Source organism: Rhinichthys klamathensis, unplaced genomic scaffold (genome assembly GCF_029890125.1).
Source record: "Rhinichthys klamathensis goyatoka isolate OS25496 unplaced genomic scaffold, OSU_Roscu_1.1 h1tg000232l_1, whole genome shotgun sequence".
NCBI classification, from domain to species: Eukaryota; Metazoa; Chordata; class Actinopteri; order Cypriniformes; family Leuciscidae; genus Rhinichthys; species Rhinichthys klamathensis.
This window is the reverse complement of record NW_026606756.1, coordinates 3,007,777-3,296,134: the sequence shown is the minus strand read 5'-3', so window position 1 is coordinate 3,296,134 and position 288,358 is coordinate 3,007,777. Positions and strand designations below refer to the sequence as shown.

Sequence of the window (288,358 nt, the reverse complement as noted above, 5' to 3'; positions counted from 1 at the left end):
AGCGGAGAAGAGGGTCTTAGTCTGGTATTTGCCGTCTAGTCATATCCGATTCAGCCTGTGAGTGTGCATAGCACTTCATCTTTTATAACACAACATTTTGGCTTAGTGTATTAAACGACAGAAAAACCGAGTGCCCACATAGCTACAATAAACTTTGTAACCTGTACGTTGATAAATGTAATACGATCCACTTATTGCCTCAACAAAACAAATCTCCAACATTCACTGAAAAATATTAATAATATAACATGCAGGTTTCTGACCATACATATTTCCTGAATAGTAGCGGTTCTACACTAACCTGCCATTTTTGCTGGTTTAAAACACACACACACCACGCTGGATATTACCTTCCATTTATTTTCAAAACTCCTGAGATCCAAAAGCGAATGCTAGCACATTGCTATCAACTTAGATGACTTGACAGCTGAGCGTGGGCAATTTCACTCGCATTGGATGCATCAACGTTACATTTGCATAGGCCGTACTATTTGAATTCAAGATTGGTTGACTGCCAAATTAAAATATTAAATTGTTCAGGACAGTTAAACTTGACTTTGTTTTTGTTTGTTCCTGTAAAAATTGTGTTCGTTTCTTGTTTTTGTTTTCGTTCCTTGAACCGGTTCAGAGCCCAGGCCGCCAGTAATGTTCTGTCCCTAGACACACCCTGATGTCATCAGTTACAGAATTAAGATTGAAGTATTTCAACATTCCATTTGGCATTAAAACAATGAATAAAGACTACAGCAAGGTCTGACTTTACTATGGTTAGCTTAGGCAATTATTTCTAGATATATTTTTCTAGAAACAAAATTCTATAGAAAAGCTGTTTATTACCACTGTTTTTTGTTGTTTTTTTACAGACCTATACATGACAAACATAACATTGCAAATGTTGTAAATTGTAACCAGCTGATGGAAAATAAGCTAAGGTTAACAATTTGGATAAGGTAACTAGAATTATTCACAGAGCAGATGAAATGCCTAAAATCATTTATCATTAACTAATTGATCTTCTCTTTTCTTAAAAAATGGTTTAAAGTATGAAATGAGGTTTATCATTTTATGAAACTTTTTGTCAAAACTTTATTTAAACATGTATCATAACATGTTATCTACCAACATGTACTACAAGTCGTAAAATTCGTAAACTTAAAACCTGTCTGTCATTGGTAATGTTATTATTTTAATGTTTATCTAAAAAAATAAAATAAGTGCACAGCGCTACTAAATTTATTTGTTGTGTCAGTTTTGATATAAAACTTGGTGAAATGATTTTCACTGTGTATCAGTACTTTTTAAACATTTCCAGCACATAATATTGATAACGGTGATCATTTTGATCACCGTAACCATGATATGTAACTTTCATACCGTTTCATCTCTACATCACAACAAGTCATGGATTGAATGAACACAAGTAGCAGTGCCCTGGTCATGTTATGGCAAAAAATTCAGTGGAAAGATGTGTAAAGTGTATACTATACTTACAGGACAATCTCCATCTGGGTAGTTATCAGGAATGTAGACGGTGAACTTAAAAACACCATCTTGGTACAAGCCATGTCGAATGAAAATCACACCAAACCACACTGCAACAAAAAAATAGACATTGATGTATACTTGACAGAGCAAATCAGCAATACAACAATCAATTTAACTCTTCAGCACAGTTATTGGACATTAATAATTCCACAAATTATCAATTTGATACAAAAACTGCAATAAAAAAAAAAAAAAAAAAGACTAACGCTGCCTTCCATTCAAAAACAAATTTCCACCATTTGTTTTGCATGTGTGAGAACATTGAATTTTATTTCCTTGAATGTGTGCATTTATCATTAATCATGCTAGCATATTCACGTGAAAATGCATCCTCATCCTGACATAGTTGTAGAATTTAGGGGTGGGCGATATCTCGATATTTAAAATATATCGAGATATTTTTTAAACACGATATGGATTTTGACATATCGTATATATCGATATATTGTTTATATTTAATCCTGATTTCACCACTTTGCTTGTTTGCCTTCTCTGTGCTGTGCTCGCCCCCGCCTCCTTGCTTTTGTTCCCCCTCACCTCGCGTGTTGTCTCATTCAACAATTGTCCCATCCGCAACCAGCCCGGAGGCTACAGAACTCCGAGTGTGTCTGCGCGCAAGAGAGAGAGATCGAGTGTGTCTGCGCGCAAGAGAGAGATCGAGTGTGTCTGCGCGCAAGAGAGAGATCGAGTGTGTCTGCGCGCAAGAGAGAGATCGAGTGTGTCTGCGCGCAAGAGAGAGATCGAGTGTGTCTGCGCGCAAGAGAGAGATCGAGTGTGTCTGCGCGCAAGAGAGAGATCGAGTGTGTCTGCGCGCAAGAGAGAGATCGAGTGTGTCTGCGCGCAAGAGAGAGATCGAGTGTGTCTGCGCGCAAGAGAGAGATCGAGTGTGTCTGCGCGCAAGAGAGAGATCGAGTGTGTCTGCGCGCAAGAGAGAGATCGAGTGTGTCTGCGCGCAAGAGAGAGATCGAGTGTGTCTGCGCGCAAGAGAGAGATCGAGTGTGTCTGCGCGCAAGAGAGAGATCGAGTGTGTCTGCGCGCAAGAGAGAGATCGAGTGTGTCTGCGCGCAAGAGAGAGATCGAGTGTGTCTGCGCGCAAGAGAGAGATCGAGTGTGTCTGCGCGCAAGAGAGAGAGATCGAGTGTGTCTGCGCGCAAGAGAGAGAGATCGAGTGTGTCTGCGCGCAAGAGAGAGAGATCGAGTGTGTCTGCGCGCAAGAGAGAGAGATCGAGTGTGTCTGCGCGCAAGAGAGAGATCGAGTGTGTCTGCGCGCAAGAGAGAGATCGAGTGTGTCTGCGCGCAAGAGAGAGATCGAGTGTGTCTGCGCGCAAGAGAGAGATCGAGTGTGTCTGCGCGCAAGAGAGAGATCGAGTGTGTCTGCGCGCAAGAGAGAGATCGAGTGTGTCTGCGCGCAAGAGAGAGATCGAGTGTGTCTGCGCGCAAGAGAGAGATCGAGTGTGTCTGCGCGCAAGAGAGAGATCGAGTGTGTCTGCGCGCAAGAGAGAGATCGAGTGTGTCTGCGCGCAAGAGAGAGATCGAGTGTGTCTGCGCGCAAGAGAGAGATCGAGTGTGTCTGCGCGCAAGAGAGAGATCGAGTGTGTCTGCGCGCAAGAGAGAGACCGAGTGTGTCTGCGCGCAAGAGAGAGATCGAGTGTGTCTGCGCGCAAGAGAGAGATCGAGTGTGTCTGCACGCAAGAGAGAGATCGAGTGTGTCTGCGCACGAGCGACAGAGCACGAGAGAGACCGAGTGTGAGTATTAGTAAATTGCATTAGTAAATTGGTAGCCTACATACTACAATATATAATTACTATATAAGAGGCATGGAAGTTCAATTAATGGACTCCAGTAATCAGTAGGCTACTACAAACGTCTTGTTTTAAACTATTGTTTAATAGAAATAATTCGAGCACATAAACTTTCATATGGAGGATTAAATAAGATTCAATTTATGCAAGATTTCACAACTAATCACTGACACTGTACCACAACCAGGTTTTAAGTTTCTTAAGCTTCAAATAACAATGACTCTGAATTTTATCCATTAATCGAACTTCCATAGTGCATAGTTCTGCCTTGAATTTTCTCATTTGGTTACGTTCTGTTATGGAAAATTAATTTTCTATTGATTGTAGGCCTATATTTTGAGTTGTATTCACATCCATTTTCCTGTAAAGATCGAGATATATATTGAATATCGAGATATAGCTAAATATATTGAGATATATTTTTTGCTCCATATCGCCCAGCCCTAGTAGAATTCCACACAAGGTTCCAAGTAGAAGTTAATTGACTGCACATTCGGTTGCACTTTTCCAGGCAGGAAGTTGGAAATTCTTTTGGAGTTGAATGGAATGCAGCATAAGAACATTCTGCGTGAGAGTGGAGGAAGACATTCTTACTCAGTGCTGATCTGTATGAAGGCTGTACATAGATACCAGGGAGCTTCTGCTTGATCACCAATGTGCTGCAACAGAGACATGGTCACAATTGTCCATTTCAACAATACACCTAAAAATCTAAATACTGCATAACCTAAAGATGTTGCTACACAACTCCAGGGAAAATCAGAATAACAAATGTGAATAACAGGTGTGATGCATATTCTAAGATGGTTAGGTTACATATCATAAACATAAAATCCTATTCTATTTTGGGTATGTTTTAGTCACAGCTTCATAAATCAACACTACTAAGAAGTCACAACTATTACTGCCCAAAACCTAGTGGAAGCCTGTGGATCTGATCTCCTGTACAATTGGAATTAGACAAAAAGTGTGCACATCCAGCAGGCAAAAACCTCAACGAGGGTTTCATCAAAAATACAGTAAAAACAGTAATATTGCAAAATATTACTACAAATAAAAAAAACTTTTCTATTTGAATATATTTTCAAATTAAATGTATTCTTGTAATGGCAAAGCTGTATTTTCAGCATCATTACTCCAGTCTTCAGTGTCACATGATCCTTCAGAAATCAGTCTAATATGATGATTTGGTGCTCAAGTAACATTTCTTAGCATTATCAATGTTGAAAACCCTTGTGCAGTGCTGCTTGATTTTTTGAAGGATCACGTGACACTAAAGACTGGAGTAAATGAAGCTGGAAATTCAGCTTTGTCATCATAGGAACAAATTACATTTTTTAATTTATTAAAATTTAATTATTATTACAATTTAAAATAATTGTTTTCTCAGTATTACTGTTTTTACTGTATTTTTTATTAAATAAATGCAGCCTTGGTGAGCATAAGAGACTTATTTCCAAAACATTAAAAAAAAGATTAATGTTTCCAAACTTTTGACAGGTACTGTAAGTCTGTCCAATGAAGGTCACTTTTGGTGAGAACAAGCAATAAATTATTTTTCTATTCATGGAGCTGTGGTGTGCCAACTTCCTCATGTACAATTATCAACGAAAGCCAATGAATAAGAGCGGAGCATCACTCACAACTCAGCAAGCAGCGAGTACTCCAGGTAGAAAGGGCCGTACGAGGCGTGGGTGCCATTGGCAGACTGTGTTGAGGCCGGAGAGGCAGCTTTAGTGATGGGGATGGCATTCTTCGGGATGGAGGGAAGCTGTTTCTTACCAAACGAAGGACGAGCTGGACTGGCTCTCTGCTCCCCTGGACCACTCTGCTCTTCAGCGTCAGATCTCTGCACATACATGCACCAACAAATGAAGCTTATAGTTTTTTTTACTCTTTCCTTTTGTTTGCAAGTGTTAATGTTTTAAATATTTCGAATTCCCAGGGCCAAATTTCTCTAGTACTGAACCTGCCTAATAACGTTACTGTTCTAGACCATTTCTTTAAAGAAATACATTTTCATTGCAGTAAATGTTCCAGTTAATGAAACAAGCAGTCATATTTTTAAAACAAAAAAAATTATTTCTTTTGAATTTGAGTGAAATGTGATCTTGATAAGTCAAGTCATGCTATTCACCCATTATACACACTATAAATCCATATCACAGAACTCAGAATTGGAGAACCCTTTGAAAGTTTGTGTCTTTTTTCATAATTTTTCCTTTTTAATTTTTTTCTTAATGATTATGCGTTAATCTACCAATAAGCATGATCTAGCACTGTTAGACTCGCCTAATACATTTTACCTTATTTGAATCCATTATGCAGAATTTCTCTTAGCACAGAGAGAGAAAAAAAAAAACTGCAGACTCCATCTGGGCCTCACTATAATTCAAGAGACGAAAGTAAATATCAGACACCAGAAATTCACAAGCAGAAGGGGCTAAATGGAAACAATAACTAACAGCAAACGAATTCAGCACATATAGCCTCTAATAAAGCCAACGAAAACAAATTACAGCTGAATAATCATAGAATTCAGTCAAAGACACCTCTCAAAGAATTACAAACAGCTAGGCCTAGTCTAAGTGTGTACCATAAATCAATGAGACAAAGCAGTGGGGTCATGAGTCAGCATCTAGTAAGAAACAGCTGAATTTAACGTCTTTATGACACCTGCGACGCCACACCACTCCAAAGTCAGGACGACAACGTCTGTAGTTTGCAACGAACAAACTGTTAGCCTACTTCTTTTCTGAGTTAAAAGCATTAATTGACTGCAATTCTCAGACTTCAGCAAGAGTTTAAAACAACCATAACTTCAAAACTAATCAATGTTTTTCTAGGAGAATGAGCCACTAGCCTAAAAACGCCCTCCCCCACCACAAAAGCTTGTGACTTTAGAGAGGCTGAACTGTGCGAAATCACCTTTAAACCCTGAGCCTTCCACGTGAGTTCCTTATTGAAGTCACCTGTTGTAAACCAGTCCATTCCTTAGTCTGTGCATTTAGACTTCAGGTAAAGGACATTGGGATATGCTGCATAACAATGTCAGGCAGTACCTTAAGATTTATAAATAAATAAATAAATAAAAAATATATATATATAGCACTCTCTCGGTCACAACACGGCAGACAGGGTTCAGGCCTCAAATTTAATAGCACCATTCGGGTCAGGCAGGATCAAGTCAAATGTTGTCAGGTACGGGCCATGTTCTGGCTTAAATTTAAAGCCTGTTCAAACATTTAGGACTGCCATACTTTACCTTACGACCAGCGTTTGTCGACATGCTCCAGAATGGGTTCATTACTCATTGAGCTCTAGATGGGTGTATGCGTGTCCACTTTTTGGTGGCATCCGAAGAATTTGCTGTGAGAGAAAGAAAGAAAGAGAGAGAGAGAGAGAGAGAGAGAGAGAGAGAGAGAGAGAGAGAGAGAGAGAGAGAGAGAGAGAGAGCTGATGAGAGCCTGGATATTTGAAGAACACAATGGGCAACCTGATGCTGTATGGCAGCTGGTGGCAATCCAATCCCCAATAACCATGTTGTTGCCGGTGCTAGTGAGAACTTCGGTGAGCTACAGTATAATGCGGGGGTTTTCAATCTTTTATATGCCATGGACCCCCAAATATGATCATCCTCATGCAAGGGACCCGCATCCGCAAAACAGTCAGCGATATGTTTATATGTATAAAGACCCAATTTATACTGTGAACAATTAATATTAGAAATGTGTGTAAAACATTATTTAGAAAATTACATTTCTCTTTTTTTGTTACTCCCTATAGTACTTTAAGACTTAAATGTTTTATTTATTTATTCTTATTAATACATTTTTACTTATTTCACTTATCACTTAGAGCCAGATCTAGCAGGGTCTTAAGAGACAAACATTAACCTAAACTAAAAATTCATATAAAATTATAACCAAGGTGAGTGAAAATTCAGTAGTAACATGACAGATGTCAACGCCTGGCACACAGGAAGAACCGCCTCAACTAGAAACAAGAGCTCTGACTCCTAAGACAATTGCCTTCATGTTTACCTGACACCCACTGCAGACGGCTTTGTTTCATAACATGTACACTTTAGCGTTTAATAATGTGTTCTCTAGGTGAGAACACAGATTTAAAGCAGGGTTTAAGGTAACTTACTGACACGGTATTTTGTAACTGGACTAGACTAGCCTTCATTTAGCAAAATCTCCGTAACAAACGGGCTTCCACTTACCTGCGACAAATACTGTCACCTGGTTGAAGACATGTCACACAGTAACTTGTTTAGATGTGAAATAGTTTGAGACTGCTTTTTAATGCCGCACCGTTGACCAAATCACCGACGACACTGTTATCCGAATAATCTCAGACAAATACTGAACACACCTCTAACTAACTTGACAGGAAAAGGCGGGACATAAACACAACTGAGGGGCGGTGATTGGATTTCATTGTGATTGATAAGCTCTTCACCCTATCAAACATTAAATACAGCAATCCACAAGGTTAAATGTCTCCAGGTTAACGTTTAGACAGCAAATATTAGGTACATATCATTTTAGATCATTTAAAATCGTCTGGGAATGGCATCTGCCGCAAAGTGTAGGAAAGTTGTTGACAAAAAAAATCAGCTGACAAAATACCTCCTGTGTTGTTACCTCGAGCTGTGAGCTGAGCGCATGAACGGACGCGATTTGTAAATTTGATTTTACAGTATATAACGTTACATGGCGTATCTCCGTTAAACGTTCATAAACATTTCTACATTATAATGGACTTTGAGAAACTTACCGTGCTTAAACTCAGGACATTTCACACGTTTTTAAAACACGTAGTATCCACCCTCCCAGTTGACTGCACGGAATGGATTCGCGTTCACTCATTGGCTTATAGAGACGCACGGTAGATTCTATTGGTGCTTTTCCCTGTATATCATATCAGACCAAGGTAGTAAATTCGGATTGGTCCCTTTAATCGTGGTTTTATGTGAATTTATAAAACAGATTATTGGGTAGCTTTTTTAATACATAATAAAAGGTTAATTAATTACGAGCCTCAGTGCACCTTTTAAAGTTAACCATTACTTTAATTTAATATACTTTGGTATAATAATAGGATGTCTAATAGTTGTCTTTATATTAGTTTTATAAAACAATACTTCAAATATTCCTGCGCTTTTACACGTCTTTTGCAGGTGAAATACCGGTTATCTTACTAAAAAAAGAAGAAAGTTTCCACATCCAGGGTTTTAGAATAGAGCAAAGAAGGAAATCGGCTGCTGTTATAATGTTCAAGCATACATTGGCATTGGCAAGAGATTTTGCATCTGGTTTTGCAATGCCCCCTTTAGGACAACAGAGGGAGTCAAATACTCAGAATTAGAGTAAATCAACAATCTCCCCAAATAACTGCCTAATTTAATCCTCTCTAAATAGGCACACAGGCGTTTACTTTGAAAAGTAGTCGTGTCCTTTTGGCAAGACTGTCATTGATGCTGTCATTACATGGTCACAATTTTTTTATAGACAATGTCATGGTGGCCTACTGCAGTAACTTATGAGTTTTCCTGCTTACTTCTGGAGTAATTGCACTGTAAAATTTGGCACCTGCTTGATTGATTGATTGATTTCTTGAGGGACATGCCTAATAATAATTTATGAGGAACATAGAGGAAAAAAGAAAAAAGTCATTTACTGCATCACCGATTTACCTAATTGAGGGAAATGGCATTGTCCAGGACTGAAAGTGGAAGTTAATTATTGACTTAATTATTGTTTAATTATCTGATTTCATTTTGTTTTTCAACACAGTCTGTTAATATAAGTAATTGGCCTGTGGTTTCTTGATGCAGCCAGCCCAGTAAACAAAGCAAGGTCACTGACTCACTGACAGAATGATATTGACTGGATCCCAGTGGCATTTCTAAAATGTAAATGTTGGACATGAAAGAGGTGATTTCACTCAGCCTCAAATGCTAATACCCTCTGGCCTACCTGACCTGGAAGTGTTAATAATGTTAACAGCATAGAAAATGACATAATTTGGCACAATCTGATTTCAATCTGATCTTTTTAATGAGAGCCTGACACTGAGTAAAAACAAGTAAACACTGCATTTTTAATATTCTGCTATGAAATAGTTCAATATTTGTGTGTATTTTTCTGTAGTCAACATTGGTACTATCTCTCATGGGTTGTAATGTCTGAGCTCTACTATAATGAGGTCTGAAAGAGAGAGGTCAACAGAGCAAAAATTCAGCACATAGATGTCATTTTGTCTTTTGTCATTTGTGCTTCCATTTAAACCTTAACATGAGTAGGAATACCTGTTTAAAATGCTTTTTGAATGTTAATTCGAGAAGACTTTAAAATAATGGATTTCTAACAGGCTTTGCCTGAGCCTTGCACAAAGTTTTGCTTCCTGAGACGAAAAAAGCTAATCTAATGAGTGGTTGGGTTATTGTTTTGTCCCTTTTTTGTTATAGTATTGATTAATGTATCAAACTTCCTACAAAACAGACACTCGGTAGGCCATTGTGTTCAAGCTGCAGATGAAAAATATCCAGTGCTCATCCTCTCCATCACTCGGTGTCTCCTCTGAGACACCAAAGGCCTGCTTATTCTGATCTGCAATTTGGTTTAAATGACAGTTAAAAATTGCAATTGGCAGCCCCCCAGTGAAATATGCCACGACAGCAAAAGCCATAAAGCAGCCAGAACGAATGACTTCACGTCTAGATAATAAGTAATAACAATGTTAGTTTGAATAAAAAAGCCAGAGCTGGATTCAGATGCAATATTCATTGGAATATGCACAACTGGGGAAAGGAAAGAGGAGGGGAAAAAACATCAACCGAGTCCCACACACAGCAATAGTCTTGTCTTATCCCTTAGGCTATGGCCCGGCTAGCACCTCAATGCAGCAATTATTTGCTATAATGACTGCAGTTCAAATAAGCCTGGAGATTTTATTAAACCAAATGAGGAAATCTTCAGTGTATTATCACCTTGTGATTGACAGTGACAAGTGTTGGGCCAGCTCAGATGTGAGTGTGATGAAGAAGCTCTCGGCAAAGCTCTCAATAATGTTCTCCCTGATAAAGTTGCCTATTGAACTCCAGCGAGAATAGAGAGCAGCAGAACTGCACGCATATTAATTCTCATTGTCAAGAGGTGGTTAAGGGAGCAAGGGCAGACGGAGAAGCGAATAATCTGGCAGGGCTGGAAGTCCCTTACACTGCCTGGCTGGCATTTCACTGCACTAATGAAAAGGAGATCTATTGTGCCCGATCATGTGCATAGATTGTACTATATGATAGTAATAATGAAAGAGAAATATTCATATTAAAAGCAAAGGTCATTCACAGAGTAGACTAAGCTTTCCTAAGCTGCAACCTTTACAGGAACAGACAACCTGTGATGCAGATGAAGAGGAAAGAGGAGGGAGAGGAAAAGAAAGAGGAAAAGAAAGAGAAAGAGAAAGAGAAAGAGAAAGAGAAAGAGAAAGAGAAAGAGAAAGAGAAAGAGAAAGAGAAAGAGAAAGAGAAAGAGAGTGTTGTGTCTTAGTATGGACAAAGGGGGGAGACACTGTACTGTTCTTCAGCTGTGGTCAAACACAACCAAAACCTCCTGTATAAGGGATTTATTTTGAGATAATGACCATTATTCCACCTTACACGTTTGAGTTTAAATTATTTTATAATCTTACTCATTATACATGCATGGCATCAGTTGCGTTTGAATGACATGAGAGAGAGCGAATCTACAGTGCGATAATAGAAACAGGAAAGTAGCATGTGTCATTAAAGTCACCATGCAATCGAAATCGGTGATTCTTATTTTTTTGGGGGAATATTGCAGTATTTATTGCAAATGATTTGTCCGTGCACGTCATTATTTTCTTTTGTAACAATGTTCAAGGCTCAAGGAAGAAGGAGGCGGGAACCGGCGAACGTTCAATGATACAGTTTTAATCAAGAAATATACAAACAACAAAACAAAAGTAAAGATAAACAAATAAACATGACGAAACACAACATAAATGAGCATAACTGTCGTCACTCCTGTTTTATCCTTCCAGAGCTCCTTCATGGGACTTGAGACCAGTGTACCACTCGCGTCACCGGCCTTGCTCTGTTCCCACAGCTCTCGGCTCTGTCCTGCTTGCCACATACCCTCATCGTCTTTCGCAGGCCGGGGGGCATCCACGAGATTGCGCTCTATGGCTGCAGCACCTGTGGGTAAAGTCAGACAAGCCGAGAGAAAAAATAAAATAAAATCTGGGTCTGGGTCCGGTTCCCGAAACGCACTAGGTGAACTCCTCCGCGATGCCTGGCAGTGGCGCTGGATACCCCTCGGTGGATGGCCCTCTGACTCCTCTGCCCCCTGTTGGACGGTGACGGTTCCTCCGGCTTCGGGCACCCGGCTGGAGTCCCCCCTACCCCATCATGGCAGACTGCAGCTGGCTCTGGCCTCAGGAAAACTGTGGCGACTCCTCAGACCCCTCTCGGATGGCACACAACCCAGGGGGACAGCAGCTGGTTCGTCCATCCCCCGGAAAGTCACTCCAGCGCACCACCTTAGCATCCATGGCGGCAGACTCTGCTCGATGGCACTGCAGATTTCCTATAACGACGAGGGCTCTTTGGTTGTGTTTACACTTGGCATTAACATGCAACCTGTATACGGATATTGCGTTTCCACATACACATTTGAAAAGACAAGTGTAAACGCACTTCTGATCAAGATGTTATTCGATCAGCGTGTCCAGGTTCGGAGGTAGTCGAGGACGCATTGTGATCGGATCTCAGTGTAATGTAAACGCAATCCAGCCATCATGTCTGCATTCACAGGTGGAAGTCACACAAAACCCCGCCCACTGTCATTATTCCCCCTCCTCTCTCCAGGAATTGCTGCACGAAGCTGTGTGGTTTTGCGATACAGTCGAGTGCGGATTACATCGCAAATATACTGAAATGTTTGCCTTTGCACCCGAAAGTTGCAGATCCATTCATTTTCTTTAAAGAACGCGCATTTTTCCCACCACAGCTGGCAACGTTCTCGGACCCATACGTTTCTCTGTACCGTTTCCATTATGGCATCCATCCACATTATTAGTACTTGCAGCCTCTTCATCCTCCTCATTTTGCAAGATTTGTAAAATGTCCCCCGACTGAAAACTGTTTTTAAAAGAAAACCCACCACTTCAGGTCGACTTTGCACCGGAGCCATCCTTTTTTTTTCTTTTCTTTTTTTTTGGCGGGAATGCGAGATCCGATCTGTTATCCAGATACAGAAGCCGCTTGATGTGGACAGGTGTAAACGCACCGTGTCCTGATTGGCTTATGATCCAATCTGCTTGATCGGATCATGGTGATCGCATGTTAATGCCAAGTGTAAACGCAGCCTTTGACAACGCATTCTTCCTTCCTCCCGGGTTTTCGGCACAAATGTAACAAAGTTCGTTGATAAGGGACGGAGGAGGCGGCACATGTTAAACATAACTTTTAATTACAAAATAAACAAACAACAAAGCGAAAGTAAAGCGGCAGCCAGTCACGGACGACTTCTGCATAAACTAAAACAAAACAACAACATAAAGTCCAGGCCTGGTCCTCTCTCATCCTTCACTGTCATTACTTTATCCTTCTGGAGCTCCTCCGTGAGACTCGAGACCGGTGTGGCGCGAAGGTGATGCGCCATGGCTCTCTGCCTCGCCCTACTTGCCACATTTTTTATTTATTTATGTGTCCTCAAAATATTTAATCAAAATATCTTCTCCTCAATCTTGCAATGACATATCTTCTCTTCTCTGATGATGTGCCTCTCAACGTGAGGGCGGGACAACCTGTCACTCACATGAAATCACAGCAATAGCAAACCACAACCATCCTGATACATTCAAGTCTTGGTGGACAAAATCAAGTCCCGTCCTACATTTTTTCTTATTTGAGAAGTTGTTTCAGTGGGTCACAATAGCAAAGAAAAGACTATCACAACTTACATTTCATTCTGACCTTAAGAATTTGCAGGGCAGATGGGGGCCCAGACTCACAAAACAGTTAAAGAAAAAAATTCTTAAAAAATGTGACTGGGAGTGCTGAACTCTCGTCAAGCCAGTCGCAGTCAAAGTGTGCACATGCACTTATTATGCAGGCAGCGCAAAATACGGTCTTTGAGGTGTTTTCTATTGAGTTGATCTGCGAGTTTTCTAATAATATAATCCTGCCGTTCTGGAGGCTTCAGTTTGAGCATAACAGTCCAAGGAAAACATTTCTAGGACCAACGTTTTTTTTGTGACAGCGCCACAGAGTCAATACAACTCCATCAGCAGAGACCTGATTAAAATCTGTAGCAAACAGGTGCAAAGCCCAGGACCTACAAAAACTATTTGTATTATCTTTGTACCTTACTTTTAACTTGTGAAGCTTTATGAAATGGCTAATGAAACAGAAGTCTGGCACATACACAGAAAACAGTTTACTTCTGCATTGAAAAATAAGTTCTCTCCAAGAAAACCGAAAGAACTGAACTTCTTAGAATTTATTTTAATACATTTTTTAACGTCTTTCCAAAGAAGATTTTTGTGAATTGAAATCTAATCGATAATTGAATATAATGAAATGAAATATAATCAAATTGTGTGCAGTCAGCATGCATGATAGGTGTCATATTTCACTATTGTTAGTTAGGTATATCTCAACAGATCAACACAGAACAACATTATAACTACGAAACTAGTTTCTACACAACCAGGTTTAATCAAAAACATAGGCAAACACACTTTTAATAACCAATGGACAGACGATATGAAGAATTCTCTCTTTAGGCTGGATGCTCTTGTCGTTCTTTTTTTAGGGCAGAGTTGCTTTGAAAGACAGTGCACACATTATTGTCTGCAGTATGTGAATGAGCAAGTAAGTGATGTGGGCTCTATGTCCGCATACGCATCACACACGCCACCATTTATTAGAGCCGTGCACTAAGTACAGGCCATGTTATTGGATTTCAGTACCGACTCCCAGACACGTTCTCTGGCTCTGGATATATATTAAGATGAAGCAATCTCATTTAATAACACCCAAACTAATAAAAGGCAGAGAAGATTGGAAATTAAATTTATGAATATTGCTCAGCAGCAGGGGTTAGCCCAAAAAGGCAGGCTTGAGCTGTCATTCTTGAGGCAGATGAGTTCTTATGAGGTTCAGACAGGCTCCGAAACACTCTGGCACAACCTTCAAAAGCAGGAACAGAGAAAGCACTGTGACTATGAGGTCTCAGTGTCACTATATTAAACAGGAGTGAATTAGACATCTGAACATATGCTCCTTGTGTAAATTCACAAAAGTCTGTGTATGTTATGGATAGATCACTTCATATGTCATGTTAAGCTTTATTTATGCCATATGTATATGACATACTCTGTGGCATATTTCATATTCATATTCTATAACAAAGACAAAAAAGATACTCAAAGATAAATTTCAGATGATAATTAATGATACAAATCACCATTATTCTGAGCATTATTATTACTATACGCACTGATCCATCCTCTTTGTAATGGTTCATTTGTGCCTACTTCAACAAGACTACAACTGGCTTAATGCATGGGTAGACAAATTCTTTGTAAGTCTATGTAATTAAAAATGTCATTACTTTTGTACTTATTTATTATTTATTTAAATTAATATTTTTAATTGTATTTATTTTGACATGTACCTCACCGGGATTTTCGGTCATATGGGTTTTGCCTGTGACTCTGGCCATAATCTTAACACAGTTAAATTAGGCTGTTAACTATGGTAAATTTTCATAAGGGCAAAAGAGAAATCAACAATCTATCTATCTATCTATCTATCTATCTATCTATCTATCTATCTATCTATCTATCTATCTATCTATCTATCTATCATTATTATTATTATTTTACCCATGTTGTGGTGTGAGTTTTCTTCCAGATCCGGGTAGTGCTCGTGTCCCGCGGCAGCAGAGTGACTGTAGCTGCCGCTGATTGGCTGCAAGCACATCGATCAGCGCATTCATCTTCCGCAGCCGCTGCACTTCCCAAACCACCATCAACAGATGCAGCCGCGCGATTGATTAGCGAGCGAGTCTCTTCGGAAACATATTTATTTATGTGTGTATGTAGATAACTTAGACGTCCATTACTGTGATTACCTTTGAGAGTTGGTGGAACAACAGATGCTCAAGGACAGCACATTCAATATTACTTAGCGAGAGCACCTGTCCACATTGTGAGCGGAGCAAGAGATGAGATAGGCTACAACAAAGCACTTTAATTCATTCGTCGTTAATATTTGCCATTCTTAATCAATAACTAAATGTCGTAAGTAACCTACTCTGGTAGTTATAATTAATCCGGGGAAATATTGTTTATAAACTTAAATAATGAACGTAAATATGACTTGAAGGAAAAGCTTCTAGACACTAGAGGGCGCTCTAATACAACATTTATTATTTTCACAGATCGTGGGTAGATTATGTCTCAAGCTCTAAACAGTAAACACAGCATTCTACACAGCTACGACTTTACTTTTTTCGAATAGACTATATGAACTAAGCATCACTATAGTGAAAAACAGTTTAAAACCATGTCCACTCGTGATTATGATAATACTATAGCCTACCATAATCTATTGTTATCACAGTTTCTTTTCTTGTTGTCAAAATAGGTCCTTGACATGACTGGATTTCAAGCGATGCATATTTAAAGCATTTTTCACATACTCATTCTCGTGCAATTTTATTAAGGATTTGCCACAGCAATATCAACATTATTATTATTATTTTAGCTAATAATATGCAAGGTAGAGGGCTTGGTAGGATTGGGATTATGTGATTTGTAAAGATGGGGCAACAGAAGAATGAAGGCATGTAGAATATTATAGGCCTATTAGGCCTACTAAAAAAAAAAAAAAGCAAAATACGTAGCTACATTCGTATATACGAATAAAAATGTCAAATTATGTGATGTGAATACGTAGGCTGTCTCACAGTTGCATCTAAATTATATTTTATATTACATTAGGCCTATAGGCTACTATGTCTATACTTATACATGCTATTTTTTTTATTAAACACGTATTCTATTTAAAGTTAGATAAGCAACTGTGCCAAATATCTTACACTTTATACTATTAGGCTATAGCCTCATCTGCAGACTTCTGTTAAAACACAAGCAAAAGCATAAGTCATAACACAAAATTAAATGAAAAGTTTAAGTGAAACAATTTGCATTGGGATTGGATTAAATGTTAATTCGTTCCCAAACTAAGCCCCTAACAATCTACTCGTTTCCATTTTTTCCCTCTGATTATTTTTTTCCACACGGATGCGCCCATTCATTAAACTAAAATTATAAACATAAAGGATATCTCGGTATTAATATTTCCTCTTTTTGTTAAAGCTCAATCAACCATAATGTCCTAATTTTTCTCTCCGAACCTCATTTCGCATTATCTCGCTAACCAAAGATGGGTGTCCCAAAAGGGATTTATTTCATTTATCGGGATTATTGAATTAAATTAAACTAGACACTTAGGCTAACGCAGTAGAGGAACGGCGAACCAGTCTACTTAAAGCTGCATTTAAGTGTGATTTAGGCAAAGGCAGTCGACATCTATTTGAGAGGCATCTGCAACAGCTTTTGCCTAAATCAAACATAGGCCTAATTAGAACAGCAGTGAGCTGAAATGAAGGTGCGTTCGATTCACGCGATTATTTTTGTTACACCAATAGGCTACACAGTCTGTCACTACCGTAGGCCTATTTTGAAATATAGGCCTATATACGGTATATATATATATATATATATATATATATATATATATATATATATATATATATATATATATATATATATATATATATATATATATATATATTGACAGGCCTAGTTAGTAAAAGTATTCACGTTTTGCAGAAGCATTTACAAATAGCCTACATATTTGAGGCACTGAAGGCAATTGAGCTAATGAAATGATTTGTCTATTCATAAAAAAAGGGAATTAAAAATAGTAGCCTAGGCCTAATGACATTCAGCGTTTCTGGGACACTTCCTCTGAGCTGCCAAGCTGCTTAGCAAATTTGAAAACAAAATCAATGAATTAAAAGCCGTTTTTATATTCACGGACAGAAACACACGATCTTTTTCGCCTGCAGTAATTCAGTACGTTTTCAGCAGGTGGCAGCCTTTCTCCATCATTGCCTCCGTGTGTCTCTCCTGGGCTGAACTTCTAAACCCCATCTCTGTGATGTTGCTTTCCCAAGCCTCGGAGCTCATGCCTGTGAAACGCACTCCCTATTAAAATAATTTTAAAAGGCAGCACCACGGTTATAACCATCATCTCCCCAAAGCTGGTGCCACACACGACACCATGTGGCGGCTGCCGCAAACAAAGGCATGGCACTCTCCGATCGCCACGGTTACAGCCCCAATCCTGCCAGAGGCAATTACAGCCCTAACCAAGTGTGAGGTCTGAGAGAACCAATCACTGCTAATAAGATCAAGACCTAATGCCATACCACCCTCCAACACCTCTCTCTCTCTCTCTCTCTCTCTCTCTCTCTCTCTCTCTCTCTCTCTCTCTCTCTCTCTCTCTCTCTCTCTCTCTCTCTCTCTCTCTCTCTCTCTCTAGTGTGTTGGTCAAGACAAAGGCAGATTGGCATTTCACACACTGGAGAGAAATTGTTGTTTTTAACTTTTTACTCTATATTTGCACTAAATATCAAAGGGCTGTTTATGCTCATGCTGTCAGTTGACCATTATGATTTTACTTGTAATATACTAGCATGGGCTCTTCACACTCTGTGTCAAACATAGTTAAAATGTTCAAATGAGTAGGCCTATTTTTTTAAATTCTGATTCAGGTCATTAAATGGTCCATTTAGACATGTGACCAGTTGTTCCCTATATTTTCATACAAGTGCGGCCAGTGGAGTCTGATCCCGAGCTTGACTCTTCCTGTTCTTTAGTGAGTCAATCAAAAACACACAGGCTGGATCCGAAAACTTAGGCAGCTGACTAGCTGGCAGTGTTTGCGCATGACTCTGCAGGCAGTGTTTGCGCATGGAGGTAGGCTACTTCACGATTTCGGACAGACTTCTGAGGCAGCATGACAGTTTAATAATCTACCGCAAAATAGAGCGAGTTTTGGTGAGAACTAAACAAATATTTAATTACTACAGTAGTAATTTCTAGCTAGAAATGACATCAGAAGTGGAAAGCGGTGGTCAAAAACGTACATTTACACACAAATTGACCAGCAACAGCAACTTTCAGACGCCATCTTTATTTGTTAGCTCGACTGTCACATAATGGAAAGCACAGGATTGTGGGATATCAAAATCAGCGAACCATACATCTATGCTGCCTTCAAAAATCGACCAGATGAAGGTATCTCAGGAGACAGGAAGTGCATTGAATTCAGACATGCCTTGATGCCTAGGAATGTGTCCTCTGAAGGCAGCATTTTTAAGTTTTCGGATGCAGCCACAGCGTGACCAGTTTGGTCAGATTCCCAAGCAAATAATTTTTATGAGCTGGTTCTTTTTAGTGAATCAAAAACATATAACGCGAGTGAAGTCCGATTTCCAAGCTTGGCTCTTCCGGCCTTTTTATGGGGAATCAAAAACACAGCGTGACCAGTTTACTTAGACACCCAAGCAAATGACCTTTACGAGACATTTGTTTTAGTGAATCAAATTTCACTAGTCGCACTGTAGTGTTGATTCACTTTAAAAAAAAAGTATCGTAAGTCATTTGCTTGGCAATCTGACTCATGCTGTGTTTTTGATTCCCAATAAAAAGACAGAAAGAGCCTAGCTTGGGAATCGGACTTCACTGGTCGCGTTGCATGTTTTTGATTCACTAAAAAGAACCAGCTCAAAGCTATTCGCTCAGGAATCGACTAGCAGTAACTGGTCATGCTGTATGTTTTTGATTCACTATAAAAGGACCGGACCGGTACTGAAACACAAGTCAATAATTATGTTATTGTCCACTCCATGAACAAAGAACTGATATTGTATTATATAAAGATGTACATGAGTTTTATCAGTGGTGTTCACAAAAATGACGCAATGAATGAAATACCACATTTTTTATTCTTTGTTGTTATACTTTCATTAAGAAAATTATCCCAATATAAAATCATGTATGCTTTCTTCACAATTTTCCTTAGCATCTCGGTGAAATATCAATATTGAATTCAGACTTTGTTATATTCAAGGACAGAATTAGACTACGGTGTCAACTATAAGGCAGTCTGCAACCAAACTCAGCACGTGTCAGCTTTCAGGTGCTGGTGTTGAATACTGGGTACAGAACGGACACCTGAGACATCAGCGGTGTGCTAGTGTCCCTAAACAACCCTGAACAAGTTCAGGTCCTGCTGCTATCATCTCCCATCACCTGCTACAGGAATCTCTCCGTACATCTCTTCTTTCAAAAGACAGAGAGACAGTCGATGAAAGAAAAACAAAGAAAATATTCTTAGATCAGCGTGTTAATGAAGGCCTTACTCTAACCTGGTGCTTGGGGAGATAGGACATTAGTGACAATGGGAAATCGGAACATCTGTGAGCTGATGCAATGGATGAATATGTATAAGGTTCTCTCTCTCTCCATCTCCCTCTCTTCCCCCCGGTGGCCTCGCACACCCGTGGTTCTGCTCAGGGAGGCCGCGTTTCACGTGTGTAGCATCGCTGTCGCTCTGGCAGCTTGCTAAATAATTTGTGCTCTGTTAGTGGGGTCATTGGATAGAGAAGCTGAACTCTGAATAATTTATCCGCAGATACAATCTGAGCTGCCCTCTCTCATATCCTTCAGCTTTCAGACGGCCGGCTGCGCACGCGCTCGCACACAAACCTGTTACCGCTAACACATTCATTTAGATGGAAATAAGCACAGACTAAATGGGAAATACAGGGCTGGCGGACTTTGTCCTGATTGTGACCCAGAGGATCTGTAAGAATCTCATCGTCATCCATAAACACGGAAAAAATTGCCTGTGGATGGAAATGAGACAAAAGGCAGCGTATGCCAATGGGTTTTGTATACCTACCTAATTGCTTTTCATTATTGAGCAGACAATGGGAACCTGAGGAGAGGAATGAAAGGAGTACAGTTGTTCTTGTTAGGGTATAAATGTACTGCAGTGATGTGGCTGTGTCTCAGATGTGCTGAAACAAATAGCGAATCGCACCTGATGGCTTGTCGTGCCTCCCGCAGAATATTAATGAGAGCATCCTTCGTTACAGTGAGATCAGACACTTGGACAGAAAGAAATGCACACCTGGACACCACACACACACTTGAATACTGAACACTGAGCAGATGAACCTCCTGCAAAGCTTTTTGTCAAGGAATCAAGGCTTTTGGCTCCTGGAACAGAGCTCAGTGTTGGGTGGTGGCGCTCACATTCTCGATGACCTGGGTTTCTTGCAGAAGTGTTTTCCTATTCATTTTCTCCACAGGAACTTTATTCAACAAGCCAGATCTGAGATGAATCACAGCATTACAACAGTTGATTCAAAGCAAAAAGAGCTTATAAATGAGTGAACTAATAATACTATGAAGCTTTGAGAAAGATTTCCATGATAACAGTGGCTTCTTTGTGTGTGAGTGAGTTTCATTGATACAGTGTTATTAAAAAAAGGGGAAACACTTTTTTTTTTTTTTTTTTACAAAATAATATTTTGAAATTTTCATCTGAATTTTTAATTATAAAGGGAATATAAGATTAAAATCTGAAAATCTCAAACTGACATATAAACATTGAAGGCCTGTTCACACCAAGGGCTATAACTATGACTAACTATAACATTTACATTTAGTTCTACCAGAAAGACTCGGGAGATAAATTGATATAACAAGCGTATATTTATTAACAGCTCGGCAAGCATGAATTTATAAAGTTCTTTGGCGTAGGCCCCATCCTTAGCGAGCAATGCGAGGGTAGCGGAATCTGCATGTCCTGCCTGAAGATAAAGGCAGGGGCGCAGCCGACCACCCTGGAGGTAAAGGAAGGGACCATCTTGGTGGTGGTTGGGGAGGATGGAGGAGATTGGTAGCGTCAGAATCTGCGAACTCAGACAAATGTAAGTACCAATCTTTTACACTATGAGTGTTAGCACATGATTGGTTAGAAGTGAGGTAATACGTGGCGCACTGATTGAGTCTTACGCTAAAGCTTTCATTCATTTAGCAGACGCCGACTTACAAATGAGGAACACAGCTGTACAGAATATAACTATACAGTTTTAATTATTGTTCTAATTCTAAGAGAATTGAGATGTCCACATAACTATAACGATGACGACACAGAAATGATTGGAATCACTTTCAGAACGAATTTTTCTGCTGAAAAAAAAAAGACAGCCAATCAGAATTCATTCAATTTAAAGAGAGTGATATAACTACAGCAGCACACACACTTATAATAAACAGAATGTTATTGTCTGTTGATGTGGATGCTAATACAATTATCGTTATATTTGTCTATAACGTTAGTTATCATTCTTGGTCTGGATAGGCATTTATAGCTGTGTTTACAATGTCAAAACAGTCTAATGTGTTCATTTTAATGCACAGCCAACTGAAAACAAGACATACAGCTTACTGAAAACCCTAACACTACTCTTTTACTGCTTTTCAAGCACAAGTTTTTAGTTTTCCATACAAAGAGAAGGACCTCACAACAGTTCTGGTGAACCACTGGCAGAATGATCAGCCAAATACCATAGAAAATCCCCAACAGACAATCATGAGAAGGGAAGAGCGAAACAAAAAGCAGAAAAGAGGCTAGTCATCAGATAACCGCACTATGCTGGACGTGTCTCTCCCTATCAGAGCTCACCAGTGTGGCAGGCAGACTTGACTGGTTCTCACCACAAGAGAACTTTAAACTGGGGACATCCTGTTTGCTGCGAACAACAACTACAAATGACATAATTACACTGAGCCAATGCAAATCACTCAGTGTATTACTATCCCTTGTAGTGCTACAAATTTTGCCTAAACACTTCACAAGTACTACATTTCCGTGGCTAAGAGCTGCGGACTGTGTGCGTGTGAATGAGAGTTTCTTGTACAGAATGTCCCTGTGGCTTCCCAGCTGAAAAACAAAATTGCATTTCAATAAAGCCATAATGTGCTAATTTTACCCAGCCTACAAAGATGATTTTCTTCAATTAGTGTAAAAGGCCTGACCCTCCACCCCTCACACTGGCTATAATGAATTGTCAGCAAATCTATCCCATCCCCTGGACATTAGTTGACTTGAAGCATAAGCTAATATGAGCAGTATAGCCTCATTTTCCAGATCTGTGCTCACATCGCACACCTCTCACTTAATGCTCAATGTCAGATGTGCCACAGCTTTAATATATCATGCAAAATTAGGTCAGTTTTAATAAAGCACATATCCAAATGAATGCTCCACATGTGCTGCAAGGATGGACGTTTTTAATAGAGGAAAGGTGTGTGAAATAAAATGTGCGTCTTCTGAACTGGAAAACGAAGGCTGTTTTTAGCAATGGGTGGAGAGAGGAGGGGAAAAAAGTAAGGATAGATACAGAGTTGAAAATGCTCCATAAATCATGACGTCTTACCTCAAACCAGTCTGCACATGAAAAATGTAAGTTTACGGGAATAACTCTGACTGCGAACAATGCAGCAGTGTGTTTGAGTGGGAGAGTGTTTGTGTGGCAGATCTGGAAGCACTTTGCATCCAGCTTTTCTTTTGTCTCAGTCTGGACAACTGTCCTTTGAAAGCTGCTCGCATAATCATAAATTCAAAGTGCTTTTGAATGACGATCTTGTCAACACATTCTCATAAGGAAACATCAGACTTTTATCATACTTGTGCCGTATGACGCAGCATTCGTCTCATTTCAGAGGTCTCCATCACTAACCAAGCCTAAACCAATAGAGCTAAAATAGTTTAGAAGTTTTTCCAGAATGTCTGAGATGCACTTTTCCATATAATGAAAGTGGACTTTTTACTTTTTTTTTTTTAAGTGGATTGATTTTTTATATTTTCTTGCTTGAAGAATTACAAAAGCACCAAAGGAATTACAGTAGTCCATTCTACATGTTCAATACATTTACGTCTTCTGAAGACAAACAATAGTTTTGTGTATTTTTTTTCCAATAATATATGAAACTCAGACACTGCTGACTATTTCTCATATATTTATTTGTTTTGATTTATGTACAGATTTTTTTTTTTAATTTCTGTTTGTTTGCACAAAATATGTTTAACCTATAATCACATATGGTGCACAGCTGTTTTCATTGAATCTGTTGATCATTAAATTACCACTTATACTGTACATCTAGTTATGTGGATATACTGTATGTCCTGCAGTGTGATATGCTATTCCAAAACTATCAACAGTATAGTCTATTAAAACACGAAGAAAGAGCATGTTATTTCTGAGACGCTCTTTTCACAATATAAATAAATGAATTTAAGAAACTGTGAATAGGAATAAATTGAGGCTCTGAGCAAAACGGGCTAATCTCCCTCATGCCTATTTCAGACCACTACATTTAATTGATAGCTGTTGCATACATGAAAGAAAGCACATGAGATTTAATTGGCATAAAACATACATTAGCATTTTTAAAAGCTGGATTAAAATCTTAATCCGAGCAAATTTACAGACAGCTCTTCTTGCGAAGAGATGGTCTCTGGTTAAATGCCCCTAATGGAGAATTACCGACTGCCACAGTGAAAGACACACACAGCGATAAAAAGAAGTTTTTCCAAAAATGAAAGCCTGCACTTAAATTCCTTAATCTGCATTTTGAAAAAGCAGATTATGTGTAAAGGATGTCCAACCGACATGTCGAACATCTAGGACATGTTGGTTTTTACGTCGATATATCAGGCTTATAAAATACAGCAAGGTCCATTGAGACATAACTATATAAAGAGCACAAAGGCACACACATCATATTCCTTGCTAAACTTCATGTCACGTCACAGAGAACATGACATTAGCTATCAAAAACAAGTGACAGGTCAGAGCCATAACTTTGTGGTCTTACAAAACAAACAAAACAAAACAGTGACAGGTAATCCACCTAAAAATGGAAAATGACAATAATGAGTAAAAAAGAATAAACAACTACTCCATTTACAACCTGTTAAAACAAAGGAGATGCAGGAGCTGTTAGGTTGGTTCGAAATCACACGCATTTGAGAGTCACCTGTGTGTTAATATTAATATCCTCTCCTCTCATCTCTCTGTACATCACTCATCAGACAAGGGTTTGCACTCAAGTCAGTGTAGGAATATTTTATTACATGGATTGTTAAAATCAGAACACTGTTCAGAATTAATAAACAACAGACTATATTGCTCTAAGAGGGAGAAATCCTCTTATTTTTTTATTAGCTGGTGTTATTGGAGGATCATGATTATTTTAGTAAGATTGTTCTGGTGAGGTATTTTAAAGTAAAGATCCATTAGACAGAGAGGTTTCTCCTGTCCTTTCGCCATTATCAGAATCGCACAGCTCTAAAAAAAACAAAAAAAACAACTAAGTTTTAACTTGATGTTTTTGACTGGTACTGAAAACATCTGTGCACACACATCAAACCTATAATGACATGTGCTCACACACCCACCCACCCACACACACACACACACACACACAGACATACACACAGTTGAGCACAAAAAGGGTCTACTGAGACAAGTGCTCTTATCCACGAGTTAAGTTATCCACACATGCTTTCATTTTCAGTTTTCTTTATGGGCAGGCTATAGTGGCTATACGACCAAGAAGGGACAATGATCTTCACATTTAGCAAAAAAAAAAAAATCAGTATTGACATGATAAAAAAAAAGTTAGGACTACTTCCCACAAATATTTACAGAAAAAAGCACAAACATGTGACAAAAAAAAAAAAAAAAAAAGTAAAAATCCATAGAAGCAATAAGAGATACAAAACTATTTTTTTAGATGAAAATTCAAGAGGAGCTTGTTCATCTCATTTTGTCAATCATAAGATTGCAGGGTCTAAATGTTTGACACCACTAGTGAAAAGTCGTTTTTTAATTTAATAAACTTTTTTTCCCCCATTACAAATTATGGTAAATTACATGCCAAAAAAATCCAGCATAAACCAGCATGAATTCCATGTAGGTCCAGACTGGTTTATGTAGGTTAAAACTGTATAAACCAGTACAATCGAAAACGAAAACGACTTCACCGTTTTCACAAATTCATGTTCTTGTAGTTTAGATGGAGACATTAACGCTATCGTTTTCAAAAACTTGCACTTTGAAACCCATTTTTTGTGTGTGTTTTCAGGTCCCCAAAACGCATAAAAAGTTTCCCGTATTTAGTTGAAAACGATGTCGTGTAAACGACCCCTTTGCTGGTGTAGCTGGTACACCATCACTCTTGCTTCCCATGCTGGGGACCAACAAACCAGCAACCAGCATCCCATGCTGCCCATCATGCAAAACATACCTTTTGCTGGGACCAGCAATAGTGAATTTTTCATCAGGGTATGAACTCCACAGGTTTATGTAAAACCTGATGGTCATGTTCTCCAGCATGATTGGAAATGATCTAAAGAGCTTCAATGGAGGTAAAATGAAAATCTTATAAAATTGCACAAATGGTTGATCAGTGTGGTGACAGACTTTTGGACCCCACTTTTGTCATCATCATTTCCCATCATCCCCCCTGGCACCTAATCATGCACACTTGGAACTTAATTAGCCCTCATTACTATATAGAGCACACACACTCCTTCAGGCATTGTTTGACCTCATCTGATGCTAAAGACTACTTACCTGCTTTATGTTCCTGACTACCTTGCTAGCTACTGCTGTTACCTCATCCAAGTCGTCTTCCAGTCATCCCTCGTCTGTTTGAGTTTTATCTCAGTTCTGCTCATTGCATCCTAGCCCGAGCGTGGTAACTGTATATTGTCCTCTCTGTCATATAATAACAAACTATACCATTAATTAAGAAGTCAAGGCAGCAAGCCAAACCTGTTTACCTGTATCACCCTCAAGGATTAGCTTGCCATCCCTCCATTTAGTTAGCTGGTGAAGATTTATACATTAAACATGGATTTTATTGAACTGCGTGGTAGACTATAATATGCTTGCAATATTGGATTGGGGTTTTAAAATGAAGATCATGAGTGCTTTTCATTAATGGAATTGACACAAGCAATGGTATGCATCACCACAGTATGCAGCACCTTCACCCTTCATTCAAACATGCAAAGAACACAGTTAACCTTCTTCCAAAGTATCAGCAAAGATAACATCACTCCTCAGTCCATAAATCACTGATATCCAGCCTCTCCCAAATCTCTCTCTCACTTTCTGAACTTTTTCTGTGTCTAACAACTACTGGAATCAAAATCTGCTCTGAATTTGTGAAAACAAAAATACAGATAAAGGAACATTTTCACCCAGGGGCTGAACAATGGTTTCATATTTGAAACAATATCCAAAAGTTATTTTTCGTTCCAGATTTCTAGAGTTGTTGTGTATGTGTGTGTGCATAATTATGGTTATCTTCTCTGTCTGATGTGCATTAGTGGCTTGAGCGTTGGCCAATGCAGTTGGACAGACCAAAGGATAAAATTCATAGTGAGGCGATTGTATTTTGACATGGCTTGGCAGAGAGTACCGGCCTTTAGTGACGATAAAGCTCAATTGCTTTGAACAAACTGATAGGAATCATTTAAAGCTGCAAAGACATAAAGTTAAGTGGAATCTAAATTAAAATAATTCTCCTCAAATAATCCCGATGTCTCTCTGGAGGGGAGATGCTGTTTAAAGGAATAAAAGCAGTTTATAATGCCAACAGTAATATGGAAAACAGCGCAGAGGGCAAAATGAAAAACAGACCATCTAACAACAAAAAGAGACGAAATCTAAACAAGAATGGGGATAATGTACAGTCAGTCATTATCACAATATAATCTTTTATATTATCGTGCAGCTTCCGCTAAGAAACAATTATCAATGGCCTACTACAAAACAATCATATTAATACTGAAGTCTTTTCAGATCATTATCGCATACAGTTAATAAATGATATGCAAGATAGCAGCATTTGCGTTTGTAAAAAAAAAAGAGAGCACAAGTCCACAGGGATACTAGAGACATAAAAACAGTGCTGGTTTCAGTTTCAGAAATTTTGTTGGCAAAAAAGGTCATTTGTTTTACTGTCAATAGTGATGTATGAAGCACCACTCACACATAAATCACTTTCAAGCCATGTACATTTCTGTTGGTCAACGCGGTGAATTCACATGACCATCTTGAACCCGTTGCGAAATCTGAGTGGGGAAATCTTTCGCCCTCACGTGAAATTCCCAATTGCATGGATTCCTATAGATTCCTAGTTGTGCAAATAAAATAAAAGAATATATGCATAGTGCGGCCTCTCTCCTATTTTTCGTATTCTAATCATCCAGGCCAGCACTCTTAAAGTTTATAAGTATATACATTGAGTGAAGCCTGCTCCTATCCTCACTTACTTATGGATTCCTATAGAAAATGACTGGATTTCACCCGCAAAAATTAGCAGAACAGCGATAAATGTAACCACACCTTTATTCTGATGAGCGGAATTCATAATTTACTATTAGGTAACACTTTATTTTAAGGTGATGTAGGCCTAGTTACACGTTACTACATGTGCTTACTATGCAATAACAGTAAATTAGCCATAATTACAAGTAACTAACACTAAACCAAACCCTAACCCTATAACTTTAACTCGTATATTATGTAGCCTAGTTAATTAATATCACTCAGTACTTATTTGAGTATCAGTAAGTACAATGTAACTACGTCACCTTAAAATGAAGTGTAACCTTAAATTATGATAATTAAGTCATTTAGTCATGAGAAACCATTCAAGAGTGAATGGGAAATTATTCATAATTAATCATTCTTAATTCAGTTAAAAATAATGCTGATTATATTTACTCCATAAATATCAGATTTCCTATTTCGAGTTACAGAGAGTTAAACACTTTAGATTGACCTGGGGAGATACAGTTTTAAAATGAATCTCTTTTACAAGGGAAGTGAAATATGTTATATACATGTTTTGTCAGTTTCGTGTTCAAAGCGATCCTCCCAAGAACACTGCTGTAAGATTAAATCGGCATGCTAAAACGAGCGTACGCGTGTAATGTGGAGACAAAGTTTGAGAGGGAAATCCTCAATGAAAGAATGTTTGCTGCTGTTGAATTTTGATGTAAAATATTTAATTATTAGTGTATATGTATGATAATATGTGTAGACCTTAAAATATTATTCTATGCAAAGTATAAACAATTAACATGGGATTGGCAGATTTGGAGGCCACACTGATACTCATAGTCATAGTTATTCTAACAGAGGAAAAGCACACAGTTAATGTGACTTGCTGTACTGAATGTGTATATGAGTGTGTGTTTGTATTTTAATGCATGGCTAGGGCGATGTCGCGTATTCTTTCATCATTTCACATTACCCATGAGCCATCTCTTGCTCGTAGACAGACACAGGTAAATAAGGCCCAGCTCTTGTCACTGATCCGCATTCCAAATCAACGCTAATCATCATCATTGTCTTCATCATCATTACCATAATCATTATCCCTGTCATTTCTGCCACTATACAAACCAGATTTCTCTTCTCTCGCTACCCAGCCGCTAATCTCCATATTCATAATGGGAACGGATATTCTAATGATGTGTGTGAATATTCCTGAAGGCAGTGTGGATAACTGAGACTAGCAGTGCTGACAGCGTGGTCTGGTCGCATCCTGCTCGCATCTCAGGTGTGAGTCCTTCATTTAGCACCGATTACCGTGACGCCCAGCTTATGCATGTCACTTCCTTTACTCTTCACAATTTAACCAAGACTGAGGCTGTTGCCATGGCCGTGAGCCCCGGTGGCGAATCAGGCGGTACGCTTCCGACTACCCGGCCTCCCGTCACCTCGTCTGTGAGCCTGCACTTGTCAGGCGTGTGAAAATCACCCGACCGGGCCTTCAAGGATCCGGCGCGCGAGCATGCTGCTGCATGAACTGACGCCTGCTATGTCCAATTAAATTCTGGAGTGCTGTGACGAGCGCTGTAACTACACATATAGACTCCTGGGCACGTACACACTTTGTGTCACTATCTAAGTAGATTATTGGTCTGTTTCCTGATTCAGAGTGTGCGACATTCATTCCCTTTCCTTTAGCAGGAGCCGTCACTCCTGTCTGCTGAGTTAGTGGCAGTGGGAAGATGTACAGTAGCTGCTCTACCATTACACCCATGTGTTCCGTCCTGAAAGATGTGATGGCCAAGGCCTTTGTGTATCTATCAGTGTCATCCTCAGCAAAAGTGACAGATTAATGAATGATACTTGTCTGTGATTAAAACTCACCCAAGTATAAGGCAACAATGGCCCAAGCTAGACTGGAACCAGAGGAACTGTCTTGAAACCAAGTATTCTCTCTTAAAATCTGAGATAAAAATACAAGAGTTGGCATGAAATTTAATTTCACCATGGTTTTCTAAACAATTTAACAACCAATGAATAAAGTCCTACTTTTAAGGGTTTTCCTTTTTTCTTTTTCGATTATCCATTTCACTTGGATGCATATATGTCACAATACAGAAGATCTGACACTATTTCCATTGCATGTAGATTTTGAATCCATGTCATTATTCACTGGAAATCTTTACATCCACTCACTAGTGCATTCATGAGAGAAGTAGAAATGTTTATTCAGAATAAATGGTTATTTTGAGGTGGATCTTTTAAATTTAGATTTATGTATTCGGCAGATGTTTTTATCCAAAGTGACTTACAATAGAGGAGCATAAGAAATTAGTCAAGGAGACAACAGTATTTGCACTATACAATGTCACGTTTATTTGAAACCTAGTTTTTTTTAAGGTTGTTAAATAAATCAGTAGATCTAGTTCATAATACTAGTCTTAATTAAGTGAACGTACAAAATGAAGATACTGGAGTACTTCACTCAAGAAAAGAAAATAAGGCAATTTTTTACTACCTCTAAATTTGATATTTTAACCTCTTAAGGCCCAAGCTGATTTTTTACATGCATTTTTTAATTCTCTTTGCTATTTGGGCTTATTGGAACCTAATTAGAATAAAAACTAAGAATCATCTTTTGATATGATGTACTTTTAGAGAAAAATGATGTCCACATATGTGGACTCATGGTCCGAATTTCCATAAAACACAATAAAGTCACCTTTGTGTAATAGAATGAAAAACCCTTTATTTCTGCCTCGAACACAGCAGTTTTTTTCCTGACTGTTTTTTAATGTATTAATAACACATACACACATATTTTTTAACATGTTTTGACTATCAGAGAGTAAAAACAACATTGAAACATTGCAATATTTAAAAATGTATACGATGGTTAATAGGGAGCCAATGCAATGTTGACATAACCGGGCAATATGGTCATACTTCCTGGTTCTGGTAAGAACTCTAGTGGCTGCGTTTTGAACCAGCTGAGGTTTGTTTATTAAGCGTGCAGGGCCACCACCCAGTAGAGCATTACAATGATCTAGCCTTGATGTAATGAACTAACTGTTCCACATTTTTCATTGAAAGCACATGACGTAATTTAGATTTTTTAGTTTTAAAGTTGGTAATTGCTAGTCATCCAGTTTTTATATCAGCAATGCATTAGGTTTTTTTGTATTGGCAAGTTTCGTCGGGGCGTGAAGAAATATAGAGCTGAGTATCATCAGCATAACAGTGAAAACTAATGCCATGCTTCCTAATGATATCTCCCAAGGGGAGCATGTATAGAGTGAACAGCAACGGTCCTAGTACTGAGCCTTCTGCCTTGTGGTACACCATACTGAACTTGTGATCAATAAGACATCTCTAAGGGATCATCGTTATCAGACACATCCAAATCTGTGTTATCTCCATCAATTAACCCAAAGTAGCTCCAATGCTCTTTGCACAGAAAAACGCTCTGGAAATAAAAACATGATAAAATCAAATACAAATTAATTTAATTTATGTAGGTTTGCATTATTTATTTGTTATTTATTCCAATGGGATAATATACAAGCTAATTTACATGTGCACATTTTTACTAGCATATTACATTTTTACTAACATTTTCAACCCAACTAATTTAAGTATGTACGTATGTATTTAGTGATTTCATTGTTATTTATGTCATTGGGACCATGTGCACCTTTTTAGCTGCATCAGAGCTAGCTTTTTTCCCATTTTATGTGTGTGCATGTTTACTAGCATATTAGCTGTTTCGAGGAGCTTCAGTCCATAAGTACACATACGTGTACTTCATGTTTAGCGACCTACAAAGTTGATAGTTTTGCACTTTTTTTTTCAAATTTGCATGTCATGACAAATATACAAGGCTTTTATAAATATCTAAATCAGAATAAGCCATGAAATATGACAGAACTTCTTAACTGGTCGACGTTTGTGTATGGAGCTACCACTTGAATCTTTCCTTGTGTTTGCCGCCATTTTGAATTTTGACCATAGTGTGTTATAAATTTCTGACACTACCAGATGGCAGTATAAGTACCCCTATACGTGTCCATAACACCACCAATTCAGCAGTGAACACAATTGTGGACATAAGAGCAAAAATGTGCTGTCCACGTATGTGGCCACTAAGCCCTAGGAGGTACAGGTTTTTTTTAACAGGGACAGCCCCAGCCCTCATTCTCTTTCATTATATTGAAAACAGTGGTCAGAATATTATTTTAGATATTTACCTTTTGTGAAGTGAGAAAGTCATACAGGTTTGAAACAGTGAGTAAATACTGACATAATTCAATATTTTAATATATTAAGTTGGTAACCTTTAACATGTCTGACCTTGTTGCATGAGACGATCGTGTTTTGATTTTTGTTGTTTTGTTTTTAGCAGTTGCACAGCCACTGAAAATGTGGTCAGATCTTCATGGAACCGAAGGGTAAACCATTTAATTCTGATGCTGGGACTGCAGTATTTATTGTTCGAAAATTGTTTTCATTTGCAAACCCACATTCCTGCAGGCCCGTTTAGTGACCTGCTCTTTAAATGGGTTTTCTCTCATTCCCCTGCCACACACTGAGACGTTTCTCTGCCATCCCTGTACACATAAACCCCAAAACAAAGGGGAATGTTGGACGTTTTTCAGTGGTGTGTTGTGTGTGTAGTCACGGTGGCCTGTCTAGCTTTCGTCATGCAAGGATCTCCGTGACAATGATGTCATCACAGGGTCAGTCTAGCGCATGAAAGCGAGGCCTGCACTCACCAAGGATTTGTGGGCAAAATCATTTTACCAACCGTGGAATACATACTTAGACATACACTCTGCATTTCAGGCTTCACCTGGTTATAGTTTATTAAACAACGCAAGAGCAGATGAGTGTAACGTCAGCATACAATACAATGTAGATGCCGCATGTTTCAAAAGCAAATGATTTTTGTGATACTTCTGTGCATAAACAGCCTGAAAACAGCTTAGAATCAACCTCTCAGCTAAAGCCGCTCACTGATTCAGCATCACGGACCGAATGCGTGATATGTTTTACAGCACTGTGATGAAAAAAAGTCCCCATGTCAAATGTCAGTGGAGTTCACGGCAGAGCAGACTGCTGAATCTGGTTTGCCAGGAAGCTTGTGTTTCTAAAGCTACTTATGTTAATCAAACTTTTATATATCTTTGCGTTGTTTTCACTTTGAAACAGAACAGATTTCCCCGCCTTTAATTTTTCTGTCCCTCATATCAGAGGAAAGCAGAGGGTGTGGGATCATCCCGGCTGTACCCTTCTCAGACATGTGTTACGTGAGGATAACAAGTCGTGTTTCTAAAGAGCTCGCTTTTAAGCCGCAATCCACTCTCAGATGAACAGGAAGAAGGAAAAAAGAAAGAGAGAGGGGGAGAGACAAAGAAAGGCACTTTCAAGCTTTGCATTTTAGTACAGGAAACCGATTTAGCAGAGCTGTGATTCCTGTCTTTTCTGCATCTCCATTCTCTCCATTTTTTATTCTCAAACCAGAGCGTGAACCTAAATCTCATGTTTTAAAGATTCTTTGATGGGAAAGTGTAAATATTTCAATAAGAGGCTGTTTTATTATTCAGGATGTTCGCAGGTGTTTTAACATCCACCGACCGGTGCTTTCCAGATCCCCCCCCCACACACACACACACACACACACACTCTCACTCACACTCACAGACACACTCACGCACGCACGCACGCACGCACACACACACACACACACACAGGTAACCTGCTGCAGCCAGCAATATTACACGGATTAGCATAATATATGAAATATTTAGTGTATTCTTCTCTTCTTTCCAGTCCTAAAATCTAATAAATCAAATGACTGCCAAATGACATTAAAAAGACATGCATTGTGAGAGAGAAAGCTTTTCATATTCAAATATAGGTCAGGGGAAATACAGCAAAGGAAAAGGTTACTTGATTTAGCACACAACCCTGATTGACTGACCTATAGTGAAGAGAGCCACAGAGAGAAAAAAAATGACTATGAAAGAAAAAGAGATTGAGAGAAACATGCCTGATAAAATACACGAGGAAACAAAATAATGAAAAGGGATGGTGCACCCAAAACGGAAAATTCTAAATAATTTACTCACCGCACGTGTCGTTCCAAACCTGTGTGACTTTCTTTTTTTTGTGGAACACAAAACTTAAGTTTATTTATTTTAAATAATGTCCTGATTGTGATTATATGTGCAATTAAAATAAACTGGAACTGGAGTTCAACCCTAAAAACTGACACAAAATGATCATATAATTATATTACAAATGGCCCAAGCCACTCATGTGCAATAGTTCAAGTCCACTAAAGCTTTGTGTGATGAACAAACCTAAATTCAAATAGTTAAATCTTCCCCTGCAACTGGATCAGAGAGTCCAATTCATGAATGAATCATTTTATGTTTATCTGCTCAAATGAACAATTTGTTAAAAAAAATCAACTAATGATAACATTAGGGTGAATGGCAACATTTTCAGTGAATAACAACTTAAACTTCAGGTCTGTTTATCACACAAAGCCATCTTACTAAGATATGGAATATTGTGCATAAGACTATTTATTAATATGCTTTTTTTTAAAGCTTGAAAGCTCCGGATCCCAATCACTGTAACTATGTGGGCAAAACGTGGCAGTACATTCTAGAAGCACGTGTATTACTAGAAAGTATTTGCTTTCGAAAACACACACACACACACACACACACACACACACACACACACACACACACACACACACACACACACACACACACACACACACACACACACACACACACACACACACACACACACACACACACACACACACACACACACACACACACACACACACACACACACACACACACACACACACACACAACATTTACCAAATAATTTTCAGTAAAATAAGTTTAAATATCCCCCTTTTGATTCCCTGAAAAATAAGCAAGATTTTGAATCACTGTATAATACATTAAATTGATATTGAAAACTCTAATAAGTAAGGACCATGAAATTCTAATGGAGTCTCCAAAGTTGTTTTTTTCCCTGACTTTTTATTCTCACATTTATAAGACTTTTTGAGTGTTAATTAGTGAGCCACTGGGCTCTGGAGGGAGAAGAACAGACATCATCTTGAATCATCCTGACAGGACGGCATGGCCCAATTACAGCGACGCTCCGTTTCACTTTGATGTGGCGGAAAGAGAGATAGATTGGGGCGAATCACTTACAGACACATGCACACACACACACACACACGTTATGGTAATGATGTGATTTAGCCCCGATGCTAAACTCTATGTAGCACCTTTAAAAACTATGCTAATGCTAATTACGCCGCTCTAGCGGAGACGAAAAGGCGGGGGTGAGATACTATTTTTCCTAAATGAAGAGGCTCTTGTGTACATTGTCAACGAAAATGAGACAAAGTGACTTTTCGCTTATCAGGGTTTAATTATACACGGGGTGAAGTGGGAAAAAGGTTACGGGGCGGAGTTTCCCGCTTTTACATCGAACCTGTTGGGTGTCTTCCATTAATTAGAGCTTTGGAGAGAATAAAGACAGTGGAAGATGAGAGGTGAGGGAGAGAGGGAAGACGAGAAGGAGAGATACGGGTGGGTCTACAAGGAAAGCTTGATATTATCAGGCTGTAATTAAGTTGTCACTTCAATTAGGGCGGCTCAAATTAGAATTGTCTTGGGTTGCAGCACTGAGCGATGTCTGTTTGGTTAATTAGTCTGGTGAGTAGCCAGAACATTGCGCACACACACACACACACACTCACACATCATCAAGCGGGGTCGTTTACGGTCTCAGCTGACTGGTTTATTGTCAAGCATCAGGCAAACACGCTGGAGAACACATACAACCCTCTACAGAATAATGTCGATTGAAGGTCAAGCGCAATCCATCTGTTATTAGTGAATAAACCTGTACTGGAGGAGCGATACGTGGATGTCAGATTTACTGAGCTCATCCCGAGGGCTGGTGAGAACACACTGAATAAATAATCAAGTGATTGTAGAAAGCAAATAAGGGACTCTATTAGTCTTTTAATGTGTAGTTATGGGAATGCTTTAATCCGGTAAACTTTATGGAACCAGGACTGATTAAAGTAAAATTACACTAAGGCATTAACCGAGCACTCATTTCAGATAAACTGACAGATCAACTGTTTCAGCTCTTTCAAATCAAGAATAATGAATATTTGATTTTGTTTTATTTGATATGGATTACTTTCCTGCTTTTTTATGTAGATCATTGGTCAGCATATCTCATTAGAATGGCTGATAATTATGAGAGAAATAGGGGTGTGAGATTGGAACCTGGTGTTTTTTTTTATTTAATTTTTTTTATTGACCATTTACTCGCCCTTATATTTAAAACCAATTTAACATCTGTTCTTCAGTGGCACACAACAGGGGATTTTTCTTTGAAGAATATCTCATTTCAGGATACTGAAAGTGAATGGGGTCTAGGGCTATCGAGTCAAATATTACATAAAAGCACCATAAAATTTGAAGTAGAGAGATTGAAATTTAAATTATTATTCACTGAAAATCTTGACATTCACCATGCTACTTCATGAGTTCATGAGAGTTCATAGGAGAAGAATGAATCAATGAATACATTTTTCCATTTCATAAAAGTGGTCTGAATGATTTGTTCACAAATTGGTCTGATTCAGTTCTCGAGTTCAACTGAATAATCCAGTCACAGCCCACTGGAGAGGAAGGTTATCAGCAGTATTATCATTTGGCTTCAGAAGATTTGTAATATAGTGCACATATTCGAGTCATATGGACATTATTTAAATGTTTTCCGTTCGTGTTCCACAGTGGAAATAAAAGTCATACAGATTTGGAACAACTTCTTTTTATTTCACTTTTCATTTTATCTGTCCTTCTCTCTCTCACTAGCCGATAAACACTGATGTGGGCTACATCTCATCAGTCCGCTACCCTCTTCTTTTATGGTTTATCCATCACTTGGTGTCCGTGGCTTTGCTTCATACTCACAATGAGATGTATTACAACTACAGTTGAAGATGCTCTTGTAAAAGGCCGGCCCACAGCATTCCTGATGCTTACTGCTGTCTGTAGATAAAGATCACTTTATCGACAGCTATCGTAGCACATGCTGGATTGTCTTGAGCTGTTAAAAGAAAACAACTGAGTCAAGAGCACTACAGTACGTGTAGAAAACTAAGCAGAAACCCAACCATGCTGAAAAAACAATTAGCAATGTACTCATAGACTCAATCTGACAGTGTTTACAACACAAAACATAAAGTGCCAGCCAACAACAACTACAATGATGCAATATTTATCCATGGGTGGATCTTTGGACTCTGCTGACCATAGCCATCCGTTTAGCTAAGCACACATTATAAGGAATAAAAAGAGAGAGAGATTCATACCCTTGAGGTCAGTACAGATGGAGAGTTTGGCTGGAGGCAGCAAGCTTTGTGGTGAGAGAAAACATGTGAAAGTATGTTTAATACTGTATCTCTCACAGTTTGTTTCCTCTGTGTTATGGACCTAATCCTGTGGTTCCTGGTCCCTGAAAAAGTCCACACCACAAATCTAAGTTTAAAGTAAAGGCTTTCTATGGATGCATATGGCAAGGAGGGAAGATGTCTCTGTGTGTGTGTGTGTGTGTGTGTGTGTGTGTGTGTGTGTGTGTGTGTGTGTGTGTGTGTGTGTGTGTGTGTGTGTGTGTGTGTGTGTGTGTGTGTGTGTGTGTGAAACATTGTCATTTAGACAATCAGCCTAATGATATTGACAAATAGCTGAAAACAGCGATCAATTCAGTTTAGTGAAGGATTCGTCAGAGTGATTGAAACTGGTAGCTAATTTTTTTAAACTATTTATTAGAAAAAGGGATTCATAAGTCAAGGCAAGGCAAGGCAAGTTTATTTATATAGCACATGACATACACTATGGCAATTCAAAGTGCTTTATAGAAAGGAATTAAAATAATCAAAATAATATGGAGCTAATAATATGACAAAATGATTTGAATTTGAATTGTGTAAATTTGAATTATTTGCAAGTGTAATCTAACAAAATTGAATTTTAGGTGGTAGTTTAAATAGTTCTGAATTTGATTTTTTTTTTACGAATATTGAACATTTGAAATTTAACAAATTGAAATGTTTGTATGGCTGAATTTTAAAGACATGTATTTTCAAACAGCTAATTTTTTGTTCTGAATTCTTATACTGCAAATATTCAGTTTAAAAAAAATACAGATTCAAGTTTTCAAGATAAAGAAATTCGGAACTTCAAAATGAGTTTTCTAAAATTCAATCTCAAAAATTCAGATCTTACAGAAAGTAGGTCATAGGTCATCCACAGGGAAGAGTAGATGATCTCAGAAAAGATCCGGAGTGAATCCCCTTCAGGCGTGACTTATTCACGAGACAGCACTAGTCTTGAGTACCTTATTGCTTTTCTAAAGCGATTACCACTCAATAATCATATTAAAGGGTATTAGTGCAACTTTCATGAAGTAAAATCACCAAAAGCCTACCTTCCGCTGAAAAAAAATAGTCCCTGGCCGTGAGCAGCAGCATAAGTTAAAATATTTCGCCTGTAATCTTTATTACTGAGTCAGTCATCAATCAGTAAAGACTTTAATATTGAAAGGACAATTGCATTATGTAGGCTTATTGTAAGACATTTAATGGCTAATTCACACTCGTACCTTTACCTTATGCTTACATGTACGACGCAGTCTAGACCAGACGTGAGCGGTGTGACGCGACCCGTGAAGGAAATCCCCAACAGCACACGGATTCCCCATCCTATTTCTGACCTAGTCCCAGCTCTTTGCAACAGTCGCTTCAAGCACTGTGCTGCGTCGCGCCGCTCGCGTCCTGTCTGTGTTGTAGACACGGTGGCGTTCTAATCAATTTTACACAAAATATACTTTAAAACAAACACCAGAGACCGCTTAGACAAATGTCTCACGTGCTGAGAACGCTAACCTAACATATAAACACAAAATCATTCATGTTTAAGAATCACTCCGGGCGATTCATGAATCATGATCAGAGTCGGAGAGTGGCAACCTCTTGAACCACCACCATGTTCGCGCTGGAAAACTTCTGCAGTCCCTAATTGGCCAAAATGCTCTGTTCGACTTTTCTGAGATCATCTACTCTTCCCTGTGGATGACCTGTGACCTACTTTCTGTAAGATCTGAATTTTTGAGTTTGAATTTTGGAGATTGAATTTTAGAATTTGAAGTTCCGAATTTCTTCATCTTGAAAACTTGAATCTGAATATTTGCAGTATAAGAATTCAGAACAAAAAAAACTAGCTGTTTGAAAATACATGTCTATAAAATTCAGCCATAAAAACATTTCAATTTGTTAAATTTCAAATGTTCAATATTCGTTTAAAAAAATCAAATTCAGAACTATTTAAACTACCATCTAAAATTCAATTTTGTTAGATTACACTTGCAAATAATTCAAATTTACACAATTCAAATTCAAATCATTTTGTCATATTATTAGCTCCATAAAATAAAAGAAAGGAAAATTAAAACAGTTATACAAAAAATAAAATAGATATATGATACAGTTATAAAATGAATTAAAAGAGTAAAAAGATGATACAAACTTCTCATCTGGCAAAACACCGGTGTATCATATATTTTTCACAACTCCCCGTTTTACTCTGAGATTTTCCCATGGTGTCTGTGGTGTTATTTCGGCGCCTAAGAAATCTATTGGACCCGATTTCCCTAAAATCGGACTGGAGGAGCTCTAGGGCTGACTCACGGGGTAACCTCGGGTTCACTGCCCCATCAGTCCGCACCCCAAAAACCCATTTGTTCGGAAGCTCTAGGAATCAATCCAGTCCGCACCCCACAGAAGTGATTTTTGTAACCACAGAAACCGAAAATTCTCAGGCCAGCAGCAATTATCCAAATTTTAATCTTAACCGTTCTATTTCATCAGAAACAATCTTAAAACAGGGCTTTAAGTGTAAAATACCGAACTTGTCCTTTAACAGGACAAATTTGAACTGTAGAGTTAGACTGTTGGATGACAGTGGGGTAGGTCAGGAGGTGAACTAATAGTGCCTGACAAACACCAAATGATACAACTCAACAAAATGCCAAGCTATCATAGGACCAATGTGATTTTGGGGAGAGTGAGACATGCAGAAAATGCAGCCAAGAGATTTTACAGTTACTGAGCAAAATAAGTACGTCTCTCTCGCCTTTGCTACAGTTATTATGTGGCAGAGAGTAGGATCCAAACTTTCATAGAAACACATTGTTAAATGTTTGGCCAATAAATGTTAAAGACTGAAAACAACGAGGCAAACACAGAGGAGTTGGAAGGAGACAGAATGCAGGACGGATGCCGGCCAAGTTCGGTATAATGCTCTTTGTCTCCAACGTATGTAAACTCTAACCCATCCACACATGGTCGCGTTCTTTTCACAAACCTACACGTTCACGTGTGACGTGCCATTTGAACTCTTGGGTGGTCACGTCAAAGGATGATTTGTGTTGGCCATTTTAGATGACATCACAGTGAATTGCGTTAATCATCAGGAAAATACATGGTTTATCTCTTCATATCAGGGACGCCTGCCCGCTTTACCTCTCCTAATAAATCCCATATGGGACTGAAAGCTGCCTCATCTGAACTGAGCTCTGGCATTCAACGTCTACGGCCAGGAAATGGCATAGGCAGAGAGGCGTGTAAACACTCTCTTGAGAAATAACAGCAGTTGCAAAGACCTGATCAACTTCACCAGGGCCCATTTAACTCCAATGCTAGCTTTAAGTCATTTTTTACTTTCACAAGCCATTGAATAAAGATCTTAGCTCACAAATAATCTGGAGTCAGTTTATTAGTATGAAGTTGCAATCGGGGATCTGGGTATTATTAAGACAGACATTGTCGTTTTGAAATGACAAAGCATCTCTGCTACGGCGAGGCATTCGAAAAAGAACAGCAAAATTGCTGACACAAACATGCTGATAAATTACATTTATATGTCATCGAGCTTCAGCGTCTGCGGACACCCTAATGTTTTAACAGATCTGCCGACGCAATGTTTTCATTATGATACTTGCGCTAACAGAGCAGAAGGCTAATTAAAAGCACAGCGACCTTTAGTACAGTCGTACAGAAGAGTACGAGCAAAGAGAAGGAGAAAAAGATGCAGTAAGAAAAAGGTTTAAAGATCTTCCATGACCTCAGGGTCGAGGTCAAAACATTCAACACATTGTGACCAGCAATGAGTTTATTAAAACTGCATGTGATACTGTGAATGATAAGTGCATGCAGAGTTGAGAAAGCGGAGCTTTAGGGGCATTTCAGTTCTGTGGTCCACTTTGACAAACGAAAAGTTCATAAAAGGTTTTTGACTTTGTCACCTCACAGAGCTGAAATGCCCCTAAAGCGCAGCTCTGAGTGCTTGGCAGAAGTCTAAAGAACATTACAATTGTATCATGAAAGCGCAAGAGTTTCTAGAGAGGCTAATAGCTTAATTAGCCCATAAGAAATAATAGAAGGCAGAAAAAAATGGGGGCGCCAAATTATGACAAACCGGCAATAACTTTTTAACCCTGCAGATTCCTAAAAAATATGCAGCTCATTAACTGAAAGCGTAATAGGCTAATTTCCTATTTTGCAGACAAGGTTTATTCGTTTTTATTAAAGATGGGGTGTGGCCGACAGACAGCACATAAAATTATATTTTGTTTCCTTTTATGCACTCAGATGTGTAGACATCCCATTACTGTAAAGTCCCATTAAACTTTAATTAAAGAAATACAGTTATGTTTTACAATAAAGGAACACGTTAAATATAGTTTGACCTTTCTGTGCCCTGCAGCCACATTTCTCTTAAATATTATTTTGGATTAAAGGATAAGAGATTTTTTTAGTAAGGTCTGGGCATGGTTACTCTTGGCCTAGTATTTTAGAATGTGGTTTTGCAGAATAGCAATCCTTTGGGTATTAAGAGTGCAGTGTGATCATTAAACAAGGTCTATAAAACACATCTCAAATGGCCACGGCTGGACAAATGACCTCTTGCTGACTGCAGTGTAACGGCAGCAAGAAAAATCTCAAAACCAAACTAATTCAGTACCATTTTGTGGTGTTGTTTGTCAGACATGTAAATACCAAAAATGAATACAAATGCTTTTATGCCTTAATTTATCAAAAAACATAAGTGTATGTGTGGAACAGACCACAATTTAAGTTATTATTCACAAAAAAAAAAAAAGTTACTCCAGTAGGTGGCGACAAGCAAGTTAGTGATTTAATTGTTCATTCAACTGACTGGTTCAACACACCGATTCATTGTTTAATTTAGAAACAAAAAACGGCTGCATCCGAAGTCGCATAGGTGCTTCTTTTGTATACTTTGTGACTGTTAAAAAGGTATGTTCTATAGTATGATTGCGTTTACTATGAACGTAATACAGAAATACTACATTCATCATACATGTGACCTACCGGCAGTTGTATCGCATCATTACCATTCACAAATCCTCTCACGAGTTTTTCAGTCTATAAATACAGTTTTGGTTAGTCCGTCACGCAATGTTATTGTACGGCTTCAGATGATTCATTAATAGATTTTCTTTGTGTTTTTTGTCCTAGGTTGACAGGTCAAATCACCTTCCATTTTGGTTGTATGGAAAAGAGCATCATAACCATTGAGTAGAAAATATCCTTTTGTGCTCCATGGAAGAATTTGTTTAGGTTTGGAACAACATGAGGGTTAGTAAATAATGACAGCATTTTCATTTTTGGATGAACAAGCCCTTTAATGTGAAGGCCACAATTATTTTTACAACGATTTTACAGATTGTGGTTCCAGACTGCGGTGTGTTGTAGCTTACATTAGCTTCATCGTTGTTCTTTGATGGAAACCTCTGCCCTTTCTCACACTATGTATACGGTCATATGGCTTTAACTAGAGGCGGCCTCCATCCTGACCAGTGCTTCACACCACTAAAAAGTTGTCACACCTAAATAAGAGAGATCAAAGCTCTCCACTGCCTTAGACACAACCAGAGAGCTGCACCTGCCAGGCCGACCCGTCACAGATACAACCTGTCCAGCATTTAGCTCTGACTTACACACACACACACAAATCCAAACTTTGAGCCCATTATTCCTGTATTTATTATTCACGGGGGTCGTGTGTCAATTATGATGAGGGATCTAACAAGGTTTAACTGTCATATCGCTGCTTTTCTGGTTGTTTTGAGGTTGTAAAACCACAGTTTTATGTATTTGTTTGTTTGTTTGTTGTCATGTTTAGTCATGAAAAGCCACAGGCAAAAAAAAGTAATGCCAAAAAAGAGGAAAAACTGTGAGAGACAGGGAAAGGGTTCTGCCATCTCCACACTGCCAAGCCATAACCACCAAGGCTTAATTGTGATGAGGTTTCCACTTGTTAAACAACAGCTTTGGCTGGTGACAGAAACAGCTTTTCATAGGACAAACATGCTCGCAGCCCACAGTTCTCCGCTCTCCTCACTGAGCATGCCCAGAGAGCTGTTCTGGGGACTGTCATTAGCAAATTCCACAGAGGCAAGCAAGATGATTAAATGCTGACTGAAACGAGGCAGCAACTTCTGTGCCATGAAAACAGTCACAAAAAATGAGGGCTGTAAATTTCTTCAGGCAATGGCATGGCAAGCAAACAGGGGTAAAAAAATCCCTTTGAGGAAGAGAAAAGGGACAACACTATTCTCCGTTGTTGATTAATTAAGGGATATTTGGGATTATTGAGCTTTCAGGATGTAGAGGTTCAGTGACATCTGTTAGATCCCTGTTCCAGTCTTCCACTTTATCCTTGGAAAATAATTAACTTAAGTATGCACACCCAATTGAACTAAACCTTTTTAGTCCAGATTGATTTGGGGAAATGTCATGGCAGATCACGCTAATACTCCACTCTCGTTCTTTTCTCAAAAGGGCATTTGCTGCTTCTTTCCTCTCATTACTGCAAATAAAATACTAAAAGATTTTCCAGCAACAAAACATGACATTGGAGGGCCTTTTAACAAATTGTCTCAAAAGTCTCAAATACCAAATAAGGTCAGTCACACATACCATACCATATATATATATATATATATATATATATATATATATATATATATATACAATAATACAAGAAATATTGATATTGAGATCTTACCTATTATATTACCTAAAAGGGATAGTTCACCCAAAAATGAAAATGCTGTCATCATCTCACCTTCAAGTTGTTCCAAACTTGAATGGATTTCTTTCTTCTGCTGAACACATTAGAAAATATTTTGTAGAATGTGTGTAACCAAACAGTTGACTGTAGCCATTGACTTCCATAGTATTTTTTTTCCATGCAAGTCAATGACTACCATCAACTGTTTCATTGAGTAAATGATACAATTTTTGGGCGAACTATCTCTTTAAAGCTTCCGGTAAGAAAAAAACAAATAGTTCATTACAATGTACAAAAACAATGAATAGTAACAAAATGAATACTGCAACAATATAACAGTTATTTTAATGGGCCAACTTAAGTCCTCTGACGTCATTTTTTACTGGCCCTATTAAATAATTCACATACTTCATGGAAGTGGATGGAGCTATTTTGGAAAAATGTGCATGTCGTGATTCTCTAACTGGTGAATTGGTAATTAACAACCCCGTAGCTCATAGTAGGTCGGCCTTTAATGATTTATAAGTTGTAACAGCGTTTGTTGATAAGAGAAGAAGGACGCAGGAACCGGCGAACATTTCACAAAATTTTAATCATATAAAATAAACAACAACGAAAGTAAAAGCGACAGCCCCTCATGGTTGACTGCCGCACACACATAAACAAAACATAACGTAAAATAGTCCAGGCCTGGTCCTCTCTCGTCCTTCACTGTCGTCGCTTCCGAAGCTCCTCCGTGAGAGATACGAGACAGGTGCAGCGCGCCGGTGACGCTCATTATCAGTCACGCCACCGGCTTCGCCCTGTTCTCACTGCCCTCGGCCTCGTCCTGCTTGCCACATAAGGTATGGTTAAAAATCAGTTCCCCTATATGGAGAAAAGAAATGTTTTTTTTCTTTTTTCTGGAAACCGACTGTTCTACTCTACATCAGATGGCTGAATGGAGTGACTGACCAATCATAATTGAGAATTCTTGAAAGAGAAATAGCAACATGAAGACAATATGGCTTGTCTGCTGTAAATAATATCTTTACATTTGCATTTGTGTGTGTGTGTGTGGTTTAGCATGGTTTAAATAAATTACATTATATATTAAGTCATACTGTGGTGAATTTTAGATAACAGTTCTTTTTTTCCTTGATAGAAATAAATCAATGTATAAATACATCTAATAACTGATAAAAAATAAGCTTCAAATTTACAAAAGATGTGTAGCATACTTGGGGAAAATAAGATCGGTATCATAAAACAGACATTTTAATGGTTTGGTTTTTGGTAACAGCTTTGTGGCATTATGTTATTGATATTTTTCTGGCAATGAATAAAAGACACAGCAGAGAGGGAGATCGGGGGTGGAGGGCGTAGAGAAAGAGGTCACACTTGAAAAAACACAGATGTTTTTATCAGAAATGAGTCAGTGTATGAAGTAAGAGCTTATCAGTCAAAAAGCTGTGACTGCCAGATGCAACTGTTTCAAGACAAAACCATTTGTTTTATGAGCACACTAAAAAGGACGAGAGCAGACCTCAGTTAGTGTCAACCACTGGTCAGTTTAGCATTCAAAAGCTTTATCAGATCTAAGTGCCCTGAGACGCTTCATTACTCAGAGAGACATAAACATTTTTTCCCACATAACATATATCATCTATAATTAATTATATCAGTATAGTGTGTATTAAGTAATATGCAAAAAGTCTCCCTGCAGGATTTTTGTGTAAGTATTCTTGCAGACGACTGATAGAAACATTTGGTTTTAGCTCAGTAGTAAATTGTATGGTAATATAATATTAGATAAGATAATATTGGACTAATAGTTAGTCCATTTTACTTCAATCATAGATAAAAAAATAAAATAAAAAAAAAGTCACTGCCACCAGGTCTGTTTTTACATTCTTTGAAATGTGAAGAAAAAAACTAAATATAGCAAATAAAACAGGTTTTGTGGTGCATAATGCAAAGTTAATTATTTATCTAAGGCATTACATTTCATTTTCACAGTAAGTCAGGCCTCATGCAAGGCATAGTATGCAACCACAGTGAGTTTTGCAAGCATGGAAACATTTTCATCTGTGGTTGTTTATGATAATTCATAGTCATACAATCATAATTCCATCACACATGTTGCAAAAGTATTTTTCCTTAAATGGTTTCATAAGAGAGCCTGAACAACCGAAGGTCACTTCTAAACCTCATAGAGGGAAAATATTTATAAATGCATTAATATGTCTGTTATTTCCCAATTATGGAAAGCAAGTTACATATTCATGTCCATATTCAGAATACGTTTGCAGAAAAAGGGAGACATCTGGGAAGACTGAGAGCTTGAAGTATATATTCTAGTGTTTTTAATTGATTATTAAATATTCTTATGCCCCACTTAGCCCGAAAACATTGTATAAAAACAGGAAACTACTGCTTTACAGAGAAGACTATATATATACTTACTTTCTTTCCAGTATGGACAAACTATTGGACAAATTATTATTTGAAGTAGGAGAAAAAGAAGGATTTCTAAAACCTGAGAAATTTGCATAACATTTATTAATAGTTTATCACAAACATTTGAAGAATGTACCATATTTTTCAAATATATATTTGCAATCACAGATGTTTTTTATTTATAGGTTTATATTTAGAAATGTATATTTTATTCATGTTTTACTTTAAGAACAATCTAAGACAAAAACAGTTATTTTCACTGACATCAAACTGATTTTCTAATTGAAAAAAAAGTATCATTTATATTCATAATGATAAATATTTCAGTTTTCAGTTGCTGTGCATCAATTTCTAATTTTGGCTCTGCTGTAACTTTCAAGACCTCCTTATTGTTACATTTGAATCAATTCAGAGAATCCTATATTGAATGATTAGCTATTAAGTTGTCGGTCAGTGCTGTTTAGCAGACCAGCAACTATTATAAGATCAGTTTGATATTAGCATCTGTCAGAGAAGAAACATCTTCTACATCATTATCAGTTAGATTTGGCAACTGTACCATTACCATTTTATTAAACAGGCCATTCCCTAACATGGTTCACCATTATCTATTGGCTGGATGGGATTTATTGAGCACTTAATGGTGATGATTATTTGAGCTTAAAATTATAACAATAAATTTCATCAGTTCCACACAATCCCTCAACTGCAAACTCTCACATAATTCTGTAGAGTTATGGAGAATTGTGAAAAGGATGGATAGGAGGGATGTATTTTCTCTTGAAGTGAAAAAAAATGGGGAATGTTGCACTCCAGGTGAGCATGTTAATCTCCTAACTGATCTAGGACGTACGGTGGCCCAGTAGTGTAAAAACGAAATTTAAAAAGCAAACATAAGTGAAATGAGCCACAACACAACTGAAAATGTACAACACAACGGAAATAAGCCGCAACTCAGCGGAAAATGTACAACACAACAAAATAAAGCCGCAACACAATGGAAATGCTCCCGACCACTAGAGAGCTCTCGAAGCCCATGCCACTGTTCTATAGAGTCAGCAGTCTAAAAAATATATCAACACCCCGATTAGTTTTAACAGTATGTAGCTAACCATTGTATATCGACATTTATTAATTCAAAATCCCCTACGTGCATTATAGGTGCATTTATACTCTAGAATACTTTGACGCGCTACCACAGCGCATGCCAATTCCTCCAAGTTGTTAAAACGTACAATCATTTGTATTAATTAAAAAACTTTTAACATTCAAAAACAGACATGTTCAAAATCCAAAGCTTGATTGTTGGTAGTAGACTGACTTTTTTCCACTCCAATTTTCTAAATAATTGTTTACTGTAAATACATGAAGGGAGGTCCCTTTATGTATTTACAGTAAACAATTATTTTGTAAGAAATTTCTGTAATATAATAAAAGTTTTTTTTTCTTTTGTCATGTTTCAAAGTTTGTAGTTCCTATTAACCAGGGGTGCGTTTCCCGTACAACGACATAACTCGCTGCTTAACTACCATAGTACGATGCATCGTTGAAGAAATCAACTAGCTAGTCACGACTGTTTCCCGAAACCATATTGTCGCAAAGTGGTGTTCAACCACGTTGGTTTATAACGTCACGCACGTGGTGGAGTAATAACTTATTTTAATTAAACTGTTTGAAATCAAATTAATGCTAGATGTTTTTATATAAATTACAGACATGGCATCTGAGGAATATTTCTCATATTTCTCTGTTATTTCGGTTTATTTCCAGATTCAATCATAGGCTCCTTCTTAGAGCACGTTCGCACATGCGCAGTCTTCAAAAACGGTGCTTTAAAGGGGAACTTGGCAACTCTAGCCATTTCTTGTCACGGTTGATCAATTCACCGTCTCTCTCTCGTCCTGCGTGCTGTTGCGTGTGTGTGGGTGTGGCCGCTGATTATCTTTGATTAGCGGCGCCAGCTGGTTCCACTTGTTTGTCCCTTTATATGTCAGTAACTGCTGTCTCATGTTGTCAGATCGTTGTTTGGTATCCTTGGCGTGTTCCTGTTCCCGTGTCTGTCTTCCTGGATTGTGGATTTCCCTGTGTCTCTCGTCGTGTCGGTTCGTTGGATATCCTTCACCTTCACTGGACCACAGAGCACCGTCTTGGGATTACCACTGGACCACAGAGCACCACCGTTGGATCACAGAGCACCACCACCTGTTGTCCACCGAGGTCCCTGCGTCACCTCACTATCAGCGCTGGTGTCCGCTCGACCATTCCTTTGTGTTGTGCCATTTGTGTGTGTGTACTTTCCTGACCATTCTGAGATAATAAATAGCGTTCTTTGCAATTGCATCCTGCCTTTGTCGTTCCGTAACATTTCTTCGCTGATTTTCACTTTTGTTGTCGCATGTTTTCTCATCGAGCTCCCCCTACAGCTGTGCGGCGTATATTTTCACAACACTGTCATAAAAAAAATCACTTGCGGCACCTTCCTTCCGTTGCTCATGTGCATTTGTTATTATCGGAACCGGCCAACTTTATCGTGTGGAGCTATGTCTACCGAGGTGGGTAATACATCATGCACAGTATCATAGAATTATGTCGAATTGCCATAACGCAGTGTGTTTCTCGCTCGATCTCGCTTCTCACGAGACTTCTTATTTCCAACTTACGATGTTGCAAGGTTGGTTTTCCACCTGGGAACGCTGGGGGGAGCGGGGAAAGTCACCATTCTCTCCAGAACAGGTTATTGAACCATTTCTAAACGGTTTTATTAAGTTGAAATAGTTGCCAAGTGCCCCTTTAAATATCTTGACAAACTCAAAGATGTCAAACACATTTGTATGTATTCTAAATAAAAGACACAGGTTGTACTGAATGCCAGCTTGCTTATTTTGCTCAAGATAAGGATTTATTAAGTCCACATGTCATGCAATCTAGAAACTATGCTTCTAACCACAGGTCGAGAGCTGTCGTTCCAAACACACAACTTTGCGAGGCTGTTTGCGAATGTTCGTTGGAACGATGGTTTCGGGAAACACCGACTCGTTGAACTATGCTGATAACGACGGAACTTGCGACCATAGTTGAATAACGATGCTTTCGGGAAACGCACCCCAGACTGACTTACAACAGGTGAAATTGTGCCAATAGTTCCCTGTATGCAATTTGTTTTTTTATAAAAACATTAGGTAATTTACCTATTCACCTGTAATTCACCTAAAGGTGTGTTTTGTTCATGCCCCAAAGCTTGTGGTAGGTTCCTAGTGACCAGACTGACTTATTACAGGTGAAATTGTGCCAATACCTTCCTGTAATTCTGCAATTCACCAAATGTTTTTTTTATTTTTATTTATCAAATTATATTATATTAAATTATACGTTTTAACCACTTGGAATTGTCAGACGTTCCCTTAGGGATCCTGTGCTGTGGTACTAGTGCGTCAAAGTATTCTCGAGTATAAATACGCAGCTATAATTCATTTAGGTGATTTTGAAGTATACTTTATGTCGATATACAATGGTTACATACTGTTAAAACTAATCGTGGTATTGATATATTAAGACTGCCGACTCTATAGAACAATGGCAAGGAAAACTAACTTTACCGCGCTCCGAGAGCTCTCTAGTGGTCGGGAGCATTTCTGTTGTGTTGCGGCTTTATTTCGTTGTGTTGTACATTTTCCGTTGTGTTGTGGCTCATTTCCGTTATGTTGTGGATTCATTTTGTTGTGTTGTGGCTTAATTTCGTTGTGTTGTGAACTTATGTTTGCTTTTTAAATTTCATTGTGTTGTGCACTACTGGGCCACCGTAACGACCAGTTTCCTATGGCCTGATCTGAGACTTGAGACATTATGAGACTACACAGTTATTAGGTCAATGGCAGGGAGACACTTCTACCGAAACCAAATGTTAGGCACGGACATGTGTGTTCATGTTAGTGCAGGTTGAAAAGCAGCAGTCTAACGTCTCACATGCTCATGTTGAAGCACATAGAGGATGGCTGAATGGCCGCCAGATGTATCTAGGAAGGCAAAGACACAAAGGCAACCGAGTTGAAACTTTTCAAAACTCACGGCAGCGTGTGTGTGTGCACACACAAGCACGTCTTAATGAGTCTCAGTCACATCAAAGCCAAATTACACCCGATAAAACCTGTCTCGCACTTCGGTCTAATACAGTGAGCGAGAGAGATCTGATACCAGAACAAAAACCACACAGACAAAAGCTAGCCATGTGCTAACCATTACCGAGCCGCTCTTTTCTTCCCCGCTCTGATGGAAGCAACATGTATAAAACAAGAGAGACTAATCTCAACAGCGGCAGCGAGGAAAATAACTCAACATCAAAGACGCAGCGTGCATTACCAAAATGTACGCCTTCACCCTATACTTGTGTCTTTATTGCTTTTTCAGATTTTTACATTTGTTGGATCATTCCGGGAATGAAGTGTACAGGCTACACCGCACCGATACTGACAGCTGTTAGCAGACACGACTGGTCCTGTCGCGATGGCAGAGAGTGAGAGAGAGAGAGACAGAGTTGAGTTGCTCAAAATGAACGAGTGTGGTGCTTAGTGAGGATGTGACGACTTGCTGACAGAGCACATGGACGAGGAGGGAATGTTCCGGCATGTCAAAATCAAGTTCGCAAAGATGTGAACTAGGCCATAAAACAATGCCGGAGACGAATGGGAAAAACAGAGAGTGCGCGCGAGAGAAAGAGAGACCACAACTGCTTTCAGTCTGTGCTTGTGGCTAAGTGACACCATGTTTGCTAGTGTGCCTCTGTTGTGTTCTAGGGTTTCAACAAAGCCAAAACAAAAACAGACAACAGGCACACCAGTGCCCCATGCTTGTAAGTGTGGCATGAGGCCTTGTAAGAGGCTAAAAGAGATAATAAGCAGCAGTCTGCAAGACTGACAGCTCTGCGTTTGGTTTAGCTTCATTTTAGTCAATCATAGACTACTGCCCAAAAATATGAATAAAAAAAACCTTATGAATATGTTATTTTAAAATACCAAAATGGTTTAAATGAAGAAAACTGGGCTGAGTATCTACCGTTCAAAAGTTTGGGGTCAGTGACCACAGTTAAATGTGCACCAATAATGTGATTTTAAAAATAATAATAATAATCAGAGTAAGATTTTTTTTATTTATTTTTTTATTAATACTTTTATTCAGCAAGGATGCATCAAATTGATCAAAAGTGACAATAAAGACTTGTAATGCTACAAAAGTTTTCTATTTCAAATAAATGCTGTTCTTATACTTTTTCTATTCAGCAAAAAATCCTGAAAAAAATGTATCACAATTTATACAAAAATATTAAGCAGCATTATTTACATTTTAAAATATACTAAAATACAAACAAAATGGTAATCATATTTCACAATAAGGCTGTTTTTACTGTAATTTTGATCAAATAAATGAAGCCTTGGTGAGCATAATAAAAAATAAATAAAAAATAAAAAATCTTGCCAACCTCAAACTTTATTAAAGCTGCAGTCCGTAGCTTTTTTGGGTTAAAAATGATCCAAAATACATATTTGAGAAAATACATAACCAGCCAGTGTTCAATGCTGTCTGCTTGCCTTAGCTCGATTCAAAACGGTAAGCTTGTAATAATGTTTTTAATTCCAGTGGTACTGGTGGATTTCCGCGGAAGATTCGAGCATGTCTTTGCGTCATTACGTCACATCTGTACACATAAAGAAGGAGTCTCGGCTAGTAGGCTATATTGCGTGTGAGGATGTTGGAGGTGGAGATTTATAGCCTTTTCCCACAGCACTTGATATAATTAAACTTATCAATTTGATGGCAGATCCAGAAAGGTTCAAACGACAATCACCAGTGACAACTAGAGATTCACCCGCTGTAAAATGCAAAAGACTTCGTTCGGACTTCGGAGTGGCTACAGAAAAAAAGAGATTGCAACCGGCCCATGTGAAAACAATGATAAATATCGGAAGGACAATACATGATGTAGTCACACAATGCTGCTGACGTTCTTAACATTAACAATTTGAGAACAAAGTATAATTTGCACGGTTTTGCGTGATAAGCGATTTTTAGATTTAATCAGCGCGATTTACTGCAATGTCAGAACCAGAACAAAAGTGGATGTTACTTACTTGTTCAGATGACATTTTCTGCTGAAAATTATTATGTTGGTCATACTTCCAAAAAGAATAATCTGTGTTTCTGAATGCCAGTATCCACACCGGCACGGTGATTGACAGCTGCTCACTCTCCTCAAACATTGTGTTCATCCGCGCTGTGTCGTGTCGAGGGTGTCGAAGTACAACTCGCGTAAAGTTGATAATTCCGCGAATGACTGCAATTGCAGATTTCGAACAGAGATGGCGACAAAGAGGAAAAACTGCGGACTGCAGCTTTAATATATCTCCAGCGACCATTAAATTATTTAAGCCTGGGTCACATGTCTGAAGGCCCTGCAGATACACATATCAAAACATGAAACGCTCTCAAATGAATTTTTATTTTAACATTTGTGTTGCTAATTTATTAAATTCAAAATAAAATAAAATTCAAATTGGCAAAAAAAAAAAAAAAGTAGTATCACTAGGGACAATATGCAAAAACATTGCTAAGATAACTCAAAAGTCGTGAGTTATCTAACTCGTATAGTAATATGCCAGTAAAGATCAGGGCTTGTAGTTTTGAACAAGACACTAAACATCAGGTTGCTGTGGAAGGATTGTCTCTGTAATAAATGTACTGTACTTTAAATAAAAGTCACCCCTCCATCATCCCTGTCAAAAAGTTTTATGTACAAATAAAGTCCACATGAAAACAAATTGGGCTTTATTAATTTTGGATGAACTAAGCCTCACTTGCTTTCTGAGGGGAAATTTACGTGTATGTGTTTGATATACTGTAACTTCAGGTTCTTGCCTTACTCTCTCTCTCTCTGTCTCTCTCTCGGTCGGCCTGCAGCACAGCTGGTTTGGTCTCTCAGGTTTCTGCCTTTAAAGTTCTTGATCCCACAGGATGCGAATCACACCTGCGAACAGAAAAAGATGAATAAAGAAAAAAAGGAAGTAACGCCTGCCTTACCTCGATTTCATTTCTCTCTGTCCCTCCATTTCCAAAACTCTTCTTTATGAGGTGGGATGAGTTTCCGGCATAGACCAGTAGAAATATACTTTTGTAATCTCTCACTCACGATATTATCGTCTCTGTATCAGCCACCCACACCCAACCCCACTCACACACGCGCACACACACACACACACACGCGCAGATTAAGAGTCAATGTTCAGGGCCTTAAGTGTTTGTGGGTTTAAGGGATAATAACAGATGGATGTTGTGCTATAGGGCAGAAACAGGTGAGTAGGTGAAATGTGTTTAGAAAGGGAACGCAAGAGCAACAGTATGACTTTTTTTTTTTTTTGGTCACACTTAATGAAAGAAATAATCAGGACCGGACCAGCAGGCAATGCCAATGTGTAGGCAGGTGATGTCTGAAACATCCATAAGACATCAGATCATCTTGATAAGAAACAATGGTTTGTCTCTCCCTCTCTCCTACTGAGTTTAAAGTGGATCCATGTGATGCTGGACTGGACACATCTGGAGCTGAATGCCATGACATTGTGTGTGTGCTCTGTTGCTCAGCCCCTTATTAGAGAGCACATTTAGCTTCTTTGTTCATGAATATAATTATCCGTTTTTAACTTATGCAACAGAGCAGTAGCCAAGCCAAATGACAAACAGACCACAGCCATAAATTAAGATTTTTTAATGATTTTCACTCCCATAATGTTTGCCACTTACTTTGTGCTGCAAACTGCAGTGCTATTTATTTTCTTTCCATCATGTTTCTCTCTCTCTTTTTCTCTCACTGTCTTCACTCTCTCTCATTTAACAATAAGTTTCCAAGCAACAAAACAAATGTGCCATATGTGGAATGGTTTTGCTCTGTGCATTTTAGTTTCACTGCTAAACACATTGAGAGTAAGTGCACTAAATGATACTGAGAGTTTATGAGGATATAAAAAAGTTTAGAGTGTGTGTGTGTGTGTGTGTGTGTGTGTGTGTGTGTGTGTGTGTGTGTGTGTGTGTGTGTGTGTGTGTGTGTGTGTGTGTGTGTGTGTGTGTGTGTGTGTGTAAAGTGGTAGGACAATGCCATATGCTTTTCTTACAATGTTTTTTTATTTTTACACAATAACACACAAAAACAATCAGCAAAACTTCTCACCAATGTCCCTTCCCTGTGGACCATTATTAGATTGATAAAATAAACTTTTTATACATTTATACTTTTTTTTCCTTTTATGTGTAATTATAAAATATAGATTATAAAAATATACATATAAAACAAAAAATAAAATCAGAGATCAAATTGTTCAAAAATGAGTTAAACATTTCAAATGTGATATATATATATATATATATATATATATAATTATTTTGCACAAAAAAAACCCATTTCATTTGGTAATGCAAATGAATGCATGGAAGCATATTTGCAACTTTAGTCACTTGTTTGTTGAGCGAACGCATTTAGTCTAACAGGTATGAGACACACACACACAGTACATATCTTGTGGTGAATTCTGATTTACAACAGGCCAGATGTGGAATCAGGCGCAGCTTCTCTGACTTGTTCATGGTGTGCTTATTTTGACAGTCACCAGTAACGGCCAGAGATGCTGCTTGTTATTCAGAGTTGGTTGAGAGCAGATCCAATAACAAAACACATTCGGTTTATAAAAATAGAAATAGAATCCACATACTGCTTAAAACTTTGCGGTCTGAAGAAATGAAAGAAAAACAGCTCATATAAGCCCATTATAACCTCGATGTCTCTCTGTTTCTGGGAAATGCTCCGATTTAGTGCTTAACACACACAAATGTGTAAATTAGGCTTATATGTTCATACATCCGTCAAATATCATAAGGGTTCAAGCGTTTTCTTTTCTCCACATAGCATAAAAATGCTTCCTGCTCGCCGCACATCTGCGGTGGATAGCAATAAGATGGCTTTAAATGCATGCCAATGCTCACCACCATGAAAAAAAAAAACCCAGACTAAAAACAGCTTTAAAACCAAACTAAAACCAAAATCAAAAATCAAACCTAAACACAAACCTAAGAAAATCAGATCCCCTCCTACAGATACACCAGCCATATTCACTCACTTAGTGTGCAAAATACATTGGGGTTTGGCTTTTTTTCCATATGATAATCTCTATTCCCCAATGGTTCACTTCTAGCAGACAAATCTATGTGTCTTCTTCATTATGACCAAATCCTCTTCAGCTTTAACACACTTGTCAGTCCAGAAGCAGCTGGAGAGAGGATAAAACAGCTTGAACTAACCCGAGTTCCAGCTGCTGAGGTATTATTACTAAATTAACCACACTGTGTATCTGTTAATTGCTTTCTGCATAATGTGCTTTTCAAAAGCCCTGATGTTTTATTCTTTCTTTATGCAGTTTAAAAGGGAAAGGGATATCATGGGTCATTTTAAATAAAAGATTTAATCTTTCTCTCCTGGATGGATGACTATAAGACTCTCTAGGTGAAATATAACCGAAATGGCAACATTAAGCACCTGTTACTGTCTTTCAAATGAGCAGTTATTATATGCTTATGAAACTGTGCATTATAGTCAGTATTGCCAAGCTCTGAGGTTTCTATTCCATTTTTATGTCTCGCTCCCTCTTGCTTTATACTGAATAACAACTATTTTGAACATCCTAATGCCTGCATTTAATTCCCTGAAAAAATTCCACTATTATCTGTTTACACCTCAAACATATCCAGTTTGATCGTTGTGTCATTAATAAACTAGTGCTGTGTGTGTGTGTGTGTGTGTGTGTGTGTGTGTGTGTGTGTGTGTGTGTGTGTGTGTGTGTGTGTGTGTGTGTGTGTGTGTGTGTGTGTGTGTGTGTCTGTGTGCATGTGTGTTTTGTGTCCCCTGCTCCCAGGCTCCAGTAGACTGTAATTGTTTGCTGTAAAACATTAATTTGGACCAGATGAAGTGGGAGAGATTTCAAACATCTTTGTTTTATGGATAATTTGAGGTTATTTGCATAAAATAAATGAGATAATAACAAGTCACTAACCAAGACTGAGAAGAGAAAGAGACTCTGACATGAGACACAAAGTCACACAGGCATTTGACGAGCTTGCGCATCTCACCCTGTCATTCAAGACACAAAACTGCTGTTTACTCAACTCCATTCAAAATCTCTTTTTCAATTTTAGTCTCTTTATCATATAAAATTACTACCTTCCATTTACGAAATTTAACTGGAAATTTAGAGTTTGAATTCCTCTATTACAGATAGAAAATCACACCTATTTATTTGAACATCCTAATTCCTGCATTCATATTCCCTGAAAGGCATTCCACTATCTGTTTGCACCTCAGACATATGCAGTTTGATTGTTGTGTCATGAAATTGTAAATGAATGCAAAAAGTCTCTCTCATACATGGCTACAACTAGTTTAGGATATCAAATAATTTGGACTTCCTTTTTGTGACTGCAACTTGGCTTGATGCTTTGGACTTGAGTCCTTTATCTGAACTTTCTCCTTTTTATTTTTTTAAAACTCGCCTAGAACTTCTGGGCAAGGTGCAGGTGTTGCAACAGTGTACAAAAAATCAGTTTAAATGGTGTCAATTTGCATCTAGGACTTCTTCCAGCTTTAAAATGCAATATTTAGGGTTGGTTCTGTCTCTGCGTTGCTACAGTATGTATGTGCACTTATTTATAGGCCTCCAAGATATAAGGATTTTATTCATTAATTTTTTAAGGAGTTTTTGTCTGTCACAGTTCCTACCTGTGATAACACGTGTGCTGTCCTTCGAAGCCATTGGTTAGTACATTTTTTTGCCACTGATTGACTCTTTTAATTTTACTCAGTTTGTGTCAGGATCTACTCATAGGGGTGGCCAAACCCTTGATCTTGTATTGTCTTTGGGTCTACCTACTAATGCTGTGGTAGATTATGTTTGTCTTTCTGATAATCTTTTAGGTACCACTATTCAGTCTCTTTTCAATAGTAGCTTAATCAGTGGAAATGTTCCTGATTGTTAAAAATGCAGTAGTGCAGCCACTTCTTAATAAACCAATTAGATTTTTAGATTTAGGTTTTTAGATTTAGATTGTAATTATAGCTATAGTAAATATCGACCTATATCAAAATGACTTTTTTTTTATCGAAAACTTTAGAGTAGGTTGTTTTTATCACAACTTGTTTCTGTTATAGATATGTTCCAGTCAGTTTTGAGGTTTGCCTATTATACTGTTGATTATGGGATTTTATTGCAGTGTTTGGAAGATGCTGGTATTTGTCACGGCGTGGTGCAGGCAGAAGAAGACAAAAGGCAAGAGATCCAATGCAAATACTTTTACTAACAAATAAACTTCAGGCAGGTACAAACAGGCAGTATAACTCACGCAACATACGACTAAACAAAGACGACGACCGACAAAAACAAACTGAACTGAATCAAACTAAATACAGAGACTAATGAACCATAATGATGTGAAGACATGTGACACAGATGATGATAACGAGGGACAGGCTGGTAAGTGAGGGAGTGAATACAGGTGTGGAGACGAGGAGGATTCTGGGAAGTGTAGTGAAGAGACAAAGACAGACTGGTGCAGACGAAGACTGTGACATTACACCCCCCTCCCGGTAGGCGTGTCCTCACGCCGTAGAACAGGGGTGGGAGGGTGGGCATCCTGGAGTCCGTGACGGGAAGGCGGGCCGGGTGCAGCAGGACGGACTCCAGGATGGTCCAGGCGGCCATGGCAGAGCAGGACGTGGGCGTGGCCAGGGCAGAGTAGGACGCGGGCGTGGCCAGGGCGGAGCAGACAAACCCTCGGGCGTCCAGGGCGGAGCTGTTGGACCCTCTGGCGACCACGGCGGTGAGGACCCTTCGGGCGGCCACGGCGGTGAAGACCCTTCGGGCGGCCGTAGACCCTTGGACGGCCGGGATGAAGACATATGCCCCCCCCAGACGTGGGGCAGACGTGACATGGATAGTCTCTGGCTGGGCAGACGGGACGTGAACAGTCTCTGCGTGCCTGACGTACTCCAGCGGCGAAGAGGGCTTGGTGCTGGACGGAACCAGCGGCGAAGAGGGCTTGGTGCTGGACAGAACCAGCGGCGAAGAGGGCTTGGTGCTGGACAGAACCAGTGGCGAAGAGGGCTTGGTGCTGGACAGAACCAGCGGCGAAGAGGGCTTGGTGCTCGACGGAACCAGCGGCGAAGAGGGCTTGGTGCTCGACGGAACCAGCGGCGAAGAGGGCTTGGTGCTGGACAGAACCAGCGGCGAAGAGGGCTTGGTGCTGGACAGAACCAGCGGCGAAGAGGGCTTGGTGCTCGACGGAACCAGCGGCGAAGAGGGCTTGGTGCTGGACGGAACCAGCGGCGAAGAGGGCTTGGTGCTGGACGGAACCAGCGGCGAAGAGGGCTTGGTGCTGGACGGAACCAGCGGCGAAGAGGGCTTGGTGCTGGACAGAACCAGCGGCGAAGAGGGCTTGGTGCTCGACGGAACCAGCGGCGAAGAGGGCTTGGTGCTGGACGGAACCAGCGGCGAAGAGGGCTTGGTGCTGGACGGAACCAGCGGCGAAGAGGGCTTGGTGCTGGACGGAACCAGCGGCGAAGAGGGCTTGGTGCTGGACAGAACCAGCGGCGAAGAGGGCTTGGTGCTCGACGGAACCAGCGGCGAAGAGGGCTTGGTGCTCGACGGAACCAGCGGCGAAGAGGGCTTGGTGCTGGACAGAACCAGCGGCGAAGAGGGCTTGGTGCTGGACAGAACCAGCGGCGAAGAGGGCTTGGTGCTCGACGGAACCAGCGGCGAAGAGGGCTTGGTGCTGGACGGAACCAGCGGCGAAGAGGGCTTGGTGCTCGACGGAACCAGCGGCGAAGAGGGCTTGGTGCTGGACGGAACCAGCGGCGAAGAGGGATTAGAACACATAGTCACTAGTTGGACGGTCTCTGGCTGGACGGTCTCTGGCTGGACGGTCCCCAGCGGTGAGGACTCGGCTGGACTGTGGAAGAGGATGAATGGCGTGGCGAAGATGGCTGGAGACGGTGGCGTTCCGGAGGGGTGCACCGGACTCACCAGACACCGGAACCCAGTCTCTCTCCAAGATAGTCCGGTGGTGTCTGGGAGGTCGAGGCGCCGATGGAATGTGATCCCGATCCGGAACAGGGTGCTAAGAGTTTCATCCTCCAGGGAACTGCTGAGGGCGAGATGAAAAAAACTTTCTGGAGAATTCCAGAACATCGTGGTTCTCCTGAGCCAGGTTGATAAACCGGATGCGTTCCTCCATATATTTAGGTCGGTCGTTCTGTCACGGCGTGGTGCAGGCAGAAGAAGACAAATAGCAAGAGATCCAATGCAAATACTTTTACTAACAAATAAACTTCAGGCAGGTACAAACAGGCAGTATAACTCACGCAACATACAACTAAACAAAGACAACGACCGACAAAGACAAACTGAACTGAAGCAAACTAAATACAGAGACTAATGAACCATAATGATGTGAAGACAGGTGACACAGATGATGATAACGAGGGACAGGCTGGTAAGTGAGGGAGTGAATACAGGTGTGGAGACGATGAGGATTCTGGGAAGTGTAGTGAAGAGACAAAGACAGACTGGTGCAGACGAAGACTGTGACAGTATTAAGGGTACTGCCTTAGATTGGTTTAAATCCTATTTAAAGGCAACATGACATCATGACTTTGCGTAAACATACACGCCACTTTCAATTCAAGTGGCGTGTTATCTATACGCATTTTGAGCTATCCGCGTGTATGTCCACGCCGAAATCTTTTGCGTGTATGTCTACGCCATTAAACGTCCGAGTGATTCCGCGTGTATGTGTACGCCGTTAAATGTCCGAGCGAAACGAAGCAAAATCTATATTCTACATCTGTGGAGCGATATTTCTTTTCCTAGGATGGTAGGAGAACACTCATAAATGGTATTAACCCCAGTGACGGGTAGGTTTAGGGACGGGGTTGGGGTAGGTCATATATTTATATGTACATAATACAGTAATATAACGTTAAGTCAAAGGCGTTGATAAACACGCTGAAAAGCGATTATGCGTGTTGATAGCACGCCAAAAATGGAAATACGAATTGGCGTGTCATACATACGCCATTTCATGAGATCAGTCTGTTAAAGGATAGGTCATTCTCGGTTTGCATTGCAGATTTGTGTTCTACATCAGTTAAATTGCAGAGTGGTGTGCCACAGGGGTCGATACATGGACATATTTTATTTTCGTTGAATATGGGCCCTTTAGGCTCAATTTTTCGTAAATACAACATTATGTATCATCTATATGCAGACAATGCCCAGTTATATATTTCAATAGATCCAAAAGGCTCTCGAACTTTGGATGGACTTGTTCAATGGCGAGATTAAAGCCTGGCTGGCAAGCAATTTTCTTCATCTTAATACTAATAAGGCTGAGTGTGTTGTCTTCTGTTGGACCCTCTTCTGCTACTAATGAAATTATAGGTTGCCCTCTATGTCGATAAGTGTTTCCGATCATGCAAGAATTTGGGAGTTATCATGGATTCAGCTCTGGTTTAGATAAACAGGTCACAGTTGTTAATGCTGGGTTTTATCAACTCAGAATTATTTCTAAATTGAAACCAATTCTTTCTTTTAAGGACTAGGAGACTGTTATTCATGCATTTGTTTCATCACACATTAACTACTGTAATTCCTTATAGGTATCTCACAGGGTCAATTATCCCATCTTCAATTAGTGCAAAATGCTGCTGACAGGATTTTGACTGGTACAAAGAAGAAAGAGAGAATTACCCCAGTTTTGGTTTCTTTGCACTGGTTGCCTGTAAAATTTAGAATTGAGTTTAAGGTTCTGTTGATGGTTTTTAAAGGGTTGCATGGTATTGCCCCAAAATATATTGGTGACCTTTTGATGCCTTATCAAAATACAAGAAATATGAGATCCTCTAGTCAGATGATTCTTCATGTTCCTAAAACTAGATTAAAATCAAAAGGTGATATGGCCTTTTCTGTGGCTGCTCCACGTTTATGGGACCCTCTTCCAATGCACATTAAATCTTCCCAATCTGTGGATGCATTTAAGTCTAGATTGAAATCGTATATTTTTAATGTAGTATATTTTAGAACTGATTAGTGAACAGGATTTATTTTGTTTGTGTGACTGAATTTAATTGTCTCTAGTATTAATGATGCTGGAAAGCACTTTGGTCAACGGCAGTTGTTTTAAATGAGCTATATAAATAAAATTTGTATTGCACTGTATTGTATTGGGTAATTTTTTACCTCTGTGCCATCAGATCAGATTTGGACAGTCATCCTCTTGGCTATGACACTGTATGCGTTTAAACCAAACTGATCTTGTTCCGTTGTTGTCCATTAGGTGGCTGACTTGTACAGCATACAGTACACTCATCTCTCTCTCTCTCTCTCTCTCTCTCTCTCTCTCTCTCTCTCTCTCTCTCTCTCTCTCTCTCTCTCTCTCTCTCTCTCTCTCTCTCTCTCTCTCTCTCTCTCTCTCTCTCTCTCTCTCTCTCTCTCTCTCTCTCTCTCTCTCTCTCTCTCTCTCTCTCTCTCTCTGGACACAGAGCCACAATTTGAGTACAGCCTAATTACATTAGACTTACCAAAAGTTTGTCAAAATCAGAGATTTGACTCACAGGATGGGGAGTAAGAGTGAGGTCTGTCACCACAAATCAGACACACACACACAAACATCTGAAGCAAATAAATAGTCACAAGCTCAAAATGGCAAGTGCATACTAGGTTTTCTGTGGTAAGAGTAGGAAAGAGACAGATTACAGCAAGTCAACCTATTTATCGCTACCACCATCAAAGATTAGATAAACGTGAACTTGTAAATGCTAAAGTCTTTCTCATACACCAGCTAGCAGTAGTTTGGGATGGCATGGGACAATTTTGACCCCTAATGCCACCAGATCAGATTTGAACAGTCATCCTAGTATTTTAGTAAGGCATTTGTTTTTGTGTTGTCAGACATCATGCCTGGCACCATATTTGATTTAAGACCTACTTTTTTGTTTTGTTCTGTTCCTCATGCAAAGCTACCGTACTGCTTCAGAAGACTTTTATGGTGTTTCATGCTGTATTTCATGCACTATGAAGAGCTGGCAGAATATTCTTCTTTAGTTTTACATAAAAAATAACCATGCACTGTACAGAATTGGAAATGACATGTGTGTAAATATGTCATTTTCTGCTTAATTCAAGAATGTTTTATGTATCTGATGGGCAACCATAATTTTGTGATCAATTTGTGTTATATATCACTTCTTGAAGAAAGAAACTATGCACAGCAAATGGAGAACTTAAAATTGTCCTCTCACATGCAAATGCTTTATTGATTTGATGAGAGGTTGCTTTAGTCTATAAATCTAACTCTGAGCATGGGGCGGCATCACATTTTGAATCAAAGTTATCCACTTTCTGTTGTTGTTAACCCTCTGGGGTCTGAGGTGTTTTCTGGGTCCTGGAGGTGTTCTGACATGCTCTGACATTTGTGCTTTTTTCTGATACTTGTGACAGATCACGCCGGCGTGATTGCCGACCCCAGAGGGTTAAGGTGTAAAGGACACTGAATGGCCCTATAGTCCATGAAACAGAAGATGTTATGAATTAATAAATGGCCATTCCACACCCGTATAGCATCTGCTTAATTTACCACATATATAACACTCCCCGCCCCCCCACCTAGACAACATGAGTAAGAACCCCCAATACAAAAAAAAAGCCTTTATGTCATCTGTTACAAGTTGGAAGTGCCATTTTTCTCCTCTTTCTTTTTCTCTGTCATGTCATCATGGCGCGATTTATTGTCACACTCAATACTTGTTCACAAACTTGACATTTGTCTTTTTATTCATCCAACTTCCATGCCAATTGCCAACGAAACTTCTGGCTGACTGTGTCAAGTTTCTCTCTCTCCCGCTTTCTTTCCTGTCTCTTTCATTTGAGTGCTGAGAGGATTAAATCAATTATGTTGATTTTGTATTTATTGCCCTCAGTCATTTGTAATTAGCTTATAGCTTTTGATGTGAGGTAATGTGATGAGAGAGAGAGAGAGAGAGAGAGAGAGAGAGAGAGAGAGAGAGAGAGAGAGAGAGAGAGAGAGAGAGAGAGACAGAGATAGAGAGAGAGAGAAAGAGAGTGAGTCGGGCGCCAATGCTGGTGGGTTTTTGGCCATCCCTTTGTTCTGACCCAGTCACAGTTGAACAGGTGAGTTCCACCTGAGCGGAGCGGGACAGAGGGGGAAATGGGATCAGTGTTTCAGGGCTAAAGGGGCACATGACTCACGGTAGGACCACCCAACTGACTGGCGTCAATCCTCAATCAAACATTCATTACAAACTGGGGTACCCCCCAATCTGTTCCCCTACCCCACAAATACACAATTACCTTAAAGATGGTCTTACCAGCACTCTCCTCCCCAGCCCCCACCCCGTCTCTCATATTCCAAGGCAAAACTCACTCGAAAGCCTTAGCCATCCTGCTCTTGAGAGATGTGGGTGGCTGCTTCTAAACTGGTCAGTTCAGGGGGGGGATGTAGTTTTGTCCCCCTTTAAAGGGCAACCTTACTTGGTAGCTTTGAGGAGGGAGGAGAGAGAAGCAAACTTGTCAAAGGCTGGGACCTACTATAGGGGGTCATTCACACTAATGTTAACTCAAACGAAAACTAATTTCATTAATTAACAGTTTTCATTAATTGAAATATAAATGTTAAATTAGTTTAGAAAAATAGAAAAAAGAAAAGAAAAAGAACATTAGAAATGTTGCCTTGGAAAAAAACCTGAAATAAAATAAGTTTAAGTTGCACAAGATGCTTAAAAAGTGTCACTTGGGTCAAAGGTGTAATAATAATAATGATGATAATAAATGCATGATTACACATAGTAAAACAATTAAAAAGCTGCACAGGAAAAATCAAAATTAGTTTAACTTTTAAAAAAAGTGTCACAAGACCCTTCATTCTTTTCAATCCCTCAGAGCTGTGTCTTGAACATGCTAAATTTACAGTAGGGTATATTGAACGGACTGCATATACCTGACAATGACATAGCGGTTATTGTTATAGCTTATGTTGAACAAGAGATAAATGAACATTTCCGGATGTCGTGCCATGTCTCGCTGCTTTCTCAGCATATCATGCATGCGTGCCACATTTTTTAAGATGCCATGTTAAAAACACACTACTATTAAAAAGTTTGTTGTCTTATATGCTCACCAAGGCTGCCTTTATTTGATCAAAAATACTGTAAAAAGTAATATTGTGAAATATTACAATTTTAAATAACTGTTTTCTATTTTAATATATTTAAAAATGTAATTTATTGCTGTGATTGCAAAGCTGAATTTTCAGCATCATTACACCAGTCTTCTTCAGTGTCACATGATCCTCCAGAAACCATTCTAATATGCTGATTTGCTGCTCAAGAAACATTTCTTATTATTATCAATATTGAAAACAGTTGTGCTGCTTTATATTTTTGTGGAAACCATGATACAGAGCAGCATGATTCAGGATAAATTGAGAATCACAATTTATTTTTATTTTTTTCAAATAGAGATCCCGATTCTCCCACGATTCTGAACAGACAACTAAAGAAAATAACATGTAATTTACTGGAGGTTCTGACAAATAGTTCATTGCTGCAGACTATTTAAAAATGTTTAATTCATTTCAATGAATTATTAATAAAAATCGGTTTGAATGAATGATTGAATGACTCATATACTTCACTTGTTTCATTACTGGATGAATCAGCGTTTTTTGAATGAATGAATTTTTCAATTGATATCGAAATCGATAATTGATATGATATCGTTATTGATATCGTTATATGAAGTTCCAAGTTACTTTCAAAAGGTAATTTGCTCTATTTTTATCGCGTCCGTAGACATCATTTTTTATATCCGAACTATAAACTTTTATCTCAGTACTTCTGTAATAGTTTGAATAGTAACGCAGAAATCTGTGTGTTTAAAAAGACTGTTTGTGAAGCTGTTTCATACCTGTACATGATAAGCTTTTGCTGGCTCAGCGGCAGCGCCAACACAGATTTGAATGTTCCAGGGTGATTTTGTCAAAGGTTTAATAGACATAGACAAATCTTTGTCAAGTAGGAATGAGAATGCGTGGGTGTCTTTTAAAGATTAATCATGCAGCTCTATGATACAGCATTCTTTGATTACAGTTTTTCTCAATTGTTTACATACATTTTCTGAAAGCATGCCTCATACTCTCAGAACTCTACACACAAATCAAAAAACACACACACAATGGGCAAAACCCCTCAATTCTCCTGCAAAATGAAACTTTACTTTCAAAACAATGTTATTTCTTCTCAAAATGGTATTTTGTTTTCAAATGACATCATATGAATAGACATTTATAAGAACCAGTTGAACACTGATGTGCTCAATGTAAAACACTGTGATGAACGGAAAACACTTCTTCTCCATTCATCATAATGACTTAGGCCTTTGTTTTGTTCAGTGTTACACTTACTACATAAGTGTGTTGTAAAATATTAGAGAATATTGTTTTTATATTCAGAACACACAAATACACAGTAACAAATATATTTTACAGTATTTTCCCCACAAAAACAATGTACACAGTGTACATCCCAACCAACACAAAGTTGCACATATAGTGGTCTACATACAAAACAACAGAAAGATTTACTGTATACAGTTACAGTAAAAAAAAACCTATGCTGCATCCTCTCTTCTGTTTTGGTCTTTTATGCTAAAGCTCTGATTGCTAATTGTAAAGCTGTGTGACAGGAGTTTGCCCATGTGATGAGTCAGTGTGCATATTTGAATGGCAGTGTGTTCCTTGTGAAAACAAGAGATTTTCTGCATGAAAATTGTGCCAAATGCAGAGAATTGTGTGTAGTGTTTTGAAAAAAGTGTGTTTTAGAACTGCAATTTGAGTGTAAAGCAGGAATTGTGCTTGTAGTTTAGCAGAATTGGTTCAAGGTGTTGGTGCATGAGTTACATGTTGTGGTCATTGTGTCTCAAGTACCAGTATTTGTGTGTAAACAATTGAGAAAAACTGTAATAGTAAGTTCAAAATGACAGCATTTATTTGAAATAGAAATGCTTTGTAACAAAAAAATTCTTTATTGTAACTTTTGAATTTAATGTTTCCCTGCTGAGTAAAAACATTAATTTGTTTGTAATTGTAATTTGTTGTAAAAGAAACAAATCTTACTGACCCCAAACGTTTGAACTGTTTAACTTTTAAATGTTCTTTAAAAGTTTTCTGCACAAATGCCCATTTAGGGGTCAGCAAAAGGAGTGGAGATCCACCTGAAGAGAGATGGACAAAGTGAAAATAAGTTCAATTCATTCCCTTTTCCTCTAAGGATCTGAGCGAGAGGTTAAAGTCAAGGGTCAGACACTGTTACAGGCATAAGCATTTAGAGCCAGAGTCGGATGGCTCTGGTTGGATCATAGACAGAGAGGCTGTTTGAAGATAAATTTAGTCCCATTCTCTGGTGTCAGTGAGGAGGAGGCATTTTAATGGCCCAGCTCTGAAAATGACTGAGATGGACTTCAGACAATAGACGTCTTTCAAGTCTTGCCTGCTGTTTTTTCAAAGACGGACGACCAAATACACCTACTCATTCCAGCATATATATTCACACAAACACACACGATACAATAAACGCAACACACACAGACACACAGACACACACATATCTCTCTTTGTTTATCTTAGGGGTCACTGTGCCACATAAGGCCCCATGCTAAAACACACACGGCTGCTGCCACAGTTACTAAAATTGCTCTGCGGCTGTCTGAACATCCCATAATAAAATAAACTCTGCATGTTTCAAACTGCCTCGCTGAGGATTTAATGACTGAGGATTTCAAGCTCTGGTCATATTCGAACATGTTACAGAAAGGCAGAGCAAAAACACTCAAACATCTTAAAAAGCCTAAGGATATTGGATTGGACGTCAGCAGCTTTCAAGAGCTGTTTGCATTGGCAAATGGAGCGGAGGATATTCACAGGAGAAGTGTGTGCCCTGAGACACTGCTCCACGAATAACTGCATCACAGTAAGCCATAGGAAACTGGTGGTGAAACTCAACACATGTAATGGCAGCCACAGGCTAGTAATGCCAGCCAACGCTGCCTCTCCTCTGGAAGAGACAAATCCCACAAGTCTGCAGGGCATCTCTGATTTCTTGATTTTTAGTCTGCTATAATGTCAGCTGTTCTGAAGATATTCCTTTTATATACATTTATATTTTTATTTTCCTAATGTCTTCCTACTTGCAGATTTATGGAAAAATTGAGTAATTAAAGAACTGTAGATCCTCAGAAACCGTGAGGTCAATTGACTCTTTGCTAAGCCCTGCTTACTGATGTTATATGTGCATTTGGGAATGAGGATCGATGGACACATTGTTAAATCCACAGAATGAACTTAAATATCTGTATAAGGGAAAAAATACTGGGCAATAAAAAATTTGGGTACGGACACCAAACTATCTATCCAAACACGCATATCCTCCACAGACTTTCTTTAGAAAAAGAGTAAAAACTTGTCTGAGAAAATGGCAGATGGCAACAGTTGTTTAGGTACTGTAGGTTTGGGTATGCAATAAGATGGGGCTTAGATAAGAGTTAACTAGATCCCAAAATACCTTAGTCAGGGTATATGGTCATGTCTGATTAATAACAGATTTTTGTCTAAAAAGGATGCGCTTTTAATGTTTTGAAACAGCAGGACATTGAATGGACTGTGCTGTCAGAATGGACTCTCTGTCAACCAGGGGGGCAGGGTCCAATAAGGGGTGTCTGCATGAATTAACCATGGGGACTTAGAAGGACATAAAACAATTTAAACTTAAGACAAAACATGCTTTAAAACAACCATATAATCATTAGAAAAACACCAGTAATAAATTTCTCTGCCGTTACGATTATTCAGAATGATATCTGCCGATATTGATAGTTTGATTTTCTAAAGAAAAAAAAAAAAATCTCCCAACTAATGCTGTGTAAACTATATGGAACCCTCTCATTTGGTACAATATATTAGAGGTTAAAAATTAACAACAGAGCCCAAAATATTATATATTCAACTGCTATTTGTTTTAAGATAGAATTACTCAAATAATAACTGAAATGTTTGTATAAAACTCAGTTGCACATAAGGTAGATTTCATAAACACTAAACATTTATTTAAACACATATAACTAACAGTAAATAACTAATATTCAAACTGTGTTCACAAGCTGCTTTATTGACTTTTTTCATGGTTGAAACACTGATTGAGCGATAACATGATGATACATTTCGGTAAGTTGTAAGACTATCTACCTTTTGATGTTTGTGCACGTTTTTGCACTTGTGGTAGAAAAGTGGAAGTAAAGACTTTCGCACCATGCTGCCATTTGAATTGAGGCGCTGCAGCGATCTGTCACATCACATTTAAAAGAGCATCAAAACGCCATTTATTGTTTATTTTAAAAATGTGATATCTACTCAAGTAGGCTAGCCTAAATTAATACAATCTTAAAACTCAATATGCATTTTTTCATTATGAATATGAATTGTATAATTAACATTTTTCAAGTCAAGCTAAGTTTTAAAATATTTTATTAGGTAAAAATATTTTTAAAAATCCTAATCCAGTAAGTCATGCACAACTAGAAAAGTCATGTAATTTTACTGGTTAAAAAGAATGGGAACATTGAAAGAATATTAATCGCTTAAAATTTCTGGAAACCTTCAAATATTGTTGCGGACCTTGCAGTCAATAAAGGTTGAGAACCACTTGCCATATTTAATTTGATGAGAATAAAAAAGACATCTACCCTACCCTATGGCATCTAAAGTTGACGAAGCCAGGCCAACTGTAACATAAGGGTGATAATGTCATTTTTGTTTAAACTTTCTTTACTCACTCTTTGAGTTTACACACTTGTTTTAAGGTACATTTTAAAATAAAACATATAATTAAAAAGGAACTTCTCACATTAAAGAGCTCAAAATGAGAAAAGGTCATAATTGTTTGCAAAATTTTGATCTCAAAACTTTATCTGTAGATGAAGAAAGTGTGCTTCTTTTCTGAATAACCACCCAGCTGGAGAAATCAGAATTTAGTTTAAGGTCGTTTTGTATAAAAGAGTCTGCTAAATGAATGCATGTACACAGTGTTCAGTGCAGCTTTAGAATTTTGTGCCATCACATCTTTTGAACAAAGACAACACCACAACAGCCAGAGTCAGTGAAAGTGTTTACCACATTACTTGTTGCGTTTCTCTTGGAACTCTGGGATATCAAACTAGTTTACTGATGCTGCCAAAACATCCACACCCTAAGTCACATATAAGGCAGAAAAAGAAAGCGTGATAAACAATGGAGAAAGAAAGCGAAAAAAGAGAGACACATGTGGCATGAAAACCTGTGGTCTGTTACTTCTGGAAAACGTCAGTATCAGAAAGTAATAATTAAAGATACACAAACCAGAGGGACAGGGGAACGGAGAGAGAAAGACAAACATGACAGACAGAGAAAGTTTAGGATGGAAATCAATAAGAGACATAACACAGAGTGAAAGAGAGAGTGAGAAAGCTCTTTTTTCACTCGTGGCAGGGAGGCCACTGTCATCATGTCTCAGGAATTAGGCAGACACATGCGTTGGTGCTGCAGAAGGAGTGAGGCGCCGCTCTTGGCCTGCGGTTGGGGAACATGAAAGGGTTTGTGGGATGAGCAGGAGGGCTGGCCTGGCCCCTGGAGCGCCGCGCTGCTCCTAGCCAGAGAAATTTGGCAGCGTGTTCTCTCTGCAGCCCGCGGAAGGAATCCACTCCTATATTCCAGAAGGGAACCACAACTCCAAACAATCCCCTGAGAACAGGGCTTCTGACAAAACAACTCTGTCCACACACGTCCGTACATACACCAAATCATTAACCGACACAAGTATACACACACACAAATTAGCAGACGTGCCCTCAGAGGACAAATGCACATCTCGGACGGTTTCACCTGAGAAAGGCGACTCAATAAAAATCTAAAGGGCCTCGCAATGGAATCACTGTCTCTCCATTTCTCTTCCTCCCTCCTTTCTTTTCTTTTCTCCAGAGGGGAAAAAAACTCTCTAGTCTCTCTCTCTCTCTCTCACTCTCACACACACACACACACACACTGACTCTGGCATGCCTCGGTGCTTATTTGGCCATAATGTTCCCTTAACAAAGTTGTCTTTGTGTTTTGTTTTATTGAGGCCAATTAAATGGTTAAATTTGATATCTATCATTGACAGGTCAGCCGGCGTGGTGAGGGGGGCGAGAACAGAGACCAATGCAGTAAAAAGGTCAAAGGAAACCCTCTGTCACTCCTCTACTAATAGAAACACTGAGAAAATGGTGCATGTCTCAGCAAAACCTCTTCTGATAATAGGGCGGTTATAACAATGTCTCGATTTTCCAGGGGAACCTTCCAACTTGGTGATGTGTTATTGTTTGACACTTTGTATTACATTCATTTTAAGACGCAGAGTAATTACTTATGTGTATTGTGTGCAAATAAACAAGGATAAAAAGGAATTATAAATGAGTTTGGAAAAAAGAATGATGACAGTTATTTATTTGCCCTGATTTTCTATAATATTTGAAACAAAAATACAGTAGGAAAACCTTTTAAATAAGGGTTTTCAAACGTTTCCTGTCAAGAAGCCAAAAATATGACAATATTTTCAAAAAAAATACTATTATTTAATTGCTTGTATAAAAAAATGTTCATACTGTCTGAGAAAATTTTAAGCATCATATTATAAAGACAATGTGTTGTTTCCAAAAGTGACAGTAAAGACATTATGTTACAAAAGATTTCTATTTCAAAAAGAAAAATGCCATTCCTTTTGAACTTTCTATTAATCAAATAAATAGGCTAAACCTTTAAAACAAACAAAATTATTATTTATTATAGTTTAAAACTAGTGCTCTCTAAAATAATTGAGAAACAGTAATCAAATTCAGTAAATATGTTTTTTATAATTTATATTGTGTAAAGCATATTTAATGAATATCTTTAGTCAACATGTTAACTTTGACAACCCTAAAAATACACTCTATAAAATCTTTTTTTCTCTCTCTCTCATTTTCTGCAGACCCCGCGGCACTCCATTGCAGCACCATGGTCTCCAGTTTGAAAACCCATAAAATAGATTATTACATGTAAATTAAACATTTCATTGCAATTTAATGTACAGGAGTGTCATCTGCATAAGCTTTCCTTTAATATAATGATTGTGCAATTACAGGTTCCATCAGATCCATTTCCGTTTCGTCTGCCTGAATGAGATGGCTAAAATATTAGCTCAGACAGTAGGAGGCAGCACAGACCGACAGATAAGCCTCGTGCCATTAAACTCTCTCAATCTTCTGCTTGCTTGCCTGTCTCTCTCACACACACAAAAACAAAAAGAATCAACTGTCCATCCCTCAGGCCCGGTATCAATCGTACCAAGATGTGTCTCACGCACGCAGCACTGTGACATGTGGCAGACAGACAGACAGAGAGAGAAAGAAATGTGACCGAAATCAAACCATGCTTCCATCGCTCACATTCTCACTTGCTTTCTCTTTCTTTTCATCTCTATATTCACATCTGTCATTTCCTCTTCTGTGCTACAGGGCCAGATTGGATTTGGCTGCCGTTGTTGTTAGTGGCCGTCATTTTGTTGTTATCCTTCACAACAAGGGCTTACATGCAAACACACAGTTATACAGTTGCTACAGACACATCTTACCCACAGAATCGGCAGAAAACGCCAGTCTGACGCTGCCAAACCAGCAGTCGAGAGGGAAAATGACTTCTGGTGACACTCGATTCATCCGCATGACCGCAAAAGATATTGCGAATGGCCACCGACTGGAGTTTACATCTGCAAATGATTTTGAGGATGTCACACTATCAAACAGACAGAGGGAGGGCCGGTTTAGGACAATTTATAACCCTTCACAGGTATAATTTATAGGATTCAGAGGCACCGAGGTTTATGTAAGGCCAAAGTATATGGTCTGTAAAACAAGGCTTATTCAAGACTGTGTACAATGAAATCTGACAAGATGTTATCCTGAAAAAAAAAATGAAAAAAAAAAACCTCAGTCACCTCTTCAACTGTTAATACAGAAATTTGTCCGTTCTGGCATAGACTACGGTTTAATCAAAGCATGATAATGTCTCATAGAGCATGAGCAAGAGACACAGAGTATGCACTCAAGCAGTAAATTGGCCATTAGACATAAAGAGATGAGTTTAAAAAAAGAACCATGAAGACAGAGAAAGAGAGAGAGAGAGAGAGAGAGAGAGAGATATGCACATCATCAAACCCAAAAATACACTTCTGCACATCTGTCTCTCTTTAAACACATTCGCTCAGCTATTTCACTTTATAATTTCATGTTCGCAATTAAAATATCCTGGGCCGTCCCTGAAGCTGACTGTAATTTACTGAAATAATGCTCTAAATCAAGCGTTTCCCCTCTGACAGACTCTTGTCTCTCTCCGGAGGAATCTGGGATTCAAAAAACCACAGTCTGCCATCCGCATGTTGTTGTCTCTCGAAAACATGTTTAATCTGCCATCGCTGGCTAATTACCAGGAGCAAAGCATGCTGGGTAAAGCCTCAAAATGGCTGTCTTATGTTTTCTGCGGTACAACTGCGCAATAACGTCCTTTCTTAGCGTTTTTAATTACGGCTGATTTACGAGGCAGGGAGCTGAGGTCAGAAGCGTATAAAAAAGGGGTCGCGCTAGGTTTACAGCTTCACTGCTCCGCAAATCTGACGCAGCCAAAAAGTGTCAACAGTTTACTATGTAAATTTAGGGGGAGACAAAGGCAGTGCTATTGTATCCCAGCTTGCTTTGGGCCAAGTGCTGTTTACTGCTTAAACGCATGATTATATGCATCCCTTCACCCAATCATCAGGTCGGCGTAACCACATGTTAAGACATCTCTAATTGCTACATTCGTTGGCACAACCTTATTCTTTGCGCAAGTCAGACCGTTAGCACTGAAAAGCATGTAATTAGTCAACATTTCATAGCACTTGTACGTGATAAACGATGTCAAAAAGCATTCAGACTAAACATTCCTGTGGGTTATGGCTCAGGGAGATAATCTTCGTCCGGGTGAGTCAATAGATTTATGGGTTCGAAGGGTCAAAACTAAAGAACCGGCATTGTGCGATTTGCACATGTGCAGTTAATGTTGATCGAACAACTCATGGTCCTCTGGTGTGACACGTGGCAGTGTTTTTCTCTTCCTTTCTGCTAGGATGTTTCACCCCGCCTGTTGGGGTCATGCTGGGCTTTCGCAGTGGCCTGGAATAACGCCACCACTTCTGTCACCTCTACATTAAGGATAAACAAACACGCTTTATTCACTGGCTGAGAGAAGTGACTAATGAGAACGTCTGGAAGTAGTTTCTGCAAAGAAATAAATTGATAAGTCAGTAAATATTGTTTTGCCAGCATTTCGGTTGCAATTGCCATGTCAGTCGAAACAAAGGGAAAATGGATTATTAAAGCCTTGGACACATATTCCGCTGTTAGAAACCCCCCCAAAAATCCATTCAAAATTCAGCCTGCAACCACCATAAAAGTTAAAAGTCAGCTTTTTCTTTAATGATAAGAGGAGCATTATATGTGGTCGTCACATATTCGAATGCCACCTGCAAATTATTGGACCGTGGAGGGATTTTTTCCCTTTAACACATGCAAATGCATTGTGTGCTTTTTATTGGGGCAAGCAAAAAAAAAAGAGAAGTCACTAATCTGATCCTGGTTCAGTCAGAGGACGCCCACCACCAACACATCTGCAGACCAGCTGAACGAAGCGTTCTTACCCGGTCCAACTCCTCCCGCTTCAGCATATCAAAGAGCCTAAGGGTGCCTTGGCACTGCTCAGATAGTTGTCCTTTTTATAAAAGACAAATAAGCCCAAACCTCGGGCCGCCATCCAAAAGCCGTCTATGACACCATGTTGAAACGAGCACTTGGCCGGCAGACATGCGATCAACATGCATTTAAAAGCTGTGGCGGTTTCAGGACGGCAGCGCTTGTCTTCCACATTCTAATACAGTCACACATTCTTTCATTAATCTGGCCCAGCGCTGCGCCGCAAAACAACATAATTTGCAAAACCACTTGATGGCTTCAAAAGGTTTTACCCAGACAGCTTTGGTCTCCCTGACAGTGAGAGAGACAGAGAGGGGGAGGACGAGGGTTATGGAAAGTGTCAGCACTAGGTGTGTGGTAGGCCTCTGTCTATTTCGGCCTCTTGCGTGTGCTCTTTTTTCCCTGAAGGGTCTGTTTACATGTCGAGAGGGGTCAGATTGTTTGTTTGACATGGTGATATCATCATGAAAATCATGAATTACAGTGGTGTTCAATTAAGCAAACATCACAGAGTGCTTGTTTTTCTTCCCATTGGCCTCTCGCTGCTTTTGCAGTTGATGTGTGTGAGTTTGAAGGGTCCTGTGAAGGCTGAAATAATCAGGCGTCAGGACAAGGGCAAAAGGCCTCATGATGATGTGGCTGGTATGCTGATGATGCAGAAATTGAAAACAATGCTGCCAGTAATGATGGAAACAGCCGCTGATGACTGTCAGTCGCATTAGACACATGCACATATCCCCTAAACGGTCAACTAATAAACCGTCCTGTTTAACACACGCAGATGACACATTGCCTCCACTGAATCATAGAACAACTGCATCTAAATAGAAACAAGCAGCTTTTGGGTTTCAACATCAAAGCAATTAATAAACGATGGATAACCAGAAGCCACTCTTTAGTCCAGGCCAAACCAAACACACACATACACGCCAAACCAAATACACAATTAAACGCATGCTGTTTGAGCAGGGAGACTGCTTTCATACTGCTCAGATCTAAAGAATGGCTGCTGAAAACCTCCTCAAATTGAAGACAACATTCTTTTATCCACACACAAGCATGTCATTTTTACACCCTCATGGGGACAGAATAATTCTTTGGGAAAGTTCAACACAAATATATCATCTGCTGATGGTGCGTTCAAGTCCTCCTGGGAAGTTTGTACTTAGTACGAGGTGGGAAGTCGTGTTTACTACGGCAGGTGCGCCAAGTCACTTTTGTCAGAGTAAGATGGCGGTGTACCTCTTAATTAATTACAAAAAAATACAGCAAGGTTCTTAAACTCTAGTTCTAGAAAATGAAGAAATGTGAATCAGGTGTGCTTTGCTTTTTTTAATGTTTTTAATTAATTTATGGAGCCACTGCAAACTTTATTGTTACATTGTTATATTATAATGCCATCATATTCTGTGCAGGCAATTAGCTTACTTCGCTGTAAATAGAAAAGCCTGACACTTTTATGTATTGTTGTATTCCGCCATGTTTCTCATTGACACGCCCCCAACTCGTAAAGATCGGGGCTTAAAGAAAACCCAGAGCTTCCCACTCGTATTTACGACATTGTGCGTTCAACTCGTAAATACGATCTTTACAGCATGACTTGAATGCACTATCAAGTAGCTACAGTTAGAAGAGGTCTGTGGTTCACAATTGTATTTAATGGTTTTCATTATTATTTGTAGGTTACATTTAATAGATTAGCCTACACTTTAATGAAAACATTTTCAGTTGGCTTGGAAAACGTGTCATTATAATAATTGGCCTGAGTCTGAGATTTCGTTCTATTTACACACCATTTTGACCAGCAGGTGCCGCAAGACTTTGGTGTTTTTAATGCTTCGAAAAGCAGAGGTGGAAAGAGTAATAACATATTCTACTCAAGTAAAAGTAGGCTACTACTACTTCAATGAAATGTTACTTAAGTACAAGTAAAATTACCGGTCTAAAAATCTACTCAGGTAACAGTAAAAAGTAGCTAATTTAAAATGTACTCAGAGTAAAAGTTACGGAGTTACTTTTTTAACAGCGGGGGTGGGGTGGGGGACTCTCCCGTGTAGGGTTGTAATGGTAGGAGATTTCCACAGTATGGTAACGTCTCAGAAAATATCCCGGTTTACAGTATTAATTAATTATTAAATAAATAAACTGTATTATTAAATTATGGTTATTATTATCATCAGTTAAAATGACAGTTAAATGAATGAAAACAGGGTTTTGTTTTTTTGCTTTTATTATAGCAAACTTTTGTTTATTAAAATTTCAATAAAACATGTCTAATCAATTAAATTCGATAATTGATAATGAATTAGATTAACAACTTATTTTTAACATTAATAATTTAGTAAAATGTTTAAGAATAATTTTGTCCTATGACACGTATTTTATTCAGAAAATGAATGTTTCTTTTTACGATTGAATCCAAATATACGGTATTATCAAAAACGGTGGTAATCAAATGTAAATTTAAACTTGTGTCCTTTTATTTTTTGGGGAAGCGCTGCAAAAACGGATTTACTAAATTAAACCGTGGACAAAAAATATATTCCTTTAAATAATGTTTAAATAAAATGTATTATTATTGTTGTTATTATTATTATTTTGAGAAGTAGAATAGTAATATATTTCTGTCATAATTTCTCCTAGTAAAACCGAACTTTTATTTTGACGGGTTGTAGTGAAGACCAAAAATGTAAAAAAGTGTTTCAAGGTGTATTTGACAATGGTTTTGTTTTTCTCAAATAAACTTATGAAAATGCTCATTAGGCGTTCTCTCAGAGCAGCTCTGGAAATGTTCATGTATTCATATCCTCAAATTGTTTGTGAGATGCTGAAAACACCATGAATGTGGTCACGCATTGAGTATGTAACTTAGTAGACAAAGCGGCGCAGCTCAGCAGAACAAATAGGGTTATATATTTACATGCAGCATTTTTGTGCTTAAATAGACCATGTCGCGATTGGATTTATTAAACAGTTCTACTTTCCATTCATCCATCCATTATTTTGCGTGTTTTACGTGACATCTGCGTTATGTAAATTCCATTTTTATGACTGGATTCCGGATTCCCTCTGCATCACGTAAGTTCGGCCTTAGTTATAATCGGGACATAGCCTACCTTTATCTGCAGGAGGGATGGTGTGACCATTGGTGTCCTATGTATCCTCTTTTTGCAGCCACTTTGCGTCCACATTTTTTGCAAATTGGATATCTATCCTCGAGGACAACCACGCTTTTTTCCTACAAAGTATTTTCATACTGGCCATAATTCGCTTCATAAGAATTCGAGGGCGCTTCTCTTTCAGCTTCAGCTGGGTCTGCGTCACCTTTCTTGCGCGTTTGTTCTCCCGCCCTTCAACCCGGAGTAGTTTCCGGAGTGTGATTTTTTTTTCTCCCTTGAATTATTAATTTTTACTCAGTAACGGATATGATTTCAAATGTAGCGAAGTAAATACTTAAAACAAAACGTACTTAAGTAAAAGTACAGATTTTAAAAACTAGCCTATAGGCTACTTAAAAAAAGTAGAAGTAGGCTACACAACAAAAAATACTCACGCGAGTATGTAATTCGTTACTTTCCACCTCTGTCGAAAAGAATGATTCGTTTTGCAAAGCAATTGGTTTAATTTATTCAGAGTTTTGAAAGCTTCTTTATACCGCTTTATACCCATCACTAATGCACGCCAAATATGAAAGGCCCCAAATAGGCCTACTTTGAACGCAAATATGTGAAAGGCACGTGTAGGCTAGTGAAATTTCTCAGCCAGCAGTTCATAACGTAAACTAACGCAAGAATGCAGGTGGACAATTAACATTTATTGTCAGTGTTCATTTTAGTCATAATGGAGCAATACAGATGCTTGCTATGCAGGTAGTTAAAGGAAACCTTTATCAACTTACCTGAACGACGCACGAAGACATGTGATTGTGAAGGTAACTCTATCGCCAACTGCAGCACTGAGGTTTGATTTCCAGATCAACACAAAAGCACAGGGTAAAACGCTTTTGTAAAAAAAATTTCTGGCCTAAGGACCTCTGCCTGCCATTCATGTTTTCTTTTAATAAAGAGTTTCATCATACTCTTGACAGCAGAAGAAAAACTAGACATAAAAAAAACCCCGTTGTTTAAATTTTCTCACAAACGTTTACAATCACACTTCTTTTTCCCATGTAGGCAGGCGGAGAACTTCTACTACGGTGTCAGCTTTTTTGCTTTTTTTTTTTTTTTTTTTTTGCTTTTCTACAGTGGTAAACACTACAGTTTAATTCAAATAAAAGTTATATTGAGGAAAAAAAAGCTCCTCACATAAGCTTAAAGGGATAGTTCACCCAAAAATGAAAATTCTGTCAGTAATTACTCACCCTCATGTTGTTCCAACCCCGTATGACTTTCGTTCATCTTCGGAACACAAATTAAGATATTTTTGATGAAATCTGAGAGCTGTCTCACTCCTCCATAGGCTTCTAAGGGATCGAAACTTGCCGACCCAGAAAAGTTATTAAAGACATCGTTCAAATAGTCCAAGTGACTACAGTGGCTCAATCTTAAGTTTATCAAGCAACGAGAATACTTTTTGTGCGCAAAAAACAAACAAAAATAACAACTTTATTCAACAATTCATTTCCTTCTCTGTGAGCCTCGAGTTAGTTCATAGTGTAACTGCGCAACGCTTCTGTGTTGTACGTCACATGTAGGCTCACTATTGACCGACGCTGGTCATGTGTGTGATGCTTGTGACGTACAACACAGAAGCACTATGCAGTTTAGAGTTCTCAACGGGCCTGAAAATTACAACCTGACCCGACCCGGCCCGTGGCTTTTAAAGCCCGGACCCGATGTAACCCGACACATCAACATGAATTATCTGCCCGAACCCGGCCCGCGGCCCGACGCCACCGCGTTCTCTTTTTTTTTTTCTCATACACGTATTATCATGACCAGCAGACGGGAATTCAAATCAACCTTTAATTTTCACGTCTTTTAACAGTTTTGAAACAAAATAGGCCTAGCCTACAAACATAATCGTATGCTTATAAGGCATCGTGGAGGAACAGTAGTGCATGCACAGTGGATGGACTGAGGTGTGCTCTCCTCTCTTCAATGGTACGGCCAGCCACCCGCGATGCACGTTGCACGCAGCATCCAGACTTTCTTTACGGTGAACAGCAGCGATTTTTTTTTTCACTGAGCGGAAAAGATTAAGCCCGAGGTCCGACCCGACCCGAGTCATTTGCTTATATTTTCGACCCGAACCCGGCCCGAACCCGCGGGTCCCGTCGGGTTTGTCGGGCCGACCCGACCCGTTGAGAACTCTAATGCAGTTACACTAAGTGAACTGCGTAGTGGAACTGACGTGAACTGCACTCGACTTATCCCTTTTAACTTAAAGATAATATCCCTTTAAGATAATATGAAATGTGTTATGAAAATGTATATAAATTATTATATTCAGATATCTAGATTCATTATAGTCTGTGTACATTAATTTACCAAATCTGCTTCTTACCTTTCATTATTGATTTATACAGTAAAATATGTTCAGATAATAAACTCTTGGTTTTGTGTGCAAAGTTTAAAACATAGTGGAAGTAAAACATCTGTCAGAATGCAGAATAACTTATTTTTCTGTGCATTTCACGTCAGGTTCTCAGTGAACCTTTCTGATCACTGACAGATTTATTATTTTACATTTAAATAAGGTCTGCAGTTGAATAATCCTTGAGTTTATATTTGCTTAGAGTTCCATTGGCTTTTTTTTTTTCATTTATCTTTCTTAATACAAAAGCATTGACTGTTGAATAAGAAATCAAAAACCATGTCACCAGCTTGTACTATTTAATGACAACAATAATACATTTAAATTTGTAGTTTTTATTTAGTACCTCTCCACTTTTGCCCTCTGCTGCAGTTATGGTAATGGCTTGTGTACAGTGCATCATGGGGAAAATGCACAATGGAGTCCAGATAAGCCCTCATAAAAATAACCCAAAACATTTGTGTTCAAAGAGTTTGCTTTTTAATATTAATTTACCTCTTATAATTATTCCATTATTGTTCTTCAGCTTTCATTTTGAAGAGGCTTTGATCTGAGGAGGTTGTACAGAACTGAGATTTCAAATATTTTGTAGAAGCTGCCAGGACAAAGAGATCAAGCAGAAGGATGGCATTTGTTGATCTGCAGCGATGTGCCCTTACTTTCCCTTTGAAAACTCAGAACAATGTTTTGTGGGGAAGGCAGATGACTTCAACCTACTGCGGAAATGCATGAATAAAAGCAGTCATTCCAGAGCGACCGCTCCAGTGGCTTAACCTTCAGCATTAGGACTAGCATACAAGGCACAGACACATAGAAAAAAGATGTGTGCTTCTGTATATATAGCATTTTATAATGTCTTTCAGTCTGACATTGGGCATGAGTTTTAAAACAGGGCTCTTTTGTATGTCAAACCTCATGTTTTAATGGATTTCCTATAAAACTGTTCACCGATCATGGTATTCAAATCACAGCTCTAGCAAAACTGCCCCCTCTGATGGCGTCTGGAAGCGATCCTAGCCAAGGAGGTACGCCACATCTAACGGCGGGCTGCACGCTCTTCCTTCAGCAACCATCAGGCTTTTTCCTGTGGTGCGTGTGTGATCATTTATAGGGGGCTTAATCAACATGTATTTAGTGCATGTATTTTGTGAATCATTTTTATAGGCCCTGGTTGCCCGATTCTGTGTACATAAGCCAAAGGTTGTGCCAGATCTGAACACGGAGCCAACAAAAAGGGCCACCGTGACATTCAAAGAAGGGGCTGTTAACCCTTTTTTCACAAACTATTACAAGGTGCAGTAAATCAGAGACTAATAATGCTTGTAGAGCTTCATAGACTCTCAGTAAAAAAAAAAAGTACAAAAGCTCACTGGGGCGGTATCTTTTCTGAAGGGTGCATTGTAGTACCTTAAAGGTATAGCACCTGAAGTGTACATATTAGTATCTTTTGAAAGGGTAGTGCCCTAGTGACAGCTTTTGTCCCTTTTTAATGAGAGTGAATGGTCCTTGAAACTCTGCCTATAGAAATTTGGTGCTACCATCCACTAATTATGTTTTGTACCCATGACTTTCCAGTGCCACAGGCCCTCTGACATCCGAGAGCTTTAACAGTGGGTCATACAAACAAGAATATGAAAATAAAACTGAGAACATGGGGTTGGAGGAATGCATAAAGTCAGCAAGAAAAGAAAATCTCTTTGAAAAGGGAGCATAATCATTCTGAGAGCTCCAGTGTGGAACCTAAATAATACAGTTCAGGTTTTGATATAACTATTACTGCCTGGGAAGAGCGCTTTGAAGTTAATTGAAACCACTGGGCAGCAATCTTCTTTATAGCACTGACAAATAACAGTTTCCTCCAGCTTATCATTGAAGGTTAGGGCACAAGGAGGCACATGCCTGTTCCATATGCCCACTCAATACAAATAAAACTCAAAAGGCCTCCCTTTTCTCCCTGGCACACCATGGAGGACACTGAGCAAATAGTCACGGACAGGATGTGGGAAGGACAAAATTGGTCTTTCAGGTCGATCTTGAACAACAGCCTCAGTGTCTGACCCCCATTACTGTTTTACCCAGACTTTACCACCTCTTTAGAATAAACCACATCACAACTTGATAATGCTACATAAAAGCATAGGTGGCCCAATATACTGTATGACCTCAGAAGGAAACCTATTATTATTCAAAGGAGAGACTGCTTTTACTTACAAGCTGTTTTCCAAACCATGTAGCAGGTTCTGGTTCTAATATATGAGCCGAGCACAACAGTCACTAAATTTGTCTTTAATGTTCCTTATTGTTTTTCTGGCACAAGGCTCTTTTTCACCTTTGATTTCAGCCCAGTGCAGTCTCTCTCTCTCTTTTTTTTCTACATGCCTATATTTGTGGGGGTAAAACACAGGCCCATCGGAGGGTTATCCGCTGTCGATGTGCTGCACAATAACACATAACATCCCCCATGTTGAAAAGTGAGAACAGAGAATTGGCCAGACAAAAGACAAGGAGGATTTGATGAGCTGCAGGAGTTCAAAGTTTTCCGTCTCGCTCTATTTTTTTCAAACCCCAGCTTGTACCACATCTGAAAGCGCGCTGCCCCTCAACCTGCGTTTAAGTTGCTGATCACGTATTAAAAGTATTCTTGATGAGAGGGATGATTGGATGCAGAACAGGCTGACAGGCACCGGCTAAAAGACACAAGCCACCGCTGATGGGTCTGCGAAGTCCCAATGGTGAGCTTTTAAACAAGCCTTGATTGACAGGTGTAATATATGAAGAATGGTTTAACATGCACACACGAAAGAAACGTTAATTGAATGATTGGATGTGAAGCATAAACAGACATGAACTTTTGTTTCCTAATAAAGCTATGACAGAATAATCATTTCCTTTCCATTAGCTTACAAAAGAATCCCCCATAGACACATGTGCTTATACTCATATCCATATGGAGCCACTTTGCTCAAGGTATTTTTCAAACACATATTTCCCTCCAAAGCCAAAAGAGAAGGGCGGAAATGTAGGTTATAAATAGGAATCAAAAGAGCCCTCCTGTTTATTGCAACAAGATGACAGAGACACCGAAATCTTTGAAAGTATGAGTGCTTTGAGCTTTTTACAAGACAGGTGAAGAGAACATATGTGTTCAATCTGCGTACCAGGCTCGCCTGGGTCGGCCCTATCATAAAAGAAGAGAGATTACAAAGAAGTCTAATGAAGACACTGATCAAAGTCTGTAATGCTAATACATAGCAGGTGTTTTGAAACCTTTTAATACCCCCCTGGCCCTCCGCGGGGCTCGTGCCTGTATATCTTTCACAGAGCGGGTCCTTTTGTCGTCGGCTGAAACTGGGAACCAGCGGAGCGCTTTTCAACACCGCTTCACGTGCATTACGAGATATCTGTTGACCTCATATGCTCAGAGGGGGTTATGTCCATGTCATACACAAATGCTGCTACATATTCTATTACAGCTCAAAGTGGTGTTTTTGGAAAATGGAATATCCTGCTTTGGGGCCCTTCAGCTGTACAGCACCTGGGCAAAAGCTGGAGAAGAGGTTGTAAGAGACCTGGCAAAGACTGACTTTTTGGAATACACTCAAAGCACGATGACTATGCTTCTGATTTCCATTCAAGGCAAGGGCAAACCTCAGGAGAGTACAAACAGTGGCTAAGCTGCTGTTTTAACTTATGTGTTATTAAATCCAATTATGGTATAATCATTTATTATTAATTTACACCCTGATGTTAATTAGCCTTCTTATTGTCCAAAGAAACTGCACCACCTGTGATCCTTGAGAGTGAAATTTAAAAATCATAGTGATACAATCAGATTACAGTACAGGGAACCCTTAAAGAAAATGTATTTTAATTTGACCCTATATAGCCTACATATTTTGGTCAACTTTGATTTTCATATTTAAATTAATATGAAATTGCAAACGTTTTGTTTTATAATGGACTTGTAGTCCATTATAACATCTATAAAGACAGAATTCATGCTTTCAATATGGAACTAGGCAAAGCTAGACAGACTTTCTTTTCGAATATTTTAAACAGTATACTTAAACAACACACACACTCGTTTTGCTACTGTAGAGAGACTGGCAACATTACATTACCAGAGAAATGCTCTCAGACAGCAAGTGCAGTGAGTTTGCTTCCTTCTTCTCTGAGAAAATCAATAATATCAGAAAGGTGATCAGCTCATCCTTGAGTTGTCAGACAGATCAGACCACAACCTCAGAAAGTAGTTACTATGTCTGATTTCAAAGAAATTGATGGCAAAATTTTGGAAGAAACCATACAGCCCTTAAAACATCAACCTGCGCCCTTGACGCACTTCCCACATCTTTTTTCAAAAGCGTGTTTAACTGTTTAGTAGCAGATCTCCTAAAAGTGGTAAATTCCTCTCTTCTCTTTGGAAGTTTCCAAACTCCCTGAAAACTGCAGTTGTTAAACCCCTCTTGAAAAAGAGTAATCTGGATTAGACCACATTAAGCAACTATAGACCAATCTCAAATCTTCTTTTGGCAACATCATTGAAAAAGTTGTCTTTATCAGCTGAACAAATTCTTAAGCTCCAATGGATACTTTGACAATTTTCAATCTGGTTTCCGACCGCATCACAGCACAGAGACAGCACTCATAAAGATGATAAACGATATTCGCTTAAATACAGGTCGGGCTTTCTGGGATAGTCCTAAAAAGGTTCAGGTCATACTTAGGAGGGAGAGGTTATTATGTGAGTATAGGAGACCATAAGTCTGAGTGGACATCCATGACATGCAGAGTCCCTCAAGGCTCCATTCTTGCGCCACTCCTATTCAACCTGTACATGCTCCCAATGAGCCAAATAATGAGAAAGAACCGAATCTCTTACCACAGCTATGCAGACGACACACAGCTCTACTTAGCCCTATCGCCTAACGACTACAGCCCCATTGACTCCCTGTGCCAATGCATAGATGAAGTCAACATTTGGATGTGCCAAAAATTTCTTCAGTTAAACAAAGACAAAACTGACGTCAATGCGTTTGGAAACAAAGATGAAGTTCTCAAGGTGAATGCATACCTTGACGCTAGGGGTCAAACAACTAAAAATCAAGTCTGGAATCTCGGTGTGATTCTGGAGTCAGACCTCAGTTTCAGTAGTCATGTCAAAGCAATAACTAAATCAGCATACTATTACCTGAAACATATTTCAAGAATTAGATGCTTTGTTTCCAGTCAAGACTTAGAGAAACTTGTGCATGCTTTCATCACCAGCAGGGTGGATTATTGTAATGGACTCCTCACTGGCCTTCCTAAAAAGACCATAAGACAGTTGCAGCTCATACAGAACGCTGCTGCCAGGCTTCTGAGCAGAACCAGAAAATATGAACATATCACACCAGTCCTCAGGTCTTTACAGTGGCTCCCAGTTACATTTAGGATTGATTTTAAAGTATTATTACTGGTATATAAGTCATTCAATGGGCTAGGACCTCAATACATTGCAGATATGCTCACTGAATATAAACCTTACAGATCACTCCGATCATTAGGATCACATCAGCTAGAAATACCAAGGGTTCACTCTAAGCAAGGTGAGTCCGCTTTTAGCTATTATGCCAGCCGCAGCTGGAACCAGCTTCCAGAGGAGATCAGATGTGCTCCTAGTAGTCACATTCAAATCCAGACTCCAAACACATCTGTTTAGCTATGCATTTACTGAATGAGCACTGTGCCACTGTTCCTCTGACTGTTTGCACTGTATTTTTCCCGTTTATTCTAAACTGTTTTAATTATTATTATTTCTTTTGATTTTAATTACTTCTATGTAAAGCACTTTGAATTACCATTGTGTATGAAATGTGCTATATAAATAAACTGTATTTTTTTTTAACACACACACACGCTATTATTGCACTTTAATACTATTAGAAAATTAGAAATACAGTTTTTTTTCTCGTTATATTGCATTTATTTAAATACTCTTAGAAAGGTCACAAAACCTGGTCCCAATACTGTGATATTTATAACGTATTCTTTCCGAATGCATATAAAAAAGGTCAGATTCACTTGGTTATACCTGAACTCTATTCTAAGCTGAGTTTCCCATTACTCACTGCAGGACAAGTCACTTTATCAGATAGTTACATATTATTAATATGACACATTTAGTAAAGCAATCAACCTTTTAACATCACATCTAGCACTGCATGCGCATAATATCTATTACAAACCTCTCTCAACACAACTGCGAAGCTTTTTAACCCATATCCACTTCCGGTTCTACTCAAATTACAAGCGTGGTTTTCCTGGCGCGAGGATTCTGGGAAATGCAGTACTAGCCGGAATGCCAGGTACGACTTAAAAACAAAATACTTATATAAAATAACAACAACGTGTTCATTACCATTCATGTTTCCTATAAATCCATAAACATCGCTAAGTGTATATTTAAATAAACTCAAGAAAATTTCACACGCTAACGGCACAATCTGAAGACTACATAGCCCAGCACGGCGCGCTATGAAACCGAGGCAGCGTAAACAGTACTTCAGGAACATGAAAAGATCGGATGACAGTGAGAGGGAAAAGAGGAGAAAGGTATCGCTTGTAGTTTTCTCTCAGTTCGCCAAGCACCACATGTAGTTGTGGAGTTTGTTATACACCGTACAGCGTGTCCGTTGCGGTATTGCACGCGCTGGTTGGTGCTGTGTGTTCATTTGAAGTGCGCATGTGATGCTGCTGATTGCTTCTGTAATGTTTGCTTTCTTTTATCGCAAGAGTTCTCTGTACAGAGTCATCCGGCACACACGAGTGTGTGTTGAGGCACAGCGCGGAGGGAGTGTTTTCTGATAACTGCCACACTGACTTTGCCTGAATGGCTTGTGTAGCGGCATTACAGTGCTTTTTCAATCATGGTGTTAATGAATGAAGTCAAGAGAAGACGCGTGTCCATGTGTCTGTCACTCTGCAGGTGTATCTGCTAAACCAACTATTCCTAATTTATTTGACCAATTTATTGAAGCGCATGTGTCGTGTTTTAGGACTGGAAATGAAATGGGTCGTGTTTTTAATTTAGCATAGTCTGTGTAATATAAATAACGGTTGGGGTTGCAGCTGTATTTATGTGAACTTGTAACTTTTTCAGTCTGTCGTCATGGTGTGAAGCTTGTTGGTCCTGAATGTACAGTGATATTGGTCTTTATCACAACATAAACCCTGGTTATGAAGGGTTTTTTATCCCACTTATTACATGGCTCCTTAACAGACACAAAGACATAGAAAAATATTAATTTGAAGTTTTATTTTACAAACATCTCGCTTACATGAACACCATATAGCTTTTTGCATTCAAGCAGGTATACTTTTTTTATCAGTTCATGCATTCAAACCCATGACCAATAAGATTCAAGTATTCCAGAGGTTAATAGTGTTTTCTTTCAGGGTCATAAATTAATCAAGGCAGTGAATTTCTTATCTAATAATAATACTTTGGTATATTTTGTTATATCCCATACTAGGTCTGTCAAGTTTGAAGTCATAAAGGATTATACTGTGTTTTCATATGGATAGAAAACAAATGTCCTCCTAAAGGGTACAGAATGCATCAAAAATCAAATCCAGGACCAAATATTGCCTCTTTAATAAGAGATAAAGGTAAATTTCTAGCACCTGTCTCTAATCATTGATTAAATAGATGGAAGTAACGTTTAACAGGCTGGCATATTTTAAAATGTTAAATTTATTTATTATTGTACTTGACAAGTTGACATGTCACTTTCTGATATTGTCTGTGGTTGAAGGTGCATTGGTTGATCGTCAAAATGCAAATAATTAGGTGTTTTGTTTGCATTTCAACGGGTTTGATTTGTTTGTCGACACGACTTTAGTGAAGTTATTAGTAATCAGAAGTTTTGTCAGCAGCCCATTTCTCTTCAGTTCTCTCTTTCCTGAACCATACCATTATATCCCATTCCATTTTCTTTATTTTGTTCAGTTTTAGTCCGCTCTCTCTCTCTGATGCATGCTTTTGGATCATGTCTGACAGCAGGGAATCTATGGTGTGTGGTTCCTCCACTTTATTGCAGCTGCCATAGGGACCAGATGAATCTGTCTCTCTGAGAACTTGATCCAGCTAGTTTTGGGTCTGTACAGCAGACGGACAGACTGACAGCTCTGCTACCCTGCCCCAACTGATCTCTCTCCTTCACAAAAATAAAGGGAACAGGGCAGAAAACCGCAGATCAGCTAGACTGAGGGACTGGTGTGTGTATTCCTGCGGTGCCTTAATATAAAATGCATGTCCATTTAATCATGATAATAAATAAAGGAGAGTACATTGTTGTCTCCGCCATAAACGTGTGCATTTATGCCCCAAAAACTAGCCTATAGGATGTAGCCTGTGAACTATCCTTCTCTGAAAAAGGAATTATATTTATTCTTAGTTCAGCTTTGCCAGGCATTTCCTAACCATATGTGGCACATGTGTATGATAAAAAAGACCACTTCCATTATCATGCACTAAAAGAGGGAGACTATTGGCTAATAGCCTATTAAAAACTGACTTCATGCTTTTAGAAGTAGCCTTACATGGCCTTCAACCTGAAAATACTGTTTTAATAGTTGATCAAGAGACATTGGACTGAGTTTCTGGTTTTAACGTTGCCAGGGTGACCACAAATATCCCACTGAAGTATTATTCAATTATAAATGCCATTTTGGCCTCTTTATTGTATTTGCAGAGGGATGTGGGCTCTGTTGTTTTTCTTTCCTCACAGTTATGAAATAGAAAAGTGCTTGTTGTTTTCCTCCTTCCGTCTGCTGAGCATGTTTTGCATTTCTTCGCACTCACAACCTTGTTGGGATTCGTTGCTGCTTTTGACACCTTTGTTGATGACTGCCTGGTATTATTAGCTTTTACTGTGATGAATAGTGCATTTGATTAAAATAAAAAAATAGTAGCTAAATAAACAAAAAATTGTTAAATAAATAAATAATGATTTCATTGTTTCACAACAGCAGTGTGAGGAGCACAGAGGGTTGCCAGATGTTCAGAGGCTTTCACTCCTCCCGTCCCATCTTTCAGAGAGTTCTCGGGTCATTGGCTTTCCCGGCTCGTGTGTTTTGCTGGAGAAAGCTGTTTAGGCTATTTCGTTCCTGAACACTCATTAAAATGTTTTGTGTTCCCCTTGGCGATTCTGTTAAATTAACAGCTAGCTTCAGTTCAGGCCTGATTATGAGGCCACACAGCCAGTCTTGATTAATCAATTTCTCCCACAAAATGTTCCTCTGTAAATTAGTGTTAAAGTAACGATTTATAGGTCCTAATGCCGAGCCGCTGTCATGTCGGAGCCGGTGTTTTAGCGGGAGGTGGTGTCACTTTCGGCGTAATCAGCAGCTTTTCTGCCCCCCCCTTGTCGTTTTCCCCTCTCTGTTCGTCACCGTATGCCTACGTCCTATTAATGAGTCCATAATAGAGAAACAGTGTCGGACAGCCACATAAAACACACTCAGGAATACATAATTAGACTGGTGTTCAAGCTGCGCTAGGGGCAGATTTATATCCGGTGATGCAAAAAGAAAGAAAAAATGAAAGAAAATACGGAGGCAGTGTAGTGTAGCTCATGCCTTCTGATTCCTGAAATCTGAAAGGATGAAAAAACAGGCGAGGGAAACGAGGGAGGGTGGGAGTGTTAGAAAAAATACTGCCACAGTTGATAATGATACCATTACACTAATGGAGGCAGCAAATGAAGTAGCAGGCGGACACTGTGCTTTATTGCCATAGGGGGTCGTTTTCTGCTGCATTCCTAATGGCTGGAACCGCTGGTATTGATCAGGCCATCATACCGCTAATCCACACGCGCATTACTTACTGCCACAGCACCGTGTCAGTCTTTCCACTGCTGCCACCCACAGCCCACCCTGCTCCCTTCCCACAGGCCCTGCACAAGACCCCACAAAGCCTGTGATTTAAGGGTCGAGGGTTGGATGGTGGTCATTGAATGTCCCCTTAGTCAGTCTTTTGTTTTATGATACACAGAGGGATAGTGAGTGGACTCAGTGATTAAGTACAGGCATAGGTGTTTGTTTAATTAAGAGGTAACGCATTATCTGCTCTTCTGCCTTTTTTTATGGTAGTTAGTCTGTGTTTGAGTTGAACCGTGAGTGTACCACTGTCTTTTCTAATGGTTTGGAGCTGTAAATAAGTCTAGGCCTATAGGCTTATCCATATGCATTGGTGAAGCCATCTGCTAAATGGCAAGTAAAAACACCTGCCTTGCCAGATCCTTGATCAAGTGTTTTACTGGACTCCTGGTGAAACCGTTTTCAATTAAAGAATGGCTGATATGACAACACTAGGCTTCAAAAAAGAGTCCCCTGACGCAGATTTTTATTGTGTTTTCACACTTAACTCATCTCAGAGAATGTTTTATTGCTGTTTTTTTTTATTATTATTGGATTTATATAGAGTTTTTTTTAATATATAGCCTAATACATTAAATGTAACAAGTGTTTAATAAGTGTCTTTTTTTTTCATTTATTATATTTCTTTCATTCATTTACTCTGATGCAGCATAGGTAGGCTAACTCCTCAGTTATGCCCAAATTTCATTACTACCTTTCAAATGTTTTAAAAAGTCTCATGTGCTCACCAAGTCTTATGCTCATGAATTAATAAAAATACAGTAAAAAATTAATGTATCCTTTCTGAATAAAAGTATGAATTTAAGTATTAATAAAATAATAATAAAAAAAACGTACTGACCCCAAACTTATGAACGATAGTTTAAGTCTCCTGAACCAAGGTTCTATCTTATGTTCTTCCCGAACTTTTTTTCATGAATGCTCCAGTTCCTTCCGTAAGCCCTTAGCACTTGATGATGAAATCCGCTTCCATCACTAATGGCTTAAAGCTCGATTAACATGTATGAACAGGCCTTACTTCAGCTCAGCCCTGTTCTGCTGTCATCTCCGCAGCCCCTGCCCTGCCTGAGCCATCAGTCTCGTTTTCCTGTATCAGCATATCGGCAATAACCTCTGCCCTCTGCTAATCAAACACTTCACCTTAAGGGAAACATTCATTCAGCTCTCTCATTATGATTGCTTCTGTGGTCATAAAGATGTATATTTATATTTCCCCACCTCGTTGCTCTGCTGTTGCAGGGAAACTAGATATTGATCTAGATATTTAGTCATTTCTTTCTGCTGGGACATCAATATTACGCTAACATGTATGCGAGCTGTGCTTGACCCTGGCCCCTGTCTCTATCCGTTCTCCCATTGGAGCTCAGTGATATACTATTCTGAAAAGCAAATCAATGAGTGAATATGAAGTTTGAGGAGTAATATAAGGCGACCCTGAGGCCTATAGCAGCCGCATTGATCCAATGTGTGGATTAAGGTTGATTTGTTTGTTGTGAAGCTTTTCACCTTTATATCATCAAGAGGTCCAGTGTGTACACGCACGCACACACACGCACATGCACACACTCACACACATCACCTAAATGCCTTTTATGGTTATTTCCTTCATTTCCATTACATCTTATTTGCATTTACTAAGAATATTGACCATATAGGCTGATGTTCATGCTTTGTTGATCAGATAGCCTAATCATGTGGGTTTGTATTATAGGCCCATATTATGCACATTATGAACATACCGTTAGATGTCTCTTTATGGTTCTACTTAATAATGTCATTTTTATAAAGACATTAATTTCTAAAGTTGGGCTTCAGGATTGTTTGTTGTTTCTTCTTAAAAGGGCTGATCAGCTTTTATGTTCTTTTTATAGTCTGTCTAAGATTGTAATTGGTTTTATGAGTCATAAGGTGGGATTTGTCATTTGATTTTACCCTCATTCTAACATTTAGTTTTTGTGTTAAAATGTCACTTCAAGGGGGTAAGATCTGATCACAAAAAGGCGAACTGTCAATGCCATCCAATGTGCATTTGAGACAGAAAGCAATCCGAGATGCCACCTAGTTTTGTGAGCCTTGTCAAATGCAGCTACATATTAGGCTGTTATACTGTATTTGCATGTAGTGCAGTAGAGTAGATTGGATTTATATTTGTTTTTCACATTTACGTGACCAGCTGTATACTAGGGCTGGGCGATAAAACGATAACGATATGTATCGCGATAGACACGTGATCGATATCAATAAAAAATGTGTTCGATAAAACGTTCGATAATTTTATTTTTTTTTCTTCGTCGGAAGAAACCACAGGTTGCGAAGCAAGTTTGCATTAACAAAGGCACTCGCTCTCTGGTAACCTAGCAACGTAGGGAGTGACAAGCTCAGGCAATCATGTAACGTGTCAGTTTGGTTGCGCCATCAAAAAAAAAGAAAAAAGTTTGGTTCCGCCATCGTTGTCTCGTGCTACTGGGTTCCTCATCAGTAACCGGCGATTGATAAGCAGAAAATGAGTGCCCTTCATCTGCATGCCATGCAGGCTAGAATTGCGAAACATTATTGGATAATTCGCTCTATTCGCGTTTGATGTGAACACAGCATAATGAACAGGCTGCGATGTCAAGATTGCAATGCTGGAGTGTGTGTGTGTGTGTCCGACTCCGCGCGCGCGAGAGAGAGAGGCACGAGAGAGAGAGACACGCGGGCGCGATCGAACAGTGGAGACATAAAAACATACTCCGTCATTTTGTTAATACAGGACATCAGTCAGTCTGCAAAGTGTTTACAATATTTGTGTAGGCCTATACTCGCAATAAAACACAACATTGTCCTTTTGTCACACTGTATTTCTTGTCAAACTGTAGCCTACAACTGTACACACCGTTTTAAAAGCAAAACATATTTATCCAACCCCTTTGTAAAACAGTCTGTGTGTTCCATCTTTTGGACATTCATCATATCGCATTGGTTTTCATTTCTTGCCCTCAAAACAGACCACTAATCTGTTTATTTTTAAGTTACACATTGATTAAAAAAGAAAATTAAATTTATTGGTAGTATTATTTTATACGGAAATCAATTATTTATAATTCTGATGAGAATAAAGTTAGGGTTAATTAAAATTAAGGAAAACAAATATATTGATCTGAAATATAACAAATTAATTTTAAATTCATTCAGGTACAATTACCAAACATATCTCATATCTATCTTTTTATTAGTTTAATTAATAAACCAATTATATAAAACTATTATCAGTGCACTATAAATAAACTGGTTCTATGCCTTTATTAATAAAACTTATTTAAAAAATACAAGGCTTAAGACATTTATAAAAATGCCTTCTATATTTCTGTTTTGCTTTTCACTCCATTGTACCAAAATCGTACCGAACCGTGATGTCTAAAAAAAAAAATCAAGCAGGGGGCACGTACGATCACAAACCCCCACCACCCACGTCCTGCCGCGCCACTGTCACCTTTTTTACTCTGAGGAGTTTGCAGGTCTGATTGTGAATTTAGACTTATGTTTACATTTTAATTATTTGAGTTTTCCATGGTTGTGTTGACATTTCTGTCTTGGGATTGTAATCAGAGGAAGGTTAAGTTTAAAATAAAAATGTTTAAATGTAATATATTTTTTCTCCTGGTCCTTATTTTAAATGGGTCATAAAAAAATCAATAATTATCGATATCGACCGATATGAAACACTGATATCGTGATACAGTTTTCAGCCATATCGCCCAGCCCTACTGTATACCCAATTCGATAACAGTAATCCCTGTTTAAAATACATTTATCAATCCGATCACAAGTGGACGACGCTAAATGCAGGTGTAAACGGGGTCTAAAACATTGAGCTTGTCCACTTTCGACCACTTCCAGAGGTAGTCGAAAACGCTTTCGACCGGTTTGCTTTGGAAGTGTAAAGGCTCATGTGGTCGAATGTGTTCCAACAGCCACAAATGACCACCTGTTCTCCGCATACTGAACTAATGAGTAAACATTATGGGAAGTGCGCTAGTCAGATGGGAATGGGATTTAAACTTTGGTGGCTGAAGACCTAAGTTTGGTTTGAAGACAAAAACGTACCAAGCACAATGTTCTTTCACCATTCTGGATTTCTAACACACACTCACAGCGTTCGGTGTGGTCTTGGTCTATACGCTCTCCGTGCGTTTTTCAGTCGTCTCTGGTTGCGTTCATATGTAAATTGCTTGAACTTATTTTGTCCATTATATCGAAAAATCTGAAAAAAACAACAACATACATTTACCTGCCCATAGACACTCCCGTCACAGAAATCAGGAAATGGTTGATTGAAAGTGGACAAAATAGATGGATTAAAACACCAGGTATAAACAGGAATATGTCTCCCTCGTCTACTTGTGATCTGATTGACCAAAACTCATCTTAATACCAGGTGTAAACATGCCTCAGTTATGTATGGCTTAAGGGGGAGGTCTGGCACATTCATAGGGGTTGATTTGGCAGCTATTGGCTGATCAGTGGTGATGTATAGTCAATAATCAATGTGATCAATTACAATAGGGTCACCTCAGAAAAGCTTTGAATAAACATAAGATTGACCTTGTAACCTAGACTTCAACAGTTTAGTCGTAAGGGGCATCCATTCAAATTAGTTTAAAAAAGCCTTGCGATCAGTCTTCTAATTCTATTCATAGTCTTTTCTTTTCATATATAAATAAATGTTTAATGAAATATTATAATTATTACATTTGATTAATTTTTATGACATTGCATAATGCAATAATATGGAATGTCAAAAAATAAGAAAAATCACTCTATAATTTTTCCATCTGGATGCTCCACTGAACAGCAGGCCCCCTCTTCGCTGTTTATTTGTGAATTTATTTTCTTGTGTAATAGCTCACCTTTTCTTGTAAAGGGAAACTAGCTAATGGCAGCCCTTTGCCCAACATCTGCTTCCTATTGCCAGTCCAAAGTCCCTCTTTCACTGGAACTACAGGAGGCCACTTTCACTAGAGCCTGTAAACACTAACTCTTAATTTGTACATCATAAGTTATGTTCTAAAAATGAGGGGAGTGAAAGTGGGCCTGAGCACCTGGCGTGTGTTTGTGTGTGTGTGGATGCCCAATGCGCGACGAGGCACTGCCCCATAGTTGTGCCAGTTGGAAGGCTGTGCTTTATGTCTGCATGCGCCAGACAGGAAAATGTATCCTGCCCTGCCAACCTACTGCTGGGTGCGCACAGGCAATGGATTAAGAGGTAGAACCAGGAGGCTTTTAGAGGCTTCTCAGATGAATTAGATGGATTTTTACCTGCTGTTGCTTATAATGTAAAAAAAATGTTTAATTGAGATGGGTCGATTGATCAATATTTTGAATGCTCATTTTGTATCAAGGGAATTGATCCTCACATTAAAGATATTGTTCCAAAGTGTTGTTTTTTTTAACCCAGTGATCGTATTATTTGTTTGTTGTAAAATTAATGAATGTCTTTGTTCACAGACTGATCTCATGAAATGGCGTATGTATGACACGCCAATTCGTATTTTCATTTTTGGCGTGCTATCAACACGCATAATCGCCTTTGACTTAACGTTATATTACTGTATTATGTATATATAATTATATGACCTACCCCAACCCCGTCCCTAAACCTACCCGTCACTGGGGTTAATACCATTTATGAGTGTTCTCCTACCATCCTAGGAAAAGAAATATCGCTCCACAGATGTAGATATAGATTTTGCTTCGTTTCGCTCGGACATTTAACGGCGTACACATACCCGCGGAATCACTCGGACATTTAATGGCGTAGACATACACTCAAAAGATTTCGGCGTGGACATACACGCGGATAGCTCAAAATGCGTATAGATAACATGCCACTTGAATTGAAAGTGGCGTGTATGTTTACGCAAAGTCATGATGTCATGTTGTTGTTCAACCAAAAATTTATATTCTGCCATTTACTCACCTGTATGTCTTTCTTCTGTGAAACGTAAAAGAAGATATTTTAAAAGAAAAGACTCTAAACAATATCAATGGTCATCAAAATTGTTTGGTTGCATTAGTAAATCCAGATTTTTTCTGAAATCGGAACTTTTCTTGACGGGTTACTGCATAATTGAGTTGACCAATGAAATCAGGACGGGGTTTGTGTTAAATCAGTTTGGAAAATAAATCTTTCAAATTTTTAGGCTTAGGATTGAAAATGAGGCTTTGGTGGTTGTTTGAAATTAAGTCATTATCTACCGTAATTTGATGATCAAAATATAAAGTTACTGCAGAAATGCTGGTAAAGTGTGTTTGTAATTGGGATGATTGAGATAACCATTGCAACATTTTAACTTCTCACAGTTGTAAAATAAAAACATGGATACCAATTGTTTAAACGGTTTGGAGCTGTTTGTCCATTTGTCAATCAATTTTTCAAATCGTTTGCTTGTCCTATATAGAGGGAGCTGTTTTTTTTTACCAGTTAAATGTTTTGAAGAATTTATTACACCTCACTTTCTGATTTTTTCAGGAGTAAGTTCAGTTAGAATGTGGTTGTCATTCCTGTAATGGACTGAACTCTTTGTGAAGTGAACAGCAATAAGCATTCAGAAATAGGAGTGACATCCATATTTAGCTGCAGTATAGCCTACAATAGCCATTGTTTTCTTCACTTCGTCACAACTTTTGTTGGCATTTTTGAAAGAGTGGCTTCACCATATCAACAGGTTAAATGACACCTTGTCAAATGTCTGGTTTGCGATGCTCTTGTTTCAAGGTGAGGTGCAGGAGGAGTGAAAGTGAGAGCGCTTGAATGACCACTGATGCTTGACACTGGCCCCTCATTACTGTCTCTTCCGCCTTTACCAGTACACACACACACACACACACACACACAGTCACACAGTTTTGGTTGTGAGAGCGGTGGCCTATTGAACGCTCATTGGTATGCTTGTGGTAATTTTACTGTCAAAACTCCCTCTCTCTCTGTTTCTGGCTGTCTTTCTCGCTCTCTCAGTCTCTGTGCCCCTGGTCATCCAGCTGTAAGTTCACCCTGAACTTCTGTCAAGCACATGATCAGGGCTGCATAAAGAAAGCTGCTCTGTTTTGCTGTCTATCATATGCTCTGCTCTTCTTATGCTCTTTCTATCATATCCTCTCTCTCTCTCTGTCTCTGTCTCTGTCTCTGTCTCTCTCTGTCTCTCTCTGTTTGTGATAGGGCCAGACCTCTCGTCTCTCCTGTTGTTTATTTAGATGAGATCAGCCAAGGTTGGTGGTTCAAGTTCAGCTGTTATGGTGATGAGCAGATGTCAGTGTCCTGTTCTCCTAGCGAGACTAGCTGAATGGAAGATGTCTGTCCCATCATGCTTTGTTTTAGGGGGATGTTTATGCATTTGGTGTTTTTTTGCTGCTGCTGCATTTGATAATCTCCAAAAGCCAAACTTTCCTAAAGGTTTTAAAGTAGCCTAAGTTTTAAACACAGACCTCTAAAAATATAATCCATGATGTAAATGCATTTAAACATTAAAGGTGAACTAAGTAACTTTTTTACCTTAACCGAACAGCTTTGGAGTCATTGTAATGTTTATATTACTGATTTCGTGTTGAATGGTGGTCGTCTCGCACCCCCCTGGTGCCTGTGAGCCGCAAAACCACCCTTGCAACTTTGGGCCGGCGAGCCGCCGGCCTCAGTGTTAGGAAGTATCGTGTCATATCAGGTCTCGCGAGGTAACGAATTGCTTTACGGCAAAAAAACAGATCTTATAAAATGAGCATCAAACAGAAATAACCCGTCGCCGTATACATGTGGTGTTGGGCGCGCGCAGCTCTTAAAGGGGCCATACCTTATTTCCACTCGTTACAGCGTCCATCCTACTGAACAGGTACCGGTGTACAGGGGGAGGGGATCCGGCCGTGAGTGCGAGCCATCTCTGCGTGAGTGCTATTCACGACAGTACAAGTACTCCACAGCGACTCTAGGGGGCGCTGTTGGACAAAAACGGAATTCTTAGTGCTGCTTTAAGTCACTTTAAGTCATTGGCTTTTTTTCTTTTCTTTTTTTTTTAGAGTGTACTTTAACCCTTTAGAGGCTGATGAAAAGAAACCAGTATCTGCAAAGGAGTACCAAATTCGTCACGCTGTCGTTTTAGATCGTTTTGACTTTATGAATTATTTTTTTGTTATTGTCAATAAATTACTTATGGATCCAAAATAAAATATGAGTCTGTGTGACTGTGGACCACAGCTCTGCACAGTTTTGCTCCAACCCTATCAAACACACCTGAACCAGCTAATAAAGGTATTCAGGATTACTAGAAACATCCAAGCAGGTGTGAGTTGGAGCTAAACTGTGCAGAGCTGTGGCCCTCCAGGAATTGAGTTTGAGACCCACATCTTTCAATACAATTTATGGGTCACATCAGAGAACTATAGTTTAGATATTTAGATATTTATATGCACTACCACACACATAAACTAATATTTTGAGGAATGTTCTTTTTTTATCATTGCAGTATTTTTTTGCTGTTGACTTGTTACTCCGTCATAGTTTGCATAGGGAAGTATTTTACAGTTTTGGTGTAACTATATCCAAGAATTTTAAAGAAATGCAAATTGCTTATTCAAAAATGTAACCCAGGTGTTATGCTATGGTGTAAATGTAAAACGTTACATTATTTATTTTTTTAAATGCAACATTTTCTGTTTTTTTTTTTAATAGATTTTTTTTGTTACAGCCCTGCAAGTCGACTGAAGAGATTTGACAACACACACACACACACACACACACACACACACACACACACACACACACACACACACACACACACACACACACACTGCAGGCCATTGTCACACACTTAAAGCTGACGTATACAGTAATCTTTGCTTATAAACAGCCAGATCACCATGACACACACTGTGATTATGAACATAATCCTTCTCTGATACTTTCTCACTGTGTATGTGTGTGTTTGAGCACTATACTGGTCGGAACACATTTTTGTTTAATCGCATTGTCACACATAGATTGTCTGACATTTTCTCCATTCGTGGTGTGTGTGTTTTTGTGCGGTTGACACTCTTGACAGGCCTCCTCGCCATTGACTGATGGCACGTTTGGATTGGACTAATCCAGGAACCCTTCTCTCTCTCTCACACACACACACACGGTGCCACACACTGTCTTCTGTTCCTCACACTCAGACAGCTTCGGTTGGATATCTCTGTTTGTAATGGCGTCCCCTGCTCAACGATGACAATGGGGATTAAACGGCAAGGTTTTTTAAACATATTTCTTCTCTTTTCCTGGTTCTGAAGAAGAGCTTCCTTATCAGCTCTTCCAGGATCCGCATCATCCCTCTCTCCTCTCCTCCGCTGCCAATTACACAGCGGATCATTTACTTCAAGGGTATAAATGTTCCAACACAAGTATTAGCGAGCAGAGCTGAGTCGCTGACAGATGTACCCACTTTAATTCTCTACTTGTGTTTTTTTTAAAAACTTTAATTAATTTATGTATCATCCTTTCTTCCCTCCCACTCATTCGTGATAATGTGGGTTGCCATGGCAATGGGGAGGAAGTGTTGCTGCTGTCACTCAGTGTGTTTTTCAGTTAGCTAATATATTCAGGAAGACAGTAAAAGAGAGGTAAACACTAGAAAATTGAGTCTGTGTGTATGTTTAGATGTGGGTCTCTGATGGGACAGTGAGTGGTCTGCTGTCTGATGTGTTTCCATCACTGAACTTATTACTTGCATAGTCTTATTCTTTCTTTATTATAGGCTAGTCGTTTTATTATTTATTTCAATTGTCCCTTTTTGTGCTACTGATATTTTATTTTGTTTGGTAATATTACTTATTTACACATAATTCACATACATTTTATTTGCAGCATACACTGTGTTCCAAAATATTATGCAAGTGAATCAGTAGGATTTTATACATTAACATTCAGATTTTAGTTTTTTAAATAAAGTTTGTTTTAGTTACCGGATTCAATCTATTTGGTATCTATCAGGTCTTCTTAGGTAAATGGGAAAACCTACTTAAAGCTGCAGTCCGTAACTTTTTTGGGTTAAAAATTTTCCAAAATAAATTTGAGCAAGTACATAACCAGCCAGTGTTAAAAACTCTCTGCTTTCCTTCTCGATTCAAAACGGTAAGCTTGTAATAATGTTTTTAATTCCAGTGGTACTGGTGGATTTCCGTGGGAAATTCGAGCATGTCTTTGCGTCATTACGTCACATCTGTACATATAGAAGGAGTCTCGGCTAGTAGGCTATATTGCGTTTGAGGATGTTGGAGGTGGAGATTTATAGCCTTTTCTCACAGCACTTGATATAATATCAAACTTATCAAAACTTATCAATTTGATGGCGGATCCAGAAAAGTTTAAACGACAATCACCAGTGACAACAGATTCACCCGCTGTAAAATGCAAAAGACTTGGACTGAGAGTTTGGAAAAAGAGACTGCAACAGGGCCCATGCGAAAACAAGGATAAATATCTGAAGGGCTTTAAATGTAGTCACGCAATGCTGATGTTGTTAACATTCACAATTTGAGAACAAAGTATAATTTGCTCGGTTTGACGTGATATCATAAGCGATCGCTAGATTTAATCAGCGCGATTTACTGCAATGTATTTTTCCCTTAGTTGGTCAGAAGAACAAAAGTTGTTACTTGTTCAGAGGACATTTTAGGGTGACAATTCTTATGTTGGTCATACTTCCAAAAAGTAGAATCTGTGATTCTGAATGACAGTCTCCACACCGCGCGGTGACTGGCAGCTGCACATTCTCCTCAAAACATTGGATTCATCCGCGCTGTGCCATGCCGAGGTACAACTCCGGTATAATACCGCAAATGACTGCAATTGACCGTTCGGAAAAGCCACGCCCCCTAGTTATTGTTACTACGCCCGTCAAACAAATGGTCAAACACGACCAGCGCGACAGATTGCCATGACGGGAAGAGGAATACCCGTGCGTGTCAGTGACCTTTTTTGGAGCAATACCTCAGCGATATCCTCCAGATCGAGGCAAAAGGGGTTACAGTATGCAGTGGAGGGATATATTCAAAATATAAAAATACGCAATGGAGACACGACTACTATCGAGGCTAATGCTTACCGGTCTCAAGCGAAATCTGAGAAACCCCATGACCTGTACCTCAAATGCAACCAGCACAGCCTTGAAGATGATTTTATAAGCTGGTTCAGTGGCTAATTGATTGAAGTTAGAAATATTATAACTCGCGCTGCATATTTAGTAATTTTGCCTCCGATACAGGATTAACATGTTCGCTTTAACAAGCAGGTTGTTCATTACCACGGCAACCGCTTGCGTGTCGTGCTGAATGCGATTTTCGAGTTTAAAAAGTAACTATACATAAGAGACGGAAAGATGCATATAACCATACATTATTTAAGGTTATTTCTATTCGTTACGATATTGATATATGAACTGATGTTATCAAGTAAGCTTCATGCTTTCCCCGTTGCGAGCGTGCACTCCTCTAAACTGTAGTCTACGGGTGCTGCACTGCTAGGTGACTGCTCCTCATTTCCCCTTGAGAATATCATGTTAACAACAACCCTTTAGAAAACGTAATTCCGTTGTGGATCCTCTTGATCTGCTTTTTCCATGTTTCTTTGACTAATCTCAGTGTCTCAGTCTCACACACGCTGCACGCGAGTTAACCATGTTCGACACATTTAACTGGGAGTGGGGCCGCCGCCGTCCACACTGTTTTATCTATTGGAGGCACCGCTCACGTTGTGTTTTCGGCTTTGGAAACGGAAATAACACAACTCCTCCAGACAATCTCTCGGGGTACCTAGTGTCTCCGATTTACAAACGCCGTGGGCGCACCGCTTCACCATCTTGCTTGGAGTCAATGTTTGACCTGCTCACATAGTAACGGTTGCTATGATGTGTGATTGGACAATGGCCGTTTTGGGGGAGGGGCCGGCGAAAGGTCAATTGCAGATTTTGAACCGAGATGGCGACAAAGAGGAAAAACTGCGGACTGCAGTTTTAAAGAGGTTGTTCCACATTATTAAGCAAGTCACAGTTCGCATGCAATATGGGGAGGAAGAAAGATCTTTCTGAAGATAAAAGCATGAAATGAAATTATTCACAGCAGCGACATCTTTGATTTTTAACGGGAATAAAAGCAAGGCGGTGAGGGATATACATCTCTTCAGTGGGTTGTACTGTTATTTAATGTGTTTTTGGATTGTTCTGCTCTTCAGAAATAACACTTCAAAAATATCTTTCCAAGAAACTTCAGTAGACATAAAACTACAGACAATATGAGCTGTGGAAAATAAGTGATCTAGGAGCTTTATGCAGCTTTTTACAGCGGATGCCGTTGATGCCTTGCAAAAGCCATGAAAACAACTTTTTTCCAAAAACTGAATGGAGGTCTGAGGTCGTTTTGCTGATTTGTTGTGCGTTCAGTGCATTAAAACTCCCTAAATTTAATTACAATTATTTGTAATTGTGGTTTGTGAGCAGGAAGAAGACTTTAACATTACTGTGTCCGTGCACTATAGTCTTTTGCACATATAGTGAGTGTGTTGAAATGAGAGACTAAGGGTGTATTCACACCTGCCTTGTTTGGTTCGATTGAATCGAACTCTAGTTCGTTTCCCCCTTTGGTGCGGACCTTTTGGGCAGATGTGAATACAGCAATCGTACTCGGGTGCGGACCAAACAACCGAACCGAGACCCAGCTGAAGAGGTGGTCTCGGTACGGTTCCAAACGAACTCTGGTACGGTTCGTTTACATTGTTTGAACATGAACCGACCCAATTGCAAGAAAGCACTGCGCCTTTGAGTTAACAGGCTTCCGTAGTCAGAGATTTTGGCATAATGGTTTGTGTTATTGTTGTTCAAGTGCGAAAGAGAATTCCATTCCGGCGCGCTGTCTGGCCACACGATACTGTTGCGCGTCTTTCTGCGCGTCGTGTGCGCATCATTGGAATGGAATGAATGAATGAGTGTGCATCAGGCAGTGGTGGAATGTAACGAAGTACAAATACTTCGTTACTTTACTTAAGTAAAGTACAGATACGTGAAAAATTTACTTAAGTAGAATCAATAGTGCATACTTTTTACTTTTACTTCATTACATTTTGCAGCAATTATTATACTTTCTACTCCACTACATTTCTACAACGTTCTGTTACATTTTCGTTAAATTTTCTGATCAGTTTTTCCCTGCCAAAACGTCATCCTGACCGTCCGTTCATCGCACGTTTCTGTCTCACCAGTGAAGTTTGGTTGCCATAGATATATCAACCCGGTCACACTAAATGCGTCTCTATAGCACGCAGTGTGTTTATCGTGCAATTTATACGTGGAAATTAGTTTTTACATGCATAGGAAATGCATTGGTAGGTTTAGTAGTGATGTGGGGTGCGTACATTATACGTTTGGTTAGGATTAGTATGGCAAGCCAAGAGGTTCAGAATTACGCCATAAATGAATCGCGTTTACAGCCAAACGCCGTCATATACAGCGTTTTAACATAATATGTGTGTTTATATATACCGTATATAGTAAGGGTATATAGCAGAGCCATAGAGAGAAAGAGTTGCGACACGCTTTGATGTCGCTGCGACGGCTGTCACGTGGTTCATGTAAGCCCCAATAGTTCCACAACATACGCGGGCTGTCATGTTCTTCTATGGACAGACAGCAGCGATTGCATTATTAAACGGTAAATATAAAATAAAACACACACCCAAGTACTTTTTCAGCTGTTATTGCATTTAGTTAATGTCAGTTTTGCATTTGGAGAGGCAGGGTGACAACTTAGATAAGTTTATAGGCTATATTTTTGGAGGGAAACGCTAGTGTTCATGTTCGCATGGGTAGTACCACTGGCTTTAGCGGCTCTAACTTAACTTTTCCATGTCATTCATCTGATGATGGACGTCTCATGATATTTATTTTAGCACAACTGGGCTGTATTAGGCTATTGATTCCCGTGATCTTGCTTATAAATTTCACTTCGTGATCACGCAAAGAGGTCTGCGGTCCGTTCAGAATTCCAACCAACATAAAATATAAATAATTACGCTGTGCATGTACAAATGAATAATTTAGGAGGGAAATAGACTGCTCCCATAACGTAGAAAGCAACGACTATATACAGCAATGTTCGGTAAATATTCAACCGAAAAATATTCTTCATAAAATTAAACCGGAGAGATAGTTAATGAGTGAATTAACTATGTTCCTAAATACATATAAGCACATATATGCATAACCCTAACCCATTTAAATAAATGAATTGTGTGTGTGTGTATGTATAATGTTATATATAGGCTATATATATACATACGTATAAAATGTTATTAAAAATATGATATATTATATACATCAGTTACCGTAAGTTAGCTAACGTTAGTGAAGTGTTGGTCACGTAAGCTATAGCTGCAATTAACCTATTATCTTCCAATAAACATTTACTAAAACTGGCTACATAAAATATAACTACAGACTAGATTCACGAGAGGTCGGCTAATGTGTGTAAAAGTAAAGAAATACAGTAATTTCATTAATTTACCAGCGAGCGTACTTCGGAAGCACTGAAATGAATGGGGTTCAATGGAGAAACTATCAGTGTTTGGAACTATTGGCTGCTCCACGACACGCGTTACTTCCGCATTTCAAAGTTCCTATGGCGGTCTATGGGAGTGTCGCAACTCTCTCTCTCTATGGCTCTGGTATATAGTAAGCTTGATGTGTATATTGCCTAATTGCAAGCTTGTTTAGAAATGGTGACAAAAACTTAAAATATAGCTGCTTTTCCATCATATTGAACATCATTATATGAGTATTAGGTTGAATGAGTTAGAATTAACTGTTTTATTAATCATTAGAATATAGACATTAAGAGAATAAATTGTTATGCAAGTACTTTTACTTTTAATACTTAAAGGACAACTCCGGCGCAAAATGAACCTCGGGTGTAATAACACATTGTTACAGACTAAATCGTTCCCTGAGATTTGTTTTCATGATAATCGAATATAAAGAGTTTTATCTCTAAAAACAGTTTAGCTTATAACGCTAGTATATTGGGCATCGAGTAAGCAAAAAGAGATCGCTAGTTAATACCATTAACAAGGCTCAAATTAGCCCCACACTAACACGGCAGCATAATGAGTGTCCTTACATGCAAACCGAAGCATTGAGAACTTTGTAAGTGTATAGACAGTTTAATAAGAAGATACTTTACACAGACAGTACAGTTAGCGCATACAGACAGCAGCCATCTTGGAAAACAGTCTCGATCAATCGAACCACGAAGGTGAGCGAACAGTACGTGTAGATATTGAAGATAAGATAAATTATATTTATTTTTTTATTTTCTCTGTTGCGTTCAGTGCTTCTCTTATGCGCTCAGTGCTTTCTTCCGGAAACAACGGACCATATGAGATTCCAAGTCACAGTTCAGCTCACGTATCACCGTGTTCGTGGTTTGACTGATCGAGACTGTTTTCCAAGATGGCTGCTGTCTGTATGCGCTAACTGTACTGTCTGTGTAAAGTATCTTCTTATTAAACTGTCTATACACTTACAAAGTTCTCAATGCTTCGGTTTGCATGTAAGGACACTCATTATGCTGCCGTGTTAGTGTGGGGCTAATTTGAGCCTTGTTAATGGTATTAACTAGCGATCTCTTTTTGCTTACTCGATGCCCAATATACTAGCGTTATAAGCTAAACTGTTTTTAGAGATAAAACTCTTTACATTCCAACATGATCTCAGGGAACGATTTAGTCTGTACCAATGTGTTATTACACCCGAGGTTCATTTTGCACCGGAGTTGTCCTTTAAAGTACATTTAAAATCAGGTACTTTTTACTTTTTACTTAAGTAGGGTTGTCATTGTGGTACTTCTACTTTTACTAAAGTAAGTATGTCTCTGGTTATTTGTACTTTTACTTAAGTACTGAGATTCAGTACTTCCTCCACCACTGGCATCAGGACATTCACATACAGAGCGTTCTCTTTAGTCTAATCGTGCATATGCAAAAAAAAAGCTTTTGCAGTTCATATAATGTAACGATAGTTACAATACAAGGATGACGCTGCGTTAAACTGGACAAACTTAATCGCAAGCGTTAACATTGACAGCACTTGTTAGCAGTATATACAATAAGAATCTCATTATTTGAATGTGTGAACATAGCCCCACTCTCTATGAATGAAAACTTTATACCTTATCCGTCTTCTGCGCAGTTTCTTCATATTGCGTTTGTACAGAATAACACAAAATTAGTCAAATAACAAATATTGCAGTACGAAATATCTCCATTTTTTTCACATGCTTCGGTTTGCATGTAGGGACCCTCATTATGCTACCATGTTAGTGTGAGGCTATTTTGAGCCTTGTTAGTGGTATTAACTAACGATTTCTTTTTACTTGTATTCAATGCCCCATATACTAGCGTTATAAGCTAATCAGTTTTTAGAGATAATACTCTTTACATTCGATTATCATGAAAACAAATCCCAAAGAATGGTCGACTCGGTAACCATGTGTTAATTACCTCTAGGTTAATTTTTCTCCGTAATTCTCCTTTAAAGTCTTCAAACATTGGTTGTGTCTCTGGAGAGCTTCAGGGATTTAAGCCTGGGACAAACTTTGGGGACAAGATTTTTGATAGTGTCCTTATCTAAGAGAAGAAATGCCTCCTCATCTATGGAGATGTCTTCATCTGAAAGACAGAAAACAAGACAACATGAGTATTATTATTAATAAGTCGAGACAATTGTGAACCACTCACCAGACACTCTTTGATTATAAAGCTAAAAAAATAATCACTTTTAAGGGAATGTTGTGTTGTTGTTTAACGTGGCCCAATTTCCTAGTTAACTAATGTGGTAATTTTGCAGCATTACCCATTTAGTGTGAATGACAGTCTATACTACTGTCCATCTTTTCTTTCATTAACAAGAGTAATGACATTAATGGTGAATATCTGGCCTATTCTTATGCATAACAGCTTAAAGACAAGGCACAAGTATTTTTTTTAAACTATAAGGGTTATATAGATATGCATACTCCACTGTCAAAGAAGTTGTGACTTTCACAGAATCTTGCACCGACACATTTAAGCCCAATTAAAGACATATTTTTTTAGGTATAGAGAGATGATATAAGGGCAGTAAGAGTAAAATGCTCACCTCTAAAATTCTCTATCAGCTCAGACAGCCGCCCCTCAGTTAGCATATCAGCGACAAAGCTGTCCATTTAAAATGACCTGGAGAAAACATAGTAATATAGAGGTTAGCAACAATTCGAAGACTTGACCCGCTTCTTTAATCTGTTAGGCTGCAAACCCCACTTTTGAAAAATCCCCAGAAATGGCATACCCAAACTGAAACAGATACAGTTCATGAACCCTTTGTACTAAAAGCATAAAATATGCTTTTCTTTTGTCTGCATTATAATTACTAACAACTGGCTGTTTTAAATAACCTTCTGTGATCTGATTTGGCTTCAGATAAAAAAATCAGACAAACAATATATTATTTTATAGTATTCTGCACGATGATAAAGTCTATATCCATTAGCATTACATTATAAATATAATCTATTATTATGAAAATACCTGGCATGGCTCGAAGAACACAGGTCAATCAAATATCATTGCAATCATGTTTATTGTCTTCGCAACATCTTTATATGCATGTTACAGCGATCTCTGTTAGCTTTGTTTATGTCAGGGACGTCCTGGAATGTCACATGATTATGACTTCTTAGTGTGTAACATATATGGACTACATGTGCATAGGGCGCCCTCAGGCTGCTCTTATGGATTGAAAACACAGCATCAGAGTATCCAGTGCTCATAATTATTACATCGACACATTTGGGTATAAATTCAATAAATATTATTCCTGTCTATAGAACTCTGATGTAAACCTATGAGAATCTATCAATATTTCTCCAAATCTGCAAATTGTTTAGCTAAAAGCCCTGAGGCACGTTGTTTTGTCAAGCGCTGTCATGACGACAGCACAGGATTTTTTTTTTTTTCAATGAGAGCGGCTGACGATCATAATTCATATTAAAGTTATCGACTATATTTTTCATAACTTCTGACACAAATTAAGACATAACTGTCAATATAAGTTTCTCAGAATACAATAGTGGTCAAATACTGAAACTTGAGTCATATGATGTATAGTTTGTCACGGTAATAACATTAAATCTTATAGTAACTTTGAACTATTTAACCAAAAAACGCTTCAGTGCGCGGCACACTTGCAAAGTTTAACAGGTTTTAACTCTCACTACTTCAGCCAGTAGAGCACTGTATAATATGATAAGCACGGCGCAGCTGGTAAAAATAACTCAACGATTGTGTTGTCGCTCTAGCCGCGACGTTGCCACTAAGTTAGCTGCACTGTAGCTACGTTACCGTATTATTGCCGTTATTATAACAATGAGATAAGTACAGCACATGTTATGAAAAATAGAATTTAAAGACCTTTTAAAGTGAATTCAGTAATTTTCTTCTAAACACATTAAATAGGTCATAATGTATTTCTCAACAATGTGTAAAAAGCATTTCACCCATTTTGTTAATTTCACCCTAATTTCATGAACCTAGCGTTATTTTTAATCATTTCAAACTGTCTGGGTGGTTAATAACACTTTCTTCTTTAGTCTGACAAACTCAAAACACATATTTATTTTGACTTTACAAGTTAGATGTTTTCGCGATAGTGTAGCTAACGTACATGACAACCACAATTACCACAGCTAACACTAGTCTCAACGTAGCAACTATAAGCCATGGTAACTTTTTCAGCAAATGGTGCTAAACTAGCAACGGGGACATGGACACAGAAAATATTACATTATACCAACACTGAAAATACTCGCTTACCTTGAATACACGACGAAGTTGCACCGAGGAAGCACAGGCCAAAACGGATCGAGCGCGAAGTGTCGGTTATTTCAAATGACTGTTGTGAGAAAATTCCAGAACAACTGCAGGGGGGAGGGGCCGAGGGGGGACCCAGAACATGGGTTACTCTTTGAAAAATAACCCAGAAACTCAAACAACCCAGGAATTGGGTCAAAATATTAGCCCTATAACCCAGAAAATGGGTACTCTCTGAAAAAATAACCCATAATTTTAACCCAACACAAATAACCCAGAAAATGGGTTGAAGAAATAACCCAGGAGTTTTTAGAGTGTATACTCTGTGTTATATTATCCAGGCACTAATGTACAAAAATATGGATTCATATTGCTGTGAGGTTGTTCAGTACAGTCAGTGTAATTTTTTAAAATATAAAATCAACAGTAACTGGCTGGAAACAAATAGCCAGCAAGCTTCTGTATTTTATACCACAGTAAAATTACTGTAAAACTTTAGTTTTATGCATACTGTAAAATAAAGTACATCATTATACTTTTTTTAATTTTACTGTTATATATTTAATAACACAAGTTATTGCTTCACATCAACAGCTTTATTCTTGCTTCATCTTTTACATTTCAAAGCTGAACTCAATATTTCAAAGCTGAACAAATATACAGATTTACTAGCATATTAACCATAATTTCATCATTGAACAAAATATAATGTATAGCCATACCAGTAAAATCACAGTAACACATTGTGGCAGTGAAAAATAAATGTTGGAAATATAATATAAATATAAAAATAAAAGAGTTAAGTACTTAATTAGTAGTAGTAGTATGCAACAACAACCAGTGAATTAAAATGATTAATCTAGATCTAGAAATAAAAGTTAACCTACCATACTCTTGGGGCTTCAATCTTCATGATGAAACCGTCAGTCGCAGACCTGTTGCGTGAGAAGGTGTGTGGTTGTTTTTCGTGTTCATTTAGTACCGTATTTAGATTTACAGTAGGCTAATATTTTCCCTGAATGCATTGAATCTAGAGTAAAATTATACCGCCACACAGTACTATACACAACCAATACAGTAAGAAACTGTTAAGAATAAAGTAACAATACGGCGAAAACAACAGAATCTCATGGTTTAGTAAGGATGCATGAAAATTAAAATTCTTGCAGATAAACTGCTAAATACAAATTAATATATAAATCAGAACTATGCACATTATTGTTGTTGCACATGCATCAATGTCTGTATATTGCTTTTTTTTTTAGATTTATACATCATAATAAACATGTTGCAATTAAAAATCACAATTCATTAGATGTTTGCAGTTGTTGTAAATTATTTTAATGTATTTGCAGTCATACATTTTTGTTTTATTAATCAGATGGACAATTAAACATTTAGCTACCTGAACATTAGTTACACGTAAATTCACATTTAAATGTTACTGTCAGATGGACAGTAAAAACATTGACCTAATATTTATTTGTAAGTCATTACTTTTACAAATAAATGGAATGGAATTAAAAAAATATATATTGATATGAATCTTTTTCTAGTAGGCCTAATCTATTAGTTTGCATTAACTGTGCGTTCACACCACCGCCGCCGGCAAGAGCGTCAAAGTGGGCGGAAGCCATTCATTTTCAATGAGAGCCGGCGGCGAGCTCTGGCCAAGGGGGTAATCCACCAGCCGGAAACTGAAGTCTCCCCGGGGGCCGCCATTGGCTAACAAGCCTTCACCTGCTGTTAGCATTCCATTGACTCCCATTCATTTTGGCGTCACTTTGACAGCGAATAACTTTACATCTGAGGCGTTTAAAGACTCCATTTGTCCATTGTTTATTTCTAAAGAAACACAACAATGTATAAAAGGCTCCATTACCATGTATCTTACGTTATGGCCCCGTAGAAGCAGTTTTTGTAAAAATAGGCTAACGATTGCGTCATAACACGCGACTCTCTGTCGCACGATAGAGAAATTACCGTTTAGACAGAAGTAGAAGCTTGCGCGCAATTGGGGGGACGTGGAGGCATAAAGTCAAGGGAGAAGCCAATAGAGAGTCATAAAGTTGCTCCTGCTGCGAGCTTATGGACAGCTAATACTCACGATCTCAGTCTCTGCAAGATTCAGAAGGGAATGATTCAGATTCCTCTTGGCACAGCTACTAGAAGACGTACAACTGTGAGACAGGTTGCTCACGTCACATCTACGTCTTCAAGCTCAGTTTGAGCATGCACAGTGCGCTTGGCAATCAGGAAGTGAGTGCTTCTAATTGACTTCACTTTTCTCCGTTGAAGTCTATGGGTTCGCTGTGTCCATTTCTTTTACTGTCTATGGCTCTGGCGAGGGCGGCGCGGTGCGGCGCGCTGTTGGACTGCGAGAGCGGCGAGGAGAAGTTGAAGTCAGGTCAACTTTATGGTAATGAGCTACTGGCGGCAACTGGCGGCAACCAATCGGAATTTAGAAGTGCTCCGTTTGAGAGGATTCCTGGGAATGCAGTCCTGTAAACTTTGGTTCCGACCACATTAGTTCCCAAGCAAAATAGAGGAGAGGATGATCATTTGAATTTGATAAGAAGGCGTGCAACACTATTTATAGGCAAGATTTTCACGCTAGAAAGCTTGTTTTTACTGAAAGAGCACTGTGCCACTGTTCGTCTGAACAGTGGCACAGTGCTCTTTCAGTAAATGCATAGCTAAACAGATGTGTTTTGAGTCTGGATTTGAATGTGACTACTAGGAGCACATCTGATCTCCTCTGGAAGCTGGTTCCAGCTGCGGCTGGCATAATAGCTAAAAGCGGACTCACCTTGCTTAGAGTGAACCCTTGGTATTTCTAGCTGATGTGATCCTAATGATCGGAGTGATCTGTTGGGTTTATATTCAGTGAGCATATCTGCAATGTATTGAGGTCCTAGCCCATTGAATGACTTATATACCAGTAATAATACTTTAAAATCAATCCTAAATGTAACTGGGAGCCACTGTAAAGACCTGAGGACTGGTGTGATATGTTCATATTTTCTGGTCCTGCTCAGAATCCTGGCAGCAGCGTTCTGTATGAGCTGCAACTGTCTTATGGTCTTTTTAGGAAGGCCAGTGAGGAGACCATTACAATAATCCACCCTGCTGGTGATGAAATAATAATAATAATAATAATAATTCATTACATTTAGGCTATATAGCGCTTTTCTCGGCACTCAAAGCGCTTTACATAGAAGGTGGGATCTCCTCAACCACCACCAATGTGCAGCATCCACCTGGATGATGCGACGGCAGGCATAGTGCGCCAGAACGTCCACCACCAGCTTACTGGTGGAGAGGAGACACAGTGATGAAGCCAATTGGTATATATATATATATATATGGGGATTATTAGGAGGCCATGATGGACAGAGGCCACTGGGCAAATTTGGCCAGGATGCCGGGGTTACACCCCTACTCTTTCAGATGATAGTATGCTGATTTAGTTATTGCTTTGACATGAGTACTGAAACTGAGGTCTGACTCTAGAGACACCAAGATTCCTGACTTGATTTTTAGTTGTTAGACCCCTAGCGTCAAGGTATGCATTCACCTTGAGAACTTCATCTTTGTTTCCAAACGCAATGACTTCAGTTTTGTCTTTGTTTAACTGAAGAAAGTTTTGGCACATCCAACTGTTTACTTCATCAATGCATTGGCACAGGGAGTCAATGGGGCTGTAGTCGTTAGGCGATTTGGCTCATTGGGAGCATGTACAGGTTGAAACTAGCTAGACGCGATAGACGCGTATTTGACGCTCTATTCGCCTTCGGTGTGAACACACCATTAGAGTGTGCATCGATCTGCACTTCGGATTCTGACTGGATATAGTAGACCATCCCGGTCTCTTCGGAACACTCATTTCAACATACAACGATTTGGGACGTACTAATTCTATTTTCGAATACTATTTAGGACGGATATGCGAATTGGGACGCAGCACAAGATTTCGATCTACGTCAGGGCGTCCACGAATCTTTCGTGTGAACGCACAGTTACATTGCAGGTATCTATTTTGACATGCGTCCATTTTTTCCCTTTCTATAGTTATGTCAATTGCAATTTCGAGAGTGAATCCTGCATTTATATGCAGATGTTACTTCCAAAACTTAACCGTGTGTAATTTGGCCATCGGTCCTCTTATAGCAGCATAAAAGCAATGCTTTAATTCAATGGATTATAGCCTCAAAAGCGCGAAAGAGCGCTCCCTTTACAATCACTAAAACGCTGTCACTCATCTCATTTCGCGATCTCACAACGTTCCATTAAAATCAATAAAGTTGTAAGCACTGACTGCATAATGATTCTCTTACTTGCATTGTGTCTTTGTTTGTTAATGAGAGGATTCGTGAGCCTGCACAACTCGGCACTGAACAAAAACTTGCATTTTGAGCGGTGAGTGGATTCTAACATAACACCTCTGGTTGGCCATTGCGTTCAAAGAGATCAACAAACATGTCTGTAATTGGCTACATTTCTCACCGCTGCAAAAACACGCTGTAAATGGGAACATTTCACATTCTCCAGAGCGCAAACTCAAAAACACGAATATTATATTGTTACAGTATCAACTGAGGGTGCTCTTGCTTTTGTTTCAGGGTGCTTGACTTGCAATCAATCAATCTGACTTTAATTTTTTTCGTTTTTTTTACCCATGTTTGAATCTTTTTAACCAAAACAAATAAAATAATTTGTGATCAATAATTAATTGGCTAACCCCTTCGCAGTACTGCAGACCATCTTGGGGTCGCGGACCCCCGGTTGAAGAATGTATTTATATTTTTATTTATTTATTTATTTATTAGACATGCACTCAAAAACAATGTGTGTGTTTGAGTGGCACATCCTTTGCTCTCCACAGGACCATAATTCACTCCCACCCCTCTCCACCCAGATGATGACTCCGCCTGAGCTGGTTTGACCACTGGTCATGTGGTGTTACGCAGGTCAGTAGGAGTAATTATTTCTAGCCGCTGAATACACACTGAAGATGAATAGTTTTTGAAGAGAGTGTAATGTGTGGCTGACCCATGCTGACACATGGTTCATCCCGACTCTACAGCCATGATTTATCCCCTCGGTCTGTGTGTGTTAACCAGAGGAGGGTGACTGCGCTCTTAGCTTCACTTCCATCTTCATCATGGAGAACAGGAGACAGTTGGAGAGAGAGGCTAAAGGGGATGCCATTGCACTCATCATCATTTCCTCATCTTTCTGCTGCTTCATATAAGGGACTTATGTCTGATCTCTGACTCACAAAGCAAAGGAGATGCCGAGACACTTGTAGCCCTCGGACAGTGTGCCTTTTTTTGATAAAACATGACGAGTTTATTTAAGGCTGTAGTTTTACCATTTGATTTAAGGGATGCAGTCACAAGTGGACAGTACTAAATTCAGGCGTAAAAAGGCAATGTTCACACTGCAAGTCTTAGTGCTCGATTCTGATGTATTGCTCAGATCTTATTTTGTTGTGTGTCTGTTTTCTTTTTCTTTCTTTTTTATGTGGTCACTGGCCAGTATCGAATTCGAGTGTGAACTGGTCATAGTACTGAACTGACCTGAGCTGAACTGATAAAGAGGATGCATACGAGGATGCAAAGATTCTATCAAACCGTTTTCTTAAAAAAAAAAAAAAAAAAATTAGGATGACACTTGGTATTTTTTCATCATTTGTTGAGTGGATAGAGGCATATCTGAATGCTAGCGTGCAGTCGATTGTAAGGAAGGGCTGATGTTTAAGTGGACTAAATGATTGGAGGTTTGTACTGTTCATACTGTTAAAAAAACAAACAAACAGATCTGAGTCAAACAAATTTTTTTTCTTCTGCTACTTTTGCTTGCAGTCTTAATATAGCAGTGTCTTGTGAACTAGCATGTAGTAGATTTGACCACAAGTGTCTACAGGACACATGCATGTTGAGGTTTATTTACAATTTGTCACTTATTTCATGATTAGCAGCATCGCTTCATCAGTTACTGATTTGAAGAAGTTTTGTGTTCTGCTGTGTTTGTAAATTGTTTGTATAAGTCAAATTTGACTAATAAAGGATCTAAAATGTTACAGATTTCAGATTTGGGCTGAATTCAAAGAGCTCAAACTTTAAATAGTGATATTGGCTGTATTGTGGGAAACTGTAGATTTCCACATTTTGAATGTAGGCCTACCTGCATTATTATTTCTCTTTTATGATTTATTACTTAAAGTCGAGATGTAAGGGAAGTAGCGTCAGATTGTGATGTACGTAATCTGAGTGAATGTATTATATATAAAAAAAAAAGTAGAACGGGACTTGATTCTTTCCATCTGTTGTTGAGAAAAGGCTGGGGTTTAAGTGGACTAAATGATTGAAGTCTGTCACCAGAGAGATGTCTGTCGTTTCACTGGAAGATTGAGTTATGACATTTTGCTTTTAAAAATCATTTAATAAATAAATAACGTATACATGGATGAATCGTTCACAATAGGATCAATAACATGCATTTAGAAAATGGATCATTTTATTTCATGCCGACTTAAAATGTTGTTGATTTTTTTAATGTATTAACTGCAATCTCTTGACCATATGATTACCTGAGACCTAAAATGGTTAAATTAAACTAGCATAAACAAGCATATCTGTGTACCATAAGAGCCAGTGTTAAAGGGATAGTTCACCCCAAAATGACAATTCTGACATTTATTTACTCACCCTCAAGTTGGTCCAAACCTGTATGAATTTCTTTCAAGATATTTTGAAGAATATTGGTAACCAGATAGTTGATGGATGCCATAGACTGCTATAGTATGGAAGTCAATGGGTGCCTTCTTGATTACCAACATTCTTTAAAATAACCTTTTTTGAGTCCAACAGAAAAAAAGAAACTCATACAGGTTTGGAACAACTTGAGGGTGAGTAAATGATGACATAATATTAATTTTGGGGTGAAGTATCCCTTTAAGGGAGACATGGGGATCTGCAGCCGTTCCTCCTGTGAGACACTCACTATAGGGCTAGAGATTTGTCACTAGGTGGCAGCTGGACATCATGAATGTATCTGTTTTTACTTCCCTCTCTCTCAACAGATGTTAAAGTTTAGTTTTTTTATAGGGTGATGCTGCTCTATGATGGCTTCTCTTGCATCTGTGATGCTGTAAAGAGCCCAGGAGCATGACCCGCCCGCTCTGCCCTGTTAACCCTTCTGATTGGCTCTAATTCTTAGTGGCACAGTACATTGGGCACATGACAGTAATGGTGTTCCAGATCGCTGGTGAGCGAGCCGCCCCAAAACACACCCCACATGCTCTCTCCCACACACACAAACTGGATCGTGTTAGTGTCACTTCTGTTTCACTGGTCTCATATGAACTTAAGTGCTTAAGCAGACTGTTCAATATGCCACCAGCAATTACATTTTCAAATGGGTGGGTTTGCAAACATCATCTGTGTTAATCTGTCTGTCACTGCCCGAATTTCTGCCGGAGGGAGGAAAGAGGATTAAGTTATTCAGTCCCTGGTAGAATATTCTCTTTGTTCAATCTGACTGAAGGAGAAGTAAATAAAGCAACAAGATTTCATCCTGACGAGTTAAAAAAAGGCAGATTCCTCCTGCAATGTCTCTTGGATTTGGCTAATGCTGTTCAGACAAGTCGTCCTCCCAGAATCCGTTTAGAAATCATCAAAACGTGAGAGGAGTCCAGCGCTGGGAAAGAGCAGAGAGCGGCCTGGGCTATAGACTGTGGAAGATTAACTTGCACGTTTAGGTATCGATTATACACATTTCCTGCTTCGATTCACAAACTCTTAATTTGGGTATATTTAAAGGGTTAGTTCACCCAAAAATGAAAATTATGTCATTAATGACTCACCCTCATGTCGTTCCAAGCCCGTAAGACCTCCGTTCATCTTCGGAACACAGTTTAAGATATTTTAGATTTAGTCCGAGAGCTTTCTGTCCCTCCATTGAAAATGTACGGTATACTGTCCTTGTCCAGAAAGGAAATAAAGACATCATCAAAGTAGTTTGTGACATCAGTGGGTTAGTTAGACTGTTTTGAAGCATCGAAAATACATTTTGGTCCAAAAATAACAAAAACTACGACTTTATTCAGCATTCTATTGTCTTCCGGTTCTGTTGTCAATCCGCGTTCAGTGGCGCTGCTGACGTGTTATGGTGCGTCCGTGTATTCGGGTTCAAATAAATATGGCTGGGCAAAAAAGTCTTCCTCTGTGTCGAAATCCTTAGACAAGTTTGCGAAGATTGTTTTGTTACAGCGTGCGTCTCCCTCAGACTGTAAACGAAGCTCGGGCGCACCAGATTACACGTCAGCAGCGTCTTACGTCATCAGCGTCACTGAACGCGGATTAAACAATGAAACAGTCTAAACACATACACAGCTCTGTTTGTGCTGTATAATATGCTACCAAAGCGATACCCATGTCTTGATTCACAGTGCCAGGGAACAGCTAACAACAGTGGCAAAATGATCTGATTTATTGTTTGAACTACCAAGAACAGAGTAATCAGTGTGTCATGCTGGGATTTTCAGATGTGAGTCTACAGCACAGTCCCTCACACAGAAACACATTTTTTAGCTCAGGTTGACAGGAACGCTTTTAAAACATCATACACCAGTATGCCTAAATGTTATTGAGTTGTTTATTGTAGGAAGATCCCAGCTCCTGTTCTTTTCAGCTTGAAATGCTCCGAGCGGGGCAAGCATGCTCCATCACTCAGCTGGGCCAAACGAGCGTGACGCTCCCGCTAGCTGAAATTTAACGCCTCACCCGCTTATTGATCCTTCCTGCAGAGGAAAGAGAGGGAGAGTGGGTGAGAAAGGGGCGGCAGGTCTAGGCCGGACACTGTCCTTGACTCCATGTCCGTTGGAGAGCCCTGGAGGACGCACCACTTCACATCAGCAGCGTCCTCCCTGGGGCTCACTGCACTTTACAGCAGGATATTGATTTTGTAGGAGGAATGCAAGAAGGGGGATAGCGAAAGAGAAGAGGAGGAGGATTAGAAAAAGAAAGTAAAAGAGACAAACTGGAAGCTTGAACGGGTGAAGGGAAGAGGAGAAGGAAAGGGAGATATTGAGACATAGAAATGAGGGTTGATGGGTAACTGAAGTGCTTGACTGCTCCCCAGGACGAAGGACAGACTGAGTTAAACCACTCTTATATATCTTAATCATCTTCAGCTCATACAAACAACCATAGTGCAGTAGTCATAGCATAGTGCTGATTAATTGCCTTATTTGCGTGGTATTCACATGATACTAAAATAATACATGATAAAAATGACCATGGTACTGTACCAAGTGAAGGCTAATTTGGTACTATCAAAATGGTTTTGGATTTAAAAATATCATGGTGTAAATGTAGCGTTTATTTGTACTTTTATTGTTTATCAGCTCTTTGTACTGTGTACACTACTATTTATTTGATTAAAAATATAGTAAAAACATTAATTTTGTGAAATATTATTTCAATTTAAAATAACATTAATCTAATTTATTCCTGTGATGTCAAAGCTGAATTTTCATCTTCAGTGTCACATGATCCCTCAGAAATCATTAAACTGATAAAAATTTTTTATGATACTTTAATGAATAGAAAGTTCAAAAGAACAGCCTTTTTTTAATTAGAAAACTTTTGTAACATTATAAACGTCTTTACTCCCACTTTTGATCAATTTAATGAATCCTTGATGAATAAAAGTTTCAATTTCTTTAATAATAATAAAAAAATATCTATTCCAAAAATTTTAACGGTAGTGTATAGAGTTTCTCTTGAACCAGTACAAACTTTGTGAAACGAAAACGTGTGTAGTCTAATCTGCAGGTTAATGCTCAACTGTCCTTTCCATCAACATAATCCTAACATTGACGTTTGCTAACTAACACAGTGACTAGTGTGCCATAGACTAACCCAGTGCCTGTGTGTTTTTCTGCTTGTGTGAGTGTAGCTCCATCAGTGCGTCTGACCTTTCACCTCTCTTCGCTCCTCTTTCTCCTGTCCTGGCAGCTTGTGACGTGATCGGTCACAGAAACATCTTTTTCTGCTTTTGGATGAGGACGGGTGTGAAATAGATGTCGACACACACACACCCTGAAAAGCACTTAAGCTCAAGGGCTGTGTGTTGTGCGTCAGGCAGGCAGCGGAGCAACTCTCCTGTGTGCATTTTTAAATACTTTCAAGTGATTGATTCGAGAACCTGGGCTTCAGTCGCAGGCTTACACCTGCTAAAGACCTTACCAGAGAGAGTGAATGAGAGTAACTGGAAAAGACATGCGAAGTGTCGTGTGACATTAAAGCTTCTGATGTGTGAGAGTGTGTGAGTTGCTTGGGTGTGTGTTTTAAGCAGGTGTAATATGTGTACTGTGTTTAAAGCTAATAGATGATCCATGTTTTACTTCACTACTTTCATTTTGTTTTTGTCTGTTTAAAGTGGGAAATTTAATACAAAACAAACTCTCCAGTCTTCAGTCTCAACACTTTAGATTAGGGTCCAATTCTTACTATTAACTAACTATTAAGTACGACTTTTGCCTCAGTAAACTCCTTGTTACTGCTTATTAATAGTTAGTAAGGTAGTTGTTAAATTTAGGTATTGGGGATTAAGGAATGTAGAACAAGGTCATGCAGAATAAGGCATTAATATGTGCTTAAGTAATAATCAGCCAATACCTAAAATGCATGCTAATAAGCAACTAGTTAATAGTGAGAATTGGACCCTGAACTAAAGTGTGACCAACTCCTCTTTTAGAGACATTTTCAGCAACTTTGTCCCTCAAAAAAGAAAAATATTCTTATTTATTTATTAACTTTAAATATATAGTATAATTGTATATTTATTTTGTTATATATTAACCAAAAATGTCAGAAATTATTCTTAAAGTAATTAGTGGTGCTATAACTAATGCTCATACTTGGGGTTAGAGTTTTTTTTTTTTTAAAAGACAAAAAAAAAAAAACTATTACTATTAAACTGTACAGTTTGTACTCTGCCCGAGAATTATGTGATTGGAATGCAAATACTTCTATCTGTGCAAATTTCATTTCTGGGCATTGTTACAAAATGTGTCTATTTACAGCAAGAACATGTTGCATTCTCAGCAACTGCCATTAGGGGTGCTCTAGCAGGGATAATGGTAAATGTCTTTGTTTACTGTCAGTCTTCTCTTTGTGGTAACAAAGTAGTATAGGTTTATTACCTCCAGACCAACAGAAGAGCACATGATAAATGTCCACCAGGCCGCATGTTGGCGGTGCATTGGCAAAGCCCTCGCGCCTGCATTTACGTACTTGCGTGATTATAAAAGCCCTTGACACCCTATAGAAAACACGTAATGGCCTGGCAACCGTTGTTCTGACGACTTTTTCACATTCAAGCACCACTCAGTTGTTCTTCAGGAAATGTAATGTCCTGTTTATAACTAAACTAATAACAACAGAAGAACTCCAGGGTGTCATTTTGTAGGCAAACCCAGAAGTTAGCATTACCAACCAGGGTTCCCTTGAAAAAACAAAAAACAGGATTTTTCTACAGGGTTTTGGATTATTGCAGAAAATAGGCTCTGTGATCAACAAAAGTTTTTGTTCATCAAGATTGAACATTGAACGTTTGAAGCCTAAATACAATCGCCAGAAGTTAAAAGCTAAACTTAAGCTATTAATGAACTTCAACACGCTCAACTTCAACGTCACCACTAAGCTTCTGACAACTCTTTCAATCATTATTTAAAATCTACACGTTGGAAACTCTGAGTTAGAATAGTTTGCAACAGCACAGGTATACGCACAAAGAGGCTGTAATAGCGGACTGAGTAGGTGCTTTTTCCTGTTCTGTGTAATGATGTTAAATGTCTCTGACAACCTCAGTAGTCCTATTTAGCCATTTGCTAGCAACCGCCTTTTTCAAGAAACATAGAAGGCATTCATAATTCTTGAGGGGGCCATCATGTACCGGTGTGAACCACAGCCACAATAGCACTGTATGACAGATGTATTGCTTTAGTTTTTCCTTTTTTATTCAAAATATTCACAAACTTGTTAAAGGGATACTCCACCGTTTTTTCATATAAACTGTTATTCCCTTAACTATGTATGCGTGTAAAGTGGATAACTATAATGTATGGCGGAATACCACAGCAAGTGCTTGGGAGCACTTTGAGTCGGCGCATATATATCTATGGACTCGGCGCAGTAATATCATCACTCCGGAGAGGGAGAGGATTTTTCACGAGTGATGATATTACTGCGCCGAGTCGAAGTGCTCCCAAGCACTTGCTGTGGTATTCCGCCATACATTATAGTTATCCACTTTACACGCTTAGAAAAGCGCAACGTTTTATTTTGTGTCACCATCCTTGGTCGAGTTACACTACTCGTGTAACTGTATTTAAATAGGGAAAACATGGAGGTGTTTGCTCGCTTCTCTGCTTGGCACGTATTGAATGAACTGTGCTATCAAAGTGTCACCGCGCGTCAGAGCGATTGAGTGCACGCACTGAGACGAGAGAGGTATGTATCAACTCGTCTTAGTTAAGGGAATAACATTTAATATGAAAAAACGGTGGAGTATCCCTTTAACTATATCATTAACTATTTGTTATATGATTGTCAATTGTGTAAGTGAATGTGTTTAGTCATTTAACCACCTTTACAGTGATCATGTTAGTTGACTCGGGATAGGTGCCAGCATGTTAATGTGCTCCACAATTCTGAGAATTGGATCTGTTTGATTTACATCACGTAAATTAATCTACTTCTCCCAAAAACGTATACAAGTAAGGGGTTGGTGAACTGGGAGTAGAAAAGAGTCAACTTTATACCTATACCTAGGAAAAATTGATACCGAGTGTGCACAAATCAGATCTGAGGAGGGGAATACCCCCTTTTGCCCTCTTGTGGTGTCAGGCATGGAATTAAGTGTAAACATATCTTGAGCTTGTGGTAACAACATACCTTATTTTGGGTGTTTAACCAAAAACCCATTGACTTTGGAACAATGGAGCCGTTTCCAGACTTTTCATTCGGCCTCACTCTAGTCGGCCAAATCTAAATGGTCAATAATGTGGTGCCTGTTTCCATAGGACCGTCCTGTTTAGGCTGAGCTAACCGTGAGTTTGCCACATGGATCATCTGGCTGTCAGCTAAACCTCCTCTGCGGTGTTCACATCTTTGTAACATGATGGAAACTCTTTCCTGTTACTTAGAGATCCTGACACTCTGACTACATTTCCACTTTAGTATGGCTGTGAGTCTGTTTGAGTCGGGTCCACGGGCGTGTGTCATGGCACCTATGTGGTGTGTTCTCGCAGGCAGGTTCGATGCAGTCACACACAAGCCTTCAGCATGAGGTAAACGGCTCTGTTTACTCAGGTGTGTCCGTTTTCTCATTCCCTTCCCTTCAAGGAGGACATCCCCTGCTTTTCCTCTTGCTTCTGTCTGCTTGTACCTCCGTCACCCACAGAATACATTCCGCAACTCCCTGACAAATAGGAGACGTGGAGGAAGTGTGTTTGATGTGTGTGTCCGCCGCCATGTTTGGGTTTGATGTTGTACAGGTTAGCTGTCGGAGTGTTTGATTCAGCAGGAGAAGAGGAGCTCAGTAACTGGTGACACACAAGCTCCAACCGTGTACTCGCCAAACACGGCGCTCTATTATACACATGGATCTCAATACCTCCAGACACGCATACATACAATGAAACTCTCAGATGTGTTGGCAAACACACTCTACTGTAAGGATTTTTTTTTTTGCTTTTCAGTCGCTCAGATTTGTACTTGCGCTACCAATATTTTCACTGGCCGCACCGTAAAAATATTTTTTTAGTAGCTCATTTCATGTTTATTACAAAAAATATTAATTTTACTTTTTTTTTCATTTTCCATCTTCAATTTTTTTTTTTTAACATCAATTAACAATTTTTATTTACAAGAATTTACTTTTTAACCCATTCTTCCAAGCTTTTTTGTCATCATTGCAAGAATCTTCAGTGCTGGGGAAAGTTTGTACACCCCATGATAACTGTAGTGCTATTTTTATTTTAACATTTTTGTCCTGTATTATTTACTTGTAATAAAATATCTAAGATTATTTTTCTGCTTGTTAGGTTCTCTGATTTGTACTTGATCTGCCAATATTTAAACTGGCAGCACCATATTTCTTTTTTAAGCAACATATTTGTATACTTACTACAAGATATATATATATATATATATATATATATATATATATATATATATAGGCTATATATATATGTGTGTATATGTAATTTAAATTATTTTACATTGTTGAATGTTGTAAATGTATTTATTCATACATTTAAAGGTAACTGTTTCTCCTTGAGGTTTATTCATCCAGTTCGACAGTTTATTCAGCCAGTTTGGCCTTTTAGTTCTATGTTTGACTGTCTACCTATCTCTGATCTAAGAGAAGAGCTGGCCTGGTTAATTTGGTTTGAGTTATTGTTTGTGTTTGTGTGTATGAATGCATTTTTTTCCCCTTCATTTGTTTATGTGTGTGTATGTCATGTGTGTGAGAGAAAAGAGCATTCGCTTAGGCTCATCTGTGGAGTAGAATGGGTCTGTCTCTATTTCTTTGGAATTTGTGAGCAGCTTGATGTATTTGACATCTGCGTGACAGGCCACTGCTCTTCAAGACTAACCCAGAAACTGTGCTGCCCAGACCAGCTGTGTGTGTCTGTGTGTGTATGGCATTGTGTTTGCACATCAGAGCAGCCATGCATTGCCACTGGTGGAAAAAATACACACAAACACACATCCACTGGCCCCTTTTTTTTAATACCCATCGCTTCTGTCATGAGATAAATTTTGACACCAACAATGAGTATGTGTCAAGTTGTCAGTTTATCTCTCTTCTTCTCTTCCTTTTATGCATCCACTTTGTCTCGTTCTCCCCCTTTTTCTTCACCTTATTTTTCCCTTCTCTCCATCTCTCTCAGGCCTTTAAGTCAAGACTGTCCATGAATAGTGCATGTTATTTTGTTTTGTAGATTTCTATTTGACAGTCTGTCTGTCTTTTTTCTTTTTATTGTTTTGGTTTAGCAGAAATAACCGTAAGAATCGTGTCCAGACTGGGCTGCACCAAACCCTCCAGAGCGTCTTTTTCTCAAGAGTCTCCTTGTGCCGTTATTGCAAAACCTTGCTGTAACTCTAACGGTTATACAGCCCTATTTCCACTCATGAACACATCCGCACACTCTCACATGTGCACCCATGTCCTTTCTCAAATCAGGACGTAACCTTTTTAATGCTGTTACTTTAATGTTATTAACAGGACATTTTATTTTACTCTAAAAGTCAAGACCCATTTGGGCGAAGTCTAGCCGTTCTGCGCGCACTCACAAAAAGCCCTTCCCATGTGAAAACACTGCCATTATTAACATTGCTGAAATGTGAAACTCGGTCTCCGTAAATGTCAGGCAACATAGGGCATATATATGGCCCTCTTTCTCCGTTAACGTCTCGGCTGTGTGTCTACGTTCTTAAGGGAACAGCGTGACCATTCTGCCGAGCTGCTTGACGGGGGTCTCGGGCACGGAGGCCAAAGCGGGGTCACTGATGTAACACCCCCCACCGTCCCACCTGAACGGGGTGAGAGAAAGCCGTCTCTCTTGCACCTGCAGTGAAGAAATAGAGGACGTGTGTATGTCGCAGAAGGACGGGAGTGAGTGCACTTGTGAAATTTATTTGGGTATCAGAGTTTTACACCGGTTGCTGTTGGATTTACAGGTCGGAATGGAATGCAGCCCAATGAAACGCTCTTTGATGGGCAGAGCAGGTTGAGTTTTAACAGACGAGCGATGCATAGAAGGCCATAGTTTATTTGGCTTTGAGAAGACTCTCTGCTAGAGCCGTAAAAGCCTGAGATACCCATGAACGGGAGCACTATGGGATGGCAGCAGAGGGTTCTGGGTAATTTGCTCTGACTAGGAAGAGACACTTGTTATAGTGCGTGAACTTTTCCTCTTTTCTAGCTCTTTAATTGTGTAGATGTGTGAATGCTTTTACATCTAGTTTTGCATTAATTAGCTGGTAATTTATTTGTTAATAAAGCCCACTATGGACTTTCCAATATACTGCCTGATGAAAACATTAAAGAATGTGTGAATAAAGTCTTCATTTATGTGTATTTTTTTTTTTTTTTTTTTCATCACTACAGAGGCGGAGGCTTATACAGGAACTGGGGGAGCAGAGGATTCCCTACCTTTCTCCTACAGACCCAGGATTTCAGGAACTGGTTAGACATTTATACAAATATCCACACTAGTTCATAATTTCAAGTCTGATATATGTACACTACTGTTTAAAAGATTGGGGTCAGTAAGATTTAAAAAATATATTTTTAGCAACACGGACACATTAAATTGATTAAAAGTGACGGTAAAGACATAGGCCCAGTTTCACAGACAAGGCTTAGATTAAGCCATGATTAGGCCTTAGATTATCCCAAATTCTCTAACGGTTGTGTGTAATATAAAGATTTCCATGGATTTCTGCGGTCATGGAAAAGTTAAAATCAAGAGGCATGGAAACCGATAAATAATTTTGGTGCCATTATCATCATCAAACAGAACTGCAAAAACTAGTTTCAAACACCCCTGCTCAATATTTGAGTTTTGCCCCAAACACACACTGTTTGGTTGGCCCACTGTTATGCCAATCTCCAGCCCATTAGGGCAGATCAATAAGATTTCAATTCTGTAATGAATGTAATTCGTGTAATGCCGCTATTCGTGCAGAAATGACACACTTCACATCTAAAAGTTTTGGAATTTCTCTAGGGAATATGTTTTCCATGTTTTTTCTGCTCTAAAACATTTAACTGACATGAACTAGAAAATGCTTTTCAGTGAATTGGTTCACGAATCAGTCAAAATGATTAATAAGCAAATCAGTCTGAATTTTTATCAATTAAAAGAAAAGATCTAATTGTCACAAACAAATGGAAAGAAAGAACGTGTGGAGACTCCCGTAAAGATATTGACAATGACATTAGGACAGATTGCTCACATGTTTTTTGTTTTTAATAATTACATTATGTTTGCTTGTGTCTGTAATCTGACAGTGGGACTCCAGTTACACAGGACTGGCTTTACGGCAGTCTGGTACGCTGCCAGATGGTCTTCATGAGAAGGTGCAGTCTGCTCTGATAACTCTACAGCGGCGTGGATGTCTCCTCCGAGATCTTGTCCGAGTCCGAGACCGGGATGTTTTTACGGCTGTTTCGCGTGCTCTCGTGGGTCAGCCGGGCTACACGTACCGTTATCTGGACACCCGTCTGTTCACCATCCCCTGGCACTGTGAGGGAGAAGAAGGTCAGAAAGATGAGAAAGAGAAACAGTGCTGTGACTCTGACATGAGGGACGCTTGCAAAGCATTGTGGGAGCTCAATCAGTTCTTTTGCTCGGACGTAAAGCAGACAAACGCGAGAGGCGTCAAGCGATCCCGCAGTGACACCGAAAACAGCGAAGACACACCAGGGGAGGGGACGTGCGAAGAGAGTGTTAAGGACAGGTTACTTGAGAAGCAGGAGGAGGAGGAGGAGGAGGAGGAAGACAGCGGTCAGGGCTGCTCTCATTCCTCACCTCCTTCATCCGCTCCGCCACCTGCTATATCCAGCCTGGTTCAGTTTAACGTTACCCTCATCAATTACATGGACCCCACTGCCATGACTCAACTGAAGGAAGAGCCTTATTACGGCATGGGCAAGATGGCAGTTGGTTGGCATCATGACGAGAACCTGGTTCCTCTTTCACCAGTTGCTGTCTACAGCTATAGCTGCCCAGCAGAGCCAAAGAATGAAGGTGAGGGGTCAAAAGTCTTGAGTAGAGCATGCAAAATAATATTGTCTCTGAGTCGTGGGACCATGAGGCTCTAGTGTGGTTCGCAACATCTTTAACTCCAAGGCCTGTACTAGAGTCTATTATGTCAGTTTACTGTTGTACATCTTTGTTTTAGTGTTTTTTTAATTTAAGATTATATTAATATAACCTGACACATGTCTTCAATCCGTGTCCTGAATCTGTGCTCTGCTTTCTTTTCAAAAGTTTCATGTCCCCCTCTTCACTCTTTTTGTCCAGTAACTTAACTCTCAGAAATAGGAATCAAATAATTTTTTTTTTTTTTTTTTTTTATAAAATAATAATTTATTTATTTAGTAATACATTGTTTAATGTATTAATTTATTTAAATAATATAATGTTCCACTTCAAAAAGACCTTCCATAATAGATTCAACTGCATTGTCCCCCCCCCCCCCCCCCCAGAAAAGTTCATAATCCGAATTGCATTAGTTATTAATTGATAATTACTGCTTAATAAAAAGCATATACAGGATAAAACATATATTTACATTAAGATTCATTAAAATTTGCATTGTGACTAAGAAATTCAATCGCATATAGAGCTGGTAAGTCCCGCCCCTTCCGCTTACCCCGTTGGACCTCTAGGTTGAAAAATCGTCAATGCAAGTGAATGAGAGAAAATAATTATTTTCTAATCCCGTTTGAATTTTGCAATGAATGTGAACATGTTGTCTGTTAATTTTTTATAGAATTTTTCGTGTAAAGAATGCTACAATTTAGCCGGTAGAATTTTCATACGGTTAGACTTTGTGTGAGAGCACTTTGTGGACTACAACTCTTCGCTGCTTTCGACGCGTTTGATATACGTCACCACCACTAGCACACGGATCCCGCTAAACATGCCTGTGTCTTTGGTGCACTTCATGGTGACATTTGGGTACAAAACACACAGGCATCTCGATCTAATTCCTTAGATTATCGCACCGTGATTTGTGGAGGGAAAATGTGTTATGCGGTGAAGTCTTTCTCGTTATGTTTATTCCACAACTGCTAGCCAAAGAATCATACAATATACTGTCAAACTCGTTACATGAGAAATTATATAAAAAATTCACAGACAACATATGTTCACATTCATGGCACAATTCAAACGGGATCAGAAAATAATTATTTTCTCTCATTCACTTGCATTGACACTTTTTCAACCTAGAGGTCCACTTGGAGTTTTACGGATGGGCGGGACTTACCAGCTCTATTGTCTTAAAGCGATAATTAACTAAAAAAGTCTGTTATTATTTACTCACCCTCATGTCGTTCCAAACTTGTATGACTTTCTTCTGTGAAACATAAAATGAGATATTTCAAAGAACAGTTTTTGTCCAAACAGTCATAGTCCTTGTAGTCCAAAATTTTTTTTTTTTTTGTATGTTTTTTTTTCTTCCATATTTTCTTTATGTATGTTCTGGAGAATTTTGATTGAACTCTCTCTTTTAACATTCCCACCCATTACATTTTTATTGAAGGGCCAAAACAGTCCTGTATTTTTCTAGCTCACCACTGCTGAGAACCTAAAACATTTATTATGACACCAACCAGTTCAAAATCATCCTTCACTTGATAGCTTGAATGTGCTCATGCAGCCATTGTATGAACTTGCTCCATGAAGGGGCCAGATCTTCCATATTTCACACGAATCTCACTGGAGAAGGACGTGTCTCTCTTCACGTCAGCCTAACAGCTTAGCATGCAGCTGTGTGCATGTGTGTGTCAGTTCGACAGAACAGAGCGTGGTGTGCTAACCAGAACCACCTGCCTCACGAGCTCTGTTTCGCCAATCTCTTACTGACCGATTTGACCTTTGACCTCCCCAGGGCCCGCTTCAAACAGTGCATGAATGGTTTGTGTGTGTGTTTTTGTGTGTGAATGTGTCAGTTTGTGTGGAATTATTCCGCAGCTGTTCTTTTGGAGGTAAAATTGACCCCTCAGTTCCAGACTTCAGAGAGAGACTCCCCTGATTGAACGCTTTTGCAGCGCGTACGCACCCGTGCAGGGCATCGCCCAAAATGTTGCCTTCACTTTGTAGAAATCGCTATGAAATGCTGCAGACCAGCTGAAACAGATTGTTGCTCAGAGGAATTTCACTTTGTACATCATTTATTTGTTGCTATGTGTGTTGCATGAATGTTGTTTTTTTATTGTCTCTTTGGATAACATCTGTGTTGTATAGATTTGTGTTTCACCTGAACACTTTGAAGAGAATGCCTTACTGATGCTTTTCATGTGATGGGTTTATAGAGTATGTTGGCCGTGCTGCAGGGGAGTCACTCAGTGACAAATCTGTTCAGCTCTTCATCCAACATTGACTAGATCCAGCTCATTTCCTTTTCTAACAGGCATTAGTTTATGCCACTGTGATTTTGAAGTGTTTTTGAAGGAATCTTTTCCGTCACTGCTGTGTTGGCTGCAGATGGCCTTTTGAGAGCTGTGTCAGAAATCACAGGCTGAAATTAAGTTACTATTTATCCCTGCTGAGCGAAGAGAAAGCCTTGCTCAGGGCTCATGCTTCCAAGAGTGCTTTAGTATTGATTTTACTGATAGGTGTCAGCCTGCCCTCTCGATTTCTTTTCTCTCATCAGTTACACTTTTATTCTTTATTTTCTTTTTGGCTCTTTATTTGTCTTTTTTTTATTTTTATAACACAGACATTTTTTCCGTTGGTGGAAGTTGAACGACTTATGCTACAGGTCAAACAAATTAGAATAATTAAACCTTTTTTTAGTGTTGTTGAAAAAAGCCTCTTATGCTCAAGGCTGCATTTCTTTGATTTGATCAAAAATACAGTAAAAACAGTAATGTGTGAAATATTATTACAATACTGTACATACTATTACAGTACTGATTTATTTTAAAATGTAATTTATTAACGCGACAGCAAAGCTGAATTTTCAGTATCATTACTCCATCGTCACATGTTCCTTCAGAAATCATTCTAATATGCGGATTTGCTTACATCATTTATTAATAATGGCTCTTATTAGTATCAATGTTGAAAACGTTTGCTTCCTTTTATGAATAGAAAATTCAAAAGAACAGCATTTATTTGAAAGAAAAAAAAAACTTCTGTAACATTATAAATGTTTACTATCACTTTTGATCAGTAAAAGTATATATTTTTTTATTTACCTCAAACATTTGTAGTGTTTCACTGTTTCCACCAATATATTAAGGAACAAAAACTGTTTTCAGCATTGATGATAATAATATGAACTGTTTCTTGCACCAAATCAGCATATTAGAATGAATTCTGAAAGATCATGTGACCCTGAAGACTGGAGTAATTTAAATTAAGGAATAAATACAATTTTAAAATATATTTAAATAGAAAACATTAAATTGTAATAATGTTTTATTATATATTTCAATGTTCTGCATTTTTGAGCAAATAAATGCATGCCTTGGTGAGAATAAGAGACTTTAAAAAAAAACAAAAAAACAATTAAAATATATATTAAACTTAATCAAATTGAACATTTAGTTGTTAATACAGTGATGTCACAAATTTGATTTAAAATAAATACTTTAAAATAAAGTGTTACTATAGAAATTGAATATTGACCATTTAACGGTCATTGGCTATCACAAATAAATAATTATTAGATTATTGGTATTGTTTATAAATGATATACAGTAGGTACATCTCTGCTCTAAATGTCAAACTACGTCTGTGTTTACAGAGGTGACTGAGAAAGATGGTGAGGGACAGAGTAAAGAACAAGAAACAGAGACCGAGGGTGAAGGAACAAGTAAAGAAGAACCGAAGGAAGAAGAAGGTTTGGGGAAGGAGGAAGTGGAGAAAGAGAAGGTGTGTTGGCGTGTTGGCCTGAAGGTGGCCTGGGACATTCACACACCAGGTCTCGCTTTGCCTCTACAGTCTGGAGACTGCTACTATATGACAGGTACACAATCACATTCATCCGTGTCCAGAAACAGTAGACTCAAGTACATGTGTAAAGGGGATTGTATCGTCTCGGTCATGTTGAAATGCATTAGACCAGGAATTATCTTTCCCAGAGGATGTGCACATCGACATCCTTTTCTGTGCATGTGTGTGTCTGTTTCCCTAGGATTTGGCTTCCACGTGTTCCTTTATCATGAGAGGTTAAGCAAACCAAATGCTATTTTATGAATCGCTGTGACCCCTGTCTGAGAGCAGGACTGAGACAGGGAGAGAATCAGTAAATCAAGGCCTTTATTACTGATGGCTACAACAGATGCCCCCATCTACGACCCCACGTTTGCACAGACCCTCTCCTCTAAATATCCCATAAAGTGTTTGATGACCTTGATAAGGACACTGTTTATTTCCCGATTTCTGTGTACAAGCATGACTAATGCTTCCCCTCCATTGCACACATTTTATCAATCATCTTTGGACATTTTCATCTATTTGGAAAGGCTTTCCAGTGGCCGTACCTCTGTGTTGCTGGCTGCTCTAAAGTTAGAGTTATTTATACCTACCTAATGGTGCTCTCAGTCCTGTGAAGTGATTTTAAGTGTAAAGCTAAAGCAATATAAACATAATGGGTCATAATGGGTTTTCTGGGCACAGGACAAGGGTGAAAGTGTGACTGGGAAACTGCCTCATGAACGGTTAATGAGAATATGTCTTATGGCTGAAGGAAGGAAGGAAGTTCACATCAGGTGCATTTTTTAAGGGAAAATGAAGGAAAAGGGGGTAAAAAAGGTGAATGAAGTGAAAAGGAGGATGGAAGAAGCTGTAGTGTAGCAACCCACACCTCACATCAGGTGCTTTTTCAAGGATAGAAGGCATATGAAGTTAAATAGTGTAAAAGAAAGGAGGTAAAAAAGGAAGGTAATGTATTAGAAAATAAAAAAAAAGGAAAATGAATTAAAGGGAAAGAAGGTAAAGGAAGTATTAGGAAAGTAAAAAGGAAGGAAAATGAATTAAAGGGATGGAAAAAGATCAAATAAGTTCATAGAAAGGCGAAGGGAAGGAAAAGGAAAAAAGGGAGAAGGAAGGAAAGAAAAAAACAAAGAAGGAAGGGAGAGTGGGAGCTGATGGAAGACATACAGTAAATAACTTGCAGAATGATATTCAACTCCACATTCCCATCAGTCTCTAACACTGTCACAGCTCTTCCCCTCCATCCGCTGATGCCTGAGACTTCTGTGTGCAAATCTAATCAGTTGATTCTCAAAAATGGAATTTGGGGATGGTTAGCGGGAGCAATTTGTTGGACCGACACCGGCACAGCTGCTAATAAGATTTCGTTTGCTCAATGCTCCAGGGACAGGACAGACCTAGGGAGAGGTTTTGACCCAATAGATTTAAAAGCCCGCTTTTAACTCGAGTGCAGCAGCCACCTGACGATGAGAGAATAATAATAAATATTTATTAGAGGAATTTAGTAAGGCCCATGATTAATATTGAGGTTGTGACAGAGTCCAGGTTGAGAGATGCAGTGTTATTTGATAGCAAGTGTTTTAAAGTCAATGTAATGTGACGGGAAAGAATAATAGTATACAGAGGAAATTAAACAGATGTTACTGTTGTGCTGACTCGTCAGAGAATGTGGTGAATCCATTGATTTCAATGGGGCATATCCCTTTTAGTCCCTTTCAAAGAAAGTCACTTGTCTGACATATTTGCAACGCCTACTCAGATAAAAGTTGGTCTTGCATGCCCAAATTAGCTATTTAAATAAGGATGATATCTCAAAAAAAAAATGCTGGCCAAATACAAATCTAACATGAACGGTCTTATAAATGTTGTTTCTTATACTCTAATAGTGTTAAAAAGCATATTTTAGGTTGGTCCTGAGTGCGAGTCTCTACCGGCAGTTGCATTGGCTCTTTTTTTTGGACAATTTGCTCTTTTTTTGTTAGAAGGCAGGGCTTGCATTGCTAGAGCTGCCCTCGTATATTTACATTCTTTGGGCACATATAACCTCTGAATAAAGGCCCCAATATACTCACAGCGAAGTTCTTTTTCGTTCTTTGCTCAGGGGTTAAAATAGAAGTTTTATTTACATGAGCAGTGGTATATTTTGATGGGAGCAGCATTTAGATGAATGGGTAAATATGTGCTGCACACGCTTTCCTTTCATTAACAAAATAAATGCTGTGTTCAAGTTACATAGAAAATATCTTATTTATGAGTTGAATGCATGTGAATGCCACAACAAAGTCGTATTACAAGTGGGAAACTGAATTTTCTTTGAGCTCCAAGTTTCCAAGTTGGGGGCATGTTAGTGTCAAATGTGGTGAAATAAATAGATGCAACGTCTCTTGTGGACGTTAAATTTTCATAAATTAATTAAAAACATAAAAAGCAAAACACACCTGATGTGCATTCATTTTTCTTCATTTTCTATAAGTACTGTAGTTAAAAAAACCTTGCTGAATTTGTGTAGTTAATTAAGAAAAGGTTTGCTCGATGCACCATTTTTTTTTTGGATCCGATCCGATACTAAAAATTGAGTATCGACCGATACCGATCCGATACCAGCACAGGTTTTTTTATTTATTATTAAGTAGAATTTCTATAACTCTGTTTAACACACAAAAGAGTGAGTATCAGTTCAACACACAATCTACTTACTTAATACAGACAACTTCATTATAAAGAAAAACAACAAATCAAAAAAATATATGATCATAATCTATGGCAAAAATTCTAACTAGATTAGTGGATAATTCAGCAGCAAAATTTACTCTAGAAAAATCACGAGGGCACAATAATTTTATAAAATCTGAACATTTAGAAAAACAAACAAAAAAACAACAACATTATTTAGCGGGGAACAAATAAGAGACAATAAGTGTAGTACTAAATTTGGTAAAACGTTACACATTGCTCTTTGTATTGTTGTAAAATACATTCATGAAAAACAAGATAAATAAAAAATCAAAAGATAAAAAAAACGTTAAGGCTATAAAATTAAGATATTTTTTAAAGGTGCCCTAGAATGTGTTGAAATAATATTTTAATTTTGTCTCTGATATCTACATAGAGGGTACATAGATATGTGGCTTATTTAAGGGCATTTAAAATGTTAAAATGGTTTTACAGGTCCATTTTCAACTCTAGAAATTGGCCCTAGAATGAAATGGTCTGTTTTTACCTTATTTGGAAGGGTCATGAATAGTAATGAGGAGTTCTGCTCTGATTGGCTGTTTCACTTCACACACTCTGAAATACAAGCGTGCAAAATAATCATACGTCAGTTTTCAAAAATTAAAACATTTCAACAAATGGACTAACGTTAGATGCCTTGTCAAATAAATAGCTTCAACTTATGTGGTGGAGAATGTGACGTTAGCTAGAAGGATCGAGTGAGCTAACATTGTCTGTGAGCAACTAAACTAACGTAGTTAGCCCCTGACGTGTTGTTGATGAAATAGACAAAAGGAAATTTACATATCTACAGTATTATTTTGTAGATTTATATGACAGCACAGGCAAGAAATATTAAAGGGATAGTTCGGCCAAAAATGATATTTAAACCATGCATTACTCACCCTCAAGCCGTTCGAGATGCATATGTCAATCTTGTTTCAGACGAACACATTTTCAGTTATTTTAGAAAATGTCTTAGACCCTTCAGTGGATATAATGTGAAGCAATGGGGTCCACCTCCTTCAAGTCCCAAAATGTGCATATATCCTTCACAGAAGTAATCCATCCGGCTCCGGGGGGGATAAACGAAGGCCTTATGAGGGTAATCCGTGCGGTTTTGTCGTAAAAATATACATAAAACTTTATAAATGAAAATATCTGACTTCCGGCAACGATCGACGCGCGTCCACGTTTTTTTTTAATTAATTTTTTTTATTTATTAAATCTTAACAATACAAACAGCAAGACACACAAATAAAGTCATTAATACAGAAAACACAATATTAGACAAGAACAGAGCCAGGGGAAGTTTCAAATAAATACATTAAAGATAGAGCATAACTGAATGGTTTTAGCAGCCTTCTTATTTTGTGAATCATAAATGGATTTGATGTACTGTTCCGCCTCCTTACCAAAAGCAATAAAGGAAGGTTTAGAATTACTAAATTTGGCTTTGTGAATATGATATTTACCTAAAATGATCAATAGATTAATAAGGTATATTTCTTTCTGTTTTTTACCTTTGTCAACATGGAGACCAAACAGCACATCCCTCCATAACAAAGAAAAATCAGCGATAAGTTTAACAGTAATGTATCGGGACAGATCTTTCCAGAACGCGCGTCCACGGGTGATGGAAGTCGGCGTACGAGGTAGTACGTAGCGTCGTGACGTAGAACGAACGCGCCCGCGCAGCCAGAGAGCAGAGCAAAACATCACCCGTGAACGTGCGTCGATCGTTGCCGGAAGTCAGATATTTTAATTTATAAAGTTTTAAATATGTATATATTTTTCGACAAAACCGCACGGATTACCCTCATAAGGCCTTCGTTTATCCCCCTGGAGCCGGATGGATGACTTCTGTGAAGGATATATGCACATTTTGGGACTTGAAGGAGGTGGACCCCATTGCTTCACATTATATCCACTGAAGGGTCTAAGACATTTTCTAAAATAACTGAAAATGTGTTCGTCTGAAACAAGATTGACATATGCATCTCGAACGGCTTGAGGGTGAGTAATGCATGGTTTGAATATCATTTTTGGCCGAACTATCCCTTTAACCTCAGCGTAAATACTTTGTCATACTATTTAGTTATGTATGCTCGTTACTTGGAGTTTGCTATTGTTACTGTAACGTTACTAGGATCTTGATCTAGATAACACAGTGTAATTATCGTTAATAAAATCACTAGTTTCCCACTTGTGGGAATATAGTTGGAATTGCCCCCTTCTTCACAGTATGAGACGCTGAGAGACGCCTGCTTGATATTGTCCCAGGTTAGAAAATAAGTCCGTGGTGAAATGGGCAGAGCAAACTAACAACTTCGAATTAAACTGTTGCGGTATCCGATTATAGATAAACATCCACGCCTATTGACATTTCTTTTCTGTGGGAAGGGTATGAAAAGTCCTCACATCCCCTGCACAGCCTGGTACATAACATTTGTTTCCATGACCTGCCATTTTTCCTATGATCCTCGCTTGTTTCTTCACCTGCAGAACTTCCGATGATTCGGCTGCGCAGTTCTGCCTGGCAATGAACATGGGCTGGCATGCACATTTTTGGAGGCGTACATATTAATGATCCCAACTGTTTCGTCACAGTCGGTGTTATGTGGAGATTCGCCTATTTTTCAGGGGTGTTTTTCAAAAACGAGATTTAAATAAGGAGAAAACAATGGTGTTTGAGACTCACTGTATGTCATGTCCATGTACTGAACTCTTGTTATTTAACTATGCCAAGATAAATTCAATTTCAAATTCTAGGGCACCTTTAAATGTATAGCGCAGCTGTTTAATGAGGCAGCAACATATGATAGATAGAACAGAACAAGAAAGGCTATTAATAATCTTTCATTGCGCAAAAGTATTATGATATGAAAGGCTCCAATACAGTGCGGCACAAAGCGCTTATGCGCATCCCGAGCGCAGAATGATGCGCTTGAAGCAACATGAGTCACAGCGCGTCGAGTCCGCAAGCATTGAAAAGTTCAAAGCATAAAGGAAAGACATATTGATGCGTAGTGTATTACAGTCTATATCTATGCAATAGTTTATTCAGCATTTTCTTTTAACAGTTTTAAATTTCAGTTACTGTGCGCGTGAAGAACAATTAACTTAGTGTTCTGACTCTACTCCATTGTGATCTAAGAGACACCCGGTAGAAAGTAACATGATTAAGGTACAGCAATACAGTCCAGCAAGATAAAGTAATTTTATGCGAAACCATAGACCTTTATCTACAGATCAAGTATAATAATAGTAACATTGAATCATCTTGGAGAGAGTTCCATCGTGTTGACTGTCGTAACCAAACGCGACGCGCTGTTTGAATGCTGAATGTAGAATGACTGACAGCCGGGCTGCGTTCCAGTCCAAAATTGTCATGCCCTTCACTCGCTAACTTCCCTCCGTCTTGTTCACTCGGATGTACGTTTCATTATAAAATCTTCCGGTTCTTTCTTACCCCCGGTTTCACACAGACAAGGCCCAGAGTGTAAAATGCATATTTGAGCTGTTTTAACTAAAAGCAACACCGTGACTGACACATCTTAAAATATGTCAGTGCCATTTTTTGTCTCAAGATACACACGAGTAATGTTTATTTTTTCTAAAGCATGTTTATAAAAGCTGGCAGTAACGATACCCTCATTTCACAATTTGATACATATCACGATACTGAACTCACGATACGATATTGCGATACTCGTCCCAAGAAATATTATAAAAGGTTAACACAAAATGCACTGTTGATTAAAATGCTAACTTTGATATTACATTGTGGGTTTAAATTAATAGGCTTGGAATTGGTGCTTGTAACCCAAGGATGTTTCCACCAGAATAAACACATGATTCTAAAGCTGAAAATACTTTAGACGATTATTAATTATTATTAATTATTTTAGACGAATATAGCCTACTTAACATTCTGGTAACATAAGACGTTTGGCATTGATTATCAGGACCCACAAATATTCCCCATTTATTACACATTATAATCAACATTATATAGTAGTTTAATGTAGTACTTACACAAAAACTCTGAAAACATCAAATTTCTTCCTCACACAGGAATTTTTATTTTGGGCGAACTATCCACGATACATATTGTCACTATCCACAATACGTATTGTTGCATTTTTGTATTACGAAATATTGTGGCACGATATATTGTTACACAACACAATTGAACTAAGGCATAATCCTGGATTAGTCTAAGCCTTGCTTGTCATAGTTACCTTTGATGATAAAATTCGCAGACGACCGTTTCACTTTCCGACGCTCAGCGGGATTGTCAGGCATTTCTCCTTTTAAGAGAAATTCTTGAACTTTCACATAAAATGCAAAAGAATCCATGTTTTTTTCGCACATGCAGGACAGTACAGTACAAATCGTGCCAGTAAAGTTCGGATCGAGTAGTGACAGTGAAGTTGTCGTAAAAACATTGATGATGACAGGAAGTGGCGGAAAAACTTGGTTATCGCACATGCGCAGTACATATCGTGTAACCGGTACGGATCGAGTAGCGACACCATAGACAGTAAAAGAAATGGACAGAGCGACCCCATTGATTTCAACGGAGAAGACTGAAGCCCGATTATTGCACTTCCTGTCTGATGTCTGAGCGACTGCGCAGGCTCAAACTGAGCGTGACGACAGTCTGGCAGCTGAAAATCTTCTAGTAGCTGTGCCAAGCCAAATCTGAATCACCTAATTCCTCAAAAACGTTGTTGAAATATTTTGTCCCATTGCTTTTATAGACTCTCTCTTTATGGGCTTCTACCTTGACTTTGTGCCTCCATGTCCCCCCGATTGCCTCATAGACAGTTAAAGATTGCCAGCGAGCTTCTCCTCCTGTCTATACGGTAATGTCTCTATTGTGCGACAGAAAGTCCCGTGGTTATGACGCAATCTTTAGCCTATTTTTTAAAAAACGGCTTCTACGGGGCCGTAACGTAAGATACAAAGTAATGGAACATTTTATACATTGTCGTGTTTCTTTAGAAATAAATAATGGACAAATGAAGTCTTTGGACGCCTCAGATGTAAAGTTATTCGCTGTCAAAGTGACGCCAAAATGAATGGGAGTCAATGGGATGCTAACAGCAGGTGATGGTCTGCTACAATGGCGGCTCCCGCTAGCTTCAACTTCCGGCTAATGGATTACCCCCTTGAGCGACACCCACTACTGGCGGAAACTGGAATTGGCTGAATGGGCTATATGCACGCATAACTTCCGCGTTTGATGCAAGGATGCTCTTGCGTTTCCGGTTGGGGAGATTTAAAGCGGAGGAAAACCGAGGAAAACGGGATTATGGCAGAGTCTTCAAAATGTACTGTCCTCTCGTCTTTGAAACGAAACTTTAATACGTTTAGATCAGGGTTTCCGTTGTCCGGTAATTACCGGACATTGGCCGGGAAAAAAATTAAATGTCCGACAAAATTAAATCTCTCCGGTCAAATTGTCCGATTAAAATTGCGTAATAATCCCGCCCCCCTAACACAATATGAATTTGAGAATAAGCCTAAAATGTATAAAGCAAAAATACACCGACCTTTGGCTATGTTATAAAGGAACAGGCTCTACCGTTTGAAAGTTATTAAACAACATCGCATGCTGCATTTCAAATAGGCCTAAAGCGCACGCCTAGAACGGCTGTAATATAGACCTAAACAACGAACGATTGAGTGAGACGTTTCAAATATGGCCAGGCCCATTGATATTATTGATAAAGTTGATAAATTGATAAAGTTGACGATGCAGACTCGCCATCTTCGCAGTAGTGAACGCGCCTAGAGAGAAGTGTGCACGCGCCGACGCCTCCGTGTCCTGATTAGCCTATATTGTCCACTATTGCTTCTTATTTATTAATCCAGGCAAATTTGTTGATGAAACATTGATTAAAATTAATATACAATTTATACAAAACGAAATTTTCAAGCAAAAATAATATTCGAAGATCGCTGGGTTGATTATTATTGGAAAATCGCACCCCTCCACCACATGCACGCACACATGCATTAGGCTACACACCAGAGCATGTGAGCAAAGCGGAGCGGTGTGACGCTTATTATAAGTAAAAAAAAAAACTTAAATATACGTTTCATATTTATAAATAATATAATGTTATTATTTTTTAATTTCATCTATGTTGATTAGGCTATATGAAAAGGGAACCGCATGAGATGAGTAAGATAGGATCATAAGATCACCAATAGGCCTATATATCGGAAAACATTTGGAATTGGTCAGACATGATTTTGACCACTTGTTTAGTTTTGTTTTGTAGAAAGCCTTTCTTTAAAGTTTATTTCGTTTTGTATAAATTGTATCTTCATTTTAATCAATGTTTCATCAACAAATTTGCCTGGATTAATAAATAAGAATTTATCCATATGAAGTGTGCATTTCTCTCTCTAGGCCCGTTCACTACTGCGAAGATGGCGAGTCTGCATCGTCAACTTTATCAATTTATCAGCAATTTAAATGTTTCATGCATAATCATTACTTTCACCGGTTCTTTGTGGCAAGCTTTATTTCAGGTGTTGCGTGATATCTCTACGCCCAAGTAGCAGTGCTTCGCCTGTGTAGAGTCTCCGCAACGGCGATAGATTGAAACGCGCGTCCGAGTGAAGATTGCGCAACTCGCGCAGCGCGTCGTCCATGCAACTGATAGCAGCGCACACGAGCGCTCAGCTTGATTTCAAAAACAACTGATTTTAGCGCTAGATCTCTTATTTAATAGCGAACTAAATTAATGATCTGCTAGTTAACTGGAGATGTTTTATTTATTTGTATTAGGTACATCCGTGCCTCAATGTTTCAAAAAGTGAATGTGTGTGAAACCATAGTAAAAAACAATTGGTGTTAATTGACGCCAATCGGACGTTCATGTTTTTTTTCCGTCTATTTAAAAGTTAGGCTAATAATAACATGTTGCATTCTATACGGCCTGATTATGTCATTTTTTAAGTTACATAGCCTGCCTCAAGTTTTCCTCAACTTGACTAATTAAGAGGCGATATTTGACCGGCATATCATCAAAATGTCCGTTAAACGAAACCTCTGCCGGTCACTTTGACCGACACCATTTTTTTCTAGCGGAAACTCTGGTTTAGATGTAATTTTATATATAGTTATGTTTATTTAATATAATAAACAAAGAAGCATAAACAACATGAGGAGTGTCTGTTTTGTCTGTTTTTGTGACTAACGTTTCTTTAGTATAGCAATAGAGTATAAAAACCAATATAAATTCTCGGTATAGCATTGGACTCTACGATCGGCGGTAGTAATCCAGCATCCTTAGACCTTCACCGGAAATACTGCCGTGCATAGAGCCCATTGGAACGTCCTAAGCCCTTGATCACTTGGAATCAGCCATGGAGTTGATTTATTATTTTTTAAAAATTTCCTTTGTTTAATCCAGAATTTGTTTAATGCAGCATCTAAATGTATATAAGTGTGTTTGGGTTGTTTTAAATTAAAAATATATATAATTAATATATCAGAGTTGTTTGTGGTGGTGGTGATTAGACGAGATCTGCGGTGACATCACAATTGTGTTGCATTGTGGTATATGGAGCTGCCTGAAGTGTACATATGAAGTAGACTCGCTCCCTCGGTCAAAATCGAGGGAACAAGTGTCTGTCCATATAAACTTCCCTCGTCCACTTCATGAATTGGAACTCACTTCAAAATGGCGGCAGGGATTCCCCCGAGGGGAAGTGCTTAGGGAAGTTCGCAAGTGCGTGTCTAAAAGTGGACTGGAACGCAGCCCCGGAGCAGAGGGAAAAGTTTACGTGAACTTAAATTTAACGACTTAAATATTCATTTCTATTCATTATACTATAGAATGGCTTCTGAACACTTATAATATAGTGCACGAAAACTTTACGGTGGTTTATAATGTTTGTGTGCCTTTTGTGGGACTTAACAATAACACAGAGTAGTACGCACATTATCGGATTCCGATCCGGCAAGCCGCCTTTTCACTGCACAGTGCACACGACAAACAACAGCCGTTGGACCGGAAGTCATTCATTTCCAAATTAGAGAGTCGTACGCGAGCTGCGGGGAGTTCCGATCATATGCGCATGCGGAAAATTCGTATCCGATTTGAGCTTTGGATCCGTTGAAATATCTGAACTTCTGCAGCTAGACCGTATGCGACCGGCTGACCGGATGTGATGTATAAGTGTGAGGCTAGAATTACCAATATTTCAACTCTTTAAAGGGGTCATATAATGGTACATGCACTTTTACAAGTTGATTGTACTGAAATGTGTGTTGGCAGTGCCTGTACACAAACATCATATAATGATAAAAATCCATCCAGTGGTTTTGTTTTAATCTCCTTATATGTTTTCCCCTGCCTCAAATCGAGCCGTTCGTTTTTGTGACGTCAATAAAACGGAAGCCCCTCCTACGATTGTTGATTGACGGGAGCGTTTCAACACAGACCCGCCCTCACACATGAGGTAGCTGTCAATCATAGTCTGCGCGGCGCGGACCGGACCGGCGCGGTCATTGTTGATGTGCCGGAGCACTGTCTATGAGCAGAATGGCTCTAAGCGATTGTGGTGTTCTGTTCTTGGGTGTAATAACGAACACAGTCATTTTAATGTTCCTGAATCCGAACCGCTGAAGACGCAGTGGCTGAGTTTGTTTTCAAAGGGAATATTCCACACGAGCAACGTCAATGCTTTCATGTTTGCGCGAATCATTTCACACACCAGACTGCTTTATAAACGAGGGTCAGTATAAAGCTGGTTTTGCTAAGAAGCTTTGCTAAAAAGGATCGGTACCAGCTATTCGTGTTCCTGCTGAACCTCCAGAAGAACGGAAGTGAGTGAAACGTTTTATTAAACTTTATATTAATATATTAATCTTTGCAAATCGCTAGCTGCACGCTTCACAATGAATGCGTCTAAGGTTTACACTCAGTCAGGGTACATTACGGCATGTTTTCTATGTATGACGTTCTCAATATAATTCATAATTCCACGTTTATATTGTGTTATTGTGTTACAAACGGTGTACGCACAGAACAGAGAGGGGCGGAGTGAGCGCAGCTCATGATCATTAAAAGGCATATGCACTGAAACGGCGTGCTGAAAACAGAGCTGTTTTTGACCAGGTAAAATAAATGTTTTCTTACAATACTAATGAGAATTTTTAATTAAAGTATATTACAAACTTTTAATTTAGACCCTAAAGAATCATATTAGCTTGTACAAAAATGGCATTATATGACCCCTTTAAATGTTATTCTGTAAACGCTATTTCTCTAAAATGTCGGTTATTAATAATTATGGCAGAAAAAATATTTTATAATTATTAAATCAATATTTATATTGATTAGCTCTGTAAAATCTATTGTTTTTATTGTAGATGTATTGAGGGTCATTCATTTTGTGTGGATATATTCATGCATGCACTTCATTCATCATTAATTTTACCATTGTGAATAGCCGAGGGTAGCGGTTGCTTCACCACCAATTTCAAAGTTCCGTGCGACTGACACACTAGGGGGCGAAATGCGACAATCATATGCGAATGTTGTGTGCAGTGGAAAGGCGGCTTTAAAGTGTAAATTGCAGGTTAACCACCACAACCAATTAATGTGTAAATTAAAGTGCTCAATGTGTATGTAAAACATTTCTGTCTTAAAATGCATTAAAATAACATTTATTGGGGTTTCTTCAAAGGTAGCATGTTTTTTACGTAACTGGGTGATGACGTCATAAAAGGGAGCGCGGGCGGTAATGCACTCACTCTGTGTGTGCCGGTTGAGGGAGAATAAAACGATTCGCGGGACTTCCGCAAACTAGAAATACCTATGAATAAAACATAAAAACGAATACATTTTTCTTCATCTGTTGCAGAAAAGCAATAAGAACAACTAAAACAAAATAGAAACGGTTTACAGGCAGAGTTTCTATTTCAAACATGTTTGCAGCGTTGAGCGATGTAGCCAATCACAGACATATGTGTTGATTTCTTGAACGCAATAATGGCCAATCAGAAGCATTTACGATGGACTCCCCTCACTGCTCAAAACGGACTTTTTGTTCAGTGCTGAATTCTGTATGCTGGCAAATCCTCTAATTATAACAAACATAAGCCGTTTCTCAATGTCAAGGAAGGATCCTCGGAAGCCGGAATTTCGAGGATGCTACGTCATCGACATCCGTCGAAGGACTGTTCCAATGTCGAGGATCCTCAGAATTTCAACCAAGGACTGAGCCCTTCGTTCGGAAAATATCCCATACACAGGAAAGGATGCATATGTGTAGACTTCGCGCTCTTCGCGCTCTCAAATCGCCCACAATCCTATGCGCGTAGCTTTGCTATCTTGTTAAAAAAATACACAATGTCGGACGTTAGCGGAGTCGGAGCAATAACGGGGCAAAATGCTTTCAAATGTAAATATTTACGTTACCATACATTTGTTATAACCGTCATATAAGTAAAGTTTAACGTTTAAATGCCAGTACAAATTACTACCGTATTGATATTACAAATTATACAAATATATACTAATTTAATACGTTATTGATGGGATGATGGCTAACTGAACCGGACCTGTCATTTTAACAATTGTTAGCTTGTTTGCCGTCACCGGCATTTCTTTTATAAATAACTACTTAAGTTGTACAAAGTAATGTAACGTTAATATTATACCATTCGGAGCGTTATTCATAGCTTTCTCGTCTTTTTTAGCAGGGACCAACGGACCTTTTCACTGAAGTAATGACGCAATAACGTGCACTTGCTAGCCTGTTCCATTTACGTGTTCTCCGAATGCAAAGAGGAGCCTCGCCTTGCCTCTGAAGGAAATGACTTGGAAGGACGAGTCCTGCCAAGGAAGTATCCTTGACATTGAGAAACACCTATAGTTATGAAAGATTCATTGATAATAACAGAGATGTGTGAGATCGCGATGAACTGATGTCAGCTTTTTGGGAATTATTATGGGAGCGCACTCTGCGAGCAGTCATGCCAAACCATGCACGCAGTAGCCCGCTTGCTTTTATGTTATAACAGTGATCAGGAGCATGTATGCTGATGTGTATGGTGGCGGCACATAGGCTAACTTGAAAGTATTTGGAGGTACAGAAAAAAAGTCTTTTTGCGGGTGGGAGCGGGACAAAACATAAATGTTGCGGGCGGGAGAAAGTAATATAGAAAGTAGTTAAGAACGTCAGTTATAACGACCCACGTATTAAAAAATAGTCGGGTTTAAACCGGGCTCATAATTACAGTTAATGTGTCGGGCAGGGCCGGACCGGGCTCGGACACAGCGGGCTCGGGTAGGGTCTTGCTTGATTTTTTTTTAGGCCCAATCTAAGCTCTACCTCGGGTAAGTTATGCTAACACTTACAGGCACGAATCAGCCGTTTGTCCTTGGTGAACTTGTGGAGCCTCTCCCCCGTTTTTGATGTATTCGTACACCCCGCACAAACACAATAGTTAACCATTTTTGCTAGCTAGGTCTCCAATGTAACGTAACTCCAGGCCTAGAGCATAGACAGTAAAAGCTTGGAGTACCTTTTATGACGTCACGCCCAGTCTAGTGGAAGGGAGGGGGGCGTGCTTAAAGGGATACTCCACCAGTTTTTCTTATTAAACTATGTTATTCCCTTAACTAAGACGAGTTGATACATACCTCTCTCGTCTCAGTGCGTGCACTATATCGCTCTGTATTGCCGCAAAACTATGTTAGCACTTAGCTTAGCCCATGCATTAAATATGGGCCAAGCAGAGAAGCGACCAAACACTTCCACGTTTTCCCTATGTAAACACAGTTACTCGAGTAGTGTAACTTGACCTGGGCTGGTGACACAAAATAAACCGTTGCGCTTTTCTAAGCGTTTAAAATTGATGACTATATTGTATGGCGGAATACCATAACAAGTGCTTTTGAGCACTTCGACTTGGCGCAATAATATCTTCACTTGTGAAAAGTCCTCTTACCGGCTCCCGCTTCCTCTCCCCCTCCCTCTGACATTTCCGTCAATACAACCAACGTGACTTTTACTACCTGTGCTATTAGCAAACTGCAGATCATTTGCAATGGCGGACTTTGTAGATGATTATGACTTCTTTGTAGCAGACCCAGAGCCATATCTGTTTGAACCCGAGTACACGGAGGAGGAATTAGCTCTTATGGACCGTGAGAGGCAAGAAAGATATGATCCAGAACAGACCGGAGCTGGCGAAAGACCACGGGCTTTCTGTAAGTGATCTGAATATTGTTGGTGTAGCCTCATCCTTTAGGCGTGTTCCTGTGCAGGTATAGTCCTCCTTTGTGAAATGTTCGGAGCAAACACGCCACTTCTTCAGAGTCATCAATGGTGTTTTGGGATTCTTGTTCAAAGCAGCTAACCAAGCTCTCCGCTGTATGTGGTGTGTTGGAATTCGGTGAAAAATTACAGCACTACATTCTCCTTATTTTCACAACCCTTTACGATGCACGCTTTAACCATTATTGTACACAAACTAGCTTCCAACAACCTGTTACTTCGTCAACTCCGCTCGAACTACTACTACCGGCGCATGTCACGTTGGTTGTATTGACGGAAATGTCAGAGGGAGGGGGAGAGGAAGCGGGAGCCGGTGAGAGGACTTTTCACAAGTGAAGATATTATTGCGCCAAGTCGAAGTGCTCAAAAGCACTTGTTATGGTATTCCGCCATACAATATAGTCATCAATTTTAAACGCTTAGAAAAGCGCAACGGTTTATTTTGTGTCACCAGCCCAGGTCAAGTTACACTACTCGAGTAACTGTGTTTACATAGGGAAAACGTGGAAGTGTTTGGTCGCTTCTCTGCTTGGCCCATATTTAATGCATGGGCTAAGCTAAGTGCTAACATAGTTTTGCGGCAATACAGAGCGATATAGTGCACGCACTGAGACGAGAGAGGTATGTATCAACTCGTCTTAGTTAAGGGAATAACATAGTTTAATAAGAAAAACTGGTGGAGTATCCCTTTAAAACCACTGTAAAACGCACCAACTTTTCATATTATATTCAGCATTTTGGTATAAAAAACATAAAAAAACAAAGGTGGGCGGTTCTTATCTTTATGTTTAGTAAGCACATTGCATTATCTTTGTGAAAAATTGTACCTGCAATTTACACTTTAAAGGCAGTATCTGAGCCGATACCGAGTTTCGGATCTAGATGCAAGTGACTTGAATGCACCTGACAATGTAATTACGTCTTCCCAACTTGTAAAAACAAACTTCCCAGGAGGTCTTGAACTCACCAAAACGCAACAAAAATGACAGCAGTGAGAAAAAAGCAGTTTTAAACAGTATTTAACATGGAAAAACATTTTCCTATTTCTACTATAAAGCAGCTCTCTAGTGTGAGAGACCACAGACCAATGCTAGTTTGAAGATGTTTACCAGCCAGAGTGATCACTCTCCAAACGAACTTCACTTTGGCCTCATTCCCAGTTCTTCGATTTCGCTTTAAGGGCCTCTGGGCCTTAAGAGTTTGATCGACCAAGACAAATGCTCCATGCCAGAGTTTATAATAATGTTAAAGTGTGTTTCTTCTGATTGTTGTCTGTGCGTGTCTGTGGCTGTTGGCATGTGCTTGTATAGATGATCTGAATCGGACACATCAGCACTGTGTACTGGCTGGTGACACAGCTAGATTCAGCTCCACTCACAGAGTCGTACAGGTGAGCATCATCTCTCCAGTTGCCCTGATCGCACCTGTAGCATTATCAACTTTCATGTCCTCAACCAATAACCCCCTAATTTCTGGTTTATATGAAAAAAAAAAAAATGGTTCCTTCAGTGTTGTACAGGTACACTGGACTACATACAGAAACGCTGCTCAGAGGCATTGGAGAATTTACACACCAACACCGAGAAGAACACCAAGAGTCTAAGTTCTCTCCTCCCCTCCACCCTTCAGTGCATTGAGGACATTCACAACGAGGTGTGTATGTGAACGTTTTTTTAAGCATTGTAAAATGTGTACTCATAACACCAAATCCCAAACGCGTTGTCTCAGGCCATGACAGATGAGGCTGCTCTGAGGTTTTTTTAAAGGTTGTACTTGCCATTAATTTTTCAAACTCCAAACAATAGCTCTTTCAGAGGGCCTAACCATCAGTGCGGCCTTGTGTAGGTCTCCACAACCCCAACTCACCTGGATTATCGCTCAGCACCTTAAAAAACCCTTGAAAATATAAAGTGCTATATATATATATATATATATATATATATATATATATATACCCCTGCCCGGGGGCTGCAGCCTCCCCGGGGGTTACCGACCTCAACACTCTGACCTGATTGAGGCTATTTTGTTGAAACTGCCCACGAGGGCCTGTGTGGGTTCTTAAATGATGTATTAGTGTATTATTTATTATTGATATGTGTATTTATCCCAGCACACTGTTCTAGCAGAGCTCAGCGTCTACCTTTTGTTTAGTGTGGTGGACTGCATGGAGATTGCAGTAAGCAGCCTCTGATGGGCGATCTGTAGTGTGCTACTGGGTTAGCCCATTGATGTTGATAAAGGCCAATGTTTACTTGCATTTTTAAGGGTTGGTACTGGTATATGGAGGTTCAGGGGAGGTCTTTGCTGGAGAGGTTGTTGGGAAAGAGATCCTTTCCTCTCTCTTTCTCTCACTGCATCTCACACTCCCAACGTTTTTTCCCACAGAGTTTTCTGAAAAGTTGTTGAGCTTGCATCGTTGTGGAATTAGCGGGCTGTTTCACCTAACAATTCTGTCATCATTTACTCAACCTCAAGTCATTGCTAACCTGTATGTTTTGGAAATGTCTAAGTTACTCTTTTCTATATAGTGAAAGTGTGCTTTCTTGTGTCCATTTGAAATTTCTATACACTCAATGTAGGGCTTTCACAAAATCAGATTTTCACTACATTATTATGAACAACATAATTCACGGAAGCAAGATTATCATGATATCTATAGAAATTGTAAAACATAAATAATGCTATTAGGCAAATTTATCTTTAAAGGTCCAGTGTGTGATTTTTAGCGACATCTAGCGGTTCGGTTGCGAGTTTACACTAAGGGCTCAGCCCACCCCTCCCTTTCGAAGAAGCTACGGTGGCTAAAACGGGACAACCATCGTCGTCTGAGACAGCAGAGAATAGCCAGCGTAAACCCAGTTTCTGTACTACAGTCCATTATAAACAACATCATGGATAAAGTTTCAGGTGAGGATCAAGGGTCTTAATACATAATATAATAATAGTAATCAGCTGATTGTCTCACGAACGTAACCAGCACATTCTCCCCACATAGCAAACCCATAATACAGCGAGGGAGAAGAACCACATGAAACTATGCAACTATATATTTTTTCTAACAGGGTAGTAAAAGTTTAGCTGGCTAATATGAGCTGTTACTGTGGCTGAGCTGGTTAAAGCGTAAAGCCTTGTTTAAACTCGACGCGTCCGCATGAGCCCAAAGGTGCGTGCGGCAAAAATGACGTGATTGTAACAGCGCGCGCGACTCCGCATCCCCTAGACACACTTACTACACACACAATAGGCTCTGATTTTGGAAACTCGATCGACTTAAAATGCTTCCAAGATCGACGGGTTGGTGATTCCTGTAACTGTTTTACGGTCAATGACAAGAGTAGCCTACTAATCAGCTGTCTCACGAACTTAACCAGCACATTTATCCCCACATAGCAAAGCCATAACACAGCGAGGGAGAAGAATTAAGTTACATGAAACAATCCAACTACATATTTACACCACTGACAAGGGAAAAGTCACTACTCACGGTGTTTATGACTAGCTTCTTCTAGCTTCCTGCGGCTTCTCTTTCAAGGTAGTGACGAAACGCGCTCTGTAACGCTGTTTGTTCGTGTTCGGCTACTTTAGAAACGTGGCGTCACAATATGGCGACCTTCATAGAAGGGGATTCTCGCGCCTATGTAGATATAAATGCCTCATTCTAAGGTAATAAAACCATTACGGTTTATTAAGTAAGTTCTTTATACACCACTGAACACATAGTTATGGATGTCATATTGCATTTCTGTTAATAAATACTCAAAAATGTTACACACTGCACCTTTAACTTTGTTTAATTTGAGTTTATTGTTTATTTTGGGTACAAAATCCTCCCCAAAAAAAAAAAAAAAAACAACTTTGGTGAGCCTGGTGAAGTGTCTCACTGTTATTTTTTTACTCTGGCGACATGATTTTGTGTGACAGTAGTAGCTTCATACTGCGTCATCTTTTTCTTCTTCTGGAGCCATATGGTGATAGCTTTGTATGAGGAACAGACAGAAATTTAAGTCGTTATTCACTAAAAATCTATCCACCATTGCTCTCTAGTCGAATTTGCTTGTGCATATTCAAGTTTTGCATCAGTAATCGGATATCCATTAATGTTCGACCGATCAGAATGCACAAGTTTTGTGTAAGCACTAGAAATGTTTGTGTTCCCTTAGTTATGTGCAATATATGGGGTTCTAAACACCAAGATGCAAATAAAATGGCCAAAATACACATAAACATGCATAAACTACATAACATTTATTAAAAAAATTCCTAGATGTGCATCAAAAACCTTTGCCTCAAGAAGTTGTGACTGAATGCTTTAGTTATGTGTTCTTATGTTTTGCATCGCTACAATTCTCATTGTCTGAGCTGATGTGCATGCACATATGGCTCTTTATTTGTATGACCAGGTGTACACATATGTGGGTTTACAGCGCAAACAGCACAGACTGGCCTCTATTGATTGAGTCACAACAGTTCTGGACTCGAGGGTGCTCTGGTGAAATTGATTGGTAGTCCAAACAGTGAGCCGTTTCAGAGAGATGTCTGGAAACCTTAACCCATTTAATATTTAAGATGCCGCAGTGTTATATCTGGAGGTCACCGTGATGACCACCTGACTAGTACAGCTAATGTGTAGTTACCACCACGTTCAGCTGGATAAATAGACCGACAGACTCTCCACCTGTCACTGAAAGCCTTTTTGTTTCTGTCTGTTTCCTCTCTTTCTCACCTCCAGCATATGCAGGTGGCATTTAGTCTCAGTACCTCACAGCAGCAGACGGCTTGGCTCTAAATGCCAGTCGCAAAGTTTCCAGCTCTGTGCCTGTTACAGGCCTGCTCTGCGGGAAACTGGCCTCCATGTTGGCTCAAAGCTTTCGGCGCTGTGTGGGCTTTCAACACAGAAGGACAGACAGACAATCAACGCGGGGGGGAACGACAGACACAAAAGCGGCTGCTAGCATTTGTAGCCTCCGGCGTCTGTTGAGAGGCTGTCAGCGGTCGGTATTGGTCTGCAAAAATTGTAGGTTTGAACCAACACAAAGTGTAGCATTTCTTTGAAGGTGGCCATATGTGAAAGTGAACCCTGGGTGTCTGATCTCAGTCCAACTAAAGATGAACCCGTTCAAGCCAGTTTGAATGCTTAAAGACTGATAGCCTACACAGGTATTTATAAAGCAGAATAAGAGTGTCAGCTGTGCAGTTTTACAGTCTGTAAAATAATGGACCCATTCACACCAGTTTTTTTTTATTAATTTTTTTTGGGTGCAAGGTTTAAAAATACATGCTCATACTACATAGTGCTATTAATGCTAAACACACTGTACTACTCCGAACTTAAAAGTAGCTAAACAGTGAGGAGTTTTTTTTTTTTTTACTGCTATCCAGTTGAGGCACTAATATTTTTCTTGCCCTGCTAGTGCTTTCACTGGACTGGACGAATGTCAGTTTTTATTTGTACAAAAATATTTTCATATTTGTATATTCATATTTTCCATTAAATGTTACAATGAATTTTTTACATTGTCTTCACTTTTTTCTTTTTTTACATCTATAATGTAAGGAAACTAGTTTTATGTATATTTTATGTATAATTTATACATTTTTAAAATAAATTGCTACTTTTATTTAGCAAGTATGCTTTATATTGTTCAAATGTTACAGTAAAGATAATTATTATTACAGTAATGTATTCATCAAAGAATCCTGAAAAAATAAAATAAAATACAAATATTAAGCAACACAACTGTTTTTAACATTTATAATAATGAGAAATGACTACAACAACAGACAATAACACAACAACAGACAATATTGTATCTAAAATCTAAGTTACTCGTATTAATTCCTTGTTTATTGAACGGTAATATAAAAACAATCAAAACTGTTCTTAAAGGGGTGGTAAAATGCCATTTTCACAAGATGTAAAATAAATCTCTGATGTCCCCAGAGTGTGTGTGTGAAGTTTTAGCACAAAAATACCCCACAGATATGTTTATATAGCATGTTAAAGTTGTCACTTTTTGAGGGTTTGCAAAAAGGGACCGTTTTGTGCCTGGCCCTTTAAATGCAAATGAGCTGCTGCAGAGGGCGGGGTTTCAAGAGCTCGTGCGTGTTAGCAACTAGTGATGGGAAGTTCGGTTCTTTTCCGCGAACCGGTTCTTTCGGACAGTTCGTTTCAATGAACCGGTTCAAAAAACCGGTTCACCAGTTCTTTTACGTCCTCGCGTAATGACGTCAATTATATCATCCCGGCAGATAAAAATACATTTAAATTAAAGGCATTTGTAATCATAACTTCACTTAAATAATAGTACTCATCGTCATAATCCTCTTGGATAAGTTTCTTACATTTACATTTTGCAAACGAACCCTGTAGCCTACATGCAGGCGATGTGCAAACGCGGATGTTTAACATGTCTTAAAAAAGTGCATAAGTGGTCTTCATCATTTCGCCGAATTCGGCCCCTCATTTAAGTCCTCGGTTCACCCGTGCTGCGTGCTCATCAGCACATCATCAGTTGGTCAAAAGAAAGTTCTGTTTAGAGACGGTGCTATCACGCATGCTCAGTATCTCCAGCTAATCGGTTCTCCGTATCGAACGTGTCCGAAAGAAACAGTTCTCAGTTCTGTACTGGTGATTCAAGAACTGCAACAACTAGTTCTTGACTCGAGAACCGTAGCATAGGCCTGTGTGCTGCTGAGAACTGCTGAAACCTGAATATACAGTCGACAAAACTAAAAAAATCGATGCATGTCTTTCTTCTCCAATATGTTTAATACGTTATGTTTTAACACATTATAAACATTTACTAAGCAGTACTGTGCAGTGTGCACCATTAAAACTTTGGCAAGAGTTTACGTCAACTATTTATATCAACTTACTTAGAAATTAAATGAGCTGTTCCTGAAAATATTATTTTAATAAATGTTTAATTTGACAGTTTTACAATCCATTCATTGTGTTTCCAAACTTTAAAATAATACAGTGATAATACAGTAATTATGTGATAAACATGTTTCCAACATTACTGATGTTCAACTAAATAAATACTTAAGAAAGGTACATTTCGTCCCTCAGAAAAAAATTGCACGCATGCTCAGCTCATCGATCAGTTGTTCTCATTATGTCGAACGTGTCCGAAAGAAACAGTTCTCGGTTCTGTACTGGTGATCCGATAATCGCTGTACATGTGCGTTAGGTAGCACGCGCATGCGCAGTATCAGCTGCTCGTGCTCATCACTTCTCTCAAAAACAACACGTTTCAAACTGTTGGATTTACTGGAGTGAAATATACTCTGGGATATTGGTTTATTTCGAGTCAGAGGGACTGTCAGGCATGTCTGAAAGTGAGTAACTTTAGTAACTTGTGTATCAGCACTGACGCAAGGCGCGAACTGTTTCGAACGATTCAGTCCGATTTAGTGTACTGGTTCGACCGGTTCACTAAAAAGAACCGGCCATCACTATTAGCAACTGCGATCAACTCGCGCAGACACACTAAAATGACAGAAACTGTTCTCCCTTTCATGTTAAAACGGAGTCAGACAAAGATGGAGAGACTCAAGAAGAAGTGTCAACATGTAGAATGCAACAGGACGTCTCTGAATGGTTAGTTGATGAATTTATGTTGCTGATGTGGAGTTAACTATCTTCAATTAGGATATTCTGTCATGGTAATCTATAAATCGCTCGAATAGGAACTGTTGTGAGATGCACACAGAGTGACTTTATTGCATGTGAAAAGAAGGATGCTAAAGTTTGAGCTGACTCACAAATGTACTCTTATACAACAACTTTTCCTCTTCTCAAAATGGACTGCGTGTTCCTGGGGGCGGGGTTTATGTACATTAAACCTGGAGGAATGTCGTGTAGTCCCTACCAGCCGTTTGTTGTAGTCCTTTTCTTTAAAAGCAAATATCTCCCTTTGCTTTGAACTTTGAGCATTGTAAATTTGCAGATGTTGTTTATGCTCAAACAGCAACATTACACACTAACTACAGTTAGAAAAGTGAAATCATAATCAACCACGCCTTTAATATTTCATGATTTCTTTTTGTTTTTGAGTTTGTTGTTTAAAATATCGTGTACTTTCATGTAGGGCTGGGCAAAAAAATCGATTTTTCGATTAATCGTTTTTTAAAATGTGGTCGATTCAAAATCGATTCTCAATGGCCACGAATCGATTTTTTCCATATTCAGGGCTCGCGGTGCTGCGTCTTCTCGCTCTGCACAAGGCAAGCGTCAAGCGCTGCAGGCGTCGATACACACTCGTGTTTAGGAGTCGGGACATGACGGAATATTCACTTGCACAATCGGGCCAGCATTGCATCGTAACTAACGTTTATCATTTTCACGTCTTTAAGGTTTACCAGTTTAAACATTCAAGCAATGTTAAACTATCCCGTGCTCGCCCACTCTCAGAGATGTTTTTCACTGCGTGCACATACAGTAAAGCCTAAATCCGCCTCACAAACAGCTCGCCAGTAACAAAAGTTCTTTTTCGTGGATTATATCACTTTATCAGTTAAAAACACGCAAAATGATGTCAAAAGTCTGGTCTTGGTGAGTAACCTCGTAAAGACAGTCGGTTATGTCTTAAATAAGCATAAAACGCGTGTGACAGACAGTATAATGAAACAGTAATGGATCCGTGCACTAGTTCTTAAAGTGAACGCAGCCATATGTGTCTGTCATTAATTTTGTTGTCAAAACAACATAATATAGCATTAATTGTAAGGAATCAGAATTAATAGCCTATGTATTTAATTCAGTCAGGACTAAAAGACTGTCCAGTGTTATTTTACATTGGATTACTTTATTCAGTTTATGTAGTATTTCTGACCTACCCAAAAACTTTTCTTTTTATGTCTCTTTATTTGTGTCTTTAGGCCTATTCTATTGTATTTATTTGTGCTGCTTTTTTCAATTTAATTCAAAGATTGAAATCAAGCTTCCATGTGTTGCATAAACTCTTAACAAAAAAATTACCCCATTGTAAAAACAAACATTTAGGTGAGATCAATGTAATAGAAAATTGTCTAAAAAATGATAACTGATATTTAGACTGAGATTTGTATTACATCTATATTCATTATAGTCGAATCGAACTGCGAGCTTGTGAATCGAAATCGAATCGAATTTGAACATCTGAATCGATACCCAGCCCTACTTTCATGTCATTCAGTTGCTCTAGATCAAACCGGGCAACTTTATAGTTAAATTCAGTGAAGAGACGGAGTGGATGTTCTGGTTGCTGTTCTGGTGTTATGTTGTTGGCGTGTTGTTTAGTTGTAACTCTTAGCTAAGGCGAAGAGGGTGTCTGTTGTTTGGAGAATGAATTTTGGAGCAGTGCTTTGTTCATAGCTTGTGGGAGGGCAAATGTGAGGTGCTTACATTTACATGTGGGGCAGACACAGATACACACGTGCACGTGGCTACATTAAGCATCATTAGGAGGGTTAACTCATCACTTCAAAAGAGTCAAAGATGGGGAGATTCCCAGAGGAGAAAGGTTGAGAGCCTGTGGTGGATTCTGTTGCTCCCTGTAGAGAGAGAAAGTGAGAGATTGATAGGATGAAGAATGAAAGCAATGAAGTAAAGAACGAAAAGAAAGAAAGGGAAGTGTGTGTAGGTGCGATGTTTTTGGCGTGTGTGATAAATCTTTACGTCTCTCCTGGGTGTAACGTAGCAGCAGACATAAACAAAGGAAACAAAACAACAAACAGGAAAACAGGAAATGCAGATGTCATCACCCTCCTTTTTATTCTGATGACACAGTTAAGATCAGCGGCACACAAAGACGCAAAGATGTCAAGTACAAAGCAAGTGGCTTGTGCATGTATGTGGTTACAGAGGTGTGTGTGTGATTTGTTCTGGATCTGTGTATGTGTATGTGCGGCTACCTGCGTTCCCTTGTTAGTGTGACCTTAGCGTGGGTGTTTAGTTTTGAAAATCACTCCCACCGCCACATACAAATGCCCTTCCCCCATCTCCCCACCTCACTGACTCAGGTGACTAGCACACAGTCCCCTCTGCTGCTCTATTCTGCTACTAAATTGCCCACTGATGGATGGATGGAGTTTGATAAATGGATGGACGTCTGGATTGCTGTTGTTTCAGAGCACGCTGATATAATACAGTACACACAGGCCAGAGAGCTGGATAGTGAAGAATGTCTGGAGCACAAAACATTTTTGTCCAACAACCACATTTTACAGACTATCAAACACACTTGACTGCTGTTTTTTCAGACATTGTTAAGTAGATGTCAGCTGCTTGCTATGGTTTGACCTCTTGTTCAAGGACTGGACTTCACCGGCCTAGTTCAAAATGCTTTGGAGTTTGTTTTTGATAAACTTTAAATAAACTATGCAAAGGTTGTTTTCCCTGAAAAGTAAAAACACTGTGGCTCTTTTTTTTTTTTTTTAACATGGTTTGAGCTGTGTCTAGTGTCAGTTGATCAACTAATTTTGTTAGTTTGGGCCAGAACTAGGCTACCCATTTGTTCAAACGATGGCAGACATGGGTGCGGATTTGGGAAACCTTTTTAAAAACACTCATTATTTTTGCAGTTCTTTTTAGGTGTCTCTAGCGGTGTGGAAATGACACTCTGCTGCTTTAACGTCTTGACCCTGTGTTGCTCCTTTCAGGTGGAGTTTGAATGGCTGAGACAATACTGGTTCCAGGGCCGGCGTTACGCTCGATTCTGCAGCTGGTGGACTAAACCCATGGAACAGATGGAGAAAGACTGGAAGGAAATGGAGCGAATGGTAAGAGTGATGGAATGAACTGTAAGCAGGCCTGTACAGAATCTGCGCCCAGATTTCCGCTCAATTCAGCGTCTGACATTCAGCTGTACATGTGCATGTTTGTTTATGAAATATTTTGGCTAATTTGATTATGCTTTCAACTACCAGTACAGTGTTGTATTTCCAGTACTGCTTAACACATTGTACAATATTTAAACCCACAATCCTTGTGGTAAATGTGAAACAAGTGTCCATATTCTGTGTGGCTGTCCGTAAGACAAAAATCAGAGACATGGAGGAAATCTGTGTTAACAACATCACCACCTAGTCATCCAACCTAGTCCTCTTTTTCATTACAATTTTTTTTGTTTTTTGTTTGTAAGAATAAAAGGTTCATTTCACAATGGTCAATGGGCGGTGAATATAGAAAATAAGCTATATACAGGGCCTAAAATTAACAATCGTCAAGCGCCAAATGCGAGTATATGAAATGGTGTCAATCGCCAGTTGGCCAGTAACATTTTTATGAACTCTAAAAATGCACTGTTGTGAGAACATGAATGTGAACAAACGTGAATGACGCTTGGGACAGTTGACGGGCCAGCGCTGCATCGTCAGGAAAGATTAAGCCTTTCCAATTTAAATATTCAAGCTCAAGAAGAGGCGAAAGGGAACTGAATTTGTTATGATCCATGGGTGTCTCTTGTTTGTCCTGAGCAATTGGCAAAACTGCCCAATGTTCTTCAGAAAAATCCTCCAGGTGCCGCAAATTCTTTGGTTTTCTTGCATTTTTGAACCCTTTCCAGAAGTGACAGCGTATAAAGATGGATCTCAAAATCCTACAGAGGACAACTGAGGTACCGGTACTCAAACTATTACAGAAGGTTCAAACATTCACTGATGCTCCAGAAGGAGAAATAATGCATTAAGAGCCGGGGGTGAAAACTTTTGAACTGGATGAAGTACATTTTTCTTATTTTGTTTAATATCATATTTTTTTATTTAGTACTGCCCTTCGGAAGCTACAGAAGATACTTGCTTGTTTCCCAGAAGACAAATTAAGTGCAATTTACCTTGATCTTCAAATTCAAAAATGTTTACACCCCCCGGCTCTTAATGCATCGTGTTTCCTTCTGGAGCATCAGTGAATGTTTTCACCTTTTCAGGACACTGCCTGTCCGCATAGTCACCCTTCTGCCTGCAGATGACCCCAGTCTCTGATGCTGGAGAGGATACAGAGGTTATTTAAATCTAGGTGATCACAGCTGATCAGTGCTGTCTGTTTGGCACATGTTTGATCCATATGTGTGTGTGTATGTGTTGAGCACACAGCTCTGCTCTCAGTGCTGTAGTTACTTTCAGTAGGGGGCACTGTTGTATCATCATAGTCTGTCTGTCTCTCGCTCTTTGAGCAGTAATCACATCTAATGTGCTTCTGGGGCTAAGGACCAGCTCTTGAGCTAGCCGTGTGTGTGTGTGTGTGTGTGTGTGTGTGTATATGAAGGGGTGAGACAGTCTCAGGCTCACTGTGAGATACCGGTCCTCCTTCTGTCAGAAACACAATTTAAGTGCGCTGACATCCACCCATCATAGATGTACAGTTTTGTGTCTGTAAATACCATGTTAAATTGTTTTCCCTCAATTATTTAATTTCAATATATAGAAGTTAAATGCAAAATTCAAGGGTATTTTATTATATAAATATAAATAAATAAACAAATATATAGCCTACACAGGTATTTATAAAGCAGAGTGTCAGCTGTGCAGTTTATATATACATTTTTTGTTTCAATTAATATTTCGGAAATATCTAAGGTTTTTTTTTTTTTTAAATCGAACGTTATATTACTGCGTATATATTATTTGTTCCAAGAATAAAAGTAAATAAAAATACAACTTTTAATTTATCACATTATATCATTTATTTTGCTAACCATAATAAATCATAAATGAACAGGAGAGGAAAATGAGAAAAATTACAATACCTGCCATATTCATTCATCTAAACATTTTAAAGACATTTTTTAACTATATATATTTTCATTTCTTTTTTTTATATTATTTATATTGAAATTGTGGGTGCCTTTTTCCTGAGTTTAACCTGATCAAGCTATTTTCTACGTTTTATTAGTTGTACAAATATTACATTTGTAGGATTGTTAGAGCTTGAATAAATAGCTCATGAATGTGAAAGCACTTAGAAAATAAATATTCATTTGAATTCCTAATATCTGATATTTTCATGGCCGAATTAAATTCATTTAAGTATGATTTCGAGAGACAGTCATGGCATTTAACAGGGACATGTGTTTATCTAGATTCTAGGGAATTGTCTCGTTGGCCTTCCTGCACTTCTCTTGATTTTTCTGCAGTCTGAGCAGGTCCAGGGTTGGCTGGTCTGTGTGTTTCTCTGTGTGTTCACCCTCTTCCTGCTGTTTATTAAAACCGCTCCTCTCCCATGGGGGTTTTTCTCTTTCGTTTTCCTTCTTTCTCTTTTCTTGTGTCTCCCTCTCTTGCTCTTCAGCCTGTTGTGATGCAAATTTTCACCCCTCCATTTGAATGACATCCTGATAAAACAAGTCTCTCTCTCCTTCTCTCTGTGGCTGTCCCCCCCCCCCCCCCTCTCTCTCTCTCTCTCTCTCTCTCTCTCTCTCTCTCTCTCTCTCTCTCTCTCTCTCTCTCTCTCTCTCTCTCTCTCTCTCTCTCTCTCTCTCTCTCTCTCTCTCTCTCTCTCTCTCTCTCTCTCTCTCTCTCTCTCTCTCTCCAACCTGTACCTCATGAATTAATGTGAACTGCTTAATGGAAACAACATAGGAGAAATGGTGGAAAATAGAAAAGAAGAAAGAAAAGAATAAAGATAGCCATTTAAATGTGCTCTGATAAGATGAGGTAAATGTTATCAAACATCAGGTCTCAGGTCCTCTCCTCAATTTCTCTCTCTCTCTCACACACACACTGGGTGAACGTCGGGTCCCTACAGAGAAGCTATCGTACTCCTCATACACCACTGACATTTATTTAGGCTTTTACCAGTGACACTTTCTTTCTCTCCCTCTATCAGTCTGTCTATCCTGGCACAGGAGAGATAGTTGGCTATATGCAAAATATTTTAAATACCACCCAGGCATTTTTTTTATTCTTTTCTGTAAATTCAGGGCTGAGAGTGAGACAGGTGTATTAACAATATCTCTGGTTTGTTCTGATTTTTTAGGTCTAATTTGTCACTTTTTCCACTTCTGTCGCTCAGAGCGTCACATCAAAAAAGCTTTTTTCCTCTCTAACTGCATCTATTCTGTCTTTCTTCCACATACGCCGTCATCAAGTATTGTGTGCTGAAACGTTTATTTTCAGACTGAATAGAAACTATTATGTGTTTATGTGAACAGTGAGCCGTTTAGATGCATCTTCTGTTCCTTTCCTCTGGTGTTTGTGTTGCTCTTTATTTGTGTGCGTGTTGATTCATGCACAATGACCGTTTCATAATTTCATCCTCTCCGTCCAATGAAAGAAACCGAGCGAGCGAGAGAAAGCGAGCAATCATGACTGCAGGGGTCACCATTGATATCTGATTACGTTATTGACCTAGCGTGCGCGTGTGTGTGGCAGACAGGAAGGTAAAGACCTCTCTCCCCAGCGAGAGAGTGAGAGTGAGGGTCAATGTAAATGTTATTGCAGTGTGAGCTCATTTGATCAAAGCCACTGAAAGGTTAAGCGAATCCAATCTGGTTTAGTGTGTCTGAGGGTAGGGGGTGTATATGTGTGTGAGGGCAGCGGAGAGAGAGAGAGAGAGGCGGACGCAGTGAGGGGATTATCGTATAGCCGCTGAAATGCTGGATGTGGTGCGGAGCGCTTCTCTCTGTCTCTAATGCGTTTAGACAGCAATTGGCCTTAATAACCTTTATTGACTTCACTAGGTCAGTGCCAAGGATCTAATTATTCAAGTGTATCAATTTCATCTAGTTTAGAGCTGCCTCGTTCTGATAATTATTTTAAGGTCGACCGGGGCAATTAATCTCTATTCACTTATTTGATGAGTTTGTAAAACATTATAAATGTAAGGGCTTTGCTGTACATTTTCATCATAATAATTTTCCAGAATGCCTTTCGCAGGGCTACTATGGATTTCCCTTTTTTTATTTTTGCATGTTGTGGCAGTTATACATTATAATTTGTGTGTATACTGGGTTGATAAATCATATGTATGTATGTATGTGTGTGTGTGTGTGTGTGTGTGTAAATGTAAATGTTTTGTTTGTGACTGTAGCTTTTATTGTTTTTTTCTTAATATGTAATTAAAATATTCCAATATTGCATCAGATAATAGTTATATGTCATAATATAAATAATATGTATAAATAATATACATAATAAAAATAATACCATATATTGAACCATAAATCTTTGAGTATTTTCAAAATCAGCAGTCAGACACAAAAACAAACGCATGATCCCATCATTTCTTCATCTTTCGGGCCATTTCTTTCGCATTGGCTTTGTTTTTTTCTGAGCAGTGTTCTCTTGTCAGATCAAAATGAACCACAGATCTATTTACCTGTGTTTCTCCTTCGGCTGGCCTGCTTGAATAACATCAGAAATTAATTTATCTTATTACACTTATAAACTGTAAATAAAAGGCTTCTAATAAATGTCACAGTAAGGGGTGGTTTTTATTGGAGAATGAGGGGGAAAATGGGAAGAAAAGAAGCAGGAAAAGGGGGGCGAGCAGAAAAACACTGTACAGTAGAATTTGCGGGCAAAAGGTATTTATGATTCCCTTTGAAGTCCTTATTGAACAGGGTAAGCTGAATTTTAGCAGGCCGTCATAGTGGGGAGGGTAAATACTTAAACCCCTTTAGAGAATTTCATGCGCTGATATGCCACTTGCAGGCTGTGTGTTTGTTTTCTACCCACAGAGAGAGAGAGTGGTCGCTGGCTTTGTACCTGCGTACAGAAGCTTTTACAGAATCTTTAGGCAGGCAGGGAGACTGGTGGGTCTCTGGTGTGTGTTTTTTGGTGGCAGGGATGGAATCTTTAGGAAGAAATAATGTTGGACTTTTTTCTTTTTTCTTCTTTTTTTTTTACACAAACAGACCAGTTAAACACAATCGGCTAACAGACAAAAACGGCACGCATTATATCCCACCAACAATGCTGAAGAATCTATTGCTGTGTTGATAAACATTTTACTCTACTAATCTGGCAACCATTGGTAAATCCAGTGATTAGTTACACCTCAAAATATTTTTAGACATGATGTTTGGTTGATAGTTTACATGCTGTTACATGCTGCCAGAATAAGCTGCAGACTAGGCCAGACTTCATGTCAATTTTGTCTGGTTTTAATACCCGTTTATACAAGAACCTTAGTCCTTGATATACCCCCCCCCCCCCCCTTGTTTTTTCCACATGCATATTTAATATCTTTACGTATTAAACTTGAAAACTGTTAATCTTTTGTAACATTTATAAATGTATTAATTATGATTAAAAGTATTCCTTTCTTTAAAAAAAGTACTGACCCAAACAAGCTAAGGCTTTCACTGCTACATTCTTTCAGATCTGTTAGCAGTCAACTTGAAAATAAATTTAAGCAAAATACATGCTATTTTAGTATGCAATATTGTTTGTTTTTATATGGTTTTCATATGGTTTCATATTCCCACAGATTTCAACAGGCTTAAATGACAGTCATTCCCAAACTTTGACCATGTTTATGTTCTAATTTTGCTAATTTGATTATGTTTTCAGTTAGCAATAACAGTGTACTTCATTTAACATTATACTGTTTAATAACATTTCCACAAAATTCCACTATTTTCAGCCCAGAAAAAGCGGAAAAGAAAAAGATCCGCAGAATCTGTCTGGGTGTAGTTTTTTGTATTGTCATGTGCAGGTGCGTGGTTATGTGCAGATGGTTCAGTCTTGTTCTGCTGGTGTTGAGTGTAACTCGGCGTGTGCTGGAGCAGATGCTGTCTGACAGCCGCTGAACTCTTTGAAGTAGATTTTTTTTTTAAAATTCTTAGAAAACCAATAAGTGCTTTATAATGCCTGATCTGTCTTATCTCCTGAAACCCTCCTCACACTCTCGGTTTATTAAGTGCTTTGTTTGTTTGTTTATTTATTTACTTTGCAGTTTTTCCGGCTCGCTCCTTGATCAGCAAGATAAGCGGCTGAAGAAAGAGGAATACGATCTTGAATTACAGACCGTGACTGATTAATCACTACTGTGGATACACACACACAAACACTTCATATATGCTTCATTAAATTCTACAGAGGAACACAGATGTGCACAAAACTCAGTTTACTGCCAGTCAGGTAGAGGCCGACCTTATTTGGTAGATATACGTCTTTGTATATCACTAATGTTAAAGGGGTCATATAATGCCATTTTTGTACAAGCTAGTATGATTCTTTAGGGTCTAAATTAAAAGTTTTTAATATACTTTAATTAAAAAATTTCATTAGTATTGTAAGAAAACACTTATTTTACTTGGTCAAAAACAGCTCTGTTTTCAGCATGCCGTTTCAGTGCATATGACTTTAAATGATCATGAGCTTTGCTCACCCCGCCTCTCTGTTCTGTGCGTACACCGTTTGTAACACAATAACACAATAACCATAACGCGTTGTTCAGTATAAACGTGGGATTATGAATTATATTGAGAACATCATACATAGAAAACATGCCGTAATGTACCCTGAGTGTAAACCTTAGACGCATTCATTGTGAAGCGTGCAGCTAGCGATTTACAAAGATTAAAATAAATATTAATATAAAGTTTAATAAAACGTTACACTCACTTCAGTTGTTCTAGACTGCAGGGGTCGGCAACCCAAAATGTTGAAAGAGCCATATTGGACAAAAAAATAAAATAAAATTCTGTCTGGAGCCGCAAAAGATTAAAAGCTTTATATAAGCCTTATAATGAAGGCAACACATGCTGTAAGTGTTATATTAGCCCTCTAGTATCAAAATGATAAGTAGGCTTCAAATTAGAGCTTAGATCGGGCCCAAAAAATCACGTTTTTACGTAATTTAACGTAATTTTATATTTATATTTTATACATAATTACATTTAACGTAATTATGAGCCCGAGCCCGATTTTAACCCGACCATTTTTTAATGCGTGGGTCGTTATAACTGACGTTCTCAACTTTCTTTCTCCCACGCCCGCAACATTTATGTTTTGTCCCGCTCCCGCCCGCAAATAGACTTTTTTCTGTACCTCCAAATACTTTCAAGTTAGCCTACGTGTCGCCACCATACATCCTCTTGATAAATTATTTGTTATTAAAGCATTAAAACACAACAAACCACTGTTAATTTAACATAAAAGCAAGCAGTTTACTATGCGTGCATGGTTTGGGATGACTTTGGGACGCAAAGTGCGCTCTCTTAATAATTCCTAAAAAGCTGACAGTTCATCGCGATCTCACACATCTCTGTTATTATCAATGAAGCTGACTGCACAATGAATCTTTCATAATATCCCCACGTTGTTCGTTATAATTGGAGGATTTGCCAGCATACAGAATTCAGCACTGAACAAAAAAGTCAGTTTTGAGCGTGAGGGGAGTCTATCTTAAATGCTTCTGATTGGCCATTGCGTTCAAGAAATCAACACATATGTCTGTGATTGGCTATATCGCTCAACGCTGCAAACATGTTATGGATAGAAATTCTGGCCTGTAAATCGTTTCTATTTTGTTTTAGTAGAGTGAGTGCATTACCGCACGCGCCCGCGCTCGCACTCGGCCATCAAATCTAGTCCCGCGCCGCACTAGAGTGCGTTGGGAGTGCTCAGCTATCTTTCTCTTTTTCCACTTGGGATCCATGGCCCATGACACACCCGCCGGTTTGTTTGTCAGCCACCGGTCTGGCATCACGCCGATCTGACAGACACGTGTGTCACAGTCTATGACGTAAATTCTTCGTTGACAGAAATGTTGAAATTAAATATTTATTATACACATTTTTACAACGTTGAAAAACTTTAAGAATGTTTGTCATGTTTTTCATCCTACAGAAATTATATTAAAACAAAAAATAATTTTTCCATTTTCAAATTTTTGAAAAAGCTCCAGGGAGCCACTAGGGCGGCGCTTAAGAGCCGCATGCGGCTCTAGAGTCGCGGGTTGCCGACCTATGTTCTAGAGGTTCAGCAGGAACACGAATAGCTGGTACCGATCCTTTTTTCATGAGCAGCTTCTTAGCAAAACCAGCTTTATACTGACCCTCGTTTATAAAGCAGTCTGGTGAGAAATGATTCGCGCAAACATGAGAGCATTGACGTTGCTTGTGGGGAATATTCCCTTCGAAAACAAACTCAGCCACTGCGTCTTCAGCGGTTCGGATTTAGGAACATTAAAATGACTGCTGTGTTCATTATTACACCCAAGAACAGAACACCACAATCGCTTAGACGCCATTCTGCTCATAGACAGTGCTCCAGCATATCAACAATGACCGCGACCGGCGCGCCGTTCCGCGCGGACTATGATTGACAGCTGGCTCACGAGCGAGGGCGGGTCTGTGTTGAAACGCTGCAGTCAATCAATAATCGTGGGAGGGGCTTCCGACCGTGTGACGTCACACGGTCGAACGGCTCGATTTGAGACGGGAAAACATATAAGGAGATTAAAACAAAAACACTGGATGATTTTTATCATTTTATGATGTTTGTGTACAGGCACTGCCAACACACATTTCAGTACAATCAACTTGTAAAAGTGCATGTACCATTATATGACCCCTTTAATTATAACCACAAATTTTGATTTAGTTTAGTCTTTTGACTAAAATGTCATTTAGTTTTAGTCATCTGAATTGTTTTAGCTTTAGTCTAGTTTTAGTCGACTAAATACCATAAGATTTTAGTCGACTAAATCTACAGTAGATTTAGTTGACTAAAATTTAATGGGTTTAGTTTAATTGGATATTTTAGAGAAATGCTTAATTGATGCATTACAAACTCATTATATACTCCTGTAGAAAACATCTACCTGTTAATATGAATGATATTAAGGTTTGAACATGCGATACAGACACATATTTAACTGCTGTGACATAACATGTCTTAATTTATCTTAAAATTAAATTAAACCTTCTCATAAAGAAACAAGAACATGGTCTTTTTAATTAAAGGCACACCGCGGAACTTTTGGCCACTAGTGGCGCTCGACCTGTAACTTTCACGTCTAGCGTCCCTAGAGGCCACAAGCGCCGCAGCACTGTCGCAAAAGTCAACAAACAGTCAACCGGTCAGCCCATAGACAGTGGGTCAGCTTCCCGTGTCTTTAGATTGTGTGTGCTTGCAGTGTTTGAGGCGGGCAGCCTTGCCGCGCTCGATTCCCTTATAGCAGTCTGCTGAGAGAGAGCGAGCGGGGCGAGCCTTATACTGTCTATGGGGGAGCCCCGTGGGGCTTAGTGCTAACATGTCTGTGAGTGAATGTGGGCGCGGGACGGCGGGCACATTTACTGCACTAAAAACACCGTCGGCCTGAGCTGACTATAACTTATGTGTGTTGGTTTCGTTTTACAGAAACCGTGGGACATGTGTGTAGTGTTTGTGGGCACGTTCACTACATTTAATGTACATTTGACATGAGTCGACTTTATTTGTGCGAGCCCTGCACTGTGGCGGGCTGTGTTTGTGTGTAGAAATGAACAATGGGCTGTGGGCATTTTATTACACTCATAACACCATCGGCTGTGGCCGGAATACCAGAAAATACTACACTACTTATATGATTTATCTGGGTCACCTTGGAAACGGCATTTGTGTGCAGGCAAGCGTCAGCATCGGTCGGACACCCCTCCTCCTCCTGTAGCTCACGCCAGCGAGCGAACGCTGGACCAATGGTGATCCTCGTCCTGGCTTTTCATTTGTCACTATGCCTTTTTCTTTTTTTTAGTGTCCTCTGACAAAACCTTTGCCTTCTTCCTTGTAGCTGTTGGTTCGGCCATGACGAAAACATACAGACGGCAATCAAACGCGAGTTGAGCACTCACGTCAGAATCTGAGGAAGTTGTGGGTGGTGGGGGAAGTGACGTATGCCGTAAAGCGGTTGAATTTTGTAGTTCTTTTTGTGCTCGGGTTCCTACCCGAAACCCGAAGTTACATAGTGCTAGGAAAAACGATACAGACACCTTCAGGCTACGGCAGACGTGTCATTCAACCTATTGTAAGTCGATGTACCATCTCAATGGGTTTTTGTAATATATTATAAAGGTTGAAAAGTTCCACAGTGTGCCTTTAATGATACGTAACTTGCATACAACATTCTTCATTTTCAAGCAGACAAATTTATTTGTATAAATTAAATAGAGATTAATTCTTATTAAAGCTATTAAAGTTATTCAGTCAAGAGCATTGAGTGATTTTCTCTTTTTTTTCGTTTGTTGTTTGATTAACATGATGGACAGCAGCAGGTTTATTAGACTGCTGTCACTTTAAGGCCAAATGCACGGATCCACACTGATACACCTCCAATATTCTCCCAACTGTTTACGTTCACTTAAGACATAACTGACAGTAACTGACATAACTGCCAAAACTGACATTTTGACAATTTTGTGTATTTGTCCGTTCAAGTGCGAAAATACAGGAAAGAGAGCTCAATTCAGTACTCGTGCGCTGTCTGAGAGGCAGCTTTCTGTGTGCGCACAGAAAACCGGACTGAATTGAGCTTTCTTTTATGTCATCACACTTTTTCAGATTTATCCATATGTCTGCTCTAGGCCTGTCGCGATAGTCGATAAATCAATTAATCGCACGGTAAAAAAAATGAGCTCGATAATTTTTACGGCCGCGATAATTTCCAGTTGCATGCTTGTTTGTTTTCCTCCTCTCTCTCTCTACCAAAGAGACTGGATGGCAACTCTCAGTTCCTTAGCTTAGGAGGAGTGAACTAGAGCTTATTCTGCCCGAGCCCGAGTGGGTCGGGCCGATATTTCCCGACACTATCCTTGAGACGTGCACTCCCAACGCAATAGAGTGCGGCCGCACGGGACTAGATTTGATGGCCGAGTGCGAGCGCGGGCGGTAATGCACTCACTCTGTGTGTGCGGGTTGTGGGAGAATAAAACTATTCGTGGCAGCGGGACTCCCGCAAACTAGAAATATCTATGAATAAAACGTATAAAAACGAATAGATTTTTATTCATCTGTTGCAGAAAAGCAACAAGAACAACTAAAACAAAATAGAAACTATTTACAGGCCAGACTAGAGTTTCTATTCATAACATGTTTTCAGCGTTGAGTGATGTAGCCCAGCCTTTCTCAAAGTGGGTGCCGCGGCACACTGGGGTGCCCCCTGACTGTGTCAGGGGTGCCGCCAAAAAATTACGTAGGCTAAAAAAAAAAAATCTAAAAATAATCTGATATTTCATATATAAATATATTTACATAAATACATTCTTCTTCTTTTTAAACATATGAACGTATTAATAAAATTGTAAATTCATTTTAGATAAATATATACGAAAATATATACGGTAAAAAAACGATGTTGCCTACACCGTGTTATCCTCTTTTTAAAATTTGCACCCTGTTGACTTAAACGGGGCAAGTTTTAAACCTGCTTTTAGCCTCTTAACAACCTCAATGTGTCATTACAAGTGCACAGCCATGTGAGTGAACACGGTGAATCTGACTGCAGTAAATGTGAAAGATATGAATAAAAATGATGTTTATTCAGCCAGCTCACATACCCGTATTTTCTTCCTGTTTCGGTCGAAGTCCACAGTAGGCGATTGTCGAGTGCGCGCGCGCGATCATTGGTAACTAAGCAACAGTGGAGACTCACAGACTGTCAGCTGTCAGCCGATGACGGTGCTGTGTGGTGTTCTGAGAATATCAGCTCAAATGGATAGTTCATCAGGATCAGATGTTGAACACACGGAGGAGGTTTGATCGCGCGCGGCGAACTCGACAATCAACTATTGTGGACTTCGACCGAAAACAGGATAAAGAGATTATTCCTGCCTTCGTGAAAGCTCGGATCACAGTTGAGACTGATATATCAGCCCAGGCATCCACGTTCCATTGGCAGATAGTGGCGTAAGTCGCCCGGCGCTGTCTCCCCGTCTTGGTGAACGTGTGTTCACCATCCATATATAAGGCGCTCCGGATCATAAGGCGCACTGTCGTTTTTTGAGAAAATTAAAGGCTTTTAAGTGCGCCTTATAGTGCAGAAAATATAAAAATATAAATATAAATAAATATAAAAAATATATAAAATTAACCATAAAAATCCGTCTCACAAGAGTCAAGACCGAAGCAAGACACACACACAACTTGACGCAAGTGACGCAGCGGCAACCCATAGCAACGCGTTATAGCAACAACACCTCAGACTGACAGAAACGTAAAAATAAACGTGAATTTAGGCCACTTTAGTTTTGTACACATTGTCATGTTAATTATAAGCAAATAATTTTTTTTATTGACCACAATATACCAAAAGGTGCTATAAAATTGTTATTATTATTGTTATTGTTATTTACAGTTCGTATTATGCTCTGTTCATTACTGTTCTGTCTAAATAAACAGGACATTTGCATTTACATTTGGGTTATGCAGTGTTTTTAAATTATATTTTACACTGGGGTGCCTTGAGATTTTATGCACTTTTGAAAGGTGCCCTGACTGAAAAAAGTTTGAGAAAGGCTGATGTAGCCAATCACAGTCATATGTGTTGCTTCTGATTGGCCATTGCGTTCAAGAAATCATGTGTGAGATCGCGATGAACTGTCAGCTTTTTTCAGAATTATTAAGCAAGCGCACATTTTAGGGCTGGGTATCGATTCAGATGTTCAGATTCGATTTCGATTCGCAAGCTCTCAATTCGATTCGATTTCGATTCTCGATTCGATTTTCAATTTCGATTTCTGATTCGATTCTCGATTCGACTATAATGAATATAGATGTAATACAAATCCTATATTTATAAAAAAGAACAGTGGACATAAGTTTACAAGTGGCTAATTAATACAAAGAAATTAAGAGCCACAAACCTGTATATAAAACTCTTTTTTATTTTAGGTACACTATACACTAAATGCATACAATGAATAGACAGGATTTTGATGCAAGATGCTAAATTGATGCTGAAAATTGGACAAGTCAGAACAGTCGCACGCTTTGATCAAACAGGATCAGGTTATTTTATGTTTAAAATAGATAGATAAATAAATATCAGTTATAATTTTTTTAGACAATTTTTTATTACATTGATCTCACCTAAATGTTTTTTTTTTACAATGGGGTAATTTTTTTGTTAAGAGTTTATGCAACACATGGAAGCTTGATTTCAATCTTTGAATTAAATTGAAAAAAGTTGCACAAATAAATACAATAGAATAAAGAGACCTTGGGTAGGTCAGAAATACTACATAAACTGAATAAAGTAATCCAATGTAAAATAACACTGGATAGTCTTTTAGTCCTGACTGAATTAAATACATAGGCTATTAATTCTGATTCCTTACAATTAATGCTATATTATGTTGTTTTGACAACAAAATTAATGACAGACACATATGGCTGCGTTCACTTTAAGAACTAGTGCACGGATCCATTACTGTTTCATTATACTGTCTGTCACACGCGTTTTATGCTTATTTAAGACAGCGGTTCCCAAACTTTTTTCCCTGCGCACCCCCTTCTATGTCCCAACCGGGTTGGCGCACCCCCAATCCCCACTTAAAAAAAAAAAAAAAAATGCAACAAAGCTTTGTTTTATCGCCCTATAAAGACTCATGTTTAACCAGAACACGCATGACAATAACAACATCAACAAAGTTTCAATAATGCAACAAAGCTACGCATAAGCTTCCACTTTTAACTCTTTCACACGTAAGTTTAAAATATTTTAACTGACCCCCCAGCGTGAGTTTTTCAAGGCGACCGTTATTTAGAACTTGTCACTTTAATGTTTCCATGGTGACGCGTCATTGCTTGTCACGTGACACAGCGCAACCACAACACAGCGCTGAATGAATGATCTGCTTTTATGTCATTTTTCCTTTTTTGTCAAAAATGTTCACAAATGTATTAGCTATAGCATGAAACACTGATATTCCGATTGTCAAATATGTGCAAGTGGATGTGTTTTATTGTTCAAACACCTTCATAACGATCGTTAGTTTGTGCCACAGTTCAGAGAATCGGATCTGTTGGATTTACAACACGTGACGTCAATTCCTCCACTTCTCACGAAATACATGAAAGTAAGAGGCCGGTGAACTGGGAGAAGAATAGGGTAAAATGTGAAGCTACGTACACAATGTGTATCTGATATGAATAAAACGTGTCGTCTTATTATAATGAAAAGGATTAATATTGCCGCTTCCATAGAAATCAGCTAAATCAAAATCATTGTTTTGCTAGTACTTATGTGTATTTAAATGTCTGAAACCTAAAATAAACATTATGTGGTTGAAAACACTCAATGGTTGTGATATATGTCAGCACTGGCTCAGCCAGCGCCAGCCAACGCGCGAAAGCACATCTGTCACGTTACCGGCTGCAGTGCAGAGCAGTGCGTAGAAGACAGCAGCTGTTTTCAACGTTTCTATCAAAAACTAATAAATTATAGTTTTTTTTATTTTAAATAAAAGCGACTACAAAGGAAATGTTTACTGTTCATGGTTTTTATTTTATTGTATGGAAAAATCCCACTTACAAAACAGACCGCCATTACATTTTTCCTCTCGCGCACCCCCTGGTGGCAGCTCGCGTACCCCCTGGGGGTGCGCGCACCACACTTTGGGAATCCCTGAAAGACATAACCGACTGTCTTTACGAGGTTACTCGCCAAGACCAGACTTTTGACATCATTTTGCGTGTTTTTAACTGTTGAAGCGATATAATCCACGAAAAAGAACTTTTGTTACTGGCGAGCAGTTTGTGAGGCGGATTTAGGCTTTACTGTATGTGCACGCAGTGAAAAACATCTCTGAGAGCGCGCGAGCACTGGATAGTTTAAAATTGCTTGAATGTTTAAACTGGTAAAACTTAAAAAGACGTGAAAATGATAAACGTTAGTTACAATGCTGGCCCGATTGTGCAAGTGAATATTCCGTCATGTCCCGACTCCTAAACACGAGTGTGTATCGACGCCTGCAGCGCTTGACGCTTGCCTCGTGCAGAGAGAGAGAAGACGCAGCACCGCGAGCCCTGAATATGGAAAAAAAATCGATTCTTGGCAGTTGAGAATCGATTTTGAATTGACCACATTTTAAAAAACGATTAATCGAAAAATCGATTTTTTTTTTTTGCCCAGCCCTATAAAACCATGTACGCAGTAGCCTGATTGCTTTTATGTTAAATTAACAGTGGTTTGTGTGTTAAATGCTTTAATAACAAATAATTTATCATGGGGTCGGATTTTGTTTAAATCCATTTTATTTATTGTTTTTGGTATTTACTCAAGTGCATTTTTTGTTAACAGAGACTGAGAGTCCATTGCTTTTATTGTTTTTGGTTGTTTTATTCATTTATTGTGGATATTTAAAATATTTTCCATTTTCAGTGTTAAATAGTCTTTAGAAATAAGTTTATTGATCTTTGAAAAGGTGTACCTGCATTACTATACCATTATCATTATTTTAGATGTAAATGGTCTCAGAACGACAATATTATCGTTTATCGCAATAATTTCTTAGACAATTTATTGTCCAGCAAAATTTGTTATCGTGACAGGCCTAGTCTGCTCTCCTCTTTCTCTCAGACGTTTGCATTTTTGAATGTTTCATGATACATGCAGCAAGTGCATGCCAACTTGTGTCCCGCCGGGTAGATCAGCTCGTTACAATTCAAATCTACCATGCAAGACATCAGTTCTCTTCCCAAATTGTTCCTTCCTAACAATTTTTCCTCGTTTTTATTAGTTGAAGATTTTTGTCATAGGTTTTGCCATTTAAAACTAGTTTTTATTTAGTTATATTATTTAGTTTTGGTCAGGGAAAAAATGTCATTGACGAAAATGATGACAAAATTATTCGTCAACTAAATTAACACTGCTCTCTCCTCTATCCTTTCTTTTAATTCCTTAGAGTCACCAGGTTGGCTATCATGTCGGGGCTCTTAACCGAGTTAAGCCACAGTTCAGAACAATGAGGGGAAGAATGGGAGATCCTGATGCCAAGCCACTGTAAAATTGTAGGATTCGCTTGAAAAATCGCAAAGAAAGAAAGGAATTATAAAGAAGATATTGCAGATAATTTGAGAGGTTTTAGGAGAGAATAAAGAGAGAGAGAGACTCTCCGTGTGAAGACGTGCTATATGCAGAAGTGCAGTCTGGTGGCTGATGCATACTCTGAAGTTGCAGTCTTTGTGTTTGTTTGTGTGTTTGTTTGTTTGTGTTTGGACAGAAGTTGAGAGCGAGGGATGACACTCTGGCTGAGATGAATAGACACAGATGTGTTTGATAGTAAACACTCTCTCCTTCTCCAAGGGGAAATGTTCCTGTAGAAATGTGTTATGATCCCCTCGCTTTCAACTCTCTCTCTCTCTCTCTCTCTCTCTCTCTCTCTCTCTCTCTCTCTCTCTCTCTCTCTCTCTCTCTCTCTCTCTCTCTCTCCTCTCTCTCTCTCTCTCTCTCTCTCTCTCTCTCTCTCTCTCTCTCTCTCTCTCTCTCTCTCTCTCTCTCTCTGGCTGTTTAGTATGGTGCGGTGGAAAGTGGCAGACAATTTTGGGATTAGAAAGCAAATTTAGCATCTTACACTGAAATGAAGCAGGCTTGACCACAAGAAAGTCAAATCACATGTTATTGGCGAGGACTCTTGAAATTGTAGCAGATTGGGTCTGAATGATAACCCACATGAATGCTTCAAGCCTTCTGATCTTCAATTTGGTATCAGATGGACCTTTAGAACTCATGCAAATCTACTGAGTTACAAAATGCCTTTGATTTTTTTATTTTATTGTATTGAGTGTAAATTATTAGGTATTACTAGGTAAAATATTTGAAATTTAAGTCATTTAAGACTGATTCCATAAATCTCATGGGCATCAGAAAAGTAACAGAACATTTTACTGTCATATCTTTTTGTATACTCTTAAGACTATAATGGATATTGGTAACACTTTACAAAACGATTTCATTTGTTAACATTAGTTAAGTATATTAATTAACATGAACTAAGAATGAACAATTAATCTTCTGCATTTATTAATCTTAATGGTAATCTCAACATTTACTACTACATTTTTTTAAATCAAAATTTGTATCTTTTAACATTAGTTAATGCTTTGTGAACATTTTTATTTACTAACATTAACAAAGGTTAATACATGCTGTTAAAATAAATTGCTTATTGTTAGTCTGTTTGTTAATTCATTAACTACTGTTAAAAACGAGACCTTATTGTAGTGTTACCGCATTATCATAAACATCATAATGGATTTAAGAATACTTTTTGTTTGGTTTGTTTGTATGTTTATTTTCATACAGATACTCTTTCAATTAGACATATCAAAACAAATATGTCAATGTCAATAAATTATAACCCTCTAGATTGCACAGCAGCTTTGTATAATAATGTAAAACATATTAATTCATATTATTATAATTTATTATTATTATTATTATTATTATAAACAAATAAAACGATAAATAAAAATTTAGTAGTTGTTGGAAAAATCATCTGTATCTGTATTAGTCATGAAAAATCAATATTGGTCAATCTTTAAAAGGCTTAATAGAAAGCATTTCTGATAAAATTAATTAATTCACATTTGCCCGATTTCACAGGCTTAAGCCTAGTCCCAGACTAAAATGCATGTTTGAGCTATCTTAACTGAAAGTAACTTGCACTGACCTATCTTAAAATATGCCAGTACCATTGTTTTGTCTCAAGATGCACACCAGTATGGCATGTTTATTACAGCTATAATGTCCTAATTTAACAAAAGCCTACTCCTGGCTTTATCTAAGCCTTGTTTGTGAAACCAGTCCATTATGTTATGAGCCAATGCATTATGAACAGGCTTTATGCCTTATGATGAGAAGGTTTTATGCTTTTATGAATAGGTTTTGCTTGTATGGGCGAAAAACATTATTCCCTGCTCTTTCCTATGTTGTACTCAATTTGAGTGTCTGTTTCTATCCGTTTACCCACTAATATCCTACTTACATGTCATAGCGAATGATTCCTGCACATATTTCTTAAAGCATTCTAGCTGGAGGTATTAAGCTATCAGATTTTGGAAAGAAAATGATTTTATTTGTTACACTTACTCACATATATATATATATATATAGATATATATAGATATATAACTAATGCACTGGAAAAAATGTGTCCTGCTATACAAGAGCCCTCAGGCTTCCCAAAACCACTGATGCATATTACTTTATTCACTTTTCAGCATTTAGATGACATATAAATTACACAACATAGTGTATCCTATAACATCATAAATTGTAGTCGGTACAACTTGGGTTGGGTTTCGTTCTTTTAGCGGCTAGCCAACGTTAATCGTTTTCCCCAATGTCGCATTTCAGCCACCGTAGAAAAAAGACATGTAATGAAAATGGCTTCAGGTCTATGTGATGGTAATCTCTGCCTAGAGTTCACATTCTTTAAGTGCTGAAAATGAATCTGTGTGGAGTGAGGAGAGAGTAAGGTTTTGGCTTCGCTCCCACTGCCAAAAGCTTTCACTGGCAGGAGAAACGTGGGTACAAGATGCTAATCTCTAATCTCCAATCAGCAGGCAGATCCAGAAGGAGATGGAGGTGAAGAGAGATGAGGCATATGTGTGTATGACATATGTTTGTGTATGACAGAGAGTGGAAGTGGGTATGAAGTCACAATGAAAGTGATACATTCAAGAGACAGAGCTTTGAGAACAGCAAAAGTATATAAAGACATTTGTGCAAAGCTGAATTTCCAGCAGCCATTACTCTTCAGTGTCACATGATCCTCAGAAATCATTCTAATGTGCTGATTTGCTGCTCAAGAAACATTTCTTATTATTAGCAATGTTGAAGAGATGTGCTGCTTAATATTTTTTTGTGAAAACTACATATTTAATGTAATGGTGGTGCTATGATACAGTGATCGCAGATAAGTCCATGATGCTTTTATATATCATGTTACTAAATTCCTTTTTTTCATGTACCATGGTTTCCCAAGGTACTTCAGAGACCACCAAAAAACTATTTTTCCATAAAACAATATTACCACAATACATTTATTTGATTTATTAGTAAAGTGTTTTTCTAGTCATACTGTTTATTATTGTCAGTGCTAACTTGTGCTTTGTGTGTCACTTTGTTTTGTTAATCACTGAATATATTTGAGTTTTTTTTTTAATGGAACTGCTCTGCAGTTCTGTAAGATTTGTGGAGCTCATATTACATACGGCAAGAATGGTAGAATCATTAAACTCTCAATCTCTAGACACATTAGGCAGCAGATTTGGTGTTTGGAGATGTTATCAAGTGCTTTTGGTTAGCAGTCGCCTTTTTAAAACTTTCCCACCTAAAAGAGACTGACAGAGAGAGAGAGAGAGAGAGAGAGACAAACTGAGGCGGAGAAAGAAAAAAATCACAAAGATTTTAGCCTTTGCCTCATTAGCTCAAGCAAAAAGCATATGTCCAGTTGCCTTTGGCTAAAGGACTCGCAATCCCCAGCACAAAAGCCTGTGGCCCACAAAGCTGCCCCACAATGCCTTCAAACGCTCTCACTGGTTGCGTTGGGCTCTTCAGCAGCTGGGTTTCTATTATCTGTCCCCTCCTCTGTCCTCGGACACATTGCTGTGATGTTGTGAACACATTTTTCTAATGTTTTACACTTCATATAATCCATTCTCTCAGTGTGCTGGCTCTGAGGGGAGAGGTAATTGATGAGCCTCAGAGAGATCAGAGGGTCAATGTGGCTGAAAGGCCAAGCTCTCAATCACACACACACACACACACACACACACACACACACACACACACACACACACACACACACACACACACACACACACACACACACACACACACACACACACACAGGCATGTATGTACCGTATATATTGTCTCTGCTGTAGTTGTACCCTTACAGTGCATCAGTACATTGACTGGGGTGAGGACCATCTGTCCCGGACAAAAATGAACTCCTCCCAAAAAACATGTCCCATCTACAGATAGTGAGATATGTGTCTGTGCATGGGCACAGAAGGCCCCAAATAACAAAACAATTTAACAATGAAGACAAAATGTATTCAATCTCATTTTTTGGTTGTCGAACAGAACTGGAATAGATGGTGTCGTAGTTCATAGATGGTGTGATGAATTACTGTACACCTTTTGGTTACTTACTCTGCTGACTTAAATCCACTAAAACATAGTTGACTTTAGCTGTTTGCGAATTCATGGTCAGAGTATGTACTGCATTTGAAGAAGAATTTGCTGTTTTTTAACATAATTTGGCTTTTATATTGGTATTAAAGCTCATGTGTATAGTTTGAATACAGTCCAGAAATTTCGTATGTGCCATGTTGCACGAACTTACCACTGTCATGTGACCTACAATGCCAGTTGTGTCACTGTTCTTTTACAATGAATACTTGTCTCCTGTGGCCTCTTGGGATAGTAAATAGCCCATCAGCTCAGAATCTTATCGGAAGAAATATTATACACCTACTGTTTTATGAATACTACTTATTCAGAGTTAGTTTCAAGTCAAGTCTGCATCATTTGTTTGTAGATGACGTTTATGTCTAATGCTTTGGATTTAATATGTTTCATTTCATATCAATACTTGTTTTCCCAGATCTGTATGACATTCTTTATTCTGTGGAGAAAAAAGAGATTTTTTAAAGAATGTTGTTAACTAATCTGATTTCCAAAAAAAAAAAAAAAAAAAAAGACATTTATAAAGTTTTAAAATGATATCAGGGTGAGTAAATGATTAATGGGTGAACTCTCCATTTAAGAAATAAGATTTAAGAAATAAGTTTAATGCGCTTGAGATTTAAAATGATGACTGTATGAAAACATACACCTTCATTGATTGATAAATCAATGACGTGACGCTCATTTTTTTGTGTCCATATGGTTTTATTAAATTTAAAAGGGTTAAAATTTCAAAATAAAATGGCAAATTACTTGCATACATGCTCTTTTTTTGAGGACCAAGTCTACAATTTCTGGTTTTAATACATTTTGAGAGAATATTTGGGGGATGATTGCAAAAATGTCTATGTGGTGTAACCGTCCAAACTTTGTACCAAATAATTGATCTTGTTTAAAAAAGGTGAAATTCTCAATAAAACACCATATCTCAACTAGTTTGGCATAATCTTACATTAGAACCATTTATCAGTAAATAAAAGTAAATGGAACACCATTGGTTGTGAATATTATAATTAATTTGGGGAATCATGTGAGTCAAGTACCGTAAAATTCCTGAAGTGTCAAGGTGGTGTAACCACCATTCAAGGAGTCATTTTGTTAATATTGTGTAAGAAGACCGTATGACAGGAAATGAAATCACAGAGACGGACCCCCGGTGAAACTAACTGCTGCATGCAAATGTTATTAACTCATTTTAAAATGTGAGAAATTTTACAATTTTAGGGTATGGTCAGGTATTCTTAAGTATATGTCAAATGGTATGACCCCGGGAATACATTAATAATTCATCATTATTATAAAAATGATTATTAACTTTAAAAATTACATTTTAAATATTACCACCAAGGCCACATGATTACATAGGTGTCCATGATAATGCCTGTCAAATTTGATTTTAAACTGAAATGTCAAATGGTGTAACCGGTTACACCTATTGACTCCAATTACAAGCCTTTCTGTTAGGGGCCAATTAAGTCAAATATCACTAGTTTATGATGCTGATTAATTTTTTTTATATAAACTAACCTACAGGGCTCCAGACTAACTTTTTTCACTAGGAGCACAGTGGCCCCCAACTGAAAATTTTAGGGGCACAACCAGAAAATTTAGGAGCACACACCGTAAATCAACATACTAACCAAATATTCACATTTCTACTAATTTCCAGTGTATTACTAATAAATACTTTGATAATAGATGCAGAAATTACAATGCCTTTGCCCTCTGATTTAACGTTACAACCTCTTGTCTTCTAAAAGCAACCGGCAGTGGCGTTGCTTTTTGATTTATTAACATGTCACCGCATAATCTAAGCTTGAGGCTAAGATTGTGTTTAAACTGCAGTGCCTGCACTGTCGGCAAACTTCGTGTTCCCCGCAGTTATGGGGTAGCGACTGCAACATTCGCAGTTCATGGAATTCGTCTCCTTACTTACAGTACTACCTTAACCAGCTGAATTCTCGCAGCCAGTCTTCACGGAAATGGTGGGTTTGGCCTTTTTCGCCACAAAAACCTCTCACTCTGAATCATCTTCCTACTGTGACACTGTACTAGCTGCAACGTTTCAAATAGCTCACGGTTCAGTTTGTATCACGGTTTTAGGTTCACGGTTTCGGCATGATTCGGTATGTGCTATGTTAAAAAAAAAAAAAAAAAAATATGAACAAATAATCTAACCACAAGCAAAAGCACAAATAAATACAATAGAGCAAAGATACTAATAAAATAAACTATGCTTTTCAGGTAGGTCTAACATTAGTTTTCAGGAACAGAAATTGAATAAAATAATCAAATGTAAAATAACATTGCATATTTGACTATATAAATTAAACATTAATCCTTATTAAAGTTACAAAAGCTATTCAATTCAGAGCTGATTCAGTAGGCCTACACCGATACTGTGAGTGTCTTTCTTGACCATATAAGTTCACTTAAAGGTGAACTAAGTAACTTTTTTACCTTAACCGAACAGATTTGGAGTCATTGTAATGTTTATATTACTGATTTCGTGTTGAATGGTGGTCGTCTCGCACCCCCCTGGTGCCTGTGAGCCGCAAAACCACCCTTGCAACTTTGGGCCGGCGAGTGTTAGGAAGTATCGTGTGATATCAGGTCTCGCGAGGTAACGAATTGCTTTACGGCAAAAAAACAGATCTGATAAAATTCTGATAAAATGAGGATCAAACAGAAATAACCCGGTGCCGTATACATGTGGTGTTGGGCGCGGCAGCTCTTAAAGGGGCCATACCTTATTTCCACTCGTTACAGCGTCCATCCTACTGAACAGGTACCGGTGTACAGGGGGAGGGGATCCGGCCGTGAGTGCGAGCCATCTCTGCGTGAGTGCTATTCACGACAGTACAAGTGCTCCACAGCGACTCTAGGGGGCGCTGTTGGACAAAAACGGAATTCTTACTGAGTGCTGCTTTTAAAGCATAACAGACTATGTCTGCTAGGATACTCATCAAGACGGACATGTTGACATACTTTTTGTGTGAATTTGTCCATTCAAGTGCAAGACTTGAAAGAGAACTCAATATTTGCGCGCTGTCTGAGATAGCCTACACATACACACACGCGCGCGCGCACAGACACATGCGCACACATCTTCTAGACGCAAGTTCTCTTTCGCGTCTTGCTCTTGAATGTTTACATTGGCAAAACTTAAATGAGTTTAGTTTAAACACCGATGGTAACGTCTGCAGTTCAGGTCTCGACTGCGCTCGTGCGCTATCAACTCCCGGGTGATGACGGCGTAAATGACAGGTCATGTTCGAGCATTTGCCACTCACATTGAACAGTGTTTACAAAGAGTAATCATTTTGTTCACGTTTTTTTGATTATCGCTGTTATAATGTATTATTTGGGAAGCCAGCAAGTGAATTTAACTGGCACACTAGCCGCAGGTCGGAAGAACGAGTCAATAGTTTGCTTGCTCATGATTGCTCAGACCATATGGCTCAAACGTACATAGCAGGTTTGTCTCCGTCTCCTTCCCACAGACGTTTAAATGCGCGCTCGATTATCTCTAGGACCCTCCCCCTCCACAAATTAGCCATTTACTGGTCGCACATGTGCGACTGGATGTAAAATTCAGTCGCACACTCTCAAATTTTGGTCGCAGTCTGGAGCCCTGACCTACTATTTGGAACTCTTTCCAAGTGTTCAATGTAACCAATGTAACCTCATTGGTTCTTGTGGAAGCTCAAACGTACTGCATAACACAAGAATGAACCTCATTGGTTCTTGCGGATGCTCAAACGTACTGCATAACACAAGAATGAACCTCATTGGTTCTTGCGGATGCTCAAACGTGCTGCGTAACACGAGAATGAACCTCATTGGTTCTTGCGGAAGCTCAAAAGTACTGCATAACACAAGAATGAACCTCATTGGTTCTTGCGGATGCTCAAACGTGCTGCGTAACACGAGAATGAACCTCATTGGTTCTTGCGGAAGTTTAAACATGCTGCGTAACACAAGCATGAACATCATTGGTTCTTTCTGAAGCTCAAACGTGTTGCGTAACACAAGAATGAACTTCATTAGTTCTTGCGGAAGTTTAAACATGCTGCGTAACACAAGAATGAACCTCATTGGTTCTTGCTGAAGCTCAAACGTGCTGCAGAACACGAGAATGAACCTCATTAGCTATTTTCAGCATTATTTTTTTCAGCATTGACAAAAATATAACCACTTCTGCTGAACTTGTTGACTTTCATGCTTGATTTTTAGTCACAATTTCTTCAACAAACAATGGCCTTTGACTCTAGAAGCAATATGGTCAGGTGGTGTAACTGTTTTTTTTCAATTGGTGTAACAGGTATTTTTCATAAAAATATAATTATATACAGGAAATTTTATGTGGAATAATATGGTTTTTAAATTTTTTTACATAATTTGTCAAAGATTATTTTGAAAACTGAGGTGTTTTCAGCATATGTCCTGCCAAATATTGTAACACATTAAAAATTACATTTAGAGATAACTGTAATAAAATCTAGTTTCGTGTGATCTATAAATAAATACTTAATTTTAATATATGTACACTTACATGCCATCCAGGTGGATAAAATATTTAATATTTCTCATTCTTTGGCAGTTACACCATTTGACACATTCAGGTACATTCAGTCTTAACTTTCGTAGAAAATGGTGCAGATGTCATTTTTAATTACATAAAATCAACATAAATACACTATGCACATTTTAACATACCTGATGCATGCTTTTAAAACAAGTTTTTTACAAGATTTTCGAATTTCTCATCTTGACAAACCTTATTTGTCACTGACCCACATACATGCTGATATACATGCTCCACACACACTAATGTCCATTACATCTGTCCATCAAATAGAAAAACCATCAAACAGAAAAACCTACTGACGTAAATTAAAATTATGATTTCTTTACCTTTGTGTTTATCACATTGCCTATGCTTTACAAAGTCATAAAATACAGTCTAGCTGTGTGTGTTTTGTCAAACGGAGGTTTTCTAAAGAATGCCCCCTGGCTGCTATGCATTTTAAGTTCTCATGTCACACATTATCTTAGTGTCTCCTTTCTGACGCTAGCTGTTCAGGTTTCTGTAGGCATTTTGGATGGCCTTTCTGCCATTGGTTAGCTGGTGTACCTGCCACATAGTCCTGGTGAGTGTGCATGTGTGTTTATACTTCCCCTCTGTTAGTGTGGGGTAACCCGAAGTGTGTTTCCTTGTACAAATACACACAGCCGCCTCTGTTAGTCACTTGCCCTCTGTCTCACCCTCTTCACTGTGGTCCTGAACCCAGGAGCACTGCACAACATCAACCAGCTGACGACAGCTACCATCATTCAGGGGTAAACAAGGGCACACACACAGATAAGGTGAGCATATATTGGGTGGTAAACGTAAGTTGGTTGTGTAAATTTCTCTCATCAACCCACCTTGTAAACACATAACACATAGTCTCTCTCTCTCACACACACACAGACGATCATGAGTCATTGTTGTTGTGTGATCTATGTTTAGTCTGATGTGATTCAACTGACCTTGTGACCCCCATAGTCAGAGTTAGTCTTGGCAGACTCTTTCACCCAGCGCTTTCTTAGACAGGATGACTCTAACAGGTAACCACTGCTGACAGGTAATGCTTTAGTGAGAGACAGAAGTGCTGTCTCACGGATGAACGGGGGATGAAAAGAAATAAAGCAAAGGAGATCGCTGTGAAACATTTGAGGTGAACCAACGCTGAGAGCACTTTTTGCGTATGCTTTCTCACCTGTCAATCATTTTAGCTCCTACTGAGGAAGACGGCGAGAGAGGGAAAGTTTGGAATTTTACATCTTTATAAAAGAAAACTCAGATACCTTTAAAATAATGTATACAAATATTTGTATATATAATGTTTATATTAATTTTTTTAATATTTTTATATACTGAAGGGGTGGACCTCTTTTGTTAGAACGAATAGGAAATCATAGTTTCTTAAATCTATTGCATATATCCTGGTAATAATGTTACAGGCAATGTCTTTATTTGGTATCTGAGAAATGACTAAAGGTCTGAGCCATGTCAGGAATACAGGAACAGTGCCAATTGCTATTCTTTAGTGTTTCAGCACCATTTACAGCACCAACTTCTGTTTATATCACTCAAGTTTGCTTTGCCTGGATGTGTTTTTCTGTCCAGTGATGTGGTGTGTCTCAGCCCTGAAAGGATATCGCCTATGTTGTAGTGGTATATTCGCAGGGGTTGTTTAGGAATGTGACCAAATCAACAGTCCCCCAGATGAGAAGTGCCCTTTTGGGATTTCTGACTCTCCTCTGATCCTTATGATAGTTGCTTACGAATGATAACTTAGTATGTCACAGATATATTCTTTAAATAACTACATTTGAAGCTGGGACACACCAAGCCGACGGTCGGGCGTCTGCCAACGTCGAGCCGTCGGCAAGTGTCTCTTGGGCTAGTTTTTGCGGTGTGTTCCACACGTCGGCTCTCGTCTGGCTCATGTTGGCAGCAGTTTGCCCGATTCAGTATTTTGAATTGGCGTCTGACCGTCAGTGAGTGTGGGAACTCTGATTGGATGTTCAGTTTAGCAAACGAGTCGGTGCACGAGAATTAAAGCGAAAGTGATGAAATGGAATCAGTAAGTCAAGACGGAGACAGAAGGCTGATCTAATGTTATCCTACCCGGAGCATTCCAAAACACGAATATTTTCATAACATGAGCCGCTTAAAATGAAGAAAGTTATCAACAAAACTGATATTCAAAACGGTATGCAAGTACTGCTTTATGTTTTGTATATCTGCGTATATTTTGTATATCCTTGTTCCAGTTTCTCCTTTTGAATAATGATTATAGACTATTGATAGACCATCATATGGTCATCATAGACCATTTTCTATATGGTCATTGGAGGTGTGGAGGACTTTGTCCTCAGTAAACTTCAGTCAACTAATTGCACTTCAAATTTTACTTCTGGTCTTCATTGAACATATTGGCCTCTCTTTATGGGGTCAGACTGTGTTCCCCAACATTTCCAGTATCTGGGTGGGTGGTGATGGTGCAGTGGATAAGACACATGCCTTTGGTGTGAGAGACCCGGGTTCGAATCCACTGCGAGACACCAATGTGTCCCTGAGCAAGACACTTGTTGCTCCAGAGGCGTAGTTGTAGTTGCTCCAGAGGCGTGTGACCTCTGACATATATAGCAATTGTAAGTCGCTTTGGATAAAAGCGTCAGCTAAATGAATAAATGTAAATGTATCTCTTTTTCAAAGAAATTTTCAGTAAGGATGCATTAAAAGGGTCAGGAAATGGGTCAAATGGGCAGTACAGACATTTACAATGTTACAAAAGATAAAATAAATGCTGCATTCTTTAAACTTTCTATTTATCAAAGAATACTGAAAAAAAAATGGAACACAATTTCCACACAAATATTAAACGGCACAACATTTATAATAATAAGCAATGTCTCTTGAGCACTAAATCAGCATATTAGACATGATTTCTGAAGGATCATGTGACCCTGAAGACTGAAGTAATGTTTCTGGTAATCCAGTTTTGACATCACATGAATAAATTACATTTTAATTTGTATTAAAATAGAAAGCAGTTATTTTAAATTGTAATAATATTTCACAATAGTACTGTTTTTACTGTGTTTTTGATCAAATAAATGATTATAAATTATGATATGGTTAATTATAATTAAATGGTTATCAAATTGGTGAGGATAAGAGACTTCTTTCAAGTAGTGTATATTTAAAAATGTTTATATATTATTGCATTGAAAAAAAAAAGATGTACACAGAGACATTGAAAAGCAAATATAATTTTGTCCTTCTGTTTCTGATTCTGGGTTAACCATCAGTGTTTGTAAAATGGAGTCCTGCAGCATAAATAAAGAATAGATTTGACCTCTGACATGAAGGGAATGAATGTATATTGATTTGTTTAAGCACTGGATAAAAGAGCTTGTCTATGGGATCGGTAGTGAAGCTTGATTCCTTTTATTTCCTTTATTTCAAGATAAGAGTGGTTGTATTTCTATTGAGGATTCTCAGGGATCTTTTAAGAGCCAGAACTGCTTTGTAACCCTAATGTGGTTTTATGTTACCATATTTGTGTCAGTCATAAATTTGTTAATATTCTGTCAATTTATTATGAGATGGGTAGAAAATGGTTGATTTACTATTGTTTTTGGTGCAGAACCTCAGGGAAAAATAATTACATTATAAAAAAAAATACAAACAATTGTACTGACCCCGAACTTTTGAACGGTAGCATATAGTGTTAAATTGCTGTTTAATGTGTAATAATTGACTGACTGAAACTGACCTTGTGTTATTTGTAGTTTGCAGTCACAGCTTACTGTGCTGTTTGTTTCCAGACTCAGCTGCTTTTGGCTGTGGTTGAGGATGAGAACACGACACAGGAGAACAGGAGAGAGATTGCAGACATCTTGCTGAACGCCCTGACGGACAGACAGCAGCACAGACAGACATGGAGGGACAGGTATGTGCCCATTTGCAAAACTCGTTTAATGCCACATCTTCAGTGAATTGTGGACTCTTTTTTTCTTCAGTTTTGTTCAGGACAATCCTTCAGGCCGAGAGAGTTCACACAAACACACGCATACACACGTGCTGATAGCCCATTGACTTCCTTCCTCTGAGATAAGGGTGACTGAGACATAACCCATTTGTTCCGATAACTGAGAGAACCAGCCTTACACACACACAGATATGCATACCAACACATAGCACACACACCATTTTACTCTTTCTTTATTATTTCCTCACAGACTACTGTGTGTGTGATAATCTGTCTTTATTCAGATCAGACTATTAGTTCGTAAGGCCTGAAACAACTGAATATCCCTATTGAAGTTGCGTCTTAACCTTTACAACATTAAGGGCTCCTCCCTGTCCTCTTGTTTCTGTAAAGTGGCCCCTTTAAGGGGGTTATCCCCTCTCTTTAACCCCAGAGTGATGCCCAGGCCTGCTAGTACCTGTAAACAGTGTTGATGTTGTGCTGAAACTGCATTCTTAAATCAGACAATGAAAACTACAGACCAGGCCGTGGTTCATTTTGTCAGACAGCGTCAAGGACACAAGCACACGCACACACTTAGCCATCTGTGGTACGGTGTAGTCATTAAAGGGTCATGAAACCCTAAACCCCATTTTCTGAGATTTTAACAGAGGTATCTGTGTTGAACACCATTGAAGACAATGTAAGCATCTGTTAGATTTAATAGTAGGGGGAAAATGGTTAAATTTTAGTTTTTTCCGCTATTTTTGTCTTCCGGGTTTAAAATCTTCATCGTGTCCACGTCACAGACTGTGACGTGGCAGAGCACTTTAAGTGCTTTGACTCATCGGTGTCTCATAATTATTCATTAAACTGAGTTTTCTTATCCTATGAGAAGACACTGTCTCTTAATTATTCATGACACCACGTGGATCTTTCCAATGACAGACATGTCAAACTGTGATATCGCGCAGTAGATGTGAGAGACAATCATGGGACGCAAGTGTTTGTTTTCGTGGTGCAAAAGTTCCAGTGCGTTGCATATCTTTCCCCGCGATGCTGCCAGGGCTAGACTCTGGTTGCGGGCGGTTGGTTGGCCATAAACCACGGACACATCTAAACTATGTGTGTGTAACAAGCATTTTTGTAGCGAGAGAGAGCTTTGAGAACTGGAGAATGGTGGACTTTGGCCTTGTTCACCAATCCAAGTTGCGTCTTGCGAGTGATGCAGAGGTGTGTGTGTCTCCAAAAAAATGTAACCCTGACTGTTTTACTTGCCTTAGTTTTGTTAAACCTTTGGGGTCGACAAACGCACCGGTGCGTTTTGCTGGATTTTTTTTCACATAGCAGCAAAATAGACTTAAAATACTCCGTCATTTATGGTCATACAGACTTAAGAAATATGAAAAAATAAACGGTTAAATGTCTACTTTTTTATGTGTCCACTTACAATCGAAACAAAACAGTGTGCTTTTATAAAATAAAGAAAATAAACAGGATGTGCTTTCTGCCTCTCCGTCTCCGTGAACTTTTTTTCTGGAGCACGACTCTAAACAAAACTCAGCGAATACTAGTCACACAGGCAAGAGCAATATCTTTATAATCATTTAAAATGAATTATTTTCAAATATATTCATTTATAGTGTGTATATAAACAAATATATATTTTATAATGTCATTATAATTGTACATGTACATGAATATGTTTTAAATAGAATTACGATTACTGTGTAGGCTAATTTAGGCCTATGTAGCAGGGCATTCAGTTACTTTTGAAAGGACAAAAATAAGATGTCAGTGTATTTCATTAGACTTTAACTTTGCCAGCTATAAAAAAAATCTAGCATTTCCTCACGTTTTACAATTGATATGCATGGGCCACTGGCCGATGTCAGTTATCCCGCCCTCCCCTCTCCCCTGCCGTGCCATACCACACCCACTCCCCTCCCTTCTTCTCACAGCCATCCAACCCATTTAAGTTACATTTTTCAAAGATTGTGAGCTAGACTTGAGCTGAAAGAGGGGGCTTTCATGACCCTTTAAAGGGGATATGTGCAGGATTTAACTTAAAAAAATCTTTAAGATAGAGTTTTCATTTGTACATTTATGAGCCAACCATAATGTAATAGAAAGAATGACACCTTGACTGTCCACCACGGTTACCTCTATCAGCCTGTAGGCTCAATTGTATGTGGAGTCGTCGGGTGACTCGGGTTTGAATTGGTGCGAAAATTCACAAAATATGACATCATGCGCGTTCTCGTCTACTTGGGCTTACATCCGTACGGCAACCATTACTGCTAGCGATTGCCACTGCTTACTACTGTTTCAACAATCCAGACACCCACGGAAACTCCTCGTAAGTAAAAAAAAAAAAAAAAGCCTTATCTAGTGCGGCCAAAATAGAGAGTGACCGGCATCGGGCAAAGACAAGAGTCAACATCGGAGCGGCATTTGATTCTTGGAGGGAGCTCTGGTCAGCGCTGTAACTTTTCTTACCTCTGTAAACATGCTGGTGAATCTCGATGAGCCGTCTGTGGTTGCTGCGGCAACTCTCTGTTTGCTGTGGTCGTGTGCTCGTACGAGCGTGCGCACCGAGAACACAGAGAACGAGCATGAGACTGGCTGCAGTTTCTCTAACGGCCACTGGTGTCAGTAACGGTTAGAAATTTCAGAACTTACGCAATGCTCCTTTAAGCATGTTTCTTTTACATCATGTTTTTTTTTTTTGTGTTAATTTGGTTTTGTTGTTGTTGTTAATTTATCCACTTTATTTAACTCTTTCCCCGGAAAGAGGAAAAGTTCCGTCTTTCCGTGTTTTCACTGTTATACGGTAGGGGCGTTGTGACACATCTTCTGAAAGAGTACTGAAGTACTCAATATTACTGTTTTACTGTATTTTTGATCAAATAAATACAGCTTTGCTGAACATAAGAGGCTTTCAAAAATCGTTCCGGCCCAAACCTTTTGAGCGGTAGTGTATTTTTAAATCTCTATTTATTATCTCTATTTTTTATTTATTTAAAAATATTGAAAAGGGGATAAATCTCACCGCTGAAGAAACCGAGTGATTACACACACACTAACCTGTACAACTTACACATTTGCACGCTGCGTCACACGCACGGAAGTTTATTTCATCAGTCGGAGCAGCGTGATTAGATAAAGCTTCTACCTTCACTCCTCTGTGTGCACACACTGCAATGTGTTTGAACTCATCCCTTTCCACTATCACTTCCTGCCCCCCTTCTGGAGCGAGATAACGTCACTCTTCGAAACATCAGGCACAGGTCTGTAAAGTGGCTGTCAACAAATCGCATTTAGGGAGGGAAGGCAGATAGCTTGGGCTAAGGTTAAGACGCTGTTAAGACAAAAATGAACTCATAGCTGATAATATCTCCTACGACACGAGCTGATAAAGTGAACGTTGTACACCGTGCTCCACTCACCTGAATGCGGTGATGTATTTGTACTATTACCATGACAGACTGTTATAACAACTATCATGACTCACAGCGCTGAACACAAACATTAATTTCTGACCAGTCCTCTTGAAAAGAAACTTCTCGGAGCAGTGTGCTAAATCATGTTGCTTATTTTGTCGTGAAAGGCTGCAATTGTTTTATTAATTTAGTATGCAGCAGGCCCGCTCCTCACATTATGCCATTCTTTTGTCTCTGCGTCTGTGTTTTGAGTGGTAAAAACCAAATGATGGATGGTTGGTGCTACAGGCTCATAAACATAAGCACAGCGGGCTGATTGATTAAGGCTTTTATTGTCTTACAGACATTTGCTTTCTTTAACAGTAGTTTGATTGTTGCAGACTGTGGGGCCTCTGGACCTGCTTTCAGCTATCTGAAGTTACCCTGAGGGACAGAGATGCTAAATGTGACCGTAGGCTCCTCCTGTTGACTTATGGGTACGCGGGCTTATTAACTTACCTGATGCACTCATGCAGGTCACCCCCACATATTTTGGCTCTTGCAATGTTGAACAGATACAGTGGATACTCTGCATGTTTATTACCATGTGCACATTAAATTGATTAATTTGGCAGATGCTTTTATCCAAAGCAGGGCATTTAAAGATTTCTTGACTTGTGTTTTGGATGTTTTTGTATTTTTCTTTTTAATGAAAATGAAAGACAGACACTCAGGTCACCCAATTTAATATTCTATGAAATTTTTTTCACTGGATGACACTTGGAATATCTTGTTTCCTTTACTGTGGGACTGTTTGGAAAGAAGGAAAATGCAAGACCAGACACCTTTTTTTTATCTGTTAAAATGACACCATTTTGAATAAAAAATTTGGTAAATAATCAGCGAAGAAAACAATCTGTAACATTAGTTGAGATCTTATGATGAAACCCCTTTTTTCCAATGTGTGAGGCATTTATATTTATTGTTTAATATTCGGTAAATTAATTGGTGCTATTAACATAGTGCCTCATGCAAACTCTCTTTCTGTGCAGGTACTACACATGTGATTAGATCTATCTTTCTACTGCAGTGGTTCTCAACCTTTTTGTCTCAAAGTCCCCATTCTCCATGACAAAAGTCAAGGGCTCCCCAATATATGCTTGTCTATTTTTGGTATTTCTGCTGTAATTATAATTTTGGCATTTAGATTTAGATTAAAGTTTGGTTATTTGAATATACGTATCAGTAGAAATTTCGGTCCCACTTTATATTGGGGGTCTTGAACTACTATGTACTAACATTTAAATTCATCCTTTGATATAATGCAATTAGTGTGTACATGCATGCTTTTACATTGGTAATTACTAAGTTCTGTAATTACACCTATAATTACACATGTTGACTAATCCTTTAAATCTTAACCCACCCTTTAACCTACCAATACCACTAAACCTGCCCCTAACCTTACCCGTATAGCAGCAAAAGTGTTTTACAATACAATGTAAACACAATAAGTACATAGTACTTATTTTGTGATGCAAGTAGTTAATATAAAATGTGACCATAATTTCTTAATTTAAATACTTTGAAGTGATTCTGAGGCTCCCTGGTCAAGCTCTGTTATAATAAAGGTGTAAGTGCAATGCATGTTAATGCTAGTTGTAAATGGGACCATATATGCATATCCATCTGTGCACTTGGAATATTCTGAAATTATTTGCTTTAAAAATTTTGTATCTTTCATAGGTCAAAATCAAACACTAACAGAAGGAAGACCTTTTAGAGATTCATTTGCATTGCCAGATGAAAGGGTTCGACCTTGTGGTTTTGTTTCATCCATATGCAAGCCGCAGTGTTGTAGGTCAAAACCATTGATCTCACACCCTTTATGTCTGCATAGACGCGCTGCAATGCAAGTTTACGTAAAAAGTACACATGTGAACACACGCTCAGATAGAACCGACCTTACTCAGGTAGATCGTACAACTCCTGTCACATCTACATCCCTCCGTTGACCTCTGCAGGGGTCAGAGTCCATTCCTGCGGTGGGCAGATTGCGTGTTTGGGAGGTGATGAAGGGGGCAGTGCCGGGAACAGCTGTGTGGTTTGTAGTGACCGTGCTAACTGCTGTAGGCTTTGTAAGGTCATTATATGATAATGAAAATGATTACTGAATTACATGGGGGTTTGGGAGAGGGGAGGGGATTGAATGGGCCTGAGTTTGATAAATGATCTCTGAAAATGCCCATCTGTCTTCACCCCCCTTTCTTTCAGCCTCGCTCTCCCTCATATTTCCCTTATTTTCCTTTTCATCTCCATCTCTGTGTTTTTGCTTATTCTGTCTTTTGTTTTCTTGCAGTATTGCATAGTTTTGGAAAGTGATAGAGTGAAAAATGGAGCAATAAGAGAGGTGTAAGTGGGATAAGATGAAGTGTGCATTTGTGTGCACTAGTAGTGTTGAACTCTGAGAGAGTGAGAGAGAGAGAGAGAGAGAGAGAGAGAGAGAGAGAGAGAGAGAGAGAGAGAGAGAGAGAGAGAGAGAGAGAGAGAGAGAGAGAGAGAGAGAGAGAGAGAGAGAGAGAGAGAGAGAGAGAGAGAGAGAGAGAGAGAGAGAGAGAGAGAGAGAGACAAAAAGAGCAGGAGATCATGTACTTGGATGGATGAGTGACTTTATTAAAGGCTAGAGTTATTAATAATTTAATTTAAATCAGAAAAGATTTATGAACTTCTTAAGACTAGTTAATCTGCTTAAGAAAATTTTAACTGCAACATTTTTACTACTAGGTTAATGCTCATTTATAGATATACTTTTGCTCTTTAAGTCATGCTCTTTCACAACACATTAACTACATGTAATATTTTTAAATGTTTTCGAAAAAGTCGCTATTGATTGAAAAGGCTGTATAAACAGAAATAGTGTGAAATATTATTGCAATTTAAAATAACTGTTTTCTATGATAATATATTTCAAAATGTAATTTATTCCTGTGATGGTAAAGCTGAATTTTCAGCATAATTTCTCCAGTCTTCAGTGTCACATGATCCTTCAGAAATTAAAAGTAAATGTATTATTGCTTATGCATTAACTGGTGGTTCTTTATAAAGTATTAGCAAAATATTTTAATTGAGGTAATCATTCATAGGTGCTTTGAGTGAATGCACACATTGTGGGAAATGTTTGTTTGCATTTGAGCGCATAAGTGTTGCATCCTGGAGGTCGCAGCTGCCCTCATCACTCACCCTCAGTGCGTGACCTCTGACCTCAGGCTTTGAATGTCTGTATTTCTGTGAGTGTCTCAGTATCTTGAATATGTTGTGACCTCTCGTACTTCACCTGGGTGGAAACCTTCTGAACAGAAATGCCACAGGCTGTCATCGCACACTCACAAACACACTGGAGGGTCATGGGGTTCAGAGGGCAAGCAGAAGTTTCTCCACAGACTAGAACATCAAACACCAAACACCAAACATTACACACACAGACAAACATGATTGCTAACTAACCTCTGCTTTGGCAGTACATATGCGACCAGTGTTACTGCATTGCGAGTAACGCGTATTACTTAATCATCTTGTTTTAGAGGAATAAAAACATTATTAACATGTTACTTTTGGAATTAATGGTGTCCTATTTTGCCCTTTTACGAAGTCTTGATTTTGTTTTTGGAGTGTACTAGAATATGCTTTCATGCTTGATTGTTGAACACATTATTTTCACATATTTTACATTATTACAGCACGAAGGCCCGAACGCAGTTTATTTCCTGTTTCGATGAAGCCCCTCCTTCCGAAATATGAAATATGCTGTGATTGGTTAGCTGGCCTAGTGTGTTGTGATTGGCACTGCATCGCTTGTGTTCGGGAAATGTTACACCCCTTACCATAGCCGCAAGCTCTACTCAGATGTAAATATAAGGATGGTGTCAATTTCTAACCAATTCAAGCCTGATTCAGACTTAAAGGGTTAGTTCACCCAAAAAAACCAAAAAAAAAAACCTCCTGGTTTATTTAACCAGGAGGTCCCATTGAGATTCAGAATCTCTTTTACAAGAGAGACCTGGCCAAGGTAGCAGCCAAATCACAACAAATGCATACATAACAAACACCAAATTACATTACAAATTACAATTCTGTCAGTAATTACTCACCCTCATGTTGTTCCAACCCCGTAAGACTTTCGTTCATCTTCGGAACACAAATTAAGATATTTTTGATTAAATCTGAGAGCTGGATCACTCCTCCATAGGCTTCTTAACCCTCTGGGTTTGGCTATCGCACCGGCGCGACGAGCTCACTTTTTTCCTTATCAGTGCAAAAGAGACTCAAATTACTCTGTTGATTTTGATCTTACATATAAGTGTTGTACATCATTAGATCCTGTTAAGTGTCTATTTTTTTTGTGGATACTCACAATAAAAACAAAGTGTTCTGCTTTTTGTCAAATAAAGAAAAAATAAACATGATTGCGAATTTTGCCTTCTCTCTGTCAGTGAAGTTCATTCTGAAACGCGTCCGAAAATGAACTGTAACTAAGTAAATACTTGTCACACAGGCACGAAAGATTTTTCATTATGAAGCTGAAATTCTCTTCTTTTAAATGAAGTAATTTATATAATAAACAAATATTCTCAGTTTATGTAATCTGTATGAAAAGAGAGAGATGTCAGTCTTTTTCCTTTCAGCTCATTATAGCTTATTGCGTGTTAATGTGACCACGCCCACTGAGAGCGCGCGCTATTCAAACGTAAATGTTGAGGCAAGCCATGAAAACGCCCACATCAGCTGGATAAAACAGTTTAATAAGAATCTTGTACTTTACCTTGTCTTGCTGCGCTGTGAGGAATAATACTATCGTAATAATCCTGGAAAAGTTACCTCAGAAGTGCTGGTAGTTTCATTTCAAGGAGCGGATCCAGCTGATGTAGTAAGTAATTTATTCTTAAGTGCTCTATTCTAATCGCGTTATTGAATAGTGTCTGTAAACTGCACAAAGACTGTTTAAATATGAATTGCGTGTCTGTGTATGAATGAATGGCACAGACGCGCTTGCGATGTTGTTTACTACAGATGTACATCACATCTGTGCGTTCATTCACTCTCGCTCCTACATTAGTAAACATTATTTTTACATGAACACATCTGTGGGCAGTGAGATTTCACGTAGTGGAACTGCGCAAAGCTTCTGTGTTGTACGTCACATGTAGGCTCACTATTGTCCGACGCTGGTCATGTGTGTGATGCGTGTGAGGTACAACAGGGTTCTACGCTAAAGTTTTTCCCAAGGAGCACATGTGCTCCTAAATGAAAAAATGTAGGAGCACACAAAGAAATTTTGGAGCGCAGTGAAAAACAGTAACAAGTAATAACAAACTATTTATTATATATACACTACGTGTGTGCTCCTTCTCTTTGTGTTCAACTATAGTGTGAAACCGTTGATTTGATGCAGAAGTATAAATCACACTTTACAATCACTTTAGTAAAACAGAACAAGGGGAACGTGTTGCTCTCAGGAGGAGGCTAGGAGCACATTGGCACACCTGTGCAGTGGACATCTGCATCTTTCCACTGCAGAGGCTCTTTCCACAACATGGAGGAGAAACTAGTTTAGAGTGTATTAGTATTTACTAGTATTAGTATCTACTGTAGATTTAGTCGACTAAAATCTTATTGTATTTCGTCGACTAAAACTAACACAATTCAGATTACTAAAATATAATGGGTTTAGTTCAATTGTAATGCATTAATTTAGAATTTCTCTAAAATGTCCAAACCCATATACTCCCAGAGAAAACATCTATTAACCTGTTAATATGAATGATTGTAAAGTTTGAACATGCAATACAGATACAGATTTAACTACTGTGACTTAAAAAAATATCTTAAAATTAAATAAAACCACTTTTCCTAAAGTAGAATAGTCTTCTTTTCAATGAATGTTCAAGTAACGAGGAGTGAATGCTATTATTTTTTTCTTTTGTTGCTTGAGACACAGACCGCATTAGGTTTATTACCCACTGTCACTTTAAGACATCGGATCATGTCCAATGACTTGCGGATCCAATTGCACTGATGCACATCCGACACACTCAAAACTGTTTAAGACATAACCAACATAGTTTACGTGAATGCTCTCCAAAATGGACATTACGACATAATGTTGTGTGTATTAGTCCATTCAGACACGAAAGAGAGCTCAGTTCAGTCCTCGCGCGCTGTGTGTGTGTGCATGGCTGCGCGCTTCGGGTCGGGTGTGTGCGCAGAAAACCGAACCAAATAGAGCTCTTTTTTTTTGCATCGTCACTCTTATTCAGATCTATGTGTCTGCTCTACTAATTCTCCCAGACATTTACATTTTTTAACGTTTGATGAGATGCAGCGCATGTCAACCCGTGTGCCGCTGTGTAGATCAGCACGTTACAGTACAAATATGCGCATCTACCACAAACGCAGGACATCAGTTCTTACTGGATCGTCACTATCTAACATTTTTGTCTAGTTTTTATTTGTTGACGAAAATGTCAATAAATTTTCGTCATAGTTTTTGTCATTCAAAACTAGTTTTTATTTAGTTATCGTCTCGTTTTCGATTATGGTAGGTAGTTACTCGCACATTGTGCTCGTAAATCTTTTTTCCGGTTCGCACGTATCGATTTTTAGGGGCATATGCGAGCAAAATGGTCGCACTGTAGAGCCCTGTACAACCTAGAAGCTTTGCGCTGTTACACTACGTGAAATCTCACGGCCCACAGAGAAGGAAATGAATAGTTGAATAAAGTTGTTATTTTTGTTTGTTATTTTGCGCACAAAAAGTATGCTCGTCGCTTGATAAACTTGAGATTGAGCCACTGTAGTCACTTGGACTATTTGAACGATGTCTTTAATAACTTTTCTGGGCCGGCAAGTTTCGATCCCTTAGAAGCCTATGGAGGAGTGAGACAGCTCTCAGATTTAATCAAAAATATCTTAATTTGTGTTCCGAAGATGAACGAAAGTCTGGGTGAGTAATTACTGACAGAATTTTCATTTTGGGGTGAACTATCCCTTTAAGAATGTTAACAAACAAGAGGATCCTCCAGAACAGATGTCATGCACAGACTTTGCAAGCACAGATTTCATAGGATGTTTTAGAGTGGTATGTTTTTTTTTGTTGTAATATTTTTTTTTTTTATACATTTTAGATACGATGTTATACACCATTTAATTATGATATGATTTCAGGAGAAGCTTTTGTGCGTAGCCTCCATTGTGGTTCTGGAAGCTGTTTTCCATAAAATGAGCAGCACACAAATAAATGTTGGGGTTATAATGTTCAGAAACAGTGTTTAAAATAAATTTTAAACACTCTAATTTCATTAGCCTTAAAAAGGTCAAACAAATGAGGTTTGGAAACAGCATTTTTTTGGCAACGCAGTCTTCTCTAATGCAGCTCAGCCAGGCCTTGTCCCCTTTTCTGCGTGTTCTGTGGGCGGGGATTATTTAAATTAGTATCATTGTGACTTCACAAAGCCCGGAAAAAACAAGTTGTAGTCCAAGCGAGTTGTTCGTTGTATTCCGTTAAATTAAATATCTCCCTTTGGAGTGGACCTTTGTAACCTTGCAGATCCATATTAGTGTGTAATGTTGCTGTTTGAGTATAAAAAAGTGGAAAAAGTGGAAAAGCATAATAGGACCCCTTTAACACTATATCCAAGTTACTTTGTTAAATAAGTAATGTGCACTGTTTTATTAGATGGGTCTTTCTTTTCATCATAACATACTCTAGTATTCTTATGTGACAGTTTCTACTAGCAAGTGCTGCTGTCGTGCAAGGTCACGTCCTCATGCATAATTTTATTCTCCTTCCTACCCAAATCCATTCCATTGGACAATGTGTTTATTCTTAATCATAAAACTATGATTATTTTAATAATTATTATTATTTAATTTAAATTGCATTCATATTGTTTTTATATTTATACACTTATATTTTATATTATATTTATACACTTTCCAAAACACTTTATAAAACCATAACATAAAAGTAACTAACAAAAACTAACATGTTAATTTCATTAAAGTTACAGTCTACATGTTTTTTTTTAGGAGTTAACACAATAACTATTTTTTTAAAAGTAACATTCCCGAGCACTGAATGTACCAGACATTGCATAATAATAACACATTCACAGTTGGTTCTCTCTCTGTCTTTATGGCTCAGTCTCACTTTCATAGGCACACAAATGCCACAAATGTTGTCGTCTCATGAGGAACGGGGTGTCTCCATAGCTGTCAATCGTGTGGCGTATCTTTTGTCCCAGCAGTGACTGTGTCCCTCCCACCAGGGTCTGACAGGGACAAACAATAGAGCTGCTGTTCCCGAGTGGAGGGAAAGAGACCGTTAACGTCTATCTTCAATGAGAACGGACAGGCTCACCATGCACATGACAGCTCTGATGCTGGGGAGACCTTTACAGTTTGTAAGGATGGAGATATCATGCACACACACAGCTACGTTTGAGGGTTTGATGCCGTTTGCTCTTGCAGACTCATCTGTTTAATTAACAGAACTGTGTGTGTGTGTGTGTGTGTGTTTGTCTGCCAGTAAGTAAGACCGGTTAATGAAAAAGCCTTAACAATACACAGGTAACACATGCTTTCCCACACACACACAACCGTAATGAGCCGAGTGATGGCGCAGTGTGGTTTTTCTTAGGGCCTGTGATGGGTGTTTTAGGATTGCTGTCTAGAGCTTCTTACACGTTTAACCGAAGGCTCTAGTGCTCACGGGCAAACACCTGGACTTGCTCTCAGTAAACATATACACACACACACATTCTCCTACTTGAGCGTTTACTCTCAGCGCTCGGAGAGGTAACAAATTTATTTGTGTGTGTCTGGGTGTGTTCCTTTCATCATCGGCAGGGCTGTAATTAGTGTGAAACTGATGGTTGGGCTTAAAAGCTGTCATCTAATTTGTCTGTCTTTATCGAAACAAACATGTGTGGTCCCTCCCTTGCGACGTGCATGCGATGTGTTATTACCAGTAGAACGAGTGTCTGAGAGTTTGATCGTAAATTACTCGATACGCCTAAACCGCTGTTTAGCAATCATAAAGCTATGCGTGACATACCCACCACGGCTGCCGTCCTGCTTGTATGCCCGCTCTCAGATGCCTGCGGTTGTCAGGATTGGAGAGTACATGCAGCGACCAACTTTGCGAACTCCTTGGATTTGGGGGGACGCCAGTACACACTGGAATGTCGTTCTTATTATATTTGTTTGTGGGAAGGAAAAGTAAGTCCTATTTGTTTCTTTGCTCATATGTTTGTGGTGAACAAATGCAAACAAGTACAAGGGATTACACCCAAATGTACACATGCACACTGGTGAACACATGTGGCATCCTAATAGCTGGGAGGATGAGGCCTGTTTCTCGGCACATGGAAGGCTTCATTATGTGACCAAACTCTAAACAACAGTATACCAGAGGACATGATTCAGCAAGTTGCCTCCCCGTGTAAAACTAACATTTCTCGGATGCATCCAAATGAGAGGGGAGAACGCCATTAAAAAAGAGAAATTGCTTTTCGTTTTAATTGCTCACTTGGCTTAATAAAACAGCATCGCATAATTATGCTTTTTGCAGCGATGGTAAACGGTTTGCAGTGCTTGATGCAATTATGAGCACCGCAGAAATTTGGGGCCCCGGCACTCTGCTATTAAACATTGATTTTATATGGAAAGAGAGACAGAAACGCATGAGGCTAACCAGAGCGGCGCAACATTACTGCATTGTAGAAAAAGCCCAAAACAGCCCAAACTAAAGCAAACGACTGGAGTTAGGATATGTGAGCAAGAATGTGGAGATTTGCTGGGTGGGACTTTTAATGGCTACTGAAACATTTCGACACACTGAAACAGTGACAACTGCTATACTTTTAGAATGATTGCAGTGAAGGGCTTTTTTTTTTTTGGATTAGCTGTTTTAGAATAGGCGTAATGATAGGCCTAAAGGTGAGAGTTCACCCAGAAATAATTCAAATCCTTTCATTATTTACTCACACTCATGTAATTTGTATTACTTTGTATAAATTTGTAATTTGTATAAAATCCATACCAGTTTCTTTCTTTCGAAATCGAAAACAGTTTGTTTGGCGAAATGTTTGGCAGTATGTTCTTACAGTGAAAGTGATTGGAGGATAGGGGTTGACAACCTCCATAAATGACAAAAAACAAAACAAAAAAATAAGATGAATATGACTTGTATGCAATTTTAGAGGTCTTCATAGTCATCTCATTAAGTCGCTATTCACCTATAGTATGCTACTATTCAAAAAGTATGGGCCCAGTAAGACTATTCAGCAAGAATGCATTAAATTAAAAATCAAAAGTCAGGAATAAACTGCATTTTTTAATTTATTACAATATAAAACTTTAAACTTTACAATTAATTTTTTGTAATTAATTTGTTATTATTTCACAATGTACTTTTCTCCCTTTATTTGATAATAAATGCAGCATTTATTTATGTTAAGTATAAATGCGGCCTTGGTGAGCATAAGAGACTTCTTTCAAAACATTAAAAACATTTTACTGACTGCAAACTTTTGAATGGTAGTATATTTTTACCCACTGCTGTGGCTGTTAAATCTTTTTTTTTTTTTTTTGCAAAAATGTGCATAAGCACACATTATTAAGGACAATTTTTTATATGCTTTTATGTTGCTTTTTGGAGCTTGACTACCCTTTAAGATGGAGGTGATTGAATCTGAAAACTTCCCCAGTGTAGGTGTTATGTGACTGTTCTACAGATGTGCTTGCATGGTCTAAGATTAGAGAATATTAATATCTCAATTATGATATTGAGTCATGGCAGTGTGGGTAGTGCATGTGCTCACAGCGCATAAAAAACATTAGCTTATGTGAATGCTAATGTGCTCATAAAACTATTTCTCTTTTTCTCCTACACACAAGCTTTCTCACTCTATATGGGGGCCAAAAAATCCAATAGGTGGTGGGGGGGTATAGGCTTTATTCTGTGTGTGTGTATGTAATAATTAGTACTTCATATCTTTGACTGTACTGAAGTGACATGTACGTTAATGATAGTGTTAGCTCTCCTTAATCTCCCTCTCCACAGACACACACACTCACTCCTTTTGCCCTTGCACTGTTAATTATTTCCTACACTGCTGGAGCAGTCTGCTTCATGGCAAGCATATTGTGTCTGGCAGGCGAGTGGCGGGTTATAAATGATCCTGAAGGTGAAGATGTGACTGTGAGGAGATAGTTATGAAAATTTCATCTGTCTATGCGTTACGGCTACAGCTGCTGCTGTCAGTGGAGAAATTACTGCAGGTCAGCCCTGTCAGAGAGAGAGAGGGACATCAGAGCGGACCTGTCAGACCCCTAAACACACACTCACACACTTAACACAAGACTGTCCCCAAGCTGTCTGTGTTCATTACCAAACTTAGACAGGGATACAGCAGGCAGGTGGAGCAGACCTTTCAACCTGACCTACTGCCATCAGCTGCTGTCTGTGTGTGGCTACATCTCGTTTTGAATTACCAAATGTTGGTATGCACTAAATCACTCTATCAAAGCAATTGCTTGTGATTGTGCATGTGTTTAAAGGTGCACTGTATTTTTATTTTTTTTGTCTTTCTGGGTTAATGAGGATGTGTCCAGGTCAAGTTTTACCATAAATTCCGGAAGTCTATATTATTAAAAATGAAAAACAAATTACAATAATGAGAATCTAACTTTCATATTTTAAGATTGGCATGCTGGGTCTAAAAGAATAAAACAAGGGACAAGAGTAAAACAATAAAATATTTACAAGTAAACCATTCAAAAAGTAGCAAAATTTAACAATTGAAGTATGGTACAAAGTTTGCAAGAATGTGACCTTCATATACAAAAAGAAAAATCTTGAAATTAGTTTTAATAAAAAATAAATAAAAAAAAAATCAAGCCCAAATTTCAGGATAATACAGAAATAATTTAAATAAACTGGTGAGATTCATCATTAATTATCCTAAAAAAATACTATTAGGTCAAAACTATTAGATCAGATTTTCTTTATGCACAATATAATTTCCTTTTTTATTTTTGGTTTCCTTTTTGTGGTATTTACTATGGAGTCAATATCATGTCAAAAGTATTAAATATTACTTTTATTAAATTAAATTAAATAAAAAAATAATAAGAGTGAATCAAAAATTTAAAAAATCATGTAAAAATATATTGCACAAACTGGAAAAAGTAAAGCAAAATGATCAGAATAGCAAACAACATGGTCACGGATCAAAATATAATAAGCGTGAATAAAAAAAATAGCAAGCATAAATAAAAACTTTAAACACATTAAAAATGATATATTAAAAACTATGTTTTCCTTGGTTTTATTACTCTGTACTTTGTGCTCTCTTACATTTTCTGCGCATATGTCACTCTTTTGTACTCTTGTGCTGTTTTTCTCTTCGCTCTTCTTTCAACTTTCTCTACTTGCTTTTCCAAATGTTGCAGTTCGAGTTTCATGTAAATTAGGGCAGGCTTAAGTGTCACCATTGGTCCGCTAGTTCTGGATTGACTGCTCCTCCTTTTGCCAATCAGAGTAGAGTTGACGTCACTCCAATGCGACTCATGACTTCTGATGCTCACTCATACAGGGGAAGACAACCGTTTAATTTAAAACTTTACAAGGGCTTTCAAGCAGTAAAGCTATCATATACAAATAATTAAATTCCTCTTTTTTGAGATGCATGAGAATTGTAATGTGCTCACTGGTAATTGGTGTTAATACTACTTGGCTCATGATGCTAAGGCTGCTGTAAGTGAAACACCCTGCAGTTTTGAAACGCTACATTTCTTTGCAAAAATAAGTTAAAAAATGGCCATTGTACCTGTCTGAAGACTTTAAGACTTTGACCTGTCACCGCTACGCACAACTTACTTTAAAAAAAAATATATATATATATATTATTTAGTTCCATTACAGACAAGGCCCACAGTGCAAAAAGTACAAGACAAATACAATGCATTTGTGGTACAGTTCAGAGCATGTAAAACAAAGAATAAAAACAAGTAAAATATAAAATTAACATGTATGTAAAAAAAAATGCACAGCCTACCTGGCGATGCGTTACCTTTAAATACGCCATCCTCAAATATTTTCTTAATTGTTGTTGTTAAACGACCATATAGGAAACCTGGTAAATTAATTATAAGACTGAATGTACCATTTCTGCGTTGACCGCCAGATTTGACAAAAGATTAGGGCTGTTTTCGACTAAGGATTTTCATAGTCGAATCTGATTCGTTAGATTTTGCCGTAGTCGACTGATAGTCGAACCTTTTTTTTTTCTTTTTTTTTTAGCAGCTAGACTTTCGGTTGAATAACTGTTTGTCTGTTATAGGACAACTCGCTCTACGTTTATTTAAAATAAACAGCAAGACAACTACACTGTAAAAATTTTTTTCGTAAAATAACGGTAAAAAGTCTGGCAGCAAAGTTGCCAACCACTTACCGTCAAATTACAGTAAAAAAACTTAAATTATTTTACAGAAAAATGTTGTTTTTTGAAAACGGATATTTACCGTAAATATTTTCTGTATTTTTACAGTCAAACTGCTGTAGAAAAAAAATAAAATCTCATAAAAAAATGTCTGTTGAATGTTAAACGAATGTATAAATCTGTATAAAAACTTACAAATATTGCAGAAATACCTTAAAATTACATAATTAAAACAAAGACTTGTTTTAATACAGTATTATTTGGTATATTTTTAGGATAATCCAATCCATCTACAAGAACTCCTTGTCAAAGTAAAGACTTTTCTATGTAAAACACACAGAAAATGTTGTATAATTACCTTCAGATACCCTAATTTAAAGCCTAATACCAGTATATTGATCGATTTAAACTTTTATTTTATGTCATTATTCAATCTATTTACAGTAAATTCCTGTTAAATATTGGTTTTATCCTGTACAAAAAAACAAGATCTTGTGATATTAAGTTTCAGAAACATATTTTTAACAGTTATTGCTTTATTAAAACATTATTTGACAGTAATTACAGACACATCTCCAATAAATTTACAAGCTTTTACCATTAATGTATGCAGGTTTACTTTATATAAACATTATTTGACAGTAATAACAAGCAACTCTCCAATATTTCTACATATTTGTACCATTTAAATACAGTGTGCTACTTTATATAAAGATTATTTGACAGTAATAACAAGCAACTCTCCAATATTTCTACATGTTTACCATTTAAATAAGGGGGTTTACTTTATATAAACATTATTTGACAATAATTACAGGCAACTCTCCAATATTTCTACATATTTGTACCTTTAATGTATGGGGCTTTACCTTCTATATACTTTTAACATCAATTTATGAGGTATACTTTATATAAACATTGCTTTATACTAATTAAAATCAACTTTCCAATATATCAACATGACATTTACTCAATGTATGGGTTAACTTTATATACACATTAATAGACAGTAATTACAAGCATTTCTCCAATATATGTAAAAATACACATGTTTATTTTATGTAAACAATATTTGATAGCAATTACAAGCAACTGGCCAATATATGTACATACTTTTTCCATTACGGCATGGGGTTTACTTTAAAATGCACATAGGCTAAAATGCACATAAAATACGGTCAAGTCCTTCAGTCAAAAAGTTCTTTGTTCTTAGTTCAGAAGCTAAGTTCTTTCCAGTAACAAACAAAGTTAATATATAATCAGTATTAATATACAGATGTGAATGTGCATGCTAAAAAAGTTCATTTGGCAGATTGATATTCACCCACGCCCTTTCAAAATTCCAACGATGGCTATGATCCTCTGTAGTGGCTCTCACCAGGCATTGTCCTGAAAAATAGATAAGATGTATCATGCTTGTAAAAATCGCCAGAGCAGAGCCATTAGGTTGCCCCCTAACAATAATTGCAGTTTGGAGCTTGAATGAAAATTGAACTGTATGCGTTGCGACGTTCGTCTGTTATAGGACAACTTAGTTGGAATAAACGAGCAGACACTGATTAGCTACTTGCTCTACGTTTATTTAAAATTAACAGCAAGACGACTAGAAGTGAATGTGCTTTCCATTAAATGAATCACACACAGTTAACAAATCCTTAAGAAAAAAAAAAACTTTGTGTGATTTATTTAAAACAAAACACGTTCATTGCACAGTAAACAAACCCTTAAAGGAGAACTCCGGCGCAAAATGAACCTTTGGTCTAATAACACATTGGTACCTAGTCAACCGTTCTCTGAGATTTGTTTTCCTGATAATCGATGTAAAGAGTTTTATCTCTAAAAACTGTTTAGCGTATAACGCTAGTAATGGGGGCATTTAATAAGTAAAAAGAAATCGCTAGTTAATACCACTAACAAGGCTCAAAATAGCCCCACACTAACACAGTAACATAATGAGGGTCCCTACATGCAAACCGAAGCATTGAGAACTTTGGAAGTGTACAGACCGTTTAATAAGAAGATAAAGATAAAGACAGTCCACTTCGTGTATACAGACAGGAGCCATCTTTGGAAAACAGTCTCGACTAATCAAACCACGAACGCCATTCATACAGTTCAGAAGTTCACTGAACTTCATACAGTTCAGCTCACTTAGCACGTCATTCGTGGTTTGACTAGTCGAGACTGTTTTCCAAAGATGGCTCCTGTCTGTATACACGAAGTGGACTGTCTTCATAAAATATCTTTTTATTAAATGGTCTGTACACTTACAAAGTTCTCAATGCTTCGTTTTGCATGTAGGGACCCTCATTATGTTACTGTGTTAGTGTGGGGCTATTTTGAGCCTAGTTAGTGGTATTAACTAGCGATTTCTTTTTACTTATTAAATGCCCCCATTACTAGTGTTATACGCTAAACAGTTTTTAGAGATAAAACTCTTTACATTCGATTATCATGAAAACAAATCTCAGAGAACGGTTGACTAGGTACCAATGTTTTATTAGACCAAAGGTTCATTTTGCGCCAGAGTTCTCCTTTAATAAAAAAAAACTTTGCAATGAAGTCGTTCATCCTCGGATGCGGCGCCGTGCGCACTGTTACAAAAAACCCTGTGCACACAGCCAAGCGAAATGGGGTCTTGCGCACCCAACGCGTCATTTTTTTAAGGTGCGCGCGGACCATAGACAGTAAAAGAAACGGACTCGTCGAGTATAAACAAGGCTTTACTCCGTGTCAGCGCGCGCTCTGATCGGTAAAGGTGCACAGACCTCTCCCGAATCATCTCCAGCACTCAGCCTCCGAAGCACCACTAACTCTCCACCTCTGTTTCCCTCGTAAGCTGATAATAGTATTTAAACATTCTCTATGATAAAAAATGTTTGTAAAAAATATTTGAATAACGGTTTTGGCGGTTATAGAGTTCTAATGACGGTGTTCAACTGTAACCGTTCTCACGGTTATATAATAACCTTCACACCCCTACTGTTACGTGTTTGCAAGAGGCAACAGTAACTTGTAAGATGTAACGTTAAGTTAACAGCTAACGTTATTAAATTAATGTTAGTCAACCAAAGGTATTTAACGTTAATGTTATGATGGCTGATGCATGTTTCACATTCAGGGCTAACGTTAATAACGGTTTAACTTTATTAGGACCAGCATAATGTTACATTTGCTAGACAGACTTTTATAAGGTTAATACATAATGTAACAAACGGCGAGTTTTAACATTAGCCCTGCTGACTCGACAATGTTAACTTGCATATTAAAATTGTAAAATGTATAAAAGCTGCCGCACTTAACAAGCACATTTGACATTGTGAGGAAACATAAATATATATATATATATATATATATTATGTATATGAAATTTATTTCAATTGTAAAAATGTTATCTTTGAGTAATGTCATCTTTGAGACTGTTAGTTGTTACATGATTAAAAATGTAAACATACACATAAAGCATGGCAATCCCGTCAGAAATGTGTATCATAGAAAGGGAAGCACACACAAAAAATGCCAGTTGGTACACCAAAATCAAATAACCCTAACCCCATCAAATAGTTTTACCTGCATCTGAGGGTCTTTCCCTTAATGTTTCCAGTGATTAAAGAAAGGACTGATGAAGGTGACACGAATCTCCCCTTTCAGTGCGCCACTTCAGCAGAAGAAAGACAAAAGGACAGAAAGTTACTCAGACTTTCCATCAGTAACAGTATGAAAATCACACTTAATACTATCCCAGTGTAGGTTTTCGAACAGTGGGTAAAATTGACTTACTGTAACGTTAGTTGGTGAATGGGTCTTTCTGTTGGGTGTTCTCCCCCGATAAACATCTTATTCCAATGCTTGATCTAAAAAATAAAGTAAACAAATATCTTTTCAATATGTTATCAGTGTTTGAAGAGGTTATGTAAACATACTTCTAACGAATAAATGACGGTTTTATCACTTTACTCATTCCCACGCTTTTTTACCTCTCATGTTAACTTACCAACAACAAAACACAGCAATGTTAGATGGTACTAACACATTGAAATACGTGCTAATATCGCTACGTTAATAGTGAAGCAGTACAAAAACACACACAGAGATAACTTATTCATCTTATGAGGTTGCAGTAAGCCTATGACAGGTAAATTACCCGTGTCCCTAAACGTTAGACTGTTAAGGACTGAAAAATGTTTTCATACCTGATATCGCCAACAGACCACGTACGACCCCTTCCTCTGTTCATATTCCAGCTTTTGTTCTTCATTGACATAGCAACTAAAATTCGCTCAGAATTTAAGAATTCAACAGGCAGATATAAAATAATCCAGGTCTGACCGAGTAATCAACAACGCAAACAGCAGCTGCTCACACCAACCGAGAGTAACGGACGTATTTTCAAACTTAAAATAGGCGCGCAGAGCCGCGCACATTCTCATTGGACAGTTTCCTGGAAGACAGACAGATTAACCAATCATGCTCAAAGTAAAACGGAGAAACAACCAATAACAATAGCAATAGTTTGCGCGAGTTGCAGTCTGTATTACTATTTAATTAATTGGTCAAATGACATGACAGTGTATGAATATGTAATAATGCAATGTAAACTGTTAGGCAAGCAGACAAAATTGGCAAGCATACAAAATTGTAAATTCACACAAAATCACATAAAGCAAAAGGTTTCTGCTGCACTGCTCTGTTGAGGGTGAAACTATTATTGTTAATGATAATACTTATATTTTAACATATACATTGAAGAACTGTTATGAAAATCAGAAAAATCATTAAATGCTAATGAATTATCATAATAATATGTTAAAAGGCAGATATTTATGTATGTTGTTGAAAACATTACGTTGTTTCAACGTACATATCTTGTAAAAAATTAAACGTTGATTTAGAAGTGTTTTTGTTAACCTTTTTCAACCATTTAGCATTAAACGTTGTTTCAACGACTGGCATTATTTCAATCATATTTCAACGTTGAAGGTCGGTCATGTGCCGGCTGGGTATATTAATCTACCTTTAGTGAAAGCTGAATGCCGATATCGTGGAAATGTTCCATACTTTATCCAGGCTCTCTACTGCTTCGCGCGAAGTTATGACGTATCCCCCTCCCAAAGTCAAACAATATCATTGGTCGAGATTGCCTCTGGCGTATGATTCGTCCAATGATTGTACAACATTCAATTATTTGAATCTGCGCGCACTTTCTTGATATCTAAAGCACAGAGACTAGAAAAACAATTAGGATGTTTGTTTACACGTTGTGTAATGTTTCAACCATTTTAATGTCTTCAATTCCTTCACCCCCAGTTTACCAAAGCTCAAGTTTATGCTACAAGAGCCTTGGTTGAACTCGAGCCCCAGAATAAATTCCTTGTCTTTCACACATTGCTCACCTATTGTAAATTAAAAATATATAGCACCCCATTGTAAAGCTTTATTCATAGTGTGGCGGTTTGTTCCCATCAACCGAGAAAATTGTGGAGTGGCCTAATGATTTCACTGCAGTGAGGGCCTTGAATTTTGTTGAATATAGATTGACTTTGTGTCTTAATGCTTCAACGTTTTTAAAGTTGATTTACAGCCTTTACTTTTAAATTGAATCACATATTTTCTTCTCAAATAAGCATATGAGATACGTGTCAATATAGTATATGGTCAGAAAATCACTGTCAGGGCAGCATTTCAAACAGACAATGTCACCCTTAAAAGCCAAGCCAAAAGAGGACATATCAGCACACAAGATTCAAGAGTCCTTTCACACCAACAGGCAGACAGGCATTAGGAGGTTAGTGTCCAGCATTCTTGAGCCTGGTTGTCTTGCGGAAAAACTGTCCCAAAGCATGATGATCCGAGACTTGAGGGTGCAGCAGACAGCAGCAGCTACAGTGCACGGGGTGGGGTCTGAAAATGTTGCCACTCAATTTTTTCTCTGCCACTTATGAAATTGTTACAGAACACTTCAGAATTGTAAACACTGAGTCAGTGGTACCTGACAGTAGAAACACTGGATATAGGATGCATAAACAATCACTGACTATTCTTGATTTAATTTTATATTAAACTTAAGCTCAATTATTTCATGTACAATAACTGTATATTTAGTTACACTGTGCAACAATATCTCCTACTGTATTCATCCATCTTTCGAGGCAATATTTTTAGATCTGTTTCTGTAACACAGTAATTATTATGTTCAATTTTTATTTACAGCATATGCATGAAAGGTATAGCCTACATAGCTGTTTTTTTATTTTTATTTTATGTATATATTTTTTATCTATCACTCTTGTATCTGCACTTGTTGAATCTTAAGCTGATGTGGCCAGCAAAGTTTATCTTTGCTTCTGAAAAATATCTGCATTGGTGGCAGGGGACTTGGAAGTTTTACATTTACCCTGTATTTGATAGGTGTGAGGTGCTAACCTAACCCTAACCCTATACATTAATGGTAAAGTAATGTAGATATATTGGATAGTTGCTTTTATTTACTATAAAACAATGTTTATATAAAGTGAACTCCTTGAATTAAAAGTATGTAGATATATTGGATAGTTGCGTTTAATTACTATAAAAGTAAGTTTATTCAAAGTAAACCTATACATTAATGTGAAAAGTACGTGTTTTACATCTAAAAATCTGTACTTTGACGGGGAGTTCTTGTGGATGTAATTGATAATGTTATGAATTTACCAAAGAATACTGTGTAAAAACAGAAGACTTCTTTAATTGTATAATTGTAAGGTATTCCTGCAATAATTTCCAGTTTATATGCAGATTTATTCATTTGTTTAATGTTCTACAGACATTTTTTTAATGAGATTTTCTTTTCATTCTACAGCAGTGGAACTGTAAAAATACAGAAAATGTTTACAGTAAATATCTGTATTTTAAAAAACAGAATTATTCCGTAGAATAACTTAAGGTTTTTTACTGTAATTTGACGGTAAGTGTTTGGCAACTTTGCTGCCAGACTTTTTACCGTTTTTTTACGATTGTTTTTTTACATGTATTTACCTTAAATTCAAGGTTTCACAGTAAAAAAACACATAGTTGTCTTAATTTTAAATAAGCGATTTTTTTTGTCTTTTTACATAGAATTTAATGTAATTTAACATTCAAGCCAATTAAACAAAAGAATAATCCTGTAAAAAAACTATAATTTCTCCTTATATGAATTTACAGATTATTACTTTTATTTTATGGTTAATGTTTTTAATAAAAGTTTTTTTCTGTATTTTAATGACATTTACACGTAATGTTAAAAAAACAGAAAATATCTGTAAAATAATACAGTATATTTCTGTGAAAAAACTTTTTTTTTTTACAGTGTAGAAGTGAATGTGCTTTCCATTAAATGAATCCTTAAAAAAAAAAAAAAAACATTGCAATGAACATGCTTTGTTTTAAATAAATCACACACAGTAAACAAAACCTTAACAAAAAAACTTTGCAATGAACTTTGCAATTTAGACGCGCAAACTGCGTGCCGGTGCGGTGGGACGTAGCCTACATGCTCGGGCAGATTCGGCTTGAAGTCGTTCATCCTCGGATGCGGCGTCGCGCGCGCTGTTACAAAAAAAAAATGGGGTCTTGTCGGTCTTGCGCACTCAACGCGTAATTTTTTGCCGTGCTCACCTTCGCGCTCGTGCGGACGCGTCGAGTATAAAGGCTTTACTCCGTGTCAGCGCGCGCTCTGATCGGTAAAGGTGCACAGACCTCTCCCGAATCATCTCCAGCACTCAGCCTCCGAAGCACCACTAACTCCGCCTCCGTTTCCCGCGTAAGATGATATTAGTATTTAAAAATTCTCTATGATAAAAGTGTTTGTAAAAAATATTTTAATAGCATGGTTTTGGCGGTTATAGAGTTCTAATGACGTGTTCAACTATAACCGTTGGTCTCACGGTTATATAGTAACCGTCACACCCCTATTGGTTACATAATACTTCCCTACTATTCGACTATGAGGTTCATAGTCGAATCAGACCTCTCCGAATCGAATCGTCGATTCCTCGACTATTAGAAGTCAGCCCTACAAAAGATTAATGAAAATGATAGTGTTAGAGGAGAAACCAGGTTGATTTGATAGGCTATGCAGTGATTTATAACATACTCTTTGTGTTTATTTACATAATTGCATATTACTTTAGGATTAATATTTTAAATATAGCTTCAATTTTGAATACAGCAACATGACAATTATTTAAAAGATCAAGGATAGGTAACGTCGTTTCTGGAGTGCCTCTGTCCTGCAGAGTTTAGTCAAGTCATCTTCATTTATATAGCGCTTTTAACAATGTTCCAAAGCTGCTTTACAGTGATAATAGGAAATGAAAGTAACATAGATTGTTTTGGCTTAATGACAGCTCTAGAATAAAGTTATTTTCCAGCTAAAGTTAGTTTTAATAGATTCACTTCCGTCGCAACGATCATTAGTTATTAACTTAGGGGGCCACTAACACGACACCGTTTTAACAGAAAACTCTTAAGTTCTCTCTACGCAAACGTAAAAAATAAATAATAATAAAATAAAATAAAAAGTAAACTGCGATTTAAAAACCTCACCTGTCTGTAGTATTAATTATCCTAAAGATGATGATTAGCTGGTTCAGGTGTTTTTGATTAGGATTGAAGGAGCTAAACGCTTGTTATAGATTAAATATGAAAGTAAAACGGTCATTAGGGGGTGGCAAGTTACTGTCTTTACAAATGAGTCATTCGTGCAAACTTCTCGTTCAAATCGGGAATTCTTTGATTAAACACTGTTGTGTTGCTCAGAGAAGATAGATGCTCGCGATGCCAGGTCCAGAAGTAAGGGCCTTAAAGGTGAATATGATGGATCATCAGACAGGCTCAACTGTGACAGGTTGTCTTCAGGATGACGAATTTAATGATAACTGATTGCCAGGTAGACGTATATACTGGTGACAGGTCACGCATACAGTTTAACGGTGTCCTGCCACGAAAAGATTTTTGCCAGCTGAGCTGACAGTTATCTTCACCTGTATGAGTGAGCAAAGCATCCATCAGTAGCATGAGTCGCATTGGAGTGACGTCAACTCCCCTCTTCGATTGATTGGCTAGAGGAGGAGCTATCAATCTAGAACTAGTGGACCAATGGTGACCCTTGAGCCTGCCCTAATTTACATGAAACTCGAACTGCAACATTTGGAAAAGCAAGCGCAGAACGTGGAAAGAAGAGCAAAGAGAAAAACAGCACAAGCGTACAAAAGAGGAAAAGAGGAGCAGAAAATGTAAGAGAGCACAAAGTGCAGATTAATAAAACCAAGAAAAACATAATTAAGAAAACATGAACTTAAGTTTAACTTTTGTGCAATATAATTTTTAATGTGTTTAAAGTTTTTATACCTGCTTGTTGTAGACCACGTTGTTTGTTATTCTGATCAATTCGCATTATTTTTTACAGTTTGTGCAATATATTTTTACATGTGTTTTTACATTTTTGATTCACACTTATTATTTTTTAATCCATGTCCGCAATACTTTTGACGGGATATAGATCCCATAATTTACCCACCTTAACAACCAATGTGATCAGTGCGGATGCAAAAGTTTTCACAATTGTAGACTTGCCCTATGCCCAATAAAACTGAAACACTGGCCAATATAGTGTTGGAGGTTTCATGCCTATATATGCGTGGTCTGTTGGCCAATCTTCACTGATTTTACATTCCATCAGTAAGAGCAGAGTGTGAATTATCAGAGCTGCTAGTCTTCACAGCAACATAACATATTGCAATCCACACAACATAATGTGAGACATATCGGAGTTCAAAAGAGGACAAATTGCTGGTGCTTGTCTCGCTGGCTCCACAAGGGTGGATCAGTCATGGTTAGGGCTGCAAATCATGACATTCCCTACTGGAAGCCAAGGACCAGCGAACCATTCTGGAGGACCATGTGCACTTAATGATTCAAACATTGTACCCTGAAGGGGGTTCCATGTATCAGCGTGATAACTCAACAATACATACAACAAGACTTGTGACAGAATGGTTTGATAAACATGAAAGTGAAGTTGAACGCCTCCCATGGCCTGAAGAGTCAACAGATCTAAATATTTTTGAGCCACTTTGGGGTAATTTGGAGCAAGTCAGAAAACGTTTTCCTCCACCAGCATCACATAGAGACCTGTCCCCTTTTCTGCAGAGGAATGGCTCAGAATCCCTCTGGCCACTGTCAATGGCTTGTATCTCTCATCCCCAAGACTAATTAATGCTGTATTGGCCGCAAAATGATGCCCTGCCTACACCATACTGATAAACTATTGTGGTCTAAATCCATGCGTTTCAGTTTCATTTTCCAGCCCACAACTGAAAGTGTCAATATTGAGGCAGTCACTGAAATAATGTGGATAGTAGCCTACCCAGCTGGTGACCTAAACGGGGCGGCCATAAGGGGGGACCAGCCTTATAAAGAACTGAAGTCTTAATCTCATGTGAGTTTATTCCAGTTTAATCATGTCAAGCATTCTTTTTGGTCATGTTTTGTATAAAACATTTTTAAGTGGAAAAAGGACATGGTGCACCATTAAAGGGTTAGTTTACCCAAAAATGAAAATGATGTCATTAATGACTCACCCTCATGTCGTCCCAAGCCCGTAAGACCTCCGTTCATCTTCGGAACACAGTTTAAGATATTTTAGATTTAGTCCGAGAGCTTTCTGTCTCTCTATTGAAAATGTATGTACGATATACTGTCCTTGTCCAGAAAGGAAATAAAGACATCATCAAAGTAGTCCATGTGACATCAGTGGGTTAGTTAGAATGTTTTGAAGCATCGAAAATACATTTTGGTCCAAAAATAACAAAAACTACGACTTTATTCAACATTGTATTGTCTTCCGGTTCTGTTGTCAATCCGCGTTCAGTGACGCTGCTGACGTGTTATCTTGTGCGTCTATGTTTTCGGGTTCAAATAAATATGGCTGGGCAAAAACATGCAAGTCTTCCTCTGTGTCGAACTCCTTAGACATGTTTGCGAAGATTGTTTTGTTTACAGCGTGCGTCTCCCTCAGACTGTAAACGAAGCTCGGATGCACCAAATAACACGTCAGCAGCGTCTTACGTCATCAGCGTCACTGAACGCGGACTGACAACAGAACCAGAAGAGAATACGATGCTGAATAAAGTCGTATTTTTTGTTATTTTTGGACCAAAATGTATTTTCGATGCTTCAAAACATTCTAATGGTTGAGGGTTTAGAAACGATTAAAAAGAATATTCGGGGTGGTGACCGATTAAAATTACTTTTACAGAGAGAAACTTTTTATATATATACGAGTTACAGGCCACAATATACCCTGGTTTGAATGAAGAAATAGATTTCAGTCCATTTTTGTGATATGCCCTCTGTCTGTTTTTTTTTGTTTTTTTGACTATGTAACCTAGAGGGCCTTCTCTGTATGTGCTTGTAATTTGTCATTCAGGTGTTTCTAATCAGCATCTATAAAAGAGGAAATTGTTTGATTGAAAAACATACCCTGAAGAAGGCTGTTTGTGCCGCTACGCTTGGGTTGTTTTTTTCCCATGTCTTTTAAATTTTCTATTATGAAATAGCCAGTCAAATAAAGGCTTTTTATTAATTCCTAATAAGAGTGCCTTGGATTTCCTTCTACTACATATCTTAAACTGTGTTCCGAAGATGAACGGAGGTCTTACGGGCTTGGAACGACATGAGGGTGAGTCATTAATGACATAATTTTCATTTTTGGGTGAACTAACCCTTTAATTCATCACTAGTGGCTGTGTACACGTGCATTTGTGTTTGACAGGTAAAAATAAGTTCACCTTTCTGATGTCCTTAAAAGGATTTTCGCAGCTTCAGTCTATCCTGAAGCATTGTAATTAATACAGGCATGGCCTGCCATCTCCCTCTCCCTCCCCACCAACTTACAGTTTCCAGAGAATTCTATTAGCCCAGTCCAGCAGCTGTTAATTACCTCTCAACATCCGTCGCTCTTAGACAAATGAAAAGCTCTGGTACAGATGTAGGATAGAGTGATACACTGCCTTTCCTCTGCCTCCTATAAAGCCACTTTCGGAAATGGGTCATCAATCCGCCGTTGATAAGTGTCTTTGGTTGGTAATGAGCGTTTTATCAGGGTGGGATTAGTGCAGATATTTTTTGTAATTAGTGTACTAGCACAGCTCTCGCTGCTTTCTCGGAGGTGTTTGTCCGTGTTTTACTCGAAGCAAATTGTGTGTGAACTTTTCTGAGGATGAAAGGAACCTGCCCGTGAGGGAGCACAGCTTATACAGGACTTTGAAATAAAAACAGAGAGCTAATCCACAGCCAAGCACTTTACAAAGAGATTTTAAATTAAGTGAGATACATCGGATGGCCTGGATATGAGAATGAGGCTGACAATAGATGATTAAATCAGAGCAAGCTAATAATAGTGCTGTAGCTTGAGTGTGCTTGACTAAAGTTTTTGGGTATGTTTGACGGAAGGTACTGTGTAAGCTTGAATAAACAGCTATTTTCAACTTGATTACCACAGACCATTTCTCACTTCCAGCACCACAACCTAAAATATGTATTGTGTAGCATTCTGTGGTGGAAATGACAGAGACATAAATTACATTTTTAACCCTTTTGATTAAAATGACTCCTTTGTCATGACTAGTCCAATTTCAATTATGCACATATTATGAAAATGTGATTTAGTTGTATCCAAAATGCACACAATTTTGACACTTTTAACCCTCATAATTTGACAAAATTACATTACATACACTACTGTAGTTCAAACAGTTGATGCTAGCACATTATGGACGCGGGTTTGATTCCCAGGGAGAGCATGAACTGATATAATTTCTACATTGAAGGCAGTCACATTAAATAAAAGCATCTGCCAAATGCTTTAATGTAAATGCAAATTATATTAGCCTTTTTTTAGTTTGTTTTGCACATTTTCATGTGTTTATATGAAATGTATATGTTTTCAAATTTTAAGATGAACAGGCTGGGTCTAGGAAAAGGATAACACAATAACGTCATCTTTAAATAAAAAGCATTTGAAAAGTAGCAAAAATAAATGTTTAAAGTACAATGTTGCAATGCAAGAATGTGACCATCATATTCAAAAAAGATAATTGTTGAAATAATTAATTCATTTTAATAAATGGAAACATAACAAAAGACCGAAGTTGAAAAAACAGATGGAAATATTTGTTACTTAAAATGTTTGTTACTTAAATTTGTATAATTATCCTTTTGAGGGGGACAACATTTTTTCTGGATTCTGTTCACCAATCAAATTGCTTTTGGTAGGGTTTACTGTATTTAAACAATGAAACCGTTATGGATGACAGCATCACATCTATACCCTTTTGCATGCTGTCAACCATCAATATTTCTTTAATAAGTTCAGTTTGATCTGGTTGCTCGTTGCAGGTACTTGAATTCTTTATCACGTGAACAGTATAATAATGTCTCTCGTAAGAAGTGCCATTTCCTGCATCTGCTTCTGTCCTATACAGTACCTTTTTTCTTCAGCTTCGCTCCATCCTGAGGCTCTCCAGTGCTAGTTTACACAGCCTCTGGTCTGCCTGCGAGTCTGCTAGCTCAGAGGTCACATTATCAACCAACTGCTGGGGGCCTACAGCCTCAAGGTACCCACTTAACTGCCTGTGGGAAGAGGAGGATTCACTTTCAACTTTCTTCTCTCTTTCTTATTGCTTTGAGATATCCGCTGCGAGTCATTTTTGTTTCCTCCACTCTCCTTTCTGACGGAGGGCTGCCTTTTTTTTTCGCTCATGAAATCACAATGCGATGTATTTCGCCCGAGGTGCAACTATTCAGAATGCTGTTTGACACAGAGGAACCGAATTCCTGCTGCTCGCTGCTGTTTAAACGACCCCACGAGCTCTGAGAGGCCATTGAAACGCACACATCTCTCTCAGGCCACAGTCGGTGCATGGCTTATCTGACATTTATGCGGCTCTAAACTGCACTAGCAGGTCCACTAAAAGATATCTGATAAATAAACACATCAGGCTCTGTGCATTAGAAACGCTCCTTCCATCCTTATGGATGCATTCGTTTAGATCTCAAGACGTTTACTCTGAAAGCAAAATTATGAATTTAATTTGCTTTGCTGAGGGAAAGAGACTTGTCCCTAGATTGTGGACGTTCCATGTTATCGAAGACTAAACAATCTGACATCTCAGTGTTAATTTGGAGATTCTGATTACTTTATGTACTGTATGCAAGTTTGTCCTCTTGTCTGGGGCTCTTGTCTGATATGTCTCTATGTCTGATAAGGAAGGAGGTATAGTTGTTGGAGAATTAGTCGTATGGTATGTGTGAGTATCCGTCTGATTGAGATGTAATACTAATGGTTCAAAACTCAAATTTAGCTGACTGTCCTAATGAGGTGTGCTTTGAAAAAGTGACCGGTGATTAAAAACCAGCCATGACCACGACAAGCAACAGGACATTTTGTTGACGTTTTAGTTTCTATTTCTTGTCAAGGCTTGCACAAGGCTGGCCCAGCCCCCCAAGAAATATTATTGATCCAAATTCTGGATCCACATAACTTAACATGAAACATCATATATCTTCTGATTGACTGTAATTATGCTACAGTACATGCAATATAGTTTTTTGTCATGTAATAAACCGATTACTTGCTCTTGATCACTCTAGATTTTTGTCACATTATGCCAGGACATGCATCTCCCTGGTTCCCTCGATAGGATTTTTCCTTTGCCGTTTGGATTATTGCAGAAAATAAGCTCTGTGACCAACAAAAGTGATTCTTGCACATTGTTCACAAATGAACAAAATTTCTGGATTTTAAAGCCTCAATGCAATCACATAATAGTTGAGTGCATGTACCCTTCACCATTGTAATTGTTTTAGTGTACACTTCTCTCTCCTCACAGTCTGTGCTGTTCACTACCTGTCTCTGATGAGTGTAGTGTGCAGGCTGTGCAAAAAAAAAACTGTGGTAGCTCTAATTAGTAACATGCAGTATCTAATAATGAAGTCTAAGCGGTTCCTCATTATGCGCTCTTGGAGCTTGATTAAAATGTCAAGGTTTAGTGAGGACAGATTTGGCCAGAGGGTCTTTATTTTTGTGTGTGTATGTGCTTTGTAGTAGTCAGTAAATATCTGGGCTTCAGCTTGTTTCCAGGCTTTTAATTGCTGGCACCAGCTGTAGTCATTTCACTGAATCATTTTAACAGAAACAAAGCTACTGTATGCCCTTCCCAGCAGCTCTGTAGTTTGATGTAGGCATTGTTTCTGTTGTATCAGCAGTTGTGGTGACTGTGTTCCCTACCCACAGTGGATTATTTAGTGGACTTTTTTTCAATAGCCAGTCAGTGTTTTAAGCTGGATCTGAAACACTAAAATACTTTCCTGTTGCGCAGTCTCCAGAAGTATTAATATTTCAATTTTATTTTGGTCATTACTACGGAGCACTGTACATGACATTCGGACAAAAACATATACCGTATATATTGTAGGTGTAGCCACAATTTAGTAATTTGTTCCCTCGTTTTTAAGGGTGCACCGATCAGGGGTTTTGGAGCCGATCGTCGATCACAGGAAGCATTATCTGCTGGTACCGATCACTGATACTTATTTGAAGCTGTCTTTTTATCATGTAGAATTATTTATAGGGATGCTGCAATCAGGAATTTTACAGAGATTTATTCAGGCCCTGCTTTTTATTTTTGAAAATGGAGGGAATCCCCTTTGGTGCCTTTTTAGACCTTTTCCAAAAAAATATATAATTATCTCAGCTAAATGTTTGATCATGCAGTGCATTTTTGTTTTTACAATAGGGAAATTGTTGCAAAGTAGCTTACACACAGCAAAGATACAAATAAATATACAAATAAAATAAATGGTGCTTTCATTTTTTTTTTCAGGTAGGTCTAACAGTAGTATTGAGGTAAGAAATAAAGAAATTTAAGGAATCAAATGAAAAATACTACTGGATGGTCTTCCATGAATTAATTAATTACAGATTAATCCTTACAATTAAGGTTACAAAAGTTAGTCATTCAGTCAAACAACAATAGACAAAGAAAAAATCAGAGACAGCAGCAGGATTATCAGAGAAGTCTGAGATCTAGCAATCAATGTCTACTCATCGTGCCTAGATCTAGACTTAAAAAGCGAGGTGATCGCGCCTTCGCAACTGCGGGCCCTCGCAACTGCGGGCCCTAAACTTTGGAATAGCCTACCTCTCCACATTAGATTAGCCTCGTCTGTTTCCTCCTTCAAATCTTCTTTAAAGACATACTTATTTTCCTTGGCCTTTAATACTGCTTAATTTTGGTATTTATGGTTTATCTATTGTTGTGTTTTCCTTTGTTGGTAGTTTTTATTATTATTTTGTTTTATTCCGTCCTGTACGGCACTTTGATCAGCCTTGGTTGTTTTTAAATTTGCCTTATAAATAAATATTGTATTGTATTAGGCTGCTGTCACTTTAAAAGCTGCACAGTTCCAATATAATTTCTGTGTAATGGAAATCATGAAGATCTGGATACGTCCAGTGACTGCGGTGAATAGTGCTGCTGGCAACAAGGGAAAGACCTTGTGACAGCCTGAAGAGACAGCTGACAGGAGAAAAATACCCCTAGAGTCTGCGAGAGCGGGGGCGGAAGATGACTCAATGTTGGACAACATGGTTAACGACTTAGGAATGGAAACGGATATGAGTATGGAGAGTAAAACTAGTTCAAGATCTGCAGTTAGTAAAGTCATTGAACTCCAAGCTTGTGTCTGTGGCTGGAGCAAGGCGACAACGGTCAGGGGTTTGAAGATTCATCAAGGGAAAATGAAATGCTTGAGGGAGAAGGGACAAGGGCCTCGCATTGATCAGTACTTCTTACGAAGTCAGTCAAGTGAGTCAAATGAAATCCAGCGACAGGAAGCAAACCACAGCTCGCAGGATATCAGCACCCCTGTCATAGAGGAGAGGAGGGTTTGCACAGTTGGTGATGAACATATTGATACTTGTGAACCCGGTCAGACTAACCAGCATAAGAGAGAAAAGAACCTCAATGGGCATAGGCCTGGAGTTAGATGGCCAAGAGCTTGTGAGAAAACTGCATGGGACACGGTAAACACAGATCTATGTTTCGCATTGGAAAGATTAACTGGTACAGTTGAAAAGAAGCTGGATAAATTTGGGGACATCATTTACGCATATGGAAGTGAGAGGTTTGGTGTGGAAAAAAGGAAGGAAAAAGTACAAACTACTCCTGGAATGTCTAGACGGAAGCAGAAAATTGAAGGTTTAGTTAGAGACAGGAGACAGCTGAGGAAGCAATGGCAAAGAGCAGAACAAAGTCAGAAGGAGGGGATCTCTTACAAAGGACCATAAAAGATAAGCTGGCAACATTATGCAGAGCTGAGCACCTACGTAAACGCTACAAAAAGAAGGAACGTGCGAGGGCTAATTTCTATAAAGACCCATTTAAATTTGTAAAGAAGTTATTCACCCGTGAGAAGAATGGCATCTTAAAAACATCTAGGGTTGAGCTAGAGAGATATTTGGAGGAAACGCATACAGATGAAAAAAGGTATGAGCCTATGTCAAGTCCATCAGACATCCCACCTATCAATCCACCAGAATACCAAATGGAAGTCTGTGCACCTAAGTGGAAAGAGGTAGAGCAGGCTGTGAGAAAGGCAAGGGCTTCATCATCTCCAGGGCCTAATGGAGTTCCGTACAGAGTGTACAAGAGTGCTTCAGGAGTTCTACGAATTCTGTGGAAATTGATAAAAGTGGCATGGGAAAAACAGGTTGTACCTAGAGCATGGCGCAGAGCAGGTGGAGTCTTTATACCTAAAGAAAAAGATGCTACAAGCATCAGTCAGTTTCGTCCTATTTCGCTATTAAACGTTGAAGGTAAGATTTTCTTCAGCATTATTGCTCAGAGATTGTCCACCTACCTATTAAAGAATGGCTTCATTGACACTTCAGTTCAAAAAGCGGGCATTCTTGGCTTCTCAGGATGCTTAGAACACATCAATGTTATCTGGCAACAAATTCAATCAGCTAAAAAGGAGAAGGAGCTCCATGTGACATTCCTGGATTTGGCTAATGCATATGGTTCAGTGCCGCATGAGCTTCTTTGGGCAGCATTTGATTTTTTCAGAGTACCAATGTCAATAACAAATTTAGTGAAAGCCTATTTTGGAGATTTGCAATTTAGTTTCTCAACTCCAGAATTCAGCACTGCATGGCAATGCTTAGAGGTTGGAATAATGGCAGGATGAACCATTTCTCCACTGGCTTTTACCATGGCAATGGAAGTAATCATTAGAGCATCAAAATGGGTAGTAGGAGGAGAGCGCTTGGCTTCTGGGTTGTGACTACCACCAATCAGAGCATACATGGATGACATGACAACAATGACTACAACAGTAGCCTGCAGTAATCGGTTATTGGGTAAGTTAACTGATAATATTGAATGGGCAAGAATGCAATTTAAGCCCTCTAAATCAAGGAGCATCTCGATAGTTAAAGTAAAGGTAGCAGATAAAACATTCTTCATTAATGGTGAGGCAATACCAACAGTTTCTGAGAAGCCAGTGAAGAGTCTTGGGAGATGGTACGATGGGGATCTAAAGGACACAGTTCGAGTGGGAGAAGTTAGACGACAAGCAGTGGAAGGGTTGAAGAGCATAAACAGCTGTGCTCTACCAGGCAAACTAAAACTCTGGTGCTTTCAGTTTGGTCTACTGCCGAGGTTGCTGTGGCCACCGACTGTGTATGAGGTTTCTTTGATAACAGTGGATAAGCTGGAAGCGTTAATAAGTTCATACATCAGGAAATGGTTGGGAGTTCCACGCTGCCTCAGCAGAGTGGGACTTTATAGTAAAGGAATAATGCAGCTGCCAGTCTCTGCTTTAACCGAGGAGTTTAAGTGCGCCAAGGTCAGACTGGAAATTACCCTAGTAGAGTCATGTGACAAATGTGTAAGGGAGGCAGCACCTGTGTTTAAAACTGGTAGGAAGTGGTCAGCAAAGAAATCTGTGGTAGAGGCAAAGGCTGCCCTTCAAATTGGTGATATCATGGGACAGGTACAGCATGGAAGAGGGGGTTTTGGGCTCAGTTTAGCTCCTCCTAAATGGCACAAGGCAGGCCCAGCTCAGAGAAAGCTGGTAGTTAACGAGGTGCGAAAGCAGGAGGAGAGGATGAGGTGTATAAAGGCCATTTCCTAGGCCAAGCAGGGAGAGTGGAAGAGATGGGAGAGTGTGGAACAACGCAAGATGGGCTGGCAAGACCTTTGGTCAATGGAAGAGAGTAGGATCAGTTTCCTTATCAGGTCGACATATGATGTTCTAGCCTGACTACGTCAGACTTCGTACTTCCGCTCAATTTCAGTTCGCTTCTGTACTCAGTCTGAGATAGCGACCTAACTCTCAGTTTTCCTCCGGCCTGAAAACAGCCGTCCAATCAACGAACACAGGGCGGGCTGAGAGCCGTGACGTAGACGCTAAGCGCAGAGTTTAAGATTGTATTTTAGGTTAGGGAAATCGAAAACGACCGCGGATATGGAGATACGGGATGCAATTCGCTCTGTTGTGGAGAATATTCCCGGCATTTGCAAACTGAAGCCGGAACAAGAAGAGTGTTTGCTAAACATTTTGAATGGAGGTGATGTTTAAGTTGGAGAGAGAGGTGATTGCGTTATGTGATTGGCTTACGGGTAACCAATGATTTTATACTTCAGACAAGCACCCCCCCGCGAGAAAGAAAACACTTTTCAATTATGCCATTCCAGACTCTGTCTACGAAGCAAAGCGAAGTAGCAGAGTTTGGTATTACCAGGCTAATGATGTTCTCCCATCACCACAGAACCTAAACCTCTGGGTAGGAGAGGATCCCTCTTGTCCTTTGTGTTCATCACCTGCCACATTAAGGCACATTTTGACAGGATGTAAGGTGGCTCTTAGCCAAGGTCGGTTTACTTGGCGCCATGACCAAGTACTGCGATGTTTGGCTTTAGCATTGGAAGGCAAGCGCAATATGACCAATAAGTTGCCGCCTGTTCTAGCAAAACATTACACACAGAAGACAATATTCCTCCGCCCAGGCGAGCAACCACCAAGAAAAGGTGTTAAAACCAATTCTCGCCCAGGACAACTGGAAGCTGCTAGGGACTGGAAAATGCTGGCTGATCTTGATCAACGGCTTATTTTTCCACTTGAGATTGCCACCACTAACCTCCGACCAGATATTGTTTTGTGGTCTGGATCAGCACGCATTGTTCAACTGATAGAGTTAACAGTGCCATGGGAGGATGCTGTAGATGAGACATATGAGAGGAAGAAACTGCGGTATCCTCATCTGGCCACTGAAGCAGAACAGCGAGGATGGAGAGTCCAGGTTTATCCAGTGGAAGTGGGCTGTCGAGTATTTGTGGCACACTCTACAACCCGGTTCCTCAGATTCAGGAGTTCAGTGGCCAAGAGTTGCGTCGCACAGTAAAGAACTTATCTGAAGCAGCAGAAAGGAGCAGCAACTGGCTGTGGTTGAGACGGAAAGATTCTGGCTGGCTGTGTTCAGGCCGCCACGCTATGGTTTCGTAGAATTCTTGAAAAACTCGAAGAACCTGTTGGTTTATTTGTATGCTTTGCATTAGGGCTGCACGATTTGGGGAAAATGTCATATTGCGATTAATGAGGTCAATATTGCGATTGCGATATGCGATTGCGATATAATAAACAAATGGTTTCATGAGTCAACTTGCTTGGTTCTAAAGTAAAATGCACACACAGATTAGTGATCATTCTGTGTATTAATGTGTATTTCTCAACTCAAACTAGCAACAACAACTAAATGATTGATAACGCCTATAATGATCAATAAACCATTGATAAAAATGACGACACCCCCCACATTTTAAACGTTAATTATAGCCATCCAACATTACAGTGATTCCATCAATACAATTGAAAGCTATCAACTTTTAAAATATTTATTAGGCTTAAAAAAAATAACAGCTTTTAAATTAAGTGAACTTCAAACAATCCTCACATAAACCCATAATAAATGCCATATTTACCTGTGCCCTTCCTGTCTTAACAGGTAGGATTGAGGATTAATATACAGATTTATATACAGAAATTGAATAAAGTTATCAAACAGTCTGCGCTGCATGAATTATAAATTATATATAGACTAATCCTTATTAAAGCTACAAAACTTCTTTAGTCAAGAGCAGTGAGTAATTTTCTGTTCCCTTTGTTATTTGATTAACTTTACCGACTGAACGCTTTATTCGCTGCCGGCCCTTTAAGAGCAGCCGTTGCCGAGACGCGGATCTCACACGCGCCTCATTCTCTCACAAGCACAACCCTTTCGTCCATCATAAGACTGCTTTTATGTTATGAAGATAATCGACAAAACGACATTTTGGCATAATTGTGTGTGTGTTATTGTTCGTTCAAGCTCGAAAGAGAACTGTATTCTGGCACGCGGTCTGTGCATGCGCATTATACTGGCGCGCGTTTTTCTGTGAGTCACATTCAGGACATTCACAGGCAGCGCGCTCTCTTTTGACTTCTTGTCGTGCAAAATGGTTTAAAGCATTTGCACGAATAAGAGCGGGATCATGTAACACTAGTCAAAGGATGACAAAAAAGAAGAGATGCTGTGTTAATAGCCCTAATTTGTTTATTTCAAATAAAATCACGGCATTTTGCGTTATATAATCACATAGGTTTGACATCGCGATTACGATTGCGATACGATTAATTGTGCAGCACTACTTTGCATAGTAATTACAGTTATTATGTACCTGTGTATATTGCGTGAATGAGGGTTGGTGTATGGGCAGATATTGTGTTTTGCGGTAGGTAGTATGCCATACGGAACCGTTGCCACTGAACACTTTAACGACGACAGTGGGGCTCGATATCCTTAGTCAAACGGGTTGGCGCGTATGGTTGGGTTGCGATTGTGAGATTGCGGTTAGGTCACACGTGAACTACGAGGAAGGAGCAACCTCAGTAGCAGGAGGGATGTAAAGGTCAGTAAGCTGGGCTGAGTTGAGTGGGGGACGGAGGGGGCTGACTCTGGGACGCCAGAGTCACTGTCGAGCCCTCTTGAGGTGTCGTGGGCTAGTCGACGAAACACTGAGGACGGAAGGTGCCCACTTGAAGACCCTAGAGATGTCCCCTACTCTGCTCAATCCAGACGGTTGTCGTGCTGGTCCACTGGGGAGACCACACTGTAGTTGCAGCCGTTTTGTGTACTGACGTGCCAAGTATACTGCAGCCGTTAACGCTGGACAGAAGGAGATTCACATCACCATATGGATAGAAGCGTAAATGGATGGAGAGATGGAGAGAGAGAAGCATAGGTTACTGTAAAGCTACGTCTTAGTTTGTGCTTATCTTGGCGAAAGCAGAGTACAAATCAGCATGAGGTTTAACATCTACTCTCGTGTAATGGAAATCAATCTCAATATACTTTCTCAACTCTTCACAAAACCAACCATTTACGTGCATACTCATCAAGACGGTAATTTTGTACATACATTTGTGTGTATCTGACCATTTAAGCGCAATTTGGTACTCGCAAGCTGTTTGTGTGGCGGCCTTATGTGTGTGCGCTTTTAGTGTGCTTAGTCCATCTCTAGGATAGCGCATGAGTGTTGAGGTTTAAACACTTGCAAGACTTAAAAAGTTATATTAAATTATAAACTTTAGTGACGATGCGACACTGCCTCGATTGTGCAAGTGACAATTCATGTGTCAACTGTGCAGCTCGCTTATAGTGCAGACAAGATGTGGTGATGTGAAGCCATTTTGAGAGGGAAAGAGAGAGAGCGCGCGGTGATTCACTTGCGCTGTTTGTGAAATAAAGTAACACAGAAAGATTTCAAATTACTTTGTAAGTTATTTCATAAAGAAATATGAATTGTACCTCACCTGTAGCATTATAATTATTTTACCCACGCTACAGTACATTGCACACACTTAATCTCTCAGAGATTGAGACAGCAACACTGCATGTCATGCCATACCTCTCACAGCAGCTGCGCATCTTTATGCGTCATCAGCATGAGATCGGTTTATGAGGATGGCCTTTATAGAGACCACATCAACCTTCCCAAAGCGATAATCCGTTGATGGTGATCGATCGGTAGCTGATCATTCGGAGCATCATTACTCGCTTTAGTTGAATCGTGGCCAAAATTTGTTCCCATGACTTAATAAGTTCCCTCGATTTAGTAAATCGTGGCTATGTTGTAGGCTACTAATTCGTTCCCTCATTTTGATTTAACTAAAACAAGGGAACAAAGTATAACAACAAGTATTACAACATGGCCACGATTTATCATTATATCATGTGGACGATTTAATTAAAATGAAGGAACGAATCAGTAAAACGTGCAGACGTAGAAGTCGTGGGAACAAATTGTTAATTCGTGGCCACGATTTATACATATTTCTTCCCTGCATGTCATGTGCGAAGCATTTTCCATGCTTCCAATTTTTTCCATTCCATTATATATGGGAGAGATGTTCCTGATAAACCAAACCCCTCTTTTCTGTAGTACTTCTCTTTTGCGGTTCTTCTGTGTTCCTCTCTCATTTTAGTTTTTTTTTATACTCTTTCTCTTTTCTTTCCTAAAAAAACTGCAGGTTTGTAAATGGTTAATCGGTACACGAAGGAGTGTTTCTATTGCATTGTAATCAGGGCTGATTTAAATTGCAGGCAGCTGAGGCTGATGTGAGGGGGGTCTCTGTGCTTTTATAAGACACTTAGAGTCTGTGTATCAGACTCAGTGCTGTAGATCCCGTGTGCTAAATGGCATTTATTCGGCCGGTTAGTCTGGGAAAACATATGGTGCCATTTGGAGCATCAGACTGTGGCATGCTGTTCCTCCTTAATTAGAGCAGGCCAGCTAGTGAGTGCCACACTTAGCACTCTGTCAATTTCGCATGCACCATGCAGACTCAGAGGTCACACACTATTACACTAACTTCACTGACTTGCACCACACACTGGATAGACGGGGATCATCTTTAACTATGTTTTTTTGTGTGCGTGTAGGTTTTTGAGTGCATCATTAGGAGGTATGAAGGTTTGGTTTCTGCCATATGTTGGTGATTGGCCAGTCATCTGGGAGATACTTACAGAGAGAGAGAGAGAGAGGAAGAGCAGGTTGGCAGCACTGCAGGTTGTCTCTGTTAGGAGTCACTGCTGGGATTTCACTCTAGTGAAGTCAATCAACTTAACGCACTATAGATAAATGCACTTCTCATTCTTTTATAAACAAATCCCACTCTCCTCTCTCTCTTTCATCGCTCTTCTCAGGTTATATATGGATCCCGTTTTAGAATAAAGACCATATGGCTGTCCTATTTTATTTAAACATTCTGCAATCAGTATGCTGATCAAAAATCAGCTGGCCAACAATAAAAATGATGTAAACGGTAACAAATCTCTGTTGGTGTCTCTTGGGTGCTTTTGGAGCGAACCAGAGTCCATTTGTCACCGTAGTTTAGTTGGTGTGGAAGTCAAGTCACATTTATTTATATAGCGCTTTTTACAATACAGATTGTTTTAAAGCAGCTTAAAGAGATAACAGGAAAATAATGCAAAAAAGTTTGTTTCCAGAAGAAAATAGCGTCACAGTCCAGCTTAAGTAAGTTCAGTGATGTTTCATTTTTGTTTTAAAAAAGTTATTAATTTACTTAAGTGATGTTCCGTCATCTTTCATAACCAATTTACAATGGTAAACATCTGCTGCTAGTACTCACCTTGACCTTGATGCTGCAAACATACTGAAGTCCAAAAGTGGGAAAGCAACCTCAAGTTTGAATCAAACAGTTGAACCAAGTGTGAAAACAGCCTTAAACTACAGATTAGCCACATTTTAATCTTGTTATTTCTAATCATGCTCCAAACATCACCAAGAACCCTCAAAACTTGCCTCATATTTTGTGATCTTTCCCTCTCTTTTTGACTCTTTACACCCAAATTGCCCAAATAAGAGCGTGAAAGAGCTAGCAGTCAAATTAGCATATGCTGCATTTATATTTCAGCAGCATTTAAAACACAGATCTTCAGTTGTGAATTATGCATACTGTACAGAGAGGTTCTTGTCTTGGAGCCACCTGGGAACCTAGTCTGATTTATTTATGTATTTATATATTTGCTTTTAAAAAATGAAATTAATTATTTAATCAGTTATCTTCATTTCATATGGTGTTTTTATTATAAAAAAAAAAAAAAAAAAAAAAAAAAACGTGGTATGCCTATAAATAAAGTAATATATAGGATGATCTTAGTAGGGACACAAAACTATTATTAGCATGAAGAGAAAAACAGCACAAGTTTCAGGGTTCAAAAGAATTCAGCTGTCAGTCGAACTGTTCTTCATTTTTTAATATCGGTACTGCATCACATGTGCACGTTTGAGCATGTATGCGTTTGCGTTTTTATCTTTGCGAGTACGAATCATTGCTAGTGATGGCGGAGTGAATAATTCAGATCCTCATGTCCTGTGGAATGTGGCGTAAGCAGCGTTTGATTGTCAGAGGATTGATATTGTGTAATGGTAAACATGGCTTAAAGGACTCACATTTATTATGGACAAGCCTTTTCAAAACGCTCACAGATGAAAATACACCACATATCAGTTTAAATATGCAGCGCAGACTCCTGCAAAAATATCTGAATGAGTTTGAGATGTTTATGTACAGTACATATTATCTTGCTTGGGTAAATTGGATAAGAAGCGTTTGGTCAAGGGGGGATGGAGTAAGTAAGGATATGTTTTATGTATCAGTGAATATGCTCTGAAGCTCATATTCATTACAGACTAAATCATGCCATCAAAGCCCCGCTGTGAAGCACTGTCACAATGTCATACAGAGACTGCTTTTAATTCATACTCTATATGTCGCTTAGCTGTTTTTCTCCAATTAGCGGCTGTTTATGTTTAACGTGCCCCAATGCTATTTACACATCAAGAATCAGGCTAAATTGAAATTAATAGCTGCTTTGTTAGCTACACAGTTGTGAGCTTCCTTGTGATGATAAGCTGCGGTCTGTACTCATCTCATAAACAGCACTTTCAGACACATGTTGGCCCGGGGTGCTCATAACTGCTTTATATCACCATTTATTGCACCTTTAATAAGTATTTAATAGAGTGTAGTGAGGTAGGAGTGAAAAGAGTAACCTTTCCTAATGGGAGTTGGGAATTGGACCAGGTATCACTTTTTTTTTCTTTTTTTTTTTTTTTTTCTTACCCAAGTGTCTAGTTAGCGAACGCTATATTTAGCCCATGTGTTGTTGGCCCATCCTGTGAGTCTGTAATTTTTATTTTCTGGAATGAAATGTTTGGCTCTTAAAACTCTTTACTAGAAAGGTGTATTGGAGCCATGCTGTTAGATTGGAAGAATTAGGTTTTTAACTGCAGAACAGGATAGCAATATAAACTATTGGTGGAATTTTAAAGGTTAGTCGGGTTTTCCTGTGAGAAGAAGATTTTGACCGCATCTATTCGGCTCTTTGATTTTGAACTTAAAATATGCTATCGATTTGTTGTTCTTGATTTTATTGCCTCGCTTTAAAGTGTTTGTTCTTGTGCCAGAACTAATCTGTCCTCCATGTTCTAATGGCTAGAATGAGCTACTGAATAAATTACTCCCTGTTCAAGTACAACGACTTCTCTGTTGGATGAGATTGTGTTTGTCAAGAGGAGCGGAGGCTTTCTTTTCCGAAATCACGTTTTCAATCCTGTGCACAAAAGTCAGACATTTTCTTCTTATCTCTTATTAAAGTTACCTCTGGGTCTGGATATCTAATTTTGCTCACTAACTCACTTTCTCCAAATACCAATTTGACCTCCCTTATATTATTACTTTCCTTGTTTTTTTTTCTGCCTTGTTTTCCACTCCTACTCCCTCTGTAAAGAATAAAGGTATTAATCTTTTATGTTTTGGAAAAATCAGACGACTGCTATTTGTGGGACCTCCTGTGCGGTTCAGGTCGGTGCTCTGGCGTGGGGAGAGAGACACCAAATTGCCGAGTAAATCAATACGTTGCTGTAATGTTAGGGGATCCGCTTTCAAAGGGCGGCGGTGAAATTTGTAAGCCGTGGTTTTGATCTCTTTTCCATTCCACTCCAGCTCTTCTTGTTATCATAGTTGCTGTTGTTTGTATGTTATTTTAGCTTCTTTTCCAAGTAGCTATTTTGCAATTTGGACAGAAATACAATTAAAGGCCCATCTGGATGTAATGGCACTAACAGCAGACAGATGGATGGCTCTATTGAAGCCATACCTCGGCTTTGGCAGGTCTAGGCCCCAGTAATGTACGTCTGCAAATCGGGATCCTTCAGATTTGGGTAGTGTAAACTGTTGAAGGAGCTACCAAAGGATGGGTTTTTAAATGCTTAAGACAATGGCGTTTGTGCTTAATGCTTAAGTGTGTTGGTGCCAAACATTATGCCCTGAGCTATTACAGCTCGACATCATGGCAGCAAGCAGTGTTCAATTTTACATCGTCTTAGTTACACTTTTTGTCTTTTTTGACGTGAAATATGCTTTAAATTTGGTTAATAATTTGTCATATCCTATTTATTGATTTTAGTCAGTGCAAAATTAAACCAGCATGCACATTCTGGCTTGAGTTAAAATTGCATGCAAATCATCTTGTGCAGATGCAATTTGTAATATTACATTCGTGTTTTGTATGCACTACAGTTCAAAAGTTTGATAAGATTAGTTTGTTTGTTTGTTTTTGAAAGAAGACATTTATTTTCACCAAGGATGGATTTATTTGATTAAAAATAGTAAAAACTGTAATATTTTGAAATATTATTTTTATATCATTTATTTAAATATAATTTATTCCTTAATTTATTCCATTAATTCCTATAATTTATAACAAATACAAATTTTCATCAGTCATTATTCCAGTATTCAGCGTCACATGATCCTTCAGAAATCATTGTGATATGATGATTTGGTGCTCAAAAATGTATTATTATTATCACAGTTGAAGAAGACAGTTGTGCTGCTTAATATTTGTGTAAAACCTGTACATTTTTGTACAGTACAATACAATTTTTTTCTGAAAATTAATAGAAAGTAAAAAAAAGCATGAATGTAGAATATGAAATCTTTTGTAAATGTAATATTTTGTAAAAATGTAAATCTTTACGTATTTGTCCATTTTTAAAAAATCAATTTAATGCATCCTTGCTGAATAAATGTATTCATTTCTTAAAACAAACGGAACTTCAAACTTTTGCAATATTATTTGAATCAATCATAAAAATCCAAAAACCCTTTGTTAGCAAATGTTTTTTGTCAGTAATTTCATTGATGTGATTAACATTGCATACAAAATATCTAATGAATCTGATTTTTGGAAAAATACAGTATCCTAAATGTACATGCACACTATCTGTGACAGGTTAATCACAGGTTATAGATTTGACTGACTACCTGCACTGCTTGTTTTGTGCTAAATCTCCTAGTCAGAGACACAGGCATCTCACGTTTCTCCCCGACTGTCTTCAGGGTGATTGATTGTGCTGTGAGAATGAGGAAAGACATGGACTACATTTAAACACACTTCTCTTTCTCTTTCTCTTTCTCTTCTCTCTCTCTCTCTCTCTCTCTCTCTCTCTCTCTCTCTCTCTCTCTCTCTCTCTCTCTCTCTCTCTCTCTCTCTCTCTATCTCTCTATCTCTCTATCTCTCTATCTCTCTATCTCTCTATCTCTCTATCTCTCTCTCTCTCTCTCTCTCTCTCTCTCTCTCTCTCTCTCTCTCTCTCTCTCTCTCTCTCTCTCTCTCTCTCTCTCTCTCTCTCTCTCTTTGTCTCCTAGAGCATGCATGCAAGTACAAACATCTCTGACACCCTTTATTAGCTAGAAACAAACCCTGGAGGCTTGGGCCAAACGGGAAATATAGGAAAATTGAGCTGCTTTGAACCGAGGTGTTTTTGATAACTACTTGGTATGCTTCCTGAAGGATAACCTGTAGGCTTGGCTTCTTCAAACCCTAATCCCTTTGATTAGGTGCCAAGCCAGATAGTGCGCCTCTTCCCCTTTCTCTCGTCTCACTCCCGATCTCTCCGTCTTTCTCTCCATCTGAAGCTCTGACCTACTCCTCCTCATCTATCCTTTGAAATGGTTCTTGCTCCGTATAGGTGGACAGGCACATAGACCTCATTAAGACCCTGATCAGAAGTTTGGGTTTTAATGACGCCCTCCCACACGAAGAAACACATGCTTCTCTCACTCCTGTTCAGGGTCACCGTGGCCTGCTCCTCCTCCCGTACACGCTGTGATGGCTGCATACTAACCTCTGCCTGGCATAACCCTTGGCACTTCTGCCAGACTACTGTTTCTCTGGATTACCGCATCTTAAGGAGTTGCTCTGTTGACTGGCTGATGGGGTCATAGTGACAGTTGCTAGCGGATACAAGCTGAAGCCTTCAAGTCGGCCGGATCAGGCTCTGCAGATTCCATCCCAGTGCTTGTTATCCAGCTCAGCCCCTGGGCTCAACCTTTGTAAACAGCCACCGGTTACCTAATCACCTCCTAATAGCTCTCAGCTTTGCCACTGAGCTATTTGACCAGAATGTGGCACAGCCCCCCATAATCCTGTCAGAGTCCATCGAGAAGACCCTCTCTTCTCAAATATTCAAAACTGCAAAATGACAGGATAAAGGAAAGACAAACTGTCCAACTGACACTCAAACAGTAATAGGCAACCTCCACTGAATTAATCCATAAAACCCCCAAACCCCTCTTACAGTATTGGAGCTCATTTCTGTCCAGTTCATGTTACCCAACCCTGTTCCTCGATTGAATTTAGTCCATCACCAACAATCTCAAACCCTAGTCCCAGAAGACCCCGGTTCCAGTAATCCTCCAATTTCATCAGTAGCTTCCGGCTCGTTGTCAAACCCACATCCCTAAAGCGTCTCTCACTTTGCTTTCTTGTGTGTGCCACTCTAAAAACACTTATGTTAGTCTCCAGAGGTTTCAAAACAGTTTGCCAAATATTTGTCGAATGTTTCATCAATTTAAATCCATTAGAATGTCATTTTCAGGCCTTTCTATTCAGCTTAATAGTTAATTTATATAGTTACAAATTTGACTGCAGAACTATGCTGATATTTATTTATCGACTGTATTTTTAGTTGAGGGCTGGGTATCGATTCCAATTAGTTAATTACTTTTCAATTCAGATATGGGTAACACTTTATAATAACTACACGCTAATAATCATTAGTTAAGCATGAGTAAACAGTTAATTCATCATTCATAAAGCATTAATAGACATTAATAAGCAGTTTATAAATACAGCTATAAATGCTTTCTTCTTGATTTACAAGCATATCCATAATTTATTTAATAATTGTATTTTCATCCTTTATTAATGATCAATTTATTATTTCTAAATGAATAATTGCATTTTTTATAAACCAGTTATTTAAGAGTTTTCAGTGGTTCATAAGATTACTTAGAACGTGTAAGTAAATGATTAATAAACTATTTAAATGTACATTCATACATATTATTATTCAGACATATAGTAATAGTTACTTAGTGTGTTAATAAATGCTTTATTAACATGTATTTATGCTGTAATTCAGGGTTAATTCGGGTAGTTATAAAGCATTTAGTAGTGGTCAGTTAACTATGTTTGTGAGCTCATCTAAAGTGAGGACTATTCATGCTTAGTAAAGCATTTATAAAGGAGATTTAAAGGCTGTTAAATATTTCTATGTTCTGTATCACTGTGTTGTGTTTGTTACATTTTACTGTTTAGAAGATTGATGCGCCTTAAAATCTCCTTTATAAATGCTTTACAAGGAATGAATAGTCCTCACTTTAGATGAGCTCACAAAAGAGTTAACTGACCACTACTAAATGCTTTATAACTACCTGTATTTACTACATTTACTTACACTTTCTAAGTGATCTTATGAATGATTGACAACTCTTGTTTGTAAATAATGCTATACTTCATTTAGAAATTATTAATAGATCATTAACAAAGTATGAAAATACAATTATTAAACGCATTATAGATATGCTTATAAATCAAGAAAAAAAGCGTTTATAGCTGTATTTATAAACTGCTTATTAATGTCTATTAATGCTTTATAAATGATGAATTAACTGTTTACTCATGCTTAACAAATGATTAATAGCATGCAGTTATTATAAAGTGTTACCCAGATGGGCACCTTCTTTTTTTTACAGAAGAGCGGGCATGGACATTTTTTCACCCGTGAATGTGCAATATAACCTGCTTTCAGCTATATTAGTTATACAAAAACAGTCTGTTATGCTATTTTTCAAATTTATCTTTAATTTAAATGTTATCGTAATTATAAATACTGGTTTGTAGCACAAATAGTGTTGTCGTTTAATGCATTCTTTTATAGTTATTTACCTATAGAGGCTAATGAATCGAAAGTCTTGATCATTCACAGGAAATAGCTTACGCCTTGTAAAATAAGGTCGACATTTCATTTTTAATGACTAATTCCAACCATAATCTGTTAAAAAAAAACTGCCCATAAGTGTCATTGATTTTGCGAATCAGGCTACGTTGGTTGTGCTGTATGTTTTTGAGTCATTAAAAAGAATGACTCATGAGAGCCATTTTCTATTTATGTGTATTTATTGTAACACTATGTGTTGGAATAATCGGGAATAATTATTTGGGAATGTACTTCACTTTAAGAGAACCACATATCTCAATTCCCACCAGTTGCTTCCCGGTTTTGTGGCTTGAAAACAAATTCAGCAATAGTGTTCAAGTTAGCTTTGCTAGGGGATCTGTTTCCTGTCACTGTTTCTTTGAGCTGATAAACCCGTCAATTTTCTCTGTCTAACATAAGGTGTCCTTGGTTGTTTCCGAAGGGCCAAGGCTACCCAGTGTTCCCTGCTTGGTAGTTTTTTTCTTTCTAACCCAAACCAGTTGTGTTTGAGATACACCATCTCCAGTTACTCTTCCTTCATTAACATCAGATGTTTTGTTCGAGATCACAGCTGGCTCTCAACCATGTTTTATTTGCTATTTTTCCAGCAGCCAGTTGAAGAAACAAAAGCCGCCTCAACAAAAGGCACGTCAGTGTTTTCAGTACTTCTGGTGGATTACTTATGCTTTTCATTGCCGTGACATGCATGAATTCTCAGGAGATGTTTCTTGTTAAGCAGACTGATCAAAACGTATCATCAGTGTGAACAGCTAAATCTGTAGTCTAGTCAAATTGTGATGCTAACAACTCTAGTGTTCCGTCTACAGAAGCCCACAACCACTGTCAACCTTCTGATCAGAGCAGCATCATTTTTGAAGTTTCTTATGTGTTGAAGAAGTAGTAGTAAGTAAACTTTGATGTCCTAACATGGAGTTGACGTCCTGAAGGAAGGGTAAGCTCCTCAAAGTGGCTCCACCATGATCTATTAAACATAAAGGAACATTTTGTAGAGTTATTTATTTATTTCTTCCAACTTTTGTCATGCCAGAGCACAGGGTGTGGATAAGAATGTGTCACAGCTCTTTACAATCCCTTATGATGAAGTCCCGCCCTATCGTAGCTTAGCATTGGATAGGGCTAAAGCCTAGCCCCCAGCAGCCGAAGAGCACAGAGCTGCTGATATCCATGACTGGATTTGAGCAGGCAGGCCAGCCCAAGCCTTGTGCCGATTGCTTTTAGTCAGGGATGGAAAGCTGTCTTGAAAGGCTTGTTAATAGGAGGGGAGCCTCTGTAGCCATGCGTTCTTGAGCGTTTGTGTGTATGTGTGCTTGTCTGGAGGGGTCGGGGATGATTCTAGGCTAACAGACGTGGAAGATGGAACAACAGTGACCCCGAGCCATGCTACTGCTCTGAAGTTACTGTTAACCACCCCAGGAAACTTCTTTTCTTAGAACTCTTAGTGTTTGCTAACACTTTTTCACAGAAATTGAAAACTATTCCTTCACTGCAATGTAAAAACTGATATAGTTACATTTTAGGCATTTGAAATATGATTTCCTCATATACTGTGTACATATATATATATATATATATATATACATAGTATAGTCTGTATATGTGTATAGTTCTGTTAGTTCTTATTTTCTCATGAGTATTACTTAGTTATTAGATCCTTTTAATTTCAGTTGGTTAAATATTTTCATATGTGTATGTACAGTATGTTTTTGTGTGTAAAAATATAGAACATTTGTGTTTATAAAAAATAAAATGTAATTATAGAATAATAAAAAATGCGCACATATAATGTTTATATTTTATTATTACATTCAGTTATTATTAAATTATATAAGATTTCTGCATATACAGGGCCTAAAACTAACTTTTTGCCACAACTGCCAATGGCCGGTGAAATTGACCTGCCATACATGTTTTTACTGGCCATTAAACGGCTTTTGCAAAAACAGACAGAAATTGAATAAAGTATAGGCTAATCAAATGGAAAGTAACACTGCATAGTCTTCACTGTATAAATTAAATATGAATCCTTATTAAAGTTACAAAAGTTATTCAATCTAAAGCAGTGAGTGTTTTTAACATTACTATGACATCATTTCAATACTATTAACATTAGTAATATATTACATTATGACCACCTAGCTAATAACCCGTAGGACCTCCTTTAGCCTGCAAAACAGTGGCCACTTGGCAAGGCATTGATTCGATGAGGCGGCGATGGGTCTCCTAGGGTATCTGGAGACTGGGGCCATAATGTCAACAGCAGGTCCTCCATTACGGGGTGGTGGTGATGTAGCGCAAACCCACTTTTCCAAGTCGGACCACAAATGTTTGATTGGGTTCATGTCAGGTGAATTTTGGAGGCCAAGTCATTAACAGAAATTCACCATGTTCCCCGAACCACTCCTTGACGGTTCTGGCAGTGTGGCATGACGCATGAAAGTGTTGCCATGAATGGGTGCACTTGGTCCGCAACGATGTTCAGATACCTGACAGCTGTCAGGGATTGTGCTATTGGGATAATGGGGCCTAAAGTGTCCCAAGAAAATATTGTCCACAGCATAACACCACCGCCGCCGGCCTGTGTCCACCCAACAGTGCATCCAGGTGCCATAGCCTCTGTTGGTAATCGGCGTATCCACGCTCGGCCATCTACATGATGGACCAGGAATCTTGATTCATCAGACCAAGCCACTTTCTTCCTATCATCTGTGGTCTGATCTTGATGATATTGGGCCCATTGCATGCGTTGTTGGTGAAGACTGCAATGAACTGTGTGCTGTGACACATTGCCCTGGTCACCACTGTTGTAGCTGCTGGTGATTTTGTCATACACTGTAGCCCTACGGACACTGTAAACAATGCGTGACAGTCTCCGCTCCCCTCTGGCATCAATGAGCTGCGAATCTGCCCCACCGTTTCCAGGCGCACTCATTGCCGCAGAAAATGGCATTTTTGGTTTTTGGCCGAAAGAGAAAAAGGCCGAAAATATGCCGCCCCGCCCCTCCATGTTCAACGATCAGGTTTCACTCTGGCGCAGCATGTTTTGTACCTTTGTTTTGTGCGCTGCGCTCTCTGCTCAAAATGTTCCCCTGCACAAGTTCTCTGGACTTGTTTCTGTTTTCAATAGTCCTACTGTGCTGTGCCATGGTGTGGTATAGCTGTGCTGGGCAACGCTGGTAAAATGACGTTACCCTCTCGTTCACTGATCCAGTCCATGCTATCTGCTCACATGCTCTGATAATAATAGCTTTGTAGGACTATACATTAATTGGTCAAAAAATACATCTGTTAAATCTGATTCTGTTGTACAGAACTGAATGAAGAATAATATATTGATATATAGATATGAACATATTTAATATTATTTTAATATAGGCCTATTTTCTGTCCAAGGTTTCTATTTATATGTTTGTTACCTTTAACAATAGTGGTTATTTTATTGCCTTGTATTTTTATTTATTTATTTAGATTCAGTAAAAATATTGAATTTAATTAAAAAGTCTAATAATAATACAATTATACAAACAACTAATTTAAAATAAGAATTTAATATATTTTTTAGAATTTAAAGTCATTTTCGGTTTCGGTTGTCGGCTTGTTGAGCTTGTGCATCCAGAATTATTGATTTCGTCCCAAAATGTTAATTTCGGTGCCTAATATATTATGTGTGTGTGTGTATGTATGTATATATATATATACCGTATATATATATATATATATATATATATATATATATATATATATATATATATATATATGTGTGTGTGTGTGTATATACACACACTCACACACACACACACACACACACACACATATATATATATATATACATATACATTTATATAGATATAAAATATTAAATTATAAGCATAATTAAACTATGATTAGATAATAATTTATAATAATAATTAAACCATCATTTGTCTTTAAGGGGAATTCAAGATCTCTTTGGTTTGCATTAGAGACATAATTATCTCGTTTGATTTTTTTTGTGCTTCTGGCTGTACATTATCAATTATGTCTGAGCCACTGACACTGACTTAACATGTACATTTGTAACATGTGACAAACAAGGCTTTTGGTATGTTCAAAATGAATTTTGTACATGTTTTTGCACACGTGTGAATTTGTGCAGTGAGCTTGTGTTCTCTCTTCAAATTTATTTATTAGGATAAACCCCTTGAGATGCATCATCTCGTTTTCGAGGGGGTCCTAAGGTACATCACAGCCGTCACAAAGAACAATTAAAAAATAAAAAGTACAATTATACATATTGAGCAAACAAATACAGAACCACAAACACAAACACAAATCAAAAAAAAAAAAAAAAAAAAAAATATATATATATATATATTCTCTGTTTCACCTTGTCCTCAGTTTTTCATAAAATAGTCTTGAACATGAGAGAGACAAATTGCAGCTGAGTTATCTGCAGGTGTGAGGAGTGTTCTCTACTCTATAGCTCTGGGCCATGGAGTATATGTTTGAAACTACAGGTAAAGGTGTGTTCGCTCGGAGAGGAATGCGTGGCAGATCACAGCTTCTCCCTGCACAGAGAGAAAGAAAATGGCAGAGTTGACCGAGTGGGCCCAACGTGTACAAACCGTCCTCATTAGCTAGGGAGAAGAGCGAGTCAGTTCGCCCGGGACATGGAAAGACAGATGTGGAGGAGGAGAAGGAAGAATGTAGGAGGTCAAAGAGATAGAGAAAGAGAAAATGAGTGGAAGTGAGGGTGTAAAGGGTCACGGCTGGAAAAAAGAAAGAAAGATTGAGAGTGAATTAGGTGAGTGCCAAACTGTATTTTGGATGGCGAGAGTCTGACATGTCCTGCTCTACCTCAGTGAGTTCTGCTGGAGGCCATGACATGTAACATGTCCGCCACAGGCACTGCTCCGGTAATTATGTGATTACAGATGAAATACAGCCTGTGTCACAGACAGTGGAACAGGTTTTAGCAGGCTTTTTTGACGCACTCAAACCTGATAACTCTTTGACACTAATATCTGCATACTGACAGTGAATATGCTTTGGGATCTGAGAGGTCATACATTACTGATAAAGTCACGGAGAGGAAAACGCATCAGGTGACAGCATCGGACAGGAATGAGGGTCTGTGCCCGGTTGCATAAAGCACCTTAAGTGTAATTTTGCCCTTAAAGTCGCCCTTATGTTTCCCTTAAACCTAAGGGTGTTGCAGAAAAATACCCTTAAGTGTTACTTAACGGTTTTTTTAAGTGAAACGTCATAAACACTTAGAATTTCCCTTAAATGCTGTTTTTTCACTTAAGTAATCGTTAAGTGTTGCATAAAACCCCTTAACGGTAATTTCCCTAAGTATAACTTAAGGTTTGGAAATCGTAACCTTAAGAGTAACGCGGACAAAAATAAGACGACATGGCTGAATTTATGAAACCAGCTGAAGATCATAGGGAATAGGGAGAACCCTTTGGACCAATTTAGCCATGAAAAATTGTTGCAAGAATACCGATTTGATCGACACGCAATATTTGACATCGCTATCAAACTAGACGGCCGTCTGTCTGTCATTACACGCGACTCGCATGTAAACTATCACAACGTTAAGTCAGTGCGCGCACGGAGAGTGTGTGGCCGACAAAAAATTCACAGGAGAACGAGCTGATTCTGTGTTTTAAAAGGAATCATGACAGAAGAAAACAGGTATGCTATGGAAATATACTCAGCTGTTTTTCGAGACACAGAGCATTCACAAAACCTAAACAAATGCCAAAGCATGAGACGGTGAACAACACAAACTGCCGCCACGTTCGGAGCTAACGCGGTGTTGCGTGATAGCGTCACTGGACTGACACGTGATATTCCGACATGTTAGTGTTTTGCGTATCTATGGCAACAACAGACTTTTATAACGTGAATCCAGGATCGCTGTCGTGAAACACTTAAATGTTTCCCTTACCTAAGAGAACCGTTTAAGAGATTATATGCAACACCCTTAAGTTGTTCTCTTAGGTAAGGGTAAATCGCCCCTTAAGTATCATACTTAAGGGAAAAACTTAAGGTGCTTTATGCAACCGGGCACTGGATAGTGTGAAAGGCCCCTCTTACACATCTCTCCTGCATCAAGAGTGATGAAGGTGCACACACACACGGCCATGTCTAAGAGGAGAACATGTTTGTGCGTGTAAGTTAAGAACGATGGATGGATGGTGCACTGTGCACTTTAGTTTATTTTCAATTGCAGCTTACAATTTTTCACGGTCATATCATTCCCCTTTTCAAAATAATTCAATGCCGGCTGACTGTGCTGGCCTCCTTTCATTTAAGGTTTGTTTCTGAAAAGGTTGCTATTATAGCCAAATGGGTTGTGTGCTTCTCCAAACACGGCAAACATTAAGCCGAGCTCCGGTTTCAGTGCTGCCTTTTAATGAGAGACTCAAGCAGCAAGGGGGAGAAAGGGAGATCAGTTGAATAGCATGAAACCCCAAGTGTGGTTTTACCCCTTCAAACACCCATTCTTTTATTCTGTCATTCTTTTTGGTTTTATTTCACTTTTCTTTTCCTTTCTCCCCTGGGAGATATGTGTTTATTTGGCTTACCAATGAATTATCAGTTGTAACAGCCGTTTTAATAGTGTGGATGGGCACAGTCACAAGATTGGTAGAGCTGTACTTTGTTGGTTTTTAGCATGTGGAGTCGCTGACTCATTTTTGGCCTTTTATTCTGACTCCATTTTGTGTGGTTGTTGGATCTTTGAACATTTCATAGGTACTGGAAAGGCACTATTTTTGGGGGAGAATTATCAATAGATGCATGTTTTTGGAATATCAATGGATACAAGAGGTCTATTTTGGGTATTCACCTGTGTGATCATGTTTGTATGGTCATACATACCCATTAAGTAGGCCAATAGTCAATGATGTAGTTGTCAAGTCTAAAGTCTTTTTAGGTGAAGTCTTGAGTCTTATTATTTTGTTACAAGTCCATGTTTCCATAGTCTAAACTCCCATTTACAATTCATTTTCTATATACTGTATATCAGTTTTGTTTCATAAAACCTGTTTTAGAACAATCTATAAGGTTTTTAATATATTTTCCACAAGGTCCATGGCAAAAAGTGCCCACAAATATTTATAATATTTGTGAAAAGTGCTATATGAAAATAATAATTAGGAATATTTATAATTATTTTGAATTAATATGATTTTTTTCAGAAACCTTTTTATGATAATAGGTACAATTTTAGTTTTGTTTTTATGACAGAATGCACTTGCGAATATTTTGAGAAAATGTTTCTCATTGTAGACCTGACTTGTGCTGTTTATATATCGCCAAGTTGATGTCTAAATTAAGTCTCAAGTTTTTTTTTTTTTTTAATGACTTGATTCACCCCTAAATACTTTTTTTTTATCATTTACTCACCCTCATGTTGTTTTATAGCTTGATGATGTTCTGTTTAAACCGAATGTTTCAACTTATTGTGGTCAGCCGACAACAACAAACAACATTAAACCCCATTGACTTTCACTGTATGGATGAAAAACACTGAGAGATCTTTTTTTTTTTATCAGAAAAACACTGAGAGATCTTCTACCACAAAAGAAAGTAAGTCGTACAGGTTTAAACGACATGAGGGTGGCTAAATGATGACAGAATTTTCATTTTGGGGTGAACAATTCATTTAAGTGACTCACTTCTGCCAATAAGTTAAGTCTAGTCTAGTCAAGCAAGTAACCAAACTGTCCATACATTTCATCATGGCCTGAGTAATGTTTTGATCCATGCAGCTTGCACTCTTAAAAATAAAGGTTATTTTATGGCATTTATGGTTCCATGAAGTTCCTTAAACATCCATGGAAACTTTCCATTTAACAAAATGTTCTTTATAGTGGAAAAAGGTAATATATTATTAAAATGTTCTTTACACTAAGAAAATAATAGTTATTTTAAGAACTATTTACTGAAAGGTTACTTTGGGAAGCCAAAAAGGTTATTCTATGGTATCATTGCGAAACCCGTTTTTGGAATGTGTCCGTCGGCGTCCCCTCTTACTCTTCCTGTCAGTCCTCAGAGTTGCTCAGCGTCATTTGGTCATGAGCCTGTCATGCGGCTCAGATAAATCCTCTCCTATTTGCCTCTATCTCTCCTTTTTGTATTTAGAAGCAGGTGTTTCTTCTCACCCTGAAGCGAATGTTTGTTTAATGGTTTATATATTCTTTTTCTGCCTGCCTGATTACTGGGGCGGTGAATTGGGTTTGAAACATTCACCATGAACTGTTTGAACTTGAAAGATACCCCCCCACCCCCTTCTGGCCCTGTCTTACTGAAAAGCTTGAGCACGCGCTCACGTACCCACCATGGAGCTGTCTAATAGCATTCGTTATCTACACATTATTGCTTATTACTGTATAGCTTGACATGGCTGTCGTAAAAAAAAACAGCGCGGCAGAATTTCTGATGAACGCGAGCCTTCAATGTTTATTACTGCAACACACATGCAGCAGTGCTAATGCCAGGGTTGACAGGAGATATGCACACCTTTGAAACACTCACACATACACACATATCCCAGAATGAGAAGCATTCATTTAAATGGATTACATCTAGAATTTTTGTGTGAATTCACCTCCTTTACCAGCAGGTGTCGTCAGGCTAGTGGAAAGGAAAGCTGCTCTTTCTCTATCTTTTTCACACACATATGTTCACATACCCTCGCACAGGTGCACACATAAAGCTGGAGGGGACAGAAAAAGGGTGGAGCTCTTGTGCAACGGGCAGGTGAGTTACTGCGTCGGTGTCAGTGAGCGCATCTCACCTGTGAAAAATCTTCCAGCCTCGGGTGACTGTCATATACAGATGTACTACTTCGGTTCCCATCATTACGGGCCGTGTCGGATCAGGACTGGATAATCACGCCTCCTGCTCCGACATGCAGAGGCCCAGAGCTGCTGTCTTGGTTAATGACTAACCTGACGAGCGTTTGATGTAGCTGAGCATCGATATTAGTGTAGACTAATTTACTCCACCGATGCGGTATTTGGACTCACAGCACGCGTTCCTCCGGGCCGCCTCAGACTGTTATTAAGAGATGAGAGAGGTGTGTTTAAGTCGATCTCTCCCTCTCCTTCCCTCACTCTCTTCATTTGTCATGTTTGATGATCTAAGTTAAGATAGTGTTTGAGGAGTTCTTATGAGAGAGGTCTTTTGTAATGAGTGGAACGGCTGAAAGGCCTGCAGGTGCTTCCAAATTACTCTTTATTCCGTAAGTCTGCATGATTTACAGTCAAAAGAATAACATGCCATTCTGATGAATGAACAAGCAAGTGTGAAAATGGGCCAATTTTGCCATAAAACTGCGGCAAGCTTTATTGGGAACCGCGGCGTGTGCGAATCCGTACTGTAGTGCCCCGATTTTGCACCAGCGAACTCTCTGAAGGGAGCCTCGTGCGCTTGGAGAGAAAAGACTCGGAGTAGTTTGAAGTTGTAGAACAGACATTTGGGAAGATCATGAATAGTAACAGCTGTTTTTGGCACTGTTGGATCAGTGTTCTCATTTTGGCTGGGTTGCATTATCTCCGGAGAGCAGAACTTAGGATGGCTACCAGCTACGGCTCCGGGATTTCTCGGCTTACCCCGGCGCCGCTTCGCATCTTCACTTAAGGCGAAATTATCCTGCAATTATGTAAACTCATTTTCCAACACACACACACAAAAAGAAAGGCATTAATATATGCCTTCACCTCCAGCCAGTGTTTTATATGCTAATGTGAGTTAGTTTGCTGTGGAAAAAGGAGGTGTTTTATCACAGGGGCTTTTGACTGGGCCTGAAAATGGATCCGTATGCAGAATTAGATTAGAGACAATGTGGAACTCGCGGGAGCAGCCTGGACCGGAGCTTGATGCACCATAGCAGTAGGTGCAGGTCCCATCTCTCTGCTGGTTGCTTGTGTGTGAGCTGCTGCAGTGTTTGTCTAAGTCATAATGAACTCTAATAAGCCGAATAAATCATGCTGACTGTGTTGAGCTCTAAAGGTACAAGCTGGCATTGATGGAGGGCCCAACCGGTGGGGATAGCTTCTGTGAGGAACAGGCAGTAAACACAACTCTGGCATTTATTCCCCTTCATGTTATTGTTCTTCCAAGTCAAATTCAGCAAGGTTTTACAATAATGAACGATTTTCATGGGTTGAGTCCAAACAACCAATAGAACATTTACAAACATAGAAACTATTTTGCTCACAAATGGATAATACAATAAGATTGATCGATCGGTCGGTAGTTAGGTAGGTAGGTATTAAATGTTCAGGCTTTTGCTTTGAACTAAGGGTGCGCAATCATAGGTTAAGGTAAATTGTTGAGTATGGACATTCATTTATGTATCTTTTAAATTTGTGTAAATGTATGTTCAAAGATATGCGTGATTTGGGAGGTGCATATCTCTAATATCTGTGAAGTGTGTGGGTATGCTTGTGTAAGAACCATGTCATGTGTTTTTGTATTGTTTGGAAATCTTTTTATTTCTTCATTACGAAAGTCTTGGTAAAGCTACAAATGCAAACCTGTTACCACACATGCTTGTTTAATGTCAATTTGCTGTATTTCTTGGAAACAGTAAAGCTTGCCATTGTTTATTCATGTCTTGTTAGTGAGACATTTGTTCCACTGTATGTAATTGTTGTAGTGACTTGACTGCACAAAAACACACACAGTGCTACCTACTGATTAATTCTGCACGTTATCTACTACTAGTAATGCACTGGGATAATTGCACTGGGCTGTAATTATAGCCTCAGACTTCAAAAGTATTTTGTCTCCAACATCAGCCTTCACACATAAAGACTTGCGATTTATAGTAAAACTTCATTTAAGGCAACAAGTCTCACAGATTGTGATTATGGTTAGGAATGGAGATAGTCTGTGTGCCATCAGAGATAGACAGGTTAGAACAGGATCTGAACAATATTACAGCACAATGCTGCAGGTTATGAAAAATAATTAGAGATGCTTGGTGTGTGTCTGTGTGTGGTGTGTGTGTGTGTGTGTGTGTGTGTGTCTGTGTTTCAGGAATAAAAAACACACCCTCACTGTTTTGAAGTTGCATATTACAGTTTTCTCAACTTTCATTGCGTGTGCACTCTCTTTTAATTCCCCTTCAAATGAAGACCATTACTCTCACTCTCGCATACTGTTATTGGGGGGGGGGGGGGGGGTATTAAAGTAGCTATTGCATTAAAAATCTTAAGTGTGCATTAATGAGAAAATAATGCACTGCAAATGATTCCCGCCTTCTACTCTGAGCGCCAAGAAGACGTCACAGGTATCAGACACACTGAAGAAAGAGCAAGAAGCGTGTTGTGTGTCACCAACACAATAACTTCATGATTATTTGAAAAGAATACTGAAGATTAATGGACAATTTATGTCATATTTTATACAGTTTTATTTTCTTTTTTTATTGAAATGCCAAAGCTAATAAAAAAGCATCAAATAGGCAGCAGTCGGTTTCCAAGTTGTTTCTAAAGGTTTCCTGGCATCATGTCCAAAGCCTCTGAAATGCAAACTATAATTAGAGAGAGAGAATGAAAACGAGAAGGAGTGGAGGGAAAGTGCTTAACGTTAAGCGCACGATCAGGCGTTTGAACCGCTCAGAGTTCAGGCTTCTCGGTTTTGTGTTGCTGTCAGACTGTGTCACGGTGTTAGACTGTGTACTTGTGTGAATTCACAGGAATACAGATGAGATGAATCAGATGTGCGCGTATGAAAGCTATGGAGTGTGTGCCTGCATAAAGAAGAGACTAAAAAGAAGCAGCCGAGAAAAAAACACAAAAAAACTCTGCTTTGGTTTTTCAGGCCCAATGGCAGAACTAAACAAACGGGTGCGTATTGCAGGGGGAGCACATTAACTGTAACGTCTCTTGATCTGTTCGAGCTGAGAGTGCTGTCGGCATGGCTAATAAACACTTCATTTAGTTTTAATGGTGCTGGCGCCTCTCGGCAGCCTTCAAAAGCCCTCTTTATTTGGGTCATTTATGTCTTTCCTCGAGGAGCACCCTGGGGACGCGGGATCTGTCCACACCGCTGCGCGCCGCAGCATTTGAAAGCAAGGGGGAAATTAATAGGGCTATCTCTAAAAAATAAATAAATGATGGGCAGAATGCCTCCAACCAGCCCGCTGAGCTTATTAAAGAGGGACTGCGAGAGGGAGAGAGACACTCGCAGAAAGAGAGATTTTAATATGAATTTTGCACCTTTTAATGTGTGAGGATTTTCCTTTTCCTCTTTGATTTTTTTCTTTTCTTCTCTCCCTCCCTCCGTCTTTGCCGGCTCTCTGTTTCAGATGGAGTAAATGTAAACATGGCAATTATGGATTGTGTGAGAGTTAATTACTGGGTGTGCTCCTGCCCTGGGGGACGTTTGGCAGCGTGTTTGCGTTGATAAAACGTTCTACTCATCAGCAGCCCTCCAATGGTGGCTCAGCCCTCCGAGAGTGGACCAAAGGGAGCCAATCCCTGGAGTCCTCACGGCTCAAGGACCAATTAGTATTAAGCAGAATTAATCTAAACGGAATATTGCCATCAGAGCGGGTCCACTGGAGGTGAGGGGGAATTAACCGACCGGATTGATTGGCTGGATCTTTTTAACGGCCTGCTCGTGCCTTCTCCTTCTGGCAGTCTGAAGTAAAGACTCTCTTTTTTTTAAATGACACATTTGGGCTGAAATGATAGAGTGTTCTTAAATGGCTTAATGAGGACAACATGCAAAAAAGAAGTGAACACAGCTCATGTTTCTATGTAGACACGTTGTACACCCCTAAAATAAAGCTTCTTCATCTGTGGTTCCATGAAGAACCTTTAACCTTTCAACTGCACAAAAGGTTCTTTGCACTCTTAAAAATAAAGGTTCTTTATTGGCATTATTGGCACCATGAAGAACCTTTAACATCCAAAGAACCTGTCCATTGGACAAAATGTTCTTTATATTGGAAAAATGGTTCTTTAGATCATTAATAGATTCTTCACACTAAGAAAAAAAGAAGATTATTTTATGAACTGTTCACTGGAAGGTTTTTTGGGGTAACCAAAATGGTTCTTTCACTGAAATGTTTCCCAAACGGGTAAAAGATAAAAAGCTAATAATGAATTATATTTAATGTAGAACTAAAATAAATAAATGGGACTGCACGATATTCACGATATAGCAAATCAAAGGCTGTGATGCAGTCTGTAGTCTGATTCAGTGAGTGTTTCAATTTGAAACGTAGCACTGTCTCCATGCAAACAACTCATGATCTAGTTTTTTCAGCGTATCAGAGCACCTCGGTTATCTCTCTATGTGCTGCAATTTTAACATACATTTGTGAATGCTAGACTTAGTTTGTTTACACATTTCCATAATTTCCAACATTTTTGTGGACCGAAGTCTACAGCATTAAAAGTTAAAAGCTGGAGGATTTGAAATGTTAAAATCTTGAGGGTTTGAATGTTTGTAAGATAATTATTTAAGACAAACTACTATTGTAATATATTATAATATAAAATCAAATTATAATGATCAAATATATATTAATTTTATCTAGGGTTTCAGCTAACAAATAGTTTGGGAACCCTTCTTCTATAGCATCACTTCGAAACCCCCCTTTTGAAAACTTGTTTTCTTCTTCTTCTAGGCATGTACATTGATCTGATGCAAAGATTTGGCATTTGTACCCTATCGTGTTTTTTTTTTTGGTCTAGATGAGCACTGGTTCACTTCCCTTGCGTCCTCTATTGATTAGGGCCAAATGCGGCTGCATTAGGGTGCAGAAAGTGTGCACATTTGTTTGGGATGAGAGATGTGACATTCGCGACCCCAGCTGCAGTGTAGAATTGATTCGCTCCGGCTGAGAGAATAGGATCGGGGTCAAGGTTAACCCTGCCAGGCCTCGTGCACAATTATGCTACATTAGCCTGTTAGCGGTCAAACAGGAGGGGTCCTGTTCAGCTAATTAGCAGTTTCTCATCATATCATCGCTGACAGGAATTCACAGCTTTCCATTGATCTTCTTTTTTCTATTTTCCTTTTCGCAGTCCTGTCCCAAGTACGCAGGCGCACCTGACTAGAGCGTCTCTGCGGAAAGCGCGCTCATTTGATTACCTGGAAACGATTAGCGCTAGTCGTCCCGCAATGCTACGCTAATATACTCAGCACTGCAATGCTTTCTCAGTGGAGTTCTGTCGGAGGTTGTATTCAGATTTCACGAGTTAAAGAGTTGATTTAGTAGCCCGTGGAGAGCGAGTCGGAGTCTCTTTGCCTCCGAGCCATCTTCGTTCACATCAAAAGCAGGTCAAAATTCACAAACGTCTTTTCGCGCAAGCAACCCCAGTGCGTGTTTACACACAGACTCTGGAAGGATGGAAAGCTACAGGGTTTTATGCGTTGTGACAGCTGCTGAAATGAGCGCTGCGTTTGAAGACTGATCTCCTGGAGTTGCAGGTGGAAGTGTTGGGGATGCTCGAGCAAGTGAGAAGCAGCTAGTTGCCTTTTATGATAGTGTGATACAGTCTCTTTCTTTCTCTCTCTCTCTCTCTCTCTCTCTCTCTCTCTCTCTCTCTCTCTCTCTCTCTCTCTCTCTCTCTCTCTCTCTCTCTCTCTCTCTCTCTCTCTCTCTCTCTCTCTCTCTCTCTCTCACTGAGAGACTGATTCATTTTTGTGTTTTTGAAATCTTTCCCTCTATACATGTACACACACACACACACACACACACACACACACAAACACACACACTCGCTATCGGTAATTTCTTCCTTCTGCGATTAAAGCAGGGAAGTGTCAGAGGCACGGCGTCTTTGTCTCTGTCTCGTGGTGAAACACTGATCCCCCTGTCACATCACACCTAATCCCCTCATACAGCAAACTGCCATTGTCTTCATTTCACTTCCTCTTCTCCTGCTCTACTGTCTGTCCTCTCTCTCTCTCTCTCTCTCTCTCTCCTACTGTCTTTCACTCTAGTTTATTTACTTTTCGAAACATGCTGGCATTTGGGTGCTGCTTTGCCACACAGCAGTTACAATGTATGTGACTCCTTCATCTGTTTTCACACTGTAAGAGAAAGCATTTATCATGAATCAATATTCACTCTCTACCTTAAGACGCGTTCACAATGAGTGACATGCAGCGGCAAAGCAAGAGAAAAAAGTTTTTTTTTAGTGGGAGATGATGATGTCCAGTGATGATAACGTCTGTTGGTGATGAAAAGTCGATGTGTCTTGCTGGACAAAATTTTGAATGTTTTCTGCCACATATAATTAGGGATGCATAATATATGGTATCAGAACCATATTGGTTATCGGCCGAAGTGACTGAATATTAAACTACTATTAACCATAATCTAAAACTCACTTAAAATTTGATAACACTGTTAAATGTGATATTTTAACATCAACATTTCTAAATAAATCTAAATTTTTCATACTGCTCATTTTATTGTAGTGATGCCTAAATTCACTTGTAGCATTTAAAAAATTGTTGTTTATTGTATATTTATTTATAAAAAAAAGTATAGAATTTTTATTTTATTATTGGTTATCTGCAGTAACATGAAAATAATTAGTTTTTGAATACTGATACATCCATAGATATATATTCCATAGATATAGAACTCCTTAAGTGAGCTTTATTCATACATTGATAATGATAATCTCATAATATTATGTATTATATTCTGCTGCAATTTATATTTTATGCATGTTTTGTAAACACTATCCCTTCCAGAATGTTCATTTTTAACATCAGGAATAACATAATAACATTTTTATTTTTAAAAACTATGGCCAACTACGCAGCCCACAAGTAACATTAGGGCGTCTAGCAGCAGCAACACCTACTCGTGACCTCCAGCGATACAATCAGTGTGATCTAGACTTTAGAGAGGAAGAATAAATCAATGAATGAACCAACCTACAATATGAAGATCTGAATGGAATGGGCAAATGAATGAATGAATGAAGGGTTGTGTGATACATTTAACAGATGTCTTTGAGTGCGGGCAAGTTGTTAGGCCTAATTTGGGTTTGGCCCTTTTGTTGAGAATGTTCTCAGGTGAAGAATGCTGTCATTACAGATCCCCCACGTAATTTACTGGGATCGAGCACAAGCGCAGGCCTCAGGCTAAGAGGGTCATCATCACAATTATACAATCTTGTTTTCTGTTTCTTTGCAACCCTGCCCTACATTCCTCTTGGTAATTTACAGCACTGCAGTGAATAGCTACTTCATTTTGGCATTTGTGACATCTTGACATATTTTTGCTGTTAAACAATGTTTAAGGTGGAGATACATGGGGTATAATTACAGGTTCGAACTGTACCAGAGTTAGTGAGATGTCAACAAACCCAACTTTCCACCTCTTTGAGAAGAAGAGAATTACAGATAAAAGAGACGAAATTAAAAAGATAGGAGACATGTTGTTTGTTTAACTCTGCTAGTTCTAGTAAGGAATTCACCAACAAAGGACCCTGTAGAATCTTAATCTTAGAATTTAAATCTCACTCACATATACACACATTCAAATACTGTATAATGTGTCAATATGCTATTCCAGATTGGATGTCAAACGTCATTGGCACTTGCACTTCTCATTGCGGTTGTCATTCAAGTTAAGTAAATTAAAAGTTAAGTTAAATAAAATGTACATTTGGAATCTTGGAATGAAAAGTAGGACGGAGTGTGTAGAAACCAGGACAGAGGAAACTTATGTTTCTCTGGAAAAACAAACGTGCCAAAATTAGTTTGAGACAATAAATAGTGATAAACAAACAACATGCACAAAGTTTTAGGGCTGCAGTAAAAGGAAAAAACAAACAAACATTTGCTTTATTCTTTCTCCAAATAGGCATATTCCAGTGGTCTGTAAATCCAACGCAGCTTCTTGTTAAATGTCTGGTGAAATATCATGTGATCATGAGAGCTCATTAACAATATTTTCATTTTTATTTTTGGAAAGGTTATAAACTAACAACATATTTACTCTATGATCTCTTTTTTTCCCTCAATGTGTCTATCTAATCGATCTGTTGCTGGGGGTGTCATCTAGTTTTGTGGGTTTCTTGGATATCCCAGGGTTCCAAAAATGGGCTTTTGTGTGTGGTGTTTGTTTGTGCTACCTTCTTATGCTTCTTTTAATTGTGGCGGGTGGAGGAATCCGCGGTTGCACGTTCGTGTGCTCAGAGCAAGGATAAGGGCCAATTATGAGGAACGCAGAGGGAGACGGAGTGGCAGAGACAGGAAGGGAAGGCCTGGTTTGCAGCTGGCCTCCTTACTGGTGCAATGCAGTCTCTCTCATGTGTGTGTCTCTCTCTCTGCTCTTGTACTGTAAAGTTCTGCAGTTGTTAATTTTGGTTTCCCTTTTCTCTCTCCAGCATTTGCACTCTGTGTGGCCAATTAGAGCATGGCTTATGGGGGAGTGGAGATTAGCTGTGTTCTGGTGTTTCCTGGCCATGCTGTGTGGAGGGATCGAGTGGGTGTGTTCCTTTGTGCTAAGCACTTCCTCTGTCCTTAGGACCCACTGACTCTTCTTACTAGACTTGTGCAAAACAGCATATTATCAAAATCCCTTTAGAAATGAGTCAAAACAGGGTCAGGGCAGGGAACCTGGGCTTCTAGTTAAAGGGATAGTTCACCCAAAAATGAAAACCCATTTACTCATCCTCATGTCATTCTAAACAATTATGACTTTCTTTCTTTCTTCTGTAAATCACAAATAATGATATTTTGGAGAATGGACAAACAACACTGGACCTTTTGTCTTTTCAAAATATGTTTCATATCTTTTTTGAATGCATGATGACAGACTTTTCATTATTGAGTGTACTATCCCTTTTAAGACCAATTAGTCTAATAGCTAACAGTCATTTAGGCAAATTATGAACTAGTTGACTAATGTCTTAACTGCAATCCCTATATAATTATTAACACTATTATTCAAAAGTATGGGGTCAGTAAGATTTTGTATTTGATAGAAGTTTTGCTCCTACGGCTGAAATTATTCATAAATTGTGGTGGGGGATTTTAAAATTAAATTTATTCCTGTGATGACAAAGCCGAATTTTCAGCATCGTTAATCCAATGTTCAGAGTAACGTGATCCTTCAGAAATCTTTTTTAATGTACAGATTTGGTGTTTAAAAATATTTATTATTACCATATCAATGTTGAAACGGTGCTGCTTAATATTTTTTTCAGGAATATCTGATGAATAGAAAGTCTTTTTTATAACATTTTTTACACTTATGATCAATTATATGCATCCTTGCTGAATACAAATATTAATTTATTTCAAAATAAATAAATAAAATAAATGTATTGATCCTAAACTTTTGAATGGTTGTGTAGGTTGGAATTTTCATTTGACTAAAAATATGAATAATAATGTAAAACAAATATGTATTTAAAAGGACAAATTTAAAATTATATTAAAATACATTTTATAAAATATTGTGCAAAAATGTTGGCAGAGAAAGTAAAAAACGACTGCCCCAACCAGTCTAACAGAAAAAAAAGCCACACTGTTGAGCCCTGAGTGGCGCTCGCTTATTCTGATCTGATCAAAGGTGGTTTTGGCCTGAAAAGTTTGAATGCATCTAAAGCAGAACAAGTTTCAACTGCACAGATGTGCGTCTCCTACAGTGACTGGCCGTCAGGTTTGACTTCATAGGTTATTTGAGAAGTTCATGTCCTGAGGTGAATATGTATAGCTACAGAGTTAAGGTCCTGACCCGGGAGGAAGCTCTTCTTATCTCCTTCCATCCGCATCACTCAGAATGATGGTGTTCTTGGCTTGGCTCATCGCTGTGCGATAAAGAAAACAGTGCATCATTTGTCAGGCGAGGCCCACTGACAAGACCCCCATTAAGATCCCAGCCTGAGGCTTTAGGTGGACGAGTCATTGCCTGTCTATTTTGAGTGACAGTTGATAAAGTGTCGCCTGGGTAGGGAGGACATATTTGTTTACAGATCACTCTCTGGCTAATTGTAGGTGTCTTTTTTTTCCCAACCCAGCGTCCCTCATCACAAGCTTCACTCTTCTGTCTGTCTTCAAACTTACCGCTCCCCTCCAAATGAGTCTTGACACTGTGGAGAAACGGCTAATGGATCTGTGTAATGGCTTCTGATGACAAACTCCACGCTTGGAGAACCATGTAATCTCTCCACAATTAATTAAAGTGCTTACCGCTCTCTTACACACACATATGCACACACTCTCCACCTCTTCTTCCTCCTCCCTCTCCTTTTCTTTTCCTAAGCAGATGTGGCTAAATGACAGGAATAGCATCGCTGTCAGCGGTAAAAAATGAAGGCCTGGCCTGTTAACAAAGAGAGGGGTGATGTGAGACACAGATGTGGGGTTATCGCTGCCGTAACGCTGGGATGGATGCGCGGGTCCTGCGCTCCTTAGCATCTGCATCTAGGCGCTAGTAATTACCACAACAACCCCCAGCAGCACAGCAGTCTGTCAACACCTCATGCTATACCACATCACAAAGAGAGATGAAGAGGTAATGTGTGGGGTAGTTCTGTCTATACCGTAAAAAAAAGTTTATTACATTAGTTGTATTTGATTGGCTTGAATTACATTCCTCTGCCACTATTGCAAAATGGTTCCTGATCCTATAAGTATGTCGTTTGACTTGACAGGGCAAAATGTTTATGTCCCCACATCCCATCAAATATACTATGGGTTTTCAAACTAGGGTATGGGGTGCTGTATTATATTATATTATATTATATACTGTTATATATTAATAATACAATTATATAAATGTTAGATAATAATTCTAGTAATACTACTAACATACTCTTTTTTTCTTTTTCTTAAAATCAGTTTTGCTTTATTTCCATTTTCATAAGAGTTTGATACCTACAACATAAATTAATATGAAGATTGGTTACCTACCGTATGCGAGAGAATGTTGGGAAAACCACAAAAAAATCCAATTAGAATTCTCAAAAAAAACTATATATATATATGTGTGTGTGTTTTTTTACTATTGTTTTCACATCACATTTGGGGGTCTATGATTTCAAAAAAATCTGAAAACCCCTTAAGTCATTGCTATTTGTTTCGGACTTTTGATGAAAAAAACTAAAACATAGGATTGAGTTGTTGAATGAATGGACAACTGTCAAACTCTAGTGATGTGATTATCATTTTCATTTTGAAATCTTTTTCATTGTGATCTTTTCAGTTCAGTTGTTTTTTGTGGCGGCTGGTTTCTCATTTGGAAGATAAGGATGAGTGACCACAAAATGCGTTTAGCTCTATACCTATTACCACATCATCTGTTCAGTCCCATTAATAATTAGTTACAGCAAATCCTGCATGAACTTCTCTCAGTCTTGAGAGAACTCTGATATCCCTTCAACTCCATCACCTTTTTAGTTTGTCCTTTTCACCTTTGTGCTTTTTGTTTTCTTTTTCCACTGCGATATTGATTCGAACGCAAAAGCATAATTAAGCTCATTTTGGAGATAATTCCTCCGTCTTAGTTGATGTTTTATAAATAAATGAGAAATTCTCTATGCTTTGTGTAAGTTTTAATGGGAGCCATCAGTGTGGAGTTGCTTTCGCCATTGATTTGATTAAAGGCATTATGCATTGATTAATGAGTTTTACACTTGGCTGGGTGGAGAAGAATTGCAACACATTCTTTGACCCAAAACTCACTCGTTTTCCTTTCTCTCCTTATCCTCAGTCCTCCTCATCCTCCTCTTCCAGCAAAGAAACCCGGCATTGGCACACAGCGCAAACATCATACAAATCACTGAGCCTTTTATTTGGAAACGTAATGCCCCCCAAATTGATTCTCAAAATCAGTTTTCCTTTAATTTCCATTTTCATAAGAGTTTGATAACTACAGCAGGAATTAATATGAAGATTGGTTACCTACCGTATGCGAGAGAATGTTGGGAAAACCACAAAAAAATTCACAGTGCCGCAAATTGCCTTGCAATTAGAATTCTCAACAACAAAAAAATATGTTTCCGCTCTCTCACCCTCTCTTTCTCTTTCAGTCTCACTCTTTCCATTTAGCTTTCAAAGCAGTCTTGTTTAGACACCCAGTTCATACCTGTGTCTGTTCAAAAAATGCAGCGTATAAAAGATGAGCTGAATATGTTTGGCTGAATATTGCCCTCCTTCCCCGTGCCGATCTGTCTTGCTTAGGGAAGCAATCCTAGGTGCAGTGGATAAACTAATATCGGAGCATCACCTCAGAGAGACAATACAAACGATGGGGTAATCTTTCATCTCTTTATGCATACAGGGAAATATGAAAAATTGCAGTTTAGAAATATTTCTGCGAGATTGGAGGCTCAAGCGGCGGTCGCCGCGGCGGCCCAGGGCCACTTCTGACGCCATGACAAGCAGAGGAAGAGTGATGAGAGTATTATGCCCGCCTGTCGCCCCGCTACGAGCCCCCTGCCAGGGCCGCACGTCAACGCACACACACATGCTATTTCTCTCATCGTCGTGATTGACAGCTGGGCTTGACATAATTGTCTCCGTCATCTCTCTCTCCGGTCGCTTTATTGCTCCTGCTGCGGTGGCGTCTCTGCTGGAAGAGAAAGATAAATCTGTCATTTATCACTCCTCCTTTCATCCCTCCATCACTCGTCTCTAACAGACCCTGTTAAGGGGGTAATCTGCCTGTGTTAGCCAGCGAGCCTATTCATCACCACGAGCGGACCCGGAGGGGTCACGCCGCTCATCCCTTGTCCCCGGTCCCTGTGCGCTGCAGCTAGGCCAGCAGTAAGAGCAAGCTGGTGTGAGCGAAGCTCAGATCAAGCTCAGGGCAAACAGAACAGGCTCACAGCAATAAGGTGGCATTAGGCTGGGATTGACGCTCACTCTCAGGTCTGAACTCTCATGATTAGATCTCATATTAGCTCTTAGCATATGGCTAACACCTGAAAACCCAGTGCACCAAGTAAGCCCTTCGACTTATTGAACACACAGCCATATCCCTCTCCTGTGCTCAAGATGATATCAAAACGTCATTGATGGGTACCTTGATCATATTGCTAGCCTCTTAACGTTAAGGGTGCCTCCATGACCGGCCGTTAGCCCCGCCATCGCCTGATGTTTCTGAAAACATCTCGTTTTCAGCCAGAAGACCATCTTGTGTGTGTTTTGGATGAGGTGACTCCTCCCAACAATCTTCGAAAATGCTGAATCCCTGGCAATTTAGCAGATAAATGCGATTGCCTTCACCTCCGAAGTGTTTTCAGAGAGAGAGAGGATTTTATTTGGTAGTTTATTGCGTCATCTTTCTCTAAAGCTTTTTTGTTGCAGAGAGTCTCTGAGCGTCTCTGTTTACTCCCCATATATATGCATTACCAGCAGTCTCTCTCCTCCTCTTCAATATATACTTTTTTTTTACTTCACAACCCACAGCGTATTTTTCTTCTCTCTCTCTCTCTCTCTCTCTCTCTCTCTCTCTCTCTCTCTCTCTCTCTCTCTCTCTCTCTCTCTCTCTCTCTCTCTCTCTCTCTCTCTCTCTCTCTCTCTCTCTCTCTCTCTCTCTCCTCTCTCTCTCTCCTCTCTCTCTCTCTCGTTTTTGTTTTATTCAGCTAAATAACCTCTCCGTCCCTGGGTAAATCTGAGGAATATGTATGTGTGTGTGAGTAAGGGAACCGTTCGGGGTAGATGAGATCAGCGTTCTCATATCTCACTCGCCGTGTGTAGATTTATTTGGCTTCGATAAGCAACAAGCGAGCCATCACTCTGGGCCAATAGACTGTCTCCAGCCTACCTGTACTTATTTCACAAGACCGCTCAGCGCCACACCAGCGGCCCCAGTGGGTCTTCTCTGCACCAGAGTCTGCCCACACCTGAGTTCATTACCTGTTATTATATAAAGGAATGGCACACAGAAGGGGATGAATGTTGATGGGTCTTCTTGCTCTCGGATGCTTTAAGGTGAATCTAGACTGTCTTTTTCTTTCTTTCTACCTCTTACTCCCCTCTCTTTTTTTATGTGTGACTAGCCGACTACATTTAAGCAAACAAAATACATTTGATTTGATTAAATTATGCATTTAAAAAGGTTGTTTACATTTTATTCATAGCCATATTTTTGGCTCTTTGAATATATTTTTTAATTAACTTACCGTAAATAAAGTTGGCCATATTTTGTTAGATGTATATGGTTACACACACGCAAAAAAAAAATCTTGCATGCACCCTGAATTAATTAACAATAAAATAATCAAAAACGATAATTAATAGCAGCATTTTAAATTTTTATTCCCCTTTATAAAAACCTTAAATGCCCCACAGTGCCTCAAATTGGTGATTTTATGTATATGTGTATAGTGCCTTGCAGAAATCAACTTCATTTTCACATTTTATGTTGCAGCCTTATGGTTTTTTTTTCACATGAAATATTACAGAAATATTACATTGCAAACTTATGATTTTGACACTTGAAATTGAGCCCAGATTGCACCCTATTTCTGAGTTGCGCAGGTGCAGATTCTGTGTGGGTCCAGTCTTAAGCAATTGTTTTAGTCACACTCTATTTTGATCCTCTAAAAGCCGCACTTATTCCTGTTGTCAGTTCTTGTTTCAGTGTGTATAGAAACCTGTAGTTCAGAAAGAGGTCAGATGGTCGTTTTTCACAACACATGTTGTCAAAATACTGTATAGATTGCCTTTAGACCTTCCTCTCCACACATAGCTCTCTAATATCGGTGTGTGTGTGTGTTGAGTTATGTGTGGTGGTATTAGAGCAAATCTCTATGTGTGTGAGGTGTTACACACTCCTCTGACCCCTGATATCCTGCTGAGAGAAATTTCATCAGATGACATGCTCTCTCTCATCAGATGGGTGTCTTCCTTCACTCTCTCTGTCTGAGATATCAAGTGGTACTCTGGGTCTTTTCCAATATCTCAACAAAATAGGGGATTTGGTCTGGACAACAATAGACCTTCCCCCAATGTGCCTTGTTTTTCTTTTCAAATCCAAAATGAGCTATACACATATCCTCAAACCCTGAATTAACCATAGCAATGTCTTTGTTTTTTTTTTGTTTTTTTTTGCCATTTTAACATAACATTTAGCCTTTTATAGACATATGTATATACATAAACATGTATATGCCATCTGTGTTTATTGTATTTTATAGAGATTTGAATTAATAACACACACACACTGTTTTATGGGGACTCTCCATAGACATAATGGTTTTTATACAGTACAAACTGTATATTATATCTCCTTACACTAACACTACCCCTAAACCTACCCATCACAGAAAAAAATCTGCATTTTTACATTTAAAAAAACATCACTTAGTATGATTTATAAGCTGTTTTCCTCATCGGGACCAAAAAAATGTCCCTGCAAGGGCAAGGATTTTCAGATATTGCCATCTTTGTGAGGTAATGTAGGGTTTACTAGGCCACACACACACACATTTGTTTCGGTATATTAGTTAGGACATTGCATAGACTTCAACTGATTTTATATCATGTACTAAATATTATTTTCTATCACATAACCCAAACCCTACCCCTAAAATGTGCAAAACATTTGATTTAAATAAAAAGGTATTTTTATGTAGGAAGGACCAGAAAGATTTCCTCAGTTGTCATAATATTTCCCTATAAGTTAGGACGTTTGGCCCTCAAAAGTAGTAAAACCTGTACACACACACACACACACACACGCACACACCGAGAGAGAGGGTCTCGTATAGATTTTGTGTGGGTGAGCAATAATAACAGAAACTGCTACAGCAGTCTAATCAATGCTCTATGTAAAGACATGCAGACTAGTGAGTGAAATCACCGTTCGGACACGATGACTGTCGATAAGCAGCTGTCCTCCTGATGATTGTAATTGGCCTGGTGTGACCAATCTGAAAGGATTTGTGTCGTGGTAAATTGAACAGTTCTCGTGTGTGGAGAAGACTAGAGATGTGTGATGTTTTATTTATTTCACAGTAGACTATTACAATGATTTCATTAACTGTGTATTAAATTTAATGATATCATCTTTTTTTGACTTAGAAACTCAATGGATTGCTGTAGGCTATAAGACAGTGATACGCTTATGATATAAGAATAAAGCCACCACTGATAATAGCTATTCAATGATCTGCTTCTTCTTTTCCAGTAGCTTCATCTTTTAAAATGTTAATTTGCACAAGGACTTCTGGCTTGTATGGAATTTTGACAGAAGTGTGTGTGTATGAGTGCGTCATCCATTATAGTCCTGTGTAAAGTCTGAGAGGTTTAAGAACAGCTGTGTGCACAGTGATTGATCTGAGAATTTTGCATCTGTTCCTTAATAATCAACCCATTGTGACAACTGCTTATGAGAGTGTGTCTTTTTAATCTAGCCATTCATTATCTTGAAAATATGACCTTGTGTAAATATTCGAAATATGGTATTAGCAAAAACAAACTCCTCCTGTGGATGTCCTTAATGAAAAGGTGCACGTATTATTTTGTTTGTTTTGTTTTATAAATATATTCTATTATTTTTTTTATTTCATAGGTGTATTATATATTTCGTCTTATTTTATTTTTAGTCAGTGAAAATTCTAATGTTATTTCCCCATTTAGATCATTATATATATAATTTACATCTAGGTAAATGTGTGCAGGTGTGCTCTTCTAAGTTAGTTTTGTCTGTAAGCATTTATGCCAGCAATTTCTACCAGAAATCTGCTAGTAAATCAGCCAGTTACATCACCGCACACCAGCACAAAGAGTGTGTCATATGAGAGTGTCTTTTTGCACAGTGTGTGTGTGTGTGAGGTGAAGCCTGCACAGTCCACTCTCCATTAATTTAATGTTAGGCTGCCTATCATCATGCACAGATGCCTATGGACACATAAATGGCCCTCTTGTGTGTATGCTTGTGTGTGTTTGCACAAGCGTGTAGCCCACCGAGCCTAATGATGCGGAAAGATAGCGTATGCCACTGCAGCACACGGCTTTATTTACAAACACACTTTTTCACACACAGGTACACACACACACTCATTAGCTGATCAGTACAGTTATAATAATTAACACATAAAACACCAGCTCCCCCCCCCCACCCCCCCACCCCCCCACCACCTCTGTCATTAAGATGATATCATTGAGCATTGAGATGGAATGGTTACGTCTGTTCATTCATTAAAGAATGCATCCATCTGGTGTGTGTGGGAGTGCGTTTAGCGGGCAGTGTGCCCATCGATCTGAAAGGCTTCATTAGATAAGTGCTGACATCACAGATTGATGTCTCTTTAAGGCAGCCTGCCACAGCGCTGACAGGGGAAATCAGAGATATTGACTTCTGTGTGTGTGTGTGTGCGCACGCACATGTGTTTGTTTTGGATGCTTAGAGATGTGAGTGTATGTAAAGAGCATGCATTATTCTTGCAGGTGAATTCGTGGGTAGGTGTGCGTGTGTGTGTCTGTCCTATTCCTCTGGTTTAATGGGCTCCCAAGCTTTAGGTGTTCTCTAATGATTGCTGTTACACACTCCACTGTGCAGCTAAGGGACTTGTCAAACTGTCAGCATCACATATGCACATTCACACACAACAGAGAAGAGAAGAGAAGAGAAGAGAAGAGAAGAGAAGAGAAGAGAAGAGACTAATTAGAACCAAATTGAACAAGCCAGAAATAAAGACAAACTCCAGGGGGTGTGGAAATAGAAAATGATGATAAATATAAACTGAACAAGAATAAAGGAGAGAGTAATTGATTGAGAGTTTATCTGTGTTTAACCCGTGTCTCAGTGCTGATAGCAGATTGATTAGAAATGTCTTTACCATTCAAAGTGTTTTGCTAATGAAGACCAGGACAAGATCATTCTTATTGACTACCAATGAGCCGCTATTGATCTCAGTTTAGATTATGCAACGTGTGCGCGCTTGTGTGTGTGTGTGTGTGTGTGTGTGCGCGCGTGCGTATGACTGCCTCTAAGGGTTTGTCTGGTTCTGTCACTTATATAAATAAACTGTTAAAATACATTCTTCTCTCACCTGCTGTTTTTATCCAAGTAGTTTTCTCAGTCAACATCCCTGTTCTGGGAACACTACCAGTCAGATTTGAGTGGTAGTTATTGGTTAAAGTTACTATGTTTGCCAGCAATGTTGTTCTAGGACCAACAGAAGATGTTGATTCAGAAATGCACATCTTATTTGCACATATAATATTGTATGCGGTCCCTTACAAATAAAATAATAATTTTTGTCTTGCAGATATTTAATAAAAAAAAATAATAATTCTTGCAGATATTTCACCTCAAAATGAGAAATGTGTCATTTACTCGTCCTCATGTTGTTCCAAACCTGCATGGCTTGCTTTCTTCTGTGGAATCCAAAAGAAGATTTTTTGTCCATACAATGAAAGAAAGTGGGGTCCAAATCAATTAACAAAAAATATTTTTTCTATATATATTAAAACTGCAGTCGGCAAGTCTGGCAGATTGAGTGGACTTAGGCAAAATTTTGAATGTTTACAACTCTCATGCCCCTCCCCCACTATCAACGGATACCCTCCCACCGAGTTCGTGCTCGTCAGTGCGTGTGCACCAGGTTATCTGTGAACGCGCCCGTCTCATCAGCATCCATCAACACCATGGAGTATTTGGAGGTATGCTGTCCTGGCTAATCTACCAATAGATTGCAATTGCTAACGTCATTTATACTCTAAATGAGCTTACTTGATTTGTTAGTGTTTTGAAAGCGAGATGCATCCGCCATCACTCTTCGTTATTGCGCGAACTTCAGGTGTGTGCATGTGATTGTAACGTGCGTGAGGGGTGGCGTGTGCCCGGTTTCTAAAACCACTTTATTTATGTTGTTCTGTCGGATTATAGTGTCGATTTCACTGAATATGATCAAAAAAATTTTGCCGACGGCAGCTTTAATATATATAGAGATATTTGTTCTGTATACACTACCGTTCAAAAGTTTGGGGTCGGTACGATTTTAAATACTTTTAAAAGAATTCTCTTCTGCTAACCATGGCTGCGCTTATTTGATTAAAAATACAACAAAAATCAGTTATAGTATTAAATATTATTCCAGTGTAAATCAGCTGTTTTCTGTGTGAATATATAGTAAAGTGTAATTTATTCCTGTGATCAAAGCTGAATTTTCAGCATCACCAGTGTCAGTGTCTTCAGTGTCAAATGATCCTTCACAAATCAGTATAATATGAGGATTTGATGCTCAAGAAACATTTATTATTATTATCAATGTTGAAACAGTTGTTGGTCTGTCAGTTGTACAGTTTTTTTGTTTTGTTTTTTGGATTCTTTGATGAATAGGAAGTTCAAAAGAACAGCATTTGTTTGAAATAGAATCTTTTGTAACATTACAAATGTCTTTACTGTCCTTGATAAATAAAAGTATTGATTTCTTTCCTCCAAAAAATAAAAATAAAATTCTCACTGACCCCAAACTTTTGAACGGTAGTGTATATATTCATGGCTGTTGTAAATCCGTGAGAATAACGTGTTACATGCTACTCTGCATCAGTTCTTTGTGTTATTGGCTTCATATGGGGGTTGGGTTGTAGTTTTACCTTCTGTAGCGGTTTGAGAATAGTTAAAGTTAGAGGATTTTGGTCATTCACAAAATGATATTCAACAGCCTCATTGCTTAATAAAACTAGGCTTTCTGGATCCCTCTTCATGTGCCACATGAAAACAAAACAGAAAGTTTTAGTGGGAGATAAGCATAAATTTGAGAGTTTTAGTGTTTAGTTTAGCACAGGCAGTGTTAGCAGCCGCAGGCTGGATCCCTGCTGGGCCCGGCTCACCCAAGGCTCTTTTCCCATTGGCTGCCTCCAGGAGATTAAAGAGAATAAATGCCATCTGATTGGCTGTTTAAAATTTCATAAGCCTTTGCAAAATGTACAGAAATGGCTTAGTTTTTATAATGCACGTTGTAGAAAGGTTTAACCTGTTAAAAGGGAAGGTGTTTTGATGTTGAGTTCATTATATAGTAAAGACTTGCACAGAAAAGTGTCAGTCTTGTTTTCCCATCAAATGTCAGTGAGAAGTAGGGTTGCCAACCGTTCCGTATAATACGGAATCGTTCCGTATTTGACACATAAAAGGCTTGTTCCGTATTGAACTGATACGGAACGCACTTTGTTCCGTATTTTTGAGAATCAATTCAGTGCAAATCCATGACAGACGCATAGCTTCTAATATATATGTCAGACAGACTATGATGAATGAACGAAGACCCGCTGCTATAATGGCAAATTCGGGGACTTGGCGCCACCTTCAGAGGCGCCCACGCCATTGGATGTGCAGTTGCCGCAGCGCAGCCTGAGCGAGCCAGACGCTCAATGTGCAGCTGCAAATGCATTTTACAGGCTTCAGTAAATCGAGTAAAATGATTTTCCGAAGACATTTGTAGGCTATGATAAGAAAAACTACTAAAATTCAAGTTTAGACAAACATTCTAGAAGTCTAATTCTATTGAATAAGTTCGCACAAGGCTACAGAAAACTGTTGTGTTTATTTTTCTTCAAATGCAGTCTAAGCCGATGAGTTTCGAATGTTATATGTTGTATTATATTCTAAACAAATACATGGTTCATTTTTGGCAAAATGATCATGATAGCCATTATATATCTGTGTGGTTAAGTCTTGTATATTGATTAAGCCTACTTTGCTATTCTATAAATATATAGGCCTAATAAGTTGCATTATAATATGATACTCTATAATATGAATTTCAGGGGGCATGTCACTACCAGCCCCCCCCCCCCCCCCCGTTCCTTATTTCCATTTCAGAAAGTTGGCAACCCTAGTGAGAAGTGCCGTTACACTTCTCTCTGCTTTGCTTTGTTCTGCAGAGGGTAAATTACTTAGAAGTAACTAACACAGATACACATAAAGTGAGCAGTACCAATGACAAACAATTATTTTAAATTGTAACAGTATTTCACAATATTACTGTTTTACTGTAGTTTTGATCAAAGAAATGCAGCCTTTGATGAACATAAAAGATGTTCAAAAATATACCGATCCCAAACTTTTGTTACTTGATATTAACTTCTAGTTTACAGAACTATTGTATAAACACACTTGCTATTGCGCTGTTATTCTGAGTCTACATGACTTATCTATGGCTGATTCACAGCCATGCTGATATTCAGACAGCGCTCTTTTTATCTGATAATGCTTAGGATAATCACATGGCCAAAAAATAAGCTTTTTTTTTTTTTTTTTACTTTAGTTTGCATTCATTTTCATGTCTTCTCTTTTTCATAAGCCTGTGTTGAATCTCCCAAGGTGCTGCTCGGTATTTTATTCAGCTTGTCAGAAACTGTAACAGATCTATTGTGGAACGATTATTACAGAGTTTTGGTGAAAGCCACTGATCAACAGAGCAATTAAAAACAAAGAATACGGCATCCAGCTTTAGCAACAGCTTAGACAATACAATCCTCTCCTGGTGGACATGTTTGTTTGAAATGAAGCAGGGAGAAATGTCACTCTCTCTTTGTCTCTCTCTCTTTCTCTCTCACCATTTGGTATGTTGTAAATTCTATTTACTTGTCTCTCAGTACAAAATAATGACACATATTGCAGCACAATATGAGGTTGTTTATTGTTTGTAAGGTTTGGCATTGTGACTTGACACTATTTCTCACTGATATGGAGATAATTTAATAGTGCCAGCATGTGTTTAGCACACCAAACTGAACCGCGTGCCAAGATTCTACATTCAAAAGCAATGCAGAAAGAAGAAACAGACACTCGGAGAAAACATGAAAATTATACTAATGTTCATTTGATGTCCAGTGGTGAGTTTGGTCAAAAGAGCATTATAGGTGAAATGCCATTTAAAGGGGTAGTTCCCCCCCCCCCCCCATAAAAATTAAATTGTGTTATCATTTACTCACCCTCATGTCATTAATGCATGACTGACTAACTTCTGCTGAACACAAAAGATGATATTTTGAAGAATGTTAGTATCTGAACCATTTTGGTGACATTGACTAAAAAAAACACCAATACATGTCTTCAAATATCTTCTTTTATGTTCTACAGAAGAAGAAAATAAGTCATACAGGTTTCCATCAACATGAGAGTAAATAATGACAGAATATATATATTTTTTGGGTGAACTATCCCTTTAAGCTCAACTGACAACCAATGCTGACATGCTGTCTATTACCACTGAAAATAATTATCATTTGGGCCTCAATTGATGTATTTCATGGCAAAGATGTATGGTCATACAACACACAAGCAAATGGCTAGACATGTGGCTTGAACTGTGTCTGGATGGCACACATGCCACCCAATGAATAACTAAAGAGCTAGAAAGGGATAGACTGACAGACTGTGTGTGTGTGAGAGAGAGAGAGAGAGAGAGAGAGAGAGATGGTGAGGTGGTGTTGGTGCCAGGTTCATGCCAGGCTCTGCTGAAGGCGATATGCCTTAGCAAGATCCTGTGTAGGATAAGCAGAGGAAGCTGGCAGCATTAACATACCGATGCCGGAGGACTTGAGCGGAAACGCCTCTTCAGTGCCTGTCTTCTCTTCCCTTCTTATTTCACTTCCGTATGTTTCATTTCAGCCCTTTATTCCATATATGTGCTTTCTCCTTGCTTCTGTGTACTCCTCCTCCTCTTCATCCTCCATGTTTGTGTACACCACACTTTCTTCTCTACAGTATCATATTCCAAATTCAGGTTGTTACTCAAAGGGTTTCACCATCTTATGTAGGTAGTTAGAAATACGTGGGTTGGAAGTTCATGGCAAAATTGGAGAGCGACAGCTTGTTGAGTCTGTTCTCCAGTGTGTGTAGGCTGAAAATTACACTCATAAAAGCAGTTTTAAATTCCATAACAATCAAAATATGGTACATTAATTACCCAGAGACATTTAAAATACACTGACTGGCTGTTGTAGCTACGGTGGGATGTTCCCACTGACTAGTTTCTCAGTTTACAGCCTATGAATTGGATTACATTTGCAATAAGTTAGCAGTCAGTTTGGGCCTCACATCTAATAAATGTGAGGACTCTGAGTTTCCTCAACATTTTAGTGAAATACCAAACATAATTAAAACCCTTTTATGAGTACAGTCTTCATATCATCTCATATTGTGAGTGTTTAGTGATTGCAAATGTAATCTAAATGCAAAATTTAGAAATGAGCATGCACTATACATAATTTGCAACATTGAACACTTTATATCCAATATTGATAGATACAATAAATCATAAAATCTGTAATATCGACACATAACTGATAATATACCAATATATATCCATCACACTGACATGCTTTAGTCGCTATATGGGGCATCCCTGCTAACTAGTTTCTCAATTTACAGTCTCTAAATTGTATTACACTTGGAATAATTTACTGATGCCAGTTGGGGCCTCACACTGGCTGCATTTTATTTGCAAAAAGCATCTAAGAACTGAGATGAACTTGCCTTTTTACTGCCTGTTCGACACGAGAGTGACTATCAGTGGTCCAATCAGAGAGAGTGTGTGCGATTCCCTTGTGTCGACTCCTTGTTCCTGTTTTGGTTTGTCAGAGCATCTGTTGTTCATGTCGCTCCCCTAGTCTGAGATTTGAGCATAACCCTGGCCTCTCTTTCTCTCTCTCATTCTCTTTGATTAAAGGTAAGATGGTAGCAGTGGCCTGTGTGCTTTTTAGAGCATTAAATCCAGCCTCTGCAGATTTGCACGCCTGTCGCTCAGCCCTGTCAGGTGAATGCCAGAGAGACCGAGAGTGGTACCAGGGTCCACAGAGCTACATGGATAAACCATTTGTATCTGTTCAGTGCTGTGAACAGCGATCAGACAATGTACTCCCAGGTCTCATGGGGTGTGGTTAGCTGCGTGTGCTGTATTTGAGGCGTGAGTGATGTGTGGGGTGGAAAGGTAGTACCCCCGCAGGAGAGGACCATGGGGCAAGATGCCACAGGGTGCCACCCACATCATGTGCTCTTCCCCATAGTTGCCCTCCAGCATTCTCTATGCAACTCCTTTCCTTCAGGTTAGCCACAAAACTAACCTGGGGGTGGTGTAAGTTAAGGTTTTTCAATAAAGGGCACATCGATTTAAACATATATGTAGTATGTATGCATGTATGTGCACAGATAACTTGTTTATAATTAACAATACAGTATTAAAAAAAAATCGTTGTCAAATTTGATTTCATGGTGACTGTAAAATTCAGTATTATTATCTCTAAATAAATAAACAAGAAAAACTAAAATCATTCATTTTTAAATGCAGCAAGTGAAATTACTCACCAAAACATTATTATGTACAGTCTGAAAAATAGATATTCATTTAGAGATTTGCTAAACATTACATTTAACAGTGTTAAATATTTTAGAAAATTAACATCTGAGAATTTAGTTATGGCAAAGGTAATTTAATGTAAAAATATGGGAATTGAGCATACATAATATGGAATGACAATGTACATCCAACATTTTCAGTACAATACATATCACGTACACACTGCAGCTAAATTTGTTTGTCAGTTCACCTTTTAGTGCTCAATCCTTCTGTACACACACAGTTTGGTCATTTACATGAGTGACTGCATTCTACAACTGAATTAACTTCAGAAAACCGCATTTACAAAAATTCTATGCAGTATGTACGAAGCCGAACTGAAAAACTAGTTGTTAATGACGTACGACGAGAGAGATGACAGACGAGAGACACATCTCTTATTTAAACGCGGTTGTAACTCCTGAAACTTTGCAGTGTGTAAATAGCCTAAAAATATGAAGGCCTAATTTTGGTATTGTACCAGCATATCATGCATCCCTAATATGCATTCTATCCACACATGGACAGGTGGAGCCAGGCCAGTGTTATCCACCTGGAGGGGACACTCTTTACTCTGTGCTAATTCTGATAGCTGTTTCTAACATTAAATGGCTCTTTTACTCTTATGGTAGAATGTACTTGTACCTTTGTACATATACCACATATCCTTTAACAGCAATTCATACCTTACGACATGAGAAACTAATCATCATAAATCACTCCCTGCCTTTTGAGAGAGTTCAGCATCCTGTTGAACAGGATGCAAATGCTAAAGTAGGATCTGCTAGATTAGAACCAAACAAAAGCAGGTGAGCCACAATGTTAACAAAAGTAATTTGATTCTTTTGTAAACCTGTGTAGACAAGGGTTTAGCTTTTGTTGTAAAATTGATGTTTGTTGAAAATGATTTGCGTTATGATTCTCAGATGATTCTTTTGCTAGTTTAATTTAAGATCATTATGTTGGGTTGGGTGTGGGTTTGTAGAGTTAAATCTGCTAATAGACTGTAATTCAGATGTCTGTTTTAACATGTATGAAGACATCCATCTCTCAAAATGGCTGGACTGAATCTACTTTGAACTCTGGAGAAGACAGTTGTATGTAAAGGCAGTCACAGGTGGCGGCAGTAATTCTGTCACTATGATTTTCTGCTCGTTCCTGCACCTCCAAACCACTTCATTGGAGAGAAATTTGGCACGCAGCTCGCACTTTTATTAAACTACAAAAGGGGGAGGGAGTGTGGTGTTGTAACCTGTTAGTTTTTAATTAAGTGAACCATCCTCATCAAAGGCTCACCTGGTATTTTGGGTTTGTTCGATAATGATGCTTGATAATGATGAAAAAGTGTCAGAGCAACAAATAATACCGTGGGAGAGGACATAAAATCTTCACATGCCTTGCTCTGAAATAGCAAACCGGTTGAGGATTAATTGAATCGGAAACTTTTTTTTTTGACAGACAACATATTGTATTCCATGTGTTTGTTTTTCAGAGGAACCGTGTTTTGTAGTGTGTGTAATGGCAGGCAGCCAAAGCTTGGCTAAAGAGCTCAATTAAAGGTAAGACGCTAAGCACACGAACATCACTCATGACGTAAAATGGCTAACGCTGCAGATATGACTCACTCTCTGTGCCAGATGCCACAACGAACAGATGCTCCGAACATATCTGTTATAAAAACGATTTGGCACCAGGTTAAATAAAGATTTTGGTTGGTTGAGGTTAGTTAACTGTTGTGGTAAATGGTAAATTTGTCCGTTGACCTTTATAGAAGCACTGATTGATGCTAACAGCGGATGAACTGTTACTTTGAAAGATGTTTATCAGCTATGAGAAGCAAAAAATCTCTCCGAATTTTCCTTGAAATAGCTGTATAAAAGGCAATAACCATGCAGACACACAAATAATACACACACATATTGTGTTCTTATTCACCATGGGCAAAAATACTCTCTCCCCATCAAATATTCATTCAGGCAAGCTGCTGAATGATTTTCTGTCTGTTCTAGCCGTGTGCGGTGACTGGCTGAAGGTGGACGGAGTGAGTCAGGAGTCATTAGGCCTGAAGAGTCTGCAGGGTCCTCAGATTTACAGGAAGGAGGGGGAATGGATGGTGACATGTTGATGTTGTACTCAGTATGTTGGGAGTCCCTTGAGAGACTGGCCCTCTTTTAGACTCTCTTTTATATCTCCCGGTTCCTCTTCGTCCTCTTCTCCAGACAGTTTTTGCCCCGTCACTCCATTTTCTCATTCACACACAGCCTTTAGACTTCAGAGCGACACAAATGATAACTTTCTGTACTTTGTGTTAGTGGTTTCGTTCCAGGGGAGCAGAGGCTAAACAATTGTGAAGAATGTAATCTCTCAGATTGACTTGGCTGTCTGGCTCATGCTTGTTTGCTCCCAGACACTGGCCTCGGGCCAGCTGAGGGTCTGTGAGTCTGACAACTGAGCCCCTTTAGCGATCCACCCTGCTGTTTCCAGATCAGCAGTTAACCCCTTAAGCCGGTCATCTCACCGTCCCCCGTAGCTGAGCTCTGTGGGTGAACACAGCTATCCACCGAGGTTCAGAGAGATTACAGTGTGGTTTATGCAGCTTTAATGGGAATCGCATGAAGCAGAGGAAACAATTACTGCTGCTAAACACAGCAATGCTCAGAATTATACTTCCAAAATGTAAAGGTCACATCATGAGGAATCAAATTTTGCTTGATCTTTTGATATAAAAGAGTTCAGTGTACTATGAAAACAGTTTTCATAACTTCAACTTTGTCCTGAGTCCAAAATTAAGAAACCACCATTGGAACAAAAGACTGAATTGGGGGGACCCATGCTGTTTCTTTGAATTAGAATAAAAATACTACCGTGACATAATGCCGCTATGATAAGAGGAAAGTGATTAGGGACGCACCGATACCAGCATCTGTATCGGGCCTGATACTGCGCTCGTGTACTCGTACTCATTAAAATGCTCCGATACCAACAACCAATACCATAGTTCTTTTGACAAAGAAACGCAGACAACAGAGAGCAGATTGGATATATCAGAGAAGGACATCTATGAAGTAAATGTATGGACTTAATAGAATGCTAAACAAATCAAATATGTACGCCTTTATAGCTGCTATGCTCAAGCTGGTAAGCGAAAAGTGGAGTGGATTGAGCGCGCAGTGGCACTCACGCGCAAGCTTGACGAGCGCACATCCCTTTTTCACAGACATCGCTGGGAAGTTTTGTAGTTTGGTCGGATTGTAAAATGAGGAGCATATTACTGACGGTAAAGAGAGAGCGCACACTTGTATGCTTTTTATTGTTGATCGTTCACTCATCACACATGCGTCATTTGAATTAAAACTAAATTGTATGTGCAAGTAAAGACAAACTGTTACGTGATTTATGCATAATGAGTGGTTCCCCACATTATTACAGGAAGGTGGTACAGTAATCACATTACTTTTTCAAGAGGTTTTCTGTGCGCAAACACCCGAAGCGCGCACCCAAAAAGCTGCGTGCGTATACTTAGCCTATTAAATTGAGTTGTGCTTTAACAGACAAATTAACACAAAATTATGTCAAAATGGCCCTATAGGCAAGTATCCTTGTGAAACATAATCAGTTATGTCTAAAGTGAACATACAGTTGAAAAGAAAACGCGTGTGTAATAGTATGTTGAATACGTGCAGCTCTTAAAGTGACAGCAGCCTAATAAACCTACTGCTGTCTTTGTCCTCAATGTTAATCTGACACCAAAAGACATGAAATGACTCGCTGCTCTTGACTGGTTGAGCCCTCCTGGAGCAGCTCTAAATATTCACTGTGCTGTTAAATAAGGATAAAATATGATAGAGCAATAATATGAACAGTTAAAGTAACAGTACATCAAAGAATCCTAAAAAAAATGACATAACTGTTTTCAACATTGATAATAATTATAAATGTTTCTTGAGCAGCAAATCAGCATATTGGAATGATTTCTGAAAGAGCATCTGTCACTGAAGACTGGAGTAATGAAGCTGAAAATTCAGCTTTGCATCACAGGAATAAATTACAATATTCAAATTGAAAACAGTTATTTTAAATTTAAATTTCACAATATTACTTTATTTTTATTTTTATCAAATAAATACAGCCTTGGTGAGCAAAAGAGACTTCTTACCAATCCCAAACTTTTGAATGGCAGTGTATGTACAAAACTTGTTATATATGTAATAAAGTTGTACATTTAATTCTCAGGCTCAGAGATGGGTGAAAATGGTCATTAAAAAGAGTTATTATAATTTTATAAGTGGACCTCAATGGGAAAAAGATAACAAAAAAAACTGTCTGTTATGATGACCTCTTTAAATAATGACGAACATAAGTTTTGTCCATATTTTCTTTGTATTTGCTACTGTTGTATTGCATTACAAGAGTTTTACTGGAAACTGAGACAAATCTCACATGTTTATCCTGCTGTTGTGCTCCATAGAAACTTTTGTTTGAACTGGAACATTCCCATTGTCCTCTTTAAGAACCTTCTCCAGTTCAATTGTTAATGTGCTCTTTAGTCTCAATGTATATGTTAGTCCTCAAGGTACCAGGGCACTGCAAAAACACAAAGGCTTCTGTAAACCCTCATTGTGGCTTTTCGTTTGCTTGTTGACGCTAGTAAAGCTCAGTCAGTGTAGACAAAGGGCTGGGTACATTACACAGCAAATTACTTAATATCAATGGATGGGAAATATCTATTCCATTTACTACAAAGATAACCTGTTTGGTTCTGTCAAGCATGTGTTTACCTATCACTTTCACTACAATGCTTCATTACCGTTAACACACGCACACATCACCTCTTCCTTATAGCTAGCACACATTCTTTTAAACAAACACTCACATGCATGCACACAGAAAATTTGTCATGTCATTTGCTCTTATTTTTGTCCCTTTCTCGCTCTCTTTGAACACACACACACACACACACACACACACACACACACACACACACACACACACACACACACACACACACTATGTAAACACAAATCCTCCACCCATTACCCATGTCTGTGATTCTGCTATACCTGCTTGTGGCAGTGCCCCAAGGGCCTGCGAGGCCTGAACGCTCCCTTCAACAAATTGTTGGCAGTTCACAGGCTTTTAAATGCCACACTTTTAATTACACTATTTACTTAAAAGGCTGCAAAAATGCTATTCACACTGCAGGAGGAGCAGGTGATTCAGGACTTAAAACACCTTAAAAAGAAGTTCTCTTTAATTTGATCTTCTGATTTTTTTTTTTTTTCATTCTGATTATCTGTCGATTATGCATTGCATGAATGCTGCTCATATTTGAATGAATTCCTTTTTTTGTAATGGTGTCAGTTTCACAGGTAGAATGTGCTATTTCACAGCTGTCATTCGTGAGAACATGACAGTTTGCACCTGCGGCTCTCTCTGTAGCTATCTCTTAGTAACTGAGACCAGCCTTTCCTGTACTCTGAGTTTCCGGAAGCGAAATATTAGTTATAGGTGTCAATGATAAGTTGTAAAACAGTGGCTTTAACAGTGGCATTTATTTTAGAGCATGGCTCAATTTGTTATAATGAGATGACATGAATTAATGTGTGTGAATAGAATGATGATACATGGCTAGTGTCACTTCCCAAAATTAGATTTTTTTTTTTTTTGTAATCATCTAATTAATCAATCCAATCATGTTATGTCATACGTTGTAATTTTATTCACCGGTTTTATTTGCTGTATATGCACTTTCCTACGTTGTTCAAACTCATTATTAGGATGCTTTTCACCATTGTTATTCTGCTTAGTTATGTTGTGGTTTCGTTTTAGTAATAGAGTATAAGCTTTTCTAATGCATTTTGTATCATGAACTAACAATGAGAACATTTTATTTATTATTTATTAATTTCAGTTCATGTTAATTTATAAATATACTATTGTTCATTGTTATACACCACTGTTAAAAAAGTTTGGGATCAGTAAAATTTTGCAATGTTTTTGAAAAAAGTGTCATCAAAGCTTTTCCATTTCAATATATTGTAAAATGTCAATTATTCTTGTGGTGGCAAAGCTGAATTTTCAGCATCATTACTTCAGTCTTCAGTTGTTGTTTTTTAATTACATAGGACCTATAGATGTCCTATGGCCATCAGACTGCGGTCAAGTGTAGACCACTGAAATTGCAGTATATCTGTCAGAACAGGCCTATTTGTCACATTTCTTTCCCCTCTGTGATGGGCTAAGCGGTTGAATGTTGTGTTAGTGTCCAGGACACAGACATACAGGTGTCTGTTCTTTTATGTATCCATGAGACTGATTGTTTTACTGGTGCATTTGTCAGTTTTCATGGCAGTGATGTGGCAGACATTTAACATGTTAAACGCAGTGTTAGTGTTCCCAGCCTCGCTGTTATCCACTTCCTGATCACTCAAAGATTTATTGGCCCTCAAACACTCCCCTGTGAAAAACTGCAAACATTCAGAACCTCATAACCTCCTCTCCCTCAGGCTCTCTCTCTCTCTCTCTCTCTCTCTCTCTCTCTCTCTCTCTCTCTCTCTCTCTCTCTCTCTCTCTCTCTCTCTCTCTCTCTCTCTCTCTCTCTCTCTCTCTCTCTCTCTCTCTCTCTCTCTCTCTCTCTCTCTCTCTCTCTCTCTCTCTCTCTCTCTCTCTCACACAGACACACACACACACACACACACACACACACAGACACACGCACATATATAGCCCTTTCCTTCTCCTAACCTCTCCATATTTCATTCCGACATGTAAATAAACACCATCAGATTGAAAAACCCCTAGTGTCGTTTTAAACCTACTAATTAGTTTTGGCCCAGAATATCACAATGTTGTATGTGGCAGGCTGTCACCTCAGTGGGTTGTACGTGTCAGGGCACAAGTTACTGCAACACTATTTGTTTTTGCTTAGATGATATCCAAAGGGACCGCAGTCCAGGTGGGAAAACGTCCAGAGGGGATCACTGAGACCCGTGCAGCTTCATTCAAATGTCATTTAATTGAACTCAATGACAAACAACTTCAAACTTGATTGTTGCCCTCTTTACACACTTCTCCTTATTACTACCTGTCTTCGTGTGTAGTGGCGTGTCGTGTGCTGTAAACCGGTGCTAGTGTTGACATCTGGCTGCGTTCTTTCATGAGGCCTAAGGGGGGCGATCGGAGGGGCGTGTGGGATAATTTGTTACGGTGTTAACAGGCTAATAGACGTCCACCTGGTTTTGAGAGTTCAGAGACAGCAGTGGCCTCCTCTGCAATCAGCTTAAGACTTCAGCCCCTTTTTATTACCCCAATTATGAGAGCCGTTTAGAGGCAACCGCTGTGTGTGTTTTTCATGTCATCTGGTTGGGTAAGGATCCAGACACCCACTCTCACCACATCAAACGAGCCCGTCTGAGTAAAGGTGTGCTGGCGGGGTCTCTCCCTATTCTCTCTTGTGGTGTCTGTGTGTCCTATACTAGAGCATGGGAGAGCTCGTTTCATGTGGTCTGCTGTGAGCTGTTGGAGTACAGGCTCAAAAGGCCTCCTGCCTCTGGTGGACTCGTTGCCTTTCACCCAAATAGAGCTCTGCTCATTGACTCCCAAACTTACACTCATGGCAAAATAAAGAAAAAAAGGGGTAAACCCAACTTTGTTCTATTTTTTTTTTGTAGCCATTGATTTAGAATAATGGTAGATCCGATGCTAGTTTTATTTGCCTGAGGTTTTTAAAATGATCACATGCCAGTCATTTACCTTGACAGTCACCCATCCACATAGATATGTTTACAAAATATTTAGTTAGTTAGTTAGTTACTTACTTACACTAAAAAATGCTTGGTTGTTTCAACCCATGTTTGGGTCAAATATGGAATAAAAACAAAATTCAAAAATGTTGGGTTTGTCCATATTTGACCTAAACATAGGCTGAGTAGGTTTTAATCTTTTTAATTTTTAATTTAATAGTTTTTAATGTAATTTTATAGTCACGAAAAAGTACTTTAGTTTCAGTTTTTCCTTGTAAGGTTAGTTTTATTTTTTATTTCAGTTAAAATAAATTTTGTATTATTATTCTAGTTCTAGTTCTGCACGGATTCACAAATGATCTGAGGATGGACACTTGCTTTCTGACAGAAAATCAATGAAACTGAATCATTGCTGTTCCTAAAACTCATTGGCAAATAATGTCCATTTACATCCAGTTTAGATCAACTCCATTTTAGTTCAGAAACAATAAAAAGAAAGAAACCAGAAAGAAGAAAAAAAGACAGACCCTTTTTTACAGTTTTAAATGGGATTATCTGAAGAATCTGTTGAAGATGTTATCAGTGTGCTTGTTCGTACTCTTATATTGGAGATGTGATTGCTTGCATGAGCCTTAGAGCCAAACTGTGATTTATGATCAGCTCAGTTGTTTTTGCATGACTCATTTGATGGTATTTTCTGAACGGGGCCAATCACTGCCAAAAATCATAAAACTACACACCTGTGTGTCGACCCACATACACCCTTCACACCTGTGCGCGTGAAATGAGAACAAAGAAATCTGAAAAAAAAAAAAAAAAAATCTCCACCCCATTTGAGTAACAACATCAAATATCTGTCAAATTTGCAGCAGGCACATCCAAACTGCAGAATTCGCATAGACGCACCGCTGAACAAAAAGTGCTTATCGCATGCAGGTACAGGATAGCACACAGGCTAACCTCACCGTAATGTCCTAATCAAACCGCCCATTTGTAGCTGTACGGTTGTAAATGATCTCCTGGTGGGCTAATGCAATTAGCATTGTCTCCTGTCTGTGTACCCAGCATTTTAGCCCTACATCTATCAGCGTAATGGTGGCGGGCAGAAGCTCTGATGTTGTCTAATAAGGGCATTTTACTCCCTTTAAGAGAGGGGGGCAGGTAATGTACGACCTTGGAGGTGAAGTCCATCGCCGTGCTATAAACCACAGCGATATGTCAAAGAGAGGGAAAGTCCAACTAAAAAGAGGTTTTAATCATTTCATTTATCAGTTCCTTCTTGCTTTTCACTCCCCCTCTCCTCTAGTTTATCTCAGTTGGAGGAGGATACAGAGAGCGAGGGAAATCGATGCGGAGAACATTACAGTAAAATGTATTGATCAGACACAGAGAGAGCCTTGCGTGCTGCCCAGATATGGCCTAGTGATGCAATGCTTAAAGGAATTTATCCACTGCCTTCTGCATTAACCTTTTATTGACTGCTTGCCTGTCCATAATTAACACTCACTTTAGCTAAAGTGGTTAGTTTCAGCTGGGAGGCCAGGTGTGCGTGTATGCGTTGCATTGTTCGCAGACCGAGTCGAAGTTCAAGTGCACCGAATGTGTCGGGTGGGAGTATGTGAGCCACCCCCCAGAAGAACAGAGGTGATAGATCTCCTTCCCTCCACATTAGCTCGCTATTCCAGCAGGCCTGGCTGTAGGGTTATAGGGTTTCAGAGCAAATTGAAATGAGTGATTGTAACGTCGATCTCTCCTGAGCGCGGGTCAGATGGGAGAGGTAGACTGCATCTCGCAGAGGTTAATCTGTATGGATGGTTGGCATACACTTCCAAATATACTTCCAATAGTGTACACACACACACACACACACACACACACGTTGTGTTTTCACGTTTTATGGGGACTTTGCATACACATAATTATCTTTATTCTGTACAAACTGTATAGTCTATCCCTTTACACTAACACTACCCCTAAATCTATCCATCACAGAAAACGTTCTGCTATTTTACATTTTCAAAAAAGATCATTCTGTATGATTTATAAGCTGTTTTCTTCATGGGGACCAAAAAATGTCCCAACAATGATTTCGGATATTGCCATCTTTGTGGTGACATTTTGTCCCCATAATGTAGGGTTTACCACACTTTGACTGCAGATGGGAAGTAATTCAACATTATGAAAATAAAAAGGTCTATATTTTGGGAGGTTGCCTAACATCTGTCTGAATTTATTTACTCTCACCACAGATAATGCTGTACCATCTTAAAGGGAAAATCCCATCCTGATTTACTCACCATCTTGTTTTTCAAAACTCTTATGACTTTATTATTATTAGTGTTATCATTATCCGTGGAACACAAAAAGAGGTGTTTTAATTAAAGTCCAAGCTGCTGTTTTCCTTACAATGAAAGTAAATGGTGACCATGATATTTTGGTAGTAATTAGTACAATTTTGGTCTCGCCTACACGCAAAACTGTTATGTGACACCATAATTATTATAATATAGGGCGGAAATGTTCTTCTACTTATCTGTTCTTTTTGGAGCTTCACAGTTCCAGGTCACCTTTCACTTTTATTGTATGTAAAAGAGATCATTCTAATATTCTTTCAGAAATCATTCTAATATGTTGATTTGGGGCTCAAGAAACATTTCTTATCACAGTTGAAAACAGTTGTGCTGCTTAATATTTTTATGGAAGCCGACATTGGGAGTGTCTTTACTGTCCATTTTGATCAATTTAATGTGCCCTTTCTAAACGTAATTCTGAACGGTAGAGTGTATGTTAATTTATACAGCCTTTAAATGCTGTAAAAGTATTGTTTATTGTTAGAAAAACAGCTTGGACATTCTGCTAAACTTCTCCATTTGTGTTCCACCTGTCGTTCACAAGTTAGAAACAACATAAGAGTGAGTCAATGATCCCAAAATGTTCAAACAATCCCTTTAAGTGTGTATGTGTGAGTGGATCTTCATGGCTAGCATTCATTCCATTGTGGTCTCTTTCACCACAGTCTATTTACTTCAGTTACCTCTTCTCTGTCTCTTCCAATAATCCAGTAAATGATGAGAGAGTTTAAACACACACGCATGCGTGTATAGAACGAGCTCTCATATTATTTATGAACTGATGTGCTACATTAGGGTACTTAGCGCATGTTAACGGATGTTATTGTCAAGCCCCTGATGCAGTATGAGGATGATATATCGAAGCGCTATATGCTAATTCCACCCTCGGCGTGTAATGCAGCCTCTAATGTGGCTGGTGCAGTTGGACAGACAGCACTTAACAGGAGAGCCACTCTTCCATTAAGTGGCCCTTACAAAATATATAACCACAAATAGTGTCAGAGAGGGGCTGTCCTCTGACCACGGGACAGCACAGACTCATCCATAACATTGGCCTCCTCTGGGCACCGCTGCAGTCTTTGAGTGGATGAACATGAGTGTTTATTATAGGCTATGATTGCTTGAGACAAGCGTTTGTGCCAGAACTTTGTATATTTGTGAGGATAGTGATTATTCGTGTAAGTCTGTAAAGTGTGTCAGCCCCACGCCACTAATGATGCTAAACTGATAAAAAAAAAAAGAAAAAACGTTATTTGAAGCAATTTTGAGTGATGCTTTCTCATGCAAACCTCCCCACCACAATGCTAGGTTGCTGTGTGTGGTTGCCAAGGTGTTGCTATGTATTTGCTATGGTAGTTGCTTACAGGATCAAGTCCAAAGAATCCACCCATCCCAAGTCTCTATGATATTCTGTTTCCTAATTTTGGCTCATAATTTTTCCAGATATTTTAAAGTGAAAAATGACACATTTTTGAAGAAGTCTCTTATACTCACCAAAGCTGCATGTATTTGGTCAAAAGTACAGTAAAACAGTAGCTACTATTGTGGAATTATTACAATGTAATAGTTTAATATTTTATTTTATTTAACACATACACACACAGTTTCTTCATATTTATGAGAAGCTATGTTGTCATATTCTTGTGAAAAACCACACTGTATATTACTTAGGTGACAAAATGAAATGCTGCAACATCAAAGTTACTTTGGAATTAAAGCCACAGGCTTCACTTGCCGAAGTGTAAATGATTGAGATATTAATCAGCACTGGCCAGGTGCGTTTAGAAGGTGATTTACACTGCTTACACTTGTAGGGTTGCAGAAGTGCATTCCTAAGGCTTCCTTCAAAGGAGGAGCAAGGGGATGATGCCATCACACACACACACAAAAGCTGCACAGTCCTTGCTTTTTATAAACGTGCCATTAGGGCAGGTTATTGTGTGTTGTAAAGAAATCAGGAAATGTGTGTGTGGACTGCCCCTAGACAAACACACACACACACGTCTTTGTGTGTTTAAGGCGAAATTAACTATTCATGCACACCCTGGAAAGCACACACGGTAGCCTGGGGGTGTTTTCGAGTCAGTTAAGAAATTTTCATTGTATACACTACAGTTAAAAAAGTTTGGGGTCAGTAATATTTTGTAAAGTCTGTAAATTGTCTTTTTTTTATTTTTATTATTAGAATTTAAAATAACTGGTTTCTATTTCAGTAAATTTTAAAAAGTAATTTATTTCTGTGATGGCAAAGTTGTCGTCATTGTCACTTGATCTTTCAGAAATCTTTCTATGCTGTTTTGGTGCTCAGGAAGCATTTCTTATGTATATCAATGTTAAAAACTGTTGTGCTGCTTAATATTTTTGTGGAAACCTGGGGTACATTTTTGATGAATACAAAGTTCAAAAGAACAGCATTTATTTGAGACTGAATTATTTGTAGCATTATAAATGTCTTTCTTTCTTTCTTTCTTTCTTTTGATCAATTTAATGTCTTTGATGAATACATTTATTATTTTTTCAAAAAAAGAATCTCACTGACCCTAAACTTTTTAACTTCAATGTAAAAATATAATACATATTACTTGTTTTTATTTAGTTTTATATTTTTTATATTATATCTATCAAATTATCAAGTTTTTAATTCCTTTTCTGTCCCAACAGATGCCAATCCAGCCTGGCACAGAGCTTGCCCCCTGAGGAAGCACCTGTCGACTGCCCCTATTGGAGTAATGACGATCCTGACATGCCCCTCCCCTTTGACCTCTCTGACATCATCAACCGCGTCGAGTCACTTCTCTGGAGGTAAAGTTGAATTACTGTGTTTTTGTTGACGTCTTATTGTTTTCTTTAATTTAGAGATTGGTATTAAAATAATTGAAAGCGGCCTTAATTAACAAATTATGATGATCAGATTATTATGATCAATCATAGATTGATACAGTAAAGCATAAATTCTCAAAATGTGACTTACTTTCGCTTTTTCTTTTCTTCTAGGATGTAAGATGTTAGTAAAAGAGGGAGATAAATGAAGAGAAAGAATGTTTTGGGTGGATGTTAGGAGATAGAGGCCATGATGGAGATCACAGGTGACAAAAAAACAGTACAACACACACCTGTTCAGTTTCTCCTTTCTGGCCCACCTTTGCCTGAAGACCAACACTCACCTTCACACACACCACATTGAGGTCCGCTCGGATGGACAGACGGATATAAGGATGGAGACCGGGGTGCATACAGGGTGACATCTGGACGGGACATTTTATTTCCTATTTCCATCAGTATCGTTTACTATCACTTTAACAGAGTCTGTAGTGTTGCAATGACCATTCATAGACGCATATCAGTAGTAGCATACAATACCTATCCATAAATATACGTATATATAAATATATATCCATAAATGTATGTGTTTTACTTCAGTTCTCCATATATCCTCTGAAGCTTTTTTTGGACAGACATTATATAGATGTACACACAGTATACACAGTTCACTTCTCCTCTATGTGTGTGTGTGTGTGTGTGTGTGTGTGTGTGTGTGTGTGTGTGTGTGTGTGTGTGTGTGTGTGTTTGTCTGCGTGCCATCTTTTGAGGAAGAAAGTCGGTAAAATAGGATATGAGATTGTGGAGGTATGATGACATCATTAACGGGTGTCATATGCGTGCTGTTGCCTTTTACCTGGCGTTTTGTCTAGGGATTTAGTATGTTTGAATTTGCCCCAAGTGTGTTTAAACGCTTGCGTGCACGTCCTTCTGAATGTTTGTAGGGAGAAGGTAAAGATACTGTTGCTAGACGGACTTTGTCGATGATGTTTGTCTATATAGGTGCATGTAGGTAAGAGGCACGCACATGTGTATGTAATCGTGTAGAGGGTTTTATTTCTGTGTGACTGAATTTGAGTGTGTGTGTATACATAAGATGTTTCTCTCCCAAGCCAAGTAGTGTCATAGGCGGCTTTTACTGAACTCCCAAGAGAACTTACACCCCTTGTGTCGCATTATTCTCGCAGCTCATTGGCTCTTAACCTTTTAATAACGCCTGCCTATGTCTGAAATGCTGCCAGTTTCGGGAGGAATGCACTCGAACATCTTTTAACGAGTGAAGGAGGAAAAGCACTCTGTCCTCTAAATGAATGAAGAATGAATGAAAAAGGGATGACTGTTGTCCAGCAGCTTTCTTTTTGTTTTGTATGCTTTTCTATGTCATCAGTGTTAATGTAGAAGATCCATATGATAGTATTCGATGAAGATGCTTAAATGTGTTTTATACTTTTGAAGTTTTTGAGTTGTCATTGGTTGCCAAAAACTGTGTTCTTGCTGAGTAAATGCTGTGAGGTTGGTATATAAATATATTATGTGTATAAATAATCTTTCTTTCATTGTGTTTTTTTTTTTTTTTCTCTGTATTCTTTTCCGGAGTGCCACAAGCCCCACTGCTTTTCTGAAAGCATTGTGTGTGCAAAGCACTAGTTATGATAGAAATAAAATGCAATGCTGGTTTATCAATCAGTACATGGTTATTCATTATTTTTTGTATGAAATTCTATGTGTACATTAGTAGCAATTTATAAAAAAAATATTAAAAGTGATAATTTATCTGCGCATTCAGATAGTTACTCAATAGCAGTCACTATCAAATAACCTATGGATATTTCAGCCATTATATAACTTTTTTTATGGTTAATTAAGGGAATTTTTTATGAAATACTGTAATAGAAGTGTTACCTATAATAACAGTGGGATCCAAAAGTCAGAGAGCAGTGAAAATGCCTTTACTTTGCTCAGATTTAATTCAATGTTTTGTTTTGTTGTTGTTTGTTTTATATTATAAATGACTATGTCAGCATTTGAGGGAAAAGTTGAATTTAAAATTTCAGAATGGTTTAGTACCGTATTTGGTTTATTGACTTGAAGTCCAAACAAGAAAATCTGGTATCTTGTACAAATGAGCTCACGTGATCCGTGCCAAATATATATATATATATATATATGTGTGTGTGTGTGTGTGTGTGTATTTATATCCTTGTATATTTCTGTCCTCTCAGAGCTATTATGGGGACCAATAGACTCATTTGACCTCTTGTCTCAGCTCTCTCTCTCTCTGAGTTTGTGTGTGTGTGTGTGTGTTGCCTGCAGGGGTTGGAGGTGCTTCCTCTAGTCTGTAGTGAAGGTGTGATAGATGACTGAGCCTCAGGTGAGCAGGTGATCGGTGAATGGCCACTCTAAATTTCACTGCAGTCTGTTTTCAGGCATGTGTGCACAGGTATGCATTGTTCTAAGTAAGGTCATCAGTAGTTTCTATGTCTTACATCACTGTTGGTGAGAAGAAGATGACCAGGTGCATGTGGAATTAAGTACGTGTGTGTGTGTGTGTGTGTGTGTGTGTCCTACAGGCATGCTGATTATTATATGATTGACGGCTAAGTTAAAGTTGGATCACATCTCAGAGGTGACATTCAACAACATACTACATGATTTGAAGGACAAATGCATTTTTACACATTATATTTAGTACTGTTATGACTGATAATGGGTTAATGCACTGCTAAGTTTTTTTTCCCCATCACAATATAGCTGTTGAGTTTGTAATCCTAAAACCTGGAAGAGAATTTGCATTTTTAGGTCATGTTTCCTTGGGATTTTTCCTATGGGTTTTTAGAATATCAGTTTCGATTTATGATTCAAATCTGTGGTTAGTATTACCTTTTTTTTTTTACTTTCTCTTCTATTGTACAGCATTAGAAGACATGACTTGTGTAGCACATTAATCATATGAACCACTTTTATGGTGTTTCTTCTGTCCTTTTTATAGCTTGACAGCCAATGTCATTGCATGCTTTCATTGAAGGGAAAAGAGCATCTGTGCAATATTCTTTCACAGATCTCCAGACGTGTTAAAGCGGAGTAAAGTAATGGCAGAATTTAAATGTTGTGATCTGAGATCATTGTTTTATACTTAATTTTGCCTGTTTTTGATAAATAAATAAAAAAACAGATATCTGGTGAGTGCAGACAATATAACCGCAAACTTGAGGTTGTGTGTGTGTGCTAACATGTACTCATGAGTCCACATCTCAACACAGTCTGAAGAGTGAGTTATTCAGTGAGACAGCGAGTCCCAAGAGCACCGTGTGTGTCCACATGATGAACACATAATGCAGTTCTCCCAGTTAACCAGCAATGAGTAGACCTGTCAGACCCATGAACCTCATGGTTACTGCATGATGCTGCCATGACAACACTCCTCAGTGCTGTGTGGGTTAAACGGCCACTCACGCCTGTCATGGCTGCCCAAGCAATGGGGACTAACAACCATTTGGCCCCCTGATAGCACTATAGCATAGGAGGAGAACCGTTGTTAGTGCTCTTATAAAATGTCTGTATGACAAAAGATGCCAATGTTAAATAAATAATAATTTATTAATAATAATCAATTATTCTGTCATGTAATACAATTCATTAGCATAACTGTTGGCTGGCAGGTAGTGCACGTCTGAAATTTTATACTTTTTAATGATCATTTTAGTCTTTTAGTTTTTCGATAAACATATTGAAAACACCTTGAAACATGATATGCTAATAAGAAAATGCTAATTATGTTAGATCAAATATATACTTATATGCAGAGAATATATACTGTTCAAAGATTCGATTCAGTAAAAAAAAAGAGACTCTTATGCTCACTAAGGCCGCTTTTAATTTGATCGTTACAGCTATTATAGCAATTTAAAATAACTAATATATTGTCAAATGTAATTCATTCTTGTGATCGCAAAGCTGTATTTCCAGCATCATTACACCAGTCTTCTTCAGTGTCACATGATCCTTCAGAAATCATTATAATATACTGATTTGCTGCTCAAGAAACATTTCTTATCATTATCAATGTTGAAAAGCTGTGCTGCTTAATATTTTAATAATGAATTGAAAGTTAAAAATAACAGCGTTTGTTTGAAAAAAAAAAAAAAATATATATATATATATATATATTAGTAAATGGCTAATGTCACTTTTGGTAAATTGAAAAACTGGTAAATTTGTTAAAGGGTCACTTCACCCATTTCAACATTAATCTTTATTGAAAGTGGGTCATTTATGTAGTCGAAATGTAAAAGAAATTTTGAATTTGATGCCCTCTTGACCGAGAAAAGACAGAAAATAACTTTAGTGCGCATTTGTATGCAAGACAACAACTCCCACAATGCACCACATTGCACAGCTCCGCAAGCCACTCCCACTAATCCAGAACAGCGCAAACATAAGAGAAATCACTTTTCCGTCTACAAGGTTAGCTGCCACCAGAGTTAGAAATTAATTTCACACAAAATTTCTAGTTAGTTGGCTGTGGCGAGCAGGACGAGGGCGAGGGATGTGATAGGACAGCGCGAGGCCGGTGGCGCGAGTGATAATGAACGACACCTGTGAGACGCACCGGACCGGTGTCTCTCGCGTCTCTCACCGAGGAGCGGACGCATAAAACGAGGAGCGACGACAGGGCAGATCGAGAGAGGAACAGGCCTGATTTTATGTTGTGTTTTGTTTCTGTTGTGTGTGGCCAGCAGTGAGGGGCTGCTCGCTTATATTTTTGTTTCGTATTTGTTTATTTTACTATTAAAATGTTTAAATGTTTGCCGGTTCCCGCCTCATTCTTCCCACAACAACGAACCCCGTTACATTGGCAAACTCATTAGTGAATTACTCCTCGTTTGTATTTCTTTCTATATGGTGAATTATTGCATGATGATGATAAAGTTACCTGGATGTTCAGTCAGAACATATGCGGTGCGAAACTTGGATGGATCACAACACAAACGTCCGTGTGCTCGTCTGATTCAGAGATTTCGTCCAGGAGATATTGCGATCGTTGAAATTCTCTGCAGCAGACGGACTCTATCTGTGTCCGTAGCGCACAGCGAGAGCACGACATGTAGGCACCAGCAGTCCGCCCAGCTCGAGCCAGTCCGGGCTTCTCGTCTGCGCCGGGCTGGTCTCCTGCGGCGGCCGCTGCCGCAGCCGACGCCGCCGCCTCTTGTTCCTCCATCAGCCTCAGCTGCTCTTCGCTATATTGTGGCTCGTATAAATAGCCACGAACATCGGTTTCGAGCAAAAGATTTTCAAAATCCTCGTCTTCCATATCGTGTGTCGTAAATTCAGGCATTATGGTAAATCTAACTCCTTGAGCGCTTGTTAGCTTAGCTTGCTGTCTTCCAAGCAAGATGGCGGATTAATAGTTTAGTTTCTTCAGGTTTAGTCCCACCCACTGATCTGTAATAGGCCGGTGGGGTGAGTGGGTCCCACGCCCTTGAATAATAATGAGCTAAAGGCTGTAGTTTTCTTAATATGCAATGAAATTTATCTTCCGTCCTATCGTGACGCAAAATGACGATATTTACGTCACGATAGGACGGAAGTAAAACACTTAAATCCTTTTTTCTCCCATCTCAGAAAAAAAACAAGCAAAATTCCACCATCATTATAATATATGACTGGGTTTCTAACAATACAAACCTTAATGCAAATGGGTGAAGTGACCCTTTAAATTCCTTAATTTCTTTCAAAAAATCATTGTAGGCTAACAGAAGTGTATCTACGTCTTAAAACACAATTTACTCATGAGAAAATCTAAATTGTTATGACCAAATATAGAATTGTTTCTTTATATATTTTTTCTTACCACCTTGGCAATTTTTTCTTTTCTTGTTTTAAGCATAAATCCAACTAAATTTATAGAGATTTGTGCTTAAAGCAAGAATAACTATATACCCATGTGGTAAAAATGTTAAACCTACTTCAAGATGTATTTTCTGAAATCGTAATATCTTGTACAGTGTACTTTTTGAACACATTTGGGGTTGTTTAGTTATTTGTACTAAAAAACAAATAAAAATACAGAAAAATAATTTTTTGTTCAGTGTAGGTATGTAGTGCATGTGGTTTGAGAACAGAGGCTCTTACTGTAGTTTGCTCATTACAGGATGCAAGGATCCAGGGCTTTCAGCAGTATGTGTGTGTGTGTGTGTGTGTGTGTGTATCTGTGTTTGTAATGGAACGGATCTGGCTTTTGACTGATGTGCTGATAGTGATGTGAAACTCTTGGAGCACATTTTTGGCACTTGAGTGAAGGGACACTGCTGTGATCTGGCTTAAAGGATTCCAGTGTGTGTGTGTCTGTGCTGTTGACAGTTTCATTCTGCTAAACTCTGCTGTGACCTGACTTCAGAGATGTATTCGCTACGCTCCAGAGAGAGATACAGTGTGTGCGTATCGGTGGCCCTCTGAAGTCCTTCCACTCTGCAATGGCTTTGGTCTCAGGGCCCACTTAAGAAGTGACTGTCATGTCGTATGACCCACTTCCTGTCCTGTCCCACAGCACTGGCCACCACTGGCCCCAAAAACCTCAAATACACCAAAGCCACTACAGTTCCCCAGCCTGAACGCTGCAACCATTTCAATCTCTCTCATTTTTTTTTGAGGTGGTTAAAGTTCAAGCAGACCTTTTGCATGATGTGTGCGGCACTGGTGTTTATAAGTGTTTGTTTTATGAAAGATAGTGGGGTTTTTTGCATTATATCACTCGCTCGCGCTCTCTCTCTCCCTCTCTTTCTCTGCTCAGCTCAATCTAGCCTGACTTAATAGAGTCATCTGCAACTCATCTAATATGGATGAAAGGCCTTCATAATATCGCTGGCTTGTGTGTCTGCACATATATGCTTCATGATCTCCTATTTCAAATCTTTCTATCTTTCTTGCTTTTTTGCTTTCTCTTTTAATGCATTTTCTGGACACAGGACGGATAAAGCTGGCTATTAGAGGGGAATTAAGATGTTTCGATAGGCCTGCGAGAAGAGATGAAGAAGGAGAGGGTGATATATTCATCAGGTACGATATTCACCTTATCTGCTCCGACCTTGAAGGCTGTATGTGCGTTCGGCCACTTCGCAGTCGTACACACACACACACCTACACACTCTCCTCTGTGCTCATTGATTGACAGGTGCTGAAATGAGCCCCTGAATAGCTGTGGGCTTCAGTCTCCCAAATAACTCGCCCGTCAAATTACAAATTCCCGCCCTCCTCACTCGCCCGGTCGCCTGGGAGACCTATTTATTTGTCTGTTTATTTGCTTGGTTTAAATATTTGGTGGGGAAAATATTGAATTTTTGTCCTCCGGTCAAAGTGCTCATATTTAGTTAATAACAAGAGGCGAGAAGGTTGTTTGCTCTGAGAGAAGGAGAGGATAGAGAAGTAGAGGAAGGGAAAGGGGAGGGTGATTTTATTTTATATAGGGAAATCCTTGGAGAGAAAGCAGACGACCTGTCACTGAGACTCTCTGAAGGCTAGACTGTAATCATCACTCATTTAAGTGTTATATAGCCATAAAAGGATAAACTGGTATTTGTAATCATTTGTATTAATCTGTAAATGTTGTTAGTTATGATGCCCCTTCCCTACATGACCATAAATGTATATTGAGCTGGTGTTGATCATGCCATACAGGTTTAGAATGACATGAGGATTAGTAATTGATAAACTACAGCAGCTTAGCAGTGAAAAAGATGATTAAAACAAGTAGGTAATATCAAACTACTTATATTTCATACAAAATTTACCTTGTTGCCTTAAATTTTTGTATACTCCAATAGTTCCAAACAAATGCAAAAGCATCAAGTTTTAGGTTTTCAACTTAGCAGTATATTTTTTATATACCATGATAGTATTAATAGCTAATTAATTTTGTTTAGCGGATCAAGCGCGTAACGCTGAAACCCTAATGTAATTGTGAAATTTTCCAAGGATCAGCATTCTCCCCTAAAAAAGATCGGGCAGACCAAAACCGTAAGACGTAGAGACTTGAAACTTTGAGGGCTGGTAGTACCACGTCACCAAGGCTCGCCCCGATCGGCCTGACGGGGGCGCTACAGCGGTCAAAAGTATGAAATGGCTCATAACTCCTTAACAGGCGTAAGCTCAAGTGTCTTATATCGTTGGGATCCTTGGCTCAAGGCGGACAAAATGTATGCCCTTGATTTGTTCATCGTTCTTTATTTTCGGGTATTTTGGATTTTTTGAAAACCTACTTTTGTGAACTAGTACTAGGTTTTTGGCCCTATCGGCACCAAACAGGTGCAGCAAGATTCTCTGGAGTCTGATTTTCAATAGTTATCAAAAAAAGTAGAAATTTCGGTTCACAGTCCCTAAGGGCCGCCAAATGTTGGAAGTGGAATGAGCCACTTATACTAAAATGGCTA

At 38.7% G+C, this 288,358-nt stretch overlaps 2 protein-coding genes across 5 annotated transcripts in view; one reads left to right on the top strand and one right to left on the bottom strand.

Moving 5' to 3' along the window:
* Nucleotides 1–8,220, bottom strand: part of aktip (akt interacting protein) — a 15,461-nt gene extending 7,241 nt beyond the window's left edge. For 2 of the 4 annotated variants that reach the window (XM_056265348.1, XM_056265345.1), the window contains exons 1-5: nucleotides 7,577–7,726; nucleotides 6,614–6,717; nucleotides 4,992–5,197; nucleotides 3,943–4,007; nucleotides 1,492–1,592 (exon numbers count right to left, since the gene is read on the bottom strand). In XM_056265348.1, the coding sequence (XP_056121323.1) occupies nucleotides 1,492–1,592; nucleotides 3,943–4,007; nucleotides 4,992–5,197; nucleotides 6,614–6,655 (414 nt within the window). In that variant the 5' untranslated portion in view covers nucleotides 6,656–6,717; nucleotides 7,577–7,726. Of the gene's footprint in view, nucleotides 1–1,491; nucleotides 1,593–3,942; nucleotides 4,008–4,991; nucleotides 5,198–5,654; nucleotides 5,734–6,613; nucleotides 6,718–7,576; nucleotides 7,727–8,133 lie in introns of those variants that run through there. The other 2 variants (XM_056265346.1, XM_056265347.1) reach the window with 2 other exon arrangements.
* Nucleotides 8,221–86,592: 78,372 nt separating this feature from the next.
* On the top strand, nucleotides 86,593–281,618 carry fto (FTO alpha-ketoglutarate dependent dioxygenase). The gene is made up of 10 exons (XM_056265344.1): nucleotides 86,593–86,670; nucleotides 125,087–125,164; nucleotides 125,993–126,731; nucleotides 130,465–130,686; nucleotides 146,993–147,072; nucleotides 147,192–147,335; nucleotides 156,327–156,446; nucleotides 185,170–185,294; nucleotides 279,774–279,914; nucleotides 280,107–281,618. The coding sequence occupies exons 1-10, from the start codon at nucleotides 86,593–86,595 to the stop codon at nucleotides 280,111–280,113; spliced, it is 1,734 nt and encodes a 577-aa protein (XP_056121319.1). The 3' UTR covers nucleotides 280,114–281,618.
* Nucleotides 281,619–288,358: the final 6,740 nt, after the last annotated feature.

Coding starts and splice junctions, on each gene's coding strand:
- fto (XM_056265344.1), top strand. CDS start 86,593: ATGAAACCGAGGCAGCGTAAACAGTACTTCAGGAACATGAAAAGATCG. Junction 86,671..125,086: donor AGAGGGAAAAGAGGAGAAAG/GTATCGCTTGTA, acceptor TCATCACTACAG/AGGCGGAGGCTTATACAGGA. Junction 156,447..185,169: donor GGAAGGAAATGGAGCGAATG/GTAAGAGTGATG, acceptor GTTTGTTTCCAG/ACTCAGCTGCTTTTGGCTGT.